Below are 288358 nucleotides of genomic sequence, written 5' to 3'. Positions count from 1 at the left end.
TGCTATAAACATTGGGGTGCACGTACCCCTTCGGATCCCTACATTTGTATCTTTGTGGTAAATACCCAGTAGTGCAATTGCTGGATCGTATGGTAGCTCTATTTTCAACTTTTTGAGGAACCTGCATACTGTTTTCCAGAGTGGTTGCACCAGCTTGCATTCCCACAAACAGTGTAGGAGGGTTCCCCTTTCTCCGCATCCCCGCCAACATCTGTCGTTTCCTGACTTGTTAATTTTAACCATTCTGATTGGTGTGAGGTGGTATCTCATTGAGGTTTTGATTTGGATTCCCCTGATGCTGAGCAATGTTGAGCACTTTTTCATGTGTCTGTTGGCCATTTGGATGTTTTCTTTGGAAAAATGTCTGTTTGTGTCTTCTGCCCATTTCTTGATTGGATTATTTGTTCTTTGGGTGTTGAGTTTGATAAGTTCTTTATAGATTTTGGATACTAGCCTAAAAAGTAGTTTTAATAAGAATATATTACAGAGGACTTTTGGGAAAATGGTGGGGTAGGAGTAACACATTAGTATAAATAACCCAGAAAACTAGCAGAACAAACATTACAACTAAATGTAGAGAAGAAGCCACTTCAAAGAGGGTAGAAAGGCCAGATATGCAATAGGGACCTAAATAGACTTTTGTGTGTAGGAGGAAGGGAGTCACAGACAGAAAGAGGTGAGAGAAACAAATATCACACTGGGGAGACTACACAGGGTAGATTGAGTCCCTATAGCATTTGGCTTTGAACACTAGAGGTGCCAAATTCCATGAGTTCTTACAATCAGTGGGACTTAAAGTCTAGAACTTTAAAAAAAGCAGGCTCAGAGCACCTGGGTGACTCAGTCAGTTAAGCATCTGCCTTCAGCTCAGCTCATGATCCTGGGGTCCTGGGATCAAGCCCTGCATTGGGCTCCCTGCTCAGCAGGGAATCTACTTCTCCCTCTCCCTCTGCCCACCCCCTGCTTGTGCTCTCTCTTGCTCTCTCAAATGAATAAATAAAATATTAAAAAAAAATAAGCAGGTTCAGCTCTGGGAGAACTGGGAGGGCACAGAACAGAAAGAGGACAAGTAAGAGTAAGAAAAGTAGCACAAAAGCAGTAAAAATAAGTATATCTGTAAAATCAGTTCAAAGGACTCACAAATTAAAAGGATGTAAAGTATGACACCATATGCCTAAAATATGGGAAGGAGAAGAGTAAAGAATGGGTTCAACTTAAGTGACGATCAACTTAATATAGACTTCTATATGCAGAAGATATTATACACAAACCTAATGGTAAGCACAAATCAAAAGCCAGTAACAGATATGCAAAAAAAAAAAGAGAGAGAGAGAGAGAGAAAGGAATCTAAGTATATCACTACAGAAAGCTAACTTATGGTGCAAGAAGAGAACAAGGGAAGAAAAGAACAAAGAGATCTACAAAAACAAACACAAAACAAATAACAAAATGGCAATACATATATACCTATCAATAATTACTTTGAATGTAAAAATGACCAAATACTCCAATCAAAAGCCATAGAGGGACAGAATGGATTTAAAAAACCAACACATATCTATATGCTCCCTACAAGAGACTCATTTCAGACCTAAAGGAACATGCAGATTGAAAGTGAAGGGATAGAGAAGCATTTATCATTCAAAGGATATCAAAAGAAGGCTGGGGTAGCAATAATTACATCGGACAAAACAGACTTTAAAACAAAGACTATAACAAGGGACAAAGAAAGACAGTATATAATCATTATAGAATCAATCCAACCAAAAGATGTAATAACTGTATATATTTATGCATCAACATGGGAGCACCCAAATACACAGAACAGTTTATAACAAACATAAAAGAAATAATCAATAGTATACAATAAAAGTAGAGAACTTAACACCTCACGTACACCAATAGACAGATCATCTAAACAGAAAATCAACAAGGACACAGTGGCTTTTTTTTAAAAGATTATTTATTTATTTATTTATTTATTTATTTATTTATTTATTTATTTAGAATGTGTGCACACAAACAGGGAGAGGGGCAGAGGGAGAGACAGAATCTCAAGCAGACTCCATGCTGAGTGTGGGAGCCTGACATAGGGCTTGATCCTACAATCCTGCAATCATGACCTGAGCTGAAATCAAGAGTCAGGCACTTAACCAACTGAGCCACGCAGGCACCCCAAAACACTGGCTTTGAATGACACACTGGACCAGATGGATTTAACAGATATATTCTGAACATTCCATCCTAAAACAGCAGAATATGCATTCTTTTCAAGTACACATGGAACATTCTCCAGAATAGATCACATATTAGCCCACAAAGCAAAAGTCTCAACAAATTCAAAAAGATCAAAATTATACCATGCATGTTTTCTGACCACAATACAATGAAACTAGAAACCAACCACAAGAAGAAATCTGGAAAGAGCACAAATATATGGAGGTTAAATAACACGCTACTAAAAAATGAATGGGTCAAAAAGATCAGAGGAGAAATCGAAAAATACATGTAGACAAATGAAAATGAAAATGCAATGGTCCAAAATCTTTGGGAGCAACAAAAGTGGTTCAAAGAGGGAAGTATATAGCAACATGGGCCTACTGCAAGAAGCAAGAAAAATCTTGAATAACCTAGACTTATACCTAAAGGAGCTAGAAGAACAAACAAAACCCAAACCCAACAAAAGGAAGGAAATAATAAAGACTAGAGCAGAAATAAATGAAATAGAGATTAAAAAAGCAATAGAACAGATGAAAGCAGTAGCTGGTTCTTTGGAAAGAACAAAATTGAAAAACCTCAAGCCAGACTCATTAAAAAAGAGAGAGAGAGAGAGGACTCAAATAAACAAAATCTGAAACTCAAGAAGAGAAATAACAACTGACATCACAAATACAAAACTGTTAGAGAATATTATAAAAAATTATATGCCAAAAAAATGGACAACCTAGAAGAAATGGATAAATTCCTAGAAACATATAACCTACCAAAACTGAAGCAGGAAGAAATATAAAATTTGAACAGATGAATTATCAGGATGAAATTGAATCAATAATCAAAAAACTCCCAACAAACAAAAGCCCAGGACCAGATGGCTTCACAGGTGAATTCTACCAAACACTTAAAGAAGAGTTAATACCTATTCTTAAAAACTTTTCCAAAAAACAGAAGAGGAAGGAAAACTTCCGAATTCATTCCAGGAGGCTCACATTATTCCAACACTAGATAAAGACACCACAAAGAAAAAGAACTACAGGCCAATATTTCTGATGACAGATGCAAAAATCCTCAACAAAATATTAAAATACATTAAAAAATCATTTGCCACAATCAAGTGGGATTTATTCCTGGGATGCAAGGATGGTTCAACACTTGCAAATTAATCAATGTGATACATCATATCAATAAGAGAAAGGATGAAAACCATATGATCATTTCAATAGATGCAGAAAAAGCATTTGACAAAGTACAAAATCCATTCATAATAAAAAAACCCCAACAAAGTAGGTTTAGAGGAAACATACCCAACATAATAAAGGCCTTATTTGTAAAACCCACAGTTAACCTCATACTCAATTGTAAAAACCGAGAGTTTTTCCCCTAAGGTCAGGATCAAGACAAGGATGTCTACTCTCATCACTTTCATTCATTTTAATACTAGAAGTTCTAGCCACAGAAATCATACAACAAAAAGAAATAAATTGGTTAGGAAGAAGTAAAACTTTCACTATAAGCAGATGACATAATATTATATGTAGATAATCTCAAAGATTCCACCAAAAACTACTAGAACTGATAAATGAATTCAGTAAAGTCACAGGATAAAAAAATCAATGTACAGAAATCTGTTGCATTTCTATACACTAATAATGAAGCAGCAGAAAAAGAAATTAAGAAAACAATCCCATTTACAATTGCACCAAAACAAATAAAATACCTAGGAATAAACTTAACCAAAAGGGTGAAAGACCTGTACTCTGAAAACTATAAAACCCTGATGAAAGAAATTCAAGATGATGCAAATCAATAGAAAGGCATTCCATGCTTATGGGTTGGAAGAACAAATACTGTTAAAATGTCTATACTACCCAAAGCAATGTACAGATTTAATGCAATCCTTAACAAAGGCCAAAAGTATTTTTCACAGAACTAGAACAAATAATCCTTAAATTTGTATGGAACCACAAAAGACCTGGGATAGCCAAAGCAGTCTTGAAAAAGAAAAACTAAAGTGGAGGTATCACAATTCCAGACTTCAAGTTATATTACAAAGCTATAGTAATCAAAACAGTATGGTTCTGGCATAAAAATATACACATAGACCACTAGAACAGGATAGAAAGCCTAGAAATAAACCCACAATTATAAGGTCAATTAATCTTCCATAAAGGAGGCAATAGTAGGCAATGGGAAAAAGGCAGTCTCTTTAGCAAATGGTGTTGGGGAAACCGTACAACTACATGCAAAAGAATGAAACTGGACCACTCTCTTACATCATACACAAAAATAAATTCAAAATGGACTAAAGACCTAAATGTGATACCTGGGGGCACCTGAGTGACTCAGTCTGGTGAGCATCCAACTCTTGATTTCGGTTCAGGTCATAATCTCAGGGTTGTGAGATCAAACCCCACGTCAAGCCCCATGCTCAGCCAAGAGTCTGCTTGAGATTCTGTCTCTCCCTCTCCCTCTGCCCCTTCCCCACTCATTTGCACACTCTCTCCCTCCCTCTCTCTCTCTCTAAAGTAAAATAAATACTTTTTTAAAAAATGTGAAACCTAAAACATGAAAGTCCCAGAAGAGAGCACAGGCAGTGATTTCTTGACAAGCTGTAATAACATCTTTCTAGATGTGTCTCCTCAGGCAAGGGAAACAAAAGCAAAAATAAACTATTGGGACTACATCAAAATAAAAAGCTTCTGTACAGCAAAGGAAACATAAAACAAAATGAAAAGACCACCTATGGAATGGGAGAAGATATGTGCAAATGATATATCTGATAAAGGGTTCATATCCAAAATATATAAAGAATTGTATACAACTCAACACCCAAAAAACAATAATCCAATTTAAAAAATGGGCAGAACACATCAACAGACATTTCTCCAAAGAAGACATAGAGATAGACAACAAAACATGAAAAGATGCCCAACATCACTCATCATCAGGGAAATGCAAATCAAAAACACAATGAGATATCCCCTCACATCTGTCAGGATGGCTAAAATCAAAAACACAACAAACCACAAGGGTTGGTGAGGATGTGGAGAAAAAGGAACCCTTGTGCACTGCTGGTGGGAATGCAAGCTGGTGCAGCCACTATGAAAAACAGTATGGAGGTTCCTCAAAAAATTAAAAATTGAACCACCGTATGATCCAGTAATCACATTACTGAGTATTTACCCAAAGAATATGAAAACTCTAATTCAAAAGGATATATGCTATGTTTATTGCAGCATTATTTACAATAGCCAAATTATGGAAGCAGCCCAAGTGTCCATCATAGATGAATGGATAAAGATGTGGTATATATATACAAAGGAATATTATTCAGCCATAAAAAGGAATGAAATCTTGCCATTTGCAACAACATGGATAGATCTAGAGAGTATAATGCTAATTGAAATAAGCCAGTCAGAGAAAGACAAATACCATATGATTTCACTCAGATAAGAAATTTAAGAAACAAAATGAACAAAAGGGGGGAAAAAGGGACAAACCAAGAAAGAGACTCTTAACTATAGAGAACAAACTAATGGTTACCAGAGGTGAGATGGATGGCGGGAGTAGGTGAAATAGACGATGGGGATTAAGGAGTGCACTTGCCGTAATGAGTACAGAGTGATATATGTAATTGTATCACTATTTTGTACACCTGAAACTTATATAATGCTGTGTGTTAACTACACTGGAAGTAAAAGAAAAAATTAAAATAATTAAATAAAATAAATAAAATAAAATAAAACAAAATAAATATGGTTATCTTGATGAGCACTAATATATAGAAGGGCTGAATCACTATATTATGCACCTGAAACCAATACAATATTGTATGTTAACCACACTGGAATTAAAATTTAATTTTTTTTTTTTAAGAGAGGGAGAGAAAGACAGAGAGAGAGAGGTGGGGGAGGGGCGGAGGGAGAGGGAGAGAGAAAATCCCAAGCAGGCTCCACACCCAGTGTAGAGCCCACAGGACTCAACCTTACAACCCTGAGATAATGACCTGAGCTGAAATCAAGAGCTGCACACTAAAGTCACTGAGCCACCCAGACACCCCTAAAATTTAATTTTAAAAATATATGTTATAGTTATACAGTAAAATTAATCTAAGAAAAAGATGCAATAATTTCGATTTTTAAAAGAGACTTCTTCAAGCCCCTAAATGAAATCTACATTAAAATACTTAATATTTTCTGGGGTGGCTTGAGTGGCTTACTTGGGTAAGCATCTGACTCTTGGTTTCAGCTCAGGTCATGATCTTGGGGTTGTGAGATCAAGCCCCATGTCTGGCTCCACAGAGCCTGCTTAGGATTCTCTCTCTCCCTCTCCCTCTTTCTCTCTCCCCTCCCTCCCTCTCTAAAAAAAAAAAAGAGAGAGAGAGAGAGAGAGAAAGCTTCGATGACACTAGGTATAAAGATGGCTTTTAAGATGCAACGCAAAAGGCACAATCCATGAAAGAAATAATGATAATCTGGACTTCATTACAATTAAGAATTTCTGCTCTGTTAAAGACAATGTCAAGATAATGAGCAGACAAGCCTTGGGCTAGGAGAAAATATTTGCAGAAGACACATATGATAAGGACTATTATCCAAAATATACAAAAAACTCTTAAAACTCAATAAAAAAGCAAACAACTCAATTTAAAAATGGACCAAAGACCTTAACAGAGAGCTCACCAAAAAGATACACCAATGTCTCTCTCTGAAATTAATAAATAAAATCTTTCAAAAAAGAAAAAAAAGATACACCAGTGGCAAATATGCATAGGAAAAGCTGTTCAACATCATAAGTCATTAGGGAAATGTAAAATGAAACAACAATGAGATGCCACAACACACCTATTAGAATGCCCAAAATCTGGTACACTGACAACACCAAATGCTCACAAGGATAAGGAGCAACAGGAATTCTCACTTACTGCTAACAGGAACGCAAAATGGTACAGCCACTTTAGAAGACAGTTTGGTGGTTTCTTCTAAAACTAAACATACTCTTTTTTTTAAGATCATTTTTTTATTAACATATTTTTTTTTCAGCGGTACAGGTCTGTGAGTCATCAATCTTTTTTTTTTATGCTTTGTTAATCACCATACATTACATCATTAGTTTTTGATGTAGTGTTCCATGATTCATTGTTTGCGTATAACACCCAGTGCTCCATGCAGAATGTGCCCTCCTTAATACCCATCACCAGGCTAACCCATCCCTTCAACCCCCTCCCCTCTGGAACCCCCTCCCCTCTGGAACCCTCAGTTTGTTTCTCAGAGTCCATAGTCTCTCATGGTTCATCTCCCCCTCTGAATCCCCCCCTTCATTTTTCCCTTCCTACTATCTTCTTTTCCTTTTATCTTTTTTCTTTTTTTTTTTAACATACAATGTATTATTTGTTTCAGAGGTACAGGTCTGTGATTCATCAGTCTTACACAATTCACAGCGCTCACCATAGCACATACCCTCCCCAATGTCTATCATCCAGCCACCCCACTCCAGCAACCCTCAGTTTGTTTCCTGAGATTAAGTAAACATACTCTTAAAATATGATCCAGCAATCATCCTCCTTGGTATTTATCCAAAAAAGCTGAAAACTCATGTCCACACTAAAACATGCACATGGATGTTTACAGAAATTTTATTTGTAATTGCCAAAATTTGGAAGCAACCAAGTTGTCCTTCAGTAGGTAAATGGAAAAATAAACTGTGGTACACCTCAACAATTAAAAATTCAGCACTAAAATGAAATGAGCTATTGAGCCATAAAAAGATATGGAGGAAACTTAAACGCATGTTGCTAAGTGAAAGAAGTCAATCTGTAAAGTCTACATACTGTATGATTCCAACTATATGACATTCTGGAAGAGACAAAACTAGGAAAACAATAAAAGATTCATGGTTGCCAGGGGTCAGGGAGAGGAAGGGATGAATAGGCAGAGCAGGGAGAATTTTTATGGCAGTGGTTATTCTGTGTGATACCAGCATGGTGGATACATGTGGTTGTATATTTGCCTAAACCTGTAGAATATACAGAACCAAGAGGGACACCCTCTTGTAAAATGTACCCGTCTTACCCTTGTAAAATGTATGGACTTTGGGTAAAAATGATATGTCAGAGGATGTTCATCAACTGTAACAAATATATCATTCTGGTGGGGGATGTTAATAGCTGGGGAGGCTATACATGTGTGGGGGCAGGGTGGTATTTGGGAAATCTCTGTAACTTCCTCTCAATTTTGCTATGAACACAAAACTGCTTTTTAAAAAGTTAAGTCTTTAAAAAGTGTAGGATCACTTTTCACCGTAAGCAAACACCCTTTACAAATATAGCAATTAATGGCTTGAACTTCGGAGTCAACAGAGTCAAACAATCCTGATTCTGATGTTGTGTAACTTTGCACAACTGACTTAGCTCTCTAATGCCCCAGTTTTCACAACTGGAAAACTGAGATAACAATGGCTATGCCTGAGGACTGTTGAGAGGATTAAATGAGATAGTATGCATTCAACATCTGGAGCAGCACCAGCCACAAGTGCTCAATAGATGTGGCCTGTGATACAACACCCCCATGCCCCCATCTAGGGAAAATAAGAGGCTCTTGTCAACTCTGTACAATTAGAAGTATAGAATAGGCTGTGGAATATTATCTCAAACTATTTTAACCATTTTTTTCATTTTTTTTATCCCGATGAAAGAAAAGCCCAGGTTAAAAAAAATAAATAAAAAAGCTTGTATATTCAAATGGTGAGTCTCACAGCATCAGTGTTTCAGACTTTCTGGGCCCTAGATAAGTGCTGAATTCATGAATAAATTGATTACTGAAAGAACAGATAATGTAGCTTTCCTTGGTTTTTGTTTTTTGCTATTCTGGGAATAAAATTTTATATATATAAAATTATATATATATATATACATATATATATATATAGCTTTATACTTTCTGTTTTATACTTTTCTGAAGACATGGATTTACATGCTCTTTTACCAAGTGTTTGATGGAGTGGGAAAACTGTCAATCTCAATTGGAGAGAATATTTAAAGTAATAGGAATCTTACGGTTTAAAAGCCTTTGAAGTGTTAAATGGGCTTTTGCTTCAGGAAGGAAAATAAGCACTTGTCAACTTGGGTCACATCAAGCATTTCAGGAGTAGTGTCCATAGAGCGCTTGGTAAGAAAAAAAGCAAAAGCCAGAACAGAATAGTTCTTACCAAAACTACCTCTCTATAATAAGAGATAAACATAAGTTAGGCTCTAAAGAAATTAGAGGCATGCATAAGATGCATGAAATGCAACTCTAGTTCTTTGCTTTTTAAAGTAAGTCTGACGATTGGAAGCACCGGCCTCTTTGATTTTTAAATGTTGTGCTCAAAGAGAAGATCACGCTATAGAAGTATCAAAGTATGAAAGCTAAATATGCATAGATTAAAGGTAGATGAGGAATCTGAAATTTAAGTAGGGTGGGTGACTTGGCCAAGTTCATAGAGCTTGAACCAGAAGAGGAGCAGAGTCAGAAGAGGAAATGAAACAGGTCCAAGAATCCGTTTCTCTCCCAGGCTCCATAGAATCCTAATACAACATAAGCAGCTCAGCTTATAGACGGAACCTCAGGAGTAATATGACTTCAGAGATAAGAATTTTTATTTGTTTGAAAAAAGGTCTCCTGCTTGACAGTGCCTAAAATTTCTTCAATAGGAAACAGAGCCTTTAATTAACAAAGACAAGATTAAAAGGCCAGAGTTAACACATTAGAATGAGTGTTCTCACATGCAAATGAAACATGAACTCCCTTGATAGAGATAAACAACTAGAAATCAGGAAAAAGCCATGTACTTGAAGGGTATAAATGAGTTCTGTGAAGGAGGAAAGGTTCTTAAAAGGTGACAATACAGAGGGCTCACATCTGTGACTTCTTGATTTTGCCCTGCACTAAAGTCTATATAGAATACTGACTAAAAGCTTAAACTTGAGAGTGAGACCTTCACTCAAGATCCTACATACGTATACGACTGTGGCATGTCACTTAACCTTTCTGAGCCTTGGTCTTCTCATCTTTATCTATTTCATATAGTTGTGTAAGGATTAAAAGAGCTAATGTATGGGAAGCATCTGGCACAATGCCTGGCATATAATAAACAATACACGTTGGTTACTAATATCATCTCACATACCTCTTGAACACATTGACTTCTTAGGAGTAAATATGTTTAAAAGTCTCATTCATCAGTGTTCAGCAAAGAATGTAAGTTTCAGCAATGTTATTGTAGTCCTTTCAAATGAGGTCATAATCTATTTTGATTTCTATAAAAATATGTTCCTCAAAGTAAAACTGCATTATACTTCTTGAAAACCTGTTCAGGTAACCATGTGAGGTAATAAATGTGTTAATTCACTTGTTTGTGGTCATTTCACAATGTATAGGTATATTAAATCATCACATTGTATACCTTTTAAAAATCATGTTGTACAACTTAAATAAACAAAACTGTTAATCATTCTTCAATAAAGTTGAAAAAATACTTATAGAAGTTTCAATCATTGAATTAAAAAAAGAAAATCTGTTTCAAATTGTTAAATCTAATTTTTCCTATCTTTGTACTTCACCTAAATGCACTTCTGTTTAACTTTTATAATTACAAAATAAAAAGCAGTCAGCATATAAATGAATGCCATTACTGTATACTTTGTTTTGAGAGTAAATTCAATGTAAGTCCCTATCAATAACTTTTATGCAGTTCTGTCTGCCAGCCAAATATATCCATATCTGATATATTGGTTTATAAAAAGATTTATTTATTTGAGAGAAAGAGCAGGAGAGGAGGGGGTAATGGAGGGGTCGAGGGACGAGCAGACTCCCCACTGAGCTTAATCCAAGACCCGGAGATCATGACTCGAACGGAAGTCAGATGCGCTTAACTGACTGAACCACCCAGGCACCCCTATAAAAGATTCTTGAGTGGCAAATTTCCTATGAAGAGAGGACACAATTTAAATTTTTAAATACTTTAAAAAAAAAACAGTTATAGGAATATTTTGAGGTATCTGGACCAGCTAATATTATATCCTGGGAACTTGTTATAAAAGTGAATTTTCAGACCCCATCCAGAGTTAAGGAATTAGAAATCCAGGGGACAAGGACAATTATGTTTCAATAAGCCCTCCAGGTGCTTCAGATGCACACTGAAGTTTGAAAATCACTGATCTAACACTCTAGTCAATAGAATGAAGCTTCCTAATCCCTGAGGGCCTGTCCCTATGGATGACAGAGAACCTAAAATTCTTGGTTTATGCCATGTGATTACAGCAAAAAGTTCTGTACTCCACAACCAATTACCAACAGCCCGTGAAGTGGCAAAACTTCAAGTCTTGAATCATGAGACACTATGGACTCTGAGAAACAAACCGAGGGTTTTAGAGGGGAGGGGGGTGGAGGGATGAGTTAGCCTCCCACCCCCCTGTGATGGGTATTAAGGAGGGCACGTACTGCATGGAGCACTGGGTGTTTTATGAAAACAATGAATCGTGGATCACTACCTCAAAAACTAATGATGTATTGTATGGTGACTAACATAACATAATAAAATTAAATTTAAAAAAATTCAAAAACAAACAAGCAAACAAAAAAAAAAACGAAACTTCAAGTCTTATAGCCTCAAGTCACAAGTCAAGGCCCTGAATTTTACTCCCTATGGGGAATCCTTAACCAGGATGAATTCAGCTACAATCAGAGTAAGGTACTCCTTTGCACCATGCCCCAGTGATGCAACTAAACAATGTTCACCAGTGTGTGTGGTAACAAAAGGGGCTTTCAGGGGAGACTTGACTTGGAAGATCCTTCTGATATTTCAACTCCCTTCCCCCCCTCCACAGGCAAATTCTATTCAAACATTAACAAAGAAATAACAGTAATTCTTCATAATCTCTTCCCAAAAATAATAGCAGAGGGAACATTTCCCAGTTCATTTTATGATGTCAGCATTACCCCAATACCAAAACCAGATAAAGACACTACCAGGGGAAAAAACCCTACAGAATAATATTTCTCATGAACATAGACACAAAAATCCTAAACAAAATATTAACAAATTAAATCCAGCAATATATAAAGAGAATAATATATCATTACCAAGTGGTGTTCATTCCAGAATTGCAAAGCTGGTTCAACATTCTATTTATAAGATTTGTTTTGTTTTATTTATTTTTTTAATTTTATTTTATTATGTTAAATACATTATTAGTTTTTGATGTAGTGATCCATGCTTCATTGTTTTCATATTAACACCCAGTGCTCCATGCAGTATGTGCCCTCCTTAATGCCCATCACCAGGTCAACTCCCTTTTAAGAGAAAAATGGAAATGACCTTAAAGGCTTAATCCATTTTAATGGACTGAGATTCTGGGTTTTCTAAACTATTGGGTTGGGAACTGTGGGTTTTCACAGTTATGGGAATATGAGAGTAAACACACCAGGTACTATATGGAGACAATAAATACCAAAGCAGCCATCATTCTTCCATTCCTTGTCCTATGCCAGAAATGTGTGTGCAATTCACTCACTCCAGCTTCTATATAATATAGTGGTTAAATTTTTTATAAGTATTATGAATCTGCCTAAAAGGCAAGGTAATTTTATCTAACAGGCCCTAAGCTATAATGCTTAAGGCCTAATTTCACTTAACAAAAAACTTTTTTTCTAACTTTCATACTGAAAACTTTGTTTTCCTAGCCTCTTTACACATACACAGAGACAGACAGAGATTTTATACCAATCTTTAAAAGCAAACAATTCTGATATTAAAGCTAGGCTGTAATAATTACAATCAGGCATTGTATCACCTAATACCCAATTTGGCCTTAAAAGTATCATAACAACTATAGAATATTTAATTTTTTTTAAGGTCTCAGATCCTTTTTTTTTTTTTTACACTTCAGTATACAATGTTAACATTAGTTTCAGGTGTACAACATAGTGATTGGACGTGTTTAAGCACTGTGCTATGCTCATTACAAGTGTAGCTACCATCTGTCACCATATAATGCTATGACAATGCCATTGACCATTTTCCCTATGCCGTGCCTTTTACATCTGTGACTTACTCATTCCGTAACTAGAAGCCTGTATCCCCCACTCCCATTTATCCATTTTGCCCATCTCCCTTCTGGCAACCATCAGTTTATCCTATTTATAGGTCTGTTTCTGGTTTCATTTGTTTGTTTTTTAGATTCCACTTATGAGTAGAATCATATGGTATTTGTCTTTCTCTGTCTGACTTATGTCATTTAGCATAATACCCTCTAGGTCGATCCATGTTGAGTTAGAATACTTAATTTTAACAAATACAATTTCTTGTTAAATCTTCCAAGAATAAAACATTGCGAACTGTTAATGTATTATAAGCCACCTAGTAAGTCAACTACTACATAAATTGATAGGTACATCAAGTTAAAGGCTGAAACATCTCCTAAAAATGATGTCTTTGCTTTTGAATAGTTAATTATGAAGGCCATCTCTCTTATACCGGAAATAAAACAGTTGGGCCAGTGCTCTATTCCTAATTTGTGACTGTGAAGCCATGTTATTTGCATTAAGACCAAGATCATTAGTCTTCAGTTCTCTGTACTGGGGTAGGTAAGTGGTAGAGTAGAGCAATGACAGTGGAGAAATGGGATTGCTGTATCAAATGGTAGTTCTATTTTTAATTTTTTGAGGAAATTCCATAATGGTTGTACCAATTTACATTCCCACCAACAGTGTACTCTAATTTTAACATGCAGTTATGTTTATAAGATTAGTAAGTACTGGGATGTAATGTATGTGACTATAGTTTTTTTTTTAAATGCAGTTATGTTAAGCATGACTTGTCTCCATTATCATTTAACAATCTGTATATATTTAGCTTTACTAATTTTACCTTATATCATCTGATTTGTATATGCTTTTTCCCTGAATTCCGCGCAATTTGCCTCAAATATCTAATCTCCTTTCTGTGATGGAAGAAAAAAACAAGGTAATTTTTTTCTTAAAACCCTATCTTTTCTAACCATTAAGTATATCGCTGGTTTCTCTAGCAAAGTACGTTAAATTCTTTTTCAGCGCTTTGAATATCAAAGACATTATTTCCTTTTCATGAAATGACATCTTGAATAATCCATTTTCTTTCAAACTTGCAACAAATTATTTCTCTCCTGCAAGTGACCGTCTGTCATTTTTAAAGTAACGATAATATTCAAACATTGTTTACTATGGTAAATCCAATGTCTTTGAACTAAACTGTTTTTCATTTTATATACTGGTAAGTGACTTATTTCTATGCTTTCACTGAACAAGGATAGATGTTCATTTCAATATGCAACAATGGATTTCTAAAGTCTTTATTTTACACAAAGAACTTAAATTTCCTCTGAAAACTAAGGCCAGGAATAATTACTTTTTCCTTAAGAAAAATAAACTTTTTTATTACTATCTTAAGACTTTACCCTCAGAGAGTAGAGATGTACTTGAGAATACTTTTTCTGTACTAATTTAGATAAGATAAAGATATACTTATTAGACTCTGGAAGTCTGTGTCAGATGTGCAGGGGAAAGAAGTAAATAAAGCTGACTGTCAAAAGTCCCTATGGACACAGCATACTCTATGCCCAATATCCTGTTTCTACCTGTATCATTTAAGGTACCAGAAGTTAAACATCTTTAACCCGTAAGAAAGCAAAAAATAAACCTGGAAATAATGAGAAAAGAGAACTATTTCCAGTGTCTGGGGTATTTATAAGATAAGGTAGGATATTATTTTCATTTCTGGAAAGGATGAATCCAATTCCTTTTTCTTAAAAAACAAACAAAACAAAAAAACCTTCTGATAGTACTGAATATTTATCTGTCTTTTTTTTAGTCATTCACTCATCCCTTAACACTTTGGCAACCGGTTCCCAATGAATCAATTCTTTGAAGGTCACTAATAACCTTCTAAATATTATATTCAATAGATGTCTATACCCTCGATTTTTCTTTTTACCTGTCTGTATCATTTGGCATTATTAATCACCTTTCCTTTTTTGAAAGTTTTACATCCTGTGGTTCATAACATTGTGCTATCTTAATCTTCCTCCTACCTCTTTGAGCCTTCTTTTCGGCCTCCTTTGATCTCTTCATTTACTTATATATTTTCCATAGGTAATTAACTACAAAGCATTCTAACAAAGTACAATGTAATTCAGTTTCCACCAGCCTCTTTTTTAACAAGCCAAGGACCCTAAGACACTTTAACCAGATGCCATGAATGTCTTTCCTCTTTTGTTATAATTGTCTGTATTTTTTTAGTTTCAATTTTTAACCACACACACACAAATAAGAAATCATTTTCAATAATTAAATTTTTGGGGGCCGCCTGGGTGGCTCAGATGGTTGGGCGTCTGCCTTCGGCTCGGGTCATGGTCCCAGGGTCCTGGGATCGAGCCCCGCATCGGGCTCCTGGCTCGACGAGGAGCCTACTTCTCCCTCTCCCTCTGCCTCTCTCCCTACTCATGCTCTCTCTCTCTCTCTCTGTATCTCTGTATCTCAGATGAATAAATAAAATCTTTTAAAAAAAAGAAAAATAATTAAATTTTTTGACATATGTTATCAATTTCTGTGATTATTGCTGTTTCTTCCATGCCATGCTTTCCTTTTGGACTTAGTAATATCACAGACGCATATTCTATGATAATATTTTAGTTAAGAGTCTATAGATAGTAAACTCCTTTAAGTTTTTGTATGTCTGAAAATCTATTTTCCTTGATTCTTGAGGAACAGTTTAACACACACTTCTAGGTTAATTTATTTTTTCCCCTTAGTATTTGGAATATATTAGTCCATTCTCTTCTGACAATTTTGGTTTTTTAGATGTTTGGAACTGCCATCATAAGCTGGGTCCTGTCAGACACTCCAAATCATACAGGCAGACAGCCCAGCAGAAATCCAACAAAAGGTGAAAATAGTACATCTGGGACACCAAGTATGAGCAAGACCCGAAGGCATGCTGCATGAGGGGGTATCCCAGATTCCCATTCCACATACCAAGATTGCACTAGAATACCATCAGCTTGTAAGAACAGTTAAAAGAGGAGGACAAAGCCTCAGCCCTTGTGTATAGATTTATGGATAGGTAGGCTCAATAAGGCAAGTTCAGTCAGAAATGGAAAACAACTGCATGACAGCATTACTCAGTGTGTCCTTGAAGGACAATGGAGAGCAAAATGTTCTCAAAGGGTGAAGCTTTGGGCTTTTACCTAATGATCCACTTTGTGTAGAGCTCAATAAATTATTTAAGGCTAAAAACTATACAAGTCAGCTTCGAATTCTTCTCCTCTTATCCACTATTGTCAGAAAATATTTTCATTTTTAAGATAACATAAAAAGTCAGTCAAGCTACTTCTGAAAAAAGAACAAAAAAGGTGGGGAGATTTTATGACAAGGATACAGGAATATTTTATAGAACTCCAGTGCAGGAATGAAACCAGGCCTAAGGAAAATTCTAGAAACAGAGATTGGAATTGTATCTAAACTCTTCCTCCAACTCCTCTCTTTCTCTCTGAATGTATGATTTCATCTCTTTCTCTCTCATTTTCTCTCCCTTTCTCTATACACTGTCATTTTCTGCTTCCCTACTAGAAATAATATGTGGAAAATGGCCAATCTATATCTCTCAAGGTTTTATATGTATATAAGAATGCATGTCATGCTTCTACATGTGGCTGTCCAATTTTCCCATCACCATTTATTGAAGAGTGTGTCCTTTTTCCATTGGATATTCTTCCCTGCTTTGTTGAAAATTAGTTGACCATAGAGTTCAGAGTCCCTTTCTGGGTTCTCTATTCTGTTCCACTGATCCATGTTTCTGTTTTTGTGCCAGTACCATACTGTCTTGATGATTACAGCTTCATAACAGAGCTTGAAGTCTGACATTGTGATGCCATCAGCTTTGGTTTTCTTTTTCAACATTCCTCTGGTTATTCTGGGTCTTTTCTGGTTCCATACAAATTTTAGGATTATTTGTTCCAGCTCTGTGAAAAATGCTGATGGTATTTTGGTAGGGATTGAATTGGACGTGTTGATTGCTCTGGGTAGCATGGACATTTTAACAATATTTATTCTTCCAATCCATGAGCATGGAATGTTTTTCCATTTCTTTGTGTCTTCCTCAATTTTTTTCTTAAGAGTTCTGTAGTTTTTGGAGTATAGACCCTTTACCTCTTTGGTTAGGTTTATTCCTAGGTATTTTATGGGTTTTGGTGCAGTTGTAAATGGGATTGATTCCTTGATTTCTCTTTCTTCTGTCTCATTGTTAGTGTATAGAAATGCAACTAAATTCTGTACATTGATTTTATATCCTGCCACGTTGCTGAATTCCTGTATGAGTTCTAGCAATTTTGGGGTGGAATCTTTTGGGTTTTCCACATAAAGTAACATGTCATCTGCCAAGAGTGAAAGTCTGGCTTCTTTGCCAATTTGAATGGCTTTTATTTCTTTTGGTTGTCTGATTGCAGAGGCTAGGACTTCTAGTACTATGTTGAGCGGCAGCAGTGAGAGTGGGCATCCCTGTTGTGTTCCTGATCTTAGGGGAAAAGCTCTCAGTTTTTCCCCATTGAGAATGATATTCACTGTGGGCTTTTTTATGATATTGAGGTATGTTCCCTCTATCCCTACACTGTGGAGAGTTTTAATCAAGAAAGGATGCTGTATTTTGTCAAATGCTTTTTCTGCAACAATTGAGAGGATCGTCTGGTTCTTGTCCTTTCTTTTATTAATGTGATGTATCATGACTGATTTATGAATTGTGAACCACCCTTGCAGCCCATTTTCTTACACCACACACAAATATAAACTCAAAATGGATGAAAGACCTAAACGTGAGACAGGAATCCATCAAAATCCTAGAGGAGAACACAAGCAGCAACCTCTGTGACCTTCGCCACAGCAACTTCTTGCTAGACACGTCTCCAAAGGCAAAGGAAACAAAGGCAAAAGTGAACTATTGGGACTTCATCAAGACAAAATGCTTTTGCACAGCAAAGGAAACCATTGATAAAATCAAAAGACAACTGACAGAATGGGAGAAGATATTTGCAAATGACATATCAGATAAAGGGCTAGTACCCAAAATCTATAAAGAACTTATCAAACTCAACACCCAAAGAACAAATAATCTAATCAAGAAATGGGCACTGGGTGTTATACGCAAACAATGAATCATGGAACACTACCTCAAAAACTAATGATGTAATGTATGGTGATTAACATAACACAATAAAATTTTTAAAAATGACACCATTTACCTAAAATGTGGGGATGAGAAGAGTAAATAATTTTTTATAAAAAAAAAAGAAATTGGCAGAAGACATGAACAGACATTTCTGCTAAGAAGACATCCAAATGGCCAACAGACATATGAAAAAGTGCTCAACATTGCTCGGCATCAGGAAAATACAAATCAAAACCTCAATGAGATACCACCTCACACCAGTTAGAATGGCTAAGACTAACAAGTCAGGAAACGACAGATGTTGTTGAGGATGTGGAGAAAGGGGACCCCTCTTACACTGTTGGTAGGAATGCAAGCTGGTACAGCCACTCTGGAAAACAGTGTAGAGGTTCCTCAGGGAGTTGAAATAGAGCTACCCTATGACCCAGCAATTGCACTACTGGGTGTTTACCCCAAAGATACAAATGTAGTGATCTGAAGGGGCACCTGCATCCCAACATTCATAGCAGCAATGTCCACAATAGCTAAACTGTGGAAAGAGCTAAGATGTCCATCGGCAGATGAATAGTATATACACACAATAGAATATTACTCAGCCATCAGAAAGGATGCTTACCATTTATATTGATGTGGATGGAACTGGAGGATATTATGCTGAGCAAAATAAGTCAATCAGAGAAAGACAATTATCATATGGTTTCACTCATATGTGGAATATAAGAAACAGGGCAGAGTAGGGGAAGGGAGGGAAAACTGAATGGGAAGTCATCAGAGACGGAGAAAAACCATGAGAGACTCTTAACTATAGGAAACAAACTGAGGGTTGCTGGAGGGGAGGTGGCAGGGGGATGGGGTAACTGGGTGATGGGCATTAAGGAGAGCATGAGATGTGATGAGCACTGGGTGTGATATGAAACTTATAAATTATTGAACACTACATCTTAAACAAATGATATACTATAAGCTGGGTAACTGAATTTAAATAAAAGAAAAAAGAATGCATGTCATGGTCCACCATCTGAGAGACTTAATTTTTTAAATTTGGAGTAAATATAAATTCCAATGCTAAAAACCAAAATAAACAAATAAACAAAGCCAAAAAAAAACCCACCTCTAACTGGCTTAGCTTGAATAGGGTGCCTATTACAGATCCAAACAAGTTGTGGAGAGAGTCATCTTACTAAAAATGGTTGCTAGAAGCTTTGCCTTGACCCTGAGGGAGAACCAAGTCCTTATAAGCTGAATAAACTCCATCATCCTCATTTATTCTCCCAGTTATCCTGGCTGAAAACCTCACAGTCATCTTTGGCTTATCCTTCTCTTTTATTTACTATATAGTTCTGTCACCAAGAACAATTTCATTTCTTTCAAAATTACTTTTTTTCTATTCCATCTTTATTCCTATGCCTTTATTATTTTCCAAAATGATTGATCCAAAAAAAGTTAGTTCACTATAATTAAATTTGCATTTCTTTAACTACTGGTGAAAATAAACATTTTTCATTTTTCCCTCATGATACAGACTATAGTATTTCTGCTTTATTGGTTTGTGTTGTATGAATTATGTGTCTCCCCCTTCTCATTCATATGTTGAAGTACTTATCCCCTGTATTGTGACTGTATTTAGAGATAGAGCCTTTAAAGAAGAAATTAAGTTTAAATTAGGTTACAAGCATGGAGCTCAAATCAGTAGGACTGGTGCTCTTGCAAGAAAAGGTAGAAACCCCAGGGATGCTTGCCAACATAAGAAAGGCCATGGAAAGACATAATGAGACGGCTGTCTGCAAATTTAGGAGAGAGGCCTCAGGAAACACTAAAACTGTGGACATCTTGATCCTGGACTTTTAGCCTCTAGAACCGTAAGAAAATAAATTTCTATTAAGCCACCTAGTCTGTAGTATGTTGTTACAACAGGCCTAGCTGACAGTTTGCTTGTGTTCATTATCCATTTTTCTTTTATTTTTTTCTGGTAAGGGTTCTCTAAACATTAAGGTTATTAGCCTTTTATACAAATATTTTTCCCAATCTTTTTGCCCCCCCACCTTTCTGTTTTATTTTATATACTGAAATTTTTTTAGTGTAGTAAAATTCTTTAAACCTTTATGGTTGCCAGATTTGAAATTGTGCTTAGAAAGTTCTTCCATTTTTTTCTAGTCCACACATAATTAGATAGATAGAGATAGACGATAGATAGATGTTAAATAGATATGATGGATGGATGGATAGATCACAGACAGATTAAGTGATAGATAGGATGGATGTATAGATAATAGAGAAATGGATAACTGATAGGTAGATAGGATGGATGGATAGATAATAGATTGACAGATAACAGGTAGGTAGATAGATATATATGATGGATGAATGGATGGATGGATGGAGAGATGACAGATAAAAGATGATAGATAGATGGTAGGTAGATATTAAGTTCTTCCATTTTCCGGTATATTTATGTTCACCTTTTTCTTCTTCCAATTCTTTTTTATCTCATCTGAATTTTACTTTCAGTGTATGATGTAAGATACAGATCAATTATTTTTTCATATAACTAATCAATTATCCCCGTACTATTTACTCATTTTCCCATTTATTTTAACCTATTCTTATCCTAAATACTTATATGCACTTAAAACCCCTGTTGCTTTGTACTAATGACATTCATTCATTCAATAATTCATTTTGGAGATTATATTGTTCCACATTTATCATTAGGGAAAAAGAATTTTCCATCAAATTCAAGAAACATTACTTTGGGGGTTTAAAATTATAAAAAATTTACAGAGGAAAAGTTCTTGAATTAAAAAATCACATAATCGGTTTTAGCTAACAATAAACATCAAAATAGATACAAAATTACTTTAACCCAGATATGAACCAAATGAAAGAGTGAAGGGGGTACCATCTGATTTACTTGAATTTTTTATCTTACTAGCCAAAAATAAGAGAAACCTGATAGAGAACGAACTTCACGAGGATTGTCAGTTGGCTTTTTCAGTCTCCTTTCAAGAGATTGGTTGTCTTTCTTTTTTTAATTAGTTATTTTAAAAAGGGTTTTTTTTTTCCTCATGGGACAAAAGGGGTACTCTCTGTGTAAAAATACCTTTTACATGCTTAGTGGTAAGAAGAAATACCCCCTAATGGGGATCAATGGGTTGAAGTTTGTGTTGTTCTCTCAAGAAAGGAGTACAGATAAGATCTAAGTTGTACTGGACCAACAATGTTCATGGTGAATGTACTTTGATACCTGTTGAGTCTCTCCTGTCCGTATTCAAAGCGAGAACCATTCTAGAGACGTTAGAGAAAATTCAAGAGCCGAAATTATGTCAGATCTATTACTAGTATTGGCTATCAATTATTTTTTCTTTGCTTCCCATATGGCAAGCACTTAAAACCATACTGCAAATGTGAAATGTATTATCCATATACTTTAAAGACAATGAAACTGAAACTCGAGAAATTACAAACTCCCAAGATCGAACTGGCAGAAAGCAGTTCATTCCAAAAGAAATCTCCCGCGTACCACGGCGCTGTGGAGCCTCAAAAAGCTGTGTCCAAGAGGAAGGGTAAAGTCAGATTAGACAAGGCGGGGGACAATCGCAGACCGGCCTCACAGTAATATAAAAGCAATCCCACTTTGCCCAGCCTGGCCTCTCTGGAGCTTCCTCGGAGGTATGTTAGTCAGGGGGCCAGACGCGGGCGGTGGGCATGGGAAGGCGGAGCTCTCTAAAAGGGAGGCCGCAGAGAAAACTCACTAAGATTCTGAAAGCCGTAAGGTAAACACGCTAAAAACTATAATGACGTGCCCAGCCAACACCTCGTAAAGGAGGTACGGCAAAATCCTACTCACAGCTCGCACCCTCAAGAAACTGGGGCTTCCAAACCCATCCCGGAATCCTTTGCGCCGCGCACAAGAAAGCCCTGGAGCACTTTGGCTCCTTCGGCCGCCGTAGGCTCTGCGTTGCTATGGAAACACAGCCACCATCACTATGTCGTTGCAACAGGCCTCTCAGTCGCGGGTGTTCGTGGAACTGGTTCCCTGGGCTGACCGGGGCCGGGAGAACAACGTGGTCTCGGGCGGTGAGTCGCTGCCCGGCCTCCACCGCCCCGTCTCCTCAGCACAGACCCAAACTGCCACCCGCGAGGTGCACGTAAGCGGCACCGCGGACGTGTCCGCGAGCCCGGACCGGGCGCAGGTGGCGGTGTTAGTGAGCAGCACCAAGGAAGCGGCGGCTGAGGCCAAGAGGAGCGTTTGCCGCCGCCTGGACTACATCACGCAGAGCCTCCAGCAGCAGGGCCTGCAGGTGAGAGCTTCGTAGGGGGGGCCTCCGGCCGGACCGCAAAAACCGGAGGCGGAGGTTCCGGCCCCAGCGGTCCCTGGAGCCAGGTGGAGGTGGGGAGGGTCTTGAGTGTCTGGGGCACAGTCGTCTCATTGGTATCACAGAGCGCCAGAACCTGGCGGAGTGAAACTTCAGCCAACAAAGTCATCATTGGCCGCAGTGACTTACAAAGTACAAGAATGCAAATCGAGTAGGTTTTTATTTGGCGATATTTGCCGCAATAATTTTGTTTTTAACCTCGATATGATGTACTGTTAGACTTGACAGATTAGATGTAAATCGGTCTTTGTTTTGATTCTGCACCATGCAATTAACAAGTGAAACCTCGGCCTGCTCTCTCCCAACCATGTTAAGCTTCGCATGGAGTGGTTCTTCAGTATTCTTCGCAAACAGTAACGTGAGGAGGAAAATTGCATCCATTATCGTTTAATACAGACATAAAAAATTTCTGCAATTATTTGAGTTTTAACTTTCAAAACAAGCCAGTATATTGTAGATGCCACATAAATGAAATACCTCTACTTACCAGAGATGTCCATGAAACAGACACTAAATAAATCTTAACTCTACTTCTAGGAAGAAAAAAATGAACCAGCTTTATTTAATCTGAACGACAGCTCTGTTAGGCAGGTTTTAATATCCCCATTTAGATTTAAAGAGGTTAAATAATGTTCTAAACTTCAGCCAGGATGGCATTTGAACTCTTGTCTTCCTGAAACTAAAATCTACATTTGTTCCAACCATAGTTGGCTCCAGATTATTAGAATGAAAGAAAATTAGAAGCCACAGAATGGGTCAACCATCTCAATTCCCTCATTTTACACAGTAGGACTCAAAAGGCCAGAGTTGTGATTTATCCAGGGTAACACCAAGCTCATAAAAGTGCTTCCTATTGTTAGACATGACACGGGCCCAAAAAGCAAGTCTTTATTTTAAGTAAAAAATATATTTGTACTGCATTTATAAACATAAGAGTTATTTAAAAAGTCATTTGGAAAAGATGTCTCAATGACTTTGCATTTTAAAAGCATTCAAATGCTAATTATAAACAATGTGAATTAAATGGTTTAATACGTAGAAAAAATTTCCTCAAAACTGTTGCTAGTGCTGCAGTCCTGTTTACATAATATAACTAATTCTTAAGTTATTTACATAAAATGTATACCAAGCTCACATGGCTGTAACTTCTAATATGTAAAGCAATAAATTACTACATCTAACTTAATAATTACATTAGGGTTCAATGTTCAACGCAAGACATAGAAGGTCAGTAATCTCCCAATTATCTCTGCTAATTGGAGAAAACAGTCATGTACGTTATCTGTTCAGTAGATAATTCAAAAAATCATTTATGTTACTTTTGAGGATGAATTATAATGGGTTTTCACAAAGTATTCATTTTAGACTTTGGAGTTTTGGGTTTTTAAACATCCCTCCCCTACTTAAAGGTCTCATATTCCAGATTCCTTTGCTTAATAGGTGGAGCCTAATTCTCTGTCATTTTCTGTCATCTCTCTCCCCTCCTTGACTAGCTGACTCCCATTTTTTCCTTTAAGAACCAGCCAAGCTCACCTCTTTGGCATTCCTTTTCTAACATAACACTAATCTTTCCCATACCACACTCCATTCCCCACTTGTAATAAAACTTACTGATGAATCACAGACCTGTACCTCTGAAACAAATAATACATTATATGTTTAAAAAAAAAAAAGAAGACAGTAGAAAGGGAAAAATGAAGAGGGGGAAATTGGAGGGGGAGACGAACCATGAGAGACTGTGGACTCTGGGAAACAAACTGAGGGTTCTAGAGGGGAGTGGGGTGGGGGGATGGGTCAGCCTGGTGATGGGTATTAAAGAGGGCACATTCTGCATGGAGCACTGGGTGTTATATGCAAACAATGAATCATGGAACACTACATCAAGAAAAAAAAACTTACCATTCTATATTTTAATTGTTGCTTTGTTGTTGTCTCTTTCGTATTCTAAACCTTTCCAGAGCTCAGACCATTTTCTATCATTTGCTTTGCATTCATGAGTTATACTTTATACACATCATATAATATATACTCAAAAAAAATGGTTTTTGAATGAGTAAAAGAAAAAAATGAAACACTAAATAAACTATTCAACTACATGATAGATCAACTGTAGGTTATTTTATGATCATATATAGTTTCACATGTGAAGGCATACCCTCATTTTTAGTGTTGTTTTCATAGAAAAATGTTTTAAGTTCTAAGCATCATTTACTTATTCAACCATCAAACATTTTTTAGCATTTCCTATCACTGTTCATTTTAAAATAGCATTTAATGTGATATGTAATTATTTTGCTTTCTGGTTTATATGTTCCCTCCCTAGGCTGTAAGCTTCAATATTTGCCTACTCATAATTGTATTTTTTTTTCAATAAATGTGTAATAGGTGCATGTTGCTGGGCACCAAAAATAGAGAATGAGTAAAACTTAGGCACTGTGCTGAAGGAGTCTTATGATAGGAATAGACTAATATATAGTAGGTGTTGTGAAGAAAATATGTACATGAGGCAATACAGTAGAATAAGAAAGGAGATAGTGTTCATTTTACTTGAGAAATTCCAGAAAGATTTCATAATGGAAGTGAGTGACTCTTTGTGTCAGATCTTGAACAGTGACTGAAAGGAAAGCATTCCAGTTCCACACTAGAATGCAGCAAGTATGTGTGTTCAGAGCACTATATACAGTTCATTTTGGCTAGGACACAGGAGTACCTGGGGGAAATGGAGAAGAATCAAGATAAGACTGAAGAAGAAAGCTGTAGACAGAACATGGAGGAAGGCCTTGTTTGCTATATTGAGGAGTTTGGATATTATTGGTGACTAAAAAAAAAAAAACGTGCTTAATTGCTAGACCTTTTACAAATGTTGTCTCATTTGACATGAAACTGACATTTCAGTTGCTGTTTAGAGATGCGAACTCTCAGGATCAGAGTGATTATTGGCAGGTAGGTTGCCCAAGGTCACACAGCTAGGAAGTGGCAGAGTTTAGACTCCAGTCAAGAATTTTGACCTCAAAGCTCTTGCTCTTACCCACTGTAGTATGTTGCTGCTTTATTGTCTTGGCAGTGGGTGATTGAGTTTTAAGTAGGGGATGTAGCAGATGCTATTGGTACCCCACACTTGTATCCCTTGGCACTTCACATTTGTGTGCATACAGGCCCAACTTCCATCTGCCAACACTTGTGAATTCCTTGCCAGTTTTTCCCTGATGCAGTTTTTCCTGGCTCCACCTCCAAGTGGGCCAGCCAGTAGTGCCAGGGAGTTAACAATCCTTCTCAAGCTCTAGCAGCCTTCAACTAACAACTGAGGGGAGTGAGTGGAAAGAGACTTTACCGCTTGGGCAGGATAACTGAGGCATGTATTCTGCCCTGGTTCCCAGAGTTTCTCTGCAGGAATAAGTTCCAGTTGCCCGCAGTGGTGACTGCTTTACAATGCATACTTTAATGGCTTGCCTTCCTTTCCTTTCACTTCCCACTCCCCTATAGTATTTCTTGGAATCATCTTAAAAATTAAGTGCTTGTACTCACATCCTTGTCTCAGAGTCCATTTCTGGGTGCATTCAAATTAAGACAGGGAGTAGTAGGAATAGATTGAATGCATCATATGAGTTGGCTTCAGTTTTTCATTATTAAAAATGGTGACAAAATGAATATCCTTGTTGCTAGATATTTATACATGTTTTTAATTATGTTTTTTGGACATTAATTCCTGGCTTATACATACTTTTAAGGCTTATAAAAAATTACAGTCTAGGATGAAAAGTTTACATCTTCACTATAAATATATCCTTGACATAGTGGGTATTATTTTCTTTTTTAACTTTGCCAGTTCAGTAGTCAAAAAATGTTACTGTCATTTCCTATGTTTTACTCTTTTTTACATTGAGGTTAAGCTTTTTTTCATGTAAATTGCCAATTCGTAATACTTTGTCCATTTTTTCTATTGTCTTTTCTTTATTAATTTATGGGAACTTTTAAAAAATTAGTTTCAGCTGTGTAGTATAATGATTCAACAATTCTGTATATTTCTCAGTGCTCGTCAAGATAATTGTACTCTTACTCCATTTTACTGCTCTATCTGTATTCTACTCCGCACTTCCCTCTGGCATCCACTGGTTTGTTCTCTGTAGTTAAGAGTCGTTTTTGTCTCTTTTGTTTGTTCATTTGCTTTGGTTTTTAAATTCTGCATATGAGTATAATCATGTGGTATTTGTCGTTTTTCTGGCTAACTTATCTTAACATTATATGCTCTAGAAATATCCATATTGTTGCAAATGGCAAGATTTCTTTCTTTTTTTATGGCTGAGTAATAGTCCAGTGTGTGTGTGTGTGTGTGTGTGTGTGTGTGTGTGTGTGTGTGTCTGAATATCTGTCTCACATCTTCTTTATCCATTCACCTAAATATGGACACTTAGGTTGCTTCCATATCGTGGCTATTATAAATAATGCTGCAGTAAACATAGGGATGCAGATATCTTTTTGAATTTGTGTTTTTCTCTTCTTTGGGTAAATATCCAGTAGTGGAATTACTGATCATATGGTAATTCTATTTTTAACTTTTTGAGGAACCTCCATACTGTTTTCCACAGTGGCTGCACCAGTCTACATTCCCACCAGTCATGTACAAGGGTTCCTTTTCTCCACATCCTCACCAACATTTGTTATTTCTTGTGTTTTTTAGCCATTCTGACAGATATAAGGTGATATCTCATTATGGTTTTAATTTGCATTTCCCTGAGATGAGTGATGTTGAGCATCTTTTCATGTGTCTGTTGGCCATCGGTATGCCTTCTTTGGAAGAATGTCTATTCAGGTCCTCTGCCCATTTTTTTAGTTAGATTGTTTTTGTGGTGCTGAGTTGTATAAATTCTTTATGTTTTGGATATTAACCCCTTATGGGATATATCATTTGCAGATTATCTTCTCCCATTCAGTAGATTGCCTTTTTGTTTTGTTGATGGTTTCCTTCCCTGTGTAAAAGCTTTTGATTTTGGTGTAGTCCCAATAGTTTAATTTTGCTTTTGTTTCCCTTGCCAGAGGAGACATATCTAGACAAATGTTTCTATGGCTAATGCCAAAGAAATTATTGCCTATGTTTTCTTCTAGGAATTTTATGGTTTCACATCCCACATTTAGGTCTTTAATCCATTTTGAGTTTATTTTTATTTATGGTGTGAGAAAGTGGTCCAGTTTCATTCTTTTGCATGTAGCTGTCCAGTTTTCCCAGCACCATTTGTTGAAGAGACTGCCTTTTTCCCATTGTATATTTTTGCATCCTTTGTTGTAGATTGTTATAGGCCATGTAAGTGTGGGATTACTTCTGAGCTGTCTCTTCCATTCCATTGATCTATGTGTCTATTTTTGTGCCAATATTTACTGTTCTGATTACTGCTGCTTTGTAGTATATCTTGATATCTGGGATTATGATACCTCTAGCTTTGTCCTTCTTTTTCAAGATTAATTTAAGGGAATGTTAAAATTAAGATTATCAATAATTCTTTCATGTATTGCAAAAATTTTCCCAATTTCATATTTGCCCTATAACTTTTTACAGTATTGAACATTCAAAATTTTTATGTTTTCTTCAGTCAAATTCATTAATCTTTTCTGTATGTTTCTTGCCTTTGGTGTAACACTTATTGGGTCCTTTGGAAGCTTAAGGTTATATAACCATTAACTAATATTTCCTGGAACCTTTAGGGACCCATTATACTACATTAAATATTTGCTGCGTTGGAATTTATTTTGGTTTAAGGAAAAGGGTTTTATTTTCTCCTAAGTGGTAAGTTGCTATACTGAAATCATGTACTGAAGTCTTATCCCTTACTGCTTGTGCAAGAATCTAATTCGAATTGCCTTTAAAAGTAAAATGTATTAAAAAATTTTTAAATAAATTTTAAAAAATAAAAGTATTGCTTTACATAACCTTAAATGGGTAATATGCGCTTCAGGTATGCAATGGTCAAGGCTCTATTTTTTTTTTAATTTTATTTATTTATTTGACAGACAGAGACACAGCGAGAGAGGGAACACAAGCAGGGGGAGTGGGAGAGGGAGAAGCAGGCTTCCCGTGGAGCAGGGAACCTGACATGGGGCTCGATCCCAGGACTCTGGGATCATAACCTGAGCCGAAGGCAAAGGCTTAATGACTGAGCCACCCTGGCGCCCCAAGGCTGTATATTTGATGCAGTTCTCCTGGCTTTCCTGCAGCTTCCTGCATGATACCAAAATGGCTGCAACATTCCCAAGCCTTACACCACATACTGTACCATAATAAGAAAGACAATAGTTCATATTTCCTGCAACCACATAAAAAATATTCCTATAGTTCACTGTAAATGGACAACTTAATTTGTCTTTGTGGCCAGAGAAATGGCATATACTAATTAGCTTAGATTTGGATTTCTCCCCATTTTTAACCTAATCTTCTAGCAAGTTAGGTGTGATAATCCTAAATGGTTTAGACCTATTAGGATTTACCTTGAGCCACATAGTTGCTACTTAGAGAAAGTAGGGGCAGAATGTATGACATGAGGATTCCATATTGCTTCTTGTGCCTTCTGGTTTGAAATGTTACTGGTATTATATTTGCAATCTTCAGACATTCTTGGATCAGTTTCAGAATACTAGTTCTTTTCATCCTGGTTATGTTCCTACATTAGTACCACATTATTTAAATTATTATATCTTTTTAAAACATTTGTAGGGCAACCTCTCCCCTCATTACTTTTCTACTAAAAAGATTTCCTGTCTGCAAGGGACATGTTAAATGACACCATGGGGATACGATCAGAAAATCCAGACAGTATAAAATTCTACAGTCCAAATAAAACTTCTGTTCATATTTTGCATTGTTTATATATTAATTTCAGGAGAACTGCTGATTTTACAGTATTGTATCCGGGTCAATTTATTCAAGCACTTTTTTATATAAAGTTTTATGGTTTTCTTCATGTTTATCCTTTTTAAGTTTACTCCTGCCATAACATGGTTTTTTATACCTATTAAGAATGTTACCTTGCTGCCGTCATAGACTTAAGTAGTTATTCTTATACTGACCATTTTGTGCTTTAAAATCTGCCCTTTATAAAATTTGGATATAAAATAGCTTCCCAGGAGCTTACTTGGGAAAACTTAATGGACTAGGCCAGAATATTTTAGTATTTTTTTAGTTTGTACCCAATATGTCAGGATTTCCCAATCTCAGCACTATTTTTAACATCCTGGACTAGATAATTCTTTGTTATGGGAAGCTGTCCTATACATTGTAGAATATTTAGCTATATTCCTGGCCCTACCCATCGGGTAACCAACTTGTCCTGATTTACCTGGGACTGTCCCAGTTTTGCAGCTGATAGTCTCATGTCTTAGGAACCTCCTCAGTTCCTGGCAAACAGGAGCATTTATTCACACTGTCTACTTACTGCATTATGGTAGTGTACTCCCCTAGCCCATTTTAACAATCGAATATGTCTCCAGACATTAACAAATTTCCCTGGGGAAAAAAATTGCCTTCTGCTTAGGAGCCATTACCTTATAGATAAGCAGAAAATCTCATATTTTGTGTAGGAGCCCACCGGCCAAACATTACCAAGAATATATCTATGGTGAAACACATTTAGGTTTATTTAGCATGATCAGCAGACACTCCTGTAACATTCAAAATGCTTTATGTACAAATAATTCCTCATATGTATACCTAAGTTCATACTTTTTGTACAAACTAATATAAAAATTACTACAAATGGAGTGACAGTTATGAAATTTTCAGCAAATATTTGTAGACTTTAAATTTATTTTACGTTACTTTTAAGAAAGTTTTAAACATCAGGCAAACCACTTCTTTCTACATACTCTGTCATTCTGATTTTAGTAAGTTCAGGTTTCTACTTTATGTTTTAGGGTCATTGCATTTAGTAGGCAAACCTTTTAGTAATCATACTCTTGTACTTTCTGCTTCAGGCAGAAAATGTAACTGTGACAAAGGATTTTAGAAGAGTGGAAAATGCTTATCATATGGAAGCAGAGGTATGTACTTATCATAATAAATAATTGGAAACAGCATGACTTTGTGGGGATAATTTGCATTTATTTTTATTCTTGAAATGTACAGGAGAAATGCTTCTCATGGTATTGATAAAAATGATTTTTTCTCAAAATCATTTTTGGTGTTAGTATCTGTGGGGTTTTTTGTTTACTTCTTTATTTTTTTTAGTAATGTCTACACCCAACATGGGGCTCGAACTCACAACCTCAAGATCAAGAGTCACATACTCTTCCCACTGAGCCAGCCAGGTGCCCCTGTGTGAGCTTTTAAAATAAATTTTAATGAGATTTATTTGAGAGAAAACATTTTGAAATAGAATAAAAATAGTAAGGAGGAAGTAGCAGTTAATTGCCACCTAATAAAATTTTACTAAAGTTATCACTTTGTGAGCAGGAAACACTGTAGGAGAGAAATTTCTCAGATAAAAAGCAAATTAATAAAGTCCTAACATATGGATTGAAACACTTCTCAACATTCTTTTCTTTTGTAATGCAATTTTACTGTGTTGTGGTAAGTTAAATTTTATTTAAATATAAAAACCTCTTGTGGGTGCTCATGTGGCTCAGTTGGTTAAGCATCTCACTCTTGATTTTGGCTCAGGTCATGAACTTAGGGTCACTAGGGAGTCTAAGATTCTCTCTCTCCCTCTGCCCCCCTCCCCACATGTGCATGCATACTCTCTCTCTCTCAAAGGAATAAATAAATCTTTAAAAATAAAAACCACTTGGGGCACCTGGCTGGCTTAATCGGTAGAGCTTTCAACTCTTGATCTTGGGGTTGTGAGTTCAAGCCCCACGTTGGGTGTAGAGATTACTTAAAAATAAAATCTTTAAGGGGCGCCTAGGTGGCTCAGTTGGTTAAGTGTCTGTCTGACTTCAGCTCAGGTCATGATCTCAGGGCTCTGCTTATCCCTCCCCCTCTACCTCTTCCCCCTGCTCCTGCTTTGCCCAAATTAAAAAGAAAATATTTTTTGTACACTCAATGATAACATTTAGTTCCTACAACTGCCTATACTTTTTACTTATCTTTAAAGATTTTATAATCAGGATTTTATGAAATCAGAGTATGTTATAATTGTGGTTAGGTTATAGGACTGTTCTTTGTTTCAAGCTTCCAAACATCTTGGGATACGTGCTAGGTCCATACTGCCTCCTTATCACAGAAAGCAAACAAGAACAGAGTTAGAGTGGACTCTTACTTATCTAGTCAGATAATCTTTATTTTTTTAAAGATTTTATTTATTCATTTGAGACAGAGAGATAGAGAGAGAGAGAGAGAGCATGAGCAGGGGAGAGGCAGAGGGAGAGGGAGAAGCAGGCTCCCCGCCGAGCCAGGAGCCAGACATGGGGCTCAATCCCAGGACCCTGGGATCATGACCTGAGCCGAAGGCAGATGCTGAACCATCTGAGCCACCCAGGTGCCCCAGATAATCTTTATCTTTAGAGGTGGGAAATATCTCAAGAAATCATCTAGTCCTACCTTCAGGCAGATAATACATTATTTTTCTAATATTAAAGATGTGACTTTAATCTCAGATAACTTGGGCTCAGACTTCTCAAAGACTATTATAAGAATTAGAATGGAAATTAGAATCCTGGCTTCTTACCTCTTTGAGATAGTAATTTCTATAAACATTGTTGCTCCAGTACTTAATTTAATAGTTTTGTGATTTCTCCACTTAAAATTATCAATTAATTGAACTATCTCAAGGAATTTTAAAATTGCTCATGATAATTTTAGGGACCCACATGGCAAAATTTATTTTATAGTAGTTGGGATTGAAAAGTATCTTTCAAAACAGGATGACGGGGCCCTGGGGGAATGGGCAAAATGGGTGCAGGGGAGTGGGAGGTACAGGCTTCCAGTTATGGAACGAGTATGTCACAGAAATGAAAGGTACAGCATAGGGAATACAGTCAATAATATTGTAATAGTGTTGTACGGTGACAGATGGTAGCCACACTTCTGGTGAGCATAGCACAAAGTATAGACTTGTTGGGGCACCTGGCTGGCTTGGTTGATAGAGCATGTGACTCTCCATCTTGGGTTTGTTAAGTTGGATCCCCATGTTGGGTGTAGTGATTACTTAAAATCTTAAAAAAAAAAAAAGTATAGATTTGTTGAATCACTGTGTTGTACACCTGAAACTAATGTAACATTGTGTGCCAACTACACTTCAATTTTTAAAAAAGGGAGTTATGAAACTTATCAGATGTAAAAAGTTTTAATATTTTTAATGATTTTTATGATATACACTATGATACCATTGTCTCATATCAATTGTTTTCTTAAAATAGGTTTTCCAATTTGGAGCTCTTTGGGTGATATTCACAATAGAGATTGGATGTCCAAAAAAAAAAAAAAAAAAAAAAACCCACAACAGGATGAAGAACAGAGTAGTAAGATTCCATATTATGGAGATCAAAGCCGGGAGTTATTCTGGAACTCCTCCAGTAGTTACTACCTATCAGGACTTCAGGCTGTAGTGAATGTACATTGGCTCAGGTTATCTTAAGTTAATGGGGTTTATTGTGAGGGTAACACCAGGAAGTAAGGAGGAAAAAGAATGGTCCCAGCAGATACACAGGCTTGATGGAAAACTGGCATGTTTTTCAGACTGAGTTGTTTTAGGGACTCACTGTGCAGTTACAGAAAATGTTATTAGAGCTGCTTGTTTTGCTGTAAGAACATGACTAAATGAGGATTTGGCTAAACACTGCTCCTCTTCCTTCTGCTATACTTACTTCTTAATGTCTTATACTCAATTTCTTCAGAGAATCTGATTATATTTTGTATAAGGTTCCCTGATAGCCAGAATTCTTCTATCCTGCAATCTGATACATGATTGCTCTTAGGTCAGCATAAGCAGTCAGTGGAGACCAGGGGTCACAAGGTACAAAATAATGTCTAACATATACCAATATTCTCATGGACAGTTAAATATATAAAGTAAGATCAGGGGCGCCTGGGTGGCTCAGTCATTAAGCGTCTGCCTTCGGCTCAGGTCATGATCCCAGGGTCCTGGGATCGAGCCCTGCATCGGGCTCCCTGCTCAGCAGAAAGCCTGCTTCTCCCTCTCCCCACTCCCCCTGCTTGTGTTCCCTCTTTCACTGTGTCTCTCTCTGTCAAAACAAAATAAAATCTTTAGAAAAAAAAAAAGTAAGATAGATGGTAGAATATTACATAATAACTAAAATTTTCATCCTGAAAGGCTCTTTAGAGATTCTTTATCTAAACTCCCACCTACCCTGCTCCTTCTCTTTATTTTAAAGTTAATATTGAAGGTTAGAAATTATGTATGTGCATGAATATAAAAAAGCTTATTCCATTTTCAGACATCTAATCAATACAAAATTTTGTAACATTAAGACAGTATTGACTTACTAATATTCATCCATTATGTACCTCTCCAAGAAGAACAACTTGTTCCTTCAGGTAGATACTTGAAGTTCAGTATCATGTTGATGCTCCTTTTTTTCTTCTCCAGGGATAAGAATCCCCAGTTTCTTTCTTATAGTAAGACAAACTCCTTACTGAGTTTACCAATTTCCATCTAGAGCACCTATAGCTACAGTGTCCTAATTGTGATTTAGCCGGTCCTACTAGAGAAAGATGATTATCTCCTTTATCCTGGAATGTTTAAGACTGAACTTCTAACACTCGTATCACATTGTTACCTTCTTTTGAGCTCACAGTCATAATTAGTAATTACAATTAATTTAACTGTCTTTCTCATAAGCTGCTTTTAAATATTTCTCCTATTTTATACTTTGTTATTGCTATTTCAAAATGAAGTATAAGAGTTTAAATTTATCTCTGTAAAATTTTATCCACTGGATTTGACTTGTATTTCTAGCCTTTTAGGATCTTTTTGGATTTTGATTTTATCAAGCAGGGTTTATAGTCCATCCTGCCAGCTTTCTGTCACCTGCTGATCTGATCATCTGTGTACCCATCTGTATAATTAATAAAAATATTAAGTAGCATTTATCAACTATGACACTAACCAACAGTGTTGCCATGAAGATTATATGTCAGTATATCCTAAGACTTGTCTAAATAAGCAAAATATAAATCCTTTATAGCTATAGTATTTCTCTGGTAACTTGCCAGCTAGGAAGTCAAGTTAGTACATCATGACTTGTTCTTAATAATCCCAAATCTACATGCTCAGTAGATTGGCCTTTGGATAGAAATAATTTGGCAGTTGTTTAGAAGATAAGACTTTAGATGAAAAGCATCGAGTTGGTGACCTTCACTCCCAAGAATAAAGGCAAAGTTAAAAGTAAGATGAGTTTTCTACTTAATATCCCATCAAGAAACTCAGTACTTAGAGAACCTGGTAAGATTTTAGTCTTGAATTCCTGTGTTCTTATTTTGTTATTCCTGGATGCCTTCTTGGAGGACCATTAAAATGAGAAAGACATATTCTTTTCTTCAGAGACAGGACCAAGAAAGCCGGGGGAGATTTAAAGAGGGAAGAAGAGACTAGATTGTGGCAATACGAAAAAGAAAACAAAACATACAAACTGCTTGAGGCCTATGGCAATGAAACAAAATGAATCAAAAGACCCTATTCTTTCCTTCTCATAGAAACCTTTTTTTCTTTCTTTTCTAATTTCTTACAGACTAATTTTTAAAATAATCTGTTCTAGAATCTTGCTTAGAATTGAAAGGTATCTAGCCTACTACATGTAGTTTGTTCAGTGTTAGCCACTTGCCTTTTGGGGAAATTAGAACTATAAGTATTTTCAAAGAGGCTTTTGGCCTATTTCTTTGTGGTAATTGAGATTAGCAATAATTCAGAAGTCTCATTTGCAGAAATTTTTAATAACTGAGATTTGATTTATCCAATAGGAGACAAATTCATTAAAAGCACTTAAAATCGCACCTATTTGGGGGGTATCTGGCTGGCTCAGTCAGCATAACATGTGACGATTGATCTTGGGGTCATGAATTAGAGCTCCATGTTAGGGGTAGAGTTTACTTAAAAAAAAGGAAAAAGAAAAAACTCACCTATTTTGGAGTTCAGTTTCTTTTTTAGTACTAAAATTTCTAAACTAATGATTCTTCTTGACCAAAGAGATGGGAAGCATTTATGTATCAATCTGTTTTGTAATTTAATATAGCTAGTACAAGAAAGTAAAATCTATACGTGTGTATACATTTGTAATCACATTATTTTACTGTGATGAAACATATAATGAGGATTCTGAATAGATATATGAATTTATCTTAAATTTTTTATCTTCAGCGTACGAGATAGATTGAAAGTTTTTATCCTCTATACCTTTTTAAATATTGTGATGCAACATCTCTATTCTTTAGTAAAGTGACTCTGCCTCATTAACTTATATTTCTACCTAGCTATGTATTGATTATATACCACATTGCTGAATTTAAAAGAAGTTCAGGACATTGGAAGGCTTAAAACAGTTCTTAAACTGTTAGAAAAAGCAGAGTACAGGTTTTTTCTACCAAATTCACTTCTTGTTAATTTAACCCACACATTCCTAAACTATAGTTTGTCCATGGTTTGGGACAAAGACAAAGAGCTGATAGTCTGTTTACCAATGTAGATGTACTTCTAAAAGCTCATCTGCTAACTTTTTAAGTCATGGTAGTGATGAGGGATGCAGGGCAGAGAAAATCTTGTTTGAGCAGCTCTGGAGCTGATCTCAACAGATAGCTTTTCCTGTTATTTATAGAAATAGAGCAAGTAAGTACCACATGTTAAACCTGATTCTGTGGAACTAGATTTGCCTCAGATAATTAGGGGTGGTGGAGAATTGAAGAAGATAAGAACTAGTATCTTTTCTGCAAACTGCTTAGAAATTTTCACTGTCCTTCCTTCCATATACTTCTTTTTTTAATAGCAAAGAATACCAAGGATGCATACAAAAGATTCAGCATGTTTCATAGCAAAGCAGGTATATTTATAAACATTATTTTTGTTTTAAACTATCAGAGTAAAAATTGGAATAGTTTTTTAAAATAAAATTTATTTTGGGGCCTCGGTGTGGCACAGTCAGTTAAGTGTCTGACTCTTGGTTTCTGCTCAGGTCATTATCTCAGGTTCTTGAGATCAAGCCCTGCATCAGGCTTAGAGCTCAGCAAGGAGTCTGCTAAAGTTTCTGTCTCCCACTCCTGCCCCTCCCCACACTCATTCACTCTCTCTCTCTCTAAAATAAATAAATAAATCTTTAAAGAAATAAAATTGAATTCAAGGGCACTTATATAGCAAAGAATTGATTTTGTTGGGGCACCTGGGCGGCTCAGATGGTTAAGCGTCTGCCTTCGGCTTAGGTCATGATCCCAGAGTCCTGGGATTGAGTCCCGCATCGGGCTCCCTGCCCCTTGGGGAGCCTGCTCCTCCCTCTGCCTCCCTCTCTCTTTCTCTCTCTCTCTCTCTCTGTCTGTCATGAATAAATAAAATCTTTAAAAAAATAAAAATAAATTAAAAAAGAGAAAAGAATTGTTTTTTGATACTTGAAACCTGTTATGCTCAATCACTTTAATCTGCATGCAGATTAACAAAATTTGAACTCTCAAATTTAGTTACCTTCCAACTTCCACAGTAAATCTTGCCATATTTCATAACTGTAAATGTAAATTTACACTGTAAATCTTGCCATATTTCATAAGATATAATGAAATGTATGTACAGTGCCTCTGTGACACTGTTATAGATTAAATATAGCAACAAAAGACAGAGGATTTGTTTTATAGACTATGCAAATGCATAACTATACAAAAGTATGAAATTGTCTTTTTTTTTTTTTTTTTAGAGAGAGTGAGCACACAGGCAGTGGGGAGGGGCAGAGGGAGAGAGAGAGAATCTTAATCTCACGACCCTGATATCATGATGTAAGCTGAAACGAGTCGCATGCTTAACCAACTGGGCCACCTAGGCATCCCTGTATTTTTCATTCTTTTTTAAAGATTATTTATTTGAGAGTCAGAAACAGAGAGCACAAGTGGGGGAAGGAACACAGGGAGAGAATCTTCAAGCAGACTCCCTGCCGAGCACAGAGCCCAACAAGGGGCTCAGTCTCACAACCCTGAGATCATTACCTGAGCTGAAAAGAGTCAGATGCTCAAGCAACTGAGCCACCCACGTGCCCCCTGTATTTATTATTAAAGGCAGCCTACAGGCATTTTGGAACTTTGATTTTCAACCAGGAAGGAAATGCAAATTTTTAAACTATCCAGAGGTTAAAAACTAGCAACCTGGGTAAGTCTGGGGAGATTGATTTTTGACTAATAGATTGATATTTTGACTAATACCATATGGTATTTAAAAAAAAAAAAAAGGAAACAAACGAAAAAAAACCACTATAAGACTTCTCTTCAAAACACAAGACTTCTGGGCGCCTGGGTGGCTCAGTCGTTAAGCATCTGCCTTTAGCTCAGGTCATGATCCCAGAGTCCTGGGATCGAGTCCCACATGGGGCTCCCCGCTCAGTGGGAAGCCTGCTTCTCCCTCTCCCACTCCCCCTGCTTGTGTTCCCTCTCTCACTGTGTCTCTATCTGTCAAATAAATAAATAAAATCTTAAAAAAAAAAAAAAAAAGACTTCTTCTTTTGGCTAAGATAGAATAACATGGACCAGATTTACCTTCCCACCTGAAACCAAAAAATGGACAAAGTATATGAAACAGTGCTTTTCAAAAGAGTGGACATAAGGAAGTGAAACACAGTGATCCCCAAGAAAAAAGAAGTCCTATCATGTTGGTGCACCTGGGTGGCTCAATCGGTTAAGCACCTGCCTTTGGCTCAGGTCATGATCCCAAGATCCTGGGATTGAGCCCCGTGCAGCATGCAGCATTGGGCTCCCTGCTCAGTGGGGAGCCTGCTTCTCCCTCTCTCTCTGCCCCTTCCCCCACTTGTTCTCTCTCTCTCTCTCTCAAATAAATAAATAAAATCTAAAAAAAAAAAAAGTCCTACCGTGTCCTAGATCACTGTCTTAAGAGTGTCCAGGCAGCTTCACAGGGAAGGGAACCCACACAGAGCTTGGCAAACTCCTTGTATTGAGGAAATGGAATTGAGAGGCCAAACAAGACAGAGTTTGTAGGAGAGTAGAGGGCTACACAAAGAGAGGTCTTAAGAGAACTACAGAGGGGACACCCCCCGCTGACCCCCTCAAGTATTCAGCAGAATACCCAGCACATATATGTACAGAAATGACCTGAGGCTAGAAAAAGAATCACCCCCCAAAATTAGAGGGAACAGTGTTTGGCGTTCATACAGGGCTGGGGTACAGCACCAGCCAGACTAGAAATCTTGATTCATAGGGCATGAGGTGGAATATACAGAAGTGTCCTGCCTCATTAGGGGGAAATAACGCCAGATCGAACATTACTCTAATTCCACCTAACAAATCTTTCCAATTTTAGTATATGTGCTGCCGAAGCGAGCACTCCACCTAACAAATCTTAAAAGCAAACCTAAAGAGATCAGTTTCCAAGTTAGTTAGCTGAGTTCTAGAAAAATAAAGAATGTTTATAGAAATACAAGAATATCCAATGCTTCCCATAAAGTTAATTTACAAAGATTACCTGGCATTCAAAATAGCATAGAAATAAAGTTCACAATAAGGAAAAAAATCAAACCCACCCAGAACCAGTATAGATGTTAGAATTAGCAGACAAGATCATTAGTTATTATAACTGTATTTCACATGTTCAAAAGTTAAGTAGAGACACTACTTTAAAAATTTTAATAAAATGTAATAAAATAATTTAGTTGTAAGGATCAAGTAGGCTTATCAGTCACATATTATAAAATGACCTCATTGTTATCTGGCTTTACTTTTTTTACTCACATTTAGAGAAAATTTTGAAAGAATGCATCAGCCATGAAAATAATTTCAAGTGTCATTTCATTTACAGGTCTGCATTACATTTACTGAATTTGGAAAAATGCAAAATATTTGTAACTTTCTTATTGAAAAGTTAGATAGCTCTGTTGTCATCAGCCAACCCCAGTTCTATCATACTCCAGGTTCTGTTGAGAATCTTCGGTAAGTTAAGTACATCTTTAGCTAAATTACCAATTAATTAAAATTATTCAGTGTTAGAGTTCATTGAATGTCATATTAATAATCTCTGCATTTAATTCCTAAGACGAAAAGCCTGTCTTGTTGCTGTTGAGAACGCATGGCGCAAAGCTCAAGAAGTCTGTAACCTTGTTGGCCAAACTCTAGGAAAACCTTTATTAATCAAAGAAGAAGAAACAAAAGAATGGGAAGGCCAGATAGATGATCTCCAGTCATCCAGACTCTCAAGTTCATTAACTGTACAACAAAAAATCAAAAGTGCAACAATATATGCTGCTTCAAAAGTATTTATAACTTTTGAAGTAAAGGGGAAAGAGAAGAAAAGAAAAAACCTCTAAAATTCCAACTAAAATATATTGTGTTTGTGTCATTTTATTTTTATACTTTTTATGTTTGCTTTTGTCCTGGAAATATATATTGCATATTATATAAAGTAAAGTATTTCTCCCCAAAATCTGTCAGTCCTTGAATATAGTCCCACAAATACCTAAGTTTACTTTCTATTTTTAAAAACTTACTATGTGGCGGGGGGTGGAGGGGGAGGTGCCTGGGTAGCTCAGTCATTAAGCATCTGCCTTCAGCTCAGGTCATGGTCTCAGGGTCCTGGGGTCGAGCCCCGCATCGGGCTCTAGCCCCGCATCGGGCTCTAGCCCCGCATCAGGCTCCCTGCTCAGCGGGAAGCCTGCTTCTCCCCCTCCCTCTGCCACTCCCCTTGATTGTGTTCCCTCTCTTGCTGTGTCTCTGTCAAATAAATAAAATCTTTTAAAAAAAATAAATAAAAACTTACTATGGGAAATACTCTGAAAATAAATGTTATATGTGCACAATTACACACTGACAATATAAGTGATGTGTAAAATTTTTATATTTCTATTACAGGAATAAATATTGGCAGTCTTATTAGCATGATTCTTAACATTAATAGAAAGAATGACGAGTAATACATAACTTTTGATAAAAGGGTAGTGAGATATACTAGGAAAATATTTTGATGCCAGAAATAAAATATAGGGACCAGATATTCTTCACCAGGCTCCTTTGATTATACCAGCACTGTCCAATACAAATAAATGCAAGCCACGTATGTAATTTAAAATTACCTGGAAGATACATATAAAAATAAAACAAAAAATAAAGCCGTTGAAACTAAATTTAATAATATTGTATTTAATCTAATGTGTCCAAAATAGTATCATTTCAGCATGTGATCAATATTTTAAAAATAAGGGATAAGTTTTCAAAATCTATACATTTTATATCATAACAAATCTTAATTCAGATGCTAAATTTTTATCAGAAATACTTGATCTGTATTTATTTCCTAAAATGTAGTTGAAAAACTAGATTCATACATGCAAGTTGTTCCAAACATGCTTAAAAGAGCTAGTAACTCTGCATCAGGTAGCAATTTTCAAATTAAGATTTCTAAAAATTTAAAATTCAGTTCCTTGATTGTACTAGCCACATTTAAGTACTTGAAAGTGGTTAATGGCTACTATGTTGGACAGTGCAGGGTTTTACAGTGAGATAATACTGATCCTTAAGGCTATTTGAGATGTAGCAGCAAGGACATGGCATTGTTGTTGCCTTGCACATTATCTGCAGGTGACCATAAACCAAGACTGGTACGTAGCATAGGCTTCCCATTCCCCACCACAGAGCTATGGGTCCTAGAGTTTTTCCTCTGACCTGTCTCCATACTCCTATACCAATATTACTTTTCTACAGCACACTCCAGTATATAGCTGACATCTCCACCCACTTTGTTAAGTGGCACTGAAACAGTTTTATCCATCTCCTCTAGTGTCGTTGGCAGGAGAGAATGTGAAAGCTAAGAAGAAAATTTTAGGATTAGACACCCTGTGTTCAAATCCGGACTTTACGACTAAAATGTAAGCTCCTTTAGAATGAAGATCTTATCTTGTTCACAGCTGCAGTGTCAGACCCAGCAGAGTGTCAGGGCCAACAAAGAGTACGCTCTCAGATATCTGCTGAGCAAATTTACCAGATGTGTAAACTTAGCAAGCAAGGCACTTTGATCTCTTTAAGCTTCTCTTTCCTTACCAATAAAATGAGGCTAAATACCTACCTTGCAGTGTTACTATAAGGATTAAAGTTGATAAATACAAGACCACAAGAATAATGCCTGCCACGCCACAGCTGTCAGTCAATAAACAGTAGCCATTATAGCAACTGCATTCTTTGATTACTGTCAGCCCCACTAAACTAAAAGTTGGCTCTTCCAAGTATTCCGTTAAGATGGATTTTTAAATACTTATATTAAAAACATTATCACAAAACCAGTTTAGGATATGTTTTTATTTCAAAAAAAAGCTAAGTAAATTATATTTTAGCTTTTATTTATCCAGTTGGATAGAAGAGTATATTGGGGCTGAAGATCAAGAAAAAAATTATTTATACTCAATAAAAATTTAATTATGTGGGTAGATTTTTCTTAGCTGTAGCTTCATTATATTTGGTTTCATCATATTTGGTAACGTTTTCAGCTTAGCATGAAATACCTAAAAAATTTTCAGTTACCAAACACTTTTTGAATTTACAGGAATTTTTAAAGATGGTGCTTTAAAAAAAAAAAAAAAAGCCTGTAAATTAGGCAGTCCTGCAATTCTGTAGAATGGCTAAGAGAAAAAAAATCCTTCAAAGATTGGACTGGTTTATGTATGACATCCTGAAATGCTCAGGACTAAGGGTATCAAGTTTAGTTGTCAATTGGTGGCAGTTTAATTTCTGACACATGGCATATACTGGAGTCTCACAATGACTCAGGGGACCTGTGCCACAAAGCCTGCTAGAATAAACCTATCCCAAAACTAACCCTGACAAAATTTCTTCCTTCTGAACCTTTTTAAAAACTCTTTTCAGAAAGCAGCAAATTATAATTGCTGTTTTCTGAAAGAAAAAAAAAATCCCATTAGGATATCTGAAACAGACCCGCTATACTCCAAGCACCTCTGTAAAAGGAAGTACTATTAAGTAAATAAATTTTCTTAATATTACTGATAAAATTTAGGATTCTATTATTCAGTTACATGGTAAAGATTACATTTTTTTATAGTAGCAATTTACCTTATTTTTAAGTATCAGCGTTCTTACTTGACAGTTAATTTTAGTTTAATGTAAATAAATAAGACTTGGTAAAATAGTTTGTAACTTAAGATGCTGTACTTCTTTATCCCATAATTGTTATGTGTCCTCAGGAATGTAGGTCGAGGATATCCTAATTCCATCTGACGATGAGAATTTGATAGTGAAGAATTCTTCTCACTGGCCTAAAAATATAAAACATGAATTATGAGGTCAAATATGGGAGTTAATATATTATCTACATTACAAAATTATATGGGAGGCAAATGCTTTACCACTCATTCCCAAAAAAAACCCACTATATAGTTTAACTAAAATAACATTTACTATTTTTTATGCATATTGTATTTACAGCCAGACAGCTTCTACTTATAATCTAATGTGGCCTAAATTCCTTTAACGTGTTCAGTTTTGTTTAAAAGACTAGAATTCACAGTGACCAATCCAAGTCAAACAGTGTTCTCAGGATAAGGTAATAGATATTTTTCAAGAGGAATGATTTGTGCTGTTTTACTAAAGAATAATACCCTTTTATAACCTGTTTATCAGGAGGATATTTCTGTTTCAGCAACTCTTCTGGAGCTCTGGCTTCAACATCCCAACCAACAATTACCCCCGTTAGCCACCTTCCTTGTGGATGATCACGAATCCCACCTCAAAACAGTTTCCACGCTATCTTGGTTTCCACACCAAGGGATGAAAAGCCCAGGTGGCAGGAGAAAGTGCTAATCTAAATGATCCTAAAACAAGTTAGTGACCCCTAAATTAAAAAAAAAAATTCTCCAAATACCATGTTACTTACCATCTGATGGGGGTGGGGTATGTGTGTGTGTGTGTTTTTTAAAATAAAAAGATTCTGTCATTTAGCCTCTGTTTCCCTTCTACAAACAATTTTGGGCAAAGAGTTAAAAACAGATTAATAGTTCCAATAGTTCATACATACATCAGGTTTACACTGATCACATTAATTACATACTAATTATGTTTCATCTGTCTCTACACAAGACTATGAACTTTTCAAGAGCAGGGCTATATCTTAAAATATTTCTTTTCCCAGTATCTCTGGCTAATAAAAGGCTAAGAAGAGGAAAAGCTGGCTGTCAGATATTTCATTTTATTCCCTATCAGAGGGATAGCAGAGTACTTGAATGTTGGTACACACAGAAGTAGGGAAGGAAAATATAAAGCACTGATCCTAAACATGTTCAAAACGTTTGCACATTTTATTGCTAAAGGGGTATACTTTTATTTCTCCAAAGCTTTGCTTTCTCAGAAAATAAGTCTGTGGCTATGCAACAAAAAAAAATTTTGTTGTCTAAACTAGTCTCTTAAATTATTTCAGAACCTATATTCATTTTAAGCTTTCAGATCAGTTCTAAGTGTGTATCTCTGCCCTTCACTGCCTAGAACAACTGAGTCATTTATCACTTGTACCATACGTTCCTCACCAATAGGACATAACACACTGCTCAGGGAAAGTTGCTTTTGAAATTCTGACTGCAACCACTATAAAACTGCATCTAATAAGTTAACTTAGAACTTTTAATAAACAGATGCTTAAATTGAATTTGTTTCCATTAGCATTAATTTTACTTTCAAAGCTATTTTAGAAAATCATATTTGTACCTGATAGCAATAATGCATTTATAACTCAAAAAGTTATATGCTTTTACCTTTTATTGAATCAGTCATATTTATTGTAATTCCATTTAAAAAGAATTAGTACAGTGATTCAAATATATAAACTCTAGCCCAAGTAAGTAAATAACATCAAAAGAAAATTTTTCTTAGTTTATGCTAAATGAATCATATATCTAAGTTATTATATTCTATATTGGAGTAGGGGTAAGGTATAATTAACTCACTGTTGAATGTCAACCAAATAAAATACAAAATTATTTTTAACATACCAAATGTTTCACTAGCTCAGAACCCTGTAAAGTAAGCATAGATTTCTTTTTCATTGTCATTGTACCTATTTCTAAAATGATAAAGAGGCAGGGGTTATAAAATGATGTGTTTCTGCAAAGAAACCAATATGAATATGCAGCAGAAACCTTTAAAAAATGTATTTGCAAACCACAGAGGCCATCATATATCTGAGGAATGACTATATTGGTTTCATTCTGTAGGAATGAAATTTCACAGTATTCCAAAATGTTACTACTCTTAAACACTACATTCATTTAAAATATTCAGTTGTTTAGTACTTCATTTGAATAATAGAGAATTAGCTAATATTAAATTCAACACATTAGAAATGTTTTATGTAGGGGGCACCTGGGTGGCTTCAGTCAGTTAAGCGTCTGCCTTTGGCTCAGGTCATGATCCCAGGGTCCTGGGATCGAGCCCCACGTCAGGCTCTCTGCTCAGCGAGGAGCCTGCTTCTCCCTCTCCCACTGCCTTCTGCTCCCCCTGCTTGTGCTCTCTCTCTGTCAAATAAATAAAATCTTTAAAAATGTTTTATGTAAATGTTTAGACACTTCATTAGCCAATATTAACTAATGATTTTTCATCTTATTTGGGAATAACTCCGGAAACATAACGCTGCAACAACCACACCACTGAATAATTCTGAGAATACCCACAGCTCTGAGATTTGTATAGATTCCTGCCATTTACCCCACCACAGTAGCCCTGAAGGCAGGAATAGTAGAAATCCCAGCAGTATCCACACATCCCACCCAACTACCACTTTTCTATGTGTGAACTAAAGTGTTCAGAAAGGGAACATGGGAGTTGAGAGAATAATGCAAGGCGTGACAGGATTAATATCACTTCCAGAGGTAAAAATGGAGGTTGTACTTTCTACTACTTATCAGAACTATTATCCAAGCTTTTTGAACACTTGTAGATAAATGCAATGCACCTATACCTAAATATGAAGACTGGAAACAGGTAAATCTAAAGAATTTTAAAAATCATGATCAGGAATATAGAATGTAGTGTAGCTGTAATGCTACACTTGCAACATCATTTATGAAAAAGGGGCAAAAGCTAAAATCAAAATGCTTGAAATTAATAAAAAAGAGAAATCACCAAAATTTTGTTTAGAATTCTGAATACCCTTCTCTCCCCTTCCTCCCTGTCTCACATTACAAACTACTATTTCCCATTATGTTCCCTGTCTAGTCCTAGAAAGTCAGGATAAACAGCCAAAATTTACACATAAGTGCCCTTAATTGAGTCAGCCACATCACAAATAAGGCCAAACGTCTTAGCTTTTGCCACTGAGAACTCGGATGAATTATCATGGATGAAGAGGTTTTCATGACTGATTTGGAAAAAAGTGGATTATGTGTTTTAAACTGTTTATCAAGTCTTAATAGTGACGGAAAATAAGGTATATTATGTTACTACAGCATATTTCTTTTTTCATACTCTTTCCAAAATCTATCCCCCTTTCCAGCCAAGCCTAAAATAATCTGGGACAAATGTTGGAATAAATATCAAGTTACCTAATTATTTCTTACACTTTTTCTCATTCTTATGCATAGAAAAATCAGCGTCAAATCAGCACAAAAATGTCAAAAATAAGTTATTCTTACTTTCAAGGTTTGAAATGGACTTTGGATAATCTTACGTTTGTAGTACTCATTAAACTATTGTTTACTAGATGCCTGTGGTCAATGATATCCCTTTGTAAATATTTATTTTTAGACCACTTTTCATTCTCAAGTGGTCTTAATGCTTTTAAATTAATGGATTTCCATTATTATCTGAAAAATATTAACATTTATGTGTGTGTATAAAGCTAGATATGTAGATATATAAATCATCAAAATAAAAGGGATTATTCCTCTGCCATATCTCCATTACTACTAACACTATAGTTTAAAGAAAATGAATCTCCCTCCTCTTTTTTATTTTTTTAAAGATATATTTATTTTAGAGAGAAAGAGCACAAGCAGGAGGGCCAGAGGAAGAGAATCTTAAGCAGACTCCATGCTGAGCGTGAGCCCAGCTCGGGGCTTGATCTCACTACCCTGAGATCACCACTGAGCCTAAACCAAGAGTTGGACACTTAACTCACTGCACCACCCAGACACCCCTGCCTCCTCTTTTTTAAATAGGAAGTAATTATTCTTACTTTTAGCTCCCTAGTCTTTAAAATATTTATGTAGGAATAACATGGATTTAATAAGTTTTAAGTAGACTACAAGAAACATGGTAAATCTTCCAGATGATCAGAAAAGACCTTTCCTAAATTCCTCTATTTTGTACACAATATCTTAATTCAAAATATATTTTGGAAAGGGTATGTGAAAGCCAGGAATCAGATTAGGACCCAAAGGATTTGAAATTTGAAAGCAGATTTATATCACATAAATATATCCTACCTTGTCTTTAATAACCAGTGTTTTATATGCATCATCTTTCATCTTTTATGCATTATCTTTCATTCTCCGGTATGACTGTCTAAAACCATTCCAAAAATCAGAAAGCATTAAAAACAAAATGCTTAAACTAACAAATGGCATTATGCATATTAATATACAGCAAATGATGCTGCTTGCTACATAATGTCTAGCTATCATTGGGGAGAGAGACAGTCTTTTATCCAACCACGAGTTAATCTGTCCAAAAGTAAGAGAAAATAGATCTCTCTCATGAAACAAGAGTATTAAAGTACATACACACACATTCCATATCAGTAAATTTTCTTTTGTGAAATAAGGCGTCAGAACTGTAGATTATTTTATAACAAGAATATAATCTTTCAATCAAAAAAGTATAATCTGGCTATATGATATTTTCCTGCATTTCTACAATAATTTATTTTTCCTTACAGCCAATTTCCTTTTTCCATAAAGGATCTTTTTCTCATTTTATACATGTTTAAAAGGAAAACAAATCATGGGGCGCCTGGGTGGCTCAGTCGTTAAGCGTCAGCCTTCAGCTCAGGTCATGATCCCAGGGTCCTGGGATTGAGCCCCATGTCCTTCCTGCTAAGGGGGGAGCCTGCTTCTCCCTCTCCCTTTGCTCCTCCCCCAGCTCGTGCCCTCTCTCTCTAATAAAGAAATAAAATCTTTAAAAAAAATAAATAAAAGGAATATAAATCAGATAAAATTTATTGTTTAGAAAAAACTTTTAGGAGCATATTATTTTTAGAAAGTAAAATACATCTTACTGGGCAATCAGTAACCTCTGGAATACTTGGAAGTTTTTCTCCCCTTGTAGGGTCAAAATTGGTCATCTGATGGTAAAAAGAATTCTAAAGTCCTACACACCAATATCTAGCATTGATATGTGATTTTATAATAATATTTGGCTACAGTTCTCCATGATTTCTTCTGAGAATTCGATGTCCCAAGAATTCACAAAACTGCAAACAAAATAATGAGGCTCAGGGTAAAATCCAGATTTGGGGAAGCCAAAAATCTTACCACATCCTCTACCTCAGCCCTCGCTGACATGACATATGGTGCCTGTCTGAAATAGCAATACTCGGTTATTTCTTTACCCCAAAGGGTAAGTAGAATATACACAAATAAAATGTTGAAAGTAAGAGTTTATGTATGCTGGAATAAACTACCATCAGGTATATGGAAGTCTGAATATTCTTTTTTTCTGAATATGGCTTCTTTTCCAACTATAAAGGGAAATGACAGATGAAATAAAGTGAACAGGATGCCTGGGTGGCTCAGTTGGTTAAGTGTCTGCCTTCAGCTCAGGTTATGATCCGGGGATCCTGGAAATCAAGAACCACATCGGGCTCCTTGCTCAGGGGGGAGCCTGCTTCTCCCTCTGCCCCTCTCCCTGCTTGTGATCTCTCTCTCTCTCTGACAAATGGATGAATGGAATCTTAAATAAATAACAAACAAAATGAACAAGGAACTAAGATCACTTTTCCTTTATCCTCATAGTTTTGCTTCATTTTCCTTGAGATAAAGCTAAAAAAATAAATATTTTTCAGAAATCATACTTTGTCAACTAAGGTTACTAAGTGACCTTTTCTCCAAAATTGTCTGAGCCCCCATTTGCCCATCAGTGCTCAAGCTAGTTTTTATTTTTTTAAGCTAGTTTTTAATAGATTTGAAGAATATTTCCTGTTTGTTTTTTAAAGCTAACTATAACCTTTAAGTAGTCAACTCAAATATTGTTGAAAAGTATTCAACTAATCTAGATAAATAGATATAGTATTATAATTTATTTAGCCACCCTCTCCTGCCCTCCATGAAAAAGGAGGGAAGATTTGATTACAGAGCTTCCACTATAAAAAGAGAATGCATACTGATCTTGGATTTGTTTTGTTTTCAAATATCTACAGAAGGATGATTATATCAATGTGTTAGGAGGTTTCTATTCCCGGAATTTACTCTTCAATATAAATGATAAAATGTGCACATGTTGTTTATATCCTTTATTTGCCAAAGGCCACTAAGTTGATTAATCATTATTTTCTGCTCCTGCAATCCCAAAAATATTATTTTAAATAATATGTCAAGGTCTCCTTTGAAGGACAGTAGCAACTTTTTTTAAGGATGAAAGAAAATAAAAGAACTACAATATAGCACAACTTTTTTTTTTCCTTGAAGACTCTGAGCAGAATTGTTGCCACATCCCTGAAACAAAACACTGAACTGGTAAGGCTGCCTGCAAAATATAGAGCTGCAAAACCATCAGCACACTATTTGCCAAAATCTCCACAGTAGTAAGTCTTCCAAGATGCTTCTTTATGTAGTATTATCAGGCAAAAAGGACAAAACAGTGTTTATTCACCTTTAACGTGAAAATTCCTTTGGCAGTATCTGCACATGAAGCAATAGATGTTTTTCCAATTACTACTGTCAAACTTGGTAAGTTACTAATCTTTAGTCTTTGGCATTTTGGGGGGGGGATTGAAAGCCAATTATAAGCATTACCAGGTCATTAGCTTTCTTTCCAGCTACTACTCAATTTAAAATAAATGATAAATAGCATAACATATTTCCCCTGATTCATGCACCCAATTTCCCACAAAACTTGGGTTCACTTAACAGGTGTCTTACATTTGTGAACCCAGATGAAAGCTCACTCCATATAGGCAGTAAAAATAGTTAAAGAGAAATCTTAGACTGCAAGAAAAGCTTCCTTCACTAGGATTAAAAGATACTTTCTCTCTCCCTCTTGCCCCTCTAAAATAAATAAATAAACCCTTTTAAAAATGGCATCTTTTGGGGGCGCCTGGGTGGTTCGGTCGTTGAGCATCTGCCTTCGGCTCAATCATGATCCCAGGGTCCTGAGACCGAGGCCCACATCGGGCTCCCTGCTCAGTGGGAAGCCTGCTTGTGTTCCCTCTCTTGCTGTCTCTTTGTCAAATAAATAAAATCTTTAAAAAAAAATAAAAATGGCATCTTTCCATTACAGTATGCTGTTTCTGATAAGAATATAGGAAAAGGATGGAAGAAAAAGAATGAAAAGGCCGGCAGGATGAAGCCAGAGGCCCAGGCCTTGACGTTTGTCTGAAGAAACATTATAGTGGAGGGAAACGAGTTGCTCTTGGATGACACTGCAAGGTCCGTAACAGGGGAGGAGGGCATGCTTGGGGAGTGGCGGTGTGATGAGGTCACAGGAAGGAGGAGAAGAGTGTGGAGTTATTCTTAGAAAATATATTGTAAGCCCTGAGGAGTGACTGTGGAAGCAGCTGAAACGTCAGCCGCGTTCCTGTTCTCGGGCTACTGAACGCAATGACCCGGGAGGAGCAGGATCCCCCGATCCCCAGGGGCAGGGCATGAGTTAGGAGCTACGAAGGAATGTGACCCTCAGCCCCCGCATTCTGCACCTGACGATTGCCAGCCCAAACATGCCGCTCCTCCCTGCTCCTCCTGTATCCTAGGACTGATTCCCTCCGCGCGTACGCGTAGGGGAAAGTGCAAGCGTGCTTGAAGATATTTGCCATTCCTCTGTACTCCTTTTTGAGGCATCTGTCCTTGCTTTTCCAATAAAAAAATAAAATAAAATAAAAGCTCTGTGCGGGATTCAGAGGCTGCTGCCCTCCCTTGCAGAGACAGCCCTGCACAGCCGCTCAGATTGGTGTCCGAGACCTTCATTTCAGGGCACGACCAAGAGGATACTGGTTTCTCCCTGCATTAAAAACGGGATAGATTATCAAGGTTATACAGCAAGCCTACCATGTATCTACCACCGTCCTGGGAATTAAGGAATGTTCAAGAGAAATACAAATACACATCCTTGAACTTAGCTCAGGAATCAGCATCAGAACCAAATCACCAGAGTAGACTATTCATTGAAACTAGTTACCCTGGTGTAACATTTGACAGAAACATCTATTTCCGGTAGAGTCAATAGTTGCTGTGTGAAGAATTAAAAATATACAGATGTAGACCCACCCAGGTTGTTTAAAAGCCACATAATAAATGAAGAAACTGTGCAATGGGATGTAACAAAGGAAGGAAACATGGCATCAAAGGAGAGAGAGAAAGGTGCAGACGAGGAAGCAAACTTGGAGGAAAGATGAACACTTGTCCCTCAGGCCTCCAAAGGAGCACGAAATTATACACGTCGCCTCCTTCTTCCTCACCCCAAAATACCTGAGATGACGCCTCCCAGAGAGAGGGCGCCGCCATCGCCCTGGTTCCTCTTCAGGCCTGTCCCAGGAGCCCAGGAGAGGGGGCCCCTAGCGCGGCCCGCGCTCTGGCCCGGGGTCTCGGTCCGCGCGCGGCCCCGCTCCCTGAGAAAGCCGCGATACGGGCCGCCGCCGGGGAACCCCCACCTCCGCCCGTGCTACCGGGTCCCGGCGCCCGCTCCTCGCCTCGGGGGGCGGCGCCGGCGGCGACCGCGGGGACAGAAGGGGCGAAGACCGCGCTCCCCGCCCCCACCCCGGGCCGCCGGCGCGGGCATCGCGGCGGGTGCGCGCTGCGCAGGGACCGGCCGCGCGCACTCTGCTGGGGGCGTTAGCTCGGCTAAGGCACCGCCCCCGGGGGTCGGAACCCGACCTTCTCTGCCCGACTTGCCGCGCAGTACGCGGAATCCACAGTAGTCTACCCAGAGCTCCATCTCGTGCGGGGAACCGCCGTCCTAGGTCTTGGCCCTGCCCTCCTTTGCCCACTGTTAGTGCCAAGAGGCAGGATGGCTTCCGTGTCCTCCGTATCCCTCAACCTACTTACACTGCCTGGGGCTGTAGATTTTGCCCATTTTGCCCCCCCCCCCTCCTCTCAGGCTCCTACTCCGTTCCTATTGCAACAGCCTAACACTAGGTCACCGGTCCCATTGATCACCCCACTCCAGTTTCAAAATCTGATCCCCTCAAATCCACACCAGGATGCAGTAACCTAACTTAAATGCAACTCTGATCGCATGCTTTCTAGTTTAACACCTATTGGTGGCTTCTAATGGCCAGCCCACAGAGGCCAACTCCCTCTGCGTGCTTTCAAAGGCCCCTCAAGATCTGGCCTCTGTGCTTTCCCCAGTCTCATCCCTCCTTGTATACTCCAAAGAGTTGAACAGGCTCCCTTCTCTGGGATATTCCTCATCCCAATTGCCTCCCGGGCTTGTCTGGCTAATTTACACATCTTTGAGTTAAAAACTGGGCTCTGACATTATACCTTCGGGGATGGTATGCCGGCTGAGTTGGACGACCTTCTTGGGTTCTTCAGAGCACCTGCATGTCTCCACTGTAGCAAAGATCACTACTCCAGCTATGTAGTCACTTACCTTCTCGGCCCACTTGCAGCTGTTGATTACCTACTACACTGCACCTGGCACAAGGTGAAGCAGGTGTTATGAATTATTTAACAGTTACAACTACCCTATGAAGTAGCTTCTATTATCTCCATCATACAGGTGGGTATAGACTAAGAGAGCTTAAGAAATTTGTCCAATGTCACATGACCAGGATGCAGGGTACTCGGGCATCCATATTTTTAAAAAAAAATCACCCTCCAGGTGATTCCCACGTGCAGCCGAGAACCAGTGCTCTAGCTTGGTGAGCTCTTTCAGGACAAGGGCCGTGTGTTTCATGTCTGGACCTAGTGTAGTTACCGGGACATAGTAGGTGTTGTGGAATAAATGGAGGTTTTATTTGTTCTCCTATACCACACCAGAAAGCAGGCCATTCAGGAATCATAGTGGCCTGTTTGTTGTTGTTGTGCAAAGAGACTCAGAAAGTTAAGTGACTTGACGGTTCACAAATGGCAGAATCATGGTTGAAGACCAGGGACTTTTGACTCTTCCCAGGCTTTTTTCACCATTGTAGCTTTTTCTGGGACAGCCTCCCAGGGGAGGTTTTGTGTATGTGTGTGTGTGTGTGTGTATGTGTGTGTGTGTGTAATTCTTCCTAGAAAACTTTGGTGATAAGAGATTCATTTTCACATTCTCACATCAGACATCTATAGTGCCAGAGTACACAGTAGAGAGGGACGGGGTGGGTTCATTGTTCAAACCAACCTCTGGGATCCAGAGCCAAAATATGACATGAAGACAGAGTTTGGGGGTAAAGGGGAACAAGAGTTTTATTAGTTTGCCAGGTAATGCCTTCAAAACTGCAGACCCTCCCAGGGTGAAAGGCTGAAGGGTTTTATCAGGAAATATGGGATCCGGGCTGTTTTAATAGGAATCTGGTAAGTACTGCTAGCCACGTTCATCATGTCTTTCAAGGTGGGCTCATGACTAGCACTAGCACCAGCCATCTGAGTCTCATTACTAAGTGTACATTGAAGTCAGCGAAATATCAGTATTGATACCAAGTTCCTGGAACAGAGGATTCTACAGAAAAACAAGTGGAGGGGAGGAGGTGGTTTCAAGAATGAGGAAGAGAAAAATTTGTTCAGTTTAAAGTCAAGTCTTGCCGAAGCATTCATTAATGTGTCCATCTTAATTTCCAACCATCTTTACATTTCTATAGCGGTTTTAGGTTCTGGTGACAAAAAGAAAGAAGTAGCAAACTCACTGGGCAACACTGCTGTTTTGATGCGTATCCTCAAAAAGAATGGCTTCAGCTACTGTAGTTATCTTGATATGATTCCAGGCCATCTGAAATATTGTTCCAGGTGGTTATGCCAAGCCACCAGGTTAAAGGATTTTTAAGTAAAAAGGTAGTATGATCAAATTGGATTTACTAAACATAAACACACACACACTCATCGCCAGTCAGCAACAGTGCAGGGGATGAGTTGTTGCGAGACAAAAAGAAACACAGGAAATGATGTCCATAATAGGAAAAAGCTGGAAAGAACCACCACATCTACTGGCAACACAATGATTAGATTGTTGTATGTTCACACAATAAGTATTTGTATAATACTTATTATATTTATATATATATATTTGTATAATACAGCAGGGAAAATGAATGAATTATACCTTGTGTAAAAACATGAATAAATTCTGAAAACATTACAAAATTATTGTCATATAAAGAGACAAAGAATATGCCACAAAAAATGTAGGAAAAAGATATTAGCACTCAGGCTTTAACTTCGCTAAAGAGGATTTGTTAAAGAGAACTTTGTTAAAAGAAATATTGAGTGTTTATAATTTACAAGACCTCTACAAGTGCATGAGTACACATGTTGTATAAGCACATTCTACATTTGGTAGAAAATGGACTGGGAAATCACAATTGATGGCACAAATACTACTGAGGAGATGATCTCATTTATATGTGGAATCTAAAAAGTGGAACTCCTAGAACCAGACAGGGGAGCAGTGGTGTCCAGGGGCTGAGAAGGGTAGCGGAACTGGAAGAGGCCGTCCAAAAGGTATGAGCTTGGTTGTCAATAAGTTCTGGGGATCTACTTTACACAGCGTGGTGATTATAGTTAATAATACTGTATTGTATACTTGAAATTTGCTAAGAGAATAGATCTTAAGTGTTCTCACCAGACCCCCCCCCAAAAAAATAACCATGTGAGGTGATGGATATATGAATTAACTTGACTATAGTAATCGTTTCACAATGTATGTATCAAACCATCACATTATACACCTTAAATATATACAATTTTTATTTGTCAATTATACATTAGTTAAGTCTGGAAAAAATAAAACAGAGTTTAAGCCAAAAAGTGATGAGAACAAACTAATTAACACATATTTAAAGTGAAACTCCTTTTTTTCTTTAGCAATATTTCAACTATTTTTGTCAGAGGGGTTAAAAATGGGTATTTATTAGATTTCTTGGAAAAATACTGATATTAGGTAAAATAGTGAGTAAAATGGGGAAAAGCAAATAGGAATGGGCAGATGATATACTCTTACATCTTTTGACACTTTCTAGCTGCTCCTTAGTAAGCACAAGATGACAGAGTGTAGAATCAATATTTGTAATCATTGCAATATTATACTATGCCAATATTATACTACGTGTCATATGCAGTGTTCCAAAATAAAATTTCATTTGTAATATAGACCATTTTAACCATTCCTCTAAATTAAGATTTATTTGGGGGGGGAGGGGCAGAGGGAAAGAAGAGAAACAGACTCCCTGATGATCGTGGAGCCCATCTCCAATCCCTGAGATTAGGACCTGAGCCAAAACCAAGAGTAAGATGCTTAACTAACTGAGCTAGCCAGGCACCTACAATTCTTCTAAATTAAAAGAAACTTGCTTTAACTAGGGATCAACAAGTTAATACATTTATTAGCTCACTCCTAGGTGATTAATAACTTGTAAGAGAACACTGAAAAGTTTTCTCAAAACTCAAGAAAAAGGGTGTCTTTTAACTTGCCCCTCAGCTGAGAATTATTTTAAAAAGGTTAACCCAGAGGATAATTTCTTTGAAGTCTTGACTGAAATGAATCTTAATTTTGAAGATGAGCCATTATCTGAGTTTTGGTATCACAATATCCAGCACATTAAAATTATTTGTATAATGCTTTCATGTTTCTAAAATAAAATGTCTAGCTTTTGTACACCTGGGCTATTGGTAGACAGGCATCCAAACTGTACAACAACAACAAAAAAGAATAGTCAGGCGGCAAAAGTCTGTTTACGCAGTTATAATCCGACATTTCTGTGTTATGTCTAGTGTGTATGAGGCTGTCTTGCCTAAATTCCATTTCTGAAAGTCTCCTGGTTGAAGACCTCTATCATGTAAAAAATTAATTCAAGGCAACACTCCTAAACAATTTCAAAGCTTTCTGTGAAATATGGCATATATAGAATTGCTCTCAAGATTTCCAGTGAATCATGAATTGCCCATATGTAATGATGAAACCACTCCCTTATTAGGTAATTCTGACATTTGGCTTAATAAGCTGAATAAATTTTATTGATACTAATAGTAACAAGTTATATTTTTTATATCTTAGGTATTATAGACAGAATTGTCATCATGCTTTACATATGAACTTCTGGCCACATCATATGGATCATTGGATACTGGGTTGCATATCATGAATTAAATTATGAACAACTGAGATTAGCAGAGAAAATTATTCAAGGACTATGAGTCTGCATTCCTAACAACGTAAGACATCAAGAGGTTAGAAGTGATGGCAATAATTAAGTAAAAATGTTACACTGATCTTATGACTAAAATAAAGTCAAAAGCTCTTCAGCTGCTCGACCATCTTGAGGTGGCCATGAGTATGTGCCTTGAAGAACCCCGTCTACAGGAAGCTCACTAGACCAGGGGCCCCTGCAGCTACACTCTGAGCGTCATCGCTGCATTTGTGCCATAGATTCACCTTCCTGAGGATGCTTACTGACAATATTGGGCACTCAGGGTTACTAAAGCAGGTGCACACCTACCTGGGAGATGGGGGACTCCTCTGGCGGTCAACTTTGGTTCACTGACTCCCCCAGTCATCCTGCCGAGTCTTCCTCAGACTACACAGCAGTCAAAGGTACTTTCATCCAGCCTTACTTTCCTCTCATTTTCATTTGGGGTCACACTTACATTGCATCTGATGGATCTTAGGTTTTCCTAGCTCCCTTCCAATTTTCTTTCACAGGCATTTCCTTTATTCAAATCCTTCCATTTTTTAATCCCATCTTGGCATGTACTTCTTAGAGGACTTGGACTAACATATGTCTAGAAATATACTGTTGGGGATTCAATTAAAAGTAATGACAGATTGGTGGTTTTTAAAATCCAAGATATCAGAAAATGATTATGGGTAGTACAAGCAGGCTCTTTTGGTGGCCTGTATAATGGCCTTTTGTAATAAGACCCAATCTTAGAAAGAATTGCCTTTAGAGCCAATATTATAAATCATATATAGATATCACTCATTAACCCAGTCAACTCATTTTTGAGTAGAGAGCAAGTTACTTAATCTCTGTGCTTTTTAATTTCCCTAATGTAAGATGGGAATGATAATTGTATCTAACTCATAAAACTATTCTGCAGTCTAAAAGAGCTACTATATGGGGGCATCTGGCTGTCTCGGTCGGTAGAGCATGTGACTCGATCTCAGGGTTGTAAATTCGAGCCCCACGTTGGGTGTACAGGTTAAAAATACAATCTTAAAAAAACAAACAAAAGAGCTACTATATGTAAAGAATGTAGAACAGGGCTTGGCACATAGCATTTAATTAGTGCATTAATGATCATTACTATCAGTATGAGTTTGGCACTTGAGTACATAACAGTTTGCAAAGACAGCTAAGATAGAAAAATCTATATTTAAATGAAAAAAAGTCACAAAAGAGATGGTCAGAATGGTTAGAAAAAAGCTAGAATTTGTTCACTCAATTGCATGTTTGAAAAGGAGAGGGGAACTTCATTTGCTCCAAGTTTTGCACGGTTTTTATATAGCAGGCCTCTTTATTAATTGTAGTTTGATATCTGGTGAAATAATGTCACTCTACTTTATACAATGGTTACTTGGACTACTATGAGAGTTTACTTAGCATTCCTTGGTTTCATAATAGTGATGACAGAGAAATACATTCCAGACAATCTTTTAAGTGGTCTTAGTAAGTGAGGAAGCTTGATTAGAGTTAAAAAGGAAATAGGTCACCATAGGCATTAGCGAATTTTAGTGACTCATGAAAAAACAAAACTGGGACTTCAGAGTCTTTAGGAGCGAGCTCTATCTAGAGCAAAATGGCCATATATGTTTATTATTTCTCTGGGATAAATATGGCCTATACGGGTTTAATAGGGTTGTCCTTATATCATGAAAACAGCACAAAGCTTGATTAAATTATCTGTTTCATAAATGTGCGTGTAGTGTTTTAGCTGAGTTTAGCTGAGATTTTTAAGATTTTGATTAAAGGTCTCACCCAAATCAAGTAAAGTTACATGATAACTTGTACATTTTATCCAGTAGAGTTAAAAATCATTTCTGTTCATTGGAAAAACTACAAAGTTATCATATTGGTCTATAAAACATTGATCAGTTTTGTATCTAATCCAGCGATCTTACCTTCCTGTGAATGGCCATACTTTCTTCTTCGAATGCCTCAATTTTTTGTTGAAACCTGGACATTTAAAATATTATATGGTAATTGGAAACCACATCCTCCCCGCCCAGGTTTCTTCTAGTACTTGTAAGAGACATTAACAATCTTTCTTATAAAAACAAGTAGCTCACAAACATTTTAATGTAAGAGTCCCAGTTCATATAACTAAGGTGAATCTTTGGGTAAATTAAGCTGATTTAATAATTTTGGTTATTAAAATAATTTAGCAATTTAAATAATTAAATAATGGCTGTCTTTTCTATATAAGTATGGAGTATAATCCAACAATACATTTTATTTTTAAAGTGAAGATTAGGCTTGCTTAAGAGACAAGTTAATATGAAGCCCTTAAATTTCTTGTGCTGGTCTACTAACTAGGTAAGCTAACATCACTTACATAATATTGAGAATAAATTGAATAGTGATTCTGACAAATGTTTGTATAATAGTAATTATGTCTCATAGTTATCAGCTTGAATATAACTTCCAAGATCCTCAGGTAACTTAAAACTTTGGACTAATATTAAATTGAGTTAATTAATGGGTAATCATTGGATACCTATTTAATTGTATGTAAGATTCAATACTGAAATACTGCTCACTCAGCATAATCTTATTTGCATTTGCTTCTTGTATTTATATACTATGGATGGCTATCTTTGGGTTATGTATTTAATGGACATGTTCATTTTTGCAACTTTAAGGTTTCAAAGTTATGTGTATTCATTTGCTATTTGCAAAAGTGTTTCCATGGGACAGTTTTCAGTTCCTTTCCTGTGAGTTTTCTCAGTGAAATAGTTATATTGCTTAGAGTTTGTAATTAGCATATGTAGCTGAGACCAGGAAAAAATACAGACAGAAAAATACAATTAAGTATCAAGATAACAGAATAAGTTTGTTTTTCAAGGACAGAGTGTTTTGTCCTGAAGTGTCTATTTCTTCCAAAATATGAAAAACTTGAGGATCTAGAAGAGAGTAAGAGTCTGAAAAGAAACTTACAAAATGTACTAAAAAATGTGGCAAAACTCCCCCAGTTTTGGTGCACTTATTCACAAGACAAGGAAGGGGAGGGAAGAGGGTATGAAAACTTAATATTGTTAAGGACTATGTCAATACCGAACTAGAATTTGTTCTCCATTAAAATAATAAATTGTTCTTAAAGAGCTCAAAAGAAGACTAAATTGCTCTTCAACTTCTGTATAATCTGCTCAGATAGATTTTCCCTATCTCATCAGAATGATTTGCTTGGCTTTGTTTTGACTTTATAATGTCCTTCGTTATTAAAACAAAGACCAAAATTAAAGAAGTTTCCCACTTGGGAAAGATGTGTTACTTCCCCCCCCAAAAAGCAAATAAATCAGGAGGCTCTACAAAATAGCTTAGAAAAACAAGTTTTCTATTTATTTAAAAATAAGTTTGTAGTTACTACATTGCAGGGACAGGAATTCTTACACATACATTCTAGTTTGTATAAAAGGATTCAAAGAATTATGCATCAAAACTAACATAGAAAGTGTCCACATAACAGTAAAGAAAGGTCCAATCAATATGTACAAAAAGAAAGGGCACTGCTATTCTGGTGTGAGACTGCCATTTATAACATGATACTCCAGGTTTCTGGAAGGAAAAAAACAAAAACCTTAATAAAGCTAAATAATTTGTCTTTAAACTCTGTGTTACTTATTACATACAACAGATTTGCTTGTGTTTAACATTGTTTTCTGTACAAAATAAGTATAATTTTAATTTGAAAATGTGTCAGTTTCAACTTTAACCCTCTAGGTCAGTTACTTTTAAAAAATTGAGCTACATTCTACACGTCTAAATATCGTGTGACAGGATTTAACAGTTTTCTAAAGGATCTTTAATAAAGACCTCATCTTCTTGCAGTTTTAATATGGTCCAAAAATGTAACTTTGTATTTTGCCTCCATTTATAGTTTACCATTGTGATTAATCAACACACACAATCTTAAAAGTAATGAGCATGTGTGTGCCTCTCTGCATCATATCGTGTGTACTATATATCATCTCAAACCTATTCTCTTAGCTCCTTAAATGTAGAAACTCATAGCCACCCACTATTATGTATTTGGTTTTGTGCCATATAAAGGTTAATTTCCTGATGATTTTATCTGCATTAAAAAAGTATTTCAACACAGAGCTATCAAAACTAAAAATAATATATATTTATAGCTCATATTTTCTAATTGTTTTACTGCAGTGTGTACAAGATTTATCTCTGGAGCGTCAAAAGTGGTACTTACAGTCTTCTGACTCAATTTGACCTCTTCTTGGTTACTATACATAGTACAAAATATCATTTGTAGTGCTTAGCTCAGTATAATTAAGAACATAAGTAGTTTCTTAGTAAACTCAGTTCAAATCACTTGGAAATTTGGGGAACTGAGGGGAAGTGCAAGGAGGAAAGTAAGGAAAAGGTGTATTTTTCTAATTTTAATAGGAAAATAAATTCTCACCTAAATATAACTAAACCACATCACAACCTGTTATGTAAAAAATACTTTCTTAAATACTTTCTTAGTATGGGGACAATTCACAGAACATAAAATTAATTCCCCTTTTATGACTTTTAAAATCATGTATTTCCTGCTTAATATAAGGAGAATGCTTATAGCCCTTTAAACACTCAAGTATCTTGGTCCTTTCAACCTACTTAAAAATAAATTTCAGGTGAACAAAAACATTCAGAATAACAATTTGTTTTCATTAGATAGAAAACAAAATCAAAATTACTTCCAATTGACATGTGAGAGATACATAGGTATGTATGGATAAAATGGAATGCTAGAATTAAATACTATTAACTAGAGGAACTAATTTATAAGTCAGATTTTTAAAACATGTAAATGTGAATATCACATAAGCAAAAATGTTATTTGAATACATTTGTTAAAATGTCTGATTAATATACTACACTGCAGATAAGGGACAGTTCTAGATGTTAACACAACTGCTGCATGAGGATCTTTTTGCAGACCCGTCTATCTTATGCAATTCACTTCCAAGTGATACTAAATCCAGCTAAACTCCTATCTCAGATGTGACATGATCAAGCTCACAATTATTCTATACAGTTATTCTAATTAAATTTAAGGAGGAAGATACTTTCATAATAATGTTAACAAATAGTCTTCAAATTTGTGGTGAAGCTCTGCCAATAATAAAAACAATGGAAACAAGACCAACATTCTTTAGTACATAAATTTATGCAGAAAACAGTCTAATGACATAATAGCAGATTGCAAAGGATAAAATTTTAAGAAGGTATATATCTATTGCCCAGAGTTGTGAGGCTGTAATTAAATCGAATGTTTAAACTGCTCATTTGCAACATTTTATAACTTTGTAAGATTTGACTGGGACTGGAGACTGTTGGGGTGGAGGGAGAGAATATTAGGGTTAGGTACTTAAAAATATATAAATTGATTTATATTTTCCATGTATTCTGAAACTTTCAATAAACTTGAGGTTTCTATTGCTCACCTAAGAAAACTGCCAACATCTCCTTTTGGCCTACAAAGAGTACATACATGGTGTCACTGTCTCAGGATATTTTTCCAATAGTTTTGATATTTGGTCAAACAGAAAAAAATATGATGATGACTTGAATTTCTCAATTCAACTTTTACAATGTATAGAAGCTAAATTATAAAAATATAAAATCTAAATATATCTGGTATTACGAAAACGTTTTTAAGTGTTTCAATTACAAAGAATCTGAATCCAAGCCATTTTTGCTTTACTAAGAAACCAGTGTCTAATGATGTCCAAATAAGGTCATAAATATACAGTGTCTTTAGAACAGGAACAGTACATTTACTTGTTGCAGGTGAGATGGTAAATATTCATGTCTTTGCTCAAGAGTTAGAACCAATCCACACATCACACTAAGAGGTATATTCCACTCTAAGACTGTGTACGCTCTTCCTTTTTCTGTACACACCTTAAAACTATACACATAGTTTTTACAAAAATGGATTTATAGTCTATTATTTTTTTCCAACACAATGCAGATAACATCAGGAAATTACATGTTTCAAATAGATTGCCTTCAAAAGCAACAATTACTTTAATGACTTAAATCTCAAACATACACATTATTCTCAATAATGGTGTAACTGAAAGACTCACTTTACTATACAACCAAGCCATCCATTTCTGCATTATGAAGAGTTTAACTACTGAATTTTAATTATATAGTTAAATATATTTGTTAGAAAAAAATAAATATACAAAAAACCTGAAAAATTTGAAATTATTTCTCAACTGCAAAATCACAGCAATCCAGTTAAGATCTGGAAAATGGTTTACTTAATTTCACAGGAGGATTTCTGTACAAATTTAGTTACAAATGATCTAAAAAGCCCAAATGCATCACTTTCCATTGTTCTTCAATACAATTAAATGATAGCTAACATTTATCCCTATCAGAAACAAGTAAAGAAATAATTATGTAATGTATTTTGCCAAGGTTCAATTAAAGACTTTATTTTTCTACATCAGGGTCATGCTGATACATATTTTCCCATCCTCACTTTTTAAAAATGTAGTATCTGAAAATTTTGGTTACATTTTTGTACCATACCAGTCCTCAGAAAATACTACATTCTTTAAACTTTTTAAAAAATGGACAATAATTTTTAAACAATAGAAATGGTATTTATGTTGGTTTTTAAGGTATAAAATAACTAACTGTACCATAAACAAATAAATAACTGCTTTCCTTTTCCATAGCAGTACATATAGCAATACATTCTCCTAAGTCATATAGTTATCATTTACAATAGACAACTTAATTTTACTAATGATGCAAAAAATAATAGAATACAAGGCACAATCATTAAATGGAATTTTTCTTTAGGGTGTATATTGACATACCAGCGTGATAAGGATACCATAAAAAGTGCAGAAAAAACACAATGTGCAATGAGACCACTGTATAAAACATGATTGCATAAAAAGTGATTTGGCCTATTTTAACCTTTAATAATTGAAAATAACCAATCTTCCCCTTAAAATTAAACTATAAAGTATGACATTTTAAAATTATTTTTATTCTACCACTATCTAAAAAATCCTGAAAAAAGAATTTATACCTGGGTAATAGTATATAAGTATGTGTTTGTATATATATTTAATTATACCCATTTATCAATATATACACATACACACACAGACACATTTCTTTGTAAGTCATTTTAGCCTATTAGATATGTCTAAAGTGTAGAAACGACATTAATCCAGATCAACAAGTAAACATCAAATCCCATACCTTTTTCCTGTATTTTCCTTGAATCCTTTAACCACTTAAACATTTTCTCTAAAACATCTCTGTCAAAGGACCCACCAGTGCATTATTTTCTACTATTAAGTACCAAAAAAAGATACATCTCAGCATAACTCTTAATAACGTGCTCTTTAGAATAATATATAGCCTTTCCAATATTGAAAAGTGTATGCTGTCCTGACAGTCAAAAACAGGCTTTCCACTGCACTGATTCTCAGTCTTTGGCACAATAAACAGAGATTGAGTGATTGATATAAGAATCAAGGTCTGAAAAATTAGACAGTCAAATGTTTTCCAATGTGGATATGTTTCCTTTTCCTAAGTACATTTTCTCTTAAGTTTGGCAGAAATGGAATACAGCAAAAGCCTTGTCTAGATTCTTTGTAGATGAACATTCTATAATTAAAATTAAACTTTTTAGGGTATCAAATGGTGGGAATTTTATATTTATCTTTAGAGGAAACACACTTCTTAATTTACTGCTACTCTGGTAACATCTGTCTTCCTAGGGGCACAACTTCTGTATCCATAGAAATGTACCTGGCTTGGTCAAAAATAATTCATTTTAACATGAAATGCTCTATATCACTAGGAATATTATGCTCCTCAAGAATGTAGCAGAACTGTCTTTTCCAGAAATAAACTGGGAATTCATTATAGGTCCTCAATTTCTTTTGTTTCAAACAGTGAATGAAATGAATGTTGAAATGCATAACCTATCTAAGGGCAATAAATAGCAAACATTTAAAATATATATGTATATATTTATATATATATATTCATTTAAAGAAGTGAAGTGTCTTGTAAGTTTGTTTGTTTTTTTGCAAATCAAATCATAACATTCCCTAATCCACCATAGCAGCAAGGAAGCAGAAGCCTTAGTTCTACATATTCCTTAACTGTACCTGCTTTATGATTTTGAAGGAACATATTTTGGTACAAGTTACCAACCAATTAAATTAGCTTTAGCTTTTTCAGTCAACTTTCGGACTCGTCCTCTACTAGAAGTTCCGAAAGTCAAAGAGGTGTCTTCGAACAACAGCTGCCTTTGTTCCTCTTCAGAATCCTCCTCATTATAGAAAGCTGTCCTTCGACCTTGGTTTCTAGTTCTCATGTGGGGCTCAGAGCCTTTAAGTTCCTCAAACTCTTCTTCCTCATCCATAGGATCATCTGTCTTTCTTCGGTTACTTCTCCTTAGCATTTTAACACTTGTAGGAACTATGAGATCTGAATCTAGTTTTTGTGTCTTCATCTTCCTTTTCGGTTTTCTGCCTCCACGACTTTTCTTCTGTAACAAATCCTCCTTTACAGTATTAGTTTCAGAAAGAAAACTGCATGTTGAAGAAGGAACTACTTCATCTCTGATTGAATGCACATTATTTTGCTCTGAATTTTCTGGCTTTGCATACTGTAGCTTTTTGGGCTTTCTACCTCTTTTCTTGTGTGTAACTTCACCACTGTTGGTATTAACTTCTACCTTAGGCTTCCTTCCAGGTCCTCTCTTCACAAGTTTGGATGGTTGCCCTCCATGGCCATTTACTTGAATGCTTCCTGGTATGAGAGCATTGTTCTTACAATCTGCTAAAAATAGGAACAAGAGCACACTTAATATATGGAATTGCTTTTTATATTTGACCCTCAAACTAGTCATTAAGGACGTTGCTATACTTATGTAACAACATAATTCTAATTTTTGTTTTTACTAAAATGAGAAGAACTACCACCAAAGACTGAGAGTTTAATGATCTTATTTTCTACTTGAAACTCACAGAGGAGGAAAGATCCTCAATGAAATCATTAATGACCTCACATGAAGGAAAGGAAACTCAGAACAAATAAATAACCTGTTAATACTATAAATTATGATCGAGCTGGGGATCAGTCAAGACTTCTTATTCCACTATTACCTTTACTACATGCTCTAATATAAAAGCATTGTTTCCATTACACAAAATGACCCTGTATACTTGTATGGAGCTTAGCAACCACAAAGAACTTTAATTGTTTACCTCATTAAAAAGTCTCCTGTACTCCTACCTTTAAGCAGCTCAATTATGGAAAATGAGCTTGGTATAAAATCCATGACATTTTAACTTGGTAATCTGAATACATAAGCATATCATCCCCTTCTACTTACCTCTAATCACTTTTTCCTACTACGGATGGAATAAAAAGGGACTATCAAGACTGGAATGATTCTCACTCTTATTTGATCCCTTTTTGGATGTGATCATCATACCCTTTTCTAGTATCACAGAAAAGTTTACAGTCTAAATATTTCCTTATGTCCCTCAGAAGTAAAAGGGACCTCCTCTCGTAGTAATCCTACCACACAAGAAGTTTCAGAGTACATCTACTGGAATAATTTACATCAATTATTCTCCAGAAAAATTACCATGCCTTTGATATTCTTCATCTGTCCTAACTATAAGAGTAGAAATAAGTTACTCTTGGTCATGAACTATGTTCTCAGAATTGTTTAAAAAGGATGAAATAAACAACAGCAGTTTTCTTCACAGGCTCTTTGAAATAGTCCTATATCCTTATGTAATTGAATGGCAAACAACTGACTTATTATGATAAGCAGTACTAACTCCATGTATCAATCAAATCTATTATGTATGCCACCATTATAATTGTAACAAATTCCATGATAAAGGTTATTTTGCTTTGTAAAAAAAAATATCAGAAAATTAGTCTAGAGATCAAATTCTAAATCTACAGGATCTAGAGATCATGATGAACTGCCCTTCTGTGTAAAAAAAAAAAAAAATGCTATTACCCCATCAGATGAAGGAAAAAGGTGATAAACATATATTACCATTAACTTCTTCCTTCAAAGTTCTGAGATTTTTTTGTTTGGTTGTGATGGGTGATCTGCAATGCAATATTCTAGAGGAAATCCATAAAGAGATGAAAACTGCTTTTAAAGTGAATGCTTCTTCATAATGTTCATAATAGAATTTTTTTGGTCATAGGTTTGAATTATACTTCGTAAGTATCACAGAAAAAAATCAAGGTCACAAGAGGTCAGAGCCAGAGGCAGAAGGAAAAGGCAAAACCCTCATTTCCTGACCCCCAGAGTACAAATAATTTTCTTTAGTGGTTTTTCTGGCATAATGAAGGAAAGGGGAACAGGGAGAAATGTGTGTGTGTGTGTGAGTAAAGTAATTAAGTATTTTTTCTAACACACAACTACACTTAACCTAAGGATTCTATACATCTTGTTTTACATTAAGACTACTGACAAGGAATCTAAAGATCCAGTCCATGTAATTCTATAGTGTGACTTCAAGGACTCCATGAACTTCTTGAAATGGTCCAAATTTTGTGTGAATACACCTATACGCATTTCCTGGAGGAAAGAACTACAGGATTCAGCAACATTACAAAGCAATACATAAACTAAAAAGGTTAAGAACTAATGCAGCTCTCTTTATGTGGATCTGTGTTCAGTAAGGTAGTTACTAACCATGTGGCTACTGAGCACTTGAAACACAGCCATGCAACTAAGGAACTGAATTTTTAATTAAATTTAAATGTGAATACTGAGCCATTGTACATTTTGAAATACTGATTTCATGTTGAAATATTTTGCATATAATGGAGTAAATAAATTATTAAAAGTGGTAATTTCATCTGTTATTATTGCATGTAGTAGCTACTAGAAAACTTAAACCATGTATATGTCATGGTTTATATTATATTTCCACTGGACAGCACTGCCTCTTGATTCTAATAGTTAATTCAGGTGTCAATATTTATGTAGTAAGTCATACTAGCTTATTGTATTGCTATACTGTACTGGTAACTCTTGTATATTTGTGATACTCAAAACTTATAGATCAAATTGGTTATTGGATCTCCCTATCATAATGCTAGAACCAATTCACTATATACATTTGATTTTTGTAGGGTTCAAAGTGACAGAAGCAAGGCCAATATACTATATAAAACTTTTAGTTCAGTTCAGAAAGGAAGCAAATATAAAAATATAAAACACTCATATATACAAAGTCATTTGCTTCTTTATTCAGTACATGTGTTGCCCAAGTGAGCAATTTGCTTCTTTATTCAAACACTTATTGTCCATTATATACTAAGTATAGATGATTAGAAAAAGTAATTAAACAGTTGTTCAGATTCTACTGGATACAGACACATGTAAAGAATACTCTACCACAAAAAGCAATGAACAGGGTGTTCTGGGAACATAAAAGATGAAGTGCTTGATTCGGTCTAAAGAACCCAAGAAGCAGCTTCCTACAGTAGATGCTATTTCAAAGTGAGACTTGAGAGGTTCATGAAACCATTAAATTGGGAGGAAAAAAAAAGACATTCCAAATAAGGAAGAAAAGGGCAATGAAAATTCAGGGACTTCCAAGTTGTAGGATAGCTGGCACATAAAAAGGAGAAAGTAAAGAAAGCTGGAATGTTAGGCAACAGCCAAGTAATGAAGAGTCTTTATGTAATAGGCAAAAACATTAAAACTGATTCCACATGTGATTTGAAAGCAGGTAAGGATTTGAAGTGTGTGTGTGGGCATGCACACAACATGTGCTGGAGATAAATGATCAGAAAGATCAATTTTGCACAATGTGGAAGATGGACTGGGTAAGGAAGAGCCAAGAACCAAAACAGTGAGACACGTAAGGAAACTAGGACAACAGTCCAGGTGAGAAATTATGTAGGCCTGAGTTAAGAACACAGAAGTGAGAGGAGGAATGGATTTTAGAGATATTAAGGAAGCAGAAATAACAAGAACTAATGACTATGAAATAGATCTGGAAGAGAAGTCCTGGTGATTCCCTCATTTTAAGTTTATGCAGGGGTTAGATCCCAACGCCATTCATCAAAAAGAATGTATCACAGTAGAAAAATTAAATTTTGAGAGGCTGCTGAGGAGAATGTTCACGAGGAAATTGTTTCAGCGTACTTCGGAAGTCATGATACAAAATGCTTATTTTTGAGCTGCTTAACTGCCAACAAGCCATAATTCTTTTAACATGTCACAGGATGTATTTTATCAGTTACTTTCTCCATTTTTCAAACAAAGTCTTTATAATGAAAATCTGCAGATGCAAGAATCTGGAAGCTTAACTCTAAAGGGTTAAAAGTTGTATGACAGAATAGAGGTTGGGCTGTTGTCTACCCTGATGAGTTACTATTTAGTGAAGGGCAGTGTGCTGAATTTTGTGATGTTAAGAACTTAATTTTTCTAGAAAAGTAAAGACTGCTACACTGGGTTAATTAAATCCAATTTAATTTAAACTTCTTGAATACACTTTTTTTTTTTTAAGATTTCATTTATTTGAGAGAGAGAGACTGAGAGAGAGAGATCACAAGCAGGGGGGGAGGGGTAGAGGGAGAAGCAGAGAGCCCAATCCGAGCCAAAGGCAAAGACTGAGCCAAAGGCAAAGACTGAGCCACCCAGGCGCCCCTGAATACACTTTTTAAGGTGTTGTAATAATGAAGTCAGAACTATTTAATTTACATCACTAAAAGCCTTTGATTCTAGAATTTGTTTTTATTTCCATACAGCAAGTTTTTCATGGCTTTTAATTTAAAGTTTAATGACAATACAGTTTGCTTTGGGCACAAAGCTGCAAATCAAAGATGTCTCACTGAATGTATAAACTAGTACAGAACGTGTGACTTTTAAATGGGCAATCTAATAAAAAGTGGATATAAATGCTACCTCTGACAAAAAGCATCATTTTTAAGAAATACCTACTATGTATCTTGGAAGATACAAACAACACCTTACCTTGCTCGATGATAGGTGATGACTTTGTAAGAGTGGATGTTTTTGAGAGGACAGATGATTTCACTTTACGTTTGACTGGCTTTTCCTTTTCCATGTTTTCTTTCGCAGAATTATTCCTAGTGCCATGACTGATACTGGACTGACCAGGGCTTGAAAGAGTATTCAAGGTTTTGGAATGTTTCACAGAATTCTCTAGAACTAAAACACAAACACACACACACACACACACACACATGATTAAAAGCTAAGAGTTATTTAACCTAAAAACAAGCAAGGAGGTTGGGATTACTTCTAACCTGAATTGCTTGAATTAGCCAAAAGGATAAAACCTAGGAGTTGCTTAATGCTTCCTTAGGAAATTTACTTTCAAACAGGAAAAAGGAATACACAGATAAACTCTTAACAGTTCAGACCTTTTTGATGCTGTCCAGTCACTTCAAGATTATGCCTTGGCAAATTGTTACCAAGTCTGGGTACCAGGATTTAAATTCAGGCAGTCTGGATCAGAGTTGCCATTTGTAACCATTACTGTACACTGACATTCCTAAACCTCAATTTTTTATTAAAAACAAAAACAAACAATAAAGAGAGCAAAACTAACACTGTCTGCTGGAATTTACTAAAACCCAGTATATCTCATTTGGCAAAATAAAAGCTTAAATTTAAAAATTACATATACTTCAATTTAGAAACTGTAACTGATTCTTACTTGTCTTCCCTGGCATTGCAGATGTATTAGCTTTTGAAATTAAAGTCTTTGCTGCTGAAGAAGTAGATGGTTGCTCAGTGGTAACTGGATCTATAACCACTCGATTGCTTCTGGTTCGAACTACAGAACTGGATTCTGTTTTACCATTTATCTGACTGGCATTATGCCGTGGTGGTATTGTTCGTGTAGGTGTAGAGAATGGAGAGGTAGAGATATCAGACTTTAGCTGGGGTTTTAATGTCCTTTTTTTCCTTTCAGGGCTGTAAATAAAATAATATCATTAGTCATTCTTATAGCTTTATGTAGATGAATAAAATAGTTTTATACTGTTGGATTCAATATTTGTACTATTATGAAATATGTTAAAATATGAGATTTGTAGTGGATTTCATATGGTTGTGAGCCTTTGAAAGTGAATATTTAGTGAAGGACTGCCATAAATGCTACAGTTATATGACAGAAAGCATGATGCCATCACTATCCTAAAAATGCTGTTTTACTGTATAGATTTAGCAGTTTGAATTTAAGCACTTACACTAGTATAGCTTTAGTTAAAAGATTAAAAATCCTCCACATCTTAGGAACTTGCATGTCAAATATATCATTCTGCAATATAGGGAATAGTAAAGGAAGTATTAAAAAACACCGAGTTCTATCATTTAGATGACAAAGTTATAGATCAGTTGATGCTTTTTAAAATAAATCAAATACCTTGATGCAGCACTACTGGAAACAGAGCTGCTTCTGTTTCTTTTCTTCCTCCTTTTGGTTATTGTATTTCTTTTATGAAAGCGAAGAGCAGATTTATAATCTGATAAAACTGAACTAATATGTTCTTCAAAGAAAGCAGACAGGCGCAAACTCATGCTGTAAATCTGTGATAAGAAAAAAAGTGTTTAAACATTCCTCAAAGGAAAATGCCTGTTCAGCAAATATCAATATATAACTTGAGTATTTTTCTAGCAAAGAGTTTTAACAGTTTAAACATTACCTTTTTCCAATCTCTTTGGATGAAGAACAAAACTAAAGCACTTTTACAGTTAAACTACTTTTTATATTTAGATTAGAAATATTCCAAGTTTTCAGATTCTTTTATTTTTAAGTAATCTCTACACCCAACAAAGAGCTCAAACTTACAACCCCGAGATCAAGAGTTGCATGCTCTACCAACTAAACCAACCAGGCACCCCTCAAGATTTCAGATTCTTAAAGAAAAGCCCTAATATCAATTCAGATGGCTCATGTAGACAAAATTCCTGTGAACTCTATCACAATGAAACTATCCCTAAGGTTCTGAACCTGTTTTCCATTGCTACTTAGGATTAGCATCTATTCTTTTTCATTTCGTTTCCATATATCACCCCTTTGTGATGTCTTGTCTGCCCAAAGAGAGATAAATGATATTTATAACTTTACTCATTTTTATAATTCCTTCACAAAAATGCCTTTCCATTAATGCAAAAAACAGTTGGAAAGTTAAGCCTTCATAACCCTAATATATACCAGGACAATATGTGTGTGATATGTGTTCAAGAAAACCATTCCTAAAATATTAGTGACATCACTGTTATTTTATAGAAGGAAAGAAATAGAAAGATGTGAATTCTTTTTTCCACTAGGATACCATTAAGAACATAACAGAAAGTCAGTTTTGCTCTAAATTTTAATTAAAGCAACATTTACTTAACCTACTTTTCTACTGATTTCATTTGATTTAAACATAAATAAAAACAATTTAATTATATACCCTTGATCTTTTGCTTGGTGTATAGGCTTTTGAATTGCTAAAAATAAGTCTGACATCTTTACATAATTCCATTGGTGACTCATAATTCCCAGCCTCTAAAGTTTCTCTAACAGTAGCAAAATCCATTGGAGTGTCAATGATGTCTCTGTAGTCCTAAGAGAAGAAAAAAAGGTGGTATTATTAACATCACTACCACAAAGTATTACTACTCAGCACAGGGATTCACATACAATTTCTGTGATGAGTACAAGTCCTAGAACTTTTAATAATCCCTTATTTTCCTCATCAAGGCTCCTTTAATTTTTTTTTCATGCCCTCTCCCTATTTTATCATTAATGGTGCTATTTTCTTACATTATATATTTGTCTATCTGGCATCCATTCATCATAGGGCTAATTACATTAATTATATTTTCTAATTTTCTGTATTCCTGATGCTCTGATATTTTGGGTTCTTTACAGACCTGAGGAGAGACTGACCCTCCCAGGGCCAACCAATTCTTACTTCTTACAGATAGCAAAAAGCCGCACTGAGAATACATGTTTCATATGTAAACCAACCATCTCCTTATCTAATTCCAACACACCAAGCCAGTATTTCCTCTGCCTTGAATTGTCCCAAGGCCAGGTACCAGACTACTAGAGACCACCCCTATGCCCCCAGAGCCCACTGGAATTATTCAAACTAGCCAGTCCTGAAGTGTTTACCCTGCTCTGTCTTGCCTTTCTCATTGAAACCCCAATAAAGGCTCTGGCTTAAGCATTCAATGACAACATCTTTGGGACTTGTCAGCACAATAAATTTCCTTTTAAGCCCCATACTCATTTCTTCCTGTGGCAGTGTTGACTGTACCATATAATACCAAAAATAACATGTACATTCTTAGAACAAATGGGTATTGCATTTTGTCAAATGCATTAATTGATATGATCATGTAATTTCTCTTAGTATGTTACACTGACAGATTTTTGAATACTGAATGAGCCTTACATCCATGGATAAAAACCCCGTTGGTCACGGTATAAAATCATTTTTATATATTGTTGAATTCTATTTGCTGATATTTTATTAAGAATATTTACATTTTCTTCTTTTGTACTTTTTTGGCCCAGTTGTAATATCAGGATAATACTGGTTTCACAGAATGAATGGAAAAGTAGTCTCTTCTCTATCTTGTGGAAGATACTATGTAGAATTTGTGTTATAATTCTTTAAACATTTGGTAGAATTAACCAGTGAAGACATCTGGACTTAAGAGATTTTTTTGAAAGCTTTTAATTACAAATTAAATTTCCTTACTGGTTATAAGGCTATTCAAATGATCTATCTCTCACTGGGTGAGCTGTGGTAGTTTGTACTTTGAGTACTGGTCCATTTCATCTAAGACGTCAAATCTGTATGTGTAGAGTTGCCTATAGTATTCCTTTATTATCCTTTTGATATCTACAGGGTCTGTAATGATCCTCTATTGCATTCCTGATACTAGCAATTTGTGTCTTTTTTCTTTTTAGCTTTGTAAATCTTAATAGAGTTTTATCACTTTCATAGATCTTTTCCAAGAACCAGCTTTTGGTTTTATGGATTTTCTCTATTATTTTTGTTTTCAGTTTCATTTATTTCTGTTTTTTATATTTCCTTTCTTCTGCTCACTATAAGTTAATTTTATTTTTATTTTTCTGGTTTTGTTTTTTTTTTAAAGATTTTAGTTACTTATTTGACAGAGAGATAGCGAGAGCAGGAGCACAAGCAGGGGGAGTGGGAGAGGGAGAAGCAGACTTCCTGCTGAGCAGGGAGCCCGATGCGGGGCTCGATCCCAGGACCCTGGGGTCATGACCTAAGCCGATGGCAGATGCTTAATGACTGAGCCACCCAGGTGCCCCTATTTTTCTAGGTTCTTGAGGAGAGAGCATGTGTTACTGATTTGAGACTTTCTCTCTTCTGATGTACCATACAGTGCTATAAATTTCCCTGCATTGTTTTAGCTTCATCCTACAAATTTTGAAATGTTGTATTTTTATTAGTTCAATGTGTTTTATTTCCCGTAAGACTTCTTTGACATCAGATTATTCAGAAGCATATTTATTTAGTTATCAATCAAGTGATTAGAGATTTTCCTGTTACTTTTATTTCTGGTTTGATTCCATTGTGGCTGGAAAACACACTGTATGGTTTCAATTACATTTGTCATTTTATTGTTTTCTGTCTGTTCTGTTGTTTTTTTATTTTTTTCCCCATTCTTCCTGTGGGTCACTTGAACAGATTCCATTTGATCCATGCATTGTGTTTATGACTGTAACTAACTCTGCTATAATTTTTTAAGTGGTTGCTCAGGTGTTTATAATATATACAAAATTATCAAAATATACTGGTGTCACAAAAAATGAAATTCAAAATGGATTAAACACCTAAATGTGAGACCTGAAATCGTAAAAATCCTAGAAAAGAACATAGGCCTGTAATCTCTGCTATCAGCCATAACAACATTTTTCTAGGTATGTCTTCTGAGGTAAGGGAAACAAAAGCAAAAATAAACTATTGGGACTACATCAAAATAAAAAGCTTCTGCACAGCGAAGAAAACAATCAACAAAACTAAAGGCAACCCATGGAATGGGAGAAAGTATTTGCAAATGACATCCAATAAAGGGTTAGTATCCAAAATATTTTATAAAGAACTTATAAAAATCAACATCCTCAAAGCAAATAATCTGATTAAAAATGGGAAGAAGACATGAGCAGACATTTCTCTTTGAAGACATAGATGGCCAACAGATACATGAAAAGATGTTCATCATCACTTACCATCAGGGAAATGCAAATCAAAACATTATAATGAGGTATCACCTCACACCTGTCAGAATGATAACGACGCAAGAAACAATAGGCGTTGGGGAAGATGAGGAGAAAAAGGGACACCATGCATTGTTGGTGGGAATGCAAACTGGTGCAGCCACAGTAGAAAACAGTATGGAGGTTCCTCAAAAAGTTAAAAATAGAACTACCCTATGATCCAACAATCACACTACTGGGTATTTACCCAAATACAAGAACACTAATTCAAAAGGATACATGTACCCATAATGTTTATAGCAGCATTACTGATGAATGGATAAAGAGAATGTGGTATATACATATATACATATACATACATACATACACAATGGACTATTACTCATCCAAAAAATTGAAATCTTGCCATCTGCAATGACATGAATGAGTTAGAGAGTATAATGTTAAGCAAAATAAATCAGAGAAGGACAAATACTATAGATTTCACTCATGTAGAATTTCAGAAACAAAACAAACAAGCAATGGGAAAAAAATAAGAGAAAGAGAGGTTAACCTGGTGATGGGTATTAAAGAGGGCACGTACTGAATGGAGCACTGGGTGTTATATGCAAACAATGAATCATGGAACACTACATCAAAAACTAATGATGTAATGTATGGTGATTAATATAACAATAAAATAAAAAAATAAACATTAAAAAAAAAAAAGAGAAAGACAAAGTAAGAAAGAGACTTTTAATTATAGAGAACTAATGGTTACCAGAAGGGATTAAGGAGTGCACGTCATGATGAGCACAGGGTGATGTATGAAGTGTTGAATCACTACAATGCACACCTGAAACTAATACCACACTATGTTAACTGGAATAAAAATTTAAAAAAAAGATAGTGAAATAGAAAATAACATATCCAAAGAGAAAAATTGTGATTTCAGATTCTCCTGCGTAATGAAATCATATAAATGGCCTTAAAAAAAATATGTATCTGAAACGTTGACTTTCTTTTTTTTTTTTAAGATTTTATTTGTCAGAGAGAGAGAGCACAAGCAGGGGGAGCAGCAGGCAGAGGGAGAAGCCCGATGCGGGACTCAATCCCAGGACCCTGGGATCATGACCTGAGCCAAAGGCAGACACTTAACCTACTGAGCTGCCTGGGTGTCCCCGAAACCTTGACTCTTAAGATAGCTGTGTATGTGTGGGGGTGAGGAGGTAAGTTAAAGGAGTTATAAAATTGCTTTATGCAATGGTAACATTGTCTGAACAGTGTCCAACCTCTCTAACCTCTTAAGGGTAACTAACCACTTTGAAAGAAACTATAATTACTTGGATATTGAATATTATAACATACTGTCTTTACAAACTTTGCAGATTTTAGGGATATGTTAAATATATTTATGTAAAAGACTTCATTTTTCTTCGTTTGTATCTTGGGTTTCCATTACTCAGTACAGTTTATGGTAACCACTCAATACACCTCTGCTGAATAAATGAATGGGATAGATTATTTAGCATGCTAATTTGCATAAAAATTTAATTTTTAAAATTTTGCTTTGTAAGTATTTTATTAAATTCAATATAAAAGCTGAAGTATGAAGAATATGACTGCTTTATATATTCTGCTAGTTAGGCTGATAGTTAACTTATAGTTAATTCTGAAATATAAAAAGTGATAAATCCAATTTTCTCTTCTCGGTGACAGTAATAAAAAACAGTAAATAGTCCTAAGTCTTCACACCTCCCTCCATCAAGGAGTACTGTAACATGTGATCAAATTAGAATTTTTTCTTGTTTCTTCTATTTGCCTAATACTTTTGGCTGGTGGAAGGAGCTCTAAATACTGCTCTCATTATTTTGAATACTTAAGAGAGACTACATTCTTATACACTAGTTATTCTCTAAGAATACTGCCATACAGCTCTGGTGCACGAGATACAGAAAATATGGGCTCTTGTTCTCACTTTGTAAACAAATAGTTACAGATCTTGGAGAGCTGCTTAATCTGAGTCTCAGTTCAACATTAGTAAAATGAATCAGCTGTACCAGTATCTAGAGTTGGATATATAAAAAGCAACTCATATATATATATACACACACATATACATATGTATGTATATATATGTATGTATGTATATAGCAGATATTTGTATTCTGGACTTTTTCCTAGAAAGGAAGAGAAAGATATAAGCTTTAATGTTTAGATTCTAGATGCACAAGTATAACTGCACAGAGTCATGAATACAGGTCTCTCCCATATTTCTGTATGGTTGTTTTAACATTTTCCTTTGTCCTCAGAGTTTTAATTTTTCTCTATTATTCCAGGTAAAGATTTTTTTCATATATATCCTGGTCAGGAGTCATGCTCTGTCAAATTTTTATCCACCCTAGAAAATGTATATAGCCATTAATTCCTCAAATATTGCCCCTCTCCCATTCTGTCTACTCTCACTGAATTTTTTCATCTACCTACCATATCTCTTAATCTTTCTGAGAGCTTAATTTCAATGATTTTACATTTCATTTTCAGAAATTCTATTTAGTTTAAATTTTTAAAAATACCTGCCTCCCCCTTGCCCCGGTAAGGTCTTTTTTTCCTTATGCTTCTTATCTCTCCATGTATCTATCTCTTAAACCAAAATAACAAATCCAAGTTTAATGGGTAGCATTTCATTTTTCTTTCTTGGTGGTACATTAAATAAGTCACTGGTGTTTTAGATTTGATGAGGTACAGTATTTCAGAAATAATCTATCCTATATCAAGTTTTGGGGGAGAAGGTACTAATATTTCCATTTGTTGTTTGTTGTTGTATGTATGATGGATCACCCCCTTATACAGTTTGAGATTTTTTTTATTATTATTAATTAATCTGTGGTTAGGGATTGGTTTTTTCTCCCTCTGATGAATTTCCACAGACTAGGGTAGGGTAAATTTGGGCTCTAAATCCTTGCATAGTGCAAGCTTAGGGAGACTCCTTTCCTTACACCAGAGCACCAGACAGATACTCTTCCTCATGGAGGGAATTATACTATTGTTTTCATTGAGGGTGAAATCTTTCAAGAGTCCTGGTGGGATCTCAGTTCCAATTTCCCTCCTCACCTTGGCTCATACGGCTTTCTCTCTACATAGTACTATACTTGTGCCTCTAGAGAATCTAAACATTAAAGCTTTTATCTAGCTCTTCTTTTCTGTGGAAAAGTCTAGGAACACAAACATCTGCATGCACTGGATAAACTATAACGTTTTCTAATATGCACAGTTGGGTTCACAAGAAACAAAGGGAAATCCACAGGTTCCAAAAACAAAGAGAATTGAAAACCAGAGTACTGTAGCATTAGCTCAGTTCTTCTATGAGTCTTTTGGAGCATAGGGTTCAAATTAGCCCAGTTTATCACATTGCTGGAATTAAAAACTTATCTTTTACATTCAAGATTCCACATTTCTTGATTTTTAAATGACAGAAACGGCATTTTATGATATATATCTACTGATGAAATTTCTCTATTTTCATCATTGCAAGTAAGAGGATACCACATCTGGGTCATGATCTCTTACAAAATATTTCATTTTTATTTTCATTTGAAACCACGAATATTATCTAAACTGTACAACCTTTAGTAACTGACTAAAGGAGTAAAAAAAATCACTTTAAGCTATATTTGGATTGCTAAGACTGCGTGAAAAATACTCAAATCAGATTCACTCAATCTTCCTACCACGAATTCCATAAATATAATAATGCTACCTTGCATTTGTATATACTGCTATAGTTTAAAAACTATTTTAATGTATTCTCATTCCATCCATAACCCCGTAGGGAGGTTGGGTAGGTATTATTCTTGTTTCCTAAACAACTGCCATAATAAATTCTTAAGAGTTTGTGTGGGAAATTATAAAAAAAAATTTAGATGAGAAAATTAAATGACCTGCTCAAAGTAGTACAATTGGTAAGAGGGAGAGATGGAATCATAACCCTATTCTTTGTGGAGTCTTAATCTGGGGTTCCTTCTGTTTTAAATGCCACACTACTCGACTTAGATGCTCAAATAACCAAATAGATGACAAGACGTATTTAATAATGAAGAAGTGATAATCATAAGAAATAACAACTTAAATGGCTAATTGTCATGTGTGAGATATCTAGCAAACTGACAGGTAAAGAAAATATTTTCAAAAATCCTTACTGGATATTCAAGGAGATCTACTGGCTGACGGAAAGGCTCAGAATCTTCACATTGAAATATGAGATTTAACAATTCTTGACATTGTTTCTTCCACGCTTGAATATCGTAAGATTGAGCTCTGTTACGTAATCTTCTTCTAGGTTGATGGTCCTAAAATGAAAAATTTCAAATATATTAATAAAATAACATTTATACAGTAAAATTTGTATTTTTAATGTAGTCTGATATAATTAGGTCATATACAGTAGTTTAAATAATAGAAAATATCATTCAGCTAGTTCTGAAAACCATGCATTTTGTGATGGAAACTGATTTGGAAGTAATACTTAATCTGTCTTTAAAAATACTAAGAGTTAAAAAAATGCTTTTAATACATTTTAATTCATATAAAATTCTTCTGCTAAAACAAAAAAGTATCTTACCTTTCTTTTTCGGGTAGAAGTTCCTGGCACATCAGCATCTTTCTCTTCTTCCTTTGAAGTAAGAATTTATCAGATTCGTTAAACATTCTAGATTATACTCCTTAGAGTTTATAGAGTCTATCACAGTTGTTTATATGCCAATTATTACTTTTACACTTTCGAAAACCCATAATGTATATGCTGGAACACTTTACTGATTCATTAGAAAGTCCCCCCACAACGTTTTTAAAAACTGTAACAAGAAAATTCTGGACCACTTTTTTGAAACTATAGCATTAGCCAAAAATAATTTTCCTAATAGCATTTATCTGAAAACTACTATGTGTTAATTTCTTTTTACATATAGAAAAAGACCAACATAGTCTGAATGATGAAATATGAAATATGAAATACCTCAGAGTCAGACAAAACTTTCTTCTTCATTGAATTGTACAGTGGAATTAAGTTGTAACAAGTCTGATCCCTAAACAACAAGGCAATGTTAGTATACAAGATTAGAGTCATGAGATTTTTTTTTTCCCCTTTAAATCTGTTACCAAAACAAGATTTTAAGATAAAGCTTGAAGCTGAAGGCTTTCTTCATTGGTTGACTCCAAAACTCTATGCCCACCCACCTGCCCCTGCCCCTCCACCCTATGTGGAGCTTCCAATCTGGTCTATTTCATTCCATGAAACCCAATTCTCACCTCCTAGTCTTTGTTCAGATCACTGTTGTTTGGGGGACACCTTCTTCCATTCCTCAGTACACAAGGGAAAGCTATTATATGTCCTGTCTTCTAATTCCTTCTTTTCATTCTTAAATGTTTAGTCATTCCCTAGAATTTTGTCCTTTAGTCATCTTCCCTTGTCACTACAGTTTTTGTCCTGATAATCATATATATCTGCAGTATATCTGTGTAAATGAATTCCAAATTCCTATGATTTGGTCAGACTCTTCTCCTGAGATTCCATCATCTAAAATTTCACATGTCTAAACCTTATTTTCACTTCCCTCTCCTATTTTCAACAGCATTACTATTCTCACAGCAATGCATGGGTTTTCACTATTCCTTCCCTTGCCTCCTTATTAACCCAATCACTGGCCAAGTTCTGTGATTCTACCTTCAAAATCTCTTGGCTTCTGCCTTTCTCATTTCTATAAACTAAACCCTCATCACCTCTTAGTTGGTTAGATATAACAATCAATCTGCTATTTATGTTTTTTGTCTCTTCTCTATCAGTTAAGATTGGAAATGCATTCAAGGCCCTCCATGATCTGGCTCAAACTCGTGCTTATAGCATTGTATCCCTATTACTTCTGCTCATGTACTCTCTACTTCATCTGATTTAAATTGCTTAATTCCCTTAATAACCTTTTACTTTCCTACCTCATGCCTCTCCTTATCCTTAGAATGGCTTTCCTTCCATCTAACTTCTCCTAAATCTATCAATATCTACCTTGTTCATAACATCCTAACACACTTCTCCCCGTACCTAAAACTCCACTGTCACAAACTTTCAAACAGACTCTCTTGTTAGTTTTTCCTTATATTATAGTTACTTAAAAAATTTATCTATGAAATTGTACTAAGAGGGTAAATACACATTTCTATCTCAAATATCTCTCACATCACCTGATTATATACCTTATTGCTTGAAATTTGGCAAAATAACTCAGTTAAAAAATAGAATCATCAAAATTTCAAGCTATACCTAACATGTGAAAATTACTGTCAGCTAAAAATGTACAAACATTTGTTATGTATACCTCTAAGAAATGCCAGGGATTTTTAGATATATATAATATAAACGCTTTAAATATTAATCTATTCTAACAAGGTATTTCAAAATAACATTTGAAAGAAATATTTTTATAGACTATTCCAAATATAAAAATAATTGTTTCATCTAAATTATTTCACTAAAGTGTGAATTTATATATCATGCAATTCTATTAATTCCTCTTTGGAAAAAGAAACATACATATATATATAATACAAAATTATACACTAAACTTTGTAATAAAAATATTGTAAGCCATTATAATTAAGTTATATAAACAATCTTCCGAGGATAACTAATTCTTAATTACCAATTTTATGGGGGGGTTGGAGCACAAGTATAATAAAAATAGCCCCCAAACTATTTGGAAGGCAACAGGTTTTTTTAGAGAATAAAGTAGAGGGTAGAATATAACATTTACTGTACTAATTTTCTTTGGTATTTTCTTATATTGAAATCACCTATATTCCTTAGCCAAAAAACCCCTAACACCACAAAAACGGGCCCTATGATTATTCTAAGAAATGAGAATGAAGCTGGAGATGTTTTTTAAAGAGCCTCAATAATCCCTGCATGTGAAAATGAAAGCTGACAATAGCTGAGTATTTAAATTATAAAATATATTCTTTCTTTACTGGAAAAAATTATCTAATATAAATAACCTTAATATGAACTCAAGAGTAGTACTTTATACAAAACAGGAATCATTCCTCTGGTTTCAGTTTAGAAGGCTCAATTCATTCTACGGCTATATAAAATTCTTAAGGTAAAAAATAAAAGTGTTGCTCCCTTAAATAGCTATAGTTATCATTCTTGGTATGAGATCAATGAATGAGGAAGTAAACCTGACTTTTAAGAAGAATCTTGAAATTAAATTTAGTTTCTGGTTGGACTACTTAAATACTTTTTTACAAACTTGTCAAGGGCAATATAATGTTAAGGTCAGAAATTCTTAGATGGAAGACACTCATTTACTGTGAAAATTAAACATGTAAACCTCTAGAACTGTTTCCTTAACTGTTAATTACAGACAGTGATATCTCCTAACTGTAATTATTATTTGGCTTAGAAGAACTACTTTAGGTAAAACATTACATGTTCTATACATGCTTACCCTCATTATTATTGTCCAACAGTTGGATTTAGAGAAGGACCCATTTTTTTAAATGTTAATTGTGGAACACAACTGTAACATAACTTTTTATGTTTATACAGACATTATATGCTTTCTATTTTGAATGTAACTAGTTTACAGCACAGCATGTGACACATATAAAAATAATTGCATTTTACATTTTTACATTTTACATCTTAAAATACTGACAAGTGTGGAAAAACAACTCACTTTATAAAATGTAGAAGAAGATCAGTCACAAACTTAGCAGATTTCACAATAGGGCTTCCAGGCTCATTAAATGTCCGTGTATTATGCTCTATGTATCGAACTTCCCACATTAGGGAAGAAACTCGCCTTAAACAAGCAAAACACAAAAGTCTTAACCTCATTATATTTAAAAATATTTGTGCACAATTTAAAACCAAGGCATTCTAACTTTTCAATTACAGTATTATCCAATTACAAAACTCACAACTTTAAAATATAAGAAAATACATAATCTCATTTGTGTTAGGGTAAATAAGAGCAACCTTGTGTATTTGCAAAGAAAATGTCATATCAGATTAGACACTAGATTATTAATAGTGCCTTTTCTTTCTGAAAGTAAAGAAAAATCCAAAGACAACTTCTAGAATATTATCTAATATGTGGTCCAGTCCTATTTAAAATAACAAGGAAGAAAATACTCAGAAAGTATTACTGATATTGATGTGTGAACAGAAATACAATTATATGTGGGGTGCCTGGGTGGCTCAGTCCTTAAGTGTCTACCTTCAGCTCGGGTCATGATCCCAGGGTCCTGGGATCGAGCCCCGCATCGGGCTCCCTGTTCAGCGGGAAGCCTGCTTCTCCCTCTCCCACTCCCCCTGCTTGTGTTCCCTCTCTCGCTGTGTCTCTGTCAAATAATAAATAAAATCTTAAAAAAAAAAAAAGAAATATAATTATATGTGATTTAAAAAATATATACAATTATGGATACAGAAGCATACACACAAGGTTCATTTATTCTAATAACAGAATCACAGGCATCTTCAGGGTACTCTATAGAACTATAAAATAAGGTTTTAGAATTAATGCCGAGCAGGGCAAAATGGTTAGTATAGTTTAACAAGAGACAGAACCAGAAGTATCAGAGAAGAAAATCATAAACTGCAAGAAATCTGAAGCCAATGAGTAAAGGAGAAACAAAAAAGGCTGAAACACTGAAAAAGCAAATGAAGGCATCATTTTATTAAATAAGAACAAAAACTGGGTCTATATTATCAGGTTCTAAAATAGGCAGTTTCTATTTATGTAAGGATTGTATTCTCAGATATTCTTATACTGGCTACTAAGCTAAGCTAATGACAAAAAAGCCTGTTTAAGTTGTAATGTACCCTGAAATATAACACACCTTAGCAGTTACCATGTTGAGCAGTATTTCTATGAGAAAGTATATTTACAACAATAGTGGGAGATGTCAGCAGCTTACCTTTGTAGCTGTAGTCCAACAATTACTGTACAATAACAACTCCATCTCCCCATGATTCTCCCCTATCCTGTTCCACCTCTGAAGCACTAAATCCAATTTCTAAGGCTTAGCAATTTAGGGGTCTAGGGAAAAGGAAGGATGTAGCTAAAAATTTCTTCTCCATTTTCTCTTAAACTTCTAACATCAGGTGTTGAAAAAGATTTAAAGAAGTGTACTATGAAGGTTAAGATGGCTAGGAGGCACATATCATAGTGATTTCCTCCTCATCTCTAAGCTTTTGACAAATACCAATAAAGGAACAGCAGAAACACCTAACCAAGATCAGAAAAATGTTTAGAACCTGAAATTTAACATCTTAGTTTTCTTTATTCCAGTGGTTCTCAATGATTCTGGGTGGGTGGTTCTACCTCATATTTGGCAATGTTTAAAGACATTTTTCCTTTTTACAACTAGGGACTGCTATTGGCACCTCAAGGGTAGAGGCAAGGATAGCCCCTCACAATGAAGAATTTTCCAGCCCCAAATATCAGTAATGCTTTTGTTGAGAGACCCTTTACTAAGTTAAGGAACAATAAATGGTGTTTTCAGCGCCAGGCGCATAAAGTACCAAATTAGATTTATAATTTAAGTAAAAAAACTAAAACACTAGAGGCACATTTTATATTAAAAAATACAAAATATGAATAAAAGTTTCCCTAAGTTAAAATGAATAATATAATGTAAATAACAGGCCATAAGAAGAAATTTTTTAATTCAATTATTTTAATTAAAATGTTGTGGGTGCCTGGCTGCCTCAGTTGGTTAAGCATCTGGCTCTAGATTTTGGATTATGTCATGATCTCAGGGTTGTGAGACAGAGCCCCAAGATTCTCTCTCTCCCCCTCTCCCCACCACTCTCGCTCTCTAATAAACAAACAAAATGCTGTCAGTCTTCTAAGCAAAAGTCATGAAAACTGGAAGTATGATTTCATTATGGAAAGCTACAGACTTAAATTTTTTCTGTAAAGACATTCCAGGCAGTAAAACTACAATGCCTATCCAAGATTAGAACTCAATGTTTACTGAAATTAACTAGATGCAAATTAGTTGAAATTAGCTCTTTTTTAACTCTATTTCAAGCTAACCTTAAACTATGAAAAATATCCTGAATTCCCAATTTCAAGTATATATAAGCTAAATATAAGCAAAATAAGAAAAATATGCAACTTTTAAAAATATTGTTCTATGAAAAAAATCCATGAAAAAATATTTCAATGTGATGTCTAGGAGAAAACGAGATACTCTAGCTCGCTTTATAAACTACAGTATGAAGACAGTGAGCACCAACTCGTATTAGCAACTAGAAAAAACTGCATCAAGGAATCATGTTCCAAATCTATAGACCAGCAGCATCAGCAACCCAGGGAACTGGTTAGAAATGCAGAATCCTCAGGTCCTACTAAAATTACTGAACCAGAGACTGCATTAAAAAAAAAAAAAATCCCCAGGTGATTTGTATGCACAGTAAAGTTTGAGAAACACTCAAGGATCATTTAGTTTTCTTTTGGTAGTGGATACAGCAAATGGGTTCTAACCTGTAAAACCTGTTTTCCAGTCTTTGTTTAATTGTACTTAAATCCGTTGGATATGCCACTACAGTGCAATACATGGGATAGGCTTGTAGATCCACAGGGGCCACAAATGCTGAAGCAATATCTAGAATAAAAAAATAAGTTTATATATTTATTTTTTATTGTTTAAAATACTTCACAGACAATTCTGCTTGAATTAAGACAAATTCTGATCCACATAACCATTAGACTGCCATTGTCTTTTCATAGTAAATACATATAGTTTAGCTAGCCTAATATAGTCTCACTGCTTACTATGTATACATTTACACTGCAAAATTCTAGGGATATTTGTTATTCAGATCCCTTAGAAGACAAGAAATGACAGACAATATATAAATCTGACCTATTAAGTACACATACATTTCTATACTTAAAACCTTGCCATTCCTGAATCTGTAGGTTTTTGACAGTCATTCTTTCAGTAACACTGTAGTAACACATTCCATTCAAACGTAACCTGACTTTCTCAAAACTTATCACCTTATGTTAACCACTTAATTCTGTGAAATATCATGCAAGCACTCAGAGGAAGAAACAGATCCAGAAGTCTTTGACTCAATGTCAATGACCAAATGGCACACAGTCAACTGGTAAAAATCTAAAACCTGACAAAGATTACTATTTTTTTACTCATTCACATATAGTATACGACAACTTCCTATGCTAAAATACTACTAAAATTGTTTAAGATATCTGTGATACTCTTTAAATAAAGTGTTGCCGTATTAAAAAAAGACTTCAGATGAAAATATATCCAAAATGTGTCTCCAGTGTCACCTCTAACTTTCCTCTTTTAAGCTTTATTCCTTACTGACAGGGGGGTTGCTACAAACCACCACACTAGTTTACAGTTGTTTTGGAAGCCCAGAATTCAGATAATCAAGTTTTGTAGTCATTGTGTTTTTGTTTTTTTAATGAGACAAAGCAGTTCAGTATTCTCTTCCTTCCCCTTACAAGTATTCCCTTGTGTATATATTCATATAGTTAAGGGGAGAACTGGTACAGCTATCCATATAATTATAATTCATCTCTCAACCCTCCTCTCCCAATTCACATCATGTCAGCTTACCTATGTTAAAAGATTTCAAATTGGGTTCTGGATGACCCAGATTTTTCACAGGTACTCACCCATGGCATTTCTGGGGGCCCTCACTCTAAAATTCAGCTAGAGCAACTCCATTTTTAACTGTTCTAGATACCCAAGTCCTATGTAAGGCCTCATTTAAAAAAAAAGAAAGAAATCCACTTAAAAGATGTTTGAAAACCATTGACATGATATGGTGAAAAAATATTTTTATTGAATAACATTTTTCCTTTCCTTTGCTTTCTGCCAGTTTTTTCTATATTCCTGTGTTACTATTATTATTTACCCAGTGTCATCAACTGGTTTATTCCTGCAACAATTCTTTCACATTCTTCATCCCTGGGATTGGAACCCCATTCTCCATCAAGAGGTTTATAGATCAATGATCTGCATTCAACGTCAGTTAAAGGAACACTAGTACCTAGTTCTTCAGGAAATACAGCTGAAATACAGAGAAAGAAAAGCAGATTTAGTGAAAATATGTGATTTTTGCTAATATTTAGGTTACGTTTAGAAAGTAGAGTTGACATCCAAAAAACTAAAGTATAATTCTGTAAAGATTTGATAAGTCTATCCTGTATTTTCATTAAAGAAATGTATGTTTCAAGGATCAGTAAAATGTGTTTTTTAAAACATTAATCTTATAAATAATTCTCTAGATGAGCATATAATTACTTCTCCAAAATTGTATCTGACAACTTGCTCAACTATCAGTTTCAGGTAAAGGACAAAGTATTTCTATAAATTATGCTTAATCTGCAAGTTTTCTGAATCATTTCATGATATAATCTCCATATTTATTTTAATACACAAGGTGAAAGTGAACTAAAGTGGTGTTTTCCACAAATACTCCAAAGTCCTAACTTTTTTTTAACATACAACACAGAATTATGAATAATAACAGATGATTCATAGGTTTATTGCTTTTAAATTATGAAGGTATGCCTTCTGCATATATTAGGAGGTGATGGTGACATAAAACCTACAAATATGCCAAGTAACATTTCCTTTGAACTAGATTTCATCAGAGAAACATTGGGGAAATACACTACTATTTGTATACAAAATTCTTCCTCCTCACAACGTAATTAAACTCCAGGGATGCACATGTATATGTATCCAGACAGGACAAAAACAACAAAAATCACCCCCCTTCACAAACGGATATATTTAGGTAGGAAACAAATAGTATGTTAATGTCATTAATTCATTTCAAGAAATACCCTAAGCAATACAATACTGACTAGGTTCATTTCTCTCATATATAGTAGTCCAATGTGATTACAACCTCAAACTTACAAAAAGGAGAGAAGTAAAATAAAAAGATAAGCCATGTAACACCATTCCAAGTTGTTCAAGATATTTTATAGTTTCGGGACACCAGAGTGGCTCAGTCAGTTAAGCATCTGCCTTCAGCTTGGGTCACAATCCCAGATTCCTGGGATCGAGTCAAGCATCAGGCTCTGCTTCTCCCTCTGCTGCCACTACCCATTTGTGCGCTCTCTTTGACAAATAAATAAATCTTAATTAAAAAAAAGATATTTTAGTTTCAAACAGCTCTAATTTAGCAGTGAGATGAAAAATATGTTATTGGTATTAAATTTTCAAAGTGATAATTTCTAGCAAGAATTAGTCTTAGATAATATTAGCATGTCCTTTTTCTCATTTCTAAGGTTTACCTGATTGGATTTAACTTTTCCAAGTTACATTTTCTCTCATTTTTTAGTATATGTGCTGCCGAAGTGAGCACTTTTCTCTGACTTTTTAGAATACAGTACTAGTGAGCAACTCCATTATAAACAATTATTTCTATTATGTCATAAGATCTTTTTCCTTTTTGTTTTTTAAATCTTTATTTTTACCTGATGGGAAAAGTGATATATTATAGAAAAAAAAATACAGAATAATATAAAAGATAAATTAAAGAAGTCCTTATATTCCCATCCTTTATAGATAATCATTATTAATATTCTGGAATATATATCCTTTTAAATCTTTATATGCATATGCAATGGTGGGTTGTATTTTTTAAAAAATAGAAACAAAAATGGGCACTACAGTCTGTAGGCTTCAGCCACACTGGTCTTTTCTCAGTTCCAGGAAGTTGTCTTACTGCCTAAGGCTAACTCCCAAGTCCTAAGGCAATGTATCAGGCCATAAGCAAGAAGACAGTTATTATTAGCAGTAGTAAACTATCCACTCATGGAGGCCCTTACATGTGTCAGGCTATACAATAAGCACTTTATGCACATTTAATCCTTCCAGAAGCCCTGTAAGGTATTAGTTTATAGAATTTCAAAGGTTGAAGTCCTAAAAAAATCTTAAGTTTTGAGTCTTTTAAGGAACTTGCCAAGATGACACAGAAGATGGCAGTGATAGGGTATGAATCTATGTTGCACTCAAAAGGCTGAACTCTTAATACTATGTTTTATATTTAAGTTCTGCTGAAGTTACAATTACAAAAAAAATCTCTGCTCCCAAGTGCTTACCTTCTAGGAATGAACAATTAGCAAAACATTTTCGTATTTTGCTGTTAACTAATTTCAATCTTCCCTTTTAGACTATAAATTCCAAGTGGGCAAAGATTATGTCTATCTTGTTCACTGCTATGCCTTCCCTACCTCCAATCCAAGGTAAGTAAGAGGTGTGCAATAAATAACTGTTGAATGAATATTTTCTATATGATCTTCGTAACAATCCTATGCAGTAGCAAGTCAGCAAATCAGATTCCTTATTTAAGAAATTATATTTGTAACACAAAAAGCCTAACATACACTTACCATTATTAGGAATAAGCTCCATATCCCAGGGACTCATCTTTTCTGTGTCTCCATTGTCCCAGCTTAAAGGAAGGAAAATCCCTATGTTAAAAAATCTAAATATTGTATTAGAAGTTTCATAGAATCACACTATAAAAATAACTGCTTCAAGTGTTTAAAAGAAGTGTCTCACTTTATTAATAGATGGGGAAAACATTAAAAGTAACTCAAACTGGAGGTGCCTGGTTGGCTCAGTTGGTTAAATGTCCGACTCTTGATTTCGGCTCAGGTCATGATCTCAAGGTTGTGAGACTGAGCCCCACGTCAGGCTCCGCACTGGGCCTGGAGCCTGCTTAAGATTCTCTCTCCCCCTCTCCCTCTGCCCTCCCCCGTCCTCCCCCCCCCCCCCCTGCAAAAGTAACTCAAGCCAAACTAAAATACAACAAACACTCCCTTACCAAACATTATAGCACTGAAACAAACTATCTGGGTACTCAGGCTGAAGAGGTTCCTGGCTTTCAATTGTTCCAAACCACCAAGCATCATCTATGACTGATCTGAAACGGTCACCTAGACAAGAATAAAAGCCATCTCATTATTCTGAAATGTATTGCTGCTGTTGTTACTCCTTTCTCCCAAAGTATACCCCTTTCCAATAATTAAACTACCTATATAATTTCAGAAAATATACAAAAAGTGACCCACACACTCCAAAATAAGTAAATAAAATTGGCAATATTGAAGAAAAAAGTTATTTAATAAACATACCAGTGTGACTTACCAGTTTCCAGTACCATTTCTTACATTTTATTAGGGTCAGGAGAAATTCACTCTTAGGTTAAGCATTTTTACCAATCTAGAATTTTAAATTCACCATTAGGATTATGCCCAAACTCTTCATTCAAATAAAAAGCATGGTTTAGATAATTTATGCCCAACAAGTATTTATAGTCTATATTTAATTTCTTGTTTTCTATAGCCAAGTTCTTCCATCAAGACTCTAGCCTAGAAACAATAAAAAGAAAACATCCAACTTGCCTTCCTTCATGTCAATCACCCTGAAGTTATAACACTCATTTATAAATTCACTTTCTCTTTTCTATAAAAATAAGAGAGTAACAAAAGAAAAACAACTAATCTTTGTAAAATAGCACTCCCTGTGTTCCTTTCCTTACCCGATTGCATTCAGCTACTAACCTGCCACTAAAATTATTTTCCCCAAAGACCCTAATAAACTATCTTCTCAGCTTCCTTCCTTGTCATATGAAAACTGTAAATGACTCTCTTCCTTCTGCCACTCTTTCCTCTTCCTTGGCTTTCACAATATGGAGTGGTTTTTCTCCTGGTAAGCATAGGTTAGGGTCTCAAAGACTTGAGTTCAAATAACCTATCTGTGTGATTTTGAACAAATTAATTATTTTAGAACTCATCTAAGTTTCATTTTCAAACCCATAAAGAGAAAAGTATTTGTTTATATTCTCATTTTTTACCAAAAAGATTTAAAAGTTTACAGAGATATATAGCATAAAATGAATTAAAAACTTAAAAAACAAGATAAAAAAATTTAATGACAAAAAGGGAAGTTGGGAGCCAGGAGTAAGTTAATAGAACACAACTACATTTGTCAAGTTATATTTAACTTTGAATGGGTATGTATTGGGGCCCAAATTTAGACGCAAGCATTCTAACAGCCAATGTTAAGAGGGAAACATGATCTATTACCAGACAGAGTCTCTAATTGCTCTTCAGATGCATATTAGTGGCACTGAACTTAGTGAGAAGCTACCATATAATTAATAAACAGCATTCTTGACACCACCACAACCTTAAACATAAGGATGAGTTTCAAAGAGCTATTTTTTATGATCCTACATACACTAATGACATTATGCTAAAGAGGAAGAACTGGATAATGTATGCATAACCACAATGAACAATACTATAGAAAGATAACGAAATTAAGCAGGGAATAAGTACACCATTCGGAGTAAGCTTTAAACATTTCTAAACATTTTAAGTGGCTATCAGTAGGTAGATGCCTATTTCGTCAGAAATAAAAGACCACGTAGTACTAACTTTAGAACAAAGTATTAATCTATAAATTTAGGGAGGAAAAAAAAGTTATGATCCAGATAAGAGAATTCCAATGTACATCTACCATTTGAAATATCTCTCTGATATGTCTAATGCTTGCCGTATTTTCTTTACTTAGGTTGTTACCAACTCCTTTCTGGAATATTCGTGGATTCTGATTGCTAATAATTGTTCTGCAATATATTGGCAGATGCATGTCTTTAAAAAAATAAAGTTTTTCAGTAACACATGCAAGTAATTTAAAAAACAAGTGTACCAAAGGCTTATAATCAAAACCAAGAAAAACATCTTTAACTCTTGTAACTATTTCTTCTTGAATTTAGATTTCTAAATGATGGGTACAGAGCTATTTCTTCACTCATCAATTTTAGACATTAAGTATTGACCTCTCCATATAATTGTAATTATGTGTATTTTATTTAATCTATATCATTTTTATAACTATGTAAATACTATTTGCTATAGAGCCAAATAGTACACATTTCCCTTCTATAATTTTGTGTAACTGTTTCACTTTTTTTGTGATTGGTTTTCTCTGGATTTACTATTAAGTCTTCCCACATGCTCTAACAGCTTAAACTATAAAACATTCTTCAACATAATTTCCAACAAAATCAGACACCTTAGGGAATTCATCAGTTCCATTTTCTTTCTTTCCTGAAGACTTTGCTCTTGGAGGACAACATCTTTTGAACTGGTCCTTTTACACACTTGCTAGACAGATGCTCTCCTGAGACTTCTACTGACTATTACTGGGAATTCATTTTGGCTCTTTCCTATTCTGGATTTCCTGTCTCCTGGAGGGATTCCATGTCTTTCCCTTCCTTGGTTCATTCCCTTATTTGATAGAACACATCTTTCAAAGCTTCCAGAAAAATGGTGTAATGGAATTTATATGGAATGTAAATTTTTTTGATAACGTCCATGTCTCTAATTTTGTTAACTTGCATTTCTCTAAATCTTCTTTTTAGAGCACACATTTAAATTTCTAAGTTTACCAAGACCAAACAAGATATATCACCATGCCAATGTCTTCCAATGGCACTGGAGAAGAGATGGACTGGCATATCAACTGATGTGCTTTTTCAAACCAAATATGCCATATATGTACCACAGCCCACTCCAAATTGACAAAGAGTGGCCCTGTTTGAAAATTAAAAAAAAAAATACTCTAATGAATTGCACATCCATGTGAACATAAATTAATGCATCTTAAATGCCTGGAAACTTTTAAAGTTTGAGTACTGATTACAATATTAAGTTTAAAGATTGTAACAGATTAAACCAATTAAAGAAAAATGCCAGTTCAGCTTTAGTCCCAGTCCAAATTATTAAACATTTTGAATTGGAAGAGGTCTTTTGCTTCAAGTGTGAATTGTTTTATCTTTAAATGAAAATTTAATTCAACACATAAAACAGCTCGAAGATTAGCTATAAACAATCTTGTAACAGTTTCCAAATCTAAGAGAGAAAATGTTTAGAATTTCAGCATCAATGAGATTAAAAGGACAATTGACCCTTGAACAATACAGGTTTGAACTGTGTAGGTCCACTTACACATGGATTTTTCTTTTTTGATAGAGTACAATATTATAAATGCATTTTTTCTTCCTTATGATTTCTTAACATTTTCTTTTCTCTAGTTTATTGTAAGAATACTTATACAAAACACATGTTAATTGACTGTGTATGTCATCAGTAAGGCTTCTGGTCAAGGGCAGGCTATTAGTAGTTAACTCTTTGAGGAATTAAAAGTTATACACAGATTTTCGACTATGCAGGGGGGTCAGCACTCCTAATCCTTGCATTGTTCAAGGGTCAACTGTATTTTAAGTACCTGACACTATCTTCTTACTTTGCTATTAACATTCCCACAAATGGCAAGAAGATTTCTCTGATTATCTTCTTTCTGAATCATTAAAAATAGTAAATCACTTATTAGATTAAAAAAAAAGTCTTCTAAATAAATTACCCACCTATGTTCCACCGCCTATATTTTGCGTCATCAAATTGTTGTCTCAGGACGAGAAAGTCTATGACATCAGGCATATCGTGGTATCTAATTACAAATAGAAACAAACTGATTAGGTCACATACCTAAAAATATCTAAAAGAGGTTAAAATTTATCTGAATCTTGAAAAACAGTGTACAATACTAAGAAACCACTGCCTCTTTCAATAGTCCTTACTTCATGGTAAATGATCCGCCTGTCAGTTTACCAGTATCAGGATCTAGAAAAGCAAGTTTAAGGCAGCAAAGGGTAGGCAATCCCACTTCATACTTTATGCCAACTATTTTCATCAGTTCTTGTTCCTGAGAAAGAAATAGAAAATAAACTGTCTTCACAAAATAAATCACAAAATAAACTGATAAACATAAAACATTTCTCCATTTCAATCTTGATCTAGGTGGTGATTATTCTGTGCATGCAAAATTTGTTGACCTATGTACTGAAGACGAATTTGTGCACTTTATAGTTAAATTATATCTCAATAAAAACTTTTTAAAAAAGGGAGAAAACTACTGAAATAGAAGTTTTCCAATATAGCTCCAAAGACCTCTACATAATTTTGAACTCTGGCTGATAAATCTAAAAATACTTATTTACAAATACGAAGTTTACCTTAGACATCAGTGTTAATTTTCACTATAATTACACTTCGTACCCAACTTATAAACTACTGGAGTACATAAATTTAATCTTGTGTTTCTTTGAAAATTAAATAACTCTTACTCTCCAGGACTGCTTCAATTAAAAAAACCTATCTTCATGAAACAGTTTCTTACAGTGAAAAGAGTAACATTCAATACAACTTTCTACCTCATCTAAAACTACATCTTTTAAGTAATAAACACCATACCCGTAGTTCCATTTTATGCCACGGCTGTTTTTTGGGATTGATACTGTAAATCTTATTTTTCCGGGCCATTTCAACATAAGCTTCATGTCCCTGCCGGAAGTAATAAACCTAAAAAGTAAACAAAGTCACAATTTTAAGCCTTGAATGGTTCCCTTAACCCAAGATGTAAGGTATCAGCTAAAACTGCAAAGATAGAATTTAATATCCTTTCAAAAGAAATTCTAATATTTTGATAATTTTACCTTCTTTGTCTCAAGTTGTCCTAATTGCCACTTAATCATAAAGTGTCCTAAATAATGTTACTTTGGTTATACACTAAGATGATAAAATGAGCAGTTTTTTTGTTTGTTTCACTGTTTTATTTTTGGATTCAAAATAAGCTGACCTATGCTGTAAAACAAAGTAAGTTGTAACTAGGAGTCATGATCAGTTTATTATTCACGTATTTGGGTAGCAAGTGGTTTGTACATATGCAGTAAACTTTGAAATGAAAAATGTATTTAGGATTTATATTTTATCCTTATAAAGAGAGCAAGGTATATATTTATGTCTTCATTTTATAAAGTTCAGATTTAAATGACACCCGACTACCATCCTGGTATCTACTGGCACTTGACATAGTAGTCTGATACCAAGTATTCTTCCCACTACAAAAAAAATAGTGGAGCTTGTTAAAAAATATTAAAATTTTTTAAAATGCGATTAAGTTCTTAGTAACATTCTGGGATATCCATTATTCTACATACTTTTATTCTACTCATTAATATCACTATTACTCCAGTTTGAAATTTCATACAAAGGAATAACGCTGAATGAGAACTTACCTGTTTAAGCACCAACAATTAAAAAGACAACTTAAACATTTTGAAAGAAAATTATTCAATAAGAATTTAGACACTTTCTAGTTATCTTGAAATATATTAAATTTAATCAAGCATCTTCTTGATGCTCAAGGACTTGTTAGGCTCTATCATCGTACTAAATTATGACAATGTAGAAATGTCCTGTGCTCTTCAAGTCTTCTTAAGTAGGGTGCCTAAATAAATTTTTTCTCAGACTGCTCTTTAGAGTTACCGGGGCATTAAAATGTTTTTGTTTCCTTTTTTTTTTACTATCACTTGCCACTTTCTATTGCTAATTAGTGTGGTTTGCTAAAGAAGCTCATATTGTACTTCCTAATTTATTACTGCCAATACTAGATACCAGATGACTCTGCTTCTCAACACTTACGCATAAAATAGAAGACATGAACACTGGACCAGGAAATTTTGATCTAAGATCTTACATTTTCATTTCAAATTCATAAGTACATAGTCCAAAATGATGACCAATCACATTTTCTTAAAAAATTGATTCTAATAAATTTTTTAAAAGATCTAAATTATAAGCATTGTATTCAAATGAAAACTTATGAAATAAAATTACAATTTTATATAAAAGTATATTTTATATAAAATAAAATGATGAATTGCATTTTTCCTTTAACATGTTATGTATTTAAGCCTTAAGCTAAGAAAAATATACTTTTAGAAAGAAAAAGAAAATTGGCAATAGAATCCTCTTATTAAAAAAATACTAGTTTTTAAAATGCCAATAAAATTTCCATTCTCTTACAATATTTAGTTTTCCTGTTGCAATATTTAAAGTGGCAAGTGGTCTCAAAAAAGATCAAAGTTTTCCTCCTACTTATACCTTTTCCATACACAGCTACAAACATCTAAAATGAGATACTTTATGCAACTGCTATTTTCTACAGTTTCAAGAGCTATTTTAAAAACCTTAAAGATACTTCTAAGAAACAAAGACTGTTCTTAAAAGTTTAAAAATACCTCATCACCCATCTGTGGCACAAATGGACATCTTCGGGGAATAGTATCTGTAATCCATGTTGAAGGTAACCATTCTTCTAATGTCAAACCATTCTCCGTTAGTTCTCCCACAGCCAATCTCTAAGAGTTTAGAACATTATAAAATAATATTATCACAAAAGCAATCATCTCTCAATATGTCCTTTAAATACCGATAGGGGTGCCTGGGTGGTGGAGTTGGTTAAGCATCTGACTCTTGGTTTTGGTTCAGAACATGATCTCAGGGTCCTGAGATCGAGGCCCATGTCAGGCTTCATGCTCAGTGTGGAGTCGGCTTACGACCCTCTCTCCCTCTGCCCCTCCCCACTGTGCTTTCTTGCTCTCTCAAACAAGAAAGTAAACCTTTAAAAAAATAACTATAGAGGTAATTAAATAAAAGGGGAAGGAGATCTTTGAACAAAAATATATACTGAGTATCAAAAAACTTACTTTGGGGCACCTGGGTGGCTCAAGTCAGTTAAGTGTCTGCCTTCAGCTCAGGTCATGATCTCAGGGTCCTGGGATCGAGCCCTGCATCGGGCTCCCTGCTCAGCGGGAAGTCTGCATCTCCCTTTCCCTCTCTCTCAAATAAATAATCATAGTCATGGCATGTTAGTAAGAAATAAATAAGATATTTTCATATGGGCTGAGTAGTGGAAAATGCAGAAGGCTGATTGTTTCAGTGGGCTGGGCATTATACTTATACAACGCCCAGGAATATTTTCTCCCCTTTTTGAAGTAGCCATTACACACTTGGCTCATTAGTTTCTAGAAAAAATATTTCTATCAGATTTTTTTTTCAAACAAAATGTCATCAAGCCAGGTCCCTTACCTTTTTTTTTTTTTTTTTTTTAAGTGAGCACTATACCTGATGTGGGGCTTGAACTCATAACCCTGAGATCAAGAGTTACATGCTCTACTGACTGAGCCAGCCAGGTGCCCCCAGGTCCCTTATTTTAACTTCTGTGGCTAAATATAAAAATAAATCTCTGAGAAGCAGCTTTTTTAACTTTGCCCGCAAGTGGCCATTATTGTCTGGGTATTACCTTAGACTTAGGAAAAATGGACTTTCTAAGAGTCCTTGAAACCTAGTATTATTTGTAAGTAGAGAAACTTCATGCAATTGACTAAAAATGTTTTAGTTCAGTGTTTGTACATTAAGACTTCTAAATTTTATTCTCTTGTATTTTTTTAAAAAAGAAGGTAGTTATCATTGTGACTTAACACAAGTTCACTAAAGGAAATAACGTCATAATGGGATATCGGAGAACACTACAGAAGGTACTGCTAACAGCTGTTACTCAATATTCATTTTCCTCTTCTTCCTACTAAACGCAACTTCTCATTCAAACATATCAGGGAGCACTCACTCTTTGAAGAGTAAGGGAGGGATAAAGAAGTTTGACATTTACTGAGATAGGTCCACTGGAGAATTTTAGTCAAAAGAGTGATAGAATCTGACTTGTAAAAGGATCACTCTGGATGCATCAGAGCAGGGATTTGCAAATTATGGCCCATGGTTCAAGTCCCGCTGCTTCTACTTTTATAAATCAAATTTTTGGAACACAGCCATATCCATTCATTATGTATTGTCTATGGCTGCTCTTAGGCTACAACAGCAGGGTAGTGGGCCCCAGCAAAAGTTTGTTGATCCCTGCTTTAGTGAATAGAACCTAGGGTGAAAAGGGGGGAAGCAGGAAGACAGATGGAAGACTACTGCAGTAATACAACCAAGAGCTTATGGTGGCTCACAGGAGTGCGACAGCAGAAGTGGCAAAAAAATACTCAAGTGCTGAATGTATTTAGAAGACAGAGCCACAAAAATCCCAATGGACTGGATGCAGAGTATGAGAGAAAAAAATTAATTAAGGATAACACCACAGTTTTGGTGTAAACAACTAAAAGAATTGTCAGTGTAAGAAGAGGAGGGCTGGAGAAGGGCAGAGGGGAAAACTTAGAAAATAAATTTTGTATATATTATTTTGAGAGATTAAGTCAGGGGATATTTGAAAAGTTAATTTGTCCAGTTACTGAGCACCGCTGTTACATGACAGAGTTAGAGCCACAGATTTTCAGTTTCATACATTGAGGTTTTGAGTTAAAGTGTGTTTGAAAAAGTTTTCCTCTGACTTAATAATATTTCTTCCTGTAAGGAGAATATCTATTATCAACCGAAATAGCTAATAATTCTTAAATGAAACCAGGTAAGTTAGCTATTAAATAGGAATGATCATATTTATAACTGTAATTATGACTATGCTATGGCACAAACAAGAATCAGTATGATGATACATCTTATTCCCCAAGAATTCTTGGGAAACCTAGAATTTTTGGTTTAAGTACAGTTCTATCACACGGTACTTAAAACCACTTAGGATAAAATGCATTGAAGATTCCTCAAAATTTCAGCCTCATAATTTGAATTTTTTTTTAATTTTGGAGATAGAGGTAATTGATTTCTTTCCTTTCTATCCATGGAAATTCTTCTAGGTCCACCTCATATTTTACTTATTCTGGAAGCCTTAACTGAAACTCTAAGAAAAGATGTCCTTATTTGATTTCTGAATTACCATCTTTAAAATTAATCTGGCAATTAAACATATTAGATAATGTGATACTCTATTTTTATCTTGGGGGATTCAAGCAACTTGTTAGTCACACATTATTTTGAGAGAAAGCACTATGTCTTACACTTCTTTTTATCCACTGTACTGCTTTATAAACTGTAAGCACTCAATAATAAATTTACTGATCTGGTTTCCAGAGTTCCTATCAGCATAATGGACATATATCAGACATCTGAGATAACTTTACTGCATCTCTGGACAATTTTTTTTTTTAAGAGAGAAAGTGGGGGTTGGGGGGGAGTGGATCTTAAGCAGGCTCCACGCCCGCCCAGAGCCTGACTCGGGGCTCAATCTCATGACCCTGAGATCATGACAAGAGCTGGATACTTAACCAGACTGAACCACCTACGTGCCCCAGGAGAATTCTATTTTTAAATAAGCACTTTTCTGTTATCTGCCTTTTTACTATTTTTTGCTTAATTTGAATACAATTAGTCAGATGGAAAATATCTTCATCTTTTCATACATGCGTTAAATATTAATTACTTAATGATCTCTCAGTTACTTTCCAGCTGTACAACTCTATGCATAAGAAGGGAAATAGTGTTTATTTGGGACAAGAAGACTAAGGAATGAGAACAATTCCATCTACTGTTAAATCCACTGGTAGACTAATACCAAACCAGGTATACGAAAACCAAATTAAAGGGAATAGTCTGTAATATTCTTACACTTCATGATATTTAAAGTTTGTCCCACATAAATTACTGGCACACAAATCCTACTATAATACTTCAAGCAAAACAGTGAAATTAAAATATGCCAAACAGTAACAGTGGATCCAAATATGGCACTGCATGAAGAAGCCCCAAGGTGTTAGTTTGTGCACAAGTATCAAATCAAGAGGAATTAGGTGAAGTAAACTGCACTCTTGGGACCAAAAAATTATGTTCTCACAGGGACTTAAACACTGTAAACCTCAAAAGTTCATCAAAACTGTCTTGAGATAAGAAAAAAAAAATTAGATACAGGGCTAAATCATTTTTCTTTAACCATTCTGCGTACCACATAAATAATGGGTTAACCTCCTTTTATCATCACTGACAACACAGGAGAGAAAAATGTGGGCATATATGTGATATTCTCTTTGGTAAATCTTTCCCAGACAAAAGCAAAAGAGGTAACAAGAATAGTAGCTGTGGGATCCAAATTAAAGCAATTCCTAATTATAAAGCTGAAACAAGTAAGAGCTCAAATGAAGCAGATAAAACACTTAAAACAGATGTATTCTTAAATTTTTCAAGGCTCTCTGGAGATAAAGACCTTCTTGACCTTCTTAGTCTCCCTAGCATTTAATTCTACATTTGACAACTTATATTTAATTCTAAAAATGAAAGAAGTTAAAAAAAAAATCTTCCTTGTGTTTATTTAACCAAATATACTTTCCATTTATAGTCTTTTAGGGAATAGAAAACATGTCCCTTGTATTTCATTTACTTTAGAGTAAAAGTGAAATAAGTCTTATTTTTTAAAAGAATCCCATTTCCATTAGAGGTGACAAATCTTATTTCCGTAACATTTATTTCTTACATCCTCTGATCTGTCTCAAATTATCCACAGACTAAAGATGAAGTAATCAAACCGATACTACTACTGACCTAAGGACCATCTAATTATGGCTCACATGCTCTGTAAATTAATGAAATCTTGGTAACGGTAGTGTCCTACTTTAGATTCATAATTGTCTAATATCAACTATGACAAGTTCTGCCATTATTATTCCAGGTGATGTACATGCTATGCTTTCTGGTTATTTTCAGCAATAACAATTAATAAGGATGGTTAAAAAGTAAAAGCAATTAAAAGATGAATAAAACTACATTTTGTAATGTTTTTTATATACACAAATGAATAAATCCCACCAGATTACCAAAAAAATCTGCTCAAATTATAAGATTAAATGCTCAATATTTAGAATATGATAATTCTGTAAGTAAAATACTTTCACATGCTAAACATTGAAAACTTGAGTAAATTAAATGTTTTGTTACAGTATATTCTACTACTGTGTACTTCTGAGTTTTTTCAAATACTACCAGTATGCTAGTACACCTCAACAATGTTTATGTTCATCAACAGCACTTTTAAAAGGAGTGCTTTTGTTTTCACAGGAAACTATATTAAAACAAAATCAACCTTTTGTTTTCTTTCTTTGGGCTTCTTTTTCTTTGGTGATATTTGTCCATCTTTTTCTTCATTTACTTTTTTCCTTTCTTTTTTAATCTGTTTTTGCTTCTGTTTTTCAGATTCTTCTTCTTCATCTGAACTGCTTTCTGCTTTCTTGGTTTTATGCTTAGGAATTTTCTTTGGTGGTTGCAGATTAATTCCTGCATCTGCCGTCCAGTCAGAATAGTCACTAGAGTAGTCACTAGAAGGCAAAAAGGGATTTAAAAAATATATATGCCAGATATACTGTAAGACTTTCTTTTAGAAAAATGTAGAGAGATCTCAATAAAGAATACGCACAAAATAAACTAAAAGTATTTCCCTATTTTTCAACTCATCACCTTTTAAACGGTTTCTTAAATTCTGTAGGCTTAACTTACTTAAATATCTCAAAGAAGTTTTCTAAGGTAAATAAGTATACAGCTTTAATTGTAACAATGAATTTAAGTGCCTTATTAGATTTTAACAAAAAAATTAATTTCTGAGTGCGGCATATGTTCAACATACCGTGGGGCATACAAAAATAAGGAGCAGAGGGTCACTTTCCTCAATTCCAGGAACAGTACAAAGATAGTATGGAATACTACAAGAGATATCAATACTGAGGAAGAGACATGGAGATTACTTTTTTGAGAGGAGGTGGGAACTCTTGACTAGGGGAACTCCAATGATAGAGCACTACTGCCTTCATGATAGCTAGATATTAAATGTGGTTGGGGTGGGGACTGTCAGAAGTGTTCTGGCCCAGTAGGAAGACTGCTTGCAAATTTTATTCAGTACCTATATTTACGTTAGGTACATCTTATGCTTCAAAGAATGACACAATTCTGAAAAATAAAGGCCTTCGTGTTTTATTTATCACTACCAACCATGTTTGCTTTTCTTTTCAGTTTACCTTCAAAAGACCTAATTTTTACCGAACTGATGTTGCAAAATAATCCAGTTATGTTATCTTATGTTCTAATTTTAGTACATGAGAATACTACTTGATTTTGTACAATTTTAAAATATAAATATAAATGCTTTAAAGAAATCTAAGTTATACTATGTTAAAATCAATAATTAGTTCTCCTGTATTTAGTGATGTATGACCTTACTCCTCTATAAAGATTAACATTGAAAGGACAGATTTTTCTGGAGTTTTATTCTAGTACCACCACCTCTTACCCCTGTCCTGAATGTCCTTAGTAGGTGTCTACAAATATCTCCCCAAGAATAATCATCACAGGTAACAATCAAATAATTAACGTGCTTTCCAGTATGATTTCATGACTTCATGTTAACTTGCAAAGGATTTTAAAGAATTTAAAAAATATTTTTAGACATTACACTGGATGCATGCGAATGTATCCACAGAGCAAACATCTATCCAAGAATAAGCTGTCCTCAACTTATGAGCATTTATTTATACTAACTCCAGCCATGGTCACAATAAATGGCACCTGCTAAATACTCACAGCTGCTACTCTCTGGAGTACTCAGGACTTACAGAAAATCTTCTGATTCTAGCATAGATCTAACTTCAAACTGCAGAACCCATCTTCTTTAAAATTGCCCCTCATCTGCTGAAACCACTAATACTCTTTCCTATAAGAACCTCTGTGTTGTCTCATGGTTTGAGATACTCTACTTCCATTACTGAGACAAAACACAAAAGAAAGAGAGTTTTTCTTTCACTGCCCTGTTTCAAATATAAAGAAACTACCAGACACAACTATGGGTATGTGCGTATCATTGCTGGGAGTCACTATTGTGGGAATAAGAAAGCCCTTGATTCTTACAGTGATATAAGGAATTATAACCTCCACCTCTTGGTTTCCTTGGCAATTTTAAGAGCTACTGCTGATGGGGAGTAAGTGTAAGCTAAATATAATCACCATGTTCCCAAAGGCTTGGGAATGCTACCAAGGTCAGCAAAGATCACCAACCTTGTAACAATGTGGATCACTAGTATATATACAGGAGATAAGGAATCCTCACTTCCATGGTCAAATGGGGTAAGAATAACAGGAAGAGGAAAGCTTATTCTCACTGCTGGAAGAAATAATTTATCATTCAACAAATTACACTATCTCATTACTTTCATAATTTAATGCTTATGTATTTCTCAAAACCGGTAATGAATTTGTGGTTCAGTACTACAAATAATAGTATTCAGACAATAAAATATCAACTAAGAAGGCTAAAAGCATCATTTTATAGATCTAGTTTCAATAACCAACATTTTTTTCTTACCAGATAAAACATGTCAGAAAGAAAATGTCCTAAAATTTGGACAACTACAAAAAGATCTCTGAAGAAGAACCAACTTTAAACCCAAAGAGATTCTGAAATGTGTTGCTGAAAAGAAGAATTTTCAGCTTTCTAAAGATTTCATATTACATGTGGAGAAACAAATTCATTGAATTACCTAGAACTGCCATCACTGTGCCATGCTCGCTCTTCCTCTTCAGATGTCCCACCACTGACAGCAACAACTTCACCTTCCTAAGAAATATTTCACACATATTTTATTGTTTAATTTTACAAAATAACATTCTAGAATTATTAGAAAATAGCAGTGATATCTAATAGTACCAATCACATTAGGGTATTTACAACAATTGAAAACCCGATTTTAATTATTTTAAAACATAGATTTTATATTTAATACAAAATTATTAAATGTATCCAAATCATTAAATGTATCCAGTGAAAAATGTATCCAATGAAATAATACCTATTAATACTGGATACAGAGCAATCTCTCAGATGATTAACATATTGAGAAGTTTCAATTAGGAGTTTACATTTTACTTACTGTCATCATTATTATTTAAAAAAGCTTTATTACACATACAAAAAAGAGTATTCCAACTTTGGTATTATTTTAAACGAGTGATAGAGGATTAAAAACTACCCAAAGACTGTTTCTCTTTAGTAAATACTCTCTGCTCAACATAGGATAGTCCAGTGAGGCCATTTTCTTTATAAAAATTGTATTGAGGGGCGCCTGGGTGGCTCAGTTGGTTAAGCGACTGCCTTCGGCTCAGGTCATGATCCTGGAGTCTCAGGATCGAGTCCCACATCAGGCTCCCTGCTCAGCAGGGAGTCTGCTTCTCCCTCTGACCCTCTTCCCTCTCGTGCTATCTCTCATTCTCTCTCAAATAAATAAATAAAATCTTTAAAAAAAAAAAATTGTATTGGGCGCCTGGGTGGCTTAGTTGTTAAGCGTCTGCCTTCGGCTCAGGTCATGATCCCAGGGGTCTTGGGATCGAGCCCCACATCAGGCTCCCTGCTCAGCCGGGAGCCTGCTTCTCCCTCTCCCACTCCCCCTGCTTGTGTTCCCCTCTAGCTGGCTCTCTCTCTCTCAAAAAAATAAAATCTTTAAAAAAAAAATCTGTTTTTCGGCGTCACAATACCTTATTCAATTTCTCCCTTGCTCAAATAAAATTCTACACTTCAATAAAAATAACATCAAATTAATTAAGCTTTTACTATATTACAAAAGCTATTCTAAGCATGTGTATACATCATCCCATTTGATCTAGATAAAACACTACTGGGATAGGGTCAGTTATTTAAACAAAAGAATTAAAGCTTAAAAAGGTTAAGAAATTTACCCTGTACAACACAATTAATGAGCAACTAAGCTACTCCAAAGTTTAGACTACTCTCCACAAGAATGGTTCAGTGTTATTACTTGCTGGGCACATTCAAAGAATTTTTCAAAATAATAGGATGTATTCCTTTATTAATTAAATAAAATAGCATATCTTGGGAGAAAAGTTTTCTCTTTCTGATGTTTTAATATTGAAGAATGTGTATTACACAGCTATTCCACAAAGTTTTGAAAACTAAGTAAATACAAAAAGATCAAAATCCAACAGTAAATTTTAGTTAGAAAATTTAATCTCTGCTCAATATAACTAAAAAAAAGAATGTAAACATAATGATCTGATTATTCCCATCCTTACTATACATATTACTTCTTTAAATGGAGAGAAAAGAAATGTACTTCTGTATTCTTAGTACAAAATTAAAAGGTACTACACCGAAGAGTACAATCTATTTGAATAAAAAAAATAGGATTCTTTTCATTAATTAATGTGCTCAAGATGATATTCTGTTCTCAATGTATTCCTCTAAATTGCTCTAAAAGGATGTTAAAATAGAAGCAAATTAGTTTTGAAGACAAATAAGGATTTAGTTAACCTTTTATGTGACAAATGTACCTGGAATACATAAGATTCTAATAAGTTGAATCTTATTTAAAGTTATAGGAACATATTATTAAAAGAATCATACTAAATCTTTCAAAAAGAAAGAAACATTTTAAAGAGGCAAATAACTAGCTCACATATATTTTATGTTTTATGCATATATCTAAACTGTCATGTATCAGATTTATTAGTATATTTGGTCCTTTTTACCAGATTGGACATACCATTTTGACCTGGCCACCCTAGGACCTAAAGCCACTGGAGAACAACTATTCAGTTGCAGTTAGCATACTCTCAGTTTGAGTTTTATTGCCATGTCTACAGAAAATATACTCAGAGAATTTCCATATATGTCTAACATTGTTCATAAATGTATAATAGTCAATAAGATCATAGTCTTTGACCTAAATGGGAGAGGGGGGGTGATCAGGAAGGGAAGGGAGATGCTGTTAAGTATTTTTTAAGTTTAAGCTGTGATTGCAAATTGACTTCCCTTGTTGAAAGAATATGTAATTTTAGGGACAATGATATTTATGGAAATAATTACATATAAGGAAAATTTAAAATAAATTGAGAAGTTATAAACTGGTACAGAGATCAAAAACTAACCAAAATTATCAAATGTCTATTAATTAGTTATTATAGAGACTAGAGCTTCATGGTACTATTTTATTTTTTTAAGATTTTATTTATTTATTTGACAGAGAGAGACACAGCGAGAGAGGGAACACAAGCAGGGGGAGTGGGAGAGGGAGAAGCAGGCTTCCCGTGGAGCAGGGAGCCCAAAGCGGGGCTCGATCCCAGGACCCTGGGATCATGACCTGAGGTGAAGGCAGCCGCTTAAGGACTGAGCCCCCCAGGCGCCCCTTCATGGTACTATTTTAAAAGCTTGGCTTTAGAGTAACAGGACCCTGTGTTTAATTCCTGCACTACCATTTAATAGTTAGGTACATAGGTAATCTAAACCTCTTTGAACCTCAGATTCCTCACACATAAAATTGGAATAATTAATTCATATGCATTTGTTTTGTGAATTTGACATAATGAATATGTGTGCCATGCCTGGAACATACAAAACAGGTCTTCAGTAAATGGAAGCTATCACACTATTATTTTAAGACCTAGAAATACCATCTTTGAGTTTCATCTATAAATACGTCAATGAATACAAAGAACAATAGTCATACTTAAAAAAAGTTAAACTGGAAACAAATTTATAAATGTGCTGAGATCTTACATCTGAAGAACTAGTGCCATTTTCTATCTCTTCTGAAGGTCTAGGAGTCTCCTCCAAAGCAGATCTTGTACGGTAATTGTGTTGATTTGCCTGCTGCCGTTTGGATTCTCCAAGATCCAGGAAATGCTCATGAGCATGATTCTGAAAAAGTAAATTAAATTTATTTAAAGTAGCATTAAAGAGCATGCTTTTACTTTAGAAGTTGTATATTTTTTAATTATAAAAAATCCACTCATATTTAAGATAATCATATAAGTGGACTATGGTACCAATTCAAATATTTTAACATTACATTAAATCACAGGTTTGTGTATGTTGAAATTCACTTGCTGGCTTAATATAACTATAAAAAAAATTTTTTTTCTGATTAAGTGATACAGACTAAGGGATTCATAATTACAGACTAACAAATTCTCCTATACACACACTAAACCTATAGAACAGATATAAGAGAGGACCAAGAGCTGTGAGGCATATGTAATAGGCAGAGGCAAAACGGAAACCAAAATGGTGGTCACAAAATTACCCTGCCACTATGAGGCTAGGACACCAGTTGGCTGGCTATCTTTCTTCTACTATAGAATGAATATAGCAAATGAGAACACAACTAACAATCATCAAAAAAACTGATAAAGTCCAACGTGGTGACAGAGATAAACAAACTCAACAAACACAAGAATTCACACCTGAAAAAGAAACTTGTGTCTATATATAAAGATTACTTTCAAAAAAAGACTGACATCAGATTTATATATACAATATATCATAAATATACATCATACAATAAGAAAATCTTTAAAATGACAGAAAATAACTTTGGATCTATATCTTTTTTTTTCCCCTTCTCATTAAAGTTTGTTTCAATGGGTCTCAAAATTCTCTGACAGATTTCTGGTCAAGTTGTTTCCGTTACAAAGTACTGATTGATTGATTTACTTATTTATTATTTTAAGGATTTATTTATGTATTTTAGAGGGAGAGCACCAGCGGGAGAGGGAGAGAGGATCTCAAGCAGATTGCGCTGAGCGTAGAGCCCAACCTGGGGCTCAATTTCATCACCCTGAGATCATGACCTGAGGCAAAAGTAAGAGTCAGACGGCTAACCAATGGAGTGACCCAGGCGCCCCCCAAAAGTACTGATTTAAAAACTAATTACCTTAAAATTGCTGCACACTCGCACAAACCAGATGATCCATGAAAGGTTCTTTTCTTTAAGGTTTTATGATGCATTACTACTAAACAGTTTCTTAATATTAAACTTAATGGTGAATTGAGACAAATAGTTCTGAGATCACTCTTCTACCACTGATTAAGACAAGGTGGCAGGTATTATGGAAAATATTTATTTAGCTTTCCGGGCAGACTTGGTGACCTTGCCAGCTCCAGCAGCCTTCTTGTCCACTGCTTTGTTTACACCCACAGTAACTGTCTATTTTATGTCACAAAGAGCCAAATGACTCCAAGGAGGATAGTCAGTGAAGCTCTCAACATACATGGGTCTGCCAAGAACTATATCAACTATGGCAGCATCAACAGATTTCAAGAATTCAGGGTCGTCTTTCACGTTCCTCCCAGAACAGCAATCAATCTTCTCCTTTGGCTCAGCAAACTTGCAAGCAATGGGAAACTGTGTACAATTCAGCACAGGTGTATAGCCAGCACTGACTTGGCTTGGATGACTCAGGATAATAACCCGAGCTGCGAAGCCAGCTGCTTCCATTGGTGGGTTATTTTTGCTGTCAGCAGCTGTACTGCCATGGCAAGCATCTTTTATAAACATGTTCTTGATAGGAAAGCACATTAGCCCCAGGAAGAGCTTCACGGTACAGACTTTACTACAAATGTAATGGTGATTGGAGCAAAGGTGACCACTATCACAGGTTTGAGAATACCTGTCTCCACTTGGCCCACAGGGACAGCACCAATACCACCCAATTTTGTGGCTATGATATAGGAGCAGGCACAAGCGTCTGTCAGTTGGATGAGTTGGTGGCAGGATGTCCAGAACAAGAAGCATGGTTCCGTTGGCCCTGTCATCTTTACAGGTAGAATTTCCACTCCTTGGACCAATGCACATTAGCACTTGCTTCTAGCATGTACCATTCCAACCAGAAATAGGCACAAATGTTACTGTATGGAGATTATAGCCAATTTTCTTAAAATAGGTGCTGATTCCATAAAGATTTCTTCATCTCTCTCCTTCTGGCTGTGGGATGCTCAACGGAATTCGTTTTGTTAACAGCAAATAAGAAGTGCAACATTAGTCAAGTTCATGTTCATTTGCAGGTGATTTTCTTTTTCTCTCCAGAAACTTTTAGCATGTTGTGTTGTTTTCAAATCTCATTATAATGTGCTTAGTTGAATTTTAAATTTTTAAATTCTGTATTATTTTTTCCTTGAGACATGATGTCTTTTCTTATTTATCCTCTTTGGCACACCAGCCAGAGGTTAATTTTAGGAAAATTCTGGTTCATTATTTTTTCAACCCTTACCTTCCTCTGTATTTTCTCTTCTTCAAAGACTCATTAAGTACTGCTTATACTACTACTTCTAATCTTATGTGCTCTCTCTACATATATCCACGTACATATTACATAAATACATATGTTTGCTTTTTATACTTCCTTATTCTTTCCTTCCTTTCATCCCTTGTTGGTACATTCTGGGAGAGTTCTTCAACTTGACTTCCCAGCTTACTAACTCATCCTTCAGTGTCTTACATTCTCTTCTAGTTCTCTATTTCAATAATGATGTGTTTTATCCCAATATATCTAATAGGATCCTCTACAGAACTGCTTTTCCTTACATTTCCAATATCCCCTCCTAGCTCTAAGAATATGCTATTTCAAATATCTGTACCGTGTATCCCGCTACTTTCCCTGTGTAAGTCATGTAAATCCATCTACAATGTGGTTTTGTTCCTCCCATCATGGTTTGGCTTCACAAGTGCATTGGGGTGCTGATACTGCACTAAGAAGGAGAGAGAAAAGAGCAAAACTCTTAAGTCTTGCTTTGTATTCCTAAAAGGTTCTGGATGTGCACTTCAAGACCTATATAATACTGCATCTGAATTCAACCATTCCCTGTTCCTCCATCCACCTCCACTCTCTGCTTCCTTCTGTGGTTGTGGAACCAGTCTTATCACTAGAACCCTGCCCTCATTTCAGCCCTACTCTTGTCTAAACAGCTGCTAGTGATAGCTAAGTAAGAAAAAAGACATTTTCACATACAAGGATAGAAGATTCACTCCATCTGGATTTTCTCTAAAAGGATTACTGAAGGACTTTCTAATTTTGTAGAAATTTTGGGAAATCATAAAGGTATAAAAAGGAGATACTGTTCAACTATAATAAATTTTGAGTAATATGTGAATATAATGTACACCTGCTTCTTTCATTTAACATATTTACCTACAATTCAAATGCATTAATTAAAAATTGCTATTTGTTCCATTTTGTAAAGCTTTCTCCTCAATTTCATATTTCTTGAGGATAAATTCCGTGTCAAATAACATTAATGTTTTTAATGCTTTCATAAATAATACAGTGGAAAGGAAAGCTGGCTTTCAACCAATATTTGTTCTCTTTTTGCACGTACATAAAAATTTTCTTTGTCAGAATTTCATAGGGCTAAAATTCTGGCCAATGGGATATTTGGTACAATGTTGCAGAGCAACTTCAAAGAAAGTTCCTCAATAGAGCATATGTGCCCTCTGCACATTTTTGACTTGGTCCTCCAACCTTCCACCTTGAATGAGAAAGCTGGTATCTTGAGGCAGGAATTCAAATTCACACCCGAGAGAATGGGAAAAATCAAAGAGCTGCAGTTCTCAACATCATCATACTGGGTCTGGACCAAGTGACTGAGGCTTTTACATCAGAGATAAATATTATATCCATTTACTTAAGCCACTGTAATTTTGTGGGACCAAACCTGCTGCTAAAGATTACATTATAACTGTTTCCTAAACAGTTTTTATATTAATTTATACTTCCCACATGCACAGCATCTTTTATTATTAGAAGAAAAAACACTGCAGCTCTGGGATGAGAGATGGCCATCTCATAATTTGTACACCCGTAGGTTTGTTTTCAAACCTTTATTTTCATAAAATTTGAAAAACAAAAAATGAGTTCATAAACATTACTGTTCTACTTGCTTTTTTCACTTAAAAATGTATCATGAACATATCTCTAAGGCAATGGAGTTCTAACTCATTTCATTAAAAAGCTGCACAAACAGACATTTTCCAAAGAAGACATCCAAATGGCCAACAGACATGAAAAAGTGCTCAACATCGCTTGGCATCAGGGAAATCCAAATCGAAACCTCAATGAGATACCACCTCACACCAGTCAGAATGGATAAAATTAACAAGTCAGGGAATGAAAGATGTTGGCAAGGATGCGGAGAAAGGAGAACCCTCTTACACTGCTGGTGGGAATACAAGCTGGTGCAGCCACTCTGGAAAACAGTATGGAGGTTCCTCAAAAAGTTGAAAATAGAGCTACCATATGATCCAGCAATTGCATTACTGGGTATTTACCCCAAAGATACAAATGTAGGGATCCAAAGGGGTACTCATCCCAATGTTTATAGCAGCAATGTCCACAATAGCCAAACTATGGAAAGAGCCAAGATGTCTACTGACAGATAAATGGATAAAGAAGATGGGGTGTGTGTGTGTGTATATACACACACACACATATATATATACATATATATACACACACACACATATATATACATATATATACACACACACACATATATATACATACATATATATATAATGGAATATTATGCAGCCATCAAAAGGAATGAGATCTTGCCATTTGCAATGACATGGATGGAACCGGATGGTATTATGCTGAGCGAAATAAGTCAATCAGAGAAAGACATGTATCATATGACCTCACTGATATGAGGAATTCTTAATCTCAGGAAACAAACTGAGGGTTGCTGGAGTGGTGGGGGGTGGGAGGGATGGGGTGACTGGGTGACAGACATTGGGGAGGGTATGTACTATGGTAAGCGCTGTGAATTGTGTAAGACTGTTGAATCACAGACCTGTACCTCTGAAACAAATAATACATTATATGTTTAAAAAAAAAAAAAGAATATAGCAGGAATGGAAAAATGAAGGGGGGGGAATTGGAGGGGGAGATGAACCATGAGAGACTGTGGACTCTGAGAAACAAACTGAGGGTTCTAGAGGGGAGGGGGGTGGGGGGATGGGTTAGCCTGGTGATGGGTATTAAAGAGGGCACGTACTGCATGGAGCACTGGGTGTTATGCACAAACAATGAATCATGAAACACTACATCAAAAACTAATGATGTAATGTATGGTGATTAACGTAACATAAAAAAAAAAAAAAGCCGCATAATATTCCTTGGGTAAATAGATACCACGACAGCCTACCTCTTTTCCACCAATGGACACTAAAGTCATTCTAGTTGTTGCTACCAGAGAAACTATAAATATCCGAGTGTACAGACACACATATATGTACATACATTATCAGTACTTTTCTATAAAAAAAAAACTTTGAAGAAAAGTACAACTATTGGACTAAAAGTAAGCATATCTTTTGATTTTAATAGATACTACCATATTCTATCCAAAAAGTGGTAGCAAAACAAACTCTCACCATCACTATATGAGTTTATATCGCCATATCCTTGGATTCTGAGCAAAGGAAAAAACCCAACCAACCAACCAGCAACAACAAAAAACCGCCCAGAAAACGAAAGATTACCTCAGATTATACTAATGGGAACCTTTGTGGGGTCCTACTGATCCCAGGGTATGACACCCTTAATAAAGGAAAATATAAAATAGCAAAGGACTACTTGAGTCCTTTAAAAAGAAGAGTCACAAAATAAAAAAGAGTTCTAGGAAAGAACACTAATATATAGGTTTAAGGAACTCAAATAGAAAGAGAAAGGAGAACAAAGCAGGGTCAAGAGACCAGTTATTTTTTGTTTGGCTAGGTGCTTAGATGATGACTTGTAAATGAAAAGACGCTCCGTAGTTTACCTCAATTCTGAAGCTTTCAAACTAAGGTGGTTTGAGAAAGAAAAAGAATGGAAGAATGGATAATTGTGATTCCTTGACACTCAAGGAGATAAATACACATCTTTCCCAGATTAGGGCATAAACCAACTGAAATCCATTGGATCCCAAGTTTCTCCAGAGTAGGATGACAGAGAAACCAACAAGGCAAACTAATAGAAACAACTTACTTCTTTTAATGGGGAAAATAAGAACTATTATTTATAGTAGCATAGCTGTCTTACCTATAGTAACAGGTGTAAAATAGAAAAAAAGAAAAAATAGGACAAAAAAACACAAAACCAAAAAACTGTTTTAGAGTGCGCCACCAATGGCAGAGCTAAAAAAATAAAAAATCTTGCTTAGGCTTATGATATAATTTATTAAATTTAATGGGCATGTTAACAATTGGCATTTGGGGAAAAGGTATACTAGAAGGCAGTAAAATAAAAAAATTAAAGTGGTAACAGATAACCTAAAGAGATAATCAAGAATTAACTATATCAACTTTATTTCATTATTCTTTTTACAATGTTAACATTTTTAATTACAAGAGCCTTAAAGTAGTCACTATACTTATGAAGCACAGTATTAAACATAAAAGTAATTACTATTTACCTTTGCAACAGAGGGTATTTTATTTTCTTTTGGAACAGTAAGGTGTTTTCTTTTCTCTTCTGATCTATAAGTTTTTATTTCTTCCTCTCCCTTTGCAGTTCTCCATTCTTCCTGCCTACTGAAAGAGAATTAAAAGCCATTCATGTTAATCTAAACTTTTCACAACTGATTTCACTCTGAAAGGCATGTTCAGTGTCAGAGAGGGAATGCCACTCCTGATGTTTTCTTTTCAGATGGAGGCATGTGATAAAGATTCCTGAGTTTAAGTGCATAGATTGTTAACTCTGGACATTTGGCATTAAATGACTGGAATACTGGATAGACAGACTATTTGAATTTGATACTACTGCTTCTGTTTATGGTCTCTGGCAAATCAAGTATTCAGTACTGGGAACATGGTTCTTCCTAAGGTAATGCTCTAAGGGTGAGAAATTGGATTTATTTTTTGAAAATTATGTCAGTGTAGGGCTGTGATAATCTCTTATGCCATACGGATAGCTAGAATCTTAAAAAAAAGAGGCACAAGAGAACCTTGAGGTTGAATTAATATAACTCCTAAAGCCCCAAAAGAACTATATTCTCTCCAGTGAAAAGCAGGTCTGGCTTCAGCTACTGAAAAAACTTCAACTCATTGCAGGCATCGAGCTAAAAGTGAGCAACAGAAAAAGTTGAGGAACATTAATTGTGAACTTTAATTTCATGGAATCTGAACTTACAAGGGCAAAAGAATTTTAGTTTTTTACTTTAATTCCTTACAACTTTAAAGTTTTTGACCTGCAGGGTTATTTAATCTTTGAACTTTAATTTTTCCCTGGAGATTTCAGTTGGAAGGGAGTTAATATTCAAACTTGAAAGAATACTACAATGTTGATATTACTAGAGTATATTAATGTCATTTCACTTAATTGCAGAATCTCTAACACAGCTGGTAATAATTCTCAATAGAATATAAAATGAGTAAGTTTAAATCTTGCAAAAAGAATGGCCTTAATTTTTTGTTTCACCATAATTTTTTTATTCTTTAAACTTTTATAACTGTAGATTCACATATAGTTTTAAGAAATAATACAGAAATCCCTTGTCTCCTTTACCACGTTTCCTCTAATAGTAGCATCTTGCAAAACTATAGTACAATATAACCACCTTGATGTTGACACTGATACAACGCACCAGTACTATTCAGAACCCAGTTTTACTTCTACTCATGTGTGTTTGTGTATTTAGTTCTATTCAAGTTTATCAATGTGCTGGTTTGTGTATCCATTACCCCAGATATGATACAGAATATTTCCATCACCACAAAGATCTCTTATGGTGTACTTTTCATAATCATACCCATACCTTTCTCTCTTCCCCCTCAACCCTTCCTCTCCACAAGGTCTAGCAATCACTAATCTGTTCTCTACCTCTTATAGGTATTTTAAGAATAGTCCATAAAGTATGTAAACCTTTAAGATTGGTTTCTCACTCAGCATAATTTCAAGATTTATTCAATTTTATTTTATCAATAGGTTGTTCCTTTTTATTGCAGAGTAATATTCCACAGTGTGGATACAGCTAATCTGTTTAACTATGTACTCAGTAAGGACATCTGGGTTGTTTCTATTATTGGCTATTACAAATAAAGCTGCTATACACTTATGTACAGGTTTTTGTGTGAACATAAGTTATCATTTCTTTGGCATAAATGCCCAAGAGTGCAATCACTGAATAATATAGTAGTTATACATTTAGGTTTTTAAAAAAGTGCCAAACTGTTTTCCAGAGTGGCCACAATATTTTACATTTCCCCCAGTAATGCATGAGTGATGCAGCTTCTCCACTACCCTCCTTAGCACTGGGGTATGTTACTATATTTTGGCCAGTCTAATAGGTATATAGAGATTATTTCCATGTGGTTTTTAATTTGTATTTCAGTAATGGCTAAGGATGTCGAGTATCTTTTCAAGTACTAATTTCCCATCTGCATATCCTCTTTAATGACATGTCTGTGTCTTTTGTCCATTTTCTGACTGGATTTTTAAATTTACTGTTGAGTTTTTTCTTTTTTTAAAAAGATTTTATTTATCTGACAGAGAGAGAGAGAAAGAGCACAAGCAGGGGGAGCAGCAGGGAGAGGGAGAAGGAGAAGCAGGCTCCCTGTTGAGCAGGGAGCCCGATTCTGCGCTTGATCCCAGGACTCTGGGATCATGACCTGAGCCGCAGGCAGATGCTTAACTGACTGAGCCACCCAGGCACCCCTACTGTTCAGTTTCGAGAGTTCTTTACATATTACAGATAATAGTCTTTTGTTGGAATCCAATCAATGTGACTGGATTTAATTTTAATTAATGTAACAGGTCTGATCCACTTAAGAGCTTTCTAAGGGCAAACTGTAAACTACCTATGAGGAGGACATAGCCCAGGAACATTCTCAAAGTTAGAGTACTAAGTACTGGGGGCAAAGCTCCAGGAAGGTCAAATATCCTTTGAAGTCATGGTCATAGCCCTGCTTTATCACTGGCTCAATGGTTAAGTTCAATGAAAAAGGGATAAAAAGGTAAAGAACATATGGAGAGAAACAAATCTTCCCCCTCCTCCTATTTCCTTCCACGTATAGGGACCCTCATTACCAACTAGCAACTCACTCCTGGCCTTTTAACCTCCTTGCTCAATTCTTCTCCAGGGGAAGAAGTGAACTAATTAATTGGTGTGCTCTGGAAGGAAAAACCAGCTTAGTATGGCCCAGTCCTATGCCCTTATTTGCAATGTATACATTTTGTTCTGCATTTTAAAGACCCAAACCCCATTGCCTCACATGGGGAGAAATACTGTGATCCAGTGCTACCTGTGTTTGGGGTTCAGGACTAGGAACACACTTTCATGCAGATAAAAGCCACATCCTTCACAGTTATATCAATAACAAAAAGTACCATTCTGATTTCATCTCTCATTCTCTTGTATGTTCACTTCCTTTAGAACTATTGTTGAGATGGGTGTTACTTATTGCACCCCCTTCAAACCTTAACATTAAAATTAAAAAATGGACAGGGGCACCTGGGTGGCTGTGGCTCAGGTCATGATCCCAGGGTCCTGGGATTGAGTCCCACATTGGGCTCCCTGCTCTGCCAGGAGCCTGCTTCTCCTTCTCCCGCTCCCCCTGCTTTTGTTCCCTCTCTCTAGCTGTCTCTGTGTCAAATAAATAAAATCTTAAAAAAAAATTAAAAAACGGACAAAAATCCAACTAAAAATATATTGTAAGAGTTAATTTTTTATTAAGGACATCTGGGTATACTTGTTATCACATAAAGTTATTGTTCAAATTTATACCTTATTTGTATAATCTTAAATCCTAACACAAATTTGAAGTACTGTCCAATCAAAAAGCATAAACTATATAAATACTGATTTAAAAGTGTTTTCTTAAATTATACAATTACTATCTTTTGAGTTTAAGAACTAGAAAATTCCTAAAATCAAATTTACATTTTGATCTTCATGTTTCTTATTATATACTATGTAGTTGACCCATGAATGGGTTACAACTATCTGAGTCCACTTACATGTGGATTTTTTATACTACAGTAGTATAAATGCATTTTCTCTTCCTTCTGATTTTTTCTTCTTTTCTCAAGCTTACTTTACTGTAAGAATACAGTACAGAATACGTATAACATATAACATACAAATATGTGTTAGCTGTTTGTTATCAAGGCTTCCAGTCAAGAGGAGACTATTAGTAGTTAACGTTTTGGGTAATCAAAAATTATATGCAAATTTTCTATTGTGCAGGGGGTCAGCATTCCAATTCCCATGTTGTTCAAAGGTCAGTATCAGTTGGATTTATATGGACAACATTCATGAATATTTGCATTACTAAATCACAAGGAATCAAAAGGAACTGGATATAAAGTTCCTTTACAACACAGACCTTGAGAATAGAATTACATCAATATTTAATTTATAAATGTATACAAATATAAAAAATAATCATTAAAGAATCATTTTAATATATAAAAAATGTTTATGTAATGTATTACAACAAATAATGCCATGTATTTTCACTATGAAGTATCTGAATATGGTATGAATAGTTAGTAAAACCTATAAAAAATTTTAACAAACTTCATGAAATGTGTTTTAAGATGCAAACAAGACAAACTAGGATTTAAAACATGCTACTCATCTTAACACATCCCCCCCCACCTTTTACATGAATTATTCTAGAAAAGGACATGACTGAAACTTAATTTTCTTCCAGAGTCATGACTAGTTTAAAATCCTAGCTCTGAAGATAAATTTAAAATAAATTACAAACTTGAAAAGGTACTTTGAAGGCTATAATTTAAAAATGAACATAAACAACGGTGGTACATAAAACTTCACAACTCCCCTTACCTGGCTACACCAGCTGATAGCTCAGGTACCACCACCCTTCGACTCCAAGCTACCAGATCCCGCTCTGTGGCTATTTCACTTCTTGGTGCATTGCTGTGCATTTGCCGTACACCTTCAATTTGTCCACTACGCCTTAGTCCTACATTTGGTGGTGAATGAACCTCTGAGGTAGAACTTACAGAGCCTAAGTGAAAAATATGGTAAGTTCTATTTAGAAACATTAGCTTAACAGAAAACAAAATCTGTATTATCTTCCACATGAAACTTTATATTATGGCAAACAAGTAAATTACCAAATCAGGAACCAAACCACAGGCAAAAGTTTAATGAAAACAAAACATGGCTATTCAGTTAATTAGATAATGAATCATAACTGTTGACAGAATTAACATGTAAAATCATTAATTTTTAAAAATGCTTTGTATTTGGGAAAACTATGTAATAAGCAAAAACAGACAAAGCCAAGAATATTTATGGTTCATGAATTTGCTTAAACTTTTCTCTGAAAGTAATATGTGACAATAAGGGCATGAGATATTTGAGAATGTGGAGTGGATTCCATACACTAACAAATAAATTTATTTTTAAAGTTTTTTTAGGTCCTACATGTTTACTCTAGGAAATCTGGAAGAATATATATATTTAAAGCCCCATTATCTGCAGCTGGAAACCTTAAGAACATTTTCTTAGGCATTACATATTTTTAAAAACATGATCATTCTGGCAGCCCAATGTTTCATTTTATGGTTGTGTCATAATTTGTTTAATCACTTCTTTACTGTTCAGAGTTTAAACTGTTACAATTTTTTAAATATTTCACTTAAAGCAATCCCTCCTTACCTCTACTTAAACGGCTGGTATTACTGATACCGGCTTCACTAGAACGTCTCAGGTCTTGCTCCTGTTGTAGTCTTTGAATCATGCTGTCCAATGGGCTGATCTCCTGGTTTGCTTGCTGACTTAAAACTTGGTTCAGTCCTATATAATATCACACAAAATGCGAAGGACACTTTAGTCAACTAGTCAAACCACTTTACTAATTAAACTCACTGAGTCCAGAATTAAACATAAATTTTGCTTCAGTACAAGACCTAAAAAGATCTAAAATGATTAACTTGAAATACACATACATACACAACCAGGAATATGCTAACTCAATCCTAATTTATTACAAACCATGACAAGGATGATAATAAGGTTTACCAAGTGTTTATGATTCAGGCATTCATATTATCCCCACAACAATGCAATTAGATACATATTATTAATCTCCACTTATAGAACCAAAATAACTACTCAATGTCACATATCTAGTAAATGGCAAAAGTGGGATTTCATCTTAGACCAGTTTCTTTTAAAAAAGGCAAATCTGATTACCCACTTTCTCAAAAACCAAAACAAACCAAAACAAAAAAACCTTTATAGCTTCATTTATTCAGCAAATTCTTGAGTGTCTATTATGTATTAGGAACTATATACCAAAGAAGTAAGGATGCAGTGGTGAATAGAACATCAAGATCCTTGACTTCAGACAGCTAACATTCTAATGGGAAAACTGAACAATAAACCCTTATATAAATGCAGACTATGAAAAATGTTAAAGATGACGACAGAAAGAGAAAATGGGGAAGAGAGATGGGAACTGCTTATGGTGAGTCAGAAAAGTCAAAGAAGCCCTCCTTGAGAAGGCAGCATTTGAGCTAAGACTGGAAGAAAAAGAAGAATTAGTCATCCATGTGAGGAGCAAGAAAAAGAACACCCCAGATAAAATGCAAGAGTTGGGACAAAGTCTCTGAGGTAGGGCGTAACTTGGTGTACTTTAACCCACCCTAATTTTCCAGCATCAACTTTCATCTCTACCAGTCACATGGGACCACTTGATTCTTCTGCCCTCCTAACAGGACAAATACCTTTATGCTTTGGAGCTTTTATCCATAATACTCTCAATTCAAGTATAAATGCGATAAACACTAACTTATCCTTCAAGCACCAACTAAAATGGCATCTCTCTGATATTTCCTCTGTGAAATCTTTCCAGACTACCCCTGAAAGAATTAGTTGCTATCCTCTTTCATTTCCTCAAACAATATATACATCTTAGCACTCAGCCCAATATAAAAAGAAAGCCCGCTAGTTAGTTCTGCAAAAGCATGGAATGCCTTATTTAATACTATAATTCTAAATCTAGCACAATGGTAGGCATGTAAAAATGTTTAATCCTGCTGAATGAATTAAAAAAATGTGTATTAGGAGATATATGAAAAGCACTGCCATGAGAGAAGGGAGCAAAAATAGCAGGTGAGTGGGTATACAAGAAATGCTGTGATGAGATCAGACTTTTAGAGTGGGCTGGGAAGAGAAGATACAAAGGACATTCTGAAACGAAGTAGTAAAGAAGATAAAAGGAAAGGGAAAGTTACATGTCTTAAGCACATAATGTTATTTCATTTTATAAGAGAAAACTAAAACTCAATGGGATAAAATAAGTTGTCCAAGGTCACAAAGCTAGAAAGTAGTAAAAGTAGAGGTAAAAGTTAAAATGCCTGTGGATGCTTCTTTCCTGTTATGCTGCTAGGAAAACATCTCATGTTTGAACATCAAGGAGTAATCTGATATAGCTAAAGTTGTAACTGAAGAAGCGTATTTAAAGTGTATTACTCAAATATAAATGTAACTGTAAATATAACACAACTGCATTCAAGCAAACTTATCATTACAGTATCCATTATCTATTTTTACCTAATTCTAAGGGATTTCCCAAATTTTATCATAGATCTAGATTTACAAATAGAAAAATAGTTACAAACGATGCTAAAGATTTTTTTCAAAAAGTATTTTTCTTCTCTCCTATATTGTACTTGGTTAAGTCAAAAATAATGCAAGAAATGATGTTTTACCCTGAATTCTGTGACCTAGAACACTTAAATATTCTATGACTCACTTTGAAGCCATAATTACTGTTACAGGTTCTCTTGTGGTCCTGTACTAATAACTAGCATCTAATTCATTTTCAAGATCAGGTACACTTTTTTACTACTAGGGAAGCTCAGTAAGGAAGAAAGAACAATGGACTAAGAGTCAGAGCTGCATTTGAGTCCCTGTGGTTCCATACAGTGTAACTTAAACAAGACATATTTTGTTAAGTTTTCATTTTCTCAAATTTTAGAATAAGGATACCATAAGGATTAAATGAGATATTATATATGAAAGTCCTATACAAACAGTTAAATGGAGGAAAAAAATTAATAGCCACGATAATTAAGTAGCACTGATATTTTAATAAATGAGTCCTTTCCTTATTTCCCTGTGCCTGAAACCTATTTTGAGACCTGGGCAAGATCTGATTCTAGCCAGTTCCCCTCTAAGAGACTGAAGACATTTATCTTTATTTCAGTCCTATGATCAAGTCTTCTCTAATAATTGAGACTTCTCTAATCTGAATACCTGCCTAAATTTCTTCAATACTACCTGTTCTCAGATTCTTTGAGTTCATGCTATGTCCATGTATAAGACATTTTAGTTTCACATACTACAGACATTCAGGCCTGCTGGATTGTACTACTCTCTGCAAGTAGCAGCAGAGACTATTCTTCTAATGCTTCCCCTCACCCTCCATCCTGAGTGGGCATGGCCATCTTCAAGAGCAGCCCCTCCTACCCAAAATGTTCATCTTCATTGCAATTCCATGCCCAATCCTTAAAGGAAAATAAGAGATGGGTCTTCTATAATGCAGTGAGACTGGTTTTTCTGCACAGCTTACAGAATCTAAATTATTTAAAAGTTACTCATTATGTATTAATCTCTTATGTGTCCTTTACATATATCTACTTAGAAATTTTGTCCATTATGCTAGAGTTCAGAACTTAAAATAGTTTCATAAATTTTTCTCTTTTTAAAAAGATTTATTTGTTTACTTGAGAGAAAGAATGAGAACACAAGCAGGGTCGGGCAGAGGGAGAGGGAGAAAGAATTCTGAAAGAATTCTGAAGCACTGAGGGCAGAGCCAGACTTGGGGCCCGATCCTGTGACCGTGAGATCATGACCTGAGCTGAAACCAAGAGTTGGATGCTTAACTGACTGAGCCACCCAGGCGCCCCTTCATAAATTTTTCTAATTTAAAATATAACAAAGATTCATAAATTACAAAAATGGTTTAACCTTTTATAACAGGTTTCCATTACTTTCACTAATTAAATTAGTGCTACATCTCTTGTCAAAAGGGAAGGTCTGCAGACCTTGTCTCCATTTCAACTCCCTTTTAATTCTTCAACTAATTTGACTTTCTTCCTCCATTATTTCACTAAAACAGCTCTCAACTTTCATTTCTACCTTACTTAAAATTTTTAAAAGTTGATCTCTTCTTAAAACAATCTTCAACATGAATAAGACTATCTAGTCTTATTCTCTTTCACATACTACTTTTCCCTTTAATAACATTTATCACAAGTTTTAACTATTTGTTTATAACTGTGTTTATTAATATTACTCCATGAGAACAAGGATTGTGTCTGATTAATTCCCTACTTAATACCAGTTTAGCAGGTGTCTAGAGAAGATGAATAAATAAATGACCAAGATTATTGCTTTAACTCTCCAATGTTTCTTAATTATCTTATAGTACATACTTCAGCATTATATAAAGGACTTTAAAGAAATTCTTAAAAATAATTTTACTTCTCATTTGTCCAAAACAGTAACAAAGCTTTACCCAATTAGCAATTTTATAAGACATCATTAGAAATGGAAAATTTGGTTGTCTATGAAAATGAGCATTTACCTGAGGAAGTTACTCCCATCTGAGGGATGAGTTGCTCCTCCCTGCAATTTTCACGACCAGGAACTAATCTCTGGTATCTTGATGGATGAGGATTACCATCAACATCAACCAAAAAAGGGGGAGGCATGAGATGAGGTGCTTGCTGAGTCTGTTCATCTAATACAAAGTTGTTGGCATCACGAATAAGGGGCCGATAATCACTATGAAAGAACATCTGATCTGCTATCTGTAAAAAGAAAGGCCCATAAAAGACTGGAAAAATAAAAAATTTATCATTATAAATTTCTAATGGAAGGCAATGTCTTTTCTTTTTTAAAGATTTTATTTAGAGCAGGAACACAAGGAGGAAGAGTGGGAGAGGGAGAAGCAGGCTTCCGGCTGAGGAGGGAGCATGATGTGGGACTCAATCCCAGGACCCTGGGACCACGACCTGAGCTGAAGGCAGACGCTTAACAACCCGAGTCACCCAGGTGCCCTGGAAGGCAATGTCTTAATGTAAACCATGGTATTAGGCAACAACATAAAAAAATATTCTTTTCTTGAGTTAATGGTAAATAAGTCTTTATTACACTTCTACATTAAATTTTATGATCAGAAAAGCAGCTTCTTTGAATTTTCTCTGCAACAAGGAAAAGACTGTATACATAAAATACTAACATGACAATTAAAGTTGTGTAATTTCAAATTAAATGATAAAATCAAATCTAGGTATAAATCATTCAGTGGTACTACTACTACTTTCATAGGACTACCATGCATTATCTTATTTTTTAAACTATTAAACATAGTAATTACCTGTTTCAGCATTTTGCAAAGGGAAATCAATTAATTTATTCTTTGAATTAAACTCTAATGAAATCACTTATACAATTTAAGAAAACCCTTAAGTATACAATAAATGTTGACTTATATCTTAACATAAAAATCAACATGGCATGATTTTGCAAGAGTTGATAAGCATTTTCTCTAGATTTTTCGAAATAACACAAAATTATTTATACGAACTCATGCCTGACACATCTGTAACTTAAAAAAAAATTCTTTTTTTAAGATTTTATTTATTTATTTGACAGAGACACAGCGAGAGAGGGAACACAAGCAGGGGGAGTGGGAGAGGGAGAAGCAGGCTCCCCGCAGAGCAGGGAGCCCAATGCGGGGCTTGATCCCAGGACCCTGGGATCATGACCTGAGCCGAAGGCAGACGTTTAACGACTGAGCCACCCAGGTGCCCCTGTAACTTCAAAATTTTATTGTTTTATTTGGAATTTCTTAAACTATGAACTATTTAATTTTTAGGTCTTTTAATCACTAAGATAAGCTCTTCAATATTTAAAAATATTAGCTACTATCAGTAGGCCATATATTTTTGAGAACCTCATGAAAGCCACAGATTTATACCCCAGATTAAGTGCTCTTTATCCATATAAATAAAACATTTTACATAATTTCAGAGTCTCTCTATGGACCACCTCTCCCATTCCAGGCTTTAGAATTACAATCTAGATTTCTCTTGCAGGTTACGTAGAGTTATTCCTTCTGAAATGTAAAGATGATTAAATAAGATCTGATTATTATCTAATGTCTGTTACAGAGAATAGGACTTTAAGAACTGCTGCGTTCACCATCTTCTCTAAAACTTAAGTCTCTAGAATACTTAAAATATGAGTGATTCTTCAAGCTTGAGACTGAAGCATAAAAATGACGCTCATCCACTCCCGAAGAAATACAACCCCTAACCATCCATGGATTTAAAACAAATAACACACACACACAAAAAAAAAAGATACAGAATCATCATACGCTACCTTGTCATATTTACTACTGGAGCCAAAGCCAAAAATTAGAAGATGTCCATGAGAGTCTGTGCATGCAAAATGCTGACCATCAGGAGAGCATTTGCAGTCAAACACCGCGCCATGTCCTTGGCCTTCAATCTGAAATATATTTAACCAACAATCAGAAAGTTGCCATTAAATATAAAGAACTGGTCACTGCCGTTACTAAAATTTTATGATAAAAGAGATGTAGAAGTATACATCCCAATGAAGTGAAGGTTAAGTATAACAGAGTACAGTAACAAAATTTGTGAATACTCATCAAAAGTGCCAGATTAATAGCCTTGAAAAACAAAGTGTTCTCTTTATGCACACACAGACCAGACACAATTCAGGAAATAAAACATCAATTTCCCCCACCCAGAGAATTCTGCTTCATGTCTTTAAGCCACATTTACAATGTAATTGCACCTTACATTTCATCTTATCTGCATTTAATCAAGCCCTTTCAGCAAAGGCTGACAATGTGTCGTAACTGTAGCGATTTTTTTTGTTAACTCTCGGAAGTAGTAGCCAGAGATCATTGCTCACAAGACACTAATTTTTTTTCTTTTTGGTAATAAATTCCCTTGATGGTCTGACTCATCTTTCAAATGGTGAATTTCAAAGGTTAAAGAAAAGGTTTTTTTTACCTGATAATTGTTTTCTGTTTTCCAGTTCCATTAATCCAGAACGAATGGGTTTCTCCCTGCAACCTGTCAATCAAACAGAGGTGGCCAATCACCACTCTGAATTTTTTTTGCTCTCAGTGCTTCTTCAGACTATGTTCCAGTTGAAACTTCTGTAGCAGTGTTCTGAAAGAGGTAAAAGTTCTAGCCTATCTAAAGCACATCTAGGGACTGAATTTCAGAAAACAACTAAAATAGGGAGTTGACTCCCTAACAAATAACAACTAAGGATGATTTTCAACAAATGCGATTGGATTTCTGGATTAGCAGAATCGGAACACACACACATTATCAGGTAAGAAATACCTCCTCTCTGTTCCGGTATCCACTGATCTAGAACAACTGAATTTTACTAGCAATATCCCAATATTCCAGGAAATGCTTAGAAAAGAGAGAAGTGGTAATTTTCTTTCTTTAGTGTTAAAAATATGGCATAGGGATGGATGTGCTGTTCACCAAATATGGAAGTGAAATTAAAATTTAGAAGAAGAATAGTTGATTTCTCAAGGAAAGTTTGCATTTTGGTCAAAAGAGAAACTATCACTCTAAAAGAAAGGGTCCTGCCTAAGAAGTTAATATATTATCACAAATGGGATTGACTCAAAAAGAAAACTAGTTTCTCTTTAGAGCTTGTTGAGAAGAGGGAAAGAGTGCACTGGTGTAATGTATTTTGGATAGTGATAATAATGGAAAAGAAATAAGAGTAACTTTCCTTAAAATTCATCATATGGAAGAAAATCGGTAAACTTATCTAATGACTGATACACTTAAAGATTTACCATACAAGCAAGAAAATGAAATCATAAATGAAACAGGATCATCTCTTGGTTGTGAAGAAAGTTGGAGAAGACAGCACGCAAAGGGAACTGATTCCAAGTCTATCTAGCTTAAAACTATTCAAAAAAGAGAAAGAACTATTTCTCCAAATTAGCATACAAGCATTAGTAAATATATCTTAGAATTTGCCAAAAATGAGATACTGTACAAACGCAGAAATGTCAGGATTCAGGTCTCTTTTTCAATGTTTTCTAGGCAAAATAAAAAGTTATATGAACTATTATAAATAACCACCTGAAAAACTTATCTCTAGAAAGAATTTTACATCAAAAATTCAAGACTTAAGAATTCAAACTGCCTTGGCTATGTGCTGTTTTTATTTATTTCAGTTCAAAATTTCATAAAGATGAAAAACAAAAAAGCAACAACTTATAAATCTACTTTAATATAATAAATGCTTCCAGAAATGTAATACTATTGCTATAAGCCTATGGTTACAATTCTAAGTACACAGTAGAACAGAGGAAGAGATCTGAAAGAAGTCTGACACAGCAATGACAAAGGATATTTGATAGATGTTCATGAGCATGGTAGCCTTCACATGATGTTTAGGCAACCTTGCTCTACATATTTTTTTTTTTTTATTGTGGGGCAGGCTATATGAGGATCAATCAACCCTATTTCTATGCTATCTACCAATGTTGCCAAATTTACAGTTAGTAGATCTTTAAAAGAATACTTCAGAGATGTAGAACTTATAAAACTCTAAAAAAGCAAAGAAAAAATATCAACCCTATTGAAGATCACTATGTAACACATGACATTTGAATATGGCAGGACAGTATCAATTTTCTTGGTATAAGGCATCTGTGTAACTTCAAAGTGACTTTTATATAGACAAAAGTTCATTTCCACAACATCAGAAAAAAGTAAAAGCACATTATTTGCCATTATTCACTAAAGGAGGCACTGAAAGAATCTACTCATGAATCAATCAGAAAAGCTGTCCATAATCTTATTAAAATGTCAAATTTATCTTTAGTAATGGCTCCTCTGATAATAAACACGTAACTACAAAATGCAGACTAGGCTTTCCAGCTGATACAAAGGAGGAAAATACTTTACTTTCTCTATATAACTAAATACACTATAACTGTTTTAATGATTATACTGTGATTAAGGTAAGCCAAACAAAAAAGAAAGTAAAGTATTTCTCTCTGAAAATGATTTCACCTTCTTAAATCAGGCTTAAAGTATATAGAAGAATTCCAAAAGAAAAAAAAATTAATAATGAAGGCACTATAATTCATGTATAACTAGAAAACAAGCTTATATTCAAAACTGAAAAGGATGAAGAGGGGCCTGGCTGGCTCAGTTAAGTGTCCCACTCTGGGTTTCGGCTCAGGTCATCATCTCAGGGTCCTGAAATCAATCCATGAGTCCAGCTCCGCCCTCAGCATGGAGTCTGCTTGCCCCTCTCCCTCTACTCCTCCTCTGGCGCTCTCTCTCTCTCGAATAAATAAATGAAATCTTAAAAAAAAAAAAGATGAAACATCTTCTCTAGCCACATTAAAGTTATATGGGCCTATCATAAAATTAAATGTAATGCTTAACCCAAGAATAAGTCAACATAAAATTTAATATTGTACATAACTTATGCCAGTATTTAATGTATGCTGTAGAAAATGAAAAACCAGAAAGAAAGGATAATAATGACAAATATTCCAAGTGAATTTCAGATGAACTACCTCTCATAAAATCAAGCATGCTTAAGAAACATTTGGGACATATGTAAATACAGACCACACAATAAAACTCATACACATTAAATCACAATTAAGGAAAGCTGAGAAAATCCAGGCTGCAGTATTTACCAATAAGTGCAAAAATTTCAGAGAATAGGAGTTAAAATAAAAAATTTATTCAGCAATTATGATACAGAAGTTATTTTATTTTTAAAGCAAGAGATGAAAGGATTAGATGAGTTGTAGTAATAATTCCTCATAGGGAAATTCTCATACTGACTAAAGAATTCTAGAAAGAATTCCAAGAAATGAGTAGTACAATGTTATTAATTTAGAGGTTTATAATGAATTTGGAAAAATACAAAAAGAGCTTTGATGATGATGTCATATTTAATGAAGTATGCTAGTACCTTTTTCAAGGCAGAATACTATCCACAACTTCTAATGTAATTTTTGTGAGGTAGAAAGATAAATAATTAAAGATGAATAACTAAATGAGGCCTATGACCCAAGAGACTTCTCTGGTAATGGGCAAATCACCTAATCTCTCTGTGAAATGACAGAGATAATTTAAATGGTCATCAGAGTCATACTGCGTTCTAAAATTCTAACATCTGATATTCAGGAAGACTTTTTGGAAGAATTAGACAAATCTGGAAATGAGGTACGCTAAAAGTACTAGAATGCAGACTAAAATTACAGGGTCTAAATTACATCAATCCTGAGGATCATACATACAGGTGAATATGACAAGTATGTCATCTTAGAGAGACTCAACAGAAATCAGGGACATGGGTCTTAAGCAGAATCATCCTGTTAAGGAATTATTCCATGTCTATGACCAGGGTCAATTTTTTGATCTCATTTTTTTTTTTTTTAAGATTTTATTTGAGAGAGAGCACAACCGGGGGGAGAGGAAGGGGGTTGGAGGGACAGAGGGAGAGGGAGAGGGATAAGCAGGCTCCCCGCTGAGCAGGGCACCCGATACAGGGCCTGATCCCAGTACCCTGGGATCATGACCTGAGTCAAAGGCAGATGTTTAACTGACTGAGCCACCCAGGCGCCCCAACAGTGGTATATTTTTTAAAAATGAGCGAGACTGGGGCACCTGGGTGGCTCATTTGGTTAAGTGTCCAACTCTTGATTTGGCTCAGGTCCTGGTCTCAGGGTCATGAGACTGAGTCCCACCTCGGGCTCTGCGCTCAGCAGGGAGTCTGCCTGAGATTCTCTCTCTCTCTCTCTCTCTGCCCCTCGCCTGACTAGCACATGCATTCTCTAATAAAATCTTAAAAAATAAAAATATACCGCTGTTTAGAAGGGAGCATCTTACCTAGAAATTTAAAATAAAATTAAAACTTTTATTTTTTTAAGATTTTATTTATTTGAGGGAGAAACAGACTCCCTGCTGAGCAGAGAGCCCAATGTGGGACTCAACCCCAGGACCCTGAGATCATGACCTGAGCTGAAGATAGACACTTGAGCGACTTAGCCACCCAGGTGCCCCAAATTACGAATCTTTTAAGTACCCTAATGATTCTGTGATATAGACTCATATCCCAAGAATAAAGCAGCTGGGAAATGGAATTTATGCTAAGAATCACCCTTACAAAATCCTTATGTATAAAGAACTTTTAAAGTTTATCTACCTGGGGAGAAATAAACTTAATTAAGAAAATACACTAGATACTGTTGTCATATATATGATTAAAATATGCTTTTGCCACTTTCTAATCATTATTATAGCTACAGTATAAACAAAAAATATATCTTAAGGGAAGTTATCCACTCTAATAGTCTAGATGTCATCAAACTACTTTAAAAGACCTTTAGTAAATGAATGTTTCCTTTAATACTGAAGATTCTTTAATTTATAGTTAACATTATTACATATGAATTAAAGACAGCTATTTAAGTAAATTTGTGTAAAAAAGGAAACTGCTGTAACTGGCTTGATAGAACCAACAGATATATAAAGTGATTTTGAAGAATCAGCTCTAATTTTCATCAAAAGAACATTTATTATCAAAATAACTCATCTTCAAATCTAACAGCATTCTGTTTACCCATATTCCAATTTCACTGAGGGATGCAATATTATTAATCAGTCCTCCTTGTAATCTATTCTCCTCCTTTGTCTGTTAAAATGGTATTAGCATAGTACCTAACACATTCTCTAGAGATTTTGATCTCATCTCCATTTGCTAAATATGACTACTTCTAAAAGTTTAGTTTTAAGCCCTCCACACTGCTCTATCTCCATGATGTAAACAGCATTCTACATGGAAGACTTCAACATCTCTTTTCACTCCTAGCCCCTCTAAGTATTCTATCTCCAAGTGCTGCCCGGCCATTTCCACACAGGTCATCCAACACTACATCACAATAAACAAATAAAGATGAACTAAAAAAATCAGTTTTTCTTCACATCACTCATATTTCCATTAATATTTTTAATACAATGCTCTACACACATTAATCAGTTTAATTTCAATTATTAAATCTTCTGTCATTATCCAGCCCTAATCCTTCTATCAGTCACAAAATACCAAGTCCTATACACATATATTTTTCTTTCACAAATTTCCTACCACCCAACCCCTATAGATTTTCATTGTGATTTCACTGATAATAAGTAGTTATTCCCCAACCTATTCAACTTTGTACCTGAAATACTACTGTTGGCAATCAAACTTATTCCCTTGTTTCTAAAATATAAATATAATCTGCCAAAAATCCCACTATGTTAACTATTCTTTACACTAACAAGATAACATAAGGCCATCAACAATCCACCTCAACTTACATGCTTTTCATCTTACCAAAATCTCTTCCAAACATTCTAAATTACTCTCTGCACATCTTAACATTTGTTACTTGTTTATAATATTCCTCTTATTTATAAAATTAAGTATCTTTCTTACTGACTCAATTTTTATTTCTCAAGACACAATTTTAGTTCTTCCTCCTCAAGAAAACTTTTTCTGACCATCCACCCTGAAGTGATCCCTCCAGCTTCAGATATAGCAATTATCTTTTCTCATATGCCATGCTACCACTGCTGGCTAAAAACAAGGACCATCTCTTATTCTTCCTTGTCCCCATGTTTGTCCTTATGCACAAAACAAACACTCAAATATTTGCTTAATCGAAGTGTCTTTCACCTGTATGTTTACATTCTGTAGAATTGTACAAACTTCCCTGTAGAACTATCAAATCTCAAACACCCTTGTGATAGTAACTCATAGACCATGTCAAAGAATTACATGAAGTAATTCACTAAATATAATACAAGATGACAAGATACAGAGACAAACTCACATTCATGGCAACAAATTTTAAGGTATGTTTTTGATACCGAAGATGAGAAAGAGACAGACAGAATCTAAAGAACCCCAGAAACCTGAAAGAAAGTGACAATAACTACAGTTCATACTCAGAAGACTGAAGATAATTCCTTACCCAGAGAGGCTGAAACAAGGACTGGAAGCATCAAAGAATCCTTTTAACATAGAGTGCAGATATATGGCATCTTGTTAGATGATGAGAGAGAGGTAATGAAAGAGATGGAAGGATGAAAGCAAAAAAAGGAAGGAGGAGAGAAAGAGAGATTTATCTTGAAATCTTGATTCACAAGAGAACACGATATGAGATTACTATTTTGAGTTTCTCTTTCTGCCTTTCCTAGATATATGCAGCTACAATTGTCTAAAACTAAACTAGAGGTCACACTGAGAACATATTGTCAGAAGTATGCATGTGCAAAAATTCTGAGTGGTGGATTGGCAGCCTCTGCTTGTTTGGAACGTTGCAAGGAGAAATATATTGTTCTGGATTAGTGGACACTGGAACATTTTTTAAAAATCTCAAGTAAAAGAAAGGTTAATTATAAAAATAAGGAAAATTTTAATTAAATAAATAAAAATTGTTATTCAGAATTTACTCATGAAACAACAGAAGTAAAGCAAAACTCAAATTCAGTAAAATTGCTTTCTAGAAGGAGACATTGTACTCTTCAATTAAAATCAAAACCAGACAAGAGGCAACAAACTACAGCTTTGAGTAACATGACAGAAACAGAAAGATATGGAAAAAGAGGGAGTCATAAACACAGCTAGAATAATAGATACAGAGAAAAAAAGGGAACAGGAAAGATAAAGCAAAAGCGCCAGAAACATGAGGAAAGCAACTAATGTGGGGTCTACAAATCCCACTCCAGACATCTTTTACGTACTAATAATCAAATGTCCTAGTAACTAAGAAATTTGAAAGTCTCTTTTCAAATTAATTTATTATTCATTTAAACTTAAGAGTTAAAACTTAGCTATCCCGTGTTAATTTAAGGGAAAAAGAACCATAAGACAACTTTGTATTAAGGAACATTTATGGTTATATTTAAACTCCCAAACTTGCCTCCCTCTTTCAGGGAATTGGAATATCACAAAATCCTTCAAATTCAGTTCAGAGAGTTTGCACACATTTTCAAGTTATTTCTGAGAATTTATCTGCCTTTTAACATTTAACTGAAATTTCAGAACCTTTACTAGGGTTTAGAACAACTCTCAAAGCTGTACTAGGCTTGCTGCACTGTATCTGAATAGTTTGGAATATTCTTAATATATACTATCTGCCTTCAACAAAATATCTAAATGTACTTTTATCTTAAATACTTAAGTTATATGAGGACTGTTCAGCTATAACATGAATAATTGACATAGTTTTTAGAGGAATGTTGATAAAGAAAGCTTAAGGGCTGGAATTTATATATATGTGTTTTAAAAAATAATAAAGCTGTCTTATCATAATCTTCTCTACAATATTTTCTTTAGTTTCATTCTTTGGTTCATCAAAAAAAAGAAGAAAGGTTCAAGGTTCCTACCTTATATACTTTTCCAGCAAATGCCATTAAAAGTTTAAGATCATTTTTAGTTAAAGATGAAACAATGGTGGGGAGGGAGCAAGGAACATACACTGTCTATTCCACTTTATGCTGTGTTATATCATCTCACTTGTCATATACTTCTTGTATATAACAAAAGCAAACCCAACACCTACCCCTCTATCATTCAGATCCTCTATTAAGAGGAAATCTAGCAGTAAAGATAAACAAAGTAATTCCATCACTTTTTCTAGACAATACTACTAGCAAGTTGAGAATCTATTTATTAGATTTTGAAATGAAATAATTAGGGGATTATGTAAGGAAACAAGGAATTAAATTTTTATCGCAATTCTTAATTGCAAACCTTGTTTACAAATTTAGGTGGTCCTAAAATAAAGTGTCAGATTTTTTTAAAAGTGTAAGTCAAGGTTTGATACAAGAAAAAAATAATTTTAGTATTACCAGAATGATGAGTATCAGTGCAATACTAATATATCAATGTATTGTGTTTTAAATTTATTAAATGTATCAATTTTTTAATTAAAATTTATTTTAATATATCAAACAAAATTTAACTTTTTGCCTGTGAAAGGCTTTTTGATGATATAGAATTTTTGATAATTTCTAAAATTTCATTTAATTTTTGTAATAGGTTAGAAAGTTACAGTAATATGCTGATTAAAACAAAATAATTATTTGTTACATGATTTTCTTACTTCCTGCAAAGGTATTATGAATTTCAAGTGGAAAATCTAATTATTATAAAAAGAAAAACCAAAAGTAAAGCAGTATTTTCAAAATATACTTGATAACCTGTATTTTAAAGAATTTATATATCAAATTTTTGTTATTTTAAAGGCAGCTTACATGTCTTACTTTCTGGCTGTAGGTTTGTTTAATGGGGAATTTATTTATTCATGTTATAAGCTTTGATTTTAAAACTGAAATGAAATGTTACTTAAGTCTTAATAATACTTCATCTAAACTTTTACCATTTCTAGTCTAAACAGGGAGTATTCCACTACAGTTATTTATCCTTAAATCTTCCAAGGCACTATAACTAGTCCCTCTACAGAAGGTTCAAAAAATATTTACTAAGTTGAACTTCTGATTACTAGCACAGTTTAATATCAGCATTTGAATTTTTACTTCTCCAACTTTTATGGTATTTTAGTAACTCAAAAAATTACTGGCTTGCTACACAGAGCCAAATAGTTTTAACTACTATAACCAAAATTCAACAGTCAGGAGAGGGTACAGTGAACACAAGCTTCTACTCCCCCCTCAAACTGTTTTTATTTTCTTAACGGCAGTGCTGGATGCTTTATCTTCCATCTGTCCATAGATAAAACAATGAAATGAACAAAAAAGCAAAGAACAAAAAGTAGGTCACTTAGATAACTTATAAATTAGAGACAGATAGAAAAAAAATCATCAAGCTAAATTATAAGATCTCAAAAGATCTACTAAAAGTTGATACCATTATAAAAACATTTTCTCCTGGTGACTTATCACTAACTAGGGGGTGACATATCACTAACTAGGGAGAATTAGCTGTACAATGTCCAACCATTAATTAGAGTTAGCATTAAGAACACAGTAACAACGGACAAAAAAATACGGGTTTAAACCCCAAGTCCCCCTGTAAGAGCTGTGTGACCTAAGTAAACCTGGGCAAAGCAATTCATCTCTGTACAGTTTCTCCATTCATAAAACCAGTAATAATAAAATCTACCCTGATTATAAAACAAAGTTTTCATGAGACCCAAATGAGGTAATACATAGAAGTATTTTGGAAGTCACTAAAAATCTTCCAAAAAATTAAAAGGAGGATCCTTATTTTAATTAGATAAAGTATAGTTCATTTTCTACTTTTTTTAAACGCAGGATATATTTTAAATCCTTTTTAGTCTATGTTTTGTCTTTCTCAGTTTGAATATTCTAAGGATACGATCCAATTCCACTTATTACATAAAGCTGTTTCTTCTGCCCTTTAGAGGCTTTTCTCTTATTCTTGGAACAGGAAAAATATCTTTATCTAAAACTCTTATTAAAACAATTTTTATGACAGTAATGTAACTAATCCCTTAGCTAATTTCAAAGAACATACATATAATATGGCTGACTTCTATTCCTGGCTATATCACGAATTTGTGATGGTCTAAGAGCAAATCACTTCAATCTCAATGTATTCCAATTTCTATAACATAAGGTGGAATATTAGTGTTATCAACTTACCTGATGAGGAAAAATTCACCTTTGTAGCTTAAAGGTGAAAGCAGTATTCAAGTACGAGAGAAAACTTTCCCTCCACTCTACTAACACACCAATGCCTTTTAAAAATATGAAATTACTAAAAAAAAAAGTCACTAATATATGTATAGGCCACAAATTGTTTTCTTTTGAAGCTATAAAAACAAACTGAGAAATAACTAAGATGTTTTTTAAACAGAGATGTCCCAAAAGGGAGCAAACCAGAAACACAAGGATAGAAAAAGAAAGAATTCTTTACCAGCATATTTAAGTATTTGCTTTAAAAAAATCTCCTCTATACACATATCACTAAGGAAATCCATCTGTCACTAAAACTGTACTCCAAATAATTAAATCTTTTTTAAAAAATAAGAATTTGACAAATCTTTATTCTTACCTTATGTACACAAAGGCATCCATAAAGACAGCCAACTTAATTCCTTCACTAATGAAAATTCTATCTTCTTACTCCTCCCTCTAACTGATCTTATTAATTACTTCTTACTACGTAGAAGTAACTTAAGTATAGTATCACTTTCATGAAATTTTTTCACACACCACTGTATTTCACAAATGACACTTTTGAAATTTTTCTTTTGCAAAATGTGCACACACTGTTAATTGTAATGCTTCATAATTCATTACTAGAGGTTTCTGTAATTGATTTTTTAAAAAATCTAAAGATGCTGAAATAGTAGAAATACAAGTTTTCTTTATTTTGTTGAAAGGTATCCCTGATATATAGGAAACAGATTTAAAAATACGTGACTGTATAAACAGCAGTATTTGAGGAAAACTTTATACTTCATATAGTGGTTACACAGACATGGTACCACTGCACAGTAATCTGTATGTGATATTAAACCACTACAATTCCAATACTCAAAAAAATGTACTAAAAATCTACCTAAGAAGCAAAATGTAGAGGGGAAAGCGCTTGCACACAATAAATATCTAACATACTATAATTTGATAAAAGACAAGAATGCCTTTAATTTTAAAATGGGTGTATTAGGAGGGGGGCGCCTGGCTGGCTCAGTTGGAAGAACATGAGACTCTTGATCTCAGGGTCATGAGGTTGAGACCCATGTGGGTGTAGAGATTACTTAATAAATAAAACTTTAAAAAATAAGTAAGTAAAATGGGTTTACTGGAATCAGTTCCTACTGTACAAGAGGAGTTTTGAAGTACAATAACACAATACAAATATTCAGAATTTCTTCACATGGTTTTCCAAAATTTTTCTTATCTATATTATATCTTCATACTTGCGAGTTTCTCAAGTACCACTGTTAAAACTATTTTAAAAACCAAATTAGTTATCACCAATATAACTGTATTGTAATACACACAATTTTCTTTTAAATTTAACCTAAGTGTACAATACAGAACTCTTTCTCAAACTTACAGGCAAAATAGCGTCTAAACAAGACTCCTAAGTGGATTTCCTTTGTGATATGCAGAGTACCTGCAAGCAGTCCCCAAATCTTTAACAGCTATAAAATGAAGAGACTGATAATTACCATATTGAAATAAGATCGAATTTTGACTCCTCTTGCCAGATCCCACACTATCACGTTTCCATCGTGACCAGCAGAAAAGAGAACTCTCGGATCGAATGGGTGTGGCTCAAGGACAAATACCTCATCTTCATGACCCTGAAATATTTTTGAAGTGGCAAAGAATTATAAATTCAAAAAAAGGAAATTCAATCAAGCATCAATATGGCAACACTTCTAGAATTTGAAATCTAAGAATTAATGAAGTAGCAAAAATCTTCAAATTTATCAATGTATAATAATGAAGCTGAGCTAATACCACCAATCAAGGCTTTGCTATCATTTGGTGAAACCTGAGAATAATATTGATGCAGCCCTACATACTAAATAACAGCAAGGATCTAGAGTTCCAAGCCAAACCAGTTTAACTACATTTTAAAATTATTTCTAATCTCCCACAAAGACCTATTATCCATCTAGCAAGATTTTTAAGCTAACTTCTTAAAAAGACTTTACTTCTCAATGAAAATAGTCCATTCTATTATTAGCTTCATTATGCCAAATAAAAATGAGTCTTTTTTTCTCACCATCAGGACATGAATTAGTTGACCGGTGTAAGAATTCCAAACTTTCAGAGTCATGTTATTAACTGCAGTTATAACCGTATTGTCATGTCGATCCCAAGCTACCATAGTTACTTTCATTTTTGTGATTTTATCTTCTACTCCTTGAAGGTTTTGGCTGAAAGTGATGGAGGCAGTTATTTGTTTACACTGATATTATGTATTAAAATACTAGTATGACAAAAACTTAAATGTGTTTTCTTATAATTTATATTTATATTCATTACATGGATAACTATCACTTAACAGTAATTAATAATTTGAATCAACAAAGAATGAGGGCAAAAATCACTGCAGAGTCAGCAAATCCAGGATTTCAGCACTCCTAAGCCCTTAGTAATAGATGACCTTGAGCATGTTATCAATTAACTCTATCTGGATCCAAGAGTTCTGTGCCACGGCTGCTCACTCTCCATCTTTCACTGCTGCTATCATGCCCTAGAGTTAACTTATTAAGTACTAAAACCAAAATAACAGTTATAAGGTGAAATATAATTTCTCATGGCTGGAGAAAACCATTAGATATACCATATCATCCCTCTGTGACATACTGTATCATCTCTCTCTGACAGATGAACAATACAGTATGTCCCACTTTCTGAAGAAAACTAGCAAAACTTACAAATATTCCTATAGTACTATCATTTCCTTAACAAACCGAACTAAAAAAAGTCATTCATGCAGATTTTCTCATATTTTTGGCAAAAAATAATTTCAGAAATATCCTCTTTCCATCTCCAACAGCATTAATTATTATAGAAATCATTTTTACATGGATTATGACATATGATTTATAGGCTGAGTCACACCAACCTATAATATAGCATACTTTAAATGATCTACCTTTATCTATGTAATATTTCAAATTTGATCTCTTACCCTGCTGGACGAGTAGCCATATCCAACAAAATGCTCTTCCATTCTCTTCGTTTAAATTGCCAAATACGTGCTGTCCCATCACGACTCCCACTTACAAATCTGTATTAAAGGAAGCCCAACCCCCCAAAAAAACCACATGTACTTAACTAAAATGTGTTTTCCCAGAGATATTTTTCAAAATACTAAATGAGAGCATTCATCTTTAGTTACACAGCATTCTAATACAATTAAAGACTACTCTGTCCGATATTCTCTGTAAAACTAAGAACTTCTGCAACTTTATGGGCTTTTAAAATTTTATACACATACATTCTAATGTGTTTGGCTAGGTGGCTAGGTCTCAAAATAACATTCAACAGTGATTCAAGGCCACTATTTACTACCTTACAAATAGAATCAGTACTTCCCAATGGAAAAATACTGATTTTCCTCTCAATATTAAAGAATGTGACTTATAAATAGCATTTATAAGTCACTTTCTTTCATTTTAAAATAAGAACCTGGGAAAATTTACACATCATTTAAGCTTATCATCAATAAATAGTTCTGCCTCAAATATTACATTGTTACACATTTCAAAACTCTACTAAAAGTTTCCCTACACTTTGACATATACAGAAAATATAAAGGGTGGATAAAAGTCCCTATTATTAAAAGTGGACAAATTAACTAATATAAGTACAAATAAAATGAAGATGTGCTCAGGCTATAGTCACTTTTTAGTATAACTGGTCAAGATCTTTATTTTAGGTAGCTAGTTTGTATATAATTCTAATTAAAATCTGACTACAAGAAATGTCTTTATTTGAAAATTATAAATTGGAATTAAATTTACAAACAAAAATAATTATTTTACCTGTTGCTAGTGTTGGAAAACTGGATACTGTCAACTTTGTCCTACATATAAGCAGATAAAAAAAGAGAATCCTGAATATAAACTATTAGATTCATTTAAATTGTTCCAATCTAATTCTTTTTACCAGTACTTACAGTATGGAACTCCAATTCTGATATTTTCTCTGGCTGACCTGATCCAAAAAAATAAACCCGAATAATATGATCTGTGCTTCCTGTGGCCAGAAACATTCCACCTGAGGAATAATAGCAAACATTTTTGAGTAAAACATAATTTTAAGATCTTTGAAAATTAAATAAAATGCAAGCAATACTACCATGATATGCACTGATGATTAACATTTTATTCTAAAACACTTCATATTTATCTTAAGTATATAATACATCTAAATCTGAACTTAATGAACTTATAAGTTTACAAACACAGCTTTAACTAGGATGAATTTTTCAATACTTACCGAAGATTTCTATTACAAATGACTTCACTAAGTGATTACACAATTTTATGTTAAAATTGGCAGTCACCCTCCCTAGAAAACATGTCCTTTAACTCTGCTTAAGTCCCTCTCTTGCCACATTTCCTATCTGTTAAAATCCTATCAAACTTTTAGGGCCCAATTTCTTCAGTAGGTCGTCTTTGCAATTCTGCAATTGAATGAGTCTGTTTTCCTCTGAACACTTACTAACATTTTGTCTTGTAGCACATACATTTTACTTTGCATTAGTTATTTATATATGCAGTTTACCCTCTATCCTTGGAATCAATACTCTCCCACAGTGTTGAAAACAGTGCTGTATATAACTGCTTACAGAGTACTCTGAAATCATGGATAGTGCCTATAATTGCGTTATTACTAAAAGGAAAATTGTCTTCATGGCAGTAGCAGCGGAAATCTAGAAGTGAGAAATTAAACATGTTTGGATATTAATATAGCAAAAACAGATTTATGTAATTAGTTTGTAATCACCTGTTGAAATACTACTACTATCCACAAGTATGAACTGAAAAGATAAGTAAAACTGGAGGTAAATGTGGAAGGAACTGGTATTAGGAACATTAGGTATTGAATCTATTGATGTTTCATTTTCTCATTATTTCAAATATTCAAATTATAATTTGTTTAAAAAAGATATATCCATTTAAAATGCTACTGCATAAACTCAAAACATAATTGGGGTATCAACATTGTTATATAGCTACCTTTTAAAAAGCAAAGAATTTGGAGCAAAGTAATTAATAAAGACTTACAAATAGCAATCAAATTTCACTTAGCTACAGGATACTTCCAAACTCCATGAAAATATAAAACATATCTAAAATACCTTTCTTCCAATGAGATAACTATTCAAGGATCTATTCTTTAACAGAGTCAATTCTGAAACTTTTTTTCTCTCCTACCAGAGCATTATGGTCCCAAAGAAAATTCTTAGTCATGTGAATACATAAAATAACTCTAGCAAAGTTCAAATATCCCTAAACTAATTTATGACCATACCCTGGTATATGTATGTGAATATGATTTATATTACAACAGCAAATATTTTTCCAAAATTTTATGTGTTCTACTAAAAGCTTCCTAAGGTACAACTTTAAGTGGAAAATTAGGGAGACAAAAATCTTACCAGCACTAAAAGAAGAACAGATCATTTGAACTCCAGGCCGAGGGCGCTCTGTAAATTTAGCAGGTCTCGGACTAGAATACAAAAAATAAACAATTAAAAATATCCCCAAAGGGATCAGCAAGACCAAAAATGAGCTGTTCAAAAAAATAATTACAGAAAGATAAAATTAAATAAGAAGCAACAGATGGCTCCCTTCCTAAAAAACAAGTTGGAAATCATAATGTGTCATGATTAGCAGATTTTATGGCAACTCTATAGATTCTGTAGGAGCTCGTGATTACACAATGATCCACACATTAAACACTCTCAAAGCCACTGTCACACCAGACATGTAGTAATGAGTCAAATTTTTTGGGGGGGTCTCAGTTTTTCAAGTACAACAGCAATGCACAAATACATTAGAAAAGTAAGTTATTTATAAACATGAACACACTAGCAAAATAGGTGCTGCCTCTTGTGGCATATGTATACCATCAGGTTTAGGTAATAAACTTTTTCAATATTAGACACTATTAAACATTTCCCTCTGTTTATTGTCTGATGTGCCAAAATACACCTTTTAAGACTCCAGAAAGAATCTTACACTCATCCTAGTGAAAATCTGAAAACTGTTTCAATTTTATGTCAACTATAATGCTCATTCAAAATAGTCATCTACAGAAAATAGTCATCTACACTCAAATATATTTACATTAATTGTATAATTGTGTTACAGATGTCTTATACTTACACTACTGACATTAAATGTTTGTTATAATCAAAGATACTAAAGAATGAAAAATTATAGATTTTACACCATACCAGCTCCAGTAAATGTAATATATCTGTAATGTTCCAATACAGTGATTTTATTTAAAGCCTTCCTTAACATACATTTTGACCTAGTTTTTCTCAGGTTATCGGGGAGAAAAATTCAAAAATAATTACAGCCTCAACCAAAGTGCACTGCATAACGTCTACAATCCATAGCAACTGAATAGAGTGGTTTCAGTTTTGTGATCATGTAAGAAAACACTACAAAATATTTATGATCAGTTATATATTCAGAACAAGAACAATCTTTCTGATACAGAACACAGCAGTATTTGTTAAAAATTCTTTTAATTAATAAATTTATAAATAGATTTTTAAAAGATTTATTTTAGAGAGAGTGTGTGCACATTCTCAGGGAGACTGGGCAGAGTGGGGTGGGGAGAGGGGGAAGGGGGAGAGAGGGAGAGAGGGGGAGAGGGAGGGAGAGGGAGAGAGCGGGAGGAAGGGGGGGGAGGGAGGGAGGGAGAGAGAGAGAGGGAGAGAGTCCCAGCTATGGAGCCCTGAGATCACAACCTGAGCTGAAACCAAGAGCTGGTCACTTAACTAAGCCACCCAGGCACCCCTATAAATAAATTTTTTAATGTGACATAACAATTCTTCTTATTCACAGGATCTGACATAACTGAGCATGAATAGACAGCTTGGAGAAATAGAAAATTATTAAAACATTCTTACAACCTAAACAATTATTCAGCGTAAAATTTAAGTAACTGTAATTTAAGAATCTGAAATTATAAAGGCAACTAAATGCACTACTTTCATTAATATCTTATGGATCCTAACTCTACATTTTTGTTAATTTTTGGCACAATCATTCATGTAAGTGTTAAGCAACCATTTGGTTGGAACTTACAATCAGAATATGCAAATAATCATACAGATGCCATTTTAAATGGACTTTAATATTTTTAAAGGGAAAAAACAGATACACCGGTACAAATAATTAATTTTTAAATTCACATTTGAGGAAGTATTTTAAGATAAGGTAAGGCCATGGATTCAGACTCTGAGTTCAATTTCCAGCTCTGCCACTTATCAGGTGTATGACCTTAGGCAAGTTAACATTTCTGTACCTCAGTCTCCTCATCTGTAAAATGGGAGTAAAAACAAAACATAATCTTAAGAGTTACTGAGATAATTAAATAAATTTAATCCACAAAGAGTGCTTAGTATGTGCCCAGCGCACTCAATAAGTATTAGTATTATTAATATTTTAATTTACTTCAACCAGTCCTAGATAGTCCATCAATGAATAATTGCTTTTAGTTTGGTACAGTGGTTGAGAGGGGGTTCCAACAGTATATTTCTAGTATCCACCTCAGTTTTCTCTCCCATCTGTCCTAAAGACAATATTTGTATACCTTCTTCATATGGTTGTCATAAAGATTAACAAGATGACAAATGTAAAGTGCTTAGTACAAGCTTGGCAGACTAGTGCTTAATAAAATTTTATAATCATTATTATCATCTGTATATTTTAGGATTCCCATTCTCCCCTCACATCTAATCTAAATATGCTTGGACAGCTTTCTCAAATCAGAGATCTTTTCAGCCAGCTTCCAAATTACCCAGCCACTCCAGAGTTCCTCATCTACAAAGTAGCATCTGTATTAGTGGGAGTTGTTACCATATACATAAACACTGTATAAAAGCAAATTTATCAAGAGACTTGGGTTTCCAAAATAGGTTTCATTTACTAATAGAACTGATTTTCTCAATTAATGCAGACTGGGTTGCTGAAGGCACCTCCCCATCAGATTACACAAAAACATTACAGCGCAATACAATTTTTGCCTTTGATCAGTAATTAAAACCCGTATAAAAATCTACATCATGCCAAAATTTTTGGCAGGTGTCTGTCATGACTAAAAATGGAAAGGAAAATAGGTGTCCCAAAGCCTATAACTAAAAAAAATTACTCCTTTATGCCTGACTTTAGATTAAAAGCTTTTAAGGGACAATTATAACAACAAACAGAAAGAATACCACCTCTAAATAACCAGAAAAACTTGTATGTCCAAAAACAGGAAAATCACAAAGCAAAGTATGGAATAACAACTCAGTGGAACATAATGCAGCTATTAAAATTGTTATAAATAACTATGATAAAATGTTAAGGAAAAAAATAGCAGAAAATTATATATACATTTCTCTACTTACATCTACATTAAAAAACACATTTATGTGAAAAAAATGGGTTAGGGTAGTTGGTTAATGGGTGAATCTATGTAAAGGTTCTGAAAAAAAAATCATTTATATATAATAACTCACTTCTCAAGAATCCAGATAAATATTATTGTACTTAGCAATGTAATCCTCAAGAAGCACAAAGTGAGAGTTTAATTTTGTAAAAACATTTGAGTTAGTCACGTTTTTCTTCTCTACAAAAACAAAAATGAAAAGACAATGGTATCCCAGTCTGGTCCATTAGGAGGTAAAATATACTCAAAGGAAAACAACAATTAATTATTGCTATTGTCCATACACATCAGTAAAATTTAAACTTTTACCTAAATGTCTACAGAAAATCTTTAATATTTTAAATATTAAAAATACAACTAAAATGAAATCAATCTGCTTTCTCCAAAGAACCACATCTTTGATAAGAATCCTTTTTTCAAATGAAGTAGTTTGTTTTATTATGTTACCCTAGCTGCCATGGCCTCCTAATGCCCTGCCGTAAGAGGCACTCTCCAGGAATGTTAATATTCATGAAGCTTATGTAAACGCTACTGTTTTAAAATAATAAAGACATTCACAAATTAAATTACTCAACTTCGGTTTATAATTTATAAATAGAATTCAGATAGAATTATTGAGATATACCTTCTAATCTGAATGTTCTACCATGAGAACACAGAGATGACCATTTCGACACTGCAGAACCACTGGATGCACTACTTCCCCATTCACTGACTATCTATGGGGCAAAACGCAGCACTTCCTCTCCCTACTACACCCACTTGAGAGGTGGCATGGCAGAGACAGCATGGGACCAACAAGCAGAGAAGTGTTGTTCTAATGCTGGCCTTGCCAATGTTTAAAAACTTTTAATTATGGGAATGTTGTTTAACCTTTTTTTGCCTCAATGTCCTTAATAAAAAAAAAATACTGTCTAGCCAACTTGTTTTAATAAACCAAGATATTAATACAAGAGAAAGCACAAATGCAAGATGTTATTGTGGGATGGGGGAAGGATACATCTATCTACCTTGATGCAATTTTGTGAATATGTAATCAATTGGTTTTCCTAAGTTTCCTGAGATCTACAATAAAATCTAAAATTTGTAGATGTAATGATAGAAATAATTGCAATTCTTCTAAAAGAACAGTCTTAGGAACTCCTAAGATTATGTTCTCAACACCAGAAGGAGCTATTGAGATGAAACCATGCTATATACAGAAAGGACTGGCAATAAAACAAGTATGTTCTGAAGGAAACAGCTAAGGCTAGCAAAAAGAAAAAAAACAAACCCAAACATGTTAACATAAGAAACTTTCTCTGAAGCATGAAAAAACAAAGGGGGGGGACGGACATGAGGTCAGTGAATGTGTTTTTGTTACTTACTTGAGGAGAATAAATAAATTTCCTATTACTGACTACTTTATACTATTGTAATTTTAACCATTAAACAATTAATTCTATGAAATAAAAGAGCAACTGACTTTATTTTAAGGGTTCCAGCATCCCACAGCCAAAAACAAATAGTGCCATCTGCCCCAGTAGAAGACAGATATCTCTTTGAGCCACTGCACAATGGTGAGAACTGAAAAACAAATGAAGAAAAAAATATCTTTATAAGAGTGACATAATCCAAAAATAAACCCACTTTTTACCACATAAATAGCAACTATAAGAACAGAAAACATCCAGAATTAATGAAGGTCATGACTACAATGTTTTTTTAAAGTCCATGTATTTATAAAGAAAGAAGAAATATTCCTTTCTTCATTTTAGTTGGATTTATTACAAGGGATTATAAAAGTGACTTAAAATTTAAATTATAATCAAGGCTTTTACAAGGATTAAAACAATTACCTGTAGTGATGTTATAGATGCACTGTGGCCCTGAAGAACAGCCAAAGGTGCACACGTTCGAAGACACCAGACTCGGATCATTTTATCACAACTTCCAGCTGCTATCATGGTATTCTCATAGTTTACAGCCATGTCTGATATTTCAGCAGCATGTCCTCTTAAAGTAGCTAATAATCTCCCATCATCTGTTGCCCAGATTTTCACAAGACAGTCATCAGAACCCTTAAAATAAAAATGTGTATTAATGGAATTAACTCTATAAATTTTCATTCAAATTCTGAACAGATATAAGAAACTGTACCTTTAATATCCACTTCCCAACAATTACATTTTTAAATACTTAAGTGTAAAATACTTGTTTCAGGAATTTTCCTCCATACAAGGCTATTTTTATTAAATTATTCACTTATAAAAAATGCCTGTGTATCCACCAATCTAACAGGAGAAGTAGGATGTTAACAAAAATGTTTACATATGATCCCTACCCAGCAGCCATGGTAACCTCTATCTGGGATCTTGTGAAAGAATTTGAACTTCTGAAGTAACAAAACAAAATTACAATAGTAGAACAAAAGTAATATACAATAGTGACTAATCCTGTCTATGTTATGTTATACAGAAATGAAAGTAAGTTAATTTGGGGTTTTTTCTCCTAGGAAGCTAAAAACAATATATATGAATTTCCCATTGGTGATCTTCAGCTAAATATATTACATATAAAATAACTACAACCAGTTTTCAAAAAAAAATTAATTTTATTTGTACAAACACAATAAAAATACCTAAATCACATTTTTTTAAAAAGATTTTATTTTTTGACAGACAGACAGCAGAAGAGGCAACACAAGCAGGGGGAGTGGGAGAGGGAGAAGCAGGCTTCCCGTGAAGCAGGGAGCCTGATCCCAGGACCCTGGGATCATGACCTGAGCTGAAGGCAGATGCTCAACGACTGAGCCACCCAGGCGCCCCCTAAATTACATGTTTACTCTGCTATAATAGCGTAAGCTCAGAGAGAAATTGTAAAAGATACAAAAGGTTTTCTATGAATACCTATATTTACAAATAAACATTTGAGTTTCACATAATCAAAAAGAGATTAGAACTTTTAGGCTCTATTATGTTTTCCTTTTCTAATTTTCCTTATTCATTTTATAGCTGTAAATTTATACTCTTTTACCAAACTCTCCCTATTTCCTCCTATTGTTCATTATTTGAAAGGTTTTAAATACACAAAAAAGTAGAGAACAGTGTCACTAGCCTCATATATCCATTTCCCAGATGCAAACTTAACAGGTTTCAAAGGTGGCATGTTACAACCTTCCAATCTAAATCTTAAAAACAAAACAAAAAACTCTTAAATCTGACATTAGAAAGCGGTTAGAAGATCCACAAAAGCGAATGACGCAGATGTGTTATTGCCTTCATACTGATATGACCACACAGTATTAACAGAACATGTGTATCCTAAACCAGATTCTGCCAATACTACCTAGAATACTTTCAATTAACTCACGTTCTTCTGACTAAGCTTTGAAGCAAATTAAGTGGGTTATCAACCACTAAAGACTAGTAATAAAACTTAACTTTGGTAAATTATCTACATTAAAATCTGGTATTCTTAGCACATTCATTTAATCTCAGTTTTTTATCTATAAAACAAGGTTAACTGGATGATCCCTAAGGTTCCTTCTACCTTTAAAATTCAGTTATTCATGCACTCATTTTTTCATTTGCCTTGAGATTAAATACACGCCAAATACCAGAGATACAAAGATGAGATGCAAAGACGTAGTATTCCTGTCCTTAGGAAGCAAGGCAGAAGAGTATAAATTCAGTAACATGTCCAAAGTGCTATACTGTTAATCAGAAAAGATCCAAACCAGGGAGCAGTGTGTTTGTCCTAAGAAGTGAAGAAGGATCTGGACCTGGAAAAGAATCCAGAAACAGTGATGTCTGGACAAAGTCTTCTGCGTGAAGAGGCAATGTAGTGTAGTAGCCTCGAGCACAGATTGCAGGATCCAATGTCTCAGTTCATGACCTGTTTAACATGTTTAACATTAACATTGGGCAAGTTACATGTTTCCTATGCCTCAGATTTCTTTTCTATACCTATCTCATAAGGTTGTTGCAAAAACAAAATGAGTAAGTGAGGATGGAGTGCCTGGCATATGATAAGAGCTATGGATTATAACCACTGCTTTTGTTGGTGGTAGTATTCTTACTTTTACTTTAGCAATATTCTTACTATTTTAAAAAAGAACAGAAATATCCCATATGGCTGCTAGAGAGAAAAGTTTGACCAAAGGTATGAAAATGTGAATATGAGAACTGCAAGTAGTCTATATGCTAAAACAGTGAAAAGTAAAGGCATGAGGATGAAGTTAGGGAAAGACTGCGAAGGACCTTTTATGGTATACTAAAAGAAATGATGTTTTATAATGGGGATAACTTAAGATTAAGATCAGTATCAGGATCAGATTTATTTTTTCCAAAGATCCTGTTGGCATCAGTGTGAATTAGGATAGAAAGTCAGAGGCCATCTGAAAGTTGTTAAAGTAGTACAGGTAGGAGAGATTGAGTGATAAAACTGAGATTATTACAGAAGAGAAAGAGCAAAAGAGATGGATACAATAACTGTTTGGGGAATTAAAGGAATGAGGATTATATCGCGGCTATCTGTGGAAAGTGAAGAAGGAACTGTAATAGACCATGACTTCCAGAAAGCTGATCTGCCTACCACTTGGCACATGGGAATTGCATTAGGCATTTGTTGAATAAAAAAATGGCTTTAAAGCATTTACTTATTTATTAAATTCATTTACTCAACTCCTTCTTAAATTCCACAAATTAAGTCAATTTATTCACTTTGTTTATCTTCTAAAAATTAAGGCAGTATTTGGCTCTGATCTAAATTCACAACAAAAATAGGGGTGCCTGGCTGGCTCAGTCAGTACAGCATGTGACTCTTGATTTTGGGGTTGTGAGTTGGAGCCACGAGTTGGGGACAGAGGTTACTTAAAAAATAATAATAATAAATAAATAAAGCTTATAAATTCACAACAAAAATAAAATTTTAAGTATGCTAATACTGGTAGAATATATGAAAAAGTAAAATCATGACATCTCATTATGCTTCACAATACTGACAGAATTCATTTTGTTCTTATTTGAACAAGAATTTGCTTTATATTCTACTATAGGTGTTTCACATATTTTTCACGTTAACAGGAAAAAAACAAAAACCAAACACCTTTTAACCAAAATGCCAGGTTTAATGAAGAGTAGTAGCAACCTGTGATCTAACATCAGCATTCAGTGACTTTTCACCAAGTAAAATCTAACGAGAAGTCCCATTATATTTGTATTGACTTTATTACTTAGTAATCTCACCAATTTAATATAGTTTAATATTTTATAATTTTTCTCTATTTAGACAAGTGCTAAAATAAAACAACACTATGCACATTTTCTCCAAATGTGTATTATTCCAACTGACCTTTGTTTTCCTTCCATTCAACTGCAGGAGAGAAATATTTGACCTTTTAGGGAAATCTTTCTTCACTATTCTCTTCCATGACCTATAAAATAATATGTTGTCCCCACCTTCACTCCTACTCCCCTGAGCTCCTGGCAGAAATTTCAAACAGAACTCAAAAGCATCTTTAGACAATTTCTATTTCATGCATCAATACTTGTGATCACTAATTTATTTTTAAGGGAATGTGAAACTGAAGATGATCTGACAGATTCAACTAGTTCTTTTAAAAGGACTATCAGAAATAAAAATACACTATAAACAATCGACTGAAAAGGACTGCACAAGAAAAATTAAATTTACTGGGAAAACATTTTTGGAGCACTATACATGTGTTTAAATTGAATGTGGAAGAATAAATTAAAAACTGATGAAATATTCTTTAAAAAAAAAAAAGACAAAATGTAGAGCAGAATCTGAACAGATGCACTTTCTTTCCCAAGCCTACCTCAAATTTAAGTCAGGTCAGTAACAAACCAAAGAGTAAACATCATAGTATTTCAATCAGGATGTTAAAAAAGTGTTACAGACACTAAAATAAAACCAATACCAATGTTATGTAAATGTGAAAGGGACAAGATGAACAACATAGACATGAGGGTTGGCCTTGGCTAGCAGGAATACACAGGCTTCTAAGATGTATGAAGGAGAAAGAGGTATTGTAGAAATAACAATTTTAAAGTAACCAGGAAAGAAATTAGATGATTCCTAACCTTGGCAATAAAACAAGTATCTGAGGATTATTTCCTAAAATGGGAGAAGGGGGAAACAAAAGAAAGGAGCCAAAAAAAAAAAAGTGAATAAAGTTCAGAAATAAAGTGGGATGAGAGCAATAAGAAAAAAGGAAAAAAATCTGTGAGCAAAAGTGAAAGTTCTGCTAAAATTAGATAGCATGATTTTAGAAAAACCACAACTGACAAGTTTTTTCAGCAAAGCTCCAATGCCTAGGGGAAAACAGAGTAGTCATTTCTCTTCAATTATCTAAATATTGCTCTTAGGACTGGAAAAGTGAGAAAAGCTGGAAGTTTATTTCCACTTTAAGTGGAAATAACAAGAAATTAAGCTGGAAAGGTTTTATCTGAGGAAGATTAACAGAGGGTTTTAGATACTGTTAAGATGTTTGGATTTAACCCAGTGAGACAGCTACTGAATTTTAAGCAGACAAGACTTGGTTACTATAGTTATTTTTAGCCACAATTAAGTTTGAAGAAATCTATGAGCTAGATGCAAAACCGAAAATGCTTTTTTGGAATTCATTTTTAAATCAAATTTAAATTATTAAACTAGTGTTCAACGCCAAGCAAACATAAGACAGCAGTGTATCACTAGTTTCACTCTTCAATAATGTAAAATTGTCATAATTATTATGAAAGTGTGCTCAATTAATGTTATCATTTGTCAAACTTGCATAAAAAAATCAGAAAAAAAAATCACAATGAAAAGAATGTATACCTTTAGCTTACTTAAATCTCCAAATAAAATGTGACACCAAATTTTCAGTGATTTTTTTTTTTTTTAATGTGAAGACATCATTGTCAATGCAAGGATAAAGCCAAAGAAGCAAAACAATTACCTTATCTCTATTCTGAAAAAACAGCAGTATAGGTATTATTTATGAAAAGGCCTGGTAAGAAAGAGTGGACTTCAACAAAACTTAGATTTGCCTAAACAGAATTTAGCTTGAAGTACCCTATAAATTTGTTTATTCCACTGCCATACTTAAAGAAGCCACACACACAATAAAACTGCATACCTTTAAAATAATCAATGTGCTCTGTCACTTAGGACAGAGGAAGAAAATGGAAGTAGACATTACACTTAAGAATCATTGTTTTTTTCTTTTTTTTTCTCTCTCTGTGCTCTTTCTTAAACTTTTAAGGATTAAGTAGACTATGAAGATAGTGACAGCAAGGACCTTTCCTTCCAGCTTGCAAGAGGATCTCTTACACTGTGGGTTAATTCCTTTTTTTTTTTAAACAACAAACCCTATTTTGTGAATTCCTCTTGGAATCCTCAAAGTTTCATCAAAATAAAAAGTTTAAGAGGTAAAATATAGATAGATAAAAAACAAATATGGACATTCTCCTTAAGTAAAGCCCAGGCAATGTCTGGTACACATTTGGCTTTCGTATCCTGGTAATGAAAAACTCCACAGGTCTCTGTGACATGGCTTTCTACTTTGTCATGGACTTAAGTATTAAAATTGTCCTTAAAATCTAGAAAAAAATGTCCTGCCTAATGCTATGAAAACTTTATGAAACAACTTTAGTGACATACTGGGCTTTGAATCACTTAAATTCTATGCAGAAACTAAAGCAGAACCTAAAGTCTACACTCCCCAAATTTAAGTTTCTGGAAGGCAAGTTTTAAAGGCTTAACTGAATTATTTTTATAATTATGTATTTGCTTATTTAAAATAAAAACCAATCATATAAGCCACATGATTAGAAATTTCAACTATGTGAACTATTCAATGATGAAGAAAGTACTTTACAGGATGGAACAGTAAATGCCAAAGAATGGTTGACTTCTGCAAGCAGAAAACTACATACATGTGGAAACAGTACAGCAGGTTACTTCTATAATTCTCTACTTCCTTAAAAGGAAAAAGATCAATAAACCTTTCCCTGATAAAAAAGAGAAGCATCAATTGTATAGACCAACTAAAAATTACTACTTTGAAATAAAAAAAGAAATTATGTGATATTTAGACCTATAATATCGTGGAGAATCTGGCATTCCTTGGCAGAAATCAACCAGGAGAATTCTAATTTTTCTTGATCCTACTACACAGATTTGAGTCAGATTTCACTCCTGATGTCTTTAGAACAAACAGAATTAAATGTTGAAAACATCATGTGTCATTTTCTTATTCAAGCTAAAAAGCAGCTTGCTCTTCAAGCAGCTAAAGTGTGCTTATAATTTAAATTTAGTTCAATGTTTTTTTCAAAAAGAGGCCACAGATTTTCTTTCTTACCAATCTATCAGACCTCTGTTTCATTTTCCTTACAAATTACCCTAAATTTCAGTGTCAATCATTTCAACACATGCCCAATTTTCTTACTCTTACCCACTAAACCACCAATGACTAACCTGTATCAAAGTAATTATCACTTGCACTGATCCTGCTCCCAGGATACCAAGTACTATCACGGAAAAAGAGGATATGCATACTAAATCTGCAACATTGCAAATTTGTGAACCCTCAATTTATTTGGGAGGCTAAGGCTAACTAGTCCCTATTCATCACTCTTTTCCTGCTACGAGGGTTTATCAAGTACCTCTAGGACCCAGTTCTGTTCCTTAACCAAGGCTCTTACCAGATAAAATACTTCGCAGTGAAAGGTAGAATCTGTTCATGGTGAACCTACTTACCTATCCTTCTAAATAGGCCAAAATACACTGCTCTTTATACATCCCATCTTCATCTACTTAGAAATTCTATCTATCCTCCTTAAAGACCTTTGTGTATCAAGTTTACTGTTCCAGCTCCTTCCCCTTGACCCAGTTTTTCACAAATTTATCTTCCTATAAATTACTATATACTCTTGCTCTTCTTTTCATTATTACCAAACTTACTGAATATTCACTATACCTCTCATGCACTTTTTTAAAGATTATTTATTTGATAGAGAGAGAGAGAGAGAGAGCAAGAGAGCCAGAGTGCATGTGCACAAGCTGGGAGAGCGGCAGGCAGAGGGAGAAGTAAGCTCCCAGGGGCCCAAAGCAGGGCTCAATCCCAGGACCCCAGGATCATGACCTGAGCCGAAGACAGACGCTTAACTGACTGAGCTATCCAGGTGCCCCCCCGCAACCACGCACTTTTAAAAAATAATTTTTATTTTCAAACTCAGAGTTTCAAGAAGAGTACCAATGTCTTCAATATCTCCATGACCCAGATTGATCAGCTATTAAGAATTCACTGCATTTACTCTATCACCACCTTTTTTTTTTGTGGATTTTTTTTTAATTTTTTATTGTTATGTTAATCACCATATATTACATAATTTGTTTTGGTGTACTGTTCCATGATTCATTGTTTGTGCATAACACCCAGTGCTCCATGCAGAATGTGCCCTCCTCAATACCCATCACCAGGCTAACCCATCCCCCCACTCTCCTCCCCTCCAGAAACCTCAGTTTGTTTTTCAGAGTCCATCATCTCTCCTGGTTCATCTCCCCCTCTGACTTACTCCCCTTCATTCTTCCTCTCCTATCTTCTTCTTTTTCTTTTTTCTTAAAATATGTTGCGTTGTTTCAGAAGTACAGATCTGTGATTCAACAGTCTTACACAATTCACAGCGCTCACCATAGCACATACCCTCCCCAATGTCCATCACCCAGCCACCCCATCCCTCCCACCCCCCACCACTCCAGCAACCCTCAGTTTGTTTCCTGAGATTAAGAATTCCTCATATCAGTGAGGTCATATGATACATGTCTTTCTCTGATTGACTTATTTCACTCAGCATAACACCCTCCAGTTCCATCCACGTCGTTGCAATATCACCACCTTTCTTCCCTTCCTTTCTCTCCATGTAAAACACACATCCATTAATTTTTTTCTGCACTATTTAAGAGCAGGCTGCATACTTGATGCCCCAACATTCTAAATATCCCAGTGTGTACCTCTCCCAAAAAATGACGTCATCTACATAAGCTGGGAAATCCATATTGATATAACTGCTACCCAACCCACAGACCCTATTCAAATTCTGTCAACTACCTTGACAATGTTTCCTTTTCCTTTTTGGCCCAGGATTCCATATAGCAACACATGTTATATTTTAAAGTGTCTCTTCAGTCTCCCTCAATATGGAATATTTCCTCAGGCTTTGATTTTGTGTCCTCAGAAATTTATAAATACAGACCTTAAGTTCTGTAGGATGACCCCAAGCCTCAGTCCATTTACTGTTTCTTCATGACCAGACCTAAATCATATTGTCTCAGTAGGAATCCCACCAGATGTATTTTTCAATGCACCACTTGACAGGACACACTATGTCAACTCATTTCACCACTAGTGAAGTTAATTTTATCATGTGTTTCCACAGTTTCTCCCCTATAAAGTTGCAATTCCCCCCTTTTAATATCTTGTGGGAACATATTGCAAGATTAGGCCAAGATCTTCAAACAAGATCCTCTACCAGTCTTAGCCTCCATTGATGGCATACAAATGAATCAACCACCACTATGATGGCTGCCAAATCATCATTCTTTCTACAATTATCAGTTGACATTCAACAGTAAAGAAGAGTTTTTCCTCCTTTCTCACTTACTTATTGATTTACTTAATCGGTACATACTCTTCGGTTCCTATTTTAGTCAATGGTAATAAGACAGTCAAGGTCCCTGTCTATCCTAATGAAACTTACGAAGAAGATATCACAAAACCCCAATTCTATCTTACCTTTTTTTAATTAAAAAAATTATATTTACTTAGAAGCATTCACAGTGTCAACAATACAGCTGTAACTTTTTTTTTCTTTTTGCAATTACAGAGAGGTATTCCATTAATAAAACAATTATTTCCTATTAGCTGCACTGGAGACAACTGAAGATGACAAAATTGCCATCCCCACACAAAACTAGTTTCTCCTGTGCACCAACAAGAACCTGCTTTAAATTTCCATGCCAATTTATAACCCTCATACTGTATACCAGGCAAAGTTAGTGGCTACTGGAAATACCACCAGGACAGGGCTATACATTTGGTAGTGTGTAAACTATACAAAAATAGACAACCGACAATTTAAAAACAAATTTTACACAGCCTACATTTTCAATTTTTTTTTTAAAGGAATGAGTTGTGTACAGGAAGGTTAAATGCTTAATAGATAAGAAAAAAATCCCTGCCCTACTCATCCTTTTCCTCTTCCTCCTCTTCCTGCTTTTTCTTGCTCTTCTCAGCCTTGATGACTCCTTTTTTTTTTTCTCAGCCTTGATGACTCCTTCCCACCCCGCCCCCTGCATCAGGCCTTCCTTTAGTTCAGTATACAGCAATATCCTCTTTGTATTTTTCTTTCAGCTTAACAGCCTTCTTTTCATAAGGTTGCTTGTCATCCACAGCAGTGTTGTTCCATGTCTCTCCCAGTTTATTTGCAACCTCACCAATGGATAGGCCAGGATGTTCTCTTTTGATTTGGGGGTGATACTCAGAGTAAAACAAGAAAAAGCCTGAAGCAGGCCTTTTGGGTGCACTGAGATCCTTGGACTTTTTGTTTCCCCTTTAGGAGGGATATAAGTTTTCATTTCTTTTTCATAATGAGCCCTATGCACCTTTGCCATGTCTTCTGATATTTTTTCTGCTTGGCAGACATAGTCTTCTGCCTCCCTGAGGAATAGATGACTGAAGCATCTGGGTGCTTTTTCTTGTGCTCCTCCCAGCGAGTTTGCAAAAAGAACATATATGATGACATTTTGTCTCTCAGCTTCTTAGGAGCTCCTCTGCCCATGTTTAATTACTCTCCTCAGTGAGGCAAAGAGTCACCCAGTGCCTGTCTGGCTCTCACTGCCCAAGCGCGGTCACTCACAAAAGGCAAATTTTAAAAAATAATAATTTCAGACAGTGACACATACTGTAAGAAAACTATGGTAAAGTGTCTAAATGGGATAAACAATGGTGGAGTATGGGAAGGGAAGGTAGTCAGGAAAAAAATCCCTAAGAAAGCAGTGCTTCAACAAAGGACTGCTAATAAAGGAATCAGCCAGGGGCATATTTTGGAAAAGATAATTCCATGCTAAGGGAATAGCTACTACAAAGGCTCCAAAGCCATAAATGAAGCTTTGCAAGTTTGAAGTACAGAAAGGACCACTGTAAAAGAAGCATACAAGAAGAAGGGAATTTGTCTTATAGACATATGTATATATCTCCCCTAATAGAAGATTCTAAGTTTCTTGCAAGAGAGAACATTATTCATTTTTATCTAATTGGTTGATTCATTCATTTGTTGTACCCCTAATGTATGCAGTAGATACTGTGAGGCATTACAGACCTAAAAAGGTTCAAGAAAAAAAGTCTCTGTTATTAAGAAGTTCACAACTTAAAAGAGAGACATCTAAACAAATTCACTGCAACATAAAAGGAAGATACAATATAACAGAAGTATGACGCTCAGTGATAGTACTCTTTCAGAAAAGTCTTCTTTTTTTTAAATTGTCAAGCTTTTTGAAAGAGTAGTCTGCATTAAGTCTCTTCCATTTTTCAACTCCCAATCCCTCCTCAGTACATTGTAATCTCCTATCCCTAACACCAAAATAAAAGTTTTTTGTCAATGTCATTAATGGCCTTGACAAGTCCAAAAAATGCCTTTCAGTTCTCATTTACTTTAGGTTACATCTTTTATAAAATACTGATCCTTTGTCTTTTAAGACACCATTTTATTTTTCTCTGGCCTCTTAAGCAGCTCAGTCTCAATTACTGACTCCTCTCCTTTTCTTTCACCTGTTTTAAAAGTCTGTCACCCACATATGAGGTAATACAACAATTTCCATATTCCATGATTCCCAAGCTGAATCTTCTAGCCTTAATTTTTTCCTGAGCTTCCAATGCCTCTTGAATGTTTCTACTTGGCTACAGAGATAACAATCTCAAATTTAATATGTCTGCCGTAACGTCTGCCATAACAAATTTCTCTCCTTAAATCCCTACACCACAGTAAATGACAGGGCTTTCTAACCAGTCACACAGTTTAAAAACATGTGATCCCATACTCTTCTTTCTCAATTCTTCCCTACATTCAAATGAAAATCTTAAATCCTAGAGATTCTATTTTTAATCTATTAATTCCATCCCTACTTTCACTGTGACTCTGTTCAAGTCATCATGATTTCTTTCATGGATCACTGACAGAACCTTTTCGCCAATTCCTCTATATATAGACTTAGTTTCAATCCACCCTTAACAATAATGCCAAAGGGATTGTTAAAAAGAGAAATTATACTCACTCTTCTAAATTTGTCATTTTCTCTCCATTGCCTTCAGGAAAGAAACCCACTCCCCTTCATACATCAACAAAAGGATCTTGATGATTTTGTCCCCCACTAATATCTCTAGCTCTTGCTTAAATGATTATCCTTATTTATTCTCTGTCATATCTAATAATATACAACTGCATGTTATATTCTTCCAAGGTTTATAAATGCCTTTTCCTAAGTCTGCAATATCCAGCTAAACTCAGCTGAGGTGTCAGTTCTAGTAAGTTTCCCTTACAATCTCCTACAACACACTGAATTAAGACACTCATATACTTCAGTATTTCATTAGCCTCATTCAAGCTTCTTATCAGTTGTAGCACTACTGTCTGTTGACAATCTGTGAACTCTCCAGGGACAGATACTTTGTCTTTCATTTCTAGATCCTAAGTGTCTAGAAGAGTGACTAGTTATAACTTAGAGCATTTATGGAAATATTGTATGTTCTTTTGCCTTAATTTGAAAAGAGAGACACATTTTTTTTTTCCCTGTAAAGGGGCAGTGGCGCCTGGGTGGCTCAGCCGGTTGGGCGTCTGACTCTTGATTTCCACTCGGGTCATGATCTCAGGATCATGGGATTGAAACCTGTGCCAGGTTCTGCGCTCAGTGGGGAGTCTCCATGAAATTCTCTCTCCCTCTGCCCCTCCCCTCCACTCACTAACTCTCAAATAAATAAATCTTTTAAAAAGGGTGGGGGATCTTTTTATATGGCTCTCAATATACTTTTTTTTGTATTATGAGTGAATGGCTTCCTCCTGACAGAATTCATTAACTCTGCTTTTCTTTGGTAAATATTATTTGAGGCAGTGATTCTAAAATCAAGTAAAAAAAATTTAAAAACTAAGAGAGAACTAGGAAGCAAGTCTGACTCAGTAATTATGCTATCTCTTCCCTGGATTCTTCTCATTATTCTACTGGGAAAAATCCATTAAAATATTCTAGTACAAAATATTTGTCAATTGTCCTAATATAGAATTTCACTTATCAATTACAATGACTTCATTTTGGATCCTGTATAGAATTTGTAAATAAGATTTTAGTTGAGTAAGAAACAAGATGGATAAAATTTATTTAAATCTATATAATCTACAGCAGGAGGTAAAACTTAGTGACTGCTTACTGCAGATTTTGATCTATACTAATTACATGCATTATTTCATTCATGTAGTCATACAAAAATCTTGTGGGGTTGGTACTATTATTATTTCCCTTCTCCCCCTCTTTTAAGAGATGAAAAAACTGGAGACTAAAGTGGTGAGGTAATGTGTCCAAATTGCACTGCTAGGAAGTGATAAAGCTGTGAGCTGAACCTAAGAGCCACCTAATGCCAAAGCTGATGCTCTTAAACATAGTGCTATCCATACTGCCTCTAGCTATGTCTACTCAGAAAGGACTCAAGAGAATCTGTCCCTTGAACAAAAACTTGCAAATACATCTACACAAGAACGTTAGGAATGTGAAAGGTCTTAAGATACCACATTCATAAAAAGGAAAAACTAGTTGATCTATTACTGAACTGTTATTCCAATGAATATCAACAATGTGCTCTCTCACAGGAATCGCTCATTAGTCAATCATGATCTACTATCCTAAAGTTTTATCCCATCAGTTTTCAAGACTGATTTTCAAAACATTAGTCAGTGGCTAGTGTGTTTCCAGTGGAATGAAGGAACACCCAGCAGCCACCCCACTTCATGAAGTTAATATGAACAGTGAACACATAGGTATCCTATTGCTACTTGAGATAACCATAAAAATACAAGGAAATCTTAAATAACACTACTTTTCATATCTATGCATTTCTTATTACATGGTAACATTTTGGAATCTACAACTGCAAATCAGCAGTAAAAAATTACAAATAAGACTATGAGTTTGGCCCAATTAGAAAATATCATATACATAAAACCTAAACAATTTTAGACTCTGATAAGACCCATATAAAATAATATGGAAATAATTTTCTTCTCTTTAAGTATGTGTCTTCAACTAAAGAAAAATATTCAGAAAACAGCTTCTTCTTCACGTCATTCCTTTTCCCCAAATCAAATATTTTTTTTAAAGATTTTATTTATTTATTTGAGAGAGAGAGCATGAAGAGAGAGAGAGAGCACATGAGAGGGGTAGGATCAGAGGGAGAAGCAGACTCCCCGCTGAGCAGGGAGCCCAATGTGGGACTCGATCCTGGGACTCCAGGATCATGACCTGAGCCGAAGGCAGTCGCCCAACCAACTGAGCCACCCAGGCGCCCCCAAATCAAATATTTTTAAAAGTAGGAATTAACTGTCTAGAACACGGGCTGCATGCAGATTTTTTTCTGTACTGGGCCAGTAATTATCTTAGACTTTGCAGTCATAAATACTCACATGTGCCAGTCTCTGTCATAATTATGCAACTCTGCCGTTTGGTAGCGCAAAAGCAACCATAGGCAATACATACGTAAACAACTAAGCATGCCTTTGTTTGAATAAAATTTTATTTACAAGAACAGGCTGAAGGCTGGCTTTGACCCACAGTACTTTGCTATCCCCTGGTTCAAAGTGCTGCTCTTCCAACTCCTTACCTACCACTCTACCTAAACTCAGGAGATAGCAACAGCACATTATTTCACTGCATTTTCCCTCAAAAAAAATTCTAGGAGATTATGTATCTAATTCAAATCAAAACACACGTAATGCTTCATAAAGTACAAAAAACAAATCCTTACCATTGTATCTTTTTTTTTATTTTTTTTTTAAAGATTTTATTTATTTGACAGAGAGAGACACAGCAAGAGAGGGAACACAAGCAGGGGGAGTGGGAGAGGGAGAGGGAGAAGCAGACTCCTGCTGAGCAGGGAGCCCAATGTGGGGCTTGATCCCAAGACCCTGGGATCATGACCTGAGCCGAAGGCAGACTTAATGACTGAGCCACCCAGGTGCCCCCATCCTATCATTTTTAAAGAAAGAATCCCAAGATACTTTATTAACATCAAAAATTAAGTAAGTTATATATTTTTATAATCTCAATGCAAAGGCATAACTTTATACTCACCAAAATGAAGTACAAACACAATGTAATACTTTCTTCTTGTTATTTCAGTTTATTACTATTTTTGAAAGATTCTTTTAAACATTACAAATACCAAATTTACTTTGTTTTGAGAACTGAATTTAAATATTGGTATACTGAACCTGAAAAAGCTAAATGTAATTTTCCATTACCATTTGAAAACAAATTACTGTTATAGATATATCAAGCACTTTAGCAAATACATAGCTATCTGTTCTCCACTCTGAAAATCATGACCAATCAGAGAATTTCACTTTTATTTTGCTTCACAGAGAACAATGGAGATAAAAGAGAAGGTGAAAGAGGAGAATACTAATCTAAGAAATGATCTGCAAATGCCTGAGTGGATTAGAGCCAAAAGATATGTATGGAAATCCTTTCCCACATCCTGCCGTTTAAGCTATTTTACAGGTGACTGGGTACATGGGTAGAGAAGTAGATATAAATAAATCTCAGTTTACAAGCTATTTACTTAAAGGAGGAATCTGTAATTGTACCCAACGTGTAAAATTTGCAGCTGCTCTCCAAAGACAGAGATAGGAATTTCCATTTTAACTTCCATTTCCCAGTAGCTTACTTCAAAGAAAATTAAGGACTTTGTGAATGAATGCATACCTTCAGCCCACAGGGTAGTAATATAAGTACAAGAACTGTATAGTAACTACCACCCTTAGTGTATGTAGTAGTTAATGTACCTAAAAATAAATAGAAATATTTCCAAAAGTAATTTTCTCAGTTAAAGCTGAAAAGCTCTGCTTTTCTCCATCTAACAAGTTAAAAGAAACAACAGCAAATAAGCCCAAAGAGCCTCTTTAAACACAGGATCAAATATACTGAAGAATGAGGTGCTAAGGATAATATAAAAAGATACAATCTCCTCTAATTTGCTTCACACACTTTCGCAGAGCCCCTGGTATGTAATTTAAATTATTATATGATACTTTTATAAAATGTTAAATGGCATATTTGATATAATGTTGGGAATTACACTTATCCATAATGTAGCACTATCATATAGCTGCGCCTATACTACATGTCCTTTAGGAACTTTCCAAACTTCAAATAAAATCTTTGATCATAGTAAGCTGAATTACCTGAATATCCAGTCTTTCATTAGAAGAAAAAAAACTGTTTAAAGTTCAACTACAAGCAATGTTTCTTCAATGCCATATATGAATTAAGATAATACTTCAAAATATACTTACAGTAAATATCCGTCTGCCAGTTCGATCAAAAGTTACACAGTACACAGATGACAAGTGTCCAAGAATTCGTTTATGCATTTTCATGTGCTGATATACTGCCGTTGGAACAAGTCGTTCAAGCCTGTATTTCCCATTCAGCTTCCGTGAAAACAAAGTATCCGCTACCAAGAGAAATGAGGGAAATGAGTACAATTCAGAAATTAATTTTAATTATCATCTTTTAAGAATTCACATATTCCAACTTCTCAAATGTTGGTAAAAACAGAGATGCTTTCTAATGTATATGGCTCTGAGTTTTACCGGAATTCAGTTAGGCACTATTAATTTTACAAATAAGCAAAGTCAGTTTATATGACTGTCTAAAGTCACAAAGTAAGTAAAACATGAAACTAGGATTAAAATTTAGGCTTCTTTACTCTTTGGTTAGTACTCCTAAAAAACCAAAAGCATTTTATATATTATTTCTTTAAAATGCCATGAGATACATTTTTTGACAAAAGCAGTTAAAACTGGATCCAGCAATTTCTACTTTTCCTCAACCAGCAATTCTTGAACACACTAAATTTGACATGCCAAATAATGTTTTTAAAAAACTCCACAAATGAAGTGAGAGGAATAATTCATTGTATTATTTTAAAAAGTAATTAAACTGGGATCTTGCCCAAAACACCTATATAATGATTCCTTCTCTAGAACCTATTAGCTCTTCTTTGTCAACTCATCCATTTTAACCATCTTTCAAGATATGACTGAAATTTATCTTCTGTCCAGAGCCTGATGTGCTGACTTCAGCCCAAATTGTTCTCTTCTATCTGAATTACCACTGTACATATTTTCTATTCTGATAATTACAAAGAAGGTGCTCAATAAATATATGCTGACTGATCTGCAGGCTCATTATTCACTTACAGATTTTTAATATACTTTTTAAAATTACTTTTAATATAAGGCTTTTTTCTGGCTGTGACTGCCATCTACTTTGCATAGTAAGCACTGCAGCTTCTCACTTGAATTTAGTTCCAAAGAAAATTTATATATACAAAATACTATTTAACCTAGATTTAGAGCCCAGCAATTATGTCCTAAAGTTGATGAAATACAAGTATCTTGGCATAACATAAAAAATCTCAGTATTTATTATTTTATTCATGTACAATAAGTTTTTGGCTCACATTGTATTTAAAAGCAAAAAAAATCTTGGGGACTTGTGAAGAGAAATGTAGAAAAATGCTCTGCATTACATTTCAAGGAATAATTACATTATATTTACATGTTCTTTTATCAATTACTTTATATTCTAATAGAATATACCTCTTTGCTGTTACCACATAGATTCTAAACTACAATTTATTTTTAACATCTGGGAATATCTGAGATAAGCTTTGACAGTTGTAAATTAGCATATTTAGGCTTAACCTGGTTACACAGTAGCAGCGATTTACTTAGTTTCTAACAGACCTGATACATTCTTCCTTATGCACAGAAATAGCCTGGTAAAAGACATCCTCTGGTGCTTTGGTTCCAAACTGATATAAGAGCAAGAATCACACAAACCCACAGACATCAACTGTCTTGCCAAAGGAGAACTTATCCAAACACTAAGGATCTTATCCAAACACTAAGGATCCATGATATTTCAGACTCACCTGTCTATTCTGTAAGAAATTAAGTGATGACAAATAACACAAATGTTGACAGTGTTACCAAAATGTAGTTAATTCCATCAGAAATTTACAAAATTCTCAAAATCACAAATTTTTTAAGACATTTAATACTGTTCAGGTATAAAAATATGATTACTAGAAATAATTACAATACCAAAACTTATTTTAGTGATCAAGTACATGCATATATGTCAAAACTTTTAAATATAAATTCATTATAAAGACCATTTAATAACTGGAGTTGATGAAGTATTTTCCAAGCAAAAAATAAGAAAAAGAGAAATATTGCTGTTTTTAATTTAATTTTATTATTTTTGTTAGTCACCATATATTACATCATTAGTTTTTGATGTAGTGTTCCATGATTCATTGTTTGCATATAACACCCAGTGCTCCACGCAGAACGTGCCCTCCTTAATACCCATCACCAGGCTAACCCATCCCCCCACCCCCCTCCCCTCTAGAACCCTCAGTTTGTTTCTCAGAGTCCATAGGCTCTCATGGTTCATCTCTCCCTCCAATTTCCCCCCCCGCCTTTTCCCCTTCCTTCTCCTAATGTCCTCCAAGCTATTCCTTATGTTCCACAAATAAGTGAAACCATATGATAATTGACTTTCTCTGCTTGACTTATTTCACTTAGCATAATCTCATCCAGTCCCATCCATGTTGATGTAAAAGTTGGTATTCATCCTTTCTGATGGCTGAGTAATATTCCACTGTATATATGGACCACATCTTCTTTATCCATTCATCTCTTGAAGGGCATCTTGGCTGCTCTCTTAAACATAGTTTTTTTCTTTTTTTTTTCTGAGTCTTTCTAAACTGGGTTTAAATCTTTATTTTTATTTTGGGAGTCAACTAAAAAAAAAAAAAGAATATCCCTTTCAAAAAGCTACTTTATAGTCAGCTTTTCAAATAAAACTTTCCAGAAACATTATTTGAAATATATTTATAGTTAAAACTATAATTCTATACTACCTTTTGTTATGCTTTGCTACCAATTAACTACTGAATATCTATACCATGACTCTATCCTAGCCCAAGTCCTTGACTTCAGACAAATTACAAAGTTGTGTATCATCTACAGAAATAAAAAGATAATCTACAGAACACAGAATGTAGAATTTGCAGGTAATAACTTGCTGGACAAACTTGATAAGAGGGAGTTAGAGAGGAAATGTAAGTATGGTTTGATAGTTGAAGTTAACCTGAGGAGGCTGAATTTGTAGGCCCAACCAGACCAAATAGGTAGAGAATTTTTACAAAGGTAGAGAGGAGGATGTTCTAGGACTCTGACTGAAGAATTCTTATTTTCTTTTACTATACCCTTTGCATAATGTCTATCTCCCTTACCAGATCTTAAATACTCTAAGGAAAGAAATTCTCTTACTCATTTTTCCCCCGAGTGTAGAACCTTTTAAACTAAAAAGTATATAAATGAATCTTAGCTAATAAGATACACAAGATGGTTCAATTTAATCTATAGTTTTATGGCAGAAAGGCAAATGGCAATTACTCACCTTCTAAAGAAACTGTTAATAGACTAATTGGATTTTTTCATTAAAAGGAAGTATCTCTTGGATTATAGAAACTCCTTAAATTTTATTAAACTAGAACATCAATTTTTAAAATGAGCATGGTTAAACAGATCTAAGGGGTCACAAAGGAGTGAGTTCCTTATAAGACATTATTACAATTTTAACTTTAAATCAAGTAGCATATAGGACTTGGTTTGAAAGTAGTAGCATATCGGACTTGGTTTGAAAGTACATTTATTTTCCTAAGTATGGTGATGAGAAATATTCTTAAATTAAGCCTGCCAAAGCAAATTTCTATCTTCTTTCACTTGGCAAATTCTTTCTTACTCTCTAAGGCCAGTTAAAATGTCATCTCTGCTAATAAGACTGTAGTGAATTTCAGAAGAAATCTAACCAGTTACCTTGTAACATCACTCCTGTGCTCAAAACTACAATGTTCTTCATTTCATTCAGAATAAATACCAAATTCCTTACCCATCAAGCCTACCAAGACCATGCATAATCTTGTCTCTCATCACCTCTCTGAATTCACTTGCTACTTGAGACCCTTTACTCAGTCTTCTCCAGTCACTCTTATCTCCCCCCATTCTCCCCACACAGGAGGAATGTTCCTAATGTCGGGTCTCTACACTGGCTGTTTCCTTTGGCTAGAATACTCTCCCCACATATAGCTAATTACTTGATCTTCTCCCAAGTCTTTTCTCAGATTTCTGTCACTTCTCAGTGAAGCCTAAACTGATCAGTTCATTGAAAATTGCAACTCATTTCCCACCACCACCTATAACTCCTGGCCCCCCTTTATTTAGCTATTTGTTCTTTTCCCATCACTTATCAACTAATGCTATACATTTATTTGTTCATATGTTCACTGTTTATTTCCTGCCCACCCACCCCCAAATTATATAATAAGCTCCATATGTACCAGATTTTGTCTTTTTTGTTCTTATATTACCTAAAAGCTGACAATGATGGCTGGCACTCAGTAGATGATCAGTATGTATTTGGGGAATTTCATGAATAAATTACACAGATAATAAACAATTCGGTTTAAGGAATAAAACAAAAATGGAGAATTTATCAAACAGATTATATATCCAGAATCTCCCTAAATAGTTCATTTCAACTGCTCTGCTAAATAAATAGATTTAATCTGGAGGGAAAGAGAAAAGTGAACATATTTTACTCAATTTCCTAGTAAACAGAACAGTAAATAAAATAAACATTCCAGAAATCACTTTTATCCATTTGAAATATCAGTCTCTTTAAAATATCAAGAGGGGTGCCTGGGTGCCTCAGTCGGTTAAGTGACCGACTCTTGATTTTTGGCTCAGGTCATGATCTCCAGGTTAAGGAGTGAGCCAGCGCTCAACACGGAGTGTGCTTGTCCCCCTCCCTCTGTTCCTCCCCCACTCGCGCGTATGTGCTCTCTCTCTCAAATAAATAAAATCTTTAAAAAAGTGAAAATAAATAAAATTTGAAGAGAAAAGGAACAAAATGATGAAAACTGTTATCTGTAGCAAATCATTCAAAACGGTCTTTGAAACTTGTGTTCAAATCCGATACTGTGGGGACTATATGCACAAGTCTACAGAACTATTAGAGATAAAGAAAAGGCCCACAATTTCTTAATGTTAGATATAACTACATACATATCTAACCAGTGGATTCATATCCATTACTTCTCTAGGTATAAGGACGATAAATCAAATCCCCCCCAAGTTACTTTTCCCCAGTTTATACTTATTTTTCAAGAATTGATTCTTTTTTCTAATCATAACACTAATTAATGTGTACTCAGTGTAGGAAATAACATAAATGAAAGAAGAAAAATCCATAATTCTATCAGTCACTTTCAAAATTGTACAAAGATTTCCCTCATAAACAGCATTTTAACAGCTATGCTGTATTCCTTAATGAAATCAGAGTTAGCCTCTAAGTTTGACAGACTTGTGTTCAAATCCGATACTGTGGGGACTTTAAGCAAGTTTCTCTTTCTCTCTAGACTTTAATTTCTCTAGTTCTATTTCTTTTTTTTAAAGATTTTATTTATTTATTAGAGAGAGCACGCACAGAGAGCACAAGCTGGGGGGGGGGCAGAGGGAAGGGCAGACTCCCCGCTGAGGAGGGAGCCTGATGCGGGACTTGATCCCAGTACCCTGAGATTATGACCTGGGCTGAAGGCCGACGCTTAACTGACTGAGCCACCCAGGGGCCCCTAGTTATATTTCTCGAAACATTTTCCACAATATACTCAACTTTCATATTAATGCTGTTCTTTGACAGCTCACAATTTCACAAAGTTTAGTCAATTTCCTCAATATTTTTCCTTTTTAAAATAACTTGTTTTACTGATTTAATATGAAGAGTCCTAACCAGCCAACAGTACAATAAATATCCACTTACATTTTCTTTTACTTCCCTGTGGCTTAAAGTTCTCACTTACCTCCTTAATTTATCTGGAGTTTTAGTATATATTGGGGTGAATCTCTAAAGATATTTTTTCTCTCCCAAGTAACCATTTGTTCCAGACTTTTCATTTACTAATCCTTCTCTATCCCATTAAATTGTGATTAAATTATCTTATGTATTTCTGTTTTAGATCACTGACCTCATGTCTATTTATATGCCAGTGCCAAAATTTTAATTTTATAACTAATGATGTTTCAATATTTATCTGGCTATTCTTCATCATTATGTGTCTATTTTTAAATAGTCTCGGTCTTCATTATTATCTACTTTGAGGATCACTGAGAAGTTAAAAAAATAAATTTTTTAGAAATGTAAGGTTAATTTCATTCACTTATAAAAACTGACATCTTTCTATCTAGGAACATGATGCTTTCTTCCTACAGCTAGGACCAAGTTTTCAATACAGATGATTTTAGAAAAAGATAAATATAACCAAAGTTACATTAGTTTTCCTCACTATACAAATCTGTACCATCTGAACCAACTTCATGGGAAATCTGTATACAAACCTGTACTACCTGAACCAAGTTTTTTAAGGAAAAAATGGGTAGCTGCGAGGAAAGAGCATCTGCAATAACCTCAGTAGATATAATTTTGAGGACACGGAAAAATACATGATAAAATCTCTACAAACAAAAAAGAACTAAAGCAGAAATACTATCACTTCCCTCAAAATGTTTAGAATTTGTTCTCCTTCTGCTAACCACTTCATAAAATGGACAAGAATATGTGCTGCAATCGCAATAATTATCCAAGATCAAAATTAACCACTGCTAAAAAAGATGAGTTGGAAAAAAAATATAAATTACTACGAATTAACAAAAATGCAGAGGTTTTTTGTTTGGTTTTTAAATGCTATACAATGTCAACTCCAGGGAAGGAAAGCTGTCTTCCCTTAACAATCTAACCTGGAAGGCCCCAGAACTAGTGTTTGCAACTTCTGCCAGCTCATGAAAGTAGAGCCCTGCTGGTGGCATAATGAATATAAGGAGAAGCATGTGGCTGTAGATTCCAAAACCCAAAAAATTAATTATGTGTGACAACAGAAAGAGTAGATTAAGAAGCAAGGACAATGTAACTCAGCAGGTATCTCAGTATAACTTGGGCTCTTATACAGAAAAAGAGGTACTCAGATTTAAAAAGTCAGAGTATTTAAGATTATTTTAACTGATTTTTGTTAAAATCATTTTATACTATATTTTGACTAATTCTATTCTGTAATTCTGGTTAACAAAAAAACCTTGGAAAGCTCCCAGAGTTTCTGTAAATAAAATGCAAAAGTAGTTATAATTCATAATTAACCACCACAAAAACAGTTCCTAAATTAAAGTAGAAAAGAGTAAATTCTGGGTAATCAGTACCTAGATTTCATTTTAATCTCCATGATCTGTGTTAATAAAGGCTTTCTAAATGTAAAATTAATAACTCATAACTATAAAACAAGAGTTTGGAAATGTATAAAACTAAACTTGAGTGAACTACAAAACTGGTAATAAAAATGTAAGCAAGACCACATGAAAACAAATTCCAAACTGCTTTATTGCTTGACGATAATTAGTTTTCCGAACACAATAATGCCAGATTCACAACCAGGCATTCAAAGGGCAATTTCTACAGAAATGACCTTCCAAGTTCATCTCAAGTCCAAAAAGTTGCCTACATGTGGTGTTGGTGATTTCAAATTTTCCATTAGATAAATGTATTGTGCAGTATAAGGTATTTGCTAAGGCATAAAATTACATAAAATTTTATTCATTTTAAAGAACCACATAAATGTTCTAATGAAAAGCTATGGGGTCACAAAAAAGAGCCATATAAATTTCTAAAAGAGAAGTTATGCTAAAGCCAGGAATCAAATACCTTGAGAAAAAGGTATTTGAAAAGGAAAAGTATGAAGAGGAAAAAGACACCAGGGCTTATAGCTAGAGAAGGTCTTACTAGAGGACTTCAAGAATCCAATGATAGAAAAAGTCTTATCTGCTTCAAATAACAATGTAGGTAAGTGTCAAAATACCACACAATACCTAATTCAGTGAGAAAAATGACTATTGAACACTATTATGCTGTGTAGCAGGTTTGAATAATAATGGCTAATATTACTGAATGCTTTAGTACATGCCAGGGACTTTAAATATATATTCTCATTTAGTTTCACCCATCTTTTAAGGTAGGTACTACTATTATCCCCAATAAGGGGATATTCCTTACCACTTAGGAAACTGAAAGACAAAATGTAACTTTCCCAGAGGTGAAGCCCAAGGGTTGAATTCAGGCAGTCTGATCCCAAAAAGTACACTCTTACTAGGTAGACAGATATTAGAAAAAAAGACTGAAAGAAAATATGCCCAAGTATTAATAGCAGATAACCAGAGAGACTAACTGATTTTTGAGCTGTTCTCTGTTTTCCAAGTTTTCTCTACTGAGCATCTATTCATTCTGCTTAATTTTTTAATTAAATAAAATATAGCTCAGTCTACCTGAAGGAACTCAAAACAGCAATATGAAAAATCTAAACTGTCTAAAGAGATTAACTTAAATTCAAAGACTGAGAAAAACAAGCCCAGGAATAAAGACGCAAGGAATTTAAATTTATTTAATCATAAAAGAAACCCTCAAGACTAAGTATATTGCCAATCTGACAATGGATTGAATGATAACCTACAAAGAATTCACATCTGGTTTGGTTCAAAAGCCATAAAATAATACCAAGTGCCATCGATTTTGTTTATAAGTTTTGCTTCTAAAAGCTATCCCATTAAATTTTTAAAGTAAAAGAGAAATATATCAAAGATCGTGTAGGTTCAATTTTATTTGGGAAGGAATCGCATAAGAAGGAATTTTTAACATTTAACTTACTATAGAGCCACAATTGAAAAGCTTGCTGCAATAATTCTCCTGAGGTTACTAACATACACATGAGTAGGAATTAACAACCAAATATTCATAATTTGCGGGCCAGAGATAACATGGCAAATAATTCAACACAGACTGGTTTATTTCTACACCATCATCAGGTCTTTATGTCATCTTGTACCAATAACTAGCAACCAACCACCACAAGAACAAGACAAATAAATGACCATTACTATAATGAACAAAATTCCCAACTTTAGTTAAAGTAGCAGGGGGTGGCAACATTAGAAGGATAATCTTGTGAACAGGTTTTGTCCACAAAAAAGAGGGAAGGCAAGAGAGAACAGAAAAGGGAAATAATCACCCGAGCAACACAGCACCCATGAGAGCTTCTCTCTTTATTTTACCATTGTAACTAAAATAATTAGAATGCACAGTAACTACCTTCCAAATCTCTACACAATTTGGTGTTTAGTTGTACCTCTTGTATGAAAGACATCATGTTTTTAAGATTTAGTGGATATTACGAAGATAAATAAGATCTAAAAAGGAGAACTCAAATACTGAAATAAAATACAGAAAGTAAAGAGATGATTCCAAGAGTTAAAGCAAAAAATCTCATGAACCAAGTATGTAACAAGCACATATTAAACAAACCCCAAAACACAGACATCATAATTACTAGGATTGTAATTTACTAGAATTGTAAAATTACTTGATTTGTATTATTCTTCCTCCTCTTTTCTTTCTTGGAAACTATACTTCAATCAGAAAACAATACAATGGTACAATATTATCAGTTTTAAATATTTTTAAAATGTTTTTATAATAATTTTAATAAAAATTCATTCTTTAAAAGTTATGTAGTTTTATGCCAAACATTTTAATCATTCAATTTTAACAAATTTTAACAAATTTAACAAATTTTAAATCAACACAAACATTTATACAGCACCTACATGGGCCAATGAACTAAGGGATGTAACAAAGAAAAAGAAAAGACACAGTACTTACCCTCATGGAGACTGCAGTCTTGCAGGGAAGACAGACATGAAACAAGGACTTACAATAAGAAGTGTCAGCAAAAAAAAAAAAAGGGTTCAGAAAAATCTTGAAATATACAGCAGAGGGTCCTAAATATATGGCAGGGGAAGGAGGGACTGGATATCAGCGAGTCAAGCTTTTCTGAAAAAAAAACTAAGACCTGAAAAATGGAACAGCCAAAGAATGTTGGTGGGAAGGGAGCATACTGCAGGTTGAGGCAAGAGCATGTGCAATGGTCTGAGGGTGTAAACACAGTACTCAAGCTACATAAGGAAGCCAGGTATGGCTAGCACACAGAGCACAGAGGGGCAAGAGTGGAGAGAAGAGATGGAAAGGTAGGGGGCAGACTGCAGAGTGCTTTCTAAGCTATGGTCAGGCATTCTGGACTATTTCCCCAAAACAGTAAGTTGAAGGTTTTTAAGGAAAAAGAAATGGGAATAATATTAAGATTTGCTTTGGGATAAACAACTGCAGTTTTATCTCTTTACCACAATGAGAGCAGATCAGAAGGGATATGACTAAAAGCAAAGGCCGATTTTGCAAAAGAAATCAAAGGGTTCAAAAAAAAATTTCATTATAGAAAAAAATTTAATCAGTTTGCCAACAAGATTCTTAAGACTTTCTCAAGGAACTGAATGATTTTCTCTCAAATTATTTATCTAGTAAGAGATAACGAACATACCACGTTTTATTCTTTCTAAAGTTCTCACTCTGAAGCATACTTCCAAGGCTCCTATACCTAAATCAATAAATGAACACAGGTGGTACAAAACTAATGCATAAAGAATTTCACAGAGAAAGCAAAAAGGTGCTAAATAATTGTGACATAAAATTAAATGCATAAGACCAGAAAAAAATAACCAGGGATAACTGAGTTGGTCACTACCTCTCTTAAGGTTCAGTTTCTTCAATAAAGTGAGGGTATCTTGCTATGAAAAGCAAATAAGACAAAATGTTCTGTAAACTCAAAGGTATTATATATACTATATTATATATACCAACATTTATATTGACTGTTCTTAAAGAATCAAATCTTCATGTTATAAAAGTAAATCTTACTGAACACAGGTTTTCTTTTACTTTTTTAAAGACTTTTGTGGGAGATCATTTTTCTCCGTGTCTTCCTTAAGGAACAGAACAAATTGCTGCTCTGTTTATATAAATATCTACTCAGCCTGATCACGGACTTCCCAGTTTCAAGATGGCTAGGAAGACATTCAATCCTTAACTTCAAAGGTTCCCTGAAGAAATTCAAAATAAAAAGTCAGAGACTTTATGAAGAAAATAAGATAATTTGCTTCACCTATATAGATATGAAATTCAACATCAAACCCAATAAGCAATCTGAAAAAATAGGGGACACAAACTAAAAGGGGTAATGAAGGCTAGTGCTTCCTAGTTACTATTGTAACTATTTGCCAGACACATCACAACAGGAGGGCAGGGGGCACAGAGGATACCTCTCATCACAACTATGACCTTAAAAAGAATTCCCTCTATTTACAAAAGAAAATAAAACACAGCTACAAGAGCAACAATTTGAACTCACCTAAGTAAACTGTCATTCTTCAAAGTGTTTCCCCTTTTTTGGTCAATCATAAATTTGAAATTTAAGCAAAAGAAAATATAAATAATAATTTCTATTTTATATATTTGGTACTTTGGCACCATGAACATTAGCTTTATTTCCCTTAAGACAAAAATGCGATACATCTTAGGAGTCTCTCATAGCTACCTGTTCTTAGAAGACAAAAAAAGGAAGTAGGCTGGGGGAAGGAGGGGAGTAAGAAGAGAATTAAAAAAATAAAAGCCTCTGGGGCGCCTGGGTGGCTCAGTCCTTGGGTGTCTGCCTTTGGCTCAGGTCATGATCCCAGGGTCCTGGGAGCGAGCCGTGCGTTGGGCTCCCTGCTGAGGCTTCTCCCTCCCACAAGCCCCCCTGCTTGTGTTCCCTCTCTTGCTGTGTCTGTCTCTGTCAAATAAATTAAAAAAAAAAAAAAAAGCCTCTGCCAAATGGAAATATATCATTCTGAACTTTTCTTGTCCCATCCCATTCATTAATTACATCAATTATCTACTGCCTCTTCATTTAATATTTACTAATGCTGAGGAATCGGGTCCATAAAGAGCAATGAAATATAATCCATCAACAGATGAATGGATAAAGAAATTGTGGACTATATATATAATAGAATATTATGCAGTGTCAAAAAAATGAAATCTTGCCATTTGCAACAATGTGGATGGAACTAGAGGATATTATGCTAAGCGAAATAAGTCAATCAGAGAAAGACATTATCATATGATCTCACTGATATGTGGAATTTAAGAAACAAGGCAGAGGATCATAGGGGAAGAGAGGAAAAAAATGAAACAAGACGAAACCAGAGAGGGAGATTAATCGTAAGAGACTCTTAATCTCAGGGAACAAACTAAGGGTTGCTGGAGGGGAGGGGGGCAAGAGGGATGGGGTGGCTGGGTGATGGATGCTGTGTACTTTGTAAGACTGATGAATCACAGACCTGTACCCCTGAAACAAATAATACATTATATGTTAAATAAATAAATAAAATCTCTATCCTCCAGGCCCTAACAGTATCATAGAAAAAAACAAAGGTAAATAAAGATCATTCAGGGAACAGATTAAAATATAGAAGCCAAGACCAAAAAATAAAAACCTCAAAATATGGCTAAATCAGAAATGATTAAACAACACAAATTATAAAACTATTAAGACTAAAAAAATGGAAGTAAATGGTAGAAGATGAGTTCTGAAAGAAAAAAATGGTTACTGAGAAAATAATAGGTCAAAATGAATGAGTTTAAGTGAAGAGCAGTTGCCTAACTAAAGATAAAGTATGGATTGAGTGAGGGCAAAAAAGGCACAAGACTTAACAGAATATTAAGCAAAGGATAAATGAACAGAAAAGAAACCACAGATTACAACCTTATAATTTACTGAATTATGTGTCAAATGTTAAATTATATATGTTAAATCTTATAGATTTATAATAATATACAATATTTCTAATGCTCATGTAAGAAATACAGTCTTATGAGGAAAAAAATTAACCCTGTAACTTCCAGATCTCAGTCCAGTGCCAAATATGTTAAGAAATTACCAACTGCAGTATAAGTCAAATATTGGAAATGTGGCAAAACATAGCAGTGAAAATAAAAAGCAGTAAGAACCTTCTCTTCAAAAAAGTACTCAAAACAAACAATGAATCATGGAACACTGCATCAAAAACTAATGATGTAATATATGGTGATTAACAATAAAAAATTTAAAAAAAGTACTCAAAATTTATTAGCAAAATAATTCATTAAATGAGAATTATAGGAAGGACAGAAAGTAACATTTATTGTAGTCTACTTTTGTGCCTCACTTTACTATCTTATTTAAGTTTCCAAATTACCAAATATGGTAGGTATTATCCCGATTTTAGAAATGAGGAAGCCGAGAAGCTAAAAAATTAAGTAATTTGCCTAAGGCCACACATCTCGACTAAAGCAGACTCAAGATTTATAACCTAATTTTAAATGAATCTTTGCTGCCTTTGTTCAAACTGGTTTTCTCAGAGAAAACTATAAATGTAGATGAGATCTAAGACTTCTCTTCATGCATAAGCTTCTTAGTGTCAACTGGATGCTTGTGTAGTAAGTCTATTTTTCAAGGCAAAGCTGTTTCCTTAACACTCACGTATTTTTAAGAATCAGGTTCCCCAGTACTCCTTATCCCCACCCACCAAAACTGCAGCCTTACTACAGAAACAAGTAAAATGACAGAAGCAACAAGTAAAACAAAGGTATGAACTATATAGGCAACACAACAAACAAGATGAGATATGGAAAATCTAGGATATAAAGTTACTTTGCTAATATGGTAAATATAGGAAAAATACAAATAGGCAATTAGCAAAAGATTGCTTTTCCACAAGATAAACATGCATTCAACGAATCTCCAAATTTAACCTTAAAAACAGCTTTTTTTCTTTTTAAAGATTTTATTTATTTATTTGACAGAGAGAGAGAAAGCACAAGTAAGCAGAGCAGCAGGCAGAGAGAGTGGGAGAAGGAGAAGCAGACTCCCTGCCAAGCAGGGAGTCCGACATGGGGCTCAATCCCAGGACCCTGGAATCATGACCTGAGCTGAAAGCAAGACGCTTAACTGACTGAGCCACCCAGGTGCCCCTAAAAACAGCTTTAATGTACCTAAGTCTCTTCACCCCTGTCATTTATTATTGAACTAGGGTTGTTTATCGTAGGCAAATACAGAGTAAATTAAATAGGCATAATGTGGGTAAGGAGGTTGGAAAAAGGACAATGCCTGAGATTATTTTTTGAAAGTAATATGCCTCATACACGTTCATGTATCTCTTCCACAGAAAATCAGTTAGAAGCTAGTGATAACAGATTGGTGTGATCTTTCTTTTCCCCTCATTAAAGAGGTTCTAGAGGACTGGAAAGCTTCTGAACATTTTCGTTCTCCTGCCCTGAGAATGAAATTCCAGTTCAATTTTCACAATTTACATCAAGGACTAGGAGATACAAAACAGGATTTATAAGCAGACAACAAAATAAGACAGCGTTAAGAATGCACTGAGATAAGCTCAAGGCTTGGTTCTTAAATTATGCAGGTATGAGTTTTAACATGCTGAGTGTAATGAACTGATAACCCAATTCATTAATAAACCTTAATTTCTTAAAAACCAGTTTTGGGGGGAGGGGCGCCCAGCTGGCTCAGTTGGTTGAATGTCTGCCTTCGACTCAGGTCATGATCTCGGAGTCCTGGGATCGAGCCCCTCAGCAGAGTCGGCTTCTTCCTCTCCCTCTGCCCCTCCCCTTGCTAGTGCACACGCTCTCTCTCAAATAAATAAAATCTTTAAACACACACACACAGTTTCTGGGGTTTGGCCTTAATTCAAAGCCATCCTTGGACCAAGTCTCTCTCTTCTTCCAACCATCTATTCCATTTTTTACTAGCTACCCATTTGTGAACTTTTCTTGTCCCACTCCAGTTCATCAATCACCAACTTCCTCTTCATTTAATATTTACTAATGCTGAGGAGTTGGGTCTATAGAGAGCAATGAAACATAATCTCTATCCTCCAGGCCCTAACAGTGATAAGGAGAAGAAAATAGTAGAAAAGGAAAAGGAAATAAAGAGACACAACTATGTGACAAAAGCTACAGGAGAGAGAAGTGTAAGTGGACACTGAAATTTTAAAGGATGAATAGATATTCAGAGAACAGACAAAAAGAGACACTGCAGAAAGAAATAAAACATGTACAGAGACAAAGGGATAAAAGAGTTTAGCTGACTGTTAAAAACTGCCAAAGAGTTGTACAAAACTAGCACAGGTACAGGTGAGGAAAAGGTGGGAAAGATGGGAAAAGGTCAGTTTTGTGAGCCACATTACAGTTAAGACTATTTGAAGTCAGTGATAGAAAGGAGACACAGCATGATCATATATGCATTTTAGAACTTTTAGAGTTCTCAACTGGAGGCAATTTTGCCCCAGGGACATTTGGGAATGTCTGGAGACCTTTTTTGGTGGTCACAATTGTAGGGGGCTGGAGGTGAGGAGTGCTACTAGCATTTACTGGGGCAGGGATGCTGATAAAACACCCTACAACGCACAGGACAGTAGCCTACAACAAAGAATTACCTGGCCCAAAATGTAAATAGAGCTGAAGTTATGAAACCCTGATTTAGAGCTATATCTTACAAAGGGTACTGGAATAAGGCTAGCGGCAAGGGATTAGGTAGTCCATAAATTCTAGGACAGCAGAGGTCATGTTCTTGTTTATCCTGCAACTTCAGATCCTAGCCCAGTGCCAGATATAATACAGATTCTATATTTACTTAGTAAGTGAATGAATGATGTTAGAGCCCCAGGCAAGAAGTACCAAGGCCTAAAATGTGGCTGTTGCAGTGGTAATGAAAAACAGATTCAAGAGACTAGAATAGAATACATATGCCTTATTTACTAAATGAATGTTAAGACATGAATTAAGAAGTCTAACTCCCAGGCTTGGAATAACAAGTTTCAGAGGGTCAGAAATTCTATTTTACACATTTTAAAGTTTCAGACAAATGTGAGATATTCAAATTGAGAAGTACAACAGTTTGCATGTAGTCTGAAAAAAATCTAAGAAAGGAAAATCCAATTTATCACCCCACTCTTCTTAAATGATCCCTCTGAGTTTAAAACAGTAAGTTCAACTTAAAAAATAAACATACCCTAAATGCAGTATGGTAACCTGGATCAGATCCTGGAACAATAAAAGGTAATTAGTGGGAAAATCTGGTGAGATATTAAAAAGGTCTGGTGTTCAGTTAATAATAATGTGCCAATGTGGGCCCTATAGTTTTAAGATTATAAAATTAGGAAAAACTGCATAGAGGGTAAAGGAACTGTGAATTGTCTGTGCAACTTTTAGTAAATAATTTCTTATTCCAAAATTAAGTTTATTTTAAAAAATCTGTATCTCAAATGTGTCAAAATTTAAATATCTGAATCTATAGTATAAACTTCTAAATCTATAGTTTATGAAAAGCTAAAATGTTAAGCTTTTTTTTTCTTATGTCCATTGATACTTGGTAGTACTACACAGACCAAGGAAATAGCAAAGAAAATCTTAAAGGTAGCCAGAGAGAAAACAGCAAAGAGGAATCAACCAAAGATATATATATTTTTTAAAATCTTCTAACCCATACTCTGTGGTAACTTGAAATGACACAATGTATCACCATGCAGGCAAAAAGCTTAACAAACTTTTCTTTCCATTACCACCCTACTCCCAATTTTGTAGCAATGACAAAACATTCAAGACTGTCACCAAGGGGAACCGACAAGACATGACACTAACTAGGACTATATAAGTAGAGTCGTTTTTGATTAGTCCAGCTTTGCTTTAGTTGACTTAAAAAAAATTATATGCAAATACAAAAAAGCAGGTAAAATTGGCTTTCTAATAGTTATTTTTTTAAATATAAATTATAGAACAAATATTTTCCTGAAAATATGAATGGAAGAAAAAAACATTTATCTTAAACCCTAGAAGTGAAATTAAGTCTTTCAAAGAGGTACAAAAATGACCTACTTGGTAATTAATTCTGTTACCTAAATACACCAGTTGCATTTCTCTGCTGTGACATAAAACTCAAGATATTTTTTGCCATATTCCCTATATCCATGTCAGCAATACTTACTGATCTGATCATTATGATTTAATACCAGTTTTCTTGAGTAGCCAAATGCTACTAGTTAGCTACTAAAAGCTAAACTAAGTTTAGCTTATTGAAAATAAGGCATAGCAAAATGGAGTTAGTCTCGTCTAATGACGCACTAAATGTGTAACCCTGGTCAAGATGCCGAACCTTTCAATGCCTCAATTTCCTTCTCCATAATATAAGAACAGCTCCTCTTACAGACCATTTAAGGTTTTAAAAGAAAAAATAAAGGGAAAATGCCTGGCACACAGTAATTACTCACATAGCAAAAATTAAGAGAAGTTACTGTCAATCATTCTTGTACTTTCATTGGCTACCACAGGGCCACTGGACCTGCAGTTTTTCAAGAGAGGATGAACTTCTCCCTGTAGGTAAAGCTCCTATAGTATTTTACCTTCCCCTTCTTTAAAGAAAACTGTTCTGCCCCAGTATAATTTTCTAAGTGCAAACATAAAATATACTCCATAGTGACTCAAATCCTTTCTAATTTTAATAGTTGTTCTTTGTATAGAGTCCCTATAGATATCATTATGTAACTAAGACACTCATATGCTGAAAAAAAAATCATCCATGATTGCCTGCCATACAAATATTACACAGGATACCCTTGGAAAGGTCAGAGACAAACCAGAATATGTCACAGAGACAAAAAGATGAAAATCATGAAAGAGAAGGTGATAAAGAAGATTGTAAGAAAGTCTAGCATCTGTTCAACTGGGGTCCCAAAGGGGAGAGAAAGATGGTATTTTAAAAGATAATGGCTGAGAATTTTCCAATGCCAGTAAAAGACATTACAGATTCAAGAAACCCAGTGGATCTCGAACAAGATAAAAAACAAAAACAAAAACCCACCAACACCAAGACATATCATAAACTGCAGAAAACCAGCAAGAGAGATGACCTTCCAAGCAGCAACAGTTAGGAGATTTAAACCCAAATCTACCAATAATTATATATATAGGATAAAATGCCCTACACAATACAAAGATTGCCATACTGTATTTTTAAAAAGCCACTTCTATGCTATTTTTAAGAGATATGGAAAATAAAAAGACCAAAAAAGGTTAAAAGTAAAACAACGAGAAAAGGTATACTATATTAAGCAAAAGGCAAAACTGTAATGTTGATGATCAGTATAATAACTATCCAGAAAAAGAAGAAATAGGTAGGATTTGGATAGGTGGAAGAAGGAGAATAACAATCCTAGACAGGCAAAAGAGTGGGGGTGGGAGAAGAGGCTATGACCAAAATATGAAAGTCTCTGAAAATTAAAAGTTTAGACTGGTGCGAGAGGAAGTATGACACCATTAATATATCTTAACCTCTTTTTACTTGAGCAGAAAAACAACAGAGCAAAGGTAGAATTAAATAAGATTAATACTACTGTGTTATAAGTATGACCTGGAAGGGAAAGAGGGAGAAGACACTGAAAGCAAGATCAGTTTGGAAGATGGTACAGCAATCCCGGTAGGAGAAGGGCCTGGTAGTAGAAGAGATAAAGGAACGAATCTAGGAGACATTTCAAGAGGAAGACCTATCTGCATCAGTTTTCCTTTGAAATTTTAAAGGCAAAAAAAAGCACTGCTTTATAAAAAAAATAACCAAACTATTTTTGTTTTCCACCATTATAACTAATCTGTAATACAATACACAGTCGCCCACAAAAATCAATCTAATACATTTTAGGAAACAATTTTTTGTAAAAGTAATGTATCAGTGAGCTAGTTAATTACATTTGGTACAGTATGTACAATCCATAATTACACATTATGACTTCTTCACTATTAAGATTACTGACATAGTAAAATGATAGCTTTTTCCTCTTTGAATGTTAATGCACAGAATATGAAATTCTTTTTAAGTAACTAAAACATTTTTATTTTCAAAAGCTCTTTACCAAGAGGATATCAATTTGGTAATGAACTTAAACAACTCACCAATGCTGGGTGGGCTACCATAGTTAATTGGTGACTCGGGTGGTCTTCCACAATGCAATGCAGCCAGAGCAGATCCTTTCCACACAACATGCTTGCAGCCTATTAAATACACATATTTTTATGGATCCAAAAATAGGACACACACACAAAAAAGAATGTCTAAATCCTATTAGAAATTTTTCATACTTTTATTTGTGCGTAGCAAGGACTGTCTTCCAGCTCCTAATAAAGTTTGTACTCCAGGAACGCTTTGTGGAATTTCTTGTTCAAGAAGAGGTCCTAGCCGATGACATATTTGCAGCAAGTGATCAGGTGCTAAATGTCTGTAATACTTCACCTATTATGTGAAAGACATATAAAATACTTGCTAAATAAGGTGATATAGTTCTTTATAATAAATAAAATATATTTTAAAAAATAGAGTAATTTGTTCTGGCTAGTCAACATTTCATTTCACTTGGGGTAAAAGTTCATGTTTATTCTGTGCAACCACCTGACTCACAGAATAAAATAGTTATCCCTTTAATTCATTGAGGAGAAAAACTGCTAAAGAATTAATGTAACTAAATATAGCCAAGTTATAAATTAGCAGATTTTAGTCAATGCAAATATTGAACAAAGAAAAAATATATAGCATTATAACCTAAAATGATTATGTTGTAGTTTAACATTTTCATTTTCAAAAACTTCAAACAAAAAAGTCATCCAACTGTAAAACATGAGTATTTTGGATCTTTTACATTATAAAGAATATCACCAGAATAATTAAGGATAAAAAAAAACCTTGACAGTTCATGTTCTCATCACAAAATTTAAAAACACTTATATAGGGGGGCCTGGGTGGCTCAGCCGGTTAAGAGGCTGCCTTCAACTCAGGTCATGATCCCAGGGTCCTGGGATCGAGCCCCACATTGGGCTCCCTGCTTGGTGAAGAGTGTGCTTCTCCCTCTCCCTCTGCCTGCTGCTCTACTTGTGCTCTCTGTCAAATAAATAAATAAAACCTTTAAAAAAAAAAACAAAACACTTAGAGAGCCTCTATGAAGAATTTTGTAATTTATTCACAAAAAACCTTAGAAAGGTGAAATTCCAACTATTAATTTAAATAAGTTTAAAATAAATCTACCTACTACAAAAAGTTTGGGCACTTTTGGAACAACTTCAAACACGCTTAATTTATGCTAGCATTTGAAAGCAAGATATGAAATTCTAGTATTTTTATTATCCATCCTGAAATTATTTTCAAAGAATCTAAAGAGAATTAAAGGAAAAAAGTATTTTATCACTTTATAGTTAGATTATCAAGTTATAAAAAATTTCTCAATATACTACCTAATAAATATTATATAGTTCAACTGTTCTCAACGTGAGTTCTGGGAACCCCCGGAGGTTCCTGAGGTAAAAATCATGAATAATACTAAAATGTTATTTTGCTTTTTCACTCTTTCATGAGTGAATTTTTCAGGGGGCCACCTGATATGTGATATCACAAAAGACTGAATGAGGCAGCAGATATAAGAATCTATTTAGCCAGACATTAAACGTTTCCCAAAATGTAAAACACCACCACTCTTCATAAATTTGTTTTGGAAAATAATCGCTACAAAAAATGTTAGTTTTTTTAATTTAAATAAAATATTTTAAAAATGCTTTAATTTTTAAATGATAAAGTGATTATAATCCATGTAAACAAAGAAAATTCAATAATTTTTATTAATATAAAGGGGTTCTGAGGCCAAGTGTTTGAGAACTGCTACTCAAGTTCACATAGTAATGGCAATTTTAAAATGAATTCCTTGTAAGATTGATTTGGGGAGGGAAGTAAAGGGTTAAATCATTTCATTCCATCTTGTAGTATCTGTTATACTCTACCGATAGAAGAACATGAAAGGTATTTTTAAAAAGTTAGCTAATATTCATCCTTCTAAGCTGAAGCCAGTTAAGAGAAACCAACCTTACTTTTTATAATAATACATTCCTGTCATGGAGACAACACGCAGCCATACTACCACACTGATAATTTAAAATAATACAGAGTGTGGCATATAGTAGTATTACTGGAATGAATACTTTAGAAAAGACGATCTAATACAAATTATATATACTATATTATGTGCCTCTGAAAAATCCTGAGATAAATCTATTTGATTTTGTTTAATGCAATTTTCCAAACTTGTGAAGCTACGGATTCCCTTTCCCCCTAATATCATCTTGACTTAAAACATACTCTTTCAAACACTAGTATGATTAGCTAAGCAAAAACACATTTAGAATAAAATATACCAAAATAGAAATTTTTTAAATTGTATTTATATTTTTCTCTAATCTTCCCTAAAATAATTTACTTAAAAATAAAATTTAAAGGAAAACATCTACAACATTTATAGGGTCCCTTCCAGTTCTAAACTGTATATAATTATTCTAATGTAATTTCTTTACATTGATCTAAATTCCTTTCAAAAATTTTACTTTAACCATGAAGTTCATTACTTACTAACTTCAGTTTTGTGATTATGCTGTTTTAGAGTCTTTTTGCAAAATACATTTCAGCTGAAAATCCTTATTGAAGAATTCAAAAATATTATGAATCCACTTTTTCAGAGTCTTTCCTTGGTGATTTAGTGTATTTTTCAAAATCGACTTTCACTTTAAAGTTAGGAAAGATACTTTCAGTTCTTAAAATCCTCAGGCTTTCTGGCTTATGAGACTTTATATAAGCTGATTCCTCTGCTGGAAATCTGCTCTTACCCATTCACCTCCCCATCTCATTCTCCTTCATTTCTCAGTCTATACTTCACTGCCCTCCATGACCTATTACAACACTTACACCCTTTCTTTTTGGACACACTACCTTTTCGTTTCCATAGCACATTATACTCCTTCCCAAAACGTTCTTTTACCCCACTCATCAGTGCTCTGTAGTACTTATATCATATTAGTTGCTCATATCTAGATCTCAGTGGGAATCTAATTATAGTTATGATCCTCTACCTCTAAAAAACACACATACATGCCCTAACTCTGTCTTGCCCTTGTTTTGGAGGTTCCTCAGACCCCTGCAGTATCGTAAGATTGCCAATTTACTTGTCCATGACCTATATTGAAAGACATGGGATTAGATCTTGTTTACCTGTCTACCCAGTACCTAATGTAGTACTTGTAGTTAAGTGTTTGTTAGATAAGTGAACACATGACAATATGCAGTAACTACTGACTCTTCCTTTTCTATCTAGCCATTAAATGGTGAAGTTCTTAAGATCCAGGATCCCAGAGCCCAGTTCCACACTTTATTTCTTCTCACTCAATACTCTCTCCTTGAACAATTATTATACGAATGATTCTCAAATTTGTATCTATAGTCTACACCTGCTTAACAAACTTCCTTAAGACATCTCTCTTTGGAGTCCCAAAACCTCAACTCAACATATGCAAAAATGAACTCATGATCCTCATGTCAACACCCTCCCCAAAATGTTTCCTACTTTGACAAACAACACCATCCATCCAGCCTCAAACCAAGAAGTCACATTTTTTTAATACTGCCTATTCCTCCCTTCCACTTCATTCTTAACATCCAAGTAGTCACCAAGTTCAACTGATTTTCTCTTCCTATTCTTAAACTCTATCTCCATAACAATGACCCAATTTCAAATCATCTTTGCAATAAACTCCCATCTTTCCCACATCCACTCATACCTCCTACACCTCATTCTATTCTATAATCTCTTCTATTCCAAATCTGTTCTCTATATTGCAATCATAATGCTCTTTCTAAAACCTTTATCCGGTCAAGTCATCCCTACTTAAAACACTTCAGAGACTTTCCTTGCTCTTTGGCCATCCAACTCCTTAACATGGGTCTACAAATCCTGAAAGGCACGTATGGTCCACTCATTTCTTTGCTCCATATGGCACATTCCCAACCCTACACGCTCCAGCCCCCACTTTCCACATTTAGACATATTGGTCTTCCTTCAGTTTCTTTACCTGTACTCTCTCCTGTTAGGCTTTTCCCATGTGGCACACTCCACATTTCCCCACATCTCCTTGCCCAAACAACTCTTTTATGTGCTTCAGATCTTCCCTCCAATGTAACCTCCTTTGTTTCCCTTTACTTTACCAGTCTAAGTGTATTATCTTGGCTGCATGCTCTTGGTGATTCTTCCTTATCATGCACCAGTCTATGATTACACATTTAAAAGTTCAATAATTTAATGCTTTTCTTCTCAACGTCACCATTAACTAGAAGAGATTAAGAACCATGTCTTTTTTTGGTTCTAGCTGCATCCCATACATACATTCATACACACACACACCCCTATCCACCCACCCATCCACCCAATATGCACTTTTAAAAAAACCAATGACAACTTTCTTTTACTACCTTTTTAAAACATTATTCTTAATGAATATTAATCCATGTCACGGGAAAAATTTTAAGATATTAATATGGTTCAAAAAAATTAAAATGTTCATTTATGGCTATACATATATGGTTTTTAGTTTCCAAAGGAGTAAGAACACCGTACCTTTAATATTAACTTAAGATTTTTAGTCTAAATGGACTTTTATTTTATTTATTTACACTAATAAATAACTGAAAGGAAATGAAAATTAAAAGGGAAATCAGAAGTGATATTGTAATAAAATCCTTTATCCAAAACATCTGAAATCTGGATTCTCGGTAACTGTACACTATCATTTGGAAAAACAAAACAACATTCTCGATTCTAATATACTGATTACTTTCCACGACCAATGCTGCTTTAAATTTCTTAAGATATTCAACACATAAAAAACATGACCAAATTATAAAGTTAACTGTGATAAATCTTAACACTATCATAGCTAACACATATTGACTGCACTCTAAGTGCTAAGCCTTGTCCTAAGTGTAGTAAGTTATACATATAGAAGTTCAGCTCATTATTTTAACAACCCTAAGAGATTTGAACTATTACTTCCATTAATAAATTATTATACAGTAAGATAAAACAAGGTTCCCAAGATCACACACGTTAGTGGATGGTAGAGATAAGACAGTTTAACTCCAGTCCTCATTCACACTGCCCGTAGTACCTACTGCCTCAAATAAATATATATATGTATTATTTCAATACTGAAGCTAAAAAAAGACATTTTGAATAGTTTTCAACACAGACATTAAAGTGAAACAAAAAGAAACATTCTTAAATTCACTTTCACTACTAAGCAAACTAGCACAAAAGCACAAATTCCTATAGGTAAAGGATACCTATAGGTAAACTAAGGATAGAAAATAAAACTACAATAATAGGGTGACAATCCTAAATATTCTCTCCCACAATGGCTAAAGGAAATCAATGTGATCAACCCTACTTTTCTCAGTATTTCTAAGATTAAAATTTTAAACTCTTAAAGTCAGAAGGTATAAACAGATTAAATAACCAAGGGATTACTACCATAAAATTTATGATTACTATTCTTAAAAAGAATAATGCATTTTCAGCTGTGTTCCATTTTTTAAATTTTCATAAACATTTCATCTTCTCTCCCACTCAAGATACAACAGCCTGCTTTATGGATGCAAACTCTGATGCCATCCCATGGAGATTCACTCCTACACCAGGGGGGGTTAGTCAGAGCTTTTCCAAACTTCTCATATCCCCACCCCCCACCTCCAATCCCATTTGAGAATCACTTAATATGGTAACAACAGTCTTCGGGTTAACTGTCCATAATTAATGGTTAAAACCGGAATTAAAGGTGTCTCTTTGTAACTATATTATGTTATCTGTAGCAGAAGTCAGCAGACATTCTCTCTGAAGGGTCAGATGGTAAATATTTTAGGCTTTGGAGACAACTATCTGTTGTACATATATATTTTTACCAACTCCTTAAAAATGTAGTAACTTTAGCTTTGGGGCCTTAAAAAAACAGACTTCCTACACGATTTACCTGCAGCAACCATAGTTTACCACCCCTGATCTAAACAATTCTTGGTTCTATCTATGTTTCCAGTAGCAGGGATAACAGAATTCTGTGGAAGACACAACTCTGTTCATGCCTTGCCCATCTTGGCCCAAATCATAAACCCGTATCACTCCTTTCTCAGGTTGATATAAAACATTTCTACAATTATCAATTACAATTTGAACAACAGGATCCTCTTCTGAAAATGTGAACTACAGCAAGGAAGGAACAAGAAAAAACTGAGCTCTTTTGAGTTTATTTTCCTGCATCTTTAGTTAAAACAATCTGCTTCTGCTTGCTATGCTACTTCATATAAACAGCGGTTCTTCCCAGCCAAGAAAATTTTGCCACTGTCAATGGAAATTATCATTAAAAGGTAAATTTTATCAGTGGGAAGAAAATATAAAAAATCTGGAAGTCACTGCATTCTACCAGACATACTGTCATTAAGAACTCTACTCAATTTTTAAAGAAAAGGTCAGTAGTTTGAGAGCTCTAAAGTCAAACAGTCTAGGTTTAATCTTGCTGAGTGCAGGGAAAACATTTACTCTACTACTCAATGTCCTCATCTACAAGACTGAGACTGCCAAGTCACCACCTTGGGGGGTACTCACAGTAGGTGACATAAGAGTTGGCTGTCACTTCAATTATACTCCATATTACATACTACATGTTGCTCTTTCATGTTGAAAATCTTTCTAGACCTACACAAGGAAAAAACATTTTGGAAATCTTTTTAAGGAACTTTCCAAAATGAGGTTAGAGGAATGTAATTCATTAAACTACTTGATTTACCTGTACGATCTAGAAATGCCAGTCCTTCTTTCAGCATACAATTAAGAAGTCCCTATGAAAATAAGATCCACCAAATATCTGGCACTACTATGTCCTAAACACCTGATTGGTTCTAAAAATGTCTGTTTTTCACATCTGTTTTCTAAATTTTTTCAGATCTGAGAGGCTAGTTACTTCTGCTCTCCACTATAGTTCTGAGTTCTAAAAAGTCAGCTTAATGAAATACAGTTCTTATTTTTACAACTATCCTAACATATAAACAAAATCACAAACTTAAAAAACCCTATTTGCTATTAGTCATTTCTAAGCCTATTTTTAAAACCAGATCTCAAATTCTCAAAACTTTCAACTTGTAATTATAAATCTGTTATCATCATTATAAAGTATACGTTAAATTACATCTACAATCTTTAAAAGCAAGTTTACATTTTCTAGGTATTTAAAAAAAACTATTTTTTAAATGACTTTATTTTTTTTTTAAAGATTTTTATTTATTTATTTGAGAGAGAGAGAATGAGAGATAGAGAGCACGAGAGGGAAGAGGCTCAGAGGTAGAAGCAGACTCCCCGCCGAGCAGGGAGCCCGACGCGGGACTCGATCCCGGGACTCCAGGATCATGACCCGAGCCGAAGGCAGCCGCCCAACCAACTGAGCAAAAAAAACTTTAATAGCTTTCTACACAGAAAAATTACACAATAGTTACTCTGCCAAGTATTCTCAAAATTTATCTTCACTAGCAAATAAGGTTAAGTATTTTCCCCATTTCACAGGTAAAGAAGTCCAAAGGTTACAGGTTCTCCGAAGTCATACATTTAGAAAGTAGGAGAAATAGGTATTCAAGCCCAGGTGTCATGATTCCAAGGTTACTATTGTTTTCATTACATTACAATTTCCTTCTCAAAACTTTAGTCCCTACTCCACTGTCACAGAGGTCTTACAATTACAAACTTAATAGGACCTACATAACCATTTTTCAAGTCAACAACTTCTAATCTAACTATTCTCAGAAGGACTCTTACATGCCTATGACTTCTTTGTAATTAAAAGTATAATAAAATTAATATAGAATCTTATTGTCAAAATTAATCTTGGTGGTCTATTTACTCTTGTCAATAAACATGCTTGAAAGACTGTCTTCACAATTTAGTCAACCACCTAAGAATTCATTTAGATAATAATTCAGCTAGTATTATCAATACAAATGTGTCTTTTAAAGAATATACACAGTGCTCTTCCAGATTTTATTCATCACAACCTGACTATATTTTGCTTTAAAAAAAAAAAAAAAAAAAGGCACCTGGGTGGCTCAGTGGGTTAAGAATCTGTCTTCAGCTGGGGGTTGGGCTCCCTGCTCAGCAGAGGGCCTGCTTCTCCCTCTCCCTCTGCCCCTCCCTCCCCTCGTGCTCTCTTGCTTGCTTTCTATCTCAAATAAAATCTTTAAAAAAAAAAAAAACCACTTTATTCCGAATTTAGGTTTCCACAAACCACAAAAGATGCTCTATAAAAATTAATTTAAAACACTACAAAATAACAAAATTTAACTTTTTAAAACATTCTGAAGTTTTGTTTTTAAATCAAATCATACTTTCTTAGCAAAATTTGTGCAATAAGAAATCCTCTTTAAAACATTTACTAAAATATAAATTTCAAATATGAGATTCTGTTGGCCAAATTATTGTCTATCAATTTAAAGATGGAAAATCCTTAAACTGTTTATTCTTAAAATGCCAATATAAATACTCTTAAGAGAACGACCAGTTTCATTTTTAGTAATGTTTCAGTTTCAAACCTTGCACTCGAAATAACTAACACCACACATACAATCGCAGTGAAGTTGTTTTTAAAAATGAGTATTTCTCCAAGTTGCTTAGAATTTACTATTTCCTCACCCAAAATCTAAACCACAATCAAATGACACAAGGTAGGTATTTCTTGCATTTATACTATAACCTCTGCCGAGAGGCTATGTGCCGGTTCTCTATCCCTGAGAGAGACCAAATGGGTCATGCTGCCATGATCATAGGCCATCTGGAGTCTTAGAATGCACGGATTCTTTACCTGCTTCCTTGGCAGTAGGCTGCCATTATCCATGCTACCATAGACAACCCAAGTTTTACACTACAAATCTCATTCCTTTTACAATTTAGTTTTAACTTAAGCAGGAGGTGCATTAGATCATGTTGCTAATAACTACATTTTCTTAGTATCAAAAAATTCTCCTCCAACCAACCATCGTTTTCCTTATCTGTAATCCTTGAGCTCAAATAGGCTGCTTCTGTGTATGTAAGGCAAATAAAGCTGGACCTGCTTCACACTTGATGACTGCCTTCTCTGTAGTGACCAAAGGTTCTCACTTAAGTATTTCACTCTTCTATATCATAACTTTGATTTTTTAGCACACTGAATTCTCAAATTTCATAGAGAAAAGTATTATCATTTTCTCCAATCTAAATACTTAAAATTTCTATATTCCATATGCTCAGTAACATATATTTATTCATTCCAAAATTATTAATTTTCACAAATTACTCATAATTGTACCCGTTTTCTCACAAAATAAAAATTGATCTTTACACATTTTAAATTTATGTCTAAAATTTTAAATTTGGTTCCTATTATAGCCTTTATTAATTTTAGATGTAATTACAAAAGCAACAGAAATATCTTAAAAGAAAAATACACTGCAAATGAAAAAACAAAAAAGAAAAATACTCTCATTTTAATGCCTTTCTTGAATTCAATTAAAGTTCATCAAAATGAATACACTTAGTACACTCTGTTAACTTCCACTTTGCTTAGTATTACAGATACTTTCCTGTGAATTCAGAAACGTAAACAACAAAATGAATCTGTCTAGTATTTCTTGTCCAGAACAAGTTGTCTAGGATACAATTTTATTTGTTACAATTGTGTAGTGACATGATAGATAACTACAAAATTTGGGAAAAAGAAAAATGACTTCAGCAGACTAGAGAAGGAGTTTCTAGATTAAAAAAACCAAAAACTTGTGGTCTGACAAAGAAATTTTGAGTGGATTAAAAAAATTGGCATTCACGGATTTATTTAACCTAGTCCTCACTTAAAGATTAATTCAAAGTCTGTATTAAGCTGTTTAAAATATACATTTTTAAGCCAGACTGACAAGACAAAACATCTCCCCTCTCTGACAATTTCAAAAATACAAACTATCGTGAGTTTAAAATTACACAAATCTCTGAACAGAAGGAGACAGAAGCGACAGCCAAGCTCCGTTCACATATTCCTAAATGTCATCTAATCACCAAAAGATACAAAACCTTCATATATTCTCTAATCAATTTTGGATATTTCAACCACCCAAACATTTTTTAATGTTAATTAGTCCACAAAAACATAGAATCACTATACAGACCACCAAAAATTTTCTAGAATTCTATCCACAATGCTTTAAAAATTATTTATTTTGGGGGCACCTGGGTGGCTCAGTTGTTAAGCGTCTGCCTTCGGCTCAGGTCGTGATCCCAGGGTTCTGGGATCGAGCCCGGCACCGGGCTCCCTGCTTGGCAGGGAGCCTGCTTCTCCCTCTCCCACTCCCCCTGCTTGTGTTCCCTCTCTCGCTGTGTCTCTCTCTATCAAATAAGTAAATAAAATCTTTAAAAAAGTAAAAAATAAAAATTATTTATTTTTGGTATTTACTATACTTTTTTCTTTATATTTTAGGCTTACTTATTTCATCTTGGATCTACAACATAATTATACTAACAGTATCTTCTGAAAGTTTAAAGCACTGTAAGCTTAAAGCACTTTTTACACTGTAGCTGCTATGTTCAGAAAATTATGCACACTTTGTTTCTGGAATAAAACTGTTTTTTCTTAAACTTTCATGTATTAATAAAGCATGATAATTAATAAAGTAAAAAATAAAAATTATTTATTTTTGGTATTTACTATACTTTTTTCTTTATATTTTAGGCTTACTTATTTCATCTTGGATCTACAACATAATTATACTAACAGTATCTTCTGAAAGTTTAAAGCACTGTAAGCTTAAAGCACTTTTACACTGTAGCTGCTATGTTCAGAAAATTACGCACACTTTGTTTCTGGAATAAAACTGTTTTTTCTTAAACTTTCATGTATTAATAAAGCAATAACTGGAAACTACTACCATGACTGAAGTTCTGATAATAGCAACACAAACCCTTACAATAGTGCTTCTGAAGTGCGTTATCACTCACAGAATCCTACAAAATAGGGGCTATTATTAGCCCATTTTACAGACTGGGGAACAGAAGACTCCAGCAGTACTATTTTGCCTTGTAACAGTCATGTAAAATACTATTGTGTAGTTGGGGATGGGATAATCCAACTCCCCCTTATGTTCAAGCCACTTTACAATTACTCAGGAGTATAAACAATTTAACAGGTACTTAGTCCATTTAAAAATCTTTGCAAATGCCTCAAACTTCTGTAATAATGGCATCTACCAACAGAACAACCGTATGGGTAAGAAAAGATGAAGTTTTGCCCATTTCAGCCCTTTAGCATGTAACATTTCCCTAACACATAATGTATTGTTCATTATAAGGATTACAGAGATATTAAAGGCCTGTCTTAGAGACTACCAAGATGAGTTTACCATGTTACTGATACTCTATTACAAAAGGAAACAGTAACTGTATTAGGCACATTCACTTCATTATTTGTCACTCTCCACTCCCAAAATTATACTGGTTAGGTTTTAAAACACCGTATTATCTTTAATATAGGACAGCAATACCTCATTCAAAAACGTGTTTTTTTTTTTCCTAAAACCTGTCCCCTAACTTTCCTACTAATCAGCATACTCTAAATACATGCACACTTAAGATATACTTAAGTATATCCTATTCATGGTTCTTATTCTCTGAATTTAAGCCCAGCAATAATTTATGAAAACTAGTACTTAAACCATGGAGAGAAACATACTAATTACAGAATAAAGAGGTAGTCTACAATGTGGTTAGTGTCTCAAAAATACTCATCTATCTCCAAGAAGATATGATATTACAACCTAAGAATGGCACTATAAAAAACATTTATACAATTTTCTACTCTGCATGTTTTCTCCATATCTATTTTCTTGTGTTTTGGATAATCAACAACAAAATGAAAGAGCTGAGTTTTTAGAGACAATTTATCACTATTTCAGATTAGAAAAATTTTAATTCACTTATTTTACAAATGAGATAACTTAGGCCCAAAGAAATTCCATGACTTGCTTGAGGTAACCTGCAGGCTTGACTGTTGGCAGGGCTAAAAATCACAATCTCTATCTCCTGACTCCCAATCCTTCACTTGAACAAAAAGATTTCTAATAAGTGGAATGATTTTAAGAAAACCAAATACTGCTACAAAAATTAAAATAAGAATTACATCATTTTAACAGATTAGCAAAACATGAACACAGTTCAAAAAAAAAAGCCCTGTAAGAAATGTAATCAGAATTCTAAATTTGGTAAAAATGTTTAAAAATTCTGCCTCATAAGCACGCAATCACCACTAAGTAAGTTGACAACTAGATAGCAAAACCAACTAATAACCTCTATTCAATAATAAACCAACCAATTCCACTATTCAAACAGAAATAAATGAGAAAGCTTTCTCTTTAGTCCAAAAATTAGTTGAGTTTTCCTGTTCTAAACAAAGTTTGCCACCAATGCATGGCTCCTTTTAAAAAATTAGAATTCTAATGAAAGTTTATAATATGCCCTCTTGTTTTAAAATCAACCTATATTTAAAAATATAAAATCTGATTAAACATACACAAGAGAGAAAAAAACCACTCAACTTCCTATCAAATTCTATTCACTGTTAAAAATGTTTTAAATCTTTAGATGATAATATCATGTTTTATCAAAACTTTTTCAATCACACCTGAAATAAGCACATCTTTTTTTTTAGCTGTAAACCTTTAAAACTACTCTTAAAACTCTACTTTCCTCTTGATCAAAACTCAAATCACTGTGATTTTATTTGTAGGTTGAGTACAAATGCTGATCTATGCTTGTTTTTAACCTCCCAAGTACAAATATTATACACCATCCTAAATAGCTGTAATTTGAGATTTTTCTAGAAATGTCAATCTGATATATAAATTCTTCCATTTAAAATATTATTCAATTTATCAGTTAATGTAGCAACAAATTTCCAGGTATAGGTAGACACTACTGAAACCACAAACAATAGTTATTTTCGTTTAACTCACCAAATAAACTTAAAACCAATGTTAAGTAAATTCAAATTCAACTGAAGGCAACTTAAATGTTTTCTAGGTCATAAGAATACAAGAGATTTTGCATATGCTTACCTAGACATAAAATTTCAAGATCCTACTATTAAACAAAAATGTGCTCAGATACTTAGTGTTCCAAAATGTTTGAGTTGATTCTCAAAAAGTCAAAGTTAAAGCAAATACCCACACACCTAGATATATAGTTTGATGGATGTAAAAGTACTCCAAAAGGTGTCTTGTATCCAGTAGATAGAGACTGACTAACATGCTAAATGAATAAAGGGAGAAAGTGAAACAGAGAACTCTAAATTTTAATGAGAATTCTTAACTGTCTCACGAGTATGCCAACATGACTATTCTGGTAAGAAGGTGAAAACACTCCAAACAAGAAAATCCACTTCCATGCAAAATAAGTGGATTTTGGAAACATAACAACACTAATGTAGACACCACTTATTGTCCCAATTCTGAAAAAGAGACAGGGAATATAAATTCATTTTATTAATATCTGAGAGATAAGAAACCCTCCCCCCAAAATTAAAAATGAACACTGGTACCCCTGTTTTTACTAGAGAAAACAAAATGATATTCTTACAAGCATCAGACATTCCCATAATTTGGCAAGACACCATCAGCTGCTTCATTTTTAAAAATATATTATTACTTAGAGTTTCCAACGTAAGAAAACACAGCAATCTTCAGTGACAGGGGTTTGTGGGTTTTTATGAGATGCAAGGATGACTTTTGTAAAAAGAAATGCAAAAAAGTTTTCTAAAATCTGCCCAATTCTTAAAAACAGAGTATTATAATCTCTTTAATTTTTTTTCAAGTAAGGAAGACGTGGAATCCACTCAGGAATCTTGTCAAATATTTACAACCCCCCCCCCAAATCATTCACTGTAGCAAAGTATTAAATGAAACTAGCCTCAACTACTACTTGAAAACTAACAAAGTTGGGAACATATACACTGTTGTTAAGTTTCCCTTAAATTTCCTAAACGTGGGTTTCCCTCATTTCAACATCTGTAGGTACTTAACCTAGAGTAAATCATAAGAGCTTCAGATCCAAAAGTTAGATGTTCTACATCCAAATGAAAACAAAACCCATCAAAATCATGTCATGCCTTCACCTCACTTTCAATTTTGAAGTAGCTGAAACTTCCTAATCATTTCACAAGCCTTCGTGAAGTAACATCACTCGTTATAACTACCTCAAAACATCAGTTCTGAATCAGTTGCACTGCACAGATTAAGCACCCCCCCCCCCGCCCAGGTCCCCTGGCCGTGTGACTGCTCTAACTGACCAACACACACATATTCATACAAACAACCTAAATCAGTTTGGGAGACAGAATATGGAAAATATTAACAACCGAATACAAATACGTTACTTTTCCAGTCACAATACTTAACAGGCCCGCTTTCAGAAGACAATTTTTAGAAATTACTAAACATACTCGCTTTGAAAACACAAAATTAAGAAACCGGTATTTTTCATGCGATTAAAATATATCACAATATAAACTGAAAAACTTTTACTTGCCAGGTTCCGTACCACAATAAATATAAGGGTAAAAATCAAAACTTTTCAGTGGCCTCCAGTAATAGTTTTTAACTGAAAAAGCGGAATAACACGAGAATTAGCAAAATTAGAAAAAAATCTGTTAAACTTCTGGCTTTTAGAGTGTTACAGCTTTTGCACTTCTGCAAATGTGTTTTGGTAAAAGCAAGATGAGCCTCTGGCCAACTGAAACCCTCAAACAAAAACCGTAGCTCTGAATTTAAGAAAAGCAAAAGAACCGAGAGAGAAAAAAAAATAACGCCTTGCTACGGTTCCGCTGCGGCTGAATAGCCTGCTTGTGAAATGCTAATGCCACTTCGGAGCAGTTAGTCACCAGCTATTGTGTGGGGCAGGAGAAAGCCGAGCCGACCGCGCGTGCAGAGCGAGCGAGCGAGCAAGCGCGCCCTCCTCCCTCGCGCCGCTCCCGCTGCCGCCGCCTCGCGCGCGCCCCCGCGCCCGCACGGACGCGCGCGCCGGCCCCTCCTCCTCCGGCCTTGCACTGCACAACACTCATGACGTACCTTTATTTCTAGCACATTAACAAAATATCACAAATAAATTGTCGGCAGCCCCTGCGGCCTCGGGGTGCGGGTCCCCCCGACCACTGCCCCCCGAAGCCCCCGCGACGGCCTCCCAACCCTCCCCGTGGCCTTTGGAGCTTTCACGTTCTGGGGCCAAGTTTTTGTCTCTGTAAAAAATTGCGGGAAATTCAATTTTTATTCGACTCGGGGAAAAGTTTCTTTGCTCCGCGACGTGAATGTCTCACCAGATTCTGGTAGGTCCTGGGATGCTCCTTCCCGGTCCAGTCGGTGCGGCGGGGCAGCAGCTGCGGGGAGAGGACGCCCCGTGAGCCCGGCCCCCAGCCCCGGCCCGCCCGCTCCCCTCCCCCGCCCGCCCCGCGCCCCGGCGGGGACCCCGAGCCCCGCGCCCCGCGCCCCAGCGGCGGCGGTGGCGGCGGCGCGGCCCAGGGGCGGCCGCGCGGCGGCGAGACGCGCCAGGCCGCCGCCGCCCTTACCTCCTTCTCGGCCACCTCGCGGATCAGCACCTGCAACAACAAAGCGGGGAGAGCTGAGCCCCGCGCCCCGGGCCGCAGCCCCGCCGCCGCCGCCGCCGCCGCCGCCCTCCCCCACGCCCGCGAGCGGCGAGCGCCGGCTCGGCCCGCGCCGCGCGCCGCCGTACCTGAGCCGCCTGCTGACAGGGTCCATCTTCCAGGAACCGGGCGATGAGGAAGTAGAGCTCTGCGCGGGAGAGGGGGACGGGGAGACACACAGGCTTAGCGGCCGGGCGGCGGGGGGCGGGGGACCGCGGGCGGAATCGCCCGGTGCCAGCGGCCCCAGCAGCCCCCCGACTTACCCGATCGCAGCTCCGAGAGGCCTTTCCTCTCACAAGACATGTTTATGGGTCACTTCAGGGCCGCCGGCGGGACACCCCGCCGCCGAGGGGAAGCGGGGATGGTGCCGCCGCCTGCCCTATAGCTGTCACTGTGTGTTCACGAGCCCAGCCTCGGCTCCACCATTCAAGCAACGGCGGCGGAGGCGGAGGAGGAGGAGGAGGAAACAACAACTCTCAGGCAGCGGCTACGGCCGCCGCCGCCTCCGCCGCGGATCCCTCCGCCGCAGAAAGGAGTCCACCGCCTTCGCGGCCCGGGCTTGGCCCTGTCCTCGGCCCGCGCCCCCGCCCCCCGGCGCAAAAAAGGAGTGCCTTCGACCCCGCGCCCCAGGGCCCCCACACCCAGTGTGGCGAGATCCCTGCCCCCTCCTTCCCGGCCAAAGGTGCGATTTATTTATTTATTTCCAGTCGGAGAAGATGTCGGAGCCGGAGCCGCGGGTTGGCTGAAAGGCGCTTTCTCTGTGGAGGCCGACCGCGGGAGGGAGGGGGCCGGGGACGGCTCCGCGGAGGGATCTGACGCACACGAAGCCGCAGCACAGGCTCTATTCAGCGGCGCTGGCTGGAGCTGAGATGGAAGTTAGTTTCTATGTAGCAGAAATGGGAAACAAATGAAGCAAAACTGCCCAAAGAGGGGAAATGCCCCGAGGATGGGTCTCACTCACACGCGCGCACACAGACACACACGCAGAGAGCCCTCTCGCGCCGGGAAAACTCGGGATCGCGCTACCCGGCCCGAGTTGAATGATAGTGTTTGGTTTCTGTCTCTTGCCATGTGCATGTGTATAAATGCTGCGGATTGGCATCTGTGTAAGTCTTGTCCTGCGTTATTTCTGCAGCCTATGCAAAGTGTTGTGTAATTTATTGGAGTGCCGTATATTGCAATAGAGGTTCGGCTCTTTTTGTTAAGCACTTGGTGTTTGCAAGCCCGTTATTTGCTGAAGCCACCTCTGCATATATCTTTTATTATTGCCATTGCCTTAAGCATTTTACATTTAAAGATGTTTTTTTATTGTTGTACGGGCAAAGCGAACTCCTGATCTGTACTTCAGATACTCTTTTTCCTGGTTACAAAAAGGCTAGTGATGGCTAATTAGGGATTTGGGATTAAAGAACCTTAAAGCTTTTTTAAGTGTTTACAAGAAGGAATAATGTAAACCTGAGAGAAAGGAAAGAACGCTAATATTTATCTCTAACTGATCTGGAGGTAATTTACTGACAGATCAATAACCCACCGAGGGATATTGAAAGAGTATACTACAGTTTAGCCAAGGTGATTAGTGATTAAATAATTTAAATTATGTGTGTATCTTACAGTTGACTTCGTCATGCTAATTAATGGCTTCTAATTTGAGGTGTAAACCATTCTTGTTTACAGTTAATCACGGGAAGACTTCTTGAAAACTGACGAAAAGAGAAAAAAATTAATCTTTCGTAAATTAGTACGTAATTACCGGTTTTATATGCTAAATCATACATCTGTGTTTTGCTGATGAGGGTAAGGGCCTTGTTTTTTAAAAAACGAATATGGGTGAAATTAATGGAAACAATGGAAAAAGCAGTTTGTTAGAAAACAAGGACACCAAGTGATATTTATCTCCAGATGATTTAAGCACTTTTCAAAAAGACTTGATAGTTGATTTTTTTTAAGGATTGCATTTTAAAAGGACTTAGGATAGTCGTTCTTTGTTAACATTTAACAAAAGATTCTCCTTTAAAATTTTAGATAATAAATTGCATTTTATGTATCTGGTCTGAAAAGGTTATTTGTGGGTAAAGGACCAACAATCTGTATTATGGCTTTCTAGATTGTTTCCTCAAGCCTTGTTCCCTCCTAGCTCCTTACATTACTAGTGAGAAATACTTGCTGCAGCTGCCTTGGGTTGCACTGCAAGACTGCACCGGTGTGATGCCCTATACTAAATATCCAGAAATCATCCTACATGTGAGGAAGAAAAAAAAAAAAAAGCCTAAACCTCTTTGGAATGATAGGATGTAAAATTTCCTTTTAGAACAATCTTACAATAAAAAAGAGAAGTTACCATGACTTGTCCTATTGGAGCCTGGTTATCAGAGTACTGTTATTTATTGAAATGGCTATCCTTCAAATACTGAAAATATTTGCGTTTTTAAAGACATTTATTCCATTCTATCTATTATAGGTAAGTAGCTTGCTTCTGGATAGTTAGGTTTGAAGGGCAGACATTTAATATGCCTTTTTGCAATTCTCTTTATTTCTATGACTGCTGCTTTCTATTTTAACTTTTAAAAAAGTCTTATATTCTTCAAATAATTGTGATATTTTACATTATCATGATGTTCTTCATATAAACAGATTATAGGAACTAAAAATTATAGTAATAATCTTCTGGTTTTGAAATATTTGCATTAGTCTGATTCTTACTAATAGATGTTTTATCCTTGCAAAGGAAAATAAACCAAATTATGACATGGAATGTAAAATTACTCTGGCTAAAGTTTTCCATATATGTCTTGTGAGTGTTATGTAAACATGGAAAACTAGTATGATTATCTCATGTATGCTTTTCATTTAGAAGCCACGAAAACTTTTCCAAAGTTGATACCGGTACTTAGCTGCTAAAAAATGTTTAAGGAAAATTTCCCTTCTAAATTTTCTGAATATAATGCTCTTGTCATTTTGACTAACCTTTGACAATGTTTAGAGTTTCTTTTTCAAAGACCTAATTTGAAGACAGTTGTAACTTTGCCTTTGAATTAATTTATTACTATCAATCCGCTATAAGAAAATGTAGGTTACTGGCTAAAAATTAAAACTTCTCTGCAACCAAATAAAATATTTGTTTTTTAAAATAGTTGTTAATTGAACTTTTCTAAATCCTTCAAATGTAACAAATAAAATACTCCCTTATAAGATTTTAATTTCTTTAAACATGAAACACATTTCTGGATTCTGGCATCATCAATTAACTATAAGGTTTATATTAAGTCATTTATTGTACATATGTATGCAGAAAGTCTGTACATACTGAATAGAAAGAAAATTTTACCTTGAAGCCTATATTTTAGTTCCCAAGGCCATGGCACTTGTAGTTCTTTTCTCAGTGTTAACTCTTTCGCATATAAGGATAGCTCAGATTCCATCTATACCCCTTTTTGTTTGATTATTTGAACTTTTTCATGGACTTCAAAAATAAAATGTCAATTTAAAAAGATTTCCATGCTTTTTATATAAGAAGGCTAACAAAAACAGTAAAGGTTTGAAAAGCTAACAAATATTTTTATATAATATAGTCTCTTTAGGAGAATTACAAACTTTTCTTGAAATGTAAAAGTTTCTGTAAAATTCACTTCTTTTCTCTTGGCATCACATGAAACAAGGTTAACACTTAACAAAAAGTTTGTCTTGATCCTGATAAGCTATTATTCCAATGAAATAATCAGATGCTGCCATTTAAGTCCTTCTTGGAACAAGATGGGATAATATTTATAAATGAAATCTGACTACATTTATGAAATTTGGTTTCTCTCCACTAGGATGATGAAATAATATATAACTCCAAAAAAACCTTTGCAAATACAACTTTTAAAACTATATATTAAGTCTTGTTTTTATTTTGGTATTATTCTTTTTATTTTTTATAGCAAAAACTTTATCCTCTAAAGTGTAGAAATGGAAAAGTAGAAAGCATTCTTCTTCAAAAAATGCCTTTTAAAAAAAAAAATACTGTGCCCTAATGACAAAATACAGCTATCAAAAGAGTCTTGTTTAACACACCCCACTCCTTCTGGTTTGCTCCCCTATATTGTATGTTTCTGTCCATGTCTATTTGACTTTCTCTCTACACAGACATTCTTCTTCCTTCACAAAGCTTGAATGTATATCAAATTTGAAACATACGAGCAGATATACTGTTTGGCTGCTACAGAAACAATAAAGATAACCAGGTTCAGTAAGCCAACCCATTATTTAACAATTTGTATGGTCTCCCTTATATCTCACTGAGAAAAATTTTACTTATGTTAGAGCACAATTCCTTTTTAATCTGTAGCAAAGATTAGCTGGTTACCAACAATTGTATAATTCCTTACTTATTTGAATGTTATTAGTAATTCACTACTCAACTTTTTTCCTCCACATTAAATAATCCTAGTAGCTTAGATTTTTTTATATTTAAGTCTTAGTTTGCACAAAAAAATACATAGCTTCATGGACTTATTTATATTTTTAACATCAATTCATGAGTTAACAGTACAATTACGAAGATTAAAGAAGAAAAGCAATTTTAGAACATATTCCCACAAGATTTGGAGCAGCACAGTGGATGAAGTAGAAAAAGCTGTTCCAGATGGGAAGAAACTTAAAGGAGAAGTCTGTAGGCATGTTCTATCATGTGCAGATGTCTGATGGATCAAGAGTGGGCTGGACTGAACACAGAACAGTGGAAAAGAGAAGGTAGATTGGGGAAGAGATGCAGAGGCTTTGCAAGTTGCTAGTGGTGGTGTCTTGGATGAAGCATACAATTATCAGTGTGATTTAAAGATGGGATTTGAGGATGAGTTAACTAGTCACTTGCCTTTACATATGCCTGAATTCATAAACTTTGAAAACCCCAAGAAGAAAAATTATTTTATTCATGGAAAGAAAAGGGAGAGATTTATATGACAAGTTAGTGAGGAATCTCTACATAATAAAAATACTCAGAATCAAGAACACACAGTAGACACTGTTGGTGAAGAAGAATGTTTGTTTGAAGAGTAAATCTGACTGACAGAATGCCCACAAGTCTGACTTGAGACTCAACTATGAGAGTAAGATGTATATGAAAGTAAGATCCAACTCAAAATTGAGAATGAAGCCAATTTAGATTTAAATAGACTTTGTAATAAAGTGTTTCCATTTTCCGAATTCCTACAGAAAATTCTAATTATACCACCTTACTTGTAAATTGCTTTTATTTTTCTTCTTGTGTATATATACTTGGCAAAGATCTCCTTAACTTATGCTTCTGTTATTTTATTCTCTTTGATGGGTATACTTATATATGTTGAAATAGTGATTAGCCCAAAGAATGCATTCTATTATACAGTTATAAAATTTAAAATAATATTGATAACAAGTAGATATTTGAGATGTGTGTGTTCAAATTTTAAGAAAAGCTTGTAATTTGCTTGTGAGATTACACCTACAAGTCCCATTGCATTCATAGTTTTCATACATACATTTGAGCACATAAAAATATGGGTGCAGATGAGATGGTTACAGTAGGGGCACCTGGGTGGCTCAGTCATTAAGTGTCTGCCTTCGGCTCAGGTCATGGTCCCAGGGTCCTGGGATTGAGCCCCACATTGGGCTCCCTGCTCCCTGCTCCGCGGGAAGCCTGCTTCTCCCTCCCCCACTCCCCCTGCTTGTGTTCCCTCTTGCTGTGTCTCTCTCTTTCTGTCAAATAAATAAATTATTTTTTAAAAAATGGTTACAGTAGGTTTTTTAACACTCATCAAAACTTACTAGATGACAATGATTTATAGAAAAACTAATATAGCCTTTAAATGGAATCTCCTCATAAGCACATATGTGTTATTTTTCTCTCAACAGTTATCAGAAGTGATTTTACTGAACATCATTAGGGAACATTTTTCTTAAGAATATTGAGTAAGTCGCATCATATGAGAAAGAAGAAATATATTGCCTTTAAAAATGTCTTGACATCCTTACCTCTCCAGTATGCACACGTTATACTTCATGCTTATTTTTGTCATTCAGTGTTTTGGGTTTTTTGGTAAGTGTATGTATAAGATTTCCATCTTTCCCTGATATCCCCACATTTTCAGTTTTTTCAGTGTCTCTATAAAATTTTCTTCCTCTTCCATCACTGAAACTTTAGTTTCCAATGGTAAACCAAACATAAGAATTAAGATATGTAATTAATGTGCATATATCCTAAGAGCTCTAAAAATATAAAGAGGATCTATTCTTTGCTTCTTATAGTTGAGAGTGTCGCACATTAAAATCTTCAAGAGCTCTTATTTTCAGCTCTCCTGATTATTTACACGAAAGACTAGAGAAATAATTTACACAACTGGTGGGAAAAGGAAGAAAAAAAGCCTTCCCGTAGATTTCCATAAGAAAATAATCAGGTACTAAGCAACATGCATTTTCTGTTTGGGAAGTATATATTTGTATTTTTGTATTCCCCAATTTTTATTTCAGCATTTTTGCCAAAGTCAAGATAAATGTGACCTCTTTAGATATTAGATTTTGCTGAGTTAGAGGAATTACTGATATTTTAGAAGCTATTCTTTGGGTAATTAATGCATCTTTCAGACTCTCATTTGTAAAGTTTCCCAATATAATAGTGGCTGAAGAGACCTTATATTCTCAAACCACTCTGTGATCACTATTGCTTAACTTAACCTCTTTGACATATTTAGTATGGGAAACTTACTTCATTTGCAGAGCTAGGTCGCATCATGCCTAAAATTTTTTTAAGGGAATCCTTGATGAACTCACAATGGAAAATTTCCATGGCACAATAGTAAGATATTTTTTCCTAATGCCTATTAACCTAGCATTCTTCTATTAGGATAATAATTACAAAGGTCATTTTCCCTTTCAATCAGCCAATTTCTCATGTGGCTTCTTATTTTTTCCTTTTCATTATTGAGACTTTTGATGGAAACTGATTTTGTAAGAGTTAAACAGAAAAATAAGTAAGAACTTCTATCACAACTTGTGGTGACTTGTACCACTTCTGTGAAGCTGTGTTTCTTTTTCTTGGGCAAAATTGTATGAGTTGATATAAGGACCAAAAGTCAACCTTTAATATCTGTCTCTTGTCTCCATATGCCATTCCTACTTCTATGGTAACCTCTTTGTAGCATGCTTGCTCTTCCTCTGTGCATCAGCTGAAGAACCATCATTTAAATGCAGGCTTGCAGTTTGACCCTCATTATTGTGTACTTTAGTATAGGGCATGGAGATGGGCTGATTGTAGATATGGCAGCTAATGTGAAGAGGCTGAGACACCCCACCCTCCCGCCCGCAAAGGCTGCATCTGGAAGGAAAAAGTTTTCAGTGATAGGCTAGCCAGTCTCCAGAAATTGTCAATTATTAAAACATGATTTTACTCAGCAACAAAACCTCAATTTATTGAATGGACTGCAAGAGATAGGAATCAGTGGCTATACATACCATTCAAATTTAACTACAATGAATTCACATTCTTGAAATAGAAACAATGATACACTTACACATGTAGACTATGTTTTTCTGTGTTTTAACCCAAATGCTTTTAGTACTAAATGTATATATTTTATAAATACTAGCAGGAATAAATTCCATCAAGTTATTTTTAGTAACTGCAAAATTAACAACATAAAATTTTGTGAAATCAATTGAGTGTGATATAGATTAACGTGAAAGCATTTGTTTCACAACACTTTTTGGAATAAGGGTATGATTTCCATATTAAAAAATTAACTATCAATTTCTAACAGATTAGTTTCAGTTTTATAAGCTATAAGGAGACTTGAGTTAAGAAGTTCTCTAACCATAATTAGTTTGAAAACCTCCAAACCTAGAGTCAAGAATTACATTAAAACTCCAAAAATTTTTACAGTATTTAAGGTTTTTCTTTTAGTTTTTTTAAGTTACAAATATATATTATCATTCTTTAAAAGCTTAGTTCTATTTAACTGAAATATTTATGCTTCAATACATTAACATTTGAAGTCTAGAAATCAAGTTGCCTTAGCTCAGGAACAATTTTTAAAAACTTCTTTATCATGGAAAAATATGAAACATTCAAAAAAGTAAAGAAAATAGAAATATGATCCCCTGGGTACTAGCTTCCCAGTATTCATGATTATTTACATTTGGACAATCTTATTTTAAATAATTTATTTGTTTGGGGTTGTTAAAAATGGTTTATTGATTGATTTTTGAAAGAGAGAGTGTGCCCAGAAGCGGGGGTGGGGGGAGGGGGTGGGAAGGGCAGAGAGAGAGGGAGAGAGAGAATCCTCAAGCAGACTCCCTAGTGAGCGTGGAACTTGACATGCGGCTCAATCCCAGGACCCTGAGATCTGACCTGAGCTGAAATTAAGAGTTGGACGCTTAATGGATTGAGCTACCCAGGTGCCCCTATTTTTTTTAGAGAGAGAGAGAGTACAGAAAGGGCGTGGACAGAGGGTGAGGAAGAGAAAGAATCTTAAGCAGGCTCCATGCCCAGCACTGAGCCTGATGCAGCGTTTGATCTCAGGACACTGAGATCATGACCTGAGCCAAAATTTAAAGTCAGACACTTAACTGACGGAGCAACCCAGGTACCCCTAGACAATCTTTTTTTATCCATCTCCCCAATCACCCCCTTTCTTGCTTTAAAGTTTTATGTTTCAGAATAAATCTCATCATCACCCCTGTAAATAATTTGATATGTAGTCCAGAAGCAAATTCTAACTAGCTTAGTTCTTTCATTAATTGATCGATTCATTTATTTAGTACCTTATAGACATTTATAGAGAAGCTACCATATTTTAGACACCATATTAAGCCCTGGAAATTGATTAGCTGAACAAGGCCATTGGAACCCTTTCTAAGATGTTCTCTTATGATGGGAAATGCACACTGCTAACAAATCAGATCATGTCATTCAACTGCTTAAAACCCATCAATGATACTTTATGAACTCCTGGACATCCTTAGTATGACATGTGAAATTACTCATAATCTGCCTCCCACAACCTCTCCACACTCAACTTTACCCACTGGAACACAAGCACTCTAAACTCCTCTTATATAGAATTAGTTTTCCAAATAAGCCATTCTTTCATTTTTTGCACATGCTGGTCCCTCTTTCTGGAACGTTCATCTCAAAAGCAGACCAATTCCCATGAAGTTTTCAAGACACCACCCAATTATCTATTGCTTCTTTGCAAAACTCTGTATGCCTCTCCTAGCAACCAGCCAGGAGGGGTTCATCCTCTATGCTTCCAGAACGTCTTTTGTATGTATCTCGTAGCACAGCTTTCAGGTGTATTATAGTTTTATAGTATTTTTGACTCACTAAGATTTTTTCAGGGAAGTCTCTGAACGTTGGATTTCTGTATCCCCCGTATATGCAGCAATTCAGAATATACAACAGACATTTAATAAACTCAGTGTTTTTTTTTTTCTTGGAATGTGTTCATTATATAAACAAACTATGGTCATTTCTGGAGGTGTAGTAGGGTGGTTCCTAACAATGACCCCAGTTTGCCTAATTTTACAGGACTAATGTGGGCACATGGAAGCATTAACGGTTTTCCCATTGAAGGGGAGGAAACAAAATATGTGTTGTATTTAAAAGAAACACCAGATTATCCTGCAAATTTGGATATCAGCTCTGCCTTTTCAGAACTTCTGTTACAGTATTATTTGACTATAAAATGAAGGAATGATATGGTCAATAAAGGGAGGGCACAGAATACCAAAATAATGACCAGAAAAAGGAAGCCTAATTGTAGTGAATGATATCAAATCCTTCTTTTCCCCTCTGAAATTCCCTTTGCTACTTAACTTTAGTATGTCTTTTTTTGTACATTTTCCTTACTTTTTGTCTCTTTTATCTTGTACCCTAAAGAATCAGAAGAGAAACAAACATACATGGAAGTAGAATATCAAACCAATGGAATGGTGCCTTAGCAGGGCCCCATAGCAAGAGGAAGAGAGGGTCTCAGTCATTACATCCATAATCATGATGATTCCACAGGTAGGATCATAGAATTTTAGAGCTGGCAAAATCCTACAGCTTATCTAGTCCAAATCCCATTTCAAGGAGGTGAAATGATTTGTCAAAGCTTACACTCTCCTTTTCAAATTTTAGTCAGCCTTGCAATTTTTCTGAGGTATTGGTGAAAGGGTAGGACAGCTGAATAGCCAGAAGAGAATAGTTTAGCATGGATGAGTCAACATGGCTTCTGGACGAGAAATGATGTTTGTTGGTTTTGCTAGAGCTGTTTGAGGGGATAAATAAGCATGACTAAGGAGATTTAGAGAGAAAATCTGTATTTAAACTTTCAAAAAGCTTTTTGACAAGATCCTATATCAGACTATTTAAACAATCCCCATAAGAGATTCGCTTGGAGAGAATTAAGGAGAAATTTTGAGTAATTAATAACAGACAAGAATCAAGTCCTAATTCTGTTTTTTACTGAGTGTCCTAGGTCAAATTATTTCACCTCACTTATGATCAGTTTCCCACAAGTTATATGAACAATAATTTTATCTAACTCACCAGGCTACTAAGAGGATTGAATGAGATAAGAACACTTTATAATAAAAGCTAACATATATTAAGTACTTATTATATGTCAGACACTGCTCTAAGTGTCTAACAAATTTTATCTCATTTAATCCTCACAAGGCCCTAGTGAGGAAAACAGTTATTTTCTCCCCACTTTAGAGATGAGAGAACTGACGTATAGAGTAACTCCTCCAGAAACTTGAAGCTAGTTACTAGTAGAGTTAGGAATTGAACCAGGGAAGGCTAGTTCTAGAGCCCCTGCTCTTAACCAGTCAACCTTGTGTCTCATGCTATTAATATGTGCAACCCCTATTCATGCGTGGCCTAAGTACATAATAAGACCTTGAAAAATGTTAGTTATTACTACTTTTATACTTTTTCAAGTAGAAGAACAAAGGGAGGCCTAATATTGACTGAAAACCCACTTTAAGTGTAAGGCATTCTCTTTAAAACCATCCTGGAAGGTCATAGATGGTTCCCATGTTTCAACTGTGGTCAGAAGCCAGTATAGGTCAGAACCAAGATTCAAGGGACAATTGTCTTGTTCTAAAGCCCATGTTCTTTTCACTACATTTCAGCCTACACTCTTACTTGAGTTCACACTCTTGTTATTCCTCTTCTACCCAAACCACACTTAGATGTGTGACTAGGTATGTACAGAACACGTAAAGCACATATATATGTACACATATATATATAATATCAATATTTTATTTGACCTATAGGTAAGCAATATTTAGTAAAGAGGATTTGAACAATTGCAAGGGAAAAATTTAGTAAGTTTCTTTTAAAAAAGATTTTTTATTTATTTTATTTATTTGAAAGAGAGAGACAGAGATAGCGAGAGAGACAGCATAGGCAGGGAGAAGAGGGAGAAGCAGGCTCCCCGCTGAGCAGGGAGCCCAATGCGGGGCTCGACTCCAGGACCTTGGGATCATGACCTGAGCCGAAGGCAGACACTAAACCAACTGAGCCACCCAGGCGCCCCAAAATTTGGTAAGTTTCTGAAGAGCAGAAACTGATGGCTGATGTCCCCAGAGTCAACGCCAGAGCTAAGGAAGTTTCAGGTTTCACAACACAATGAGGCACACAAATACACATTAAAATTTACTAATTTTCAGCTGTCGGTAAGCTTTTCTGGGGAAAAAAGGACCAAGCCAATGTTATCAAATGGAAGGCTCCCAAGATGAACTGCTAGACAAAGGATCTATAGTCATTTTATATTATTCCCTGTAAAACATTGTCCTAAAAAGCTTTTGTACCAAAAATGAATGCAAAGTGTCACAAGGAAGAGTGCCAGAAATATAAAGCATCATCCCATAGTACTGTACATCAGCATTAGAAATATTTTTTGGTTAGTCACCATACCTCAAGGAAAACATAAGCCATAAAGCAAGAAACCATTTAGAGGAAGGTAATTAAAAAGATGTAAAGAGGGCGCCTGGGTGGCTCAGATGGTTAAGCGTCTGCCTTCGGCTCAGGTCATGATCCCAGGGTCCTGGGATCGAGTCCCGCATCGGGCTCCCTGCTAGGCGGGGAGCCTGCTTCTCCCTCTGCCTCTGCCTCTCTCTCTCTCTCTCTCTCTCTCTGACTTTCATGAATAAATAAATAAAACATTAAAAAAAAAGATGTAAAGACATGGAAAATTGTCTGCCAGAAAATGAACAAAAAATATTAATACTTTGAAAACTGATAAAATCAGGATGAAAATGGGTAGGATGAACACAAACTGATTCATCAAAATCTAGAATTACAGAGACCAGCAAGTTGTTCTTTTTGTTGTTCTTATTATGAATGCTTCATAATGTATCTCCCAAGGGAAAGGTTATCTCCTACAGCATCACCATATATTATCATACTTAGGAAATTTAACATTAATACTATTATCTAATATATAATCTAGATCCAAATTTCTCCAGTTGTCCCAATAAAGTCCTTTATAGCTTGCCATTCTTTCCTTCCTTCCTTCCTTCCTTCCTTCCTTCCTTCCTTCTTTCCTTCCTTGTATTCTTGTTTTGATCCAAGTCCAATCAGATAGCTCACATTGCATTTATTTGGCATAATTCTCTACTCTCCCTTAATATAGAACAGTCAGCCAGCCTTTTTCATTTTTCTCATCATTGATCGTTTTTTAAGAGTCCAGGCAAATTATTTTGCAGAATGTTTCTCAATTTGAATTTCCCTGATTGTTTCCTCATGATTAGATTAAAGTTTTTGGCAAGAATCCTATGTAAGTGATGTTGTATCCTGTGAGCACTTCTTAAAGCTTGAAAGGAGAGATTTAGGACACATGAAATCTTACTGTACCCCCAACTTGTATTTGCTACTTCCAAGAGAAGACAAAGGAAGTAATATTATTGGTTCAAAAGATTTAAAATAAAAGTTCTTAACACATAAAAGTCAAATCCATTAAGAAGTTAGGGATATTTTAGAAGACTTCTTAACTTTTTGCAGGTAACATTACAGGGCCTAGTATGCCTACGTCTCTTGACATTACTCTCAAGAAGGGAATGCTGAATATGCTATACTAGCTTTTTTTTTTAAAGATTTTATTTATTTATTTTACAGAGAGAGACACAGCGATAAAGGGAACACAAGCAGGGGAAGCAGGAGAGGGAGGAGCAGGCTTCCCGCAGAGCAGGGAGCCTGACGTGGGGCTCTATCCCAGGACCCTAGGATCACAACCTGAGCCAAAGGCAGACGTTTAATGACTGAGACACCCAGGCGCCCCAATGCTATACTAGCTTGACTAAAAATGGCATTTTCTAATATCTCCCTCTTTTCACAAAACCAAATCCCAGCCTGTCAGGCATTTGCAAAGTTTATTCTACATTCTCCTTTCAGAATGTATTTAAAGAGATTTAAAAATCTTTGTGAGAAGAGGATTTATATATCAAGACTGGCTAACTCCACGTTGCCTATATCCACAGTGTCCACAAGTGTATATTTCTTTTTTTTTAAAGTTTGTTTGTGTTTTTAATTTTTAAGTAATCTCTACCCCCAACGTGAGGCTTGAACTCATGATCCCAAGATCAAGAGTTGCATGCTCTCCTGACTGAGCCAGCCAGGCACCTTGAGTGTATATTTCTCTAATTTAACAATCCCAAGTCCCTCAAACTTGAACAAGGTATAAAATGCACATAAGTGACAACAGATACAGAGAATCACTATTTTTTTTCAGAATTTCCAAACTGAAATTTACTTACATTATTGTTCCATGACAATATGGAATAAAATTAACATTGATTTTGTATGCAGAAAGAATTTACACCTTAACATTGTTACTCTCCAGCTTCTTACCCACATATAAATCATTTAATTTTTTTAAGTTGTATCCTCCACATCTGTAACATGGAAGTCATAGCACCTACCTTTCAGTGTTGTTATAAGAATTAAATGTGATATTACATGACAAAGTGTCAGTTTTTCTATAATTATTGTTATAATTATTGACAAGAAAAAACTCTTTGATGTGATCCAAGAACAGAGTGGTCCATCCAAATAATCAAAGCATCTCTCTTTTATGAACTAAGCAGTTGTTTGATAATGCTTGCTACTTACTAAATTTTCCTCCATGTGAATGATGCTATGTCAATTTTTGTCCAAATCCCTTGTTCTACGTGATACCAAGTTCCCATCCTTGGGTTGGATGAGAAAATCTTATATCCATATTATAAATTCTCCTGTTCGCTTAATATAGATCACATTTGATTTCTGTCACCTGTAAGCAAAGGGAATATAATACTGCCACTTAATAGCTGGTTAGATGAGTCACTTTAATTAATAGCTCGTTAAATGTGACACCAAAAATGGTCAACTAATGTTAATAATTGCTTCAACAATCATCTACATTTTTTTCATTATACTTACCACACCAGAAGTTGGGATATACTTAGAATTTTACATAATTGGATATAGTTTTTGTTTTTTAAAAGACTTTTTAAGAGCAGTTTTAGGTTCACAGCAAAATTAAGAGGAAGGTACAGAGATAGCCTTTCATATATAGCCTCTACATAGCCTCCCTCATTATCAACATCCCCCCCTCCCCAGAATAGTACATTTCTTACAATTGATGAACCTATATAGACCCATCATAATCGTCCAAAGTCCATAGTTTATATCTGGGTTCAATCGGTGTCATATATCCTATAGGTTCAGACAAATGTATGACATATGTCCATCATTATGGTATATAAAGTATTTTCAGTATCCTAAAAATCCTCTGTGTTCTGCCCATGCATCCTTAACCCAGCCACCTCCAACTCTTATCAACCACTGATCTTTTTACTGTCTCCATAATTTTGCCTTTCTAGAATGTCACATAGTTGGAATCTATAGTACATTACCTTTACAGATTGGCTTCTTTCACTTAGTAATTCTCATTTAAGTTTCCTCTATGTCTTTTCATAGCTTGAGTTCTTTTTTAGATTTTTTTTAAAGATGCATTTATTTACTTTAGAGAAAGAGAGACTGCAGTGGGGAGGGGCAGAGGGACGGGGAGAGAGAGTCTGAAGCCGACTCCATGCTGAGCTGGGAGTCTGATGCGGGGCTCAATCTCATGACCCTGAGAACACAATCTGAGCCAAAACCAAGAGTCTGATGCTTAACCAACTATGCCACCCAGGTGCCCCAATAGTTCATTTCTTTATAACACCAAATAATATTCCATTATTTGGATGTACATTTATTTATCCATTCACCTACTGAAGGACATCTTGGTTGTTTTGATAATTATGAATAAAACTGCTATAAACATCTGTGTGCAGATTTTTGTGTGGATATGTTTTCAACTCCTTTGGGTCATACAGTAAGAGTATGTTTAGTTTGTAAGAAACCTTCAAACTGTACCATTTTGCATTTCCATCAGCAATGAATGTGACTTTTTGTTTTCCCACATCTTCACCAGCATTTGCTGTGTCAGTGTTCTGAATTTTGGCCATAAGTACTAATAGATGGGGAGTGTATCTCACTATTGTTTTCATTCACATTTCCTTGAAACTTGATGTTGAGCATCTTTTCATATGGCTATTTGTCATCTGTACATCTTCTTTGGTGAGGTGTCTACCATTGGTAGACACCTTTGGTAGGTGTCTACCAAATCCATTTTAAAATTGGATTGTTTGTTTTCTTATTAAGTTTTGAGAGTTCTTTGTATATTTTGGGTAACAAGCTTTTATCAGATGTATATTAAATATTTTCTCCCAGCCCATGGCTTGTCTTTTCATTCTCTTGACATTGTTTTTCACAGAACAGTTTTTAATTGTAATGAAGTCCAGCTTATCAATTATTTCTTTTATGGATTGTGACTTTGGTGTTGAATCAAAGAAGTCATTGTCATATTGGGTCATCTAGATTTCTTCTATGTTATCTTCTAGGAGTTTTATAGTTTTGCATTTTGCATTTAGGTCTGTGATCCATATCAAGTTTATTTTTGTGAAGGGTGTAAGGTCTGTGTCTAGATTCATCTGGGCTTTCTATTTTGGTCCATTGTCTATTCTTTCACCAATACCACACTGTCTTGATTACTGTGGCTTAATAAGTATTAAAGGTCAGTAGTTTCAATTCTCCAACTTTGTTCTTGCTCCTCAATATTGTGTTGGCTATTCTGGATATTTTACCTCTGTATATAATCTTTAGGATCAGTATGTACAAAATAATTGCTGGGATTTCAATTGGAATCACATCACATCTATAGATCAAGTTGGGAAGAAAATATATCTTGACAATATTGAATCCTTCTGTCCATGAACATGGAATATCTCTCCATTTCTTTAGTTCTTCTTTGATTTTACTCATCAGTTGGTAGTTTTCCTCATACAGATTTTGTACATATTTTGTTAGATTTATACCTACATATTTCATGTACCATGGAAATGGTATTGTATTTTTAATCTCAAATTCCATTTGTTCGTTGATAGTATATAGGAAATAATATTTTATTGAAGATCTTTGCATCTATGTTCATGAGCGATATTGGTCTACAGTTTTATTTTCTTTAATATCTTTGTCTGGTTTTGGTATGCAGGTATGAGTTAGGAGGTATTCCCTCTGCTTCTATTCTCTGAAAGAGATTGTAAAGAATTGTTATAATTTTTTCCTTAAATATTTGGTAGAGTTCACCAGTGAACCCATATGGGCCTGGTATTTTCTGTTTTGTAAGGTTTTAATTATGGATTCAATTTCTTTACCAGATAGATACAGATAGGTCAGATTTTGTATTTCTTCTTGTGTGTGTTTAGGAAAATTATGTCTTTCAAAGAATTGGTCCATTTCATCTTATTTGTCAAATTTGTGGGCATAGAGTTGTTCATATTATTCCTTTTTTATCCTTTTTTAAAGGATATTATCCTTTTTTAAAAGATTTATTTATCTATTTGGGGGGCGAGCCTGCAGGGGAGGGGGACAGAGAGAGAGAGGGAGAAAGAATTTCAAGCAGACTCCCTGCTCAGCACAGAGCCTGATGCGGGGCTTGATCTTGACCCTGAGATCATGACCTGAGCTGAAATCAAGAGTTGGACATTTAACCAACTGAGCCATCTAGGAGCCCCCTCTATTATCCTTTTAATGTCCATAGGATCTGTAGTGATGTCCCTTCTTTCATTTCTGATATTAATAATTTGTTTCCTGTCTCTGGTTTTCTTTGGTAGTCTGGCTAGAAGCTTATTTATTTCATTCATCTTTTCAAAGATCTAGCTTTTGGTTTTGTTGCTTTTTCTCCATTGATCTCCTGGTTTCTTCTGTTTTGATTTCTGCTCTAATTCTTTTTTGTGTGTGTGATTTATGACAATTTTTATTACTTTTTTTTATTTTGATTCCAGTATAGTTAACATACAGTGTTATATTAGTTTCAGGTGTACAATATGGTGAAAACATATGGAACACTTCACAGATTCGTGTGTCAACCTTGCACAAGGACCATGCTAATCTTCTCTGTATCATTCCCATTTTTTAAGTACATGTGCTGCCAAAATGAGCACTCTGCTCTAATTATTATTTCTTCTCTTCTGCTTATTTTAATTTGCTTATCTTTTTCTAGTTTTCCCAGTGTAAGTTTAGATTCCTGATTTTAACTCTTTTATCTTTTTTAAAATATATGCATTTAATGCTATTAATTTCCACTGAAGCACTATTTTCACTGCATCTCACAAGTTTTGATAAATTGTGCTTTCCTTTTCATTTAATTAGAAATATTTAAAGATTTCTCTTGATATTTCTTCTTAATCCCTCTGTTGTTTAGAGTGTGTTGTTTAATCTCTACATACTTGGGACTGTCCAACTGCCTTTCTAATCTTGATTTCTAGTTTAATTCCATTGTTTGATTTCTACTGTTTTAAATTAAGGTGTTTTTATGGCCCAGAATGTGGTCTATTTTGGTGAATATTACATGTGAGCTTGAGAAGAATGCATATTCTGTTGTGGTTGGATGAAATAGTCTATAGCTGTCAATTATATCCAGTTGATTCTTGGTGTTGTTGAGTTCACCTGTGTCTTTCTGATTTTCTGCCTGCTGGATATGTTCATTTCTGATAGAGGGGTATTGAAGTCTCCAACAACGATAGTGGATTCATGTATTTCTCTTCTTAGTTCTATAAATTTTGCCTCATGCAGTTTGACACTCTGTTCTTAGGTGAATACAAATTAAAGATTGTTATGCCTTCTTGGAATTAACCTCTTTGTCATTATGTAATGACCCATCTTTATCTTTGATAACTTTCTTTGCTTTGATGTCTGTTCTGTTTGAAATTAATATAGCTATTCCTGTTCTCTTTTAATTAGTGTTCACACTGTATATATTTCTCCATCCATTAACTTTTAATATATATGTGTCTTTATATTTATAGTGTGTTTAGTGGACTGCTTATAGTTCTCTCTTACCTCTTGATCCACTCTGACAATCTCTATCTTTTAATTGGTGCATTTAGACCATTGACATTTAAAATTATTATTGATACAGTTGGATTAATATCTACCATATTTGTTACTATCTTCTATTTGTTGTCCTTGTTATTTATTCCTATTTTTCTTTTCTGCTCTTTCTGCCTTTTATGATTTTAATTGAACATTTTATATGGCACCATTTTCTCTCCTTTCTTAGCATATCAGTTATATATTTTTTTTACTTTTCTCAGTGGTTGCCTAGAATTTGCAATATACATGTACAACTAATCCAAGTCCACTTTCAAAACACTATACCACATCATGGGTAGTGTGAGTACCTTATAATAACAAAATAATCTTAATTCCTCCCTCTTATCCCTTATATTATTGCTGTCATACATTTAACTTATATATAAGCATACGTAACCATGTATATGCATATATGTTATGCATATTGTTATTTTGAACAAACCATTACCTATTAGATCAATTAGGAATAAGAAAAACAAGTTTTTATTTTATCTTCACTTATTCCTTCTTCAGTGCTCTTCTTTTCTTTATGTAGACTTGTTTCTAACCTATATTATCTTCTTTCTCTCTAAAGAACTTCTTTTTAAACATTTATTGCAACTCAAGTTTACTGACAACAAATTCCTTCAATATCAGTTAGTCTGAGGAAGTCTTTATTTCTCCTTCACTTTTGAAGGATAATTTCACAGGATACAGAATTCCTGGTTGATTTTTTTTTCTCTTAGTACTGTAAGTGTTTCACTCTACTCTCTTCTAACTTGCATGGTTTCCGAGGAGAAGTTGGATACAATTATTATCTTTTTTTCTTATAGGTAATGTGTTTTATATCTCTGGCTTCTTGCAGGATTTTTTTCTTTATCTTTGACTTTCTGTAGTTTGACAATGATATGCTTAGGTGTAAGGTTTTTGGATTTTATCCTTCTTGGTGTTCTCCAAGATTCCTGGACTTGTGGATTGTTGTCTGAGATTAATTTGGGAAAAATTCTCAACCATTATTGTTTCAAATATTTCTTCTGTTTCATTCCCTCTTTCTTCTCCTTTTGGTATTCCCATTATACATTGTCACACCTTTTGTAGTTGTCCTATAGTCCTTGGATATTCTATTATGTTTTTCCTCAGTCTTTATTCTCTTTGCTTTTCAGGTTTTGAGATTTCTATGAATATATCATCAAGCTCAGAGATTCTTTTCTCAACTACATCCACTGTACTATTAAGTCCATCAAAGATACCCTTTATTTGTTACAAGTATTTTTGAAAAACAATTTACTTATTTATTTTAGAGAGAGTGGGGGGAGAAGAAGGGGGAGGGGAGAGAGAGTCCAGCAGACTCTGCTGAGTGCCTGCCTGTGTGGGGCTTGATCTCATGACCCTGAGATCATGACCTGAGCAGAAACCAAGAGTCGGCTGCTTAACTCCATTACCCAGGTGCCCCTACAGTGGTTTGTTTTTTTTTGTTTTTTTTTAATGTCTAGCATTTCCTTTTGGTTCTTAGAATGAAATTTCTACCTCTCTGCTCACATTGTCTATTTGTTCTTGCATTCTGTGTACTTTACCTACTGGAGGCCTTAGCATATTAATCGTCATTGTTTACAATTCCTGGTCTGATGATTCCAACATACCTGCCGTGTCTGGTGTTGATGCTTGCTCTGTCTCTTCAAATCCAGGCCCTCCTATTCCATCTTGGCTGGAAGCCGAAGTACATTCTTCCCCTTGTAAGATATTTATCTCACCCAAATTTGCCTGACTTATCTCTCATACATTATGCTTATTTTTTAGTGATATTTAAAAACTTTGACACTCTAAAAAAAATGTGACTTTTCCTCAAGAGGGAAAAAAGCTTTTGATTGTTGTATCCATCTCAGTGCTTGAGTCATATAATTTTTACCCATCAGTTTCATAAAAGGTCTTCAGTGTAAGCTACTGGGATCAATTTGACAGTAAGACTTTGTGGGATGAATGCATTCCCTAATTGTGGGGGAAAAAAAGAAAAAGAAAAAGAAAAAGAAAAAAACCTAAGCAAAAGATCTAACCGCTGTCCTAATTCTTCTTTGCTACTGCACTGTTCTTTGCAAAAAAGGTTGGAAACCAGCCCTGTTTTCTTTTGTGTCCATTTTGTTTTTCTACCATGATTAGTTGGGAAGTCATAAAGACATATTTATTAACCACTTAAAAGAGGAAAAATATAAATTCTTCTATAATTATTTACATAAGGCATACATTTGTCTACCAAATCTACCATAAAATCAAGTGCTAAAATTTGAATGTTAGACAAATTTAGGTTTGACTTCTTTGGGGCTATCGGTGATGACAGACTGTCTAATATTTAGGGTTTGTTCATTCCTTTTGTGTGCTGGTGTGTACCCTTCTGGGGTTACTACTGGCAGACAAAGCTCCCCTCCATTGCTGTTCTATCGTCCAGCAAGCATTATACCTACTGGCAGGTGAGAATATCACATTAAGTTATATAGACTTCAATGGCAGGGAAAATGCTGTGTTCATGGCAAGTTCAGGGCATATGTGCCATTGCAAAATAGATTCTTAACCTGAGACCTGATACACAACATCAGCTTTGAAATCTATGAACATTTTAAAATTGTATGAAAATGTTTGTGCTTGTGTTTATATTTTCTGTACATAGAATCCATAATTTTATTTCTACTCAAAGAGTGGTTTTGAATGATGAGTTCTTCATCTAGTCCTATTGCAGAGTGGAGCAACAGAACAACCAGACCCACTGTCAAAGTACTACAAAATGACACCTCCATACAATTATCCTCTGAGAATAAGTTAAGAATTTAGATCACTCTGGCCTCAGAGTGGACTTTTTTGGCCCAATGATCTTCTGCCACAACCCAAATTATAGCTGATAGTTTAACACCAAGATAATCAGCTCTTCTGGTGCCTTAAAAATGTAACAGTTTTGTATTTGGTTTTTATTTTTTTCTGTCATATTAAAACCATATAAATAAATACATATTCAGGTGAAACTTTTGTTTAAGGCTGTAAAAATATTTCTATAAAACTGACATTAAGAGCAAAAGAAAGAGGTGCCTATCCACGTGCTTAACTTTTCAAGTGAAAACAATGAGATATTAGTTTACTAATGTATATGCTAAATCATAAAGCAAGTTTGATAAGATTAATTGCATTATATATCAAGACTATGATTTTTTAAAATCACATTATTCTTTCTCACAGCAAACCATATCTTTGCTACTTTTCTCTGTCCAGTTAAGCAACACTAGATCTCAGAATATAGGCTAGTCATTTTTAATCATTCTATAATAAATCAATTTATCATGTTTTATATAGGGGAAGTGTTATTATTTCTATGTAATACCTAACAAACTAGAACCCCCAAAACAACTTATGTTCATAAGAGAAATCCACTGCCTTATTTTTGAATGGGTTTATTAAGCACCATCTTTTAACCTAAAGCTCCCTTTAGCTTCATTTTTTGATGCCTAAGGATGTTTCTTTGGTAAAAAGAATAATAACAATGAAGTCATCCTTCAAAAAAATGTTTCACCATCCATTCATATTCTTTGTTTTTCATGCCATGTCAGAGTCAACTTATACTCAATTCTGCCTTTGGCAGCTTCTTATTTTGATTTCAACTCCATAATTAAACAATATATATTAAAAAAGGAGTTCGCTCATAAGAAGATCAATAATATACCAAAATAAAATACATTTCAAGAGGAAGGTGCTTTCCTTCATCTCTGAAGCATTTTACTACATTATTAATATTTGAAGATATATCTTATTTGCTAATTATTCAATACAATAAAAAAGAGCTAGAGATTCCAAATTTTCTACCAAGTCTCTCTCTCTTTTTGTTTTGATAAGAAGTACATATTTTATAATTTTATAAGTTTTATAAAATTTTATAATTTTATAAATGAATAAATATGATTTTAAAAATGAAAGTTCATCCTTTACATATGTTCTTTCTGAAGTTATTACTTTAAATTATTATTTAAGTTCATCCATTGTATTGATTGTGTTGGGTGAAGTATTTTTTCTCTGTAAAGGGAAATTGTCATTTAGGCGATATTGATATAAAATGTCAGGGTTCAAAAAAAAGCTAAATTTAATACCAGCAATTGTAATTTCAAAATTACTATATGGTTGTAGGAAATGCTTTTAATGTGTTCTCTGAATTTATGGACCATAATAACGATAAAGATGATAAAATCTGGTTGTGCTTGCATGTGGCTTCCCTTGAACATGGTGGGCAGTTGGTGGCACAGGTGGCAAAAGTGACAAGTTGCAATATCTTAGCATGATATGGGGACTATTTTAAGATCCATCCCTGTGGAAACTTAGGCAGATCAAAGGAACTGAATCTGATCTGTTAGTATCAAGCTACACTACTCCACACTGCTTTTTACTAAAGGTCTCGGTAAGCAAAGTTATTCGATTACTTTTAAAAAATTTAACATCTTTACATAATGAAAATTTGATTTACAGAAGGTCATACTGACTTTATCATGACACAATTATTCATAAAACAACAATATGAAAGATCTAAGAAAGCTATGCATTCTTGATATAGAACACAAATTCTAGATAGGCTATGGAATTCAATTAAATAAGATTATAAAATAAAATGTCCCAATACTGTTGCAACTCTGAGCTAAAGATGACCTAAATATTGCCAGTTGGGCTAACTGATACTGGAAGGAAAACAAGGGTATGAAAGGACCAGTAATGGCTGGCTATATTTACTGTTTGCCTTATTAACTATCCTGTCATCTCAATATCACTAGCTTCAAAGCATACAGTTTTCAATTTTTTCAGAGCCAGGATATTCAAATATTTTAAAGTTGGAGATTTGTTCTTGTTTTAATCAAAATTAATTTCCAATCTCTATGACAGTTTTTTTTTTTTAAGCAATCTCTATGTCCAACATGGGGCTTGAACTCACAACCCTGAGATCAAGAGTCACATGTTCTACTGACTGAGCCAACCAGACACCCCTCTATGACAGTTTTTAAAAATTGGCAATGGAACTCATTTAATGATCACCAATTGTTTTCAATAGACTTCCTGGTAGAAACTTCTCATAAAAATTTTTATAACTTTTTCTAAAAAAGATAATTTTAAAATATGGTAGCAGAAACTTGTAGAACCATCAATCTACAATGTGTATTAACTAATCATCTTCGGGAAGTTTTAGAAGATAAAGAGAATAAAATTATTTTGCTAAGCAATTCAATTGGACCTGGGTATATTTAATTCAACCACATTTTTTTTTTAGAGTCATGTATTTGAAAAACAGATACTCAAGTCACAACTAGCAATCTGTTAGAAGCACAGAAAAAATACATGAATCCCTCAATTATAAGTTGCCAGCAATTTTGAGACACCTCATCCATTTTACAGTAGCTTTCAAGGGGAAAAACTATATTAAATAAAGATAATTTTTTAACTTGCCAATATCTTTTATCCATATAATTAGTTTTTTTCTTTCAGCAGCAAATCAGCATTGAAGAGTAAATTTTCTGCATGTCTGACATCTAAGAAGTCTGCATTATGGTAGGTATTTTCAATTATGAATAATATGATGGTGACCCACTGCATTTCATAGTTTCTTGACCTTGAACTCTTTAACATCTTAAGGCTTGATAGAATTTCTTTTCTTTTTTTTTTTTTAAGATTTTATTTATGTATTTGTCAGAGACAGAGAACACAAGCAGGGGGAGCGGCAGGCAGAGGGAGAGGCAGGCTCCCTGCGGGACTAAATCCCAGTGTGCTGGGATCATGACCTGATCCAAAGGCAGATGCTTAACAGACTAAGCCACACAGGCGTCCCTTGATAGAATTTCTAGGCACACTGAGGAATATCAGTGTTTTACCTGCACTTTCTGTTTGGGTAAAATCATAGGTTTTTTTGTAAATTAAAAATTACTTTTCTTAAGCCAGCTGGGAGCTTTTGACAGATAGATGTTCAACACTTTAGTTAAAGGCTTTCACTTTACATAAACAAGATCCCCATTTAGCTTAAAATTCAACAGCAAATAAAAAAATTCAACAGCAATAACAAAATTGAACAGATTCCTTCTAAATACAGGTTTGCACATGCATAGACAATGACAATGTACTGTGTGTTTTTTTATTTTTTCTTTTTTCCCTGATGGCTGACAGGGTTCTAAGAAAATATCACCATATTAAGTGTGAAGATAGAAAACTAGAATTGAGAAACTGTGGTATGTTTCAACTTCTATCTTTGCCATTTTGTATATCGGTCTGAGTTCTCAGATCTTCTATGTTCCTTTTGGATTTTACAGCTATGGCAGCACATGGAAAGGATTAAAGACTTGAAGCAAAACTAAAGTGAGCAATAATTGGAACATAATCAATGGCAACTGTATAATAACATCTCATAGTATCTATAAAAGCAGAGATAGTTATCAAACAGTTCCCTTGTTTGTTCTTTCAATACTATGTTGCTGACATCTTGACAATGGATTCTCTGATACTCACTAGGTAAAGTTCTTGCATGCTTCCCATGATTTTATCTTTGTTGCTAGCTTAATGTCACTTTCAGGAGGCCCCTTACTCCTACTCTACACTTTCCTACTTGGCCTACTCAGCTGCCAGCAGCCCATCTGAGAGACACCATCTTAACCATGTAAACTGTAGTTGTAGCAGATTATGTTTGGATGGTGAAAGAGATATCAATTTTACCATATTAAGGCAAAAGGAGAATTAAATTGGTTCATGTAATCTAGGAAGTTGATTACTGAACAACCAAATAATAAGCCAGGAATCACTGAGTCTAAGGAAACTCTGGAAACATGGGCAGAGGCCCTGCACCAACTTAATTATGTAGATGAAAAGGTGGCATTTTCTAGAAGAGAACTGTGAATCAGACACTTCCAGATGTCCCCTACAGAGCAAAAAATAAAGTCTACACATTATTTATAATTTGTGAAGACTTTGTGACACTTGAGGTGGGAAAATTTGGTGTGCAAGTGTTATAATTAGGTTCAATGAAATAAAGTACTGCATTAGTGAATCGTTGACACATTCTGAAATTTTGCTCACCAATACTAACTTTTAAAGGTTTAAAAAGTCATTAGACTTGCAAAAGTTAGATTGATATTAAAATATTTCTTCCCCAATTTCTGTGATCATTTGTCCCATCTTCTGCTTCAGAAACCACACACGTATGGGAGCACAAATATCTAGTGCTTCTCATTTTTTTTGTTCAGAGTCTGTTAATATTTTGAGACTGACTTATAAATCTAAGTAAGAACAAAAGTGTCAGAACAAATGTGTTTCCTAATTTCCTAAAATTATTAGTAAATATCTTAAAAACAAGAGGTACAAGGGAATGTTGCTCCTGGTGAAAGAGGCAACTAATAATAACAACAAAAAGAAACATTTGCAAGAAGAATACACTGGTGATGTGGGAGCAGAGAAGCAGAGGAAAATTATTTTAGAATCACTTTTTAAAGTCAGATGTATTCAAGTCATCAGACCAAAGAAAACACGAAAAGCAAAGTTTATAGAGCTCATTACACCTTCACCATAATGTTCACATCAACCTTATTATTATTATTTAAAGATTTTATTTTTTGTCAGAGAGGGAGAGCACAAGCAGGGGGAGCAGCAGAGGGAGAGGGAGAAGCAGGCTCCCCGCTCTACAAGGAGCCCAATGCAGGGCTCCATCCCAGGACCCTGGGATCATGACCTGAGCTGAAGGCAGACGCCTAATGACTGAGCCACCCAGGCACCCCCACATCAACCCTATTATTATCCCTGCTCGGTTACCTGGCTGCTAGTGACAGAGCTAGGGTATGAAGTACATTCTCTTATTGTAGACCGTCTCCTACTCAAGCTCTTCACATGTTTGAAAGCAAACGTGCTTTCTACTTAGAATCAGAAGTCCTACCCCTGACACCTATTAGCTCAGTGACTTCAAGCAAGTTACTTTATCCTCTTTGCACTTTATGTGACTCATCTATGCAATGAGAATGAGATCCTTTCTGTCATTGTTGAGTTGTTGGAAGATCAAGTAAGACAGTGCTTTTTAAAAATAACAGTTATACATATATGGGATTGTTATAATTGAAATGCATAAAGAAAATGGTTGATGAGATTTCCCAGCCACTAGTTATTATCCTTAAGGACTCATGGTAGCAATAGTTGAAAATAACTTCTCTCTCAATTAGGCACCCATTGGGCCATTGTGGAGTTAGTACTGCATCCAGTTTATGTCTCCTCACCTTGAGGATGCTGTGAAGTGGGGAAGTTCAGAGTAGTTTAATAATATGATTAAAGTGGTGAATAAATAAGACCCATGAGAACAGGTAGAAGGAGTTGGAATTAATTAATCTGGAGACAATAACTGCCTCCTCATACATGAGGCATTATAAGAAAAATGTAGACCGACTTTTATCCATCTTCTGTCATAAATGACTTGAAAAGAACTCTGAAAAATACAGTGCAGACATAAGAAAGAATTTACTGATAGGATTGTTTGTTAAATATTAAAACAGGCTATAAAAAGATGTGGAGTCTTCTTTGTCGGTGATTTTTCCGAAGAAAACTAGACACAAATCATTCTGGTATGGTCAGGGAACAGATATACTTGCAATCAGGGAACCAGAAAAGCTCAACTATTGAGGTCTTCTTTCAGCTCTCAAGAATTCTGTAGTTCTCTGGCTAATCCCCTTGAATAATTATAGCATAGGTAGATAGCAAATTTTTCTAATTATTCTTGTCCAAATATGCAGACTACATGAATCTGTTACTCTCCTAATATATGTAGTTTGTTTGTTTGGTTGTTTGTTTTAGAGGAAGGTGTTATACATGCAGAGGTTGAGTTAATCTAACTTCTTGGTTCATGGCACAGTATTATCATTAATCTGAGCAAGGCAAAAAAGCAATTTTTTAAAAAGATTTTATTTATTTGACAGAAAGAGAGAGAGCAGTCATGCACAAGCAGGCAGAGTGGCAGGCAGAAGCAGGCTCCCGGCTGAGCAGAGAGCCCGACATGGGGCTGGATCCCAGAACCCTGGGATCATGACCTGAGCTGAAGGCAGGCGCTTAACCGAGTCACCAAGGTGCCCCTGCAAAAGAGCATTTTAAATGGATTTCCTCCCATTATCGCATTCCTCACTCCCATCCTCCCCTCCCAATAGGTAACTGCTCTTATGTGTATAGTGGATATTCTTTTTTTTTTTTTAAGATTTTATTTATTTATTTGACGGAGAGAGACACAGTGAGAGAGGGAACACGAGCAGGGGGAGTGGGAAGGGGAGAAGCAGGCTTCCTGCTCTGCAGGTGGGGGCTCGATCCCATCATGACCTGAGTCGAAGAAAGACGCTTAACGACTGAGCCACCCAGGCACCCCTGTAGTGGATATTCTTAAGTTTAAACGTATCTTTGGAAAGAAGTAGTGTGTGTGTGTGTGTGTGTGTGTGTGTGTGTGTGTGTGTGTGTGTATTTTAAAATTCATGCAAATAGATCTCGCTCATTTTCTTCCATTTTCACAAAACATTATGTTTTTAAGAGTGATGTTGTTTTTAACTGCTGTGTCATATTCGGTAGCGTTCATCCACAGCCTTCTCCTTCCTCTAGTGGTGGTCAACGAGGTTGTTTCCAATTCCCTGCTTCCACAGCGTTGTGGAAAACATATTCTCTTACATGCTTCTTATTGTAAGGTTTCTCTCTCTCTCCCTTTTTCTTTAGACGTATGACTGGATAATCAAACACAATTGGTGCATATGCAATTACTTTGCCAGATTGTTCTCCAAAATGGCAGTGACCAAGTGTGGAGGAGTTGTTTCCCCAGCAACACTCAGCATTATAGGACTGGGCAATGTTTCCCTATCTGATGATCATAATGTAGTATCTCACTGTTGATTTTCTTCTTTACTTACTGAGATAATATACTTGTTATTTATTCACAGATTTTTCCATCTTTCCAGGATTTTTCAGTCTAGATGCTTCCAGGAGTTCCCTCTATAGCATAGCTATTAATCCTTTATCTATTACTTATGTCTATTGCATTCATCTATTTGTCTAGTACAACTGACATTTGGTTTGAGATTGCAGAGTAATTCAAGGATAGTTGACACTATTATACTGTTAAGTCACTCCACAAATATACATAGGCTAGATATCCATTTATTTAGATCTTCTTTAATGTCATTTAGTAGAATTTAGAAGTTTCTCCCTAAAGAACTAATACATTAATGATATCTCATCTAAAATGTAATTATCCCTCCACAAATTTGGCATTATTAACTAACTTAATGTACATGTTCCATATCAGCCCTATTTATGTCCTTCATGTCTGTAGTGTTTATAAACTCCTTAAGACAAGATCTGTTTAACTTCATCTGTGCATAAAGTTAAATGTCTACATAGCTCTAAAGATAGATATTGATTGTACTTTTCATTAAATGATCCCTTATTTTTTCTCTTGTGAAATGCCTCAAAATGGTAAATCCTTATTATTATTTTTAGAATAAAGACTCATTTTTAGAATAAAAAGTTGTTGAATCAATAACAGTAGACTCAAGGAGTAGAGTAATCCAGTCCCTCATTTATATTACAAAATTTTTACTAACTTCCTACCATGTGGCAGGCTATATCCTATATTCTAGGATGATCTGTGGATCCCTGTGATCCTGAGACCCTTTCAGGAGGTCTGTAAGATAAAAATTATATTCACAACAATTTTAAGATGTTATCTGCTTTTTCAGCTCTGTTGACATTTGCACTGATGGTGCAAAAGCAATTCTAGAGGGTGAAACTTCCGGTGTCTTAGCGTGAATCCAGACAGTGGCACCAATCTCTACCAACAGTCATTGTGTTCTTCACTGACATGCATTTATAATGAAACCACAAACAAAAAAACACGTTTTATTTATTAAGAATCTCCTTGCTGAGGCAATAAAATTATTAATTTTATTAAATCTAATCCTTGGAAATGACTTTTGAATATTTCGTGATAAAATGTTAAGTATGTATACTGAAGTACCATGGTCATCTTGAAGAAAAGCACTTTTGCCAAAAGAACTGTATCAATTTTTTCATGGAATATCATTATATATTGAAAGGATGTATACAACTGGCTGATGAACTGTGATTATCAGACTTGGATATTTGGCAAATATGTCCTCAAAAATGAAAAAGTGAGTATTTCATTTCAAAAGAAACAATAGTTGATGTTGATAAAAAAAATGAAAGCTTCCAAATGAAAATTAGAATTTTGGAGAATTTTTATCTGCCACTATGAGCTTGATGGCTTCCCAATACTTAAAGACTTTTCTGATGAGATTAGAACAAGTGTGATTTTTAAATATTATATAATAAATGAGTCAACACTTGAAGAATCTGCATAAATGATTAAATGACCAATGCATAAAGTTACAAAACCGTGCACAGGCAGACAATTCATTCAAATTTTAAAATAGACCGATCAATTTTAATGCACATTGAAAAAGTTAATTGATATGGTTTCAGATTCCATGTTGCAATCAGTCTTTAAGGAACTACCACTTGTTGAGTTTAAGCTTAGTATCAAAGAAAATATACACAAATGTCTGAAAGCCTATGAAATATTCTTCCCTTTCCAACTATATGTCATTATGCAGACAGATTTTAATCAACACAATGTATCACAACAGATGGAATGCAGGAACAGATATGAGAATCCAGAAGTCTTTTATTAGACCAGACATTAAATATATTTGCAAAAATAAAGAATAATACCATTCTTTTCACTATTTTTTGTTTTAGAAAAAAGAATTACTTTTCATAAAATGTAATTTGTGTTAACATGTAAGATTCATTATTGTTGTTTTAAAATAAAATAATACTTAAATATTTTTTAAATTTCTCAGTTTTAATTTCTAATAGTAGATTAATAATAGATATAACTCACAAATGCAAAAGTTCTTTGGGGTCCTGAATGATTTCTAAGAGTATAAATTTCCTGAGACAAATAAGTTTGAGATCCACTGCTCTAAAACTAGAGAGGAGAATGAAAAAGACAAAAGTCCTTGCCCTCATTCTAGTTGGGGTATACAGGTGAACAGATATAAAAAGATAACTTCAGATTGTATCAATCTTAAAACAAATGAAGTGTCTGGGTGGCTCAGTGGGTTAAACGCCAACTCTTGGTTTCAGCTCAGGTAATGATCTCGGGGTCATGAGATCAAGCCCTGCATAGGGCTGCCCACTCAATGTGGAGTCTGCTTGAGATTCTTTCCCTCTCCCTCTGCCCCTCCCCTCACTCATACACATACTCTTTCTCTCAAATAAATAAATAAACCTTAAAAAATAAAACAAAAGAAGTGATGTGATGCAGAGTACATGGGTAAGAGTACTTTATTATTTTTTAAAAAATTAATTTATTTATTTTAGAGAGAGTGAGCATGAGTAGGAGGGGCAGAGGGAGAGAGAATCTCAAGCAGACTCCATATTGTGCATGGAGCCTGAGGAGGTCCTGGATCTCACAACCCTGAGATCAAGACCTGAGCCCACATCAAGAGTTGGATGCTTAACCCACTGCACCACTCAGGCACCCTGGGTAAGAGTTTAAATACTAAGCTCAGGGAAGTTTTCTTTGAGGAAGTTATAATTTGATCTAATACCTGAAAAATAAGTAGAAGTGACCAATTAGAGAGCCAGAGGAAGAGCATTTCAGGTAGGAGAAAGAATTTCATCAGTCTGAGACAAAAAGAGTTTGCATGTTTGAGAACCAAAGATGAGGCCAGTGTGGCTGAGGTGGAACAGTCATCAGAGAAAGCAGTGCTAGAGGAGGTTGGACAAGTGGGCAGAGGAACGAGGATCTTCGTGGCAATCATTTGAATTAAAACAGAAGTCCAGTGGGAAGCCACTAAAGGCTGGAGTGAAGGAAGCTGACTCTGGCTGTTGTGCTGAGGATGGGTTGCTTGGTTGTAAGTTGGTAGTAAGAGTTGAGGGAAGGAGACTAGTTAGACAGGCAAGACACTGGCATGTAGAGGACTCAAGTGGCTAGGCCAAGGCAGTGGCCATGGAAATTGAGAAAAGGTGATAGATTCCAGGATATGTTGGAAATAACAGTAGGGTCTGTTGATGGAATGTTTGTGGGGAATGAAAAGGGGAGGAATCAAAATGGATTCTTACATCTTCAAGTAGAGCAACCAAGTGATTCAGAGTACATTTGCTGAGATGGCTCACCACAATGACACACCTTCAGCTCCCTTGCACCTCTCCATCACACCTGCCTTGTAAAACCTCAAACCTGGTCAAATCTAAATCTCCAATGATTCTTCCTGTGCATCTGAGCAATGAAACATGGAGAGAGAAAAATCACATGCTCAAGCTAACTGATCTCTCTTCACGACCTCATAATTTATGTGGACCTTTCTTTTACTATGCAATCTTACTATAATTTCGTAGCTAATTCACCTTCCTACTATCCTAGATAACTATTATACATAATCTTTTCTCTCTTTTGACCTCCAATACTTCTCTGTTCTCCATTTTCTCAGCTGACCTTTCAATTTCAATAAAAATTGAACTTCCACACTTATGGTCACATCTGCCAGTCCACTGCAAACTGAGGCTTCTGCCTTACCTCTCATTGTAATGGACGAACTGTCTGGTCTCCTACCTAAGATCACCACCTCCATCTAAACTCTGCATCCTGTCTTTCTTGCCTAATCATGAGCATTGCTCCAACAGATAATTCCTATCTTTCCTGAGTCATCAGTCAGCATTTGCAGCACTCTAAATAAGCTTTCACTCCCTCCATTCCACTAAAATAATCTTGTTAAAGTCATCAGTGACCTTCACTTCGTTAATGTAATGATGTTTCTCAGACTTTATCTTACTCACCTTCTCAGCCACATTTAAGAGTGAGACACTTCTTTTATTTTTCCTCCAAGCACCATCCTCTCTTGGTTTTCCTTTTTCACTGGTCATTCTTTCCTCAGTCTTCTCAGCAGGTTCTTCATCATCTTCTCAATCAGTAAATGTTGGAACCTTCCAGATTTCCCTCATTGGAACTCTTCTTTCTACCCTCACTCACTTGTTGATCTAATCAAGTCTGGTGGCTTTCAATACTATCATACAACACTGATAAACCCCAACTAGTATCTTCCACTTGACTGCTCCCTGAAACCCCAGACTCATATATCCAGCAATCATTTGACATCACCATTTAGTTGTGTAACAGTTATCTCTATTTAATATCCAACTGAGCTCCTATCTCCCTACACTCCTCCCATAACTGTTCCACCTACAACCATCATCATTTCAGTAACATCATAATTCTGTTTAAGTCAAAACCCTTGGAATATGCCTGACACTTCTGTTGTACAATCCATCAGTAAGATTCTGCTAGCTCTAACTTGAAATCATATCCAGAATCCTACCACTTCTCACCACTTCTATTGCTACCACTGTAGCTCAGGTCATCTCATCTCTTGCCTATACAATCCTAACTGGTGTTTCTGCTTCTGCCTTCATCTGCCTACAAGATATTATGCAGCAGCCAGAGTGGTTTATTTAAAACGTAATTTTAGGGCACCTGGGTGGCTCAGTTGGTTAAGCGACTGCCTTTGGCTCAGGTCATGATCCTGAAGTCCCAGGATCGAGTCCCACATCGGGCTCCCCACTTAGCGGGGAGTCTGTTTCTCCCTCTGACCCTCTTCCTTCTCGTGCTCTCTATCTCTCATTCTCTCTCTCTCAAATAAATAAATAAAATCTTTAAAAAAATAAAACGTAATTTTAATAATGTCTGCTTAAAATGTTCCAAGGCCTTTCCATTTCATTGTGAATAAAAATCAAAATCCTTGATTTTGATTCCTCTAATAAATGATCTTGTCCCCTGCCACCCCGATAATCTTGTTTCCTCACCATCTTCCCTTTCTATCCCACCTCTCAACTCCACTTCAGCAACACGACTCCTTGGTGTTCCTTGAACACATTAAGCACACTCCTACTTTAGGACCTTTCTCGCTTGCAGCTCCCTCCATCTGGACTGCTCTTCTTTTAGATATCTACATGGCTTACTTCCTCACTTCTTTCGGGTTTTTGCTTGAATATCATCTTCTCATAAAGATATTCCCTTAACACCCTTCAACTTCTAGGTGAAGATGGAAGATTGAACACATGTATTTCCTTCAGCACTCTCCTCAAACTCCACTATGTGGCAGTTAATGAATGTATTTTAAGCCCATGGACTCACAAAGACAAACACAACAAAAGAGGAGACACTAATGACAAAATTTGAGGAGACACTAATGACAAAATTTTGAAAGCTGGAAAGGAGAGATAACACAAAACACACTACCCCCACCCCCATCCATTCCTCTTATTTTTCCTAATAGCACTCAACCTAGATAAATGTAGATACATATAAACATGAAATATCTATTTACTTTAAAATTTTTTGTTTTCTCCCCCTCCCCCGCCCCCAAGAATGACAGGTCTTTTCTGTTTGGTTCATTGTTGAATAACAGGCTTTGAAATCATACAGATATTCAGTAAAAATTTTTGACTGAATAACTGGGGTAGCCTGGACAAGATGCAGCTTATGGAAGGGGTGAGGGTTGTGGCAATCAAGAATTCTGATTTGGATGTTAATTCTGAGGTACCTAATAGATATCCAGGTGAAGATATCAAGTGGGAATCTGGATATCTGGAACAGAATGCAGAATGTGACATCTGGGCTAAATGTATACCTTGTGGAGTCATTAACACTAGGAGTAGGTGAGATCACCTGGGGGAGTACAAACACAAAAAGAAAAAAATGCCAAGCTCTGAGTCCTGAAGGACTCCATCATTTAGAGGCCAGGAAACTAGTCATCTCCAAACCTTTAGAATCATATAGCATTATCTGTAAGAAGAAGAAAAAATGATTTAAGTTGAGCAATGTGAAAGAGGGTATTTATTTATTTATAAATTATATGTATTATTGTACAAATATATTATGTACATTATAAAATACAAAGACATAGATATTAAAAAAGAATGAACTAAAGGACTTCCAGTTAAAGAGGAAGTATTGCACACATGCATTTTTCAGGTCCCTCCTGAAGACCGCTATAGTGATAGTAAATGGATTTTTAAAAATAAAGTATAAACCCACAAGGACAAAGAGAACAAGAGTAAAACAATAGCATCAGAATATAGGAAGCTGGAAAGAAGAAAGATGAATGGCAACTAACTTTGACTCAGGAAAGCTGAAGCTACCATGGGGAAAAGCCAAGAAGCAGCCTGATTTACAACGCAGAATCCCGTCCCCACCCCCACCCCAAAGGCTCACGAATTGGTGTCTGGCACCTCTGGTAGAGAAGGTAAATGTCAGGCAATAACAGACTTGGCTGAAAATCTATTTAAGAAGCAGCTAACCCCCAGACACCTCCACCACTCTGCATTGCAAGTGACTAACCCCCTACTACACAGTGACTAACCCCCTACTACACAGACTGGAGGTTTATTTTCTGGAGAGGATTAAGTAGAGAGTCCTGAGAAGAGAACAACAGATACACTTGAAGATGGGAATTCCAAATGAAAAACAGGTCATCAGAATGTTTAAAACTGAAATATCAAGAAGGAGCTCTATATGTTTCTTTGAAATAGGGAGACAAATAAGAAAAAGAACACTATTTTGATGGGTAGCAATGATTGCCAATGAATTCACCAACATAAAGGGAACTTAAAAAAAAAGAATGCTATATAAACTTTTCCTTATTTCATGGAGCCATTTAAAATATTTATTGCTATTTCTTTTCAAGTACATGGATTGTTTGAACATTATCTTGGTACATGAATGCAGACATTTAAGTAATTGCATTTGCTGTATCCTGGACTGAAAGTAGGCATAAATATTGATTTCTTCTGTTCTATGTAAGTAAAGATGCAGACTCTACTTTGAGCACCATGGCATCACCAAAATTTATTTACACATTTCACGTGATGTGTGTATATATAGAGAGAGAAACAATCCTTAGAGATGCAATAATAATATCTTGCCTTTATAACATTACATTTTGATATTTATATACCTTGAGTATCCAACATATTCTATACCTAATTCACAGTGAAACTATGTTATTTGAAATCACTATACTTTTATTATTCTTTGCCTGTAATGTCCTTTTCCTCCTTACCTGTCTGAAGAGCTCCCACTTAGCTTTCAAGAGCTATCTCAAATATGACTTCTTCTTTAAGGGCTTCTTTGACTCCCCTCAACTGTTACTGTTCCATTATTTATGCAATATAGTACCTTGTTTGCCTTCTATCATGTCAGTCTCTGCATTGTTTTAAAATTATAAGTCTGCTAACTCTCTTAGCCCAGGTACTATGTCTTATTTATATATGTAGTTTGTTAACCTACTATAGTACTGGGCACACAGTAGTTATTTAATAAATGTTCAAATGGATGTTTGGAAATGATTTTGTGTTCATTACCTCATTTGACTTTCCCAGATTCAAAGTCACTAGATCCTAGTGCTCTAAATATTTATTATATCTATCACTTCTTGGATATAATATATCATGCCAAGAATTCATGCTCTCGCTGTATGTTGCTGGGACTATTAGTATCTTAACCTGACTTTGGTCCCTAATCTCACTCTCTTCCAATTAATACTACATTTGCCCATCAGAATTACTTAACACAAATTTTACCAAGTTCTATATATACATTAAAAATTTTAAGTTGGCTATATGACAGGTATAATAAAGTAAAAAAAGGGTATATTTATCCTTCTGCTTTAAACAATTAGAAAACAGACAAAACAATTTTTAGACACTTAAACAATAGGCAGTGCAGGACATTGGTCCTTGAGAAAAGGGTAACTAATAAAGTGAGCCCTTTGATTGCCCTAGCTTACTCCCTGGAAAAAAATTTCCAGGCCATAGCAAAGTGACAGATAACCCAGAACAAAGTCTTGCTCAGTTGAAGAGACAGAGTTTAGAGTTTAGAGAGATGAAGGTAGCTAGAATTTGTGAAGAGGTGAGAGCTTCAGCGAGGGTAGAGTGCTTGCTCCAGAAACCTTCTGAGTGTTCCCTAAAAGTCTTGAGACTGAGTTCTGATCTGTCAATGTAAGGAAGGAAAGAATTCCTTTTATCAGGAAGGAATAGGGTAAAGAATCCTTGAGCTCACATATGAAAGTAATAGTTTATATTCTAACTAACCAGAGTGGAATAACCTCCTAATACCTGGACATTGAATAAATCCTCAGAAGGATGGTGCCTCAGTAATGGGGACACATTAGCTTACACTAAAGGTTATTCTAGACTGCTTCAGAAAGTTTAAAAGCTAACCACAAAACAATCAAACTGATTCCAAGCCAACAATACTTAAATGAATACAACACCCAGTGTCTAACAATGTAAAAATTAATAATGTTAGTATTCAATCAAATATTTCCAAGCATGTGAAAAAGCAGAAAAATGCAACTTATAAACAGGGGAAAAAAATCAATCAATAGATACAGACCCAGAGATGAGATAATAGAATTGACTAACAAGGATGTTAAAATAGTTATTATAAATATTTCATGTTCAAGAACATAGAGGAAAACACGAACATGAGAATGAAAGAAACGGAAGGTATTAAAAAACAAGTTAAGTTTTTAGATGAAACAGACATGATCTGAAATGAAAAGTAACTGAATGAGATTAATAGCATATTATACACTGTAGAAAAAAGATTAGTGAACTTGATGATGCAGCAATAGCAACTATCCAGAATTAAATAAAGAGGGATAATTTTATTTATTTATTTTTTTAGAGAGAGAGAGAGAGTGGAGGGGGCAGAGGGAGAGAGAGAGCATCTTAAGCAGGCCCCACGCCCAGTGCAGGGACCAACGTGGGGCTTGATCTCATGACCCTGAGATCATGACCTGAGCTGAAATCAAGAGTCAGATGCTTAACTTACTGAGACACCCAGGTGCCCCATGACAAATAATTTTTAAAAATAAACATAAGATTAATGAGTTAATAGTCTAATAATGTATGTGTTATTGGAATACCAGAAGGGGAGGGCAAAACAGAAAAAAAAATTTTAGAAAATAATAGGCACAATTTCTCCAAATTTGGTGACAATATTATACCCACTGATTCAGAAACCTTAATGAGCTTCTATGAGCATAAATATAAGAAAAACACATCAAGACACATCATAATCAAATTACTAAAAATCAGTGATTAAAATGAAATGTTAAGAACATCCAGAGATAAGGAACACATTATGTTCAGAAGAATACAGATAAAAATATCAGCAGATTTCTTATGAGAAAACATGGAGACCAAAAGATAATGGAGGAACTTCATTAAATAAATGAAACAAAAAGAAAAAAATTTAACCTAGATATCTATAACCAGAAAAAAAATCTTCTAATAATGAAGAGAACTGCTTTTTCTTCAGCTGTAGAAAGCTAGAAAGAATACTGTTTTTTATCATAGCAATGAGAACAAGCTTGTAACAATGACTTACAAAATCATATTTTTCTTGAATCCATCAGAGAACTAAGATTGCCAGATACCCATGAGCTCTGAAATCAAAAACAGACAGACTTCTCCAAAGAGAGAGAGAGAGAATGTGAGAATTGGCTCATTTGTGGCATAATATGGGAAAAAGAGATGATAGACACTGTAAAAACATGTAAGAAAGATTTAGTTAAAAATTAAAGAGATTGATAAAAAGGCTATGTTTGGGCTAGAACGAGAGTATAGGTACTTGAAAGCCACAAACAGAAGACAAGTCTGTACCAACCTGCAAATCCTTTTCCATGGGTTTCCATTGGGAGCTCAAAAAAAGAAGTTATAGGCAGGACAAGAGACCAGAAAGAGCTTCCTTCCTTCCTTCAGATCTTCCTTCATAGAGGGGTGCAGGATCACTGAAGGGGATTGAGTGCTGCTGTGGGAAAGGCATGAAGTTTTCCTGGATCCTTTATTTCTGTGAAATAAAAGCCTTAAGTCACGGAGGTAGAAGCAGTAAACCCTAATACTCCCAAGACACATTTGAAGTACACTGTGGCTGGTGGATAGGTAAAAGAAAAGTACCCTCTACTTATAAAAGAGAGGCAGGAAATAGTCCTAGACACAGATCCTATATTAATCAATACCATTAAAGTTCTCCTATTACTGGTGTGTGTGTGTGTGTGTGTATGTATGTGTGTGGGCAGGAAAGGGGAGTCTGGAAAGTCCTAAACAAGACCCACTAAGGATACAAGGCACAGTTTGGCTGTCACGGGGAGGAAGGACAGGGTCATGAGAAAGCCCCATTACAAACGGGGAGACACACGGAGTGTAACTGAGACTGAGCTGGACTAGAACAGAAAAACTTCCTGCCCCCTCTCCAGATAGCAAGCTTTGAATAATAATCAATAACAGGGTATCACTGGGGAGGAGGCAAGATTGTGGGGAAAAATGTCCAATGTGGCATAAGTGCACAGGGAAGGCTGAAAGCTGAGGGTGTATCAGGATCATTGGGAAAAAAAAAACATTTAGCACAGAGTCCCCAACCCTAACTGTAAAGTAAGCCTAGAGGACACTGAAACTGGTAGAGAAACCGTAATCATAGAAACAACAAAACTAAAACCAGTTCAACTTCCGACTAGGTTGAATCAACACTCAAAACTCATGGCTAGTAGAAGAGGGATGCCTATCTCCAAATATAAATAGAATCTACTTCAATTTCTACTGTTCTATGTATAATGTCTAGTATTCAATAAAAATTATCTGACACATAAAAGCTAAGAAAAGGCAACCCATGGTTAAAGCAATTAACAGAACCAGAATCAGAGATGACCTAGATGTCGGAAATCATGCAGTGAACTTAAAATAACTATTATTAAAATGTTAGAGGTTCTACTTGAAAAGGTAGGCAAATACAAGAAATTTTAGCACAGAGGTGAAAACCACAAGAAAGAGTCTAATAAATAGAAATAAAAAACAAACTCCAAAACAACAGAAATAGATGTCTTCAATGTGCTCCTCAATTGACTTGATACAGGAAATAATTGGTGAACTTGAAAATAACTGATTAAAAATTATACATAGGAAAACACAAAGAAAAAAAAGAGTGGGAAAAATATAACAGAGCATCCAAGAACTGTGGGGCAATATAAAAATGGCTTAACATACATGTAACTGGAATTGCAGGAGGAGAGAGGGATAATGGGAAAACATATGGGGCACCTGGGTGGCTTAGCTAGTTAAGCATCTGGCTTCAGCTCTGGTCATGATCCCAGGGTCCTGGGGTCTAGCCCCACCTCTGGTTACCTGCTCAGCAGGGGACCCTATTTCTCCCTCTCCCTCTGCTACTCCCCACTGCTTGTGCACTCTTTCTCTCTCTCCCAAATAAATAAATACAATCTTTTTTAAAAATGGGACAAAATATGATTTGGAGAAAATAATGGCCAAAATTAGTTAAAGAAGACAAACATAGAAGACAAACATAAAGAAGACAAAAAAAAAAAATCTCAGAGTATACAAAAAATCCCCAAAATATACAAAAAAAAACTGAACCCCTACATATATCATGTTGAAAGTGTGTAAAACTAAAAACAAAGAAACAACTTTGAGGGTATCAAGAGAAAACACACACACACACACACACAGACACACACACACACACACACACACAGGAATATAGCCGACAATTAAAGCAGATTTTACATCAGAAACTATGCAGGTTGCCTGGGTGGCTCAATTGGTTAAGCGACTGCCTTCGGCTCAGGTCATGATCCTGGAGTCCCTGGATTGAGTCCTGCATCGGGCTCCTGCTCGGCAGGGAGTCTGCTTCTCCCTCTGACCCTACCCCCTCTCATGAGCTCTCTCTCTCTCAAATGAATAAATAAAATCTTAAAAAAAAAACAAAAACAAAACCATGCAAACCACAACAATGAAGTGACATTTTTAAAGTATTGAAGAAAAGAACTGTCAACCTGGGACATTTTACCCAGAAAAAATATCTTTCAAATATAAAAGCAAAATAGGGGTGCCTGGGTGGCTTAGTTGGTTAAGTGTCTGCATTCAGCTCAGGTTATGATCCCAAGGTCCTGGAATCGAGCTCCACATTGGGGTCCCTGCTCAGCAGAGAGCCTGCTTCTCCCTCTCCCACTCCCCCTGCTTGTGCTCCACTCTCTCTCTCTTTCTCTGTCAAAGTAAATAAATAAAATCTTTAAAAAAATATAAAAGCAAAATAAAGATTTTTTTCATAAAAATGAAAGTTGAATGAAATTATTACCAATGGACTTGTGATATAAGAAACGTTAAAGGAAATTCTTCATGCAGAAGGAAAATAATTTCATGCAGAAACCTAGAGCTATGCAAAGAAATGAGGAGCTCCAGCAATAGTTAAAATGAAGGTTAATAGGAAAGGCATTTCCCCATTTTAAATTCTTTAAGAAACAAGAGACTTTTAAAGAAAAAATAGAAGCGATTCTTACACTATTTAAAAAGAAGTAAAATATAATTTAAAGGTAGCCTGTAGTAAATTAAAAATATACATTGTAAACCCTAGGGAAAACACTAAAATATTTAAAAATTATAAGTAACAAGCCAGCAATGGAGAAAAATGAAATGGTAAATTAATTCAAAAGTAAGCAGAAAAAGAGAAGAAAAAGGGGAAAAAGTAACAGAAGCCAGTCAGCAAGATGGTGGGTTTTAATTAAATCATATTAGCAATTAAATTGAACGAAAATGGTCTAAACCATGTTGCCCAATAGAAATATAATGTGAGTAAGGTATGTACTTTGAAGTTTTCTGGTAGCCAGATTAAAAAAATAAAAAGAGACAGCTGAAGTTAATCTTAATAATGTATGTAACAGAATCTATGCAAAATATTGTTATTTCAACATAGTCGTCATAAAAATTATTAATGAGATAGTTTATATTCTGTTTAGTAAAATTCCATGGGTATCTTACACTTACAATATATCTCAATTCAGACCAGCCATATTTCAAGTTCTCCAAAGGCATATGTGGCTAGTAGCTATCTTACTGGAAAATGCAGATCCAACTAACCACACAAGTTGAAAGACAAAGATTGTCTGGCTAGATTAAAAAGCAAGACCTGACTAAATGCTATTTATAAGAAACTTCCACTTTAAATATAAAGACATATAGGTACATTAAAAGTAGAGGATTAAAAAAAAGCAAAAGAATGGAAGAACATTTACCATGAAAAAATTAATCAAAAGAAAGCTGAATTCACTACATTAATATCAAAGAATTCATAATAAGAAAAAGAGGTATTACATAATGATAAGGAGACAGTTAACTACAAAGACATAACATAATGTGTATGTACCTAATAATAGCTTCAAAATGTATAAAGCAAAATATAGTAGAACTGGAAGGAGAAATAGAACAAAAGTCGGGGCACCTGGATGGCTCAGTTGGTTGAGCATCTGACTCTTGATTTTGGCTCAGGTCATGATCTCAGGGTCCTGGAACTGAGTGAGCCCCATGTCAGGCTCCACACTCAGTGGGGAGTCTTCTTGGGATTCTCTCTCCCATTCCCTCTCCCCCTCCCCTTGCTCAAGTACTTTCTCTCTCTAAAAGAAATAAATAAATCTTAAAAAAAAAAGAAATAGAAAAAAGTATAACCATATTTAAAGATTTCAACACTCTTTTCTCAGTGATTGATAGAAAAATTAGAGAGTGAATCATTGAGGATAGAGAAGACCTGGGTAACACTACTGACCAATTTGTTTTAATTGACATTTATAGAGACCTCCACCTAAAAACAGCAGAACATGTATTCTTTTCAAGCACACATAGAATATCCACCAAGATAGAGCATATTTTAGCCTACCAGATAAACCTCAGTAAACTTAAAAGAATTGAAATAATGCAAAATATTGTCTTTAACCACAGTGGAATTAAGCTTAAAACTAATAACAGAAAGATATCTGGAATACTCTCAAATACTTGGAAGTTATACAACATACTTATAAATATCAAAGAGGAAGTCATAAAGGGAATTAGTAAATATTTGTACTGAATAAAAGTGATCACACAGCATATCAAAATTTGTGGGACACAGCAAAAGTAGTATTTTATTTATAAAATGGATACATTTATAGCATTAAATATTTATATCAGAAATGAGGAAAGTTCTTAAATCGATGATCTAAGCTTTTACCTTAAGAAACTAGCAAAAGAAGAGCAAATTAAACCCAAAGCAAATAGAAGAAAGGAAACAATAAAGTTAATAGCATAAATTAGTAAAATAGAAAACAGAAAATTAATTTTAAAAAATGAAACCAAAAACCGATTTTTGAAAAATGAATAAGATTGATTTACCTCTAGCTAGGCTGATCAAGAAGAAAAGAGAAAAGACTAACTTACAATACCAGAACCATGAAAACCAACATCACTACAGACTCTACCTATATTAAAAGTAGAATAAGTATTTATAAACAAATTTAACTTAGATGAAATGGAAAATTCCTTGAAAGACACAAAATATCAAAGCTTACTCAAGAAGAAATAAATAACTGGAATAGTCATATTTATCAAAGAAAATGAATTTATAGCTAAAAATCTGTACATAAAGAGGACTCCAGGCCCCAGTGACTTTCCTGGCATATTATATCAAGAATTTAAAATGAAATAATGCAAACTCTATACAAACTTTTCCAAAAAAAAAAAATAGAAGAGGGAATGCTTTCTAACTCATTTTATAAGGCTAGCATTAGCCTAGTAACAAAATGTGACAAAGACATAACAAGGGAGAAAATACAGACCAATATCTATCAAGAACATAGGTGCAAAAATCCTCATCATAATATTAGCAAATCAAATACAGAAAAAAAAAAAGACAATGCATAAGGGCCAAGTGTACTTTTTCTTGGGAATTCAAGCATGGTTTGACAATGGAAAATCAATCAATATAATTCACCATATTAAGAAACAAAAAAGAAAAATGATATGACCTTCTTAATATATGAAGACAAAAGCATTTGACAAAATTAGCCAGTCATTATGAAAATCTCCAGAAAACTAGGAATTGAAGAAAACTTCCTCAATCTGATAATGAGCAACTACAAGAAAAACCTGTGGCTACATAATACTTCATGGTGGAAGACTACATGCTTTTCCCCTTGTTTCCCTTTGGGAACAAGGCAAGGATACCACTTTTACAACTTTTATTAAACATCCATGTGACTCAGTAGTTTTACTTCTAGAGATCTACCCAAGAGAAAGAACACATATCTTCATAAAGACTTATATAGGAGTATTTATAGAAACTTTATTCATAATAGCCTCAAACTGGAAATAATAAAAATATCATCAACTTGTGAATGAATAAACAGATTGTGGTATATCCATATTATGGACTACTACTAACTGTAAAGAGGAACAAAGTACTAATACACGCAACAATGTTGATGATTCTATATGGCATTATGGTCAGTAAGACAAGTTACACAAAAAATACTGCATATTATATTATTCCATCACATGAAATTCAAAGTGATCAAAATTTTCCAGAGGGTGAGGATCAGGAATTAACTGCAAAGGGAGCATGTAGTAATTTTTCATGGTGATGGAAATCATGGAAACCATATCATGATTGTGTTGTGTTTATATTACTGTATCCAGTTGTCCAAACTCATTGAAGTACACATTTAAACTTGATTAATCTTATTTACATAAACTGTGCTTCAATAAAACTAACAAAAATGTTTAACAGGAAAAAAAAGAATGGAGTAAAAATAGACCATTCAGTAACTCTCCTCTGTTCATAGTAAAGTTTGTTGAGTAAATCACAAGAGCCACAGGAGTAGGGGTAAGAGAAAGGTTGCCTCAAGGCATGCAGGTGGAACAAAGAGGAAATAAGAGGAGTTTTTGAAATGTACATAAAGGAGTGGCAAAAGGAACAAACTAGTTTTGGCAATAGAGAAGGAGCAACTGAGGGACTGTTAAAGGAGAGCCATTTTGACTAAGGAACTGTTAGAGAGCCAAAGCTTCTATTATTTACATATATTGAGTTGAGACTTGCCTACCTCTCTAATTTACCTTCTCTTTCTCTTACTCAACTGTTTTCACTCTTACTTCTTACTCTCTTACTGCCAACTCTTTCACATTTTCCTTAGTGCCCTTCCAAGCTCTATGCTTGACACTGCCCTTTATTCACTTTACACACTTTGCCTCTTTAGGTCAATCATCCACTTCCATGTTTTCAATTATTATACCAGTGATGGCAAAGCTGGGAAAAGCCTCAGAAGTTCTTTCTTTCCTCCTTATTGTCAAGTGTTCCTAGGCAGTAAGACTAGCTACCTGAATTGAGTTTGGGAATGGAAAAAGGAAAAAGAGGCATTTATGGAAGAAGGCAAGAATGGGCAAACACGAGAGAGATGAACAACGTTTGTTGGTATTTCAAATTTATTATCCTTTCAGATTGAGCAGTATTCTCTCCTACATTTCTTCTCTGAAGAACATAACACACTTGAAATAATTTGTTGAATATCTATCTTCTGGGCTAGCCTGTAATCTCTTTGGGAGTCTGTCTTACTCACTTCTGCATTCCCCAAAACCAAGCAAGGGTACCTGGCACTTAGTAATCACCCAATAACTATTTGTTGCCTAACTAACTACTCTACCTCTCAGACTTGTTGCTTCATCCAAGCTAAGCTTATGCACCATATTGTTTCATGCTCTTGTACAGTTATTTTAATGATTCTTCTGCCTGGATTGTCCAATCTTCCCAATTTCTTACTAACCACCCTCCAACCCTCATCCACCAGAAAAATTCTTACTTTTATTTCCAACCACAGCTTAAACATCTTCTCCAGAAAAACCCCCTGACTTCCCTTAACCCGAGGTTTGTGCCTCCCCCATACCCTTGTACAACCTTTCCTTGTAGCCTTGTAGCTAGCTCTGTATTGAAATTATGTTTTCATGTCTGTTTTCCCTTCTCGGTTGGTTCTGACCCTTCTGTACCTGCCATAATAGTTGTCATATAATGGACTCTTAATACATATTTTGTTAAATGAGGGATTTTTTCCCATCAGTTATGTGATACATACAGAGAAGCATTATGCCTAGATAATTATTGGGTTTGTGAAGAGAATGACCCCCAAATTCCTTACATGAAAACTAGTTAAAAACAGAGTGAATCAACTTCTACAAAAATGGACGTCAAACTTCAAATCCTTCAAGAGAGATGTTGTTAGAATTTCTAACCACTGCTATAATGACATTTAAATAAATAGTAAAGCAACCCAATTTTGTGAAATTCTCCAAAGGGAAAATAATAAATTCATGCCTACAATTCCTTTAAAATCAGAGGGTAGCTACATTAGCTTGGAAATAACTAAATGCAAAATTATGTAGAGGTTTATGCAAAAGAACTTTTCATATGGCCTAATTCAATGTTGTGTAAGGCAAGTGCCTTGGTTAACTGGTTTTTTGTTTTTTGTTTTTTACCTACTTACTTCCAGGAATTAGAATTAAAATGTTATTACTGGGAAATTTCTAACCATGACAGACAAAAGAATTTTGTTAGCATGTAGGACAAATAATGTGTGACTCTGTGTAGTTTTTAAGTGTGTTAGAACTGTAAAATAATGGTTTCCTTGAAATGTAAGGACTTAAGATAAGTATATAGAAGTCTCAACTTCTACAACTTTTACCAACATGCTAGAGAAAGGGATGTGTAGTCCAGAATTGGGTCTCAAGTTAACATATTCAATTCTCCCCAGTCACACCAAGATTTTAAAGCAGGTGATCTTACTGATGGAATTGAATACAGTTCTGATTGTTTAAAACAACAACAACAACCATGTACAATATAGAAGCAAAAACCTCACCCCCTTCTTCCTGATTATATATAAGACACCCTGTTACAAATACCTAAAAACCATTTTAGGTTGAGATGACAGGTATGAGAAAAACCATAGATAAATGTGTGAATTGTCTATGATTTGCTGGTCTCAGGGTTTGTGGTGGGAGTTGGGCAGGAAAGAACTAGAAGGAGACCTGAGTTCTCAGTTCCAGTCAACTATACTACTTGAGTCACTTAAAGAAAATTTCAAAAAAAAAAAAGAAAGAAAATTTCAATTCCCTCCTCACATAAAATAAGCCCTGCTTACCTGAAGCTCCCTGCACAGAGCCAAGGCCACCTCTATACTTCGTACATTCCAAAGGAGCAGAATGGTGGTCACAAAGGATCTTCCTTTTTCCTTTCATTTCATTGAACTCAGTGAAAAGAATTCTCCTGGAAACATATAAGCTACTGAGCTAGATTATTTCACTTCTACTGAAAGATCTTACTGCAAATTCCATTCCACTCGGATCAAGCCTTTCCTAAAATATACATCTAGAATGAATGCTAAACTGTCATATACTTGTGTAAAGGTTACACTGCAATTATTTCCTTCATAAAGTAGTCATTTATTCAATAATCATTCTTCAACAAAATTTACCGAACACATACTAGGGGCCAGGGATTGCACTGCTTATTGTCATCGCCCTCATGGGATATATAATCTAGTGGGAGAAGCATACCATGATAAATGAACAAGTACTTATGACACCAAGAGTGAACCCTAATGTAAACTAGGGACTTTGAGTGATGATGATGTGTCAATGTAGGTTCATCAATTTTAAAAATGTATCACCATGTAGTGGAGGATGCTGGTGATGAGAGAGGCTATGCACGTGTGGGAGCAGAGGGTGTGTGGGAAATCTCTATACCTCCCTCCCAATTTTTCTGTGATCTTAAAACTGCTCCAAAAATTAAAGTCTTTAAAAAATACATGTATAATAAAAGAAACATATATAAAAAATGATCAAGTAAATGATATGTTTACAAATCACAGTAAGTACAATGAAAGAATAATAGGGAATAAAAGAAAGCATGTGGAGTGACTTATTTTACATGTGGGTTTCAGGGAAAGTCTCTCCAGGAGGTGATGTGTAAGCTGAAATCTGAAGAATGAGAAGGAGCTGGCTATGGGGCGGGGCGGGGGGGGGGGTGTGCGTGCGTGCGTGCGTGTGTGTGTGTGTGTGTGTGAATGTTCCAGATGGAGGAGAGACGTGTAAAGCTCTGAAATGGGAAGAAGCAAGGCAAATGTGAGAGGCTGAAAGAAGGCCAGTGAGTGATACCAGTAAGAGCTGAAATTTAAGAGGAAGAAGCATGATCATGCAGGACTGTATAAAACAAAGTAATCAGTCTGGATTTTATTCTACTGACAAGGGAAACCACTGAAGGATTTTTCAGCAGGTATGCAATATGATTCTCTGTATCCTGAAAAGATTAGAGAACTCAAGAGTGAAAGAATCCAGATTAGGTCTGCCTTCTTGCCTGCAACTAGATTTTAATAGTGAAGAGAACAGGTGCTGTCCCTTAGGGCCTAGCCCTGGGCACAGAGAAGGCATCCAATGTATGCTTATTAAATGACGAATGTAATATTTACATTTTATGATCTGGTGTTCTTTTATACAATAACACTTATAATAGTAACTAAACAAAGGGTGAGTGTATTAAAAGACCTTTCCTTATGAGACTAACAACACCTGTTTTATTTTTACATCTGAAAGTGGGTATCAAAGAAAACTGCATTCAGCCAGGCAAGGAAGATGAAGAGCAGAAGGAAGAGAGATGACAATTTTTTTTCCCTCTTACCCATGATCCTATTTCCTCCAACTCATTTCTCTGTGAATGTCTTTGGCTAATTTAAGGAACCTATTCTTGACTACAGGAACCATATGTTGTTTCTAAATGTTATGCCCTTAGAAACAGCTTAAGGTTTTTTTTTGGGGGGGGTTACTCATACTTGATCTTTATAAAAAGCATCATCATCATAATAAATAATCTCAGTAGGAGTATGATCTTTTGAATGTTTGATGGAGATAGTAAAATATTTCACTTTTGCTTATTCCTTTAAGCCATGAAATTCTGCTATTAGCTCTGCATGTGCAATATGATCTAGACTTTTCACTCCATGATCATATGATTCTGAATAATATGTCATTTGATTCAGCAACTATCTGATTTACATGTGGAGGTCCACAGCACTGGAAGGATCAGGAATATATCTTATGTTGTATTTCAAATTTCTGTTTTGGGTATATTCATCTAGTCTAAATTATAAAAACAAAGCCTAAATTGATTTTTGATACATTACAACCAAATCATTTGCCTACTTTTTCTATTTAATTTGCTTTAATAAAGAAAAAGTTCTCATTAGATAAAATGGCTCTATGGCCAAAATTATGTACAGATCAAAGATGTAAGCCCTTGGGCTCTCTGTGATTTTGCCCAGTTTGATGATGGCTAAGAGTGAAATGGGAGGCAACTATGGTATCTTTGGGTGCCATGCTCAGCCTCCACAGATCCCTACTCCTCCAAACATGTGCTGAAGCCCTGCAGAGTGACCAGTCATGTTTTCAGAATAAGCAACTTGTGCTCAAGTCTTTGAGAATCAGTATCCATTTGGTATGGCCTTTACTTAGAAAGGTGAATCCTACAAAGCAAAGTTCTTCAAGAAATTAGGGATATGAAAACTATTGTTTTTAAGAGTAACTTACAACTAGTTAGGAGTTTTATATTTTTCATTGTGTTAGCAGCATTATTACCTCTGGTAATTATAATGCAAGATTGATGTATAGCTCTTTCATGATGATGATAATAACGATAATAATAGCAATAATTTATAATGTTTTGAATGATTACTATTTGCAAGCTCTGATACTTCCTTTGTATCATCTCATTTACTCTTTACAACAATCCTATAAGCCAGATATTACCCTCTCCACTTTATTGGTGAAGAAATGGAGGCTTTGTGTTCTTAACCACTCTCTCTTAATGTCTCTTACAAAAGTAGTTCTTCCTTAGGAAATTTGTTGGAATATACTGTTCTCTTTTTTTTTTAAGATTTTATTTATTTATTTGAGAGAGAGAGAATGAGAGAGAGAGAGCACGAGAGGGAAGAGGGTCAGAGGGAGAAGCAGACTCCCTGCTGAGCCAGGGAGCCCAATGTGGGACTTGATCCCAGGACTCCAGGATCATGACCTGAGCTGAAGGCAGTCGCTTAACCAACTGAGCCACCCAGGCACCTGAATATGCTGTTCTCCCTAGTCCTGAAGAGGCAATCCAATGTCTTTGTTACCTTTATGCTCACTTCAAAGATTTCATCTCTGGACAACTTGAAATTGTGTGCCAGGATCTGTGTTAGATTGGTAACAATGTATCTCTATTTTTCTTAACAGTTGAAGAAATTGAAGCTCAGAGTAAATGTATAACTTGCCTAGAGTGAGAATTGCAATTTTGCATCAAGAACCACATTTAACTTATGATCCCACCGTTCACTAGCATGGCTACATTTGCTAAACTTTTTTTTTATTATGTTATGTTAATCACCATACATTACATCATTTGCTAAACTTTTAAACCTCTCCGAGCCTCTGTTTACCTTTAAACCATGCTGATAAGAATGCTTATATAATAGGCTCCTAATTGTCAGGATCCTATTGTGAATATTAAAACAAGAGCCTGTCACAGAGTAGCTCCCCAATGAAGGTAGCTTATCATTGTGACTTCCATTTGTCAGCCTCAAACAAGAGAAGAGATGATGCCCACTTCTCTCCAGGCATTCACAGACATTACCCGGGGTGCGTTTTCCTTGCTATCTAAGGAGGGAATGTTCCATGGAAGAACTCTTGGCCCCAGTTTCTTCCTGGAAACAAATCTGAAATTTAGTCTTGCCTAGGTGACAGTAACTGCAAGATATGACCATTAGTTGTGTAGATTTGTATGTTCTTTTCCTAATGCACCATAAATTATATATTTTTAAATTGGCAGGGTAATGGGTTTCCTTAGGAATTAATAACATATAATAATATTGTTATAAATAAATTAGTATGAATAAAGTAAAAGAGGGCATGCATAGACCAATGATGAGACTATCACATGAAGCAAGGATTATGATTTAATCTAATTCTATGCAGCTAGAGTCCATCAAAAATAAACGAAAACAAGAAACTTCACCCTTTTTCGAAAACTCTCAGTCGTTCTCTATTACATCAGGCCTCTCATGGGCTTTAAGCTGTTGTGTCTAGATGTTCCCTATTTCTTCATTTCTTTAACGTAATGGAAGAAAGGAAAGGAGGAAGGGTAGAAGGGAGGAAGGAAAGAACAAGAAAAAACAAAAAGGCCACAGGACTGATTGATTCTTAATGTCAGTGAAGCTCATCCAACAGTGACAAGTCATTCTTTTTTTTTTTCATAATCTTTCATAAGATAAACAAAAAAACAAAAAGTTGACCTGAATACTTTCCATTTGTTCCAATTTAGTAGGAGATGAATAAATCAGGTAAGATGGAATAGAGCATAGAGATGATTAGTGAGTAATTTGGTTACTGTCTTCCAGGGGGAAAATATATATGAAGAATATACATATATATTTATATTCTATATATAATTTATATATAAATATAAAAAAGAGGAATATACATATAAGTATATGTAGGATGAAATTTGAAACAACATATAGAGGAAATAAGGTTTCTATGAATTTTAAAGACGTCCTCAGTGTTAAAAAATTCTCAGTTGCATGCTTTTACCTTTGGATTTTGAAATGTTAAGACCTTTGCTCTTTTTCTTGGAGAGAGAGAAAATGTTTGCGAGAGTTGAAATGTCAGAAGTCATTCTTCATGCCTTTAAGGCCTAGGATCAAAAACCCCAGGATGGGGAGATTAAGACTAAACAAAAGTAGAAGCAGAAGGAGATGTCCAGCAGAATTCTGAACAGGCCCTCTCGCTTTTTGAGCATTTCTTCTGGCATTAATTCATTTCCAGCTAACTACTCTGCCCTCTCCTTGATTCTGTCTCTTGGTATATTTTTTTGCCCACCATCTTGGTTACCTAGACTCCCCTTGCTTGCTCCTTTTTTTTTTTTTTAATAACTCTGTTGGGGCTCAACTTGCCTTTGATCCTTGGTTCCAGCTTCTGGATTTGCTCTGCACCTGTGTTCAACCAAGCTCACCTTGACTCCTTTTGGTTTCTGATTCCCATTGCAGGAAAAACCCTTGCTGAATGTTTGCATGTATAGTTACCCCTCCTGACTGCCTCCTGCCTGGTTCCTCCTCAGCTTTGCCCAGCCAGTCTTAGAGTATGGACCAACCAATATATATATATATATATATATATATATATATACACATACATATATACATATAACAAGCTTAATAATCAATATCAATAGTCTCCATTTTGGGGACGGGTGATGAACTTAACATATGAAAGAATCCTAGTTTTTATTTTTATTTTTTTAAAGATTTTATTTATTTATTTGAGAGAGCACAAGTAGGCAGAGTGGCAGGCAGAGGGAGAGGAAGAAGCAAGCTCCCCGCCGAGCAGGGAGCCCGATGCGGGACTCGATTCCAGGACCTGGAGAGCATGACCTGAGCCGAAGGCAGACACTTAACCGACTGAGCCACCCAGGCACCCCAGAATCGTTTTTAAAAAGCATTTTCTAATAAAAGCAAGGTCCACATTGACTAAATTGACTATATGGGATGGATTATGATGAATGAATGAATGAATAAAACAGTCTTATTTGGCCAGGATCTTCTTATTTATGTGCTTATATTTTAGAACAACAACAACAACAACAAAGAGATTCAGAGGATAATAATTTTTATCCTACACTTCAAGCCAAACAGTAGAATGTGATAATCAAGTGAATAAGCATTATGGAAATGCCCAAAATTAATTGTTGAAATTATATCCTAATATTTTAGCTTTATTTGTAGCTCAAGCCTTATCATCTATTTCAAATTTAAATTTAAAGAACTCTGACTAATAATATAAGCTTCCTCAGTATATTTAAGAAGATCTTTCCTTAAACATTTAGTTAGCTTTATTATTATTATTATCAGTTAATCCTTTTCCAGAATTAATACTGTAATTTCATTTTCATTTGTAACATCTATACTTCATATATAAGCAAAATTCACTCCTAGATCACTGATGTTGTAAACATTGTCAGCGGTCATGGGAGACATGCCAGGGTACCCCAGCCTTTATTGTAAGGCATTGTATCATAAATACTGAGATATACATTTAACTCCTTTAAATGGATAGTTGGCTTAGTATGTATTTTGTGTTATGCTATGTTTATTTAATGTTGCATAACTAATATAACACTATTAGTAATTATTTTTTTAAGATTTTACTTATTTATTTGTCAGAGAGAAAGAGAGAGAGACAGAGCACAAGCAGGGGGAGCAGCTGGAAAGGGAGAAGTGGGCTGCTTGCTCAGTGAGGAACCTTATGCAGGACTCGATCCCAGGACCCTGGATCATGACCTGAGCAGAAGGTAGACACTTAACCGACTGAACCACCCAGGCATCCCACTATTATTAGTAATTCTTTACTTCAAGCTACTTCTGCAACCAACTAATTTTTTAAATAAATTATCATGTTTTCTCCTTTTAAAAAAATAAAACAGAACCCTAGCATAAATAATACCACAAAAATCGCAACATGTACCCTCCATTATCAGTTTTCAGAACTTTTACTACTCATGGATTTATTCAGCCATTTATTCACTAAACATTTACTGAAAGTCTTCTATTTGCCAGGCACTACTAATGTAAGGTGCTGAGTATATGGATCAATAAAATATGATTATTCCCTCAATGATCTCATTGTCTAGATGGAAAGTCAAGAAATAATACAAATAATTAGAATACACATAGACAAAGAGAATACACACACATAGAATACATAGAATACACATACACAAATAATTAGAATACATAGAATAATATAGTTTCAAATACAGTTATTTATAAATTGCAGATACAAAAGCCTTCTTTCTCTCTATAAGACTTATGGAAAGCTACAGAAAAGAGATAAAATTGGGCTGGCTTTGAAGAAGAAACAGGATGCTGCAGAGGCAAGGGATGTAGAAAACACATTCCAGGAAGGAGCATCTACCTGCATGGAAGCTGGAATCTCATGAAGAGAGACAATAAGGCACATGGCATGAGGCATATGGGTAACATCAACCAGTGCAGTGTGGCTAGAATGTGGGAAATATATCAGAGAAGGTATGTAGATGAAATGGTGGGTGGACGCTTTTCAAGACAGTTAAGACTTTGCACTATTTGTGGTAGAGGCAAAAGATTCAGCAAAATGAGAGATGAGTGACACAAAGGTGGAAGAAACAATTCTACATGGCTCTCAAATCTGTTTCATATTTGGAGTTTTCAAGGAAAACTTCATTCCAGCTCCCTTGTTGTTAGGCAAGGTCACATGAGTAGTTCAGGTGAATAAATTGTGAGCAAAAGTTCAATGTATTACTTGTGAGCTAAGGCAGTGAAAAGCCCCTGTGTTATTTTACAGGGTCTCTCTTCCCCTGCCATGAGAACCAATGGGGCCTCATGTTGGTGTGGGGAACCACATGATCATAACCACCTAAATTCATGAATCACCACATCAAAGACAATTGCCCTGGAGAGTTGCCTAGATCCACAATAGTTTTGGTGGAAGGAATAAACAAAAACATTTTTTTTTATTAAGCCATTTGATTTGGGGATTTTTGTTATTGCAGTACAGTCTAGATGATTCTGACCAAAACACAAATCTGAAAGTCAATGCTTAATGGACATACAATTCAAAGGAGGCAGAAGAAGATGGATTCAAGATCATAAGTTAAGGGGTCTGGAGAGAAATGGGACCACTTCTTCCTCTGACACATGTAGGAAAGTTTAGGGAGGGACAAAAATACAGAAAAATTTGGAGGCTGTAAAGGGGAATGAAAAGGAGTTTATGATGGACATTATATTCTTGTGATATTAGAAGTTAGGTCATCTGCTGAGAAGGTGAGTGGTAAGACTGAGGGAAATAAAACTATTGAGCAGTTGAGGGGACTGTTACTATTCAGAATGGGGAAGACAGCCAGGTAGACAGGAGGGAAAGACCTGCAGAGCAGTGGTGGGCAAGTGCCCAGCGGGGTCTTTGGTCATAGTGGAGTCAGCCAGCACGAGTTTGCCATTTGCTGTAGCTGTGATTGCCAGCCTGAGAGAAAGAACAGAAAAAACAAATAATTATGCCTATAGTAGGGCTTGGAAAATAAGTTATAGTGCAAAGAGGATATCTCTAAATAATTAAGGAGGCTCGGGAAAGTAGAGTTGAAGTGTTTGACAGTAGTGTTAAATCCAAAGAGGAAGAAAATGAAGTCAAGGAGTCTGATAGGGGCACCTGGGTGGCTCAGTCTGTTAAGCATCTGCCTTCAGCTCAGATCATGATCCCAGGGTCCTGGGATGGAGCCCTGCCTTGGGCTCTCTGCTCAGCGGGGAGCCTGCTTCTCTCTCTGCCTGCCGCTCCCCCTGCTTGTGCTCTCTCTCTGTGTCTGTCAAATAAATAAATAATATCTTAAAAAAGAAAAGGAGTCTGATAGAGCCAAAGACTCTACAAGAAACTGTATGTTTAAATGGGGTTAAAGGGGAAGTTTAGCAGGTGTAGAAATAGTTATGCTTACAGAGACAGTAGTATAATGTAGTGGTTAAGAGCAAACAGCTTTGCCCCTTACTAGCTATATAGCACTAGGCAAGTAGTCACATTTTTTTTTCTGTGCCTCAGTCTGCTCATAGGACATTTTAAGCAACACTGAGGGATTTTTGTGATGACTGAATGAGTTAATGTACATAAAGCTTTTAGAGTTGTGCTTGGTATAAAGTGTTCTGTAAGTGTATGCTGTTATAATGGCAGAATTTATGTAGCTATGGAAGTGGCTGTTGAGGAATAAGGAGATGAGCATTGTAGATGGAAAAAAGATTAAGGAATTGTAAGAAGGGGATTTGGTGAATCATTAATGTGAACACTGTGTATTCTCAAGATGCTGAGGAGAAAAAGAAAATAAGATTGTGGGGGCACCTGGGTGGCTCAGTCGGTTAAACGTCTGCCTTCAGCTCAGGTCATGATCCCAGGGTCCTGGGATTGAGCCCCATGTTGGGCTCCCTGCTTCGTGGGGAGTTTCTCCCTCTCCCTTTGCCACTCCCCCTGCTTGTGCTCTCTCTCCTCTCTCTCTCTCAAATAAATAAATAAAATCTTTAAAGAGAAAAAAAAGAAAATAAGATTGTGAGCTAATGTGACATACCTCAGTTGATGCAGTGATATCATAAGGTAATGACCATGAGGGGAGTGGCATAACTATAGCATGGTTCAAGATCCGCAATGCAGTCGTGTGGGAAGGTTGTCTACCCCAAAACTTGTCGCAGAGACACAGAAGGCATGAAAACATGAACAGCCTCTTCTCTCAAGGGTTTTCAGAAACTTTTGTCAAGAAAAAGCCATGGTTTAGTCAATGCAGCAAGGAATAGAAAGGGAGGGTTCAGTTAAGCAAAATCTGTGGGTATATATGAATGAAGAGTCCCAAAGTCACTTTGGACAAGATTTTTTTTTTTTAAGGAGAACCAGTAAGGGCAGGATAAGAGAAATAAAAGGTAAGAAGTTTATTTTCCTGAAGCGGAATGTAAAAGTACTCACCTTGAGCCATTATCATGGGGTAAGAGATAGGGAGGTAAGTTACCTTTGATTTTTGTTCACCTCAACTTGACATATCCATATCTTGACCATGTATAATATTCTTAAGAGGGTATGTATTCTTAGGCATAATCAAGAGTTGACTATGGAGCTCTTTTATTATGCAAATAAAACATAAGTGCATTTATACATTTAAAATTGTTAAGGAATAAATAATTCCAATATTATTTAAAATATTCCAAATCATAGAAAGTGATGTTAAGCTTATTAACATATTTTATGAAGTTGGCATTATGTTAATACTAAAGCTGGGTAATAATAATAGAAAAAGAAAGTAATGGCTCCATTTCACTTAAGAATATAGATAAAAATTATTAATAAAAATATTAGCAAATAAAGTCCAGTATGTATCAGTAGTGACCCAGTATAATTTATTGCAAAGATGGTTTCATGTCAGGAACTTTTTCAATAACATAATTTATTACATCATTATTTTAGTGTATTAAAACTATATTAATAGATGCTGAAAAGGCATTTGGTTAAATTCACCATCCATTTCTACTAAAACTGCAATCAAAATAGGAATAAAAGGAAACTACCTAAACATAATAAATACTACTTATGCAAAACCAAGAGCAAATGTCATTTAGACATTAACCCAAGAGACTCCTAGTTTAAAACTGTTTTAAGGTAATTTGGTCACATGCCTATGTATGCGATACTTATTTCAAAAGCAATAGTAAGGTTCTATACTAGAAATAATCAGAATTAGAAATGTAAGAAATAATCCACAGACAATAATACAAAAACTTTAAAGTATTCTGAAATAAATCTAGTAAGAAAAATACAGGGCCTAGAGGAAGAGAACCATAAAATCTTATTGAAGGGCTCATCAAGAGCTGAGCATATGAAAATATATGCGCCATTCTTGCAAGAGAGGACTTAATTTCATAAATTTGTCAATTCTGCCCATGTTGTTATATACACTTAATGAAATTCCAATTTAAATCTCTATGTTTTTAAAAAATTGAATTATCTTACATTTTATGTGGAAGAATAAGTGTTCAAGAGAAGTTAAGAAATGTATGAATATGAAAAATAATGATGCGATTCTTTGCCAGATATTAAAATGTTATAAGGTCAGCATAATCAAAATGGTTGGGTACTAGCATGAGGATAGACTAATAGATTAGTAGACCAAATCAAAAATTGCAGAATACATGGGAACTTAATATAGGATAATGGTAGTATTTCACTTCAAAAGAGAGAGAATGGTTTAGTAAATGAACACATTTTATTTTCATATTAGAAATTGCATAATCAGCTATTCATTTGAAAAAAATTAACATTGGACCATTACTTCATATGATATATAAAAACATTGCATTTGTCTTAAAAGTTAAAAAATAAAATAATAAAATTTTTAAAAGATAAAGTTTAGGAGAGCATGTGTATAACATGTATGTTGGGGATATCGTGAAAAGCAAGTTAGTAACCAGGTTATTAAGAAAATGCATGATTGACCCTGTATAAATATTAAACTTTTTCTTAGGGCAAAAAATACCTTGTTAGTTAGGATGCATTTGACTTGAAGTACCAAGAGATCCAAATCATATGGGCTTTAACAAGAAGGGAATTTACGGGCTCACATGCCTAGAAGTCCTGAGGCAGGGTAGCCTTTAAGAATGGCTTAAGTCAGTGTTTTTTTTTCTTTTTAAGATTTTATTTATTCATTTGAGACACAGAGATACAGAGAGAGAGAGAGAGAGAGAGAGAGAGAGAGAAAGCATAAGCAGGGAGAGAGGCAGAGGCAGAGGGAGAAGCAGGCTCCTCGCTGAACCAGGAGCCCGATGTGGGACTCAATCCCAGAACCCTGGGATCATGACCTGAGCCAGAAGCAGATGCTTAACCATCTGAGTCACCCAGGCGCCCCTTAACTCAGTGTCTTTATCCAAATCATTTTTCTGTAATTCTCTCATTTTTGCCCAGTTTTTTGAATTGGCTTCCTCCTGAAGCAGGTATCAAGAAGGCCACAGCAGTTTTTCTAAAGATGACATCTACACTTGACAATGACTAGGATAAAAAGAGCCAATTTCTCCTCCTGACCTATTCTTAAGAGTGAGGAAAAAAACCTTCCAACAAGTTTCTTCTCACATCTCATTGACCCCAACTGGCTGCATTTCTGATTCCCTGTGGCTAGGGAAATGAGCTGATGGGTTCAGGCTTAGGTGTGTACACAGAAAGGACCGTCCATCACAAAATTTGTTTTTCTCAGTGTGGGGGATTTTGTGTAATTTTTACTTTCTTCTTCAATATCAGGTAGAATTTTTAGAAGTTAATAGGCATTACTATTATAATTAAAAATGATAAAACTAAAATTATTTCATAACAGATTACTAAGGAGAGTCTGGATTTATATATATCTTTTCTCTCTCTTTTTTAAAGATTTTATTTATTTATTTGACAGAGAGAGACAGTGAGAGAGGGAACACAAGCAGGGTGAGAGGGAGAGGGAGAAGCAGGCCTCCCACTGAGCAGGGAGCCTGAAGCAGGGCTTGATCCCAGGACCCTGGAATCATGACCCGAGCTGAAAGCAGATGCTTAACGACTGAGCCACCCAGCCCCCCTATACATTTTCTCTGTGTAATTTCATTTCTATTTTTTGTCCTGGTAGGGAATCTTTTTTTTTAAGTGTAATCTTCCTTTAAAAATGGCCCCCAAAATATTGTGTACAAAAAACAATTTTCCTCCAACAATTTGCAATGAGTTTAATTATGTTTTGTTAAACATTAGCAGTACAATTCACACTTACTTCTCATCAAGCCTCTTTGCTTATTTGGAACAATGGTATGGCTGACAGGCTTGAATTATATTTCTACCTCAACAATTACACTCATTTTATGTCCTTGAAACCATGATAAGTTATGCCACTCTCATCTGAGAAGAGGAAACACACCAGTTCCTTTTGATCTGATCTGTCCAAGAGTGACTATGAATAAATTCCTACGGAAGTCTGAGCGTCGTGGCAGCGGGTGCAGGGGAAAGGTACAGGGTGACCCCACACTGGCTGCACCAGTTGTTCTTACTGGGGCCCTCATTCCCTAGGAAATGCTACCTGTACTACCACACAGAATGCACTATTTTTAGCACTGGGCCTGCTTGGGGAAACTGGAGAACTTGAACACTCACCAACAAGGAAGTTGAAGAGAGGGAAGGCTTAAGAGAGAAAGATGAGATGCTTTATCTTTGCCTCCTTTGATTTTATTTTGGCACCTAGGCATCCAGTTAGCAAGGTCTAGGAGATAACAAAGAGGTAAAATGCTGAGTAGTGAGAGATGTTGGGGAAGGGAAGATAGCTGGCAGTGGGAAGGAGTGAGGAACATTCTTAGGTGTAGAGGAGAGAAGCTATAGAATTGAGTTACTCAACTTAGAGGGAGAGTTTAGGGCAAAGAAGTTGTTTTTGGAGAAGTTAGTCAAGACCTGAAGTGAAAAACCTTAAGAGTTTTGGAAGAGTGGCTAAAAAAAATCAGATATGACTTATGATAACTTTCCGGCTATGGTAATTTAGGCAAATTACTTAAACCTCTCTGAGCCTCAGGTTTTTATTTATAACCTGTGGGTTTTAAAAACTTACCTCATAGGGTTATGAGGCTCAAATGGGCCAAATGTATGTAAAACTCTCAGCATGGTGCCTAGAGCATAGGAAGCACTTATAAAGAGTGGTTATTATTATTACTTTGTTTTAATTTCTATGTTCTGAATAGAATTGCTCTAGTGTTCATAAAGAGGTGAAAAATAATAATAAACTATATGGCAAGGAGGACATTTGAGCTCTTGTTCCTCATACACATACACTCACACCCAGGGAAACGAATTACAGATGTCTTCTTGGCAGCATAATCCATCCATAATGAGGCAATACTCAGGAGAGTTATTATACTACATTACTCGGACGCTGTCCACCTCTGTTTTGTAGTTGTTCAGCAAAGAGGGAAAACCTTCTGAACCATCATGAACACGGGCTAAGTGTAGTGTAAGTTTGAGGGCAAACCAAAGTAAATCAATGTATCTCTTTTAGACACTCATTGCTAACTAAATGTAATAGTTTCCAGGGGCCAAATTAAATAAAAGGTAGGTAAATGCATTAATATTAAGACAATCAGAGAATGATAAAAAGCAATGTAGTGCACAGGGCCTCAAGTTGATATTTAGTAAAGATTATTAATTGAACTTCAAAATAAGAAAATATAAAATTAATATTTGAAATATATTTATGTGTTCTAAGCAAAAGTAAGATAACTCATAGAAGATATCCCGCACTGGCCAGGACTTGAGACTGTGTGACTTCTAAGATCTTCTAACTCTCAGAAAAAAGTAATACTATCGTTTCTTTGCATGAAAGAGCACAATGAATATTTTCTCTTTTAATTTTACCTTCTCTTCAACTTGATTTTCTTCAGTTTTCCAGTGAAAAGCAACTAGCACTAAAAGACTTGGCAAACAGTATTTCATAGCCTTTTAACAAACATCAGCTCCACTCTTCAGGATGACTTAAGTTATTTTGGCTTTCAGAGAATTTTATAAAATTTTATAATTCATGTTTAAAAAATTACCAGCAACTTTCATTTACATTTCTTTCTTTCTTATTTTTAATTCTACAAGTTCTCTCTCTCTCTCCACACACACACACACACACACACACACACACACACACACACACACAAAATCGTTTCCAATGCAATCTAGAAAGAGATAGACGTACAAAATATTTTTCTCCCCTATCTTTTCCCTCTCCTTGCAACAATAGTCTATTGACTGTATCCAAAATTTAAAGTTAACAGAAATAAGCTATAATTCTTTTTCCATGTGACTTGTTTGAAGGAAGACTCTAAGTGACCTGGAATTCCCTCCACCACTTTTAGGTTCTGGAACTGAGAGATAGATAAAAATATATACATAATCACAGAGAGAAGGAGTCTAAAGGTGGCTGTTGCAGGACAGGTCTCCCAGGAAGGAAACCTGAGATAGAGATTGGTGTACACAAAATTTACTGGACTGTTCTTGGGACTGACACTTCCAGGGGAAGGAAAGAAGGCAGGATATCCAAGAAGATGGGCTGTAATGTAGTCACAAGACTTTAGCCAACTCCTGGGATTGGGTTAGGGAAAGGGTCTTGCCTTTATTCTGAATATGAGATGCCTAAGGGAGGGGGCCTCACCCTAGGAAAGGAGGCTGTCTATGGCTGAGGGAAATTCCCAGAGAAAGCTGAAAGCTGATGGCTGTCAGCAGGCAAAATTCCTAGCTTCTGGGAGAATAAGATCTTTTAAGTCACGGAGGGAGAATCTCAGCAGTGTGGCACTGGATCCAGAAGTCATGGAGGACAGGTGTCATCATCCTTGGGGAAGATGCTAGCTATGAATGTGAGGTGGACTGACAGTTGAGATAACATTTGATTGCTCTTCCCACCCCCACATACATAGTCCTATACCCCATACTTGTCTGCCATTCCATCTGCTATTGTCTTGGTGGAGGGATGAAACAGCAGAATACAGAGAACACAAAGATCAATTCTTTGCTTTTGAGTTTCAAAAGGTTTGGCCTTGGCAAAGACAAAATATTTGGAAGAAAGTGAGCTGTGTAAGAGGAGAAGGTTTCTAAAACTCTCCCAGACTAGATAAAGGTTCCGGGGGGCTTTGGCAAGGAGAAAAGCAGGAAGGAAAATAGAGACCTTGGAGGACTGTGGATTCCTGGGGTGGAACTCGGGAGCTGAGAGCACAGGAATGAAGAAGACAGCACTCTCCTTGCCCTCAAGGAATTTACAGACAGCAGGGAAGATACATTCAACAAATAAATGCAATAAATCAAATTAACTATTATGATAGAACATACAGGAAGGGAACCTAACCAGGGCTACACATCTGGGAATGACTAGCTAAAAAAGAGATATTTAGCTAGGAACCTGCAGTATAAGTAGATGCTGTCTAAACAGAGAGGGAGAGAAGAAGTGTTTCAGGGAATAAGAAGACATGTGGAAAATTGTGGAGGAAGAGAATGTGACATGTTTTAGAAGTCAAGAGAAGTCCAAGATGATTACTGGAATGCAGAAAGAAGAGGAACGGTAGGAAAGGTAGGCAAACTCATTGGGAATTTAGTGCTGTAATCAATAGGGGAGGGATGGTGGTCAGAGCCCTGAAGGCACCCTGGGAATGTATGAAATCAAATGGATTGGAGAGGTATTTGGAGGGAGCATTAACGAGCCTTGGTGACTGATTGCTGTGGGAATGAGAAAGATCTTGTGACAAATATGAAAGATCTAGTAGGATTGCCGGAAAATATTGGTTTAGGATGGCGACCAAGAACTTTATAGTATCACAGATTCTCTGGGAATATAGTATATATCATAGCTATGTATTCATATATACCTATGAATCAGGTTATTTCAGAAGGCTTCTCTGCCTTTGGGCTTCCCACTCCTATGGAGTTATTTTGTGCATCTTTATAGACCTGGAGAGAAAAGAGTACCACTTTGAGTTTACACCCAAGTGCAGTGACTCCCTAGAGGGACTGGATTTCCTAAAGGAAGGTGGAAATAAGAGGACAAAGGGAAGGGAAGGTTGGGGGTCCTAAGGAAGTTTACTTTTCTCCAGCTCAAGGTTACATTTTCTGGTGAGCTTCACTTATTGCTTGACTCATTCAAACTCTTTTACTGAGTACCTATTCTGTTAAAGGCACAGTGCGTGCAAGGCCTTGTGAAAGATCTAAGGATGAATAGCAATTAGAGGGCACAGCTTCCCCTGGCAGCTCTTTCAGGGCTGCCTCAGAATCACTAGCCCTAAAAGATCACCCCAACCTTAGTGTTGGATTGAAAATATGCAACTCCTCAAATTAGATTGGAACTCATTCAATATACCTTCCTTCCACCATTTGGGAGATTCTCCAAGTGCAAATCTTCCTGCTTCTCATGGAGATAAACACTGTATCAGCTATTTCAACTCTCTTCTGCTTAAAGTCCTCAAACAACACTGTTTTGGGGCTCCTTTTTACTTTTCTGTCCTTTAGCCTGATAATGGTAATGCTATTAGCCAACATGGCCATCTCCCATTCTGCCCTACCCATGTATGTCATCGTGAATGTATCTCAAGCAAAACACCCTTGTTGCTTCAGACCTCGGAACCCTTGACTCTCATGCCTCCTCTTGCCCATTTCAGCAAGCCTGAGGTAGCCTATAGACAGTCTTTAGAGCATGTGCTCATGGGTTTGAACATTGTTTGTTCTTCGCTAACCTTGCCTTCCCTCAATGGCACGACCTCTGGTCCCTCTTGTTCTGTTCCTTACTCTTCCCCCCTTTCCTCCAGTTTCCCCCCTCTTTTCCTCTACTCTTCTTACTGAGTAAATCATTAAGGGATGCAGAGATCTATAGTGATGAAACCTGGGCAGGCACTGAGTTCTCTTTCCAACTCTCCACTGGAAATACTTTAGGTCAGAGACTATTGAGATACGGAGAATTCTTGCTAGGTATATAACTTTAGGTGAGTTACCTCTAGGCTTCAGTTTCTTGTATGTATAATGAAACTCTAGTATGTGATTGATGAGTAGAGACAGATTTGTTAGGAAGCCTATGAAGCTTAGCTGGAACTGCCCAGATCCCCTTCCAAGGCCCAGTAAAGGGACATGGTAATTTTGTATTATTTTTTTAAAGATCTATCCTTCCCCAAATTATATAAACTTCAAGCCCCACCAAACGCAGCACTACCTCTACTTATAGAGTTTTGTAAGAATGAAATAAGCAATGAATGTGAAGCACTTAGCACACACCCTTGAAGCTATTGCTATCACTGTTATCATTATTAATACTACTACTATGTTATTTATCTATAGAAAAGATTGTAAAAAGCTTAATCAAAATTAAAAATCAACACCCAAAACTAATGTAACACTGTGTGTCAACTATACTCAAATAAAAAACATTAAAAAAATTTAAAAGTCAAACTTTAAAAGCTATAAAAATGAATGAAAAACATACATTTTTCCAGTTTTTATAGGGCTCTGTTATAGTATATAGTAACAATATTTTTCAAAAGTTTTCAAATTTATTTTTAATTTTAAGGGTAAGGTATGATTATTATAAAAATCAAAACAATATAGTTAAATAAAAATCTTGAGTTAAAAATAAAAATCTCTTTTCTTTTTCTCCCCTCCCTGGCTATTGCTCTTCCCATCTCAGAAACATTCTCCTCTCAGTGTAGCCATGAATTAAGACTTTGGTGTATATTTTCTAAATCTTAAAATGTACTTTGCATTTGAACATAAAAATTTCTATCTCACAAACAATACAAAAGTAATTTTTTCTTTTAAAGTTCTCTCTTTGTTGAAAACTGTCACAGAAGAGCAATACCAAACAGGTAACTAAAGAGAACACATACACACACACACACACACATGTGCGCACATTCCTAGCAGTTTCCACAAATCAAAATACCCAGAATTTGAGGAAACCAGAACTGTGTTCTTACAGATTTTGCCAACTCATGAAAGACCATTATACTAAGTGTTATGAGAGAACATTTGCTAAAGACAATGTACATATTAGCTCAGTGTCAACCCTTGCTGAAGACCAGTGCTTCAGCCTTGTTCTGCACAGGTTGGGGTATGAAAGGGAATGGAAAGCAGCTTCAGATAAGTTAGGCAGATGGTACCAGCTTCCTGTCTCTTTTGTCTTTCTGCTTCTTAGTTATAAATATTATGTACCAAGCTCCTGTACCGAGGAAGAAATAAATATTCGTGTTGCTTCTGTATGCATTTTTTTTTTTTTTAATTCAAGGGTGGCCAAGCATAGAGAGAGACTGACATACTAGCTATTAGAAAATTCTGTAGAGGGGCCCCTGGGTGGCTCAGGTGGTTAAGCATCAAACTCCTGATTTCCGCTCAGGTCATTATCTCAGGGTCATGAGATCGAGTCCTGCATTGGCTCTGTGCTGAGCCTGCTTAGGATTCTCACTCTCTCTCCCTCTGCCTGCTCCCCCCCACTCTTTCTAACAACAAAAGTCCTTAGAATATGTGTACATGTGCTATAAAAATGTGTATTATGGACATTGTAAAGACTTCGTGGTAAATTTTTTAAGGTACTTTATTGCTACCACTATAAATACTACCTTGCAATTATTTCCAGTGCTTGATGTAACATTCAGCCTGCAAAACACATTCACCAGAGAAAGAGTTAAATAGATTACACATTTAAAGACCTCATAATCTAAGGGAGAGATGGAAAAAATCCTGGAATATTATTTAAGACCTTTGTGTCATACTCTTCCAAAAAATAATTATTTTTCAGAGAGAACGTAGATGATTGTTCTTATAGTTTAATTCTTAAGGACTTTTCATAAATACTTTTTTAAGCAAACAGCTTTCATGAACTTTCTTTCTAGTTTATTAAGTGCAATTTAAAATTAAAGAATGGCTACAGTTCATAGTGAAATCATTAACAGGATTTACACAGAATATTGCATATGTCTATGTATTCATAGAATGTATATATTTTGTAGCTTACTATAAGAAATGCAAACAACAATTACATATTTTCTCTAATTTATAAATTTGATTTGTTTTATTGTTTTACTATGACCTGCATAAATCAACCAGTTTAAATATTAAATTGTAATGTAATAAATATATGTCAGGTCAGTTAACAAAGAACCTAAATTTAAAAATGTATACTCTAGAGACAAACCTGTAATATCGCATAATATGTTTTTATAAAAGAGTTATGACAACTTTTAATATGCAAGGAAAGCTCTCACTTGAGTAATTAAAATTCCAGACCATCTTAAGACACATACAAATTTCCATGGTAAAATCATGGTTGGCTTGTTTTCCCTTTGAATATATTGTAGCACAAAATCTATTTTTTCTTGGGCAGTTATATGCTTACTAGATTTCTCTCCCTCCCTCTCCCTCTCCCTCTTTTTCTCACACACAAACATACACACACACATTTTACTAGTTACTTCTTTTTCTGCCAGTTTGGTTTGTACCCACAAACCATAGTTAAAGTGGAACTTGGAAGTCCAAGTCCAACCAGCACTAGAATTTGATTGTGAGCAATGAAAACAAACCCTGCCTAATTAAACAGAAAATAAATTTGTTGGAAGAATATAGGTTAGCTCACAGAATCAAAGGGAAAGCTGATAAGCAGCCCCAGGAAGGGCAGACAAAGAACAGTTCCAGAGGTCTAAGTAAAAAGGATCAGTGGACAGTGTCCTCAGAAAGCTCAATGGAATGAATCTGCACTCTGTCTCAGTATCCTTGTGCTCAGGATCCAGATTACCAGAATTAGAGTTTACAAGACCACACCTTGACTGGGGCAGTCTGAACATCTTCACTGAAATTATCAGGAAGAAGGCAGGGAGTTGGGAAGATATAGATCTCCAGAGGTAAATCGAGGTGTGGTTACCAAAAATAGGAAAAGATTCTGGGAGTTGAGAGTAGTATATGTTCTTAGATTCTAAAATATAGCATACTATAACTACCATAACATTTATTTGTAATTGCTATATATGGCTCTGATCATTAACAGTTAAAACATTCATATGGGAGGATATTGTAGCCAGCAAAGCTTTTATTAAGAATAATAAATAAGAAGGATACCTGGGTGGCTCAGCCCTTTAAGCGTCTGACTCTTGATAATCTGCGCAGGTCATGAACTCAGGGTCATGACATGAAGCCCCACGTCAGGCTCCGTGTTCAGCGGGGTTTCTGCTGGAGATTCTCTCTCTCCCTCTCTCTCTGCCCCTCTCCTTGCTCGCATCCTCTCTCTCTCTCTCTCTCAAATAAACAAACCTTAAAATCAATCAATCTCAAAAAAAAAAGAATAATGAATAAGAAAAATAAGGACATTTCTTATTTATCCTATCTCCCTCCTCCATCCACTTGTTATTACTAAGCTTTCAATGGCATATGTAAATATTAAACAAAAATTTTCTTGGCCCTTGAGTAAGTACAGGCAACATGCAAAGACATTGTGTTGGGCTATGGAAAAGGTTGTGAGATGAAAGACAGTCTAGGAGATGAAGGGGAGAAGAGGGAGGAGAACAAAGAAAAGATGTTTTATTATTTTTCAATTTTTTTAAAGATTTCATTTATTTATTTATTTGAGAGAGAGAGAGAGCACAGAGGGAGAAGCAGGCTCCCTGCTGAGTGGGGAGTGGGATGCCAGGCTCGCTCCCAGGACCCTGAGATCATGACCTGAGCCAAAGGTGGACACTTAACCGACTGAGCCACCCAGGCGCCCTGGAAAAGATGCTTTAGACAGAAAAGTAAAGAAGCAGCACACCTGTAGTGTTATCACTACATAAAAACGGAATAATATTAACGGTTAACACTTAGTGCTTGCTCTTTGCTAGGCACAATTTTAAATGCTTTCCATGTACCAATTTATTTTTGAGACAGGTATTATTATTAGTCCTGTTTTACAGTTAAGAAAATGATAGTTTAAACAAACTGCCCAGGGTAACGTAGCAAGAATGATGCAGGTTTGGGATTTGAACTCAGATGAGTCAGCCTGCAGGGTCTGAGCATTTAACCACTATGCTATACCACGTCTCTGCGCATATATAACAGCTGAACAATCATCCAGTATAAATTTAGTAGGGTTGGTCTATTTTAGACCAATTCAAAATACAGAGCCAGTTTAAAAGAATAAATTAGTACCCACAGCTATAAATATTCTTCTTAAAATGACACTATCATTTCCTTTATATAGCTTCTTTTTTTTTTTTATCCTTGGGCTAAACCTCCCCCCAATTCAGCCTTAATGACAGAATCTTTGTCCAGAAATTAATACTTAACTAGAACAGGGGAAAATCTGATCCATTTGGGTCTTCCTAGGTTTAGAAAAAGAAAACTTCTTTTGAACATTGAAAAGTGTGGTTATTTTGTTTGCATGAAGAATAGTAATTCTGGCTCATAATAATTCCTAAGTTAGAAATGAGGTCTTGTGACTTTGAAGAAAACCGGATGGACAGTAAATTAATGTATTCTTGTGAGACAATCTGGTTACATTTTCCCTCAGATTTAAGTAGTAGCATTATCGTGAAGAGTTATAAAATTTCTTATTCCATTACAGCGCTCTTTGTTTTCTTAGTCCAATCATTTTTATAGCTATGAATTTATATAAATACATTATCTGGAGCTACGTAGTCATGAACTAGTTTTGTTTTTGTTGTTGTTGGGTTCTAACTGGTAACTGAAAGAATTTAGGGGTGAAAATCATTAAAAAATAAACAGCATGACATACCCAATCTCATAATAGAGATTCACAGCACAAACATGTTTGAGGGCTCATGTAAGAGATAACATTTTGGTCACTGTAGAACTATCTTTCACTAAAAATGAGAATCTTAAGTCTAAAGCCTACACTTTTTCTCTCAGAATTCTCTCTAGACTCTCAAACCCAGAAACATCTTTCCTTCTTCTGAACTTCCATGACACCCACTCTCTCTTCAGGGTAGCATTGGTTCCTTATCATGCCCTTCCTGAAGGATAAATAGCTGTTGTTTATATATATATTGTTATTATCTTGCTGGGGTACAATGCCTCCAAGATGGGGATGGTGATTCACATTCCTCTGTATCCTCTAGTACAACCTACCACATGGTAGGCCTTCAGAAAATAGACATTAAGGAGATATTTAATCAACTAGATACCACATTGTGTAATTCAAGCTAAAAACTTTCATTAGAGAACATTATTTAAACAGTCTGTCAGTCTACATTGAATCAAATGGGTGATTTCAAAGTTCCATTTCACATTAACTGTTCACATGCAAATATATCTGATTAAATGCATCAGGGAAGTCAGATTTAAATCAAACAGTTGTCTTAACTGTAAAAACAATGTTGACACATATGGACCATGTCTTCTATTTTATTTACGTATTTTTTCTCAGTATCCAGTACATTCCTAGGAAAAGCCCAATAAATGCTGTGTGATGTTGCATGTGTATCATCTCTATATGACTACAGCTTTGCAAACGTTGTTTTATTATTGTTTCCACAGATGTATTTTGATAGGTTTCTATATCTCTCCTTCATACTCTATTTTTAATAAATAATTTGAAGTCAGAAAAAATCAGTTGTCCCCAGCTAATAATGTAGGAAAGTAAAAACAAAATATCTCTTTTCTGATAAGTAAACCACACTTTCAATATGCCATTAACCTCCACTTCTTCTCTTTCCTTCGGGACTTTCTCCTGGTTTTTAGAGAGTTGTATGAATATGGCTGGTGGATCTAGAAGTTAAGTTTTGCCAATTATACAATGTTTAACAATGTCAAATTTTTGCTGGCATCTGGAATTAAAATAGAAACTCCAAATAGTATTTTCATGCCTATTTCATATCACTTCTATACTAATACTTCCCAAACTCACCTTTCACAAGTGATGAACACACTAACCTTGATACAGAGCTTTCACCCCCTGGGACTTTGCCAAGCTATGAATACCTATGGGAGACAATAACTTCGGGTGGATTTTGTGTGGTAAACAGATTTCAAATGCAAAGTTTGTGTCAAATTTCCTTGGAAGTTTTGTAACATTATAAAACAGAAACTCATACACGGAAAGGCAATTGTCTTCTTACATAAGGCAACTCTCTGTCTAGCTCCAAACTATTCCATTTGCATCCAGTAAAAAATCCATGGTGAAGGGTGCCTGGGTGGCTCAGTTGGTTGAGCGACTGCCTTCGGCTTGGGTCATGATCCTTGAGTCCGGGGATCGAGTCCCACATCGGGCTCCCTGCTCGGCAGGGAGTCTGCTTCTCCCTCTGACCCTCTTCCCTCTCGTGCTCTCTATCTCTCATTCTCTCTCTCTCAAATAAATAAAAAAATCTTTAAAAAAAAAATCCATGGTGAAGGCTGAGCATGTTGAGCAGTAAGAGCTTGACCTAATAGACACTAGGCTCACAGTCAAGCAGCATGAGCCTTGGACAAAGGCAGTGATCACATGGGGCCTTGTGGTCTGTTGGGGTTCAAAGCTTGGAGCCCTCTCTTCGACCCAACTAGTTCTGCTGAGAGAAGGACAATGATTAGCATTTCCAAATCAAAGACACTTTGAGTGTATGGCAGTTTGCTGGGTTTAAGTCACAAGTTACTACAAAGCTATAAATTAGGCCCCGGCCACACCAATCAAGGTGGTACCATGCTTGTATTTTCCAAATTTACTGACAATGAAATACTGTAAAAATTTTAGTGCTCGTGTGTGTTTGGATAAAGGTACACAGTAAAGAAATGACTTCATATACACCTTAAACTTACACAATGTTTTATATGTCAATTATATCTCAATGCAAAAATTAAAATTTAAAATATAAAAATTTGAAACAGAAATGACCTCACAAATGAAAGGAATTCTGTAAGAAATGATTAAAATTAGATCTGTGGCTTTAAAAAACTATATCCAGACTCTAATAACAATAATAAGAAATAAGAAAAATTAAAGTATTTCAATTGTGAGTGTAAAAATAAGAACAATATATGAAGTTAAAGGAAACAGACATTTTATAATTTTGTTAGAAAACATTTCACAAAAAAAACCCCATTTTAAATTGGCAAATTGATTTCTTTTTAAATGACCAAGTACTTATTTAATAATAGAAATAATATTCTTGATTCATACTTCAAATATATTTCAAAACTTTGTTTTTATGGTATGAAGTTTGAAAAATAAAAATCACACAGCTCTATTGAAGAAAAGAGAAGAACATGAACATTATGTTTCAATAGTTAGGCATCTTGAATTATGCTGCTTTGCCTCTCCAGTCCAGATATCATTTTAGAAGCCCAGAGCCCAACAGCCAACTGCTTCTCCAGGGCTCCATTTGGATTTCTCATGGGAATCTCAAATTCAGCATGTCCCAGCTGACTTCCTTGTGCCTTCACCCTGCACACCTGCTCACTGTGTCCCTGGGGCAGCCTCCCCAGGTAAATGGCACCACTAGCTGCTCAAGCCAGAAAACTGGACTAGTTCTGACCTGTTCTTCATCTGTTCTGAAGTCCACTCAGTCCCCAAGCCCTATCACTTGTACTTGACGAATAGCTCATGCATCCATCCTCCTCCCCCTGCTCCCTTGGTCTGCTTCACCATCTGGCCTCAGCTCCCCTCTCTTGCCTTACTCACCTCCACTCCTCCCACCTGTTCTCAGGTCACATTGAATCATTCTTAGTTCTCCCAGTATGCAATTTTCTTCTGTCCAGGACTCTTTGACCTAGCAAAGAATGTTGTTCCCTAGCCTGGAGCACCTTCACACACTTGCTCACTTAGCTACTGCCCACTCCTTCAAGTCTCAACATAGATACTACTGTTTTCAAGAAGCCTTCTTTTGGCATCCCATATTCACTTGTATATCTTCTAGTACAACCTAGCACATGCTAGGCCCTCAATAAATATGCTCTGAGATATTTGATCAACTAGGTACCACACTGGATAGTTTAGACTAAAAAATGTCATTTTCCCTCTCTTCTCCCTTATCTCCCCCATTACTGTGCATTTTTTTTAAGATTTTATTTATTTATTTGAGAGAGAGAGAGACAGCAAGAGAGGGAACACAAGCAGGGGGAACGGGAGAAGGAGAGGCGGCCTCCCACCCAGCGGGGAACCCGATGCGGGGCTCGATCCCAGGACCCCGGGATCATGACCCAAGCCGAAGGCAGATGCCTAACGACTGAGCCACCCAGGCACCCCTGTTGTGCATTTGTTTTAAAGGTCTATTGACTTAGCTGTTCCAATTGGATTGTTAGCAAGGACCTCTTAATTACCTATCAAAGACTGTGGCACCAGTTAGGTGCCATAAATATGAATGAACTAACATATAGTCCATCAAAATCCCTGAATCTATTACCCCGCCCCACATTTTTTTAAAAGATTTTATTTATTTATTTGAGAGAGAGAGAAAGAGAGCATGAGCAGGGGGAGGGGCAGAGGGAGAAGCAGACTTCTTGCTGAGCGGGAAGCCTGACTCGGGGCTTGATGCCAGGACCCCGGGATCATGACCTGAGCAGAAGGCAGACACTCAATCCATTGAGCCACCCAGGCACCTCTCCCTCCCACATTCTTGCAAAGACTTTCTTTCCTCAATTTGAAGCTTTGAGAAAATTTCCCATGAATTAATAATCCTGATTTCACTTAGTTTTATGATTAAACTTTCTCATATCTATCTACTCTACCAAGATGATTCTTAATTTTATTTTATATATTTATTTATTTTTAATTTTTCAAATTTAAATTCAATTAATTAACATATAATGTATTAATAGTTTCAGAGGTAGAGGTCAGTGATTCATCAGTCTTATATAACACCCAGTGCTCATTACATCACATGTCCTCCTTAATGTCCATCACCCAGTTACCCCATCCCCCTACCCCTTCCCCTCCAGCAACCCTCAGTTTGCTTCCTATGATTAAGAGTCTCTTGTGGTTTGTCTCCCTCTCTGATTTCATCTTGTTTTATTTTTTCCTCTCTTCCCCTATGATCCTCGGTTTTGTCTTTCTCTGATTGGCTTATTTCGCTTAACATAATACCCTCTAGTTCCATCCACATTGTTGCAAATGGCAAGATTTCATTTTTTTTTTTTGATGGCCGAGTAGTATTCCATTGTGTGTGTGTGTGTGTGTGTGTATATATATATATGTATATATATACACACACAACATCTGTATCCATTCATCTGTTGATGGACATCTGGGCTCTTTCCATATTTTGGTCATTGTGGACATTGCTGTTATAAACATTGGGGTGCATGTGCCCCTTCAGATCACTACATTTGTATCATTGGGGTAAACAGCCAGTAGTGCAATTGCTGGGTCATAGGGTAGCTCTATTTCAACTCCCTGAGGAACCTCTATACTGTTTTCCAGAGTGGCTGCACCAGCTTGCATTCCTACCAACAGTGTAAGAGGGTTCCCCTTTCTCCATATCCTCACCAACATCTGTCATTTCCTGACTTGTTAATTTTAGCCATTCTGACCCATGTGAGGTGGTATCTCATTGTGGTTTTGATTTGTATTTCCTGATGCCAAGTGATGTGGAACATTTTTTCATGTGTCTGTTGGCCATTTGTATGTCTTCTTTGGAGAAATGTCTGTTCATGTCTTCTGCACATTTCTTTATTGGATTACTTGTTCTTTGGGTGTTGAGATTTATAAGTTCTTTATAGATTTTGGATACTAGCCCTTTATCTGATATGTCATTTGCAAGTATCTTCTCCCATTCTGTCGGTTGTCTTTTGATTTTGTTGACTGTTTCCTCTGCTGTGCAAAAGCTTTTTATCTTGATGAAGTCCCAATAGTTCATTTTTTGCCCTTGCTTCCCTTGCCTTTGGAGACATGTCTAGCAAGAAGTTGCTGTGGCCGAGGTCACAGAGGTTGCTGCCTGTGTCCTCTAGGATTTTGATGGATTCCTGTCTCACATTTAGGTCTTTCATCCACTTTGAGTCTATCTTTGCATATGGTGTAAGAAAATGGTCCAGTTTCATTCTTCTGCATGTGGCTGTCCAATTTTCCCCAACACCATTTGCTGTTTTTTCATTGGATATTAGTTCCTACTTTGTCAAAGATTAGTTGACCATAGAGGGGAGGGTCCCTTTCTGGGTCCTCTATTCTGTTCCATTGATCTACGTGTCTGTTTTTGTGCCAGTACCATGCTGTCTTGATGATTACATAATATAGCTTGAAGTCTTGCATTGTGATGCCACCAGCTTTGGTTTTCTTTTTCAACATTCCTTTGGCTATTCGGGGTCTTTTTTGTTGCACACAAATTTTAGGATTATTTGTTCCAGCTCTATGAAAAGGTTGATGGTATTTTGATAGGGATTGCGATGAATGTGTAGATTGCTCTAGGTAGCACAGACATTTTAACAATATTTATTCTTCTAATTCATGAGCATGGAACAGTTTTCCATTTCTTTGTGTCTTCTTCAATTTCTTTCATGAGTGTTCTATAGTTTTCTGAGTACAGATCCCTTGCCTCTTTTTTTTTCTTTTTCTCTCTTTTAATTTTCATTTTTACAGTTGCATTCTATCTTTTCATTGTACTTAATTTTATTTTTATACATATACAAGTTTTTCTTTCTTTTCAGTTTTGGGATCTAGTTTTCTAACAAACAGACCAAAATACACACAGGATCCAGTGTATTGCTCTATTCTGTTCACCTGTCTGATTATATCCTCTCTTTTTTTTTTTAAACATACATTTTTTTTCATTTTTGGGTCTCTTTTGATCTGTCTAGTGTATATTTCTCTGGGGTCATTGTTGCCATTTTAGTTTTTGTTCTTTCATTCTTCTATTCCTCTCTGGACAGAATGACAAGACAGAAAAACTCACCTCAAAAAAGAGAATAAGAGGAAATACTGATGGCCAGAGACCTAATCAGTATGGACATAAGTAAGATGTCAGAACTAGAGTTCAGGATAATGATTATAAAGATACTAGCTAGGCTTGAAAAAAAGCATAGAAGACACTATAGAATCCCTTTCTGGAGAAATAAAAGAACTAAAATCTAATCAAGTCAAAATCAAAAAGGCTATTAATAAAATGCAATAAAGATGGAGACTCTAACTCCTAGGATAAATGAGGCAAAAGAGAAAATTAGCAATATAGAAGAGAAAATGATGGAGAATAAAGAAGCTGAGAAAAAGAGAGAGAAACAACTACTAGATCATGAGAGGAGAATTCAAGAGATAAGTGATACCATAAAGTGAAACAATATTAGAATAATGGGGATCCCAGAAGAAGAGGAAAGACGGAGAGGAGGACAGAAGGTATATTGGAGTGAATTATAGTGGAGAACTTCCCTAATTTGGGGAAGGAAACAGGCATTTAAGTACAGGAGGCAGAAAGAACCTCCTTCAAAATCAATAAAAATAGGTCAACACCCTGCTATATAATAGTGAAACTTACACATCTCAGAGACAAAGAAAAATCCTAAAAGCAGCTCAGGACAAGAGGTCTATAACCTACATGGGCAGAACATTAGACTGGCAGCAGACCTATCCACAGAGACCTGGCAGGCCAGAAAGGACTGGCATGATACAATCAGGGTGCTAAATGAGAAAAATATGCAGCCAAGAATACTTTAACCAGCTAGGGCGTCATTGAAAATAGAAGAAGAGATAAAAAGCTTCTGGGACAAACAGAAATTAAAAGAATTTGTGATCACCAAACCAGCCCTACAAGAAATATTAAAAGGGATCCTTTAAGCGAAGAGAGAGCTCAAAAGTAACATAGACCAGAAAGGAACAGAGACATTAAACAGAAACAGTGACTGTACGGGTAATACAGTGGCACTAAATTTGTATCTTTTAATAGTTACTCTGAATGTCAATGGGCTAAATGCCCCAATCAAAAGACACAGGGTATCAGATTGGATATTTTATTTATTTTTTTAAGATTTATTCATTTATTTGAGAGAGAGAGAGAGCATGAGTGGAGGGAGGGGCAGAGGGACCAAGAAACTTGAGCAGACTCTGCACTCAGCTTGGAGCTCAATCTCATGACTCTGTGATCACCACTGGAGGCAAAACCAAGAGTTGGAGGCTTAACCAACTTTGCCACCCAGGCACCCCAGTGATTCTTAATTTTAATCAAGGCTTTCCCCGTGGGACTAAGAGCCACACTCTGTTGCATTTCTTTAGTGAATCTGCTGTTAGATATTCAGTCTTTTTCTTCATAAATTTAATTAAAGAATATATCCAAAAGCCCTAGGCCCTGTGTCATTCCTAGAAAATGTGAGTCCATGTTACTTTCCATGTAAGGAAGTTGTATTCAGACCTGGTCCTCTGCTGCCATTTGGCTCCCCTTCCACAACTTCTCAGCTAAATCTGCAGCTGTGGACTTCTGGTCTTTTTTCCTTCATACCATGTAATTGGCTTGAAATTGGCTTCTTGTCTATGACCTTGCCTCCTGGCCCAGAGCTGAGATGTACCCACTGCTTGTCTGGTCCCAATTCTTGCATGCTTGGGGCTGCGTGCACAATTGCCATTATCATTGCCTTCCATGAGTGTTCTCATTTTCCAGAGTGGCTTCCCATCATCTGACCCATCTGAGCAGCCACGGAAGGGAAGGCATTCGTCATTTCAAAGCCTTTTCTATTTGCAATAGGGTTGCAAATTTAATAACTATTTTTCTCATTACTGATTTACTCTTTCTCACCTACTACATAGTATGTTTTAAATTTACAGTCACTATAGCTGAATTTATGGTGGTTTAATCGGTCTTTTTTGGGCATGTCAGTCCCTTTTGGGCAAATGCTAATTATATGAGATTTTCTCTTCTTCCCCTTACTCAATTCTAAGATACTGTTATGACATCATGTGAGGGGGTGATGGTGGGGAGAAGAGAGATGAGAAGGGGCTTTGGATTCCAATGGTGACCTCAGCGGACTCTCACTGGTCTCTATAGTTGAGTGCTTGGTCTGGTCCCTGAAATTGTAACTGCTGGCACAAAAGTCCCTCTGCTGTGGGTCATTGTATGGGTACCCCCCACTGGACTGTTTCCCTCTTTGCCTTGCCTCTGGATCTTGTTAGTCTACTGGGTTTTTCTAGATCTTTGCTTTCCCCACCAGGGCATACAGGCATTTCTGAATCCCTTGCTCACTGCACACAGGCCAGGAGAGCCAGGAGATCAGGCTCTTTGGTCCAGACAAATTCTCTCAACCAAATGCCATTGCTGGGCACACACACCACATCTTCTCCCAACATTCTATAGACGGAGCAAAGCAAAGACCTCTGCCTTCAGATTCTCCAACATATTTAAGGCACTACCCGTTTTGGACGGGCTTTTGCCTGGGTTTTACTTTCTACCCCATCTCTCTTCTCTTTGCTGCAAATCTCCCCTAGGTCAAAAGAGATAACCTGACCTCTCCTTCCCTTCTCCATGATCTTCCCAAGTTACAAGGTCCTCCCTCAGGTATTATTTTGAATTCTGTCTATCCTGGGGTATTGATAACTTCCACAGATAAAGTCAATAGGGAGCTTAAAAAATTTAGAAAATCGCATAGTCTTTTTTGTGTGTGTGTTTAACTTTTTATTTTAGTAAAATGAGAATATGCGTAGTCTTTTGATAAAGACCAGATTTCATGGTTATTTTCTTGCTGCAAAGTCAAAACCCCTGCTTTGGATATTAAAAGCTGATTATTAAAACCCTCTATTTTTGCATTCCAGCTATAATATAATCTTAATGCCTTGGGCAGAATGAGCAAAGGTCACACATTAAGAAATGCAAAGGAGAAAAACTCTAATATATATCAAAATATTCCCATTACAGTATTGATCCAGAGGAAACATATTAGCTATAGCAAAATTCCACTAATTTGGACTGGATGGTGAAGTCAGTCTGAATTAACAAAATGTTTAAATTATTGACTATTACTAAAAAAATGTAATATTAAATTAAGTAGAAAGAAAATAAAATACTATTAAAGATAAGAAAGGGACAACTATTACTAAACATTTAGAAGGGCTGCGCTCTAGATATTTTTGTGTGTGTGTACATATATTACACATACATGTCAATATATGTAGATATGTATATCTTTTATACATACATGTAGGGTACATATTAACTTTTATAAACATATGAGCCAATTTATCTTTTTTTTTGAGAGAGAGAGCACGTGCAAGTTGGGGGCAGGGGCTTAGGGAGAGAGAGAGATCATTTTTTAAAATTATTATTTATTTATTTTTTTAGAGAAAGAGAGAGTGAGCACAAGTAGGGGGGAGGGGAGAGAGAGAATTTTAAGCAGGCTGAACACTCAGCACAGAGCTCAATGTGGGGCTTGATTTCATGTCCCTGAGATCATGACTGAGCTGAAATTGAGAGTTGGACACTTAACGGGCTGAGCCACCCAGGTGCCCCAAGCCAATCTACCTTAATAACTGACTTTACAGAGAAGGAAACAATACAGAAAGATTGACTTGCCCAGTAGTTGGTAAGTTGTTTTACCAGGTTTGCCTGGCTTTGGAATCCCAATGGATAACTTTTTTTTTTTTTTTTTTTTAAATTTTATTTATTTATTCATGAGAGACAGAGAGAGAGAGAGAGAGAGAGAGGCAGAGGGAGAAGCAGGCTCCCAAGGAGCAGGGAGCCTGATGCGGGACTCGATCCCAGGACCCTGGGATCATGACCTGAGCCGAAGGCAGACGCTTAACCATCTGAGCCACCCAGGCGCCCCAATGGATAACTTTTATAAGCCTTTTTTTTTTAAAGATTTTATTTATTTATTCATGAGAGACAGAGAGAGAGAGAGAGAGAGAGAGAGAGAGAGAAGCAGAGGGAGAAGCAGGCTCCCAAGGAGCAGAGAGTCCGATGCGGGACTCGATCCCAGGACCCTGGGATCATGACCTGAGCCGAAGGCAGATGCTTAAACATCTGAGCCACCCAGGCGCCCAAACCTATTTTTAAAAAATGGGGGGAGGGCGCCTGAGTGGCTCAGTCATTAAGCATCTGCCTTCGGCTCAGGTCATGATCCCAGGGTTCTGGGATTGAGCCCTGCAGCGTCGGGCTCCCTGCTCAGTGGGCAGCCTGCTTCTCCCTCTCCCACTCCCCCTGCTTGTGTTCCTCCTCTTGCTATCTCTCTCTCTGTCAAATAAATAAATGAAATCTTTAAAAAAAAATGGGGGGATGCCTAGGTGGCTCAGTCAGTTAAGTGTCTGCCTTCGGCTCAGTTTATGATCCCGGGGTCCTGGGATTGAGCCCCACATCGGGCTCCCTGCTCAGCAGGGAGCCTGCTTCTCTCTCTCCCACTCCCCCTGCTTGTCCTCTCTTTCTCATTCTCTTTCTCAAATAAATAAAATCTTTTAAAAAATGAATTCTATGAAGATAACTTTAATCAATATATGAAAAAATGTAATTAATATATTTTGTATAGAAATGACAATCCTTGAAAATGTTTTATTCTTCTAATATATTATGGTGGCACATGGTAGCTGCACTTGTGGTGAGCACAGCATAAAGTATAGAGAAGTCAAATCACTATGTTGTACACCTGAATCACTATGTTGTACACCTGAAACGAATGTAACATTGTGTGTCAACTATACCCAAATCAAGAATTTTTTTGGATGCTTTATTTTTCTAGTATTAGATTAACATTTTTTAATGTTTATTTTCTCAAGAAACACTTTGTAAATTTTACAATGAAAATTTTACCTAGCTATTCAGAAAGTCCTCGTTAAAGGCATTCACCTTAATGAATTTTTAATGTATGATTTCCACAGAGCTAAACATCATTTTTCCTTATGACATTTGCCATTTCATTCACCTTCTCTAGCTACTTTATAATTATAAGATATAAAAAATTTAGTCAATTCACTCAAAAAAAATTCAAAGATCACAGACACTTAATATCATTTAACCAAATAGCTACCTGAACTGATTGAATTGGTACAATAGAGAAAAATTCAAAATTTCAGACTCTAGATTTAACAATAAGATATAAAAAATAAAATATATGTGTAAACTACTTGCTTAAAATAAAAGACTTACTGTTCAATATAAGCAGAAATCTTAGACTAAAAGTGACTTGAAAATTGAAACTATAAAAATCAAAATTTTACAACAAACTATAACAAAATAATTTAAAATTTTTGAAATAGACAAAATGGCAGTAAAAGAATGATTTAAAAATATTGTATTAAACTTAGTGCCTTGGTTTCTAATACTGTTCTCTAATGGAAGAAACCAGGGCTCCTTGGAGAAATGGCTTCTAGGATGAGGGCAGGGAACATGCATGATGAACCTGGGGTATCTTATATGCCAGAAAGTAGGGAAATACTTAAAAAACAACATACACACACTCACAATGATGGGGTATGACTAAGGGACACAGGAGCCAACTGAAAGAGCTCCTAATGGCCAAACCTGGAACAATTTGGGCAACAAAATAAAGCACTATATGATTGTATCCAAAGTATAAGATAAATATCCATGAATCATACCAATATAAATTATTGAATAAGTAAATAATAAATAAATAGAGGAGTAGAAAAAATCGCCCATGCAGAAGAATTCAAAATAATTTATGTACTATGCCACCTACAGGAGATGGAGCATAATTCCCTACTTCATGAACATGGGCTACAAAGAGAGCAGTCCTTCCAAAGGGAACTCTATGGAAAGGGGAAAAAGAGTAGCTTTATATTGGAAAAGCCTGACAAATACTACCTCAGGCAGGTGATCAAGGTTAATATTAGTAGTGATAAATCATCCGTATAGTATGTACCTTTGATGTGATGGGATGAAAATGACAATTTACTTCTGTGGTCTTCACTTCCAAAGTCCTTAATCCTAGATCAATCATGAGAAGGACATCAAACAAATCCCAGGTGGGGGACATTCTACAAAATAATGCACCAGTACTCCTCAAAACTGCAAGGGTCATCAAAAACAAGGAAATTCTGAGAAATTGTCATAGCCACGATGAGCGTAAGGAGATATGACTACTAAATGCAATGTAGTATCTTGGATGAGATCCTAGAACAGGAAAAGAACATCAGGTAAGAACTAAGAGCATCTAAGTAAAGTACGGATATTAGTTAATAATGGCATACCATATTTGTTTATTAATTATAATAATAAATCATCTTCATTTAAGATATTAATAATGGGGGATAGGTGAAACAGGTGATGGGGATTAAAGAATGCACTTACCATGATGATAACTGAGTACTGTATAGAATTGTTGAATCACTATATTGTATACCTGAAGCTAATATAACAGTGTATGCTAACTATACTGGATTTTAAAAATAATAAATAAAGATAATAATAGGGGAAACTGGGTGTGAACTCTCTGTACAATCTTCACATTTTTCTGTAAATCAAACTATTTTTCAAAAAAGTTTATTTTAAAAAAGAAGCTACATGTGGATATTATATTGGACAGCACAGTTCTATACTAACATTCAGGAAACACATAAGACTGAAAAACATATTATATTATACTACAGGATGCACTCAGTAAAATCTATCCTGTAAAAAAGACCACAGGACAAATGACCCAGTTTCTTTAACAAATATATTATGGGAGGAAAATAGAGAAAGCTGAAGTTTAAATTGATTAAGAGACACAACTAATCACGACGTGTGGACCTTATTTGAAAATGGATTGAAATAAACTGCAAAAAAATGATAATATTATGAAACAGTTGGAATATTGAACACACACTGAATATTTGATGATCCTAAGGAATTACTGTTAATTTTCAGTGTGATTGTGCTATTGTGGTTATTTTTTCGATATCCTTATCTTTAGAGATACATGTTGAAATACTTAAGGATTAAATTATGTAATCTCTGATGTTCATGTCAAAATAATATGGGATACGGGAGGATTGGGTAGGGGTACAGGTGAAGCAATATTGACAATGAATTTTTAATTGTTGAGGATAGGTTAGGTATATGGGAATTCTTTATTTTATCCTATATGCTTATACACATGTTCAAAATTTTCCATAATAAAAAGTTAAATGAAATAAAAACTACGAAGGGAAAATAACTGTCTAATAAGCCTTACTGTATAGTAATCTATTTCTAAATAGTAAAGTGTTTTCCACCTACAGATCACCAATACTCAAAATAGCAGTTTCAAGATAGAAAGTGACATTTAAGCTGTGTCTACAGGAAGCCAAAAACCTACTGGTTGATTTGATTAATTCAGACAAAGAGCTAGTCAGTTTAGAAGAGGGGGAGAAAAAATCAAACTGTTCATTTCGTTGAGTTCACTGAATAACGCCTTGTATGGTGCTATGTACATAATTAGTGATTAATATTTGCTGGTTAATAAATTAGTGAATTAAACATTTGTCCTGGCACCTTAATGAAGACACAATGCGGCTGTGAACAGCAATTGCAAGAGAACTCAGAAACAAGGGTAAAAGGCTAGCTCTGGGCAAAACTATGGAGAAGGCAACATTTATTTTCCAAATATTCATGTGCAAAGAACATCATTGCAAACACACACAGCCTAAGTTCATGACAAGAATAAGAACCAGCTTATAAAACTGTCAGTAGGTTAAGTTTTGACAAAATCCTACCAAAAGTTGTTACAATAGATGCTTGTGCTAAATTGGTATTTCAATGATTTATATTGTGGTATATCATGTTACCTCATTTTGTGAATCAGACAAAAATAGGTAATATTATCTCTGTTTTTCAGGTAGAGGATAGGCTCTGGGAGGCCTCCTAGCATTGTCAGTGCCAGAAGCAGAGGAATGGGGGCTGGAACCCAGGTGTCCTGGCACCAAGTCCAGTGCTCTTTTTAACACTTAACTGTCCCTCAAGGGGAAATACATAATATACTCTTGTTGCTTCTACTTGGATTATATTGGAAAGAAAGTGGGCATGAATAAATCTCTCTAGTTTAGGAACACAAATAACCTTCTCTTTTGCCAATCTCTAGTATTTAAATAGTGTCAGTAAACTGGTGCTTCTTTTTAATGACTGCATATTATAAATAGTCAATATTCTGGGCAACGTAATGCTCCATTAATATTACATTCTGTTTGTTCAGTGATGTACAGCTGAAATCCAGAAATTAAGCTCTGTGAGGATGGTAAACACTCTTCTCAACATTAAATCCTTTGATGTTGGAAAGAATATGTATTGAAGTATATTAAAATATTATGTAACAACTTTATAATATCAACTAACTCAAAGCTCATCATTCTGCTCCATTATTTGGCAAATGGCTTTATTCTTTCACAGTATCTTCCTATAGGAGGACTTCTATTCCTCCTCAGTAGATTTAGTCCATTTATTTATCACAGCTTCTCTGCTGCTTAATTTCATTTTCCTGCCTATTATATGTACAGAGAAAACCATTTATAATAGCTTATGTCTGACGGTTTCTCACCTCCAGTCAATGACCATTTCCATTCAAACTATTTTAAACAACGTCTTGGAATCAGTCCATCCCTTGCCTTTGCATATATTCTATATCTTTTTCTAACTTTCCCAAATGACTCACTTTTTGCCTTTGTTTTTAATTAGAGGTTCCTCTTTGCTTCCTGAGTATCCCCTTTGGAGCTAGACAGATACTGTTTTGCACAGCAGAATGTCCAGCTGAGAACAAAAATATAGACATGCATTTGTTGCAACAATGTTTAAGTGGGTTTAATCAGAATGCAGTTTAACAGTTCAAAAATGTCCATATTTCAAGGACCACAGAAGAACTTAACATTATATGCTCTCTCTTTCAGCAATATGAACAAACCAAACTGTCAAACACTGAACAAGTAGAAGATGAATGTACTTCCAAAATCATTTCCCTGAACTGATGCAAACAGCTTGATCACACTGGAGAATGTGACCCATGGAGTTGCCGAAATGTATTTTCCTGCTTTACCTCATGCAGAATAATCAAACTAAGAGTTTTCTGAAACGTCACTTCACACACTGAAGAAACTGGAGGAGATAAACTGGGATTTCAGGGTTGGAGATAATTCCTGGTGGGCCACGGCGGAGGGGTAGTGTATGTACCTGGGAGAGCGCTAGAAACTTGGGTGAGGGTCAAAGACCAGGACTTGGTGCTGAGTGTCAGGGAATTGATCTTCCTAGACCATTCACACCAGGGAATTAAGATATCATCTGCATAGGGGCGCTTGGGTGGCTCAGTTTTTGAGCGTCTGCCTTCGGCTCAGGTCATGATCCCAGGGTCCTGGGATCGAGCCCCACATCGGGCTCCCTGCTTCTCCCTCTCCCACTCCCCCTGCTCGTGTTCCCTCTCTCACTGTCTCTCTCTCTCTGTCAAACAAACAAATAAAAAAATCTTAAAAAAAAAAGATACCATCTGCATATGTCATCAGGTGGCTCACTTCCCTTCTTCACCAGGTATACTAGTTTTTTATTGTTGCAGTAAACAAATTGCCACAAAATTCATGGATTAAAGCAACACAAATTTATTATCTTACAGTTCTGTAGGTCAGAAGTCCAGTAAGGGTCTCACCAGATTTAACATCAATGTGTCAGTAGGGCTGTGTCTGCTTTTGGAGGCTAGCATAGCAGGTAGAGTCTCTCTCACAAGTATCACTGACTCTTTTGGCATCACATCTCTTTCTCTGACCACCATTGGGAAAGGGTCTCTGCTTTTAAGGATTCATGTGATTAGATGGGGCTCATCTGGATATTCCAGGGTAATTTCCCCCCTTAAGGTCTGTAACCTTAATCATACCTGCAAAGTAGCTTTTGTCATATAATGTAACATATTCACAGGTTTTGGGGAACAGGAAGTAGATTTCTTTGGGGGCCATTGTCCTACCTACCACACCAAATGAAGAGTAGAATGATAAAAGACTTTTCTGGCGTCCACCTTTCAATTTATCCTTATCTTAACCTACTGACTGGACCTGGGCCAACCACTGTACACCCCAACATATTCTAACCCTACACTCTTCTTATCCCTTAGTTTTAGCTCACCAGGCTTGAAAACCATATCATCTGTAATTTCCCCCATTATTCTCCACAATATCTAGGATGTGGAAAATTTATAAGAAACAAATTGCTTATAAATAAATTTATAAGAAATAAATTATAAGAAATAAAAATGTATAAGAAATAAATTGCTCAACTGAAAAAATATGTGTTAATTAATTATCAGTAACAATCTTACATCTACACATCAGCTATCTCCTGAGGTGGGGGAGGGGCAAATTTTTTTTTCTAAAATTAAACATACTCATTAAAACAGTGCCATGAGATGGTCATAATATATTTAACAATAGCAGCCAATTGGGATTCTCTGAATAAATAAAACTGAATAGATGGGTTTCTTCAGAGGATGACATTCAGAGAATTCCCACCTCCCTTTTGGTCTGTGCTCTAGGGAGACTCAGGTGGACAAAAAATTATTGTATTGTGTTCTTAGGTCCAAATGAATAAACATTATTTGTCTGTTAAAAATGATGGTATTTTATTTTTAAAGAACTGTGCTAGGGGCACCTGGCTGAATCAGTCAGAACATTCAACTCTTGATCCCAGGGTAGTGAGTTCAAGCCCCATGTTGGGTGTACAGATTACTAAAAAATAAATAAATAAAAATGTAAAAAAGTTGTTAAAAAAGAATTCCAGCTTAAAAAAAACTCTGCTAATACAAGTTTTGGAGGATATATACTTTTGCTACAATTTTATTGATGAATGAAATTAAGGGTTTTTTTTTTAATATTATATAAACTGAAGACAAAATTTAATTTACCTTGATGGCTCAGTGGGTCAAGGGTTGGATTTTTGATTTTGGCTCATGTCATGATCTCAGGGTCGTGAGACTGAGCCCCATGTGAGATTCTCTCCCTCTCCCCTCTCTTTGCCCCTCCCCCACCCAGCCCCTGCTTACAATCTCTCTCCAAAAAAAATTTAAAAATTAAAAAAAAATTTTTTTAAATTGAATTTACCCCTTGAAGATAATTAAGCTTAAACCTCAGTCCCTTAATTTTGTATTAGTAGTATTTGATCATATTTTTCTAAAGGTCACAAAAATTGCATAGGTTTAAGACCCCATAAAACTTGAGGCCACCACTGACTGAAGGAGTTTCCTGTTTGAATTGTGTAAGTGTTTAATAATCATAATATTTCTTTAAGATAAATATATTTGGTCATGTTATTTTGCTGTTTTCTACATTTCAGGTGTGATAGATTATTTTATTTGTTCACAATTTTTTATTCCTCTCCACTTTTGCCATATTTCCTTTTAATGCAACATATTTCCTGACTGTACTGACTTTGGACTCGCTTGGCCAATGGAATGTGAGCAGATGAGAAGTATGCTGTGTCCCAGCAGAAAATTACAATGTCCTTGTGTAATTTGGCTCTGTCCCTCAACTTCTGCTCTCTACTATGAGCATTACCTGAATCCCAGAATGAAAAGATATGTAGAACATAGCCAAGCTCAGCATAAGCCCTCTAGACCTATAGCCTTCATGTAATGTGAGTGAGAAATAAATATTTATAGTTTCACTGAGATTTGTGCATTGTTTGTTATTGTAGCAAAAGCCAAGAGTGATTGTCATTCTGTTCACTTTTTCATTTCACAGTAAGGTATCTCTCTCTCTCTCTCTTTCTCTATCTATCTATCATCTATCTATCTATCTATCTATCTATCTATCTATCTATCTATCATCTATCTAACCATTCTAGTATTTTCCTGGATTTGCAGGATTTCCAGGATTTCCTGGATTTTGCAGGATTTGGTTGCTTTTAACAAGCATGTTTATTGATGGTTGCCAAGGACAGAGTCATTAAACACATGCCTTCTCTTCCCCAGAGACAGTCCTTTGTGTGTGTTCTTTTTTTTCCTTTTTTCCTTTTTTTCTTCCTCTTCTTCTTCTTCTTTTTTAAAAGTAAATTGGCAGGTACACAAGGAAGGAAGCTTGTATTGCTGGGGACTTCAGATCCCAAGACTAGGCTACATGCTCACTATTTTCTGAAAATGTAAAATCCATCCCTGTCTGTTTTCTTGAAGTTAATTCATAAAATATGTGGGTTTTTCTAATTATTTTTAATTATGCCCCTATAGAATTAGTGCAAATTTCCCCCACTTGTTTATCTGAAAACCCATTATGTGAAGTGAGGATATGTCCCCTGTTGGGCACTATTTACATTTACATTTTAAAGCATCTAAGGAGTCTCTTCTGTGGATGCTCTCCAAAGTAGCCAAATTAATGTCATTTCAATTTTTTGCATTTCCACTAAATTTCCCCAATCAGTAATAACAGATGTTATTTGTGTGTGAGTTCATTAAATACATTATTTCCTTAAACATATAAAATTACCAAGAAATCTATCCCTTCCCTACAAGGTGCTATGATTCTGAACTATCAAATTTTTGACTATATAAGATGTATCACAGTTGAGATATCTTAATATATATCTGTTGCAAAACTCATTCTTGGTGGAAGGATGAACTGTCTTTAAAAAGCAGCATGATATTTTCATTATTTCACAATTGCTTTTGGGCCTGACTGAATGTGCACTCCTTGGTTCTATTTCAAACCACTCCTAAATCTGAATTGTGAAAAAACTTTTATTTAAAAAAATCTTTTTTTTAAGAAATAACCACTTGCAGTTATGTAAAATCTTAAAGCTATTTAAAATGTCCTAAGCAAAGGTAACAAAAAATTAATATTCAATAAATTAGGTTAAAAAATAACCCAGGATGTAGTGAATGTTAGAATACCTTTATGCCTTTTTGTATGTGTATGTGAGTTCACATGTATTCTTATTCTAAAATAAAAATGTCCAAGAAGGATTTCAAGGGAGGTTATACCATAAATTACAGTAGGTACCCAACAAATGTTGAGAGAATAAATTGGACTGAGCTAAAGTGTCTTTTTTTCAGGTGATAAGAAAATGGAAAAAGGCACTTTTGGAACATTGCATGAATATCTAAATTTAGGTTACATTGATACCTATCTGGAATTGATTGTGAAAAGAACATCTTTAAGAGCTTGACTGTATTTTTTCTTCTATTAGCCTGACTGTTCTTTTAGCAAAAAGAAATTTTATTTCTTTTAGGTCAAGACTAGTGGTGTGTACAAGGTCATCTGTGAACACTTGTCTGAGGCTGACTTTTCTGTTACTGAGGACAGTGCCACGTAACTGACCAAGCATGGGGCAGATCCTATCAGCACTGGATCCAGGCATCATGGAGCCTTGGGATGAATCTTAGCTCTTGAAGTGCCAAGACACTTTGGTCAAATACTTACTCTTTCTAAATTTCAATGTCTTCACTTGTAAACAAGAAATAGGATGCCTATCATACAATTTCTTTAAAATCTAAGATTCTGGAAGTAAAGTGTAGCAGGCTGAATGGTGGTCCCCCAATAAAGATATTTGTGTCCTCATCCTTGGCGTCTGTGAATGTTACCTTATTTGAGAAAGGGTCCTGGGTATTTAACTAAGTTAAAGATCTTGACATGAGGAATCATCTTAGCTTGGCTAGCTGGGCCCTAAACCCAATGACAAATGTCTTTATGTAAGACAGAGGCACATGAGATAGAAGAGAAGTTCGCTGAAGGCAGAGATTGGTGGGAAGTCACTGTAAGTCAAGGAATACCTACAGATATCAAAAGCTGGAAGAGGCAGGGAATGTATTATTCTTGTATAATGTATAAAGAGCCTCTGGGGGAATGCAACCCCTCTAAATGCTGGCACCTTGATTTCAGATGTCTGACCTCAAGAAGTGTGAGAGAATAAATTTCTTTTAAGCCACTCAGTTTGTGGTAATTTGTTACAGTAGCCATAAGAAACTAGTACATAAATTTTGTGGTATATAATAGGTTTTAAATAAATACAAATTTTGTCCTTTTATTCTCAAGTCATCATCATTGGAGAGTACATTTTAAAAAGGTACCCAACATTCAATGGTCCATATTTAGGGACTTTGAAATTATTCACTCACTGAATGCACTCAATATGAGTTTCCACATTTCTATGGTCCTTAATGGTTAAAGGAACAAATACAGGGTAGCCCTTGGAGTCTAGATACATCAACACAAAACTAATCCAGTGTGTCAGTGGAAGAGATACATTAGGGGCTGGAAAATTGTTTTAGGAAATAGTCTCAAGCCAGGCAATGTCTCTAGCATTTCTCTCCCCTGCCCACTAAATGTCAGCAGTACCCTACCAATCATTGTGACAGTCCCAAATTTCCCACCTTTCCAATTGCCCCCCAGCTGTGATACCAGCCTCATTTAGACCACAGGTCTGTACTAGGTCTGCACTGTTCAATCTACATTAGGTCTTTCAGGCTTGCTCTATATCTCCTCAGAAAAATGACTCCCAGCCTTGCCCTCTGTCTCCAAAAACTTTGTCTAAAACTGGCCCCACAGTTGCTTCCTACTTCGTACATGCTTGAGTAGGCTACGCCACCCCATTGTGGCCCCTCAGAACTCACTCTTCAGTACTGGCTGCCCAGCACCCTAACAAGGAAGGGAAGGACTTGGAAAGGAACAAAAAAGCTCAATGTGATCAAAAATATAATTCACATATTTGTGTATTTGAAGTTATATATATGATGCATTTCATGCCATCTAAAAATGTAAGATATAATGTAAATTTCCAAAAGATAGATATAATGTATCCCAAATGTTGTATATTAAATTAGTTTTTTTAAAGTTATGCTTGCCCAAATTAGAAAAATGCGTCAAAAGTATTAATATTCACAAGCATTAACTCAGTGGTGTCACTTTTAGAAATCTATCATAAAAGAAAAAAAATCTTAAGTGTCACCAAAAACTATACATAAAGATATACTTTGGAATATTGCTCCTTATAATACAAATTTAAAACAACCTAAATGTCCAACAATAGAACAATGAAGAATGGTCATATAAATTATGGCATACCTAGACGATAGACTCATGCAACAATTAAAATCATTTTCACAAATATTTTTAATGATGTGGAAAATACTTCTGACAGTAAAAGGTGGTATATAAAATTTATTCTGGTCAGAAGAACTGAATAGATATTTTTCCAAATAAGGAAATTGGACATGTTTCCAATAAGACAACTTCCATACAAATGGCCAATAAGTACATGAAAAGGTACTGAACATCACTAACCATCAAGAAAATGCAAATCAAAACCATAATGAGATGTCACCTCACACTTGTTGGAAAGGCTATTATCAAAAAGACGAGATAATAAGCTTTGGTGAGGATCTAGAGAAAAGGGAAATTTTGTGCACTGTTGGTGAGAATGCAAATTGGTGTAGCTACTATGGAAAATAGTATAAAGGTTCCTCAAAAACTTAAAAATAAAACTATCATGTGATTCAACAATTCAACTTCTGGGTGTATGACTGAAGGAAATGGAATCATCATCTTGAAAAGATATCTGCATCCACATGTTCATTGCAGTATTATTTACAGTAGCCAAGACATGGAAATAACCTAAGTATTCACTGACGGATGAATGGATAAAGAAAATATGGTACAAATACACAACTAAATATTATTCAGCCATAAAAATAAGGGAATCCTGCCATTTGCCCATTTGAGGGCATTATGCTAAGTGAAATAAGTTAGACATAGAAAGGCAAATACTATAAGATCTCACTTGTATGTGGAATCTCAAAAAACTAAACTCAGATACAGACACTAGATTGGTGATTGCTAGAGGTGGGGAAGTGGGAGAAATGGGTAAGGGTGGTCAAAAGGTACAAAACTCCAGTTATAAGATGTGATGACTTATAAGTGTGATGACTATAGTTAACAATATTGTATTGTATGCTTGAAAGTTGCTAAAAGAGTAAATCTTAAAAGTTCTCTCACAAGAAAAATGATTTTAACTGTGTGAGGTGGTGGCTGCCAGCTAAACCCACTGTGGGAATCATTTTGCAAAACCTACATATATCAAATCATTATGTTGTATATCTAAAATAAATACATTGTTACATGTCAATTATATCTCAATAACACAGGAAACACATTTATTCTATTTAAAAAAATTGTTTATCGCATCCAAATCAGAAAAGAATAAAATTATCTCTGCATATAATTTAATCTTATATGTAGAAGACCCTGAAGATTCTACAAAAAAAAAAAAAACCTGTTAAAAATAATAAACAAATTCAGTAAAGTTTCAGGACACAAAATCAACACACAAAAATCAGTTGCATTTCTATACACTAATAATGAAAAATCTGAAAGGGAATTTTAAAAAACAATTCCATTCATAATAGCATCAAAAGGAATAAACTGCTTAGGAATAGACCTAACAAAGGAGGTGAAAAAAAGACTTTTACACTGAAAACTACAAAATACTGCTGAAAGAAATTTTAAAAAGAGAAAATAAATGGAAAGATATCCTGTGTTCATGGATTGGAAGACTTAATATTTTTAAGATGTCAATACTGTCCAAAGCAATTTATAGATTCAATGCAATTTCTATCAAAATTCCAATGGCATTTTTTTCAGAAATAGAAAAAAATCATTCTAAAATTTATATGGAATCTCAAGGGATCTCAAATAGCAAAGAAAAGCATAGGTGGAGGCCTCACACTTCGTGATTTCAAAACATATTACAAAGCTATAGACTCAAAACATGGTGGTACTGGCATAAAGACAGACATTTACAAACATGTGGCCTAGAATAAAAAGCCCAGAAATAAACCCTCATGTATATGGTGGTCAAATAAATGATCTTTGTCAAGGATGCCAAAAACATTCAATGGGAAAAGGACAGTCTCTTCAACAAATGCTGCTGGGAAAACTGGATATCCACATTCAAAAGAATGAAGTTAAACCCTTATCTTATACCATATATGAAAATTAATGCAAAATAGATTGAAGGCTTAGACATAATGCCCCAAACTATACAATTCCAAGAAAAAAACACAGGGGAAGCTTCATGACATTGGATTTAGCAATGATTTCTTAGATGTTACATGAAAAGCAGAGGCAACAAAAGCAAAAATAGACAAATGGGACTACATTAAACTTAAAAACTTATGTGCATCAAAAGGCACATCACTGGAGTGAAAAGGCCACGTATGGAATGGGAGAAATTATTTAGAAAACATATATCTGATAAAGGGTTAATATCAGAATATATAGAGAACTACACCTCAACAACACAAAAACAACCTGATCAGAAATGGGTAAAGGACTTGAATGGGCATTTTTCTAAAAATGATAGACTAATGACCAACAGCATATGAGAAGGTATTCAACATCACTAATCATGAAAGAAATGCAAATCAAAACCGCAAGGAGATAATACTTCACACCCATTAGGATGGCTACCATCAAAAAGACAAAATAACAAGTATTGGTGAGGCAATGGGGAAATTTTGACTCCCTTGTGCACTGTTGGTAAGATAGTATAATGGTGCAATCATGTGGAAAACAGCATGGTGGTTCCTCAAAATTAAAAATAGAACTACCCTATGATCCAGCAATTCTACTTCTGGCTATATATCCAAAAGAATTGAAAGGGAAGTCTCAAAGAGATATTTGTACATCCATGTTTATAGCAGCTTTATTCCCAATAGCCAAGAAGTGGGAGCAACCCAAATGTCTATTAATGGATGAACGGACAAAAACAAAATGTAATATATACATACAATGGAATATTATTCAGCTTTAAAAAGGAAGTAAATTCTGCAATATGCTACAATATGGGTGAACTTTGAGGTCACTATGCTAAGTGAAATATACCGGTCACAAAGGAAAATACGGTATGCTTCCACTTATATGAGGTATCTAAGGTATCTAAAGTAGTCAAATTTATAGAAACAGAAAGTAGAATAGTATTACCAGGGCCTAGAGGGAGGGAGAAAAGGAAGTTGTTAGTCAATGGGAGTAGAGTTTAAGTTTTGCAAGATTACAATATGAATATATAATGTGAATACACTACTGAACTGTACACGTAAGAATAATTATGATGGAAAAAATACTTATTTTGGAAAACCTTTAGCATTGTTTATAGTGATACATATAATAAAAGATTAGATGTAGAAATAAGAGAACGTGGAAAGTAGGACAGAAAAAAATCTAAAGAGAAAATCATAAAATTAAGCTAGGAGAGAGTTTTATCCAGAACATGAATGGTGTAAGATTTTGTGTATTTGACTCTAGGCTTTTTAGCAGTCACTGACAACAAGGAGACTAGTTATGTGATTCCTATAATCTACAGAAATAAGCTTCTGGTATGATTTCAACTGGTAAAAAAAGAATAAAAATATATATGAAACCTTAGAAGGAAATATGCCAAAATGTGAACAAAGGTTATTACTAGGTAGTGGTTGTATTAGCCTATTTATACTTTTATATATTTTCTGATTTTTTCACAATTGACTTAGAACTTATAATTAGGAGAATGCTGTTGTGCCTCTTGATGACTTTGGTAGAAATTTGTTAAATGCCTCAAAGGGATGAAAGGAAAAAGTTTCATATGAGCACATCTAGTGCCAGGTAAAACCAGCTGTAGAGGGAAAAGGAAAAACTGCCAGGGACAAGGATTGATCTTGGTGTGGTTCAAGGGCTACAAGCCATGTTCTCTGCATGGAAGCGAAAACGTGTGAAGCTCTGGGTCGTTTATGGGGACAGGGCAGTGGGGAAATAGCTTCTCTTGGGCCACAATCTTATCTTATGACTTCCTGCCATGAGCAAGGAACAGGGTGCAGGAGAAGACCCAAGCAAGTGGGGAGACCATATTGAGTTTCCAGCATTTTCTCCCGAGGGAAGATATACAGTTATTGTTGGTTTTGGTGTTGTTTCTCCAGAACCCAACTTTACTCCCAGTCTGTAAGATTTCATTAATCCGGGCAAATTTTGGTCAAATGGAAAATTATGGAGTTCAATTCATGATTCTGAAAAATTTGAACAGCTTTCTTGAGACATAATTTACATACCATAAAATTCACCCATTTCAGTCTACAATGGTTTTTAGAATGTATGGAGCTGTGCAGCAATCACTACAATCTAATTGTCATCACCCCCCCAAATCATATCTATTAACAGTCACTTTCCATTTTCCTCCAGCTCAGTCCTAAGTAATCACGAATCCACATCCTGTTGCTACAGATTTGCATCTGATGAACATTTCATATAAATGGAATCATATAATAAATGGTCTTTTGTGACTGGTTTCTTCCACTAAGCATGTTTTTTGAGGCTCATCTATGTTGTAGTATGTATCAGTATTTCATTCTTTTTATTGCTGAATAGTATTCCATTGTATGGCTATATTATATTTTACTTATCCACTCATCAGTTGGTGGACATTGGGTTGTTTCCACTTTTTGGCTAGAT

At 35.3% G+C, this 288358-nt stretch overlaps 2 protein-coding genes, 1 long non-coding RNA gene, 1 other non-coding gene and 1 pseudogene across 10 annotated transcripts; 2 read left to right on the top strand and 3 right to left on the bottom strand.

Annotated features, from left to right (window-relative positions):
• The first annotated feature begins 22389 nt into the window (after window positions 1-22389).
• On the top strand, window positions 22390-40539 carry IRAK1BP1 (interleukin 1 receptor associated kinase 1 binding protein 1). 3 transcript variants are annotated; one of them, XM_027603003.2, is made up of 5 exons: window positions 22390-22751; window positions 30786-30851; window positions 36747-36800; window positions 39761-39891; window positions 39995-40539. In XM_027603003.2, the coding sequence occupies exons 1-5, from the start codon at window positions 22437-22439 to the stop codon at window positions 40263-40265; spliced, it is 837 nt and encodes a 278-aa protein (XP_027458804.2). In that variant the 5' UTR covers window positions 22390-22436; the 3' UTR covers window positions 40266-40539. The 3 variants fall into 3 exon arrangements, with proteins under 3 accessions (XP_027458804.2, XP_027458806.2, XP_027458805.2); XM_027603004.2 differs by lacking the exon at window positions 36747-36800 and having other exon boundaries at window positions 22392-22751; XM_027603005.2 differs by lacking the exons at window positions 30786-30851; window positions 36747-36800.
• A 19223-nt stretch (window positions 40540-59762) lies between these two features.
• LOC113927426 (pleckstrin homology domain interacting protein) lies at window positions 59763-197874 on the bottom strand. 4 transcript variants are annotated; one of them, XM_027603246.2, is made up of 40 exons: window positions 194885-197864; window positions 194711-194769; window positions 194547-194576; window positions 194298-194357; window positions 179160-179310; window positions 178974-179072; window positions 160232-160392; window positions 144467-144688; window positions 144094-144194; window positions 139615-139685; window positions 138127-138227; window positions 137993-138033; window positions 137137-137235; window positions 136222-136375; window positions 135659-135793; window positions 123784-123912; window positions 121979-122204; window positions 118042-118179; window positions 117202-117385; window positions 112825-112939; window positions 106150-106290; window positions 103121-103197; window positions 100681-100912; window positions 95900-96019; window positions 94071-94178; window positions 93398-93522; window positions 93185-93267; window positions 89573-89684; window positions 89136-89197; window positions 86642-86797; window positions 85233-85353; window positions 82416-82541; window positions 79703-79772; window positions 79310-79360; window positions 78888-79037; window positions 71921-72073; window positions 70885-71048; window positions 70174-70433; window positions 69465-69662; window positions 59763-65278 (listed from the first exon to the last, which is right to left on the bottom strand). In XM_027603246.2, the coding sequence occupies exons 1-40, from the start codon at window positions 194922-194924 to the stop codon at window positions 64641-64643; spliced, it is 5463 nt and encodes a 1820-aa protein (XP_027459047.1). In that variant the 5' UTR covers window positions 194925-197864; the 3' UTR covers window positions 59763-64640. The 4 variants fall into 4 exon arrangements, with proteins under 4 accessions (XP_027459047.1, XP_027459046.1, XP_027459045.1 ...); XM_027603245.2 differs by having other exon boundaries at window positions 59763-65275; window positions 112825-112942; window positions 194885-197863; XM_027603244.2 differs by having other exon boundaries at window positions 112825-112942; window positions 194885-197862.
• LOC113927427 lies at window positions 153383-154921 on the bottom strand (annotated as a pseudogene).
• Window positions 197875-212043: 14169 nt separating the features above from the next.
• On the bottom strand, window positions 212044-212153 carry LOC113928128. Its single transcript, XR_003521810.1, has one exon. It is a non-coding gene; the product is annotated as a U6 spliceosomal RNA (small nuclear RNA).
• Window positions 212154-218560: 6407 nt separating this feature from the next.
• LOC113927428 lies at window positions 218561-279464 on the top strand. Of its 2 annotated transcripts, none has more exons than XR_003521632.2 (3): window positions 218561-218625; window positions 274887-275104; window positions 277808-279464. It is a non-coding gene; the product is annotated as an uncharacterized LOC113927428 (long non-coding RNA). The 2 variants fall into 2 exon arrangements; XR_003521631.2 differs by lacking the exon at window positions 218561-218625 and adding an exon at window positions 242138-242293.
• The last annotated feature ends 8894 nt before the right edge of the window (window positions 279465-288358 follow it).

This window comes from Zalophus californianus, chromosome 7 (assembly GCF_009762305.2).
Source record: "Zalophus californianus isolate mZalCal1 chromosome 7, mZalCal1.pri.v2, whole genome shotgun sequence".
Taxonomy (NCBI): Eukaryota; Metazoa; Chordata; class Mammalia; order Carnivora; family Otariidae; genus Zalophus; species Zalophus californianus.
Note: the sequence above shows the minus strand (reverse complement) of the source record. Positions and strands in the feature narration are given on the sequence as shown.

What these genes read in the sequence shown, in the direction of transcription:
- LOC113927426 (XM_027603244.2), bottom strand. Translation starts at nt 194,924, where the DNA reads ATGTCTTGTGAGAGGAAAGGCCTCTCGGAGCTGCGATCGG. An exon ending in CCAAAGAAAGAAAACAAAAG is followed by an intron (nt 96,020 to 100,680) that starts GTTGATTTTGTT and finishes CTAAACTCTTAG; the next exon opens with AGATTGGCTGTGGGAGAACT. An exon ending in TCCAGTAGTGCTGCATCAAG is followed by an intron (nt 70,434 to 70,884) that starts GTATTTGATTTA and finishes TTTTATTTACAG; the next exon opens with CCCTGAAAGGAAAAAAAGGA.
- IRAK1BP1 (XM_027603003.2), top strand. Translation starts at nt 22,437, where the DNA reads ATGTCGTTGCAACAGGCCTCTCAGTCGCGGGTGTTCGTGGAACTGGTT. An exon ending in CTTATCATATGGAAGCAGAG is followed by an intron (nt 30,852 to 36,746) that starts GTATGTACTTAT and finishes TTTTTTTAATAG; the next exon opens with CAAAGAATACCAAGGATGCA. An exon ending in CATGTTTCATAGCAAAGCAG is followed by an intron (nt 36,801 to 39,760) that starts GTATATTTATAA and finishes TTTCATTTACAG; the next exon opens with GTCTGCATTACATTTACTGA.